The sequence below is a fragment of the Hordeum vulgare genome, chromosome 5H, assembly GCF_904849725.1.
Source record: "Hordeum vulgare subsp. vulgare chromosome 5H, MorexV3_pseudomolecules_assembly, whole genome shotgun sequence".
NCBI classification, from domain to species: Eukaryota; Viridiplantae; Streptophyta; class Magnoliopsida; order Poales; family Poaceae; genus Hordeum; species Hordeum vulgare.
In genome coordinates, this window is record NC_058522.1 from 100,603,348 (window position 1) to 100,891,705 (window position 288,358).

The 288,358-nt window shown below is 44.0% G+C and overlaps 2 protein-coding genes across 3 annotated transcripts in view; both read left to right on the top strand.

Moving 5' to 3' along the window:
• The window catches only part of LOC123398646 (dual specificity protein kinase shkD), a 15,883-nt gene extending 14,459 nt beyond the window's left edge, over nucleotides 1-1,424 (top strand). For both annotated transcript variants that reach the window (XM_045093097.1, XM_045093098.1), the window contains 2 exons: nucleotides 520-614; nucleotides 732-1,424. In XM_045093097.1, coding sequence (XP_044949032.1) covers nucleotides 520-614; nucleotides 732-864 — 228 coding nt within the window. In that variant the 3' untranslated portion in view covers nucleotides 865-1,424. The remainder of the gene's footprint in view (nucleotides 1-519; nucleotides 615-731) is intronic.
• Nucleotides 1,425-203,974: 202,550 nt separating this feature from the next.
• Nucleotides 203,975-207,383, top strand: LOC123395521. The gene is made up of 3 exons (XM_045090521.1): nucleotides 203,975-204,198; nucleotides 205,377-205,814; nucleotides 206,761-207,383. The coding sequence occupies exons 1-3, from the start codon at nucleotides 204,047-204,049 to the stop codon at nucleotides 207,128-207,130; spliced, it is 960 nt and encodes a 319-aa protein (XP_044946456.1). The 5' UTR covers nucleotides 203,975-204,046; the 3' UTR covers nucleotides 207,131-207,383.
• Nucleotides 207,384-288,358: the final 80,975 nt, after the last annotated feature.

Sequence of the window (288,358 nt, forward strand, 5' to 3'; positions counted from 1 at the left end):
TATCTGTCTTTAAATCCTCCGGTTCGGGCCATACATTTGGTTCAGATTGCGATGATTTGAACTTCAATTAATATTTGTATCAGCAGCTGCACAAAAAGTAACGTTTTAAATTCCAGAGTAATATATTCTTTTTGGATTGGTTACATCGCTTCTTTCAGTCTGGCACAACAACATTAGCAAGGTGACACATATGTGCTGGTTGACATATGAATATTCAGTTGATGGGATTCTAAGTTTTTCAATTTAATTGCGATTGCTACTATTATTGGTCACCTTGGGAATGCAACTACTAGAGTTACTAGAAGCAGCATGTATTGTGGAGATGTCCCATGCATAGCGTGAAATTTTCTTATGGTAGCAGCGTCTGTGCTCGGCATTGCAGATTAAAACTGTATTGCATGAATCCTCTTCTAGACCACCTGTAGTTTTTCTCAGAATTTGACAAGTTTTGCAGTGTACACTAATTCTTTAAACTCTTGCCTATTTGTGCATTAATTCTTGAAACTCTTTTCTATGTAGGTCATTGGTGCAGTGGGTTTCATGAACCAAAGGTTGGAGATTCCCAGTGAAACAGATCCTTACTGGACATCACTTATACTTAGTTGTTGGGAAACGTATGTACTATTTCCCTCCTTTTCTTTCTACTCTTCTTAAAGATTTGCCTTTTCAGATTTCATAAAATTTGAACTGTGATGGTTTGTTCTTACTACCATTGTCCTTGCTGCAAGCAGTGACCCACAAAGCCGTCCATCATTCCAAGAACTTCTGGAGAAGCTCCGGGAGCTGCAAAGGAAGTACGCTGTCCAGAATCAAGTGCAGCGAAATGCATCAGCTGCTGCGAAGAACAGCATTATCGAGGAATGAAGATTCCAACAACTTGCTAAGGCGGGGTCAGTGTGCGAGTGAGGGGGGAACATCATCAGTGATGGAGCGACGCGTCAACCCAAGAAAAGATTCGTACCTCTGGTGTGATTGTTTTTGCGGAACAGCCAATGCTGAAGATTGTGCGGATGAGGCGTCTTCCGAATTCGTGGGAGGATATGCCTGCACTTCCTCCAACCGCAACTTCTGGTACCAAAGATTAGAGTAGCGAGTGAGCCGAGGCTGGCGCTTTTGGGTTCTACATTCCGTGGCGATGCGCGACTAACATGCGATTGGATTGATCTGGCTTGCATTTGTGACGCGAAGAGGATGGTGTTTCTGTGTAGATTGTTCTGATGACAAATTGTAAACGAGTGGCCAAATCATCAAGAACCTTGTAAGATTCATACTTGTTTTTTTACCCTTGCCCTCTTCCGCTCTTCAGATTTTTCATATTTGCGGGAATTCTGAATCCCAGCACAAATCAACCGAAGTTGCTACTGTGCTTCTTCTACTTCTATTACTTTTATTAGTAAGAAAAAATACAACTTAGTTACTTTGTATGCTCCCCAATTTATTCGAGTAGTGCCTCTGCTCTTCCAATTTAGCACTACCTCCGTCCCATAATATAAGATCGTTTTGCAAGCTCAAACAGTTTGGAAACGATTTCATATTATGAGACAAAGGGAGTATTTGGGTAGCATGAATCCCAGCAGTAGTATGACCCGACTTCCCTTTGTGCTCTCTGTTTCTCCGACCCCTTGCGCGTCATTCCCTCAGATTGCCCTTTGCTTCGGAAAGTGTGCTTCTTAGCCCGAGCTCAAATAAGATTGGGGTGAACAGTAAAATCCAAATAAAATCAAAACAAATTCAAAAAATCTGATTTTTTTTATGACAAACATTCATAAGTTCCAACTGCTTGCAAAATTACATTACGAAATCACATTTGTGGAAGCCGTGGCAAAAAAACAAAATCGATACTCCTTTTGAAAGTAGCATTTTTAAAGTATCGATTTTGTTTTTTTACCACGCCTTACAAAAATGTGATTTTCTGATGAAATTTGGCAAGATATTAGAACTTTTGTCAATATTTATCATAAAAAGAAATTATTATTTTTTGTTTTTTTTTAAATTCTTTTGATTTTATTGTTCATCCAAGCTCATTTGAGCTCGGGCTGAGAAACTCCATGTCCCTTTGTTTCTTGTTAAGCATTCCTTCCGTACACGTACACATTTTCTTAGAAGTATTTAAAATATTCAATCTGTAATTATTATTTTTACCTCGAACTGATCAAAGTTAGTTATGTTTCTTTTCAATGATGATCCAAGCAGGCCACGTTCGACAATGCATTGATTTTGATACTTAATCAGGTTCCCCTTACCATTATTGTCACATTGGTTGACCATTTGCATGGGACAGGTGAATCTATCCTAAAGTATGCTCTATGCCTTCATCCTTATAATTTTTTAAAGAAGAGCAATTCTCCAAAAATACACCTAGAGTTAACTCTCTAGATGGATTTATGGAATTACCACACCATTCAACATCATGCCTTCTTTCTTTTAGCTATCTATATAGCATTTCTAATGAATCATACATCTCATTATTTCATATTCCATCCGTTTTTAAATATAAGTCTTTTTAGAGTTTTTATTATAAAACTATATATGAATGTATATAGACATACATTAGAGTATAAATTCATTCATTTTGCTCTGTATGTAGTCCCTGGAATCTCTAAAAAGACTTATATTTAGGAACGGAGGGAGTAATACTTTTATCTAGATTTTTTAATTTACTCCATTTAGAGCCAACTAACATCATTTACAAAACACCTCGTTTGACCACTGGATGATACTTATTCTAGGTATCAAACAACAACTGTTTCAATTTCTAAGTATGCATGTCTCTGGTACTGGGGATTCCATTTCCCTGTTTCAGGCTCCTTACCATGTGCATACACCATCATTTCTGTTTCATTCAAACCACAAGATGGAGCAAAGGAAGAAGTAAAAACATGAAATTCATATGGATAGAATGTTCATATGCCCATAACCTATTTAGATTGTTGCGGCATGTGAGTTTGCACGCCATTTATTTGGTTAACATTAACATGGGTGATACGTCTCCTTTTTTTTAGGAAAGGAGGTTTAACCCCCGGCCTCTGCATCACTCGATGCATACAACCATCTTTATTAATTATTTCACGATGGTCTGACAAAAATATACATCACATCATCCGAAGCCATCATTCACACCTACAGACTCGATAATGTGGAGTGCTCTCACTTCACATATCTAAAACCGGTGTTGTCGCCAATCCATCCACATAACGTATCGGGACCAACAGTCGGTGCAACAGACTTAAAGCGCGCGCCACATGCACACGTTAGAAGCCGCCATCATCATCGGTCCAGTGACCCAACTTCAGGAGAGAGATCCGTATCATCTTTGCCAGTCCGAACATCCGTCGACGCCACCACGGCGCCAAACAGCGCCACCACCCTGTGCTCATCCGTCCAGAAGCGAAGATTCTTGAAGAACCGTCGTGCGTAGCACCTGCCAACTAGGCATGACTCAGCGTAGCACCTGTCGGCTAGGCATGACTTGACAGCTCCACCAAATCTTCGCGCAAGACGATGCCACTCCATCTCCAGCCTCTGTCATCCAACACTGCTCCACAAACGATGCTCCCAAGAGAGAAACAACACCGCAGTATCGCCATCGTCCGATCTGTAAGGCCAGATCTTAGGGTTTCCCCCGAAGCAGTGCCCACCACCAGCAACCGTCAAGGACCCACACAGTGTCCACCACCACTCAGCCCTCAAGACGACGCCTTCAGGAAGGTCACGGCATCAAGGACGCCGCCGCCGCGCACCGGAGTTAGAGTTTTCACCCGAGAGGCAGTGAGGTAGGAAGTGGAGGAGCAGATGTAGACCGACGTCTCCAAGAAGAAAAATGGCGCTCTTGAGCGTCGTCGTCGGCGCGGCCGGCCAGGGCCGACCAAGGGTTTTCCCCCAATCTGAATCTCCTCCACCAACTTCTTTCGCGGCCACGCCGGCACCGCCAGGAACCCGCAGGAGAGAAGCGCACCGATTAGGGGCCAGAGGACAGTGACCGGATCAGCCATCGCCGGCCGCCAGAACAGCCAACGACTCCACGAGCCGTGACCCCTACAGCGACCCATGACGGCCGCCACCACCCCTCGCGCCGCCCGCAAATCCTGATCCTGGTAGGCAGCCGACCAGCCGCAACCCCAACCCGAACCACCACGACCCCAGGCCGGAGAAGACGCTGTAGGAGGCCTCCAGGACGTGCATCAGCGGAGCCGAGTCTCCCACCACCGTCCGCACCGTCCGTGCTAGCCGCCGCCCGCGGATCCCAGATCGGATCAGGACCGAACGGACCCGACGACCGTGACCCCGCGCACCGTGACGGTGCTCCCACCAACGCGACGAGGCGCCATGCCGCACGCCAGAGACCGCCTCCGCCGCGAGCAAGGACGCTGCCCCGGAGCCGGACGCCGGACAGCCGCCGCCCGCACGCGAGATCCCCTCCTCTCGCGCGAGCTGCAGCCAGAGAGCACCCCGCCGCCGCCGGCTCCGCGCAGGCTTTGCCTCCCGGAGGCCACTGGCGATGGCGAGGAGGGGAGGGACTGGTGAGGAGAGTCCGGCTGCGGGGGGGACGGGGTCGCTGCCCGTGTCGCCCCGGGGAGGGAGCGGCACGGGGGCCTCTTTCTTGTTCTAAGATCGTGATACGTCTCCTTTGCACACATCCTTCTTATTAATTATGACTGACAGGATAAAAGCTAGAAAGGAATTATGTTTAAGTGTTGATTAGGATATAGGAGCCCTATGTGAATGGGAAGCCTGAAATTGTGTGTACCTCACATAATGTAGTAGATAGTATCTCCCTGTTGGGTACTGATATCTTCTTTTGTCATTGTCCTATCTTTAACCATGCATGCGAATACCATAGTGTTTGTTCCTACAACTAAGTTCAATTAGAACCAGGTCTTCATATTAAGAAATTTTAATTTAAGATGTCTACTTGACGTGGCACCAGTTCTTGATAAACCCGATGACCTCTATTGTAGTGATATGTCTTCGTCGTATCTATAATTTTTGATTGTTTCATGTCATTATTTTACAACTTTTATATATTTTGGCAACAATTTATATGATTTTCTTGGAGTAACATATTGATCGAGTGCCTAGTGTTGCCTGTTTTTTGTTTCATAGAAAATTCATATCAAACGAAGTCCAAACGTGATAAAGTTTTACAAAGATTTGTTTTGGAATATATGTGATTTTAGGGAAAAAGAATCACTGCTAGACGCCAGACGATGTCCGAGGGTCCCATGAGCTCACATGGCACGTCCTAGGGGGTAGGCACACCCCTTGAGCTCGTGCGCCCCTCGAAGGTCAGTTGGGGGTGTCCTTCGGCCGCAAGGAAGCTAATATATGGATAAAATCCCCTCAAAATTTCATTTCAATAGGATTTACAGATCTCTGGATATTTAAGAAACAGTGAAACGCGAGAAAATAGGAACTGAAGCAGAGAGAGAGAGAGAGAGAGAGAGAGATGGAGAGGGGGGAGGGAGGGAGGGAGGGAGGGAGGGAGAGAGAGAGAGGGAGGGAGGGAGAGAGAGAGAGAGGGAGGGGGATGGGGAGGGAGAGAGAAAGAGAGAGAGAGAGGATAGGTAGGGAGGGGGAGAGAGAGAGTGTGTGTGTGTGAGAGAGACTCCTACCCTCCAGGAGCCATGTCATCCATGGACCAGAGGGGAAACTCTCCTTCCATCTAGGGGGGGGCAAGCAAGAAGAAGAAGGAGGGGGACTATCTCCGCCTCTCTTCCCATGACACCGAATCACCATCGGGGGAACCATCGTGACGACAATCTACACCACCAACTTCTCCGCCGTCACCACCAACTCTCTCCCCCTTTATGCAGTGGTGTAAAACCTCTTTCCCCCCTGCAATATCTACTTAAACATGGTGCTTAATGCTATATATTATTATCTAATGATGTGTGGCTATCCTATGAGGTTTGAGTAGATTTATTTTTATCCTAAGAGTTAATTGTGGTATGGTGTGATTGATATGAGATGTATGTTGATATGGTGCTGTCCTACTGTGCCCTCCGTGTAGCGCAAGCATGTGGGATGACTGATGTAGGGTGTTGCAATACGTTCATGATTCACTTATAGTGGGTGGTGAAAGTGACAAAAACATACACCCGAGTAAGGGGGTTGTTGTTGGAAATATGCCCTAGAGGCAATAATAAAATGGTTATTATCATATTTCCTTATTCATGATAATCGTCTATTGTTCATGCTATAATTGTATTAACAGGAAACAATAATACATGTGTGAATAAATAGATCACAATGTGTCCCTAGCAAGCCTCTAGTTGGCTAGCTCGTTGATCAATAAATGATCCTGGTTTCCTGATCATGGACATTGGATGTCATTGATAATGGGATCACATCATTACGAGAATGATGTGATGGACAAGACCCAATCCTAAGCATAGCACTAGATCGTGTTGTTCGTATGCTAAAGCTTTTCTAATGTCAAACGTCTTTTCCTTCGACCGCGAGATTGTGCAACTCCCGGATACCGTAGGAGTGCTTTGGGTGTATCAAACGTCACAACGTAACTGGGTGACTATAAAGGTGCATGATGTCCGTTATGCTACTGCACAAAAGACCTTCCAGTGGCGCCAGAAATGGGCACGTTGACGACACTAGAAATCCTTCTGCGTTGGTGTTCCCTCGAAGTGGAGAGGATGATGTAGCACAGCGGAGGTAAGTATTTCCCTCAGTTTGAGAACCAAGGTATCAATCCGGCGGAGGAGTATCTCAAGATCCTGCACAAACACAAAAGCTTGCACCCAACGCTATGAAGGGGTTGTCAATCCCTTATAGATTGTTTGCCAAGTGAGAACTGAAAGCAACAAAGTAACAAAGCAAAGTAAAAGCGGAGTTGCAAACGATGGATGTGAATAGACCCGGGGGCCGTAGTGTTTACTAGTGGCTTCTCTCATGAAAGCAAGTAGACGGAGGGTGAACAAATTACTGTCGAGCAATTGATAGAACTGTGCAGAGTCATGACGATATCTATGCAATGATTATTTCTATAGGCATCACGTCTGAAACAAGTAGACCGATACTTTCTGCATCTACTACTATTACTCCACACGTTGACCGCTATGCAGCATGCATCTAGTGTATTAAGTCCATAAGAACAGAGTAACGCCTTAAGCAAGATGACATGATGTAGAGGGATAATCTCAAACCAATGATAAAACCCCCATCTTTTTACCCTTGATGGCAACTGCTTGATGTGTGCCTTGCTGCCCCTACTGTCATGAGAAAGGTCACCACATAGCAGAACCCAAAACCAAGCACTTCTCCCATTGCAAGAATCATAGATCTAGTTGGCCAAACAAAACCCAAGACTCGGAGAGACTTACAAGGATATCAAATCATGCATAAAAGAAATCAGCAAAGACTCAAATATATATCATAGATAATCTGATCACAAGTCCACAATTCATCGGATATCGACAAACACACCGCCAAAGAAGATTACATCGGATAGATCTCCATGAAGATCATGGAGACCTTTGTATTGAAGATCCAAGAGAGAGAAGAAGCCATCTAGCTACTAACTACGGACCCGTAGGTCTGAAGTGAACTACTCACGAGTCATTGGAGGGGCGATGATGATGATGAAGAAGCCCTCCAACTCCAAAGTCCCCTCCGGCAGGGTGCCGGGAAGGGTCTCCAGTTGAGATCTCGCGGAAACGGAAGCTTGCGGCGGCGGAAAAGTATTTTCGAGGATCCCCTCATTTTTTGAGGAATATTTGGGAATTTATAGGCCAAAGTCCTTGGTCAGGGGGCGGCCAGGGAGGCCACAAGCCTGCCCACCGTCGCCTCCCACTGGTGGCGGAGTGGGGGCTTGTGGGCTCCTTCGAGCCCACCTGGCTTGGCCCAAAAGCCCCCTGGACTTCTTCCGTTCGGGAAAAAAATCATTTTGGGATTTTTCTTCCGTTTGGACTTCATTCCAAAATCAGATCTGCAAAGAGTCAAAAACACGGAAAAAACAAGAACTGGCACTTGGCACTGAATTAATAAGTTAGTCCCAAAAAGATATAAAAAGGTACATAAAACATACAAAGAAGGCAAGATAACCGCGTGAAATTATCAAAAATTATAGATACGTTTGAGACGTATCAAGCATCCCCAAGCTTAACTCCTGCTCGTCCTCGAGTAGGGAAGTGATAAGAATGAATTTTTGATGCTTTCATGCTACCTAGCATAGGTGTCCTTTGTAATTCCTCTTATGTGACGTGAATGTTCAGATCCATTAGATTCAAAACAATAGTTTGCTATTGACGTGGAAACAATAATAATTCAAGCAAACTAGCAAAGTAATCATGAACTTTCAAAATAACAAGGCCAAAAGAAAGTTATCCCTACAAAAGCATATAGTCTGGCTATGCTCTATCATCATTGCACAACGAATTTAAATCATGCACAACCCCGGTATTGGCCAAGTAATTGTTTCACACCTTTACTTTCTCAAACATTATCAACTCTCACGCAATACATGAGCGTGAGCCATGGTTATAACACTATAGATGGTGTGGAATGTGGTGGAGGTTGCAAGACAAAAAAGGAGAAGATAGTCACATTAACTAGGCATATTAATGAGCTGTGGAGATGCTCATCAATAGATATCAATGTGAATGAGTAGGGATTGCCATACAAATGATGCACTAGAGCTACAAGTATGTGAAAGCTCTTAAAGAAAACTAGTGGGTGTGCATCCAACTTGCTTGCTCACGAAGACCTATGGCAATTTTGAGGAAGCCTATCATTGGAATATACAAGCCAAGTTATATAATGAAAATTTCCCACTAGCTATATGGTGGTGACAAAATGAGAGACTCTCAATCATGAAGATCATGGTGCTCAATATGCACAAGTGTGGAAAAAGTGGTAGCATTGTCCCTTCTCTCTTTTTTCTCATTTATTTATTTATTTATTTTGGTGGGCTCTTTGGCCTTTTTTTATGGGCTTATTTGGCCTCTTTTATTTCCTCACATGGGACAATGCTCCAATAATGATGATCATCACACTTTCAACTCAAAACTTAGAGCAACTATGACTTTATATGGAATGCCTTCGGTAGTGTACCGTGGCAATGATCTAGCATGACATAGACATCAATGGAAACATCATGCTAGCTATCTTACGATCGTGCAAAGGCAATGTAGACGTGGTGGCACATGTCATGGTGGTAGTTGCATGTCAATATATCTCGGAATGACTTTGCAAAAGCCATAGTAGGTAGGTATGGTGGCTGTTTTGAGGGAGGCTAATGGTGGGTTTTGTGCACCGGTGAAAGTTGCGCGGCACTAAGAATATAGTGATGGTGGAAGGTGAAAGTGCATCTAAACCATGGAATCAACATTAGTCATGAAGAACTCAAATACTTGTTGCAAAAGTTTTATTAGTAATCGAAACAAAGCATTCAACGCATACTCCTAGGGGAAGGGTTTGTAGGTATAAACCATCGCGCGATCCCGACCGCCACGCAAAGGATGACAATCAATATACTAATCATGCTCAGATTTCATCACATAGCGGTTCACCATACGTGCATGCTACGGGAATCACTAACTTCAACACAAGTATTTTTAGATCCACAACACCTTACTAGCATGACTTCAATATTACCATAACCACAACTCAAAACTAATTGAGATGAATCAAACTTCTCTAACTATTCAATGCACATGAAGGTGGAAGTTTTCGTATCCCTTTGGATAACTACCCCTTTTGAGACTACTTTAAAAGCATAGATCAACTACCAAGCCACGCACCGCTGTGCTCTAAAAGATATAAGTGAAGCACACAGAGCAAAAGTATCTAGCTCAAAAGATATAAGTGAAGCACATGTGAGCTGACTTGTCTACCAAAAGATATAAGTGAAGCTCGACAAAATCACGGTGTGTGCATGTCTCTCTCTCTAGGTGTGCAGCAAGGATGATTGTGACACAACGAAAATAAAAGACTCCTACGATACAAGACGCTCCAAGCAAAAACACATAACATGTGGTGAATAAAAATATAGTCCCAAGTAACGTTACCGATGGATCGAAGACGAGAGAGGGGATGCCTTCCCGGGGCATCCCCAAACTTAGGCTTTTACGGCATCCTTGAATTTCGTGGGGTGCCTTGGGCATCCCCAAGCTTGAGATCTTGCCACTCTTTATCTTTTTGTCCATAAGAACTTCACCCAAAACTTGAAAACTTCACAACACGAAACTTCAACAGAAACTCGTGATAACATTAGTACAAGAAAGCAAACAACCACTTCCTTAGGTACTGTAGCAAACTTAAATTCTACTTGTGCTGATGTTGGGTTACTGTACTTTCAATCTTCCATGGCTAATACCCCCGATACTATCCATAGTTTCATCAAAATAAGCAACCAACACAACAAAAACAGAATCTGTTAACAGCAGACCAGTCTGTAGCAATCTGTATGTTTCGTATACCTATGGTACTTCAAAACTTCTGAACAATTACGACAGTCTGAAGAATTTGCGTAGCAATCAGAAGCAAAAAGAATAAACTCAAAATCTCTTACATAAAAAAAAATTAAAATTATTTTCGTGAGAAGAAAGTTTCTGTCTTTTGCAGCATCACCAAACGATCATCCTCAAGACTAATCATAACGGTTTTGCTTGGCACAAACGCAAAAAGAAACACAAAAAACACAATCATAACAGAATTATGAAAGTGTGGAAAACACAAAACAGAAAGGAAAAGGATAGATTCGTTGGGTTGCCTCCCAACAAGCGCTTTTGTTTAACGCCCTTAGCTAGGCGAAAGTGATGGAATCACGTATAGTCATCTTTGGTACTCAAACCATAAGTAGCCCTCATCATAGATTCATAAGGCAATCTTATTTTCTTTCTAGGAAAGTGCTCCATGCCCTTCTTTAAGGGAAATTGAAATCTAATATTCCCTTCCTTCATATCGATGATAGCACCAATAGTCCTTAGGAAAGGTCTACCAAGAATAATGGGACATGAAGGATTGCAATCTATGAAAAGTACAATGAAATCCACGGGTACATAGTTCTTATTTGCAACAATAAGAACATCATCGATCCTCCCCATGGGCTTCTTGACGGTAGAATCCGCAAGATGCAAATTAAGAGAACACTCTTCAATCCCATGAAAACCAAGAATATCACATAAAGACTTTGGAATCGCGGAAACACTAGCACCCAAATCACACAAAGCATTGCACTCATAGTTTTTGATCTTGATTTTGATAGTAGGTTCCCACTCATCATGAAGTTTTCTAGGTATAGAGACTTCTAGTTCGAGCTTCTCTTGAAGAGATTTCATCATAGCATCTACGATATGCGCGGTAAAGGCTTTACTTTGGCTATAAGCATGTGGAGAGTTTGCAATGGATTGCATCAAAGAAATGCATTCAAACAAGGAGCAATTAGCATAATTGAATTCCTTGAAATCCAAAGTGGGAGTTTCATTACTACCCAAAATTTTGACTTCTTCTACTCCACTCTCCACACCTTTATCATCAAGATAGGTGGACTCCAAATCATCGGGGCGTTTTTCAACCAAAGTGGATTCATATCCAGCCCCTCCATAAATAGGTTTGACACGCGAAAACAAAGATTCAAGAGGAGACACACCAAGCACTTTAAGATCTTCGTGATTTGCATCACTAATTTTAGGTTTAGCTGCCATCTTATTGACTAAGGTAGCATGCTTGTCAGAAATTTGGCCCTCCAATTTTTCCAAGTGAGCAAACTGAGAACTAAGTGCAAGGAAATCATTGGCCATAACCTCAACCTCTTTATTCAAACATACCAACAAGGAATTTTGCTCTTTTAATTCCCTACGAAAGTACCCATTTTGGTCAAACTGAGAAGACATGAAACTTTTGACATTAGTTTCAATCTCTTCCAATTTTCTGAAATAGTTTAGTTTGGCCATGAGGAAAGGTCTCTCACGAACAAACCTAAGAGCGGACGGGCAAAAATGGAATGACAAAGGCAAAGGAAAACAGCGAAGGAGAAAGGCGAATGAAAACGACAAATGTGAAGTGGGGGAGAGGAAAACGAGAGGCAACTGGCAACAAAAGTAAATGCAAGAGAAGAGTTTGTGAGACCTACTTGGATAGATCTTGATTTCTCCTCCCCGACAACGGCGCTAGAAATGCTTCTGATGTCTGTTATGCTACTGCACAAAAGACCTTCCAGTGGCGCCAGAAATGGGCACGTTGACGACACCAGGAATCCTTCTGCGTTGGTGTTCCCTCGAAGCGGAGATGATGATGTAGCACAGCGGAGGTAAGTATTTCCCTCAGTTTGAGAACCAATGTATCAATCCGGCGGAGGAGTATCTCAAGATCCTACACAAACACAAAAGCTTGCACCCAACGCTATGAAGGGGTTGTCAATCCCTTATAGATTGTTTGCCAAGTGAGAACTGAAAGCAACAAAGTAACAAAGCAAAGTAAAAGCGGAGTTGCAAACGATGGATGTGAATAGACCCGGGGGTCGTAGTGTTTACTAGTGGCTTCTCTCATGAAAGCAAGTAGACGGAGCGTGAACAAATTACTGTCGAGCAATTGATAGAACTGTGCAGAGTCGTGACGATATCTATGCAATGATTATTTTTATAGGCATCACGTCCGAAACAAGTAGACCGATACTTTCTGCATCTACTACTATTACTCCACACGTCAACCGCTATCCAACATGCATCTAGTGTATTAAGTCCATAAGAACAGAGTAACGCCTTAAGCAAGATGACATGATGTAGAGGGATAATCTCAAACCAATGATAAAACCCCCATCTTTTTACCCTTGATGGCAACTGCTTGATGTGTGCCTTGCTGCCCCTACTCTCACTGGGGAAGGTCACCACATAGCAGAACCCAAAACCAAGCACTTCTCCCATTGCAAGAATCATAGATCTAGTTGGCCAAACAAAACCCAAGACTCGGAGAGACTTACAAGGATATCAAATCATGCATAAAAGAAATCAGCAAAGACTCAAATATATATCATAGATAATCTGATCACAAGTCCACAATTCATCGGATCTCGACAAACACACCGCCAAAGAAGATTACATCGGATAGATCTCCATGAAGATCATGGAGACCTTTGTATTGAAGATCCAAGAGAGAGAAGAAGCCATCTAGCTACTAACTACGGACCCGTAGGTCTGAAGTGAACTACTCACGAGTCATTGGAGGGGCGATGATGATGATGAAGAAGCCCTCCAACTCCAAAGTCCCCTCCGGCAGGGTGCCGGGAAGGGTCTCCAGTTGAGATCTCACGGAAACGGAAGGTTGCGGCGGCGGAAAAGTATTTTCGAGGCTCCCCTCATTTTTTGAGGAATATTTGGGAATTTATAGGCCAAAGACCTAGGTCAGGGGGCGGCCAGGGAGGCCACAAGCCTGCCCACCGCCGCCTCCCCCCTGGTGGCGGAGTGGGGGCTTGTGGGCTCCCTGGAGCCCACCTGGTTTGGCCCAAAAGCCCCGTGGACTTCTTCCGTTCGGGAAAAAATCATTTCGGGGTTTTTCTTCCGTTTGGACTTCGTTCCAAAATCAGATCTGAAAAGAGTCAAAAACACGGAAAAAACAGGAAATGGCACTTGGCACTGAATTAATAAGTTAGTCCCAAAAAGATATAAAAAGGTACATAAAACATACAAAGAAGGCAAGATAACAGCGTGAAATTATCAAAACTTATAGATGCGTTTGAGACGTATCAACACACTACGGGTATCTTCGAAAGTATCTGTTGGGTTGGCACGAATCGAGATCGGGATTTGTCACTCCGTGTGACGGAGAGGTATCTCTGGGTCCACTCGTTAGAACATCATCATAATGAGATCAATATGACTAAGGAGTTAGTCACGGGATGATGTGCTACGGAACGAATAAAGAGACTTACCGGTAACGAGATTGAACAAGGTATAGGGATACCGACGATCGAATCTCGGGCAAGTTCTATACCGACATACAAAGGGAATTGTATACGGGATTGATTGAATCCTTGACATCGTGGTTCATCCGATGAGATCATCGTGGAACATGTGGGAGCCACCATGGGTATCCAGACCCCACTGATGGTTATTGGCCGGAGAGGTGTCTCGGTCATGTCTGCATGCCTCCCGAACCCGTAGGGTCTACACACTTAAGGTTCGATGATGCCAGGGTTATAGGGAATTGTTATACGAGGTTACCGAAGGTTGTTCGGAGTCCCGAATGAGATCCCGGACGTCATGAGGAGCTCCAGAATGGTTCGGAGGTAAAGACTGATATATAGGATGGATGGGTTTGGACGCCGGAAATGTTTCGGGCACCACCGACAACGTGCCGGGACCATCGGAAGGGTTCCGTAGGCCCACCGGGAGGGGCCACCAGCCTCGGGAGGCTACATGGGCCAAGTGTGAGAGGTAACCAGCCCCTGGGTGGGCTGGTGCGCCCCCACACCCAGCCCAAGGCGCCAAGAGAGGGAAGGGGGGGACCCTAAGTCAGGTGGGCCTTAGGCCCTCCACGGGTGCGCCACCCCCTCCTCCACCTCGTGCCCCATCTAGGGCTGCCGCACCCCTTAGGGGTGGGAACCCTAAGAGGGGGGGGGGTGCCACCCTCCCCTTCCCCCTATATATAGTGGGGTTTTTGGCCATTGGAGATACGACCATTTCTCTCTCTCGGCGCAACCCTGTCTCTCTTCTTCCTCCTCTCCCACGGTGCTTGGTGAAGCCCTGTCGGGAGACCTTGTCGCTCCATCACCACAATGCCGTCGTGCTGCCGGAGCTCTTCCCCAACCTCTCCCTCCTCCTTGCTGGATCAAGGTGCGGGAGACGTCGCCGGGCTGCACGTGTGTTGAACGCGGAGGTGTCGTGGTTCGACACTAGATCGGAATCACACCGCGATCTGAATCGCAGCGAGTACGACTCCATCAACCGCGTTCTAGCAACGCTTCCGCTTAGCGATCTTCAAAGGCATGAATATGCTCTCACCCCTCTCTCGTTGTTGGTTTCTCCATAGGAAGATCTGAATATGGCGTCGGAATTTTTTTGAATTTTGCTACGTTACCCAACAGTGGCATCTGAGCCAGGTTTTCTATGCGTAGATTCTTTGCACGAGTAGAACACAAAAAGGTTGCGGGCGCTGATTTTGTCAATTGCTTGCCGCTACTAGTCTTATTCTTTTCCGGCGGTATTGTGGGATGAAGCGGCCCGGACTGACCTTACACATACGCTTACGTGAGACAGGTTCCACGGCTAACATGCACATGGTGCATAAGGTGGCTAGCGGGTGTCTGTCTCTCCCACTCTAGTCGGATTGGATTTGATGAAAAGGGTCCTTATGAAGCGTAAATAGCTTTGGCATATCATCATTGTCGCTGTCACGTAGGTAAGAAGGCGTTCTTGCTAGAAACCCAAATCAGCCACGTAAAACTTGCAACAACAATTAGAGGACGTCTAACTTGTTTTTGCAGGGTTTGACATGTGATGTGATATGGCCAAAGGATGTGATGTTACATGTGTGATGTATGAGATGATCATGTTCTTGTAATAGGATTCACGACTTGCATGTCGATGAGTATGACAACCGGTAGGAGCCATATGAGTTGTCTTAATTTATTGTATGAGATGCAACGCCATGTGTTTACTACTTTTACTTCATTGCTAACGGTTAGCTGTAGTAGTAGTAGTTGGCGTGACAACTTCACGAAGACACGATGATGGAGATCATGATGATGGAGATCATGGTGTCATGCCGGTGACGATGATGATCATGCGATGCCCGAAGATGGAGATCGAAGGAGCAAAGATGACAATGGCCATATCATGTCACTATATGATTGCATGTGATGTTTATCATGTTTTTCATCTTATTTCTTAGAACGGTGGTAGTATAATAAGATGATCCCTCATAAAATTTGAGAATGTATTCCCCTAAAGTGTGCACCGTTGTGAAGGATCGTTGTCTCGAAGCACCACGTGATGATCGGGTGTGATAGATTCTAACGTTCGCATACAACGGGTGTAAGCCAGATTTACACACGCGAAACACTTAGGTTGACTCGACGAGCTTAGCATGTACAGACATGACCTCGAATACGAGAGATCGAAAGGTCAAACATGAGTCGTATGGTTGAATACGACCAGCATGAAGATGCTCACCATCGTCGACTAGTCCGTCTCACGTGATGATCGGACACGGGTTAGTTGACATGGATCATGTATCACTTAGATGACTAGAGGGATGTCGATTTAAGTGGGAGTTCATACATAATTTGATTAAATGAACTTAATTATCATGAACTTAGTCTAAAAGTTGTCTTTACAAATATTGTAGATCCAATGACCAACGCACCTGTCAACCTCAATTTCAACGCGTTCCTAGAGAAAAACAAGCTGAAAGATGATGGTAGCAACTATGCGGACTGGGTCCGCAACTTGAAGCTCATCCTCATTGCATCCAAGAAGGCTTATGTCCTTGATGCGCCGCTAGGTGACCCTCCTATTCCCGTGGCAGCCCAAGATGTTCAGAACGCCTGGCAGATGCGGAGTGATGACTACTCTCTAGTTAGGTGTGGCATGTTATACAGTTTAGAAACGGGGCTCCAAAGGCGTTTTGAGCAACACGGAGCATATGAGATGTTCCAGGAGCTGAAGCTAGTTTTTCAAGCTCATGCCCGGGTCGAGAGATATGAAGTCTCCAATAAGTTCTTTAGCTGTAAGATGGAGGAGAACAGTTCTGTTAGTGAGCATATACTCAGAATGTGTGGGTTGCACGGTCGTCTCACTCAGCTTGGAGTCAAACTTCTGGATGCCACTGTAATTGACAGAATCCTCCAGTCTCTCCCACCAAGCTACAATGGTTTTGTGCTGAACTACAACATGCAAGGGATGGAGAAGACCATTCCTGTAACAACTAAGATGCGGTCCTTTCCGATTTAGGGAACGAGGCCCCAAAAATGGAAAGAAGCGCATCTAAGCGTTTCGCAAGCAACATAAACATAGCACATACATAAATAAAGAATGACAAATAGGGAATCGTTTTCCATCTCATAGATAATATTGGAGTTTACATCACACATTTATTCAGACAAGGTAGTTCCGCTATGGACTACATAACATGAGAAAAAGGCTATGCTATCCCGCATGCTGCCCACGATCACGACCATGCCTCAGTCTTCTGGATAGTTCATGTACAGGCGGTCGTTCTCCTCATCGTACTGCCACGCCAGCTGCGTGCCATCGGGATCACCTGTGTCAGGCGTACTTGTACCTGTTGGGGTGTTGAAGTAATCTGTGAGCCACAGGGACTCAAGAATCTATGACCTCGGTACCGAAACTAGTCAAGTTATTAGGTGAGGAAGGTTTAGTGTTTAGGTTTCCAGTATCCTAAGCATTTATGGTGGCTAACTTACGTAGAACAAGTTTTAGGTGTGGTGGTCTATGCTAGCGGTCGAAGACTAGCTGATCACTAATTGATCCCACACCTGGCCAAACGGCCTGGCCCGGCCCGGCACGGCCCGGCCCACCATAATCGTGCCAGGCACGGCATGGCACGACTGGGCCCGATTATTAGCCGGGCCGTGTCGTGCCGACCCACCGGCGCAGCCTCCTAGCCCAGGCACGACACGGAGGCTATACGGGCCGGCCCGTAGGCACGCCAGGCCCGCTAGCCTCTTAGTTTTTTTATTTTAAGGCTATTATTTGGGCTGATTTTGGCCTGTTAGGCTGTTTTTTGGGCCTATCTTAATATATTGGGCTGTGTTTTGGCCCAATTTTGGCCTATTAGGTTATTTTTTTATCCTATATATATATAAATAAGTAAAAATAAAATAATAAACGAGCCGTGCCGTGCTGGCCCGTGTGCCCAACCCTCAAGCCCAGGCACGACCCGAGGCGTGCCGCGTGCCTGGGACGACCCGTTTAAATCGTGCCAGGCCAGGCCCGTGTCATGCCGTCGTGGCGAGCTGGCGGGCCGGCCTGTTTAGCTCGGCCCGTTTGGCCAGGTTTGATTGATCCTGAACACCTACTTACGTCAAACATAACCCCACCGTGTTCCCGATCGAAGAGAGGTCTTCGAAGGGGATAGTCACGGTTACGTACACCGTTGGCAGTTTTATTAGAATAAGTTCAAGTTATGTATAACCGGATGTTAAAAAATATTCCATGTTGCCACATAACCGCGGGCACGGTTTTCTAAAAGATTAAACCCAACAGGGGTGCTCCAACCAGTCCATCACAAACGGTCACGGGCCGCAAAGTAATCTATCACGAATCTCGTGATCTCGTCGGATTCCTTAGAGGAAAACCTCAACTCTGGGGAGAACCAAAGCTTCACCGGGATTCCTATACGCAAGATATATCGCTAAGGTAAGACAAGACTAGCAGGACCTCCCGTCGTGTCAACGACCGTGATAAGAGCCGCGTATCTCAGTCTCAGGACACGACGGATGAGCTACGCGCACGATGGCCTGATAGAAATAACTCAAGTTGCCCTGAGTTGGCCCCGAACAGTGCTCAGGTTTGGACCAACACTCATGATGAGCACTGGCCCAGGTTGTTGATTAATACCTCGGGGTAGCTATTCCCTATGCAGATTATTATTATGTGATTAGCAAATTAAAACCAATGTTGGGTCCTGCCGGACAAGTCTTAACACTACACGATTTATCAAGGGAGTCCCCATAACAACCCCGAATGTGTTAGGAGCGATCAGTTATGGAGTCAAACACCGGTAGCCGGAAACTAAGGCAGCAATAATAGAACAAAACACCCGGCAAGAGGCTAGGCCTTCCGTTATTTACCAAGTATATAGGTGCATTAATTAAATAACAGATTTAAACATAATGATATCAAACTCATGTTATCACATGAGACAAATGCAGCTGCAACTAGCAACGCTAACATTAGAAGCTGAGCAAGCCTACTTAATCATTCAATATTAGCTAGGAGGGGAAAGTATTTGGGTTTCATGGCAATATCAGGAGGCAATTATTTCAGTGGTAGGCAGTGAGCATATGACGAAGGAAACGTGAATCTAGGCATAACAAAGCTAGAGACGGTATCAAGGTCATGGTCATCTTGCCTGTAATGTCTTCAGCTTGGAACTGCTCTTGTTTGTCCTGCACGTACTCTCCCGAATCCATGTACTCGCTCTCTGATCCCGGTGCTACCCGACATAAAGATATCATCCAATGAACAACAACACAACATGATGCAACAAGCACATGATGCATGAGATGAGAATGTAGCATGCATCTCTATTCTAATCACTTGCACATGCATGAGAAGAAAAGACAAACTTCTGGACAGAACTTCTCTCTAGGCTGTCTTGACATGCATGAAGATGACATGAACAGATGCATCACGATAAAATGATGCAAAAGCATATAAAGAACGTCATGAACGGAGCTACGGATCAACCGAAAACTATGAAACAAGATACAGAGTTCTACGGATCAAATCTACCACAAGCACTCTCCAATGGCATACTTCTGGTATTCCCAGGTTGCCACATCACCAAACAAACAAGTATAGACGGGGTGGTGCAAAGAAAGTCACCGCACCATCAACCATGCACACACAAGCATCAAAACAACAAAACTATACAATCTGTCATAAACAACATCATAGCAGTTTGAGAGCAACATACAAGGCACCTACAGCCACCCAAATGTGCCAAACAAGATATGTGGCAAAATCTATTCAGAAGCTCCACAAGCATGAGCAAAAATATAATACAAAGGAGTTACACACAGAAAGATCTACAGCTGCTAACTTGGACAAAAATATCAGTTTTCAGGGACTTAGTGAAATTCTCAGATTCTCACTAGCTATTTATGCTCCGAATCATTTTGACAGCACCCAAAACAATATCTACAAGAAGTCAAATGGAATGAAAATTGACAGAGAGCTAGACAAACATAAAATCTACAACTCTCTAGTTGATTGCAAGGGCTCATTCCCAACACATGAACTTTTGCAAGCACAACTTCAAGGGAAGAAAATATCAGCAGTTTCTCAGACTTAGTGAAAATCACAGATTTTCACTAAGCTGATAATTTCAGCACCATGCCTACTTTGACAAAGCACAACTTGCACATATAAACTCCTAAGCATAAAACAAAACCACCATGCTATAGAGGGGTTCACCCTCTACTGCCACGACAAGGAATCATCCTCTTAGGCTCACCACATCACATGGAACCAAGCTCTAAACTTAGAACAAAACAGAAAAATGACATTCCCAGAAAGTGTTCGAAAGGAGAATCTGATTCCACCATTGGATTCCTGGGATGATTCTACCCCAAAAACATATATAATACCTAGGTACTTGCATAGAACAAATGGGCACAAAGCTAAGAAGAAAATCTACATGGAATCACATAGAGGTAAATAGTGCCATATCATATGTGTTACACACTAGCTCATCACCTACACATGCATTCATCAAACACTAACTCCTACGCATGCATATAACTAGCACAAGGTGAAAAACCTACTGGATATAAGGTATGATCCTCTCAACTTGTTGCTCAAGCAAGCTTTGGAGCATCTAGAATGAATTCAACATCAAGGGACACAAAAGAAATAAAAAAAATAAAAAGGGGTAGTGGGGATTCGAACCCACAACCTACTAGATTAACACACCTGAGCTAACCACTGCACTACTGGCCATTCACTCAACAAAACATAGGAGACATACACGGTAAGCTCTGTTCCTGCTGCTAATGTGCCGAAAACAAAACAGCGATGATACGGCCCTATACGCGCGATCTAGCTACGGGGGAAGGGGAAGGTTGCTCGTGCTCACCCACTGGTCAAGGAAGCCGAGCCTGCCGGAGAGGAAGTAGGGGAAGTAGAGGAAGAAGCCGAGGCGGAGGTGGACGACATCGACGTCATGGAAGCAGACCCGATCTGCACCTCCTAGCTGCGGGAACGGATCCCCTTGAGGTCCCGCGTGCTCCTGGACTGCTCGTAGAGGACGGAGACGCACGACAACGATGGCGAGCTCCTCATGGATCGGCCATGGCGGAGGAGGAACTCGTCCCGCTGTTGTCGATCTGGGGAGAGGGAGGAGGAAGAGGAAAGGAGTGGCGGCGGCTTGGAGGAACCCTAGGCCCTGCACGGACGCCAAGGGGGCTTTATAGGAGGAGGAGGAGGCGAGGGACGCGTGGCCTCGACGTCCGTGAGCATGGCGTCGTGTGTGTCGCGCTGTCTCTGAAGTAAACTGACGGAAAGGCGAGAGGAGGGAGACACTGTCTATAGGAGAGGGAAGGAGGTGGGCTACGCGCGAGGAGGGTGTTACTGGGCCAGCTAGGGGAGAAAACCCGCTCGAAGGTGCCAGGTAGAGAAAAAGAAAACCCATTGGGCTTTTCTATTTTAAAAAAACAGAGACAAAAATAAAACACAGGTAACACTGTTGAAGCTAAAAATAAAACAAAAATGCCCCTGGTCATAAGGGAATCATGACCTATTTAAATAAAATGAAAAAGGAATTTTTGGAGCACTTAAATATTTACCAAACAGAATTAAATAATCTGTTTAGTGAATATTTACCCCTCTCAAACAAAGCCTAAAATCACAAAAGACCTAGCACCACATCCACAAATCACTTTAAAATATATACATTTTTGGATCACGGATAGGGCAAGTAGAACTTGAGCTTTGAGAAAAATGGAGAGGGAGGGTTTTTGAAACCTATTTGGAGACTAACAAAGTTGCACCCCACTTACAAACCCCACTCCACATCACTTCACATAGCACATCACACCACATATCACTTTCATGGATCAACAACACCAACAAAACAACGAAGGCATGGAAGTATGTATGCATGCATGCAAAGGGAAACAAGACATGCACATGAAATACCACATGGAATATAACTCTCATTTCACTGACATGATGGACCCACATACAAGAAGGTTCCAAATAAGGCAAGTTACACTCTGGTGCATTACAATTCCTGAGTTGTACTCAATGCTGAAATCTGTAGAAGTAGAAATCAAGAAAGAGCATCAAGTGTTGATGGTCAACAAGACCACCAGTTTCAAGAAGGGAAAGGGTAAGAAGAACTTCAAGAAAGACGGCAAAGCCAGATGCCGGGAATAAGAAAAAGAATGGACCCAAGCCTGAGACTGAGTGCTTCTATTGCATGGGAAAAGGTCACTCGAAGCGGAACTGTCCCAAGTACTTAGCGGATAAGAAGGCCGTCAACGTCAAAGGTATATGTGATATACATGTTATTGATGTGTACCTTACGAGCGCTCGTAGTAGCTCCTGGGTATTTGATACCGGTGCTGTTGCTCACATTTGCAACTGAAAGCAGGAACTGCGGAATAAATAGAGGCTGGCCAAGGACGAGGTGACGATGCACGTGGGGAATGGCTCCAAGGTCGATGTGATCGCCGTCGGCATGCTTCCTCTACATCTACCTTCGGGATTAGTTTTAAACCTTAATAATTGTTATTTAGTACTAGCTTTGAGCATGAACATTGTATCAGGGTCTTGTTTCATGCGAGACTACTACGTAGCTGAGAGACATGGAACACGTCATGCACATTTGCAAAGTTTGAAGGGAGCTCGAGCTGATATGCAAGGTCGCCTCTCTTGCCAACAACTTTGAAAGGACCAACGAAACGAGGCGCAAGCTTGCCTTTGATGCCAAAAGCTGTGTACCCTTCATAGGGGACACCTTGAGATAGACGAAGTCATCGAGCTCATAAGACATGTCATGATGCTTGCTATCATAATAGCTCTTCTGACGGGACCGCGCTGCTCTAAGATTATCCCGAATGACCCGACACATCTCTTCAGCTTCTCCTATCAAGTCATTCCCAAGAATCTGACGCTCGCCGGTCTCGGACCAGTTGAGCGGAGTACGACACTTCCTACCATAGAGAATCTCAAACGGAGCTTTGCCTGAACTAGCTTGATAACTGTTGTTATACGAGAACTCAGCGAAAGGCGGGCAGTCTTCCCACTTCATGCCAAAAGAGATAACACAGGCTCTCAGCATATCCTCAAGGACCTAATTGACTCTCTCCACTTGCCCACTAGTCTGAGGATGAAAAGCTGTGCTGAATCGTATCTTCGTGCCCATCGCAAACTGAAAAGAGTCCCATAACTTGGAAGTGAAGATACTTCCGCGATCCGAAGAAATCAACATAGGCATGCCGTGCAAAGATACTATCCTGGAAGTGTATAGCTCTGCAAGCTGAGCTGCCGAAATGGATTCCTTGACTGGAAGAAAATGAGCCACTTACTCAACTTGTCGATGACGACGAAGATGGCATCGTTATCCTTCTTGGACTTCGGAAACCCGGTGACGAAATCCATCTCAATATGGTCGAACTTACACTCGGGAATGGGCAATGGATGCAAAAGACCTGCTGGACATTGATGCTCTGCTTTCACCCTCCGACATACATCACATTCATGTACAACTGAGCAATCTCACGCTTCATGCGAGTCCACCAGAAGGTCTGTTTCAAGTCCTGATACATCTTGGAGCTTCCTCGATGTATAGAGAGCAGAGAGTTATGAGCTTCTTCCATGATTACTGATGACCCACAAGTATAGGGGATCAATCGTAGTCCTTTTGATAAGTAAGAGTGTCGAACCCAACGAGGAGCAGAAGGATCTGACAAGTGGTTTTCAGCAAGGTAAAATCTGCAAGCACTGAAATTGTCGGTAACAAGTGATTGTGCGGTGAGATGATTCGTAGCGAGCAACAAGTAACAAAAGTAGCAACGGTGCAGAAAAGTGGCCCAATCCCTTTTTTAGCAAGGGACAAGCCTGGACCAAGTCTTATAGGAGGAAAAACGCTCCCGAGGACACACGGGAATTTCTGTCATGCTAGTTTTCATCATGTTCATATGATCCGCGTTCGTTACTTTGATTGTTTGATATGTGGGTGGACCAGCGCTTGGGTACTGACCTTACGTGGACAAGAATCCCACTTATGATTAACCCCTCTCACAAGCATCCGCAACTACGAAAGAAGAATTAAGACAAAGTCTAACCATAACATTAAACTAGTTGATCCAAATCAGCCCCTTACGAAGCAACACATAAACTAGGGTTTAAGCTTCTGTCACTCTAGCAACCCATCATCTACTTACTACTTCCCAATGCCTTCCCACTCTAGCATTAAACTAGACGTTCACATAACACCACTAGAGGAAAAATAACATACAACATATCAAATTACCGAACGAATACCAAATTCACATGACTACTATTAGCATGACTTATCCCATGTCCTCAGGAACAAAAGTAACTACTCACAAAGCATAATCATATTCATGACGAGAGAGGTAATGTGTAGCATCAAGGATCTGAACATAAACTCTTCCACCAAATAATCCAACTAGCATCAACTACAAGGAGTAATTAACACTACTAGCAACCTTACAAGTACCAATCGGAGTCGCGAGACGGAGATTGGTTACAACTGATGAACTAGGGTTTGGAGATGAGATGGTGCTGATGAAGATGTTGATGGTGACGAGTCCCCTCCGATGAGAGGAGTGTTGGTGATGACGATGGCGACGATTTCCCCCTCCGGGAGGGAAGTTTCCTCGGCAGGATCGTCATGCCGGAGCTCTAGATTGGTTCTGCTCAAGTTCCGCCTCGTGGCGGTGGCGAAACCATGAAAAAGCTCCTCCTTCATTTTTTTCTGGACGAAACCCTTCATGTAGAAGAAGAGGGGGGCAAGTGGGCCAGCACGCTGCCCACAAGCCCTCATGGCGCGCCCTGGGGGGGGGGGTGGCCGCGCCGTGCAGGCTTGTGGCCAACCCCTGACGCCCCTCTAGCACTTCTTTGGCCCAGTATTTTTGATAAATCCGGAAAAAAAATCCTCGTTGATTTTTACTGTGTTTGGAGTTGCGCAGAATAGGTATCTCAACTTTGCTCCACTTTCAGGCCAGAATTCCAGTTGCCGACATTCTCCCTCTTCATGTAAACCTTGCAGAATAAGAGAGAAAAGGCATAAGAATTGTACCATGAAGTGAAATAACAGCCAAAGAAGCGATAAATATCAACATGAAAACATGATGCAAAACAGACGTATCAATTTCCTTTATGAGACCCCCTTTCGGAATGACAAGACGATCCTCAAAGAACAACGTGTCTCTGGCATCAACACTGAAGCACTTATATTTGGGAACTCCCTTTGCCAAGCCAATCTTAACTTTCTTCACCATTGCATCAAGAAGCTGCACTGCTCGGACCTGATTTTCCAAGGTAGGAGAGATCTGAAGATTTGCAAGAAATCCCTGAGGTACTAACTGAAGGTTGAGCTTTCTGAAAGATTCTCAAAGGTCAGGCTGGAGAGGCTTTAGAATGAGACTGTTGCAGTAAGCCTTCCTGCTCAAAGCATCTGCCACGACATTAGCTTTGCGTGGAGTATACTCAACGCTCGGATTAAAATCTTGGAGCATTTCCACCCAACGAGTTTGCCGAAGATTCAGGTTAGGCTGGGTGAAGATGTACTTGAGACTCTTGTGATCGGTGAACACTTCAACCTTTCGTTCCAACAAGAGGTGTCTCCAAGTCATCAGAGCATGTACCACTGCTGCCAGCTCAAGATCATGCACATGATAATTCTTCTCACTTGGCTTCAACTGCCTCAAGGTACAAGCAACCACTTTCTTCTCTTGCATCAGAACTGCACCAAGACCTTGAAGAGAGGCGTCGCATAACACTTGGTAAGGTTTGTAGTCATTAGGTGGAACTAAGACTGGAGTAGAGGTGAGCTTCTCTTTGAGTGTGTCGAAGGCCAACTGACACTCTGGAGACCAGGCATACTTCACACCCTTCTGAAGAAGACTTGAGAGAGGCTTAGCAATCTTGGAGAAGTTCTCAACGAACTTCTACAATAGCTTGCAAGCCCGAGAAAGCTTCGAAGCTGTTTCACATTTTGCGGAGGCTCCCACTCAACAATGGCCTGCACCTTCGACGTATCAACTTTGATGCCCTCGGCAGAGATGATGTGCCCAAGATAGACAACTTCTTTCAACCAGGACTCACATTTGGAAAACTTGGCATAGAATTTATGCTCTCTCAGCTTATCAAGCACTAGCTTGAGATGTTCTTCATGCTCTTCCTCAATTTTCGTAAAGACCAGAATGTCGTCGAGATACAGCAAGACGAACTCATTCTTGAACGGAGATAATATGTATTTCCTCATACGACAAAAAGTCGGTGGAGCATTTGCCAGACCAAAAGACATGACCGTATACTCATACGAGCCAAAACTTGTCCTGAAAGTAGTCTTTGGAATATCCTCTTCGCGAATGCGAATTTGATGATAGCCCATCCTGAGATCGAGCTTGGAGAAGATCTTAGCCCCTTTCAACTGCTCGAACAACTCATTATGTTCGGAAGTGGTACTTGTTTCTGATTGTCTTCTTGTTCAATGGACGGTAATCTACACACAATCGGTCCGTGCCATTCTTATTCTTGACAAACAACACTCCATAGCCCCAAGGAGACGAGCTTGGTCTGATCAGACCCAAACGCTCCTGCTCAAAGAGTTGTCTCTTAAGTTCCTTCAGCTCTTCTGGACCCAATTTGTACGGCCGTTTGCACACAGGCTCAGTACCTGGTTCAAGCTCAATAACAAATTCAACTTCTCGGTGTGGAGGCATTCCTAGCAGTTCTTCTGGAAACACATCTTCATATTCGCAGACCACTGGGACTTGCGAAATTGGATTAATCTCACCCTTTCCAGTCAAAGAGAACAGACGGATTGTGTCATCACGCGCCGCGAATATAATCACGTCCTCCGAAGAGTGAGTAAGCTTCACTTCTTTAGCTTCACAATCAATCAATGCCTGTTTCATGGCCAACTAGTCCATACCAAGGATCAAATCAATGTCGGAATTGCCCAAGATAATAGGAGACACCAGAAAAGAATAACTACCCATCTTGACAGAAACATCCGGAATTACCACATTAGAGCTCATCAACATGCCCGGGGAAACCACACGAAGAGGTTTGTCCAATGTCTTAGAAACGAAATCATGATTCCATGCAAATGGTCTAGACATGAACGAATGAGAAGCACCAGAATCAAACAACACTTTAGCAGGAATATCATTAACGAGGAGGTTACCCATAATCACATCTAACGAGTTTTCTGCCTCAGCCGCATTCACCATGTTGACTCGAGCAGACGTGGGATTGAACTTGACGATAGCATTGCTTGGAGGTTTGCCTGGAGGAGGAGGCGGAAGACGCAACTGAGAAGTGCACTTGTTGGCATAGTGACCCTTCTGCCCACACTTGTGACAAGTAACATCTGCTGGCTGACGGTACTGTGTCTGAGGAGGCCCTTGCTTCTGCTACTGGAATCTCCGCCGGAAAGCTGGGTTGGGTGGGTGGGAAGAACCACGGCACCTGAATGCTTAAACTGCTGCGTGTGCCGAGCAGGAGGAGGAGATACCAATTACTTCTGTTGCTTCTGAACCACCTGAGTTGAGGAAGACGAGCTGGAATCGCTGAAGCGCTTCTTTGAATTCTCCACCCCGAGCAAAGATGCCTCAGCCCTGAGAGCCAAGTTGTAGAACTTATCGAACTCCTCGGGATCGTGCAAAGCGAGAGCTAGCTGCAAATCCTCTTTCAAACCACCTCTGAACTGATAAATCTTGCTCTTCTGATCAGGGATATCCTGCAAGGCGTATCGGGCTAGCTCGTGGAACTCGACGTTGTACTTGTACACGGAGTTACCACCTTGCTTCAAGCGCCTGAACTTCTCACGCATCTCCTCCACAAAGCTGGACGGGATGTAGTGGGATCTGAAGTCTCTGCAGAACTCATCCCAAGAGATCACTCTGGCACCCTTGGAATCCTTCAACTGCTGCCACTAGATAGATGCTTGCCCCTTCAGCTGGAATGTTGCAAACTTGACGAAATCCTCTGGACGAACATTGCTACATTCAAAGTGCTTGTTCATGTCGCGGATCCAATCCTCAACATCAAACGGCTGGTCATAGGAAGTGAAAGTCTTCGGCTGATTCGACAGGAACTGACTCAGATTAGCAAACTGATTGCCCACATGATGGAAGTTGCCTTGCTGCTGATTAGTCCTCTCTTGCAACAATTGTATCAGCATCTGAGTGTTTGCATTTGTAGTAGCCATCACTGCTTGCCAAGCCTCAGTAGGAGGAGGCGGCGGCGGAGGAGGATTCTCTGGAGGAGGAGGTGGTGGCGGTATATCCTCAGGACCTGGATTCTGACGATTTGGTGGAGCCATCCTGAAGACGGACAACACATTAGCCCATAGAATAAATTGATGGAATTGCTGAATCAAAAACGACAGGAATATCTGAACAGGAACAAAGCAATTGCACTCGAACAAAATAGTAAGAATGCTTCCTCAAAGTGACTGTCGACAAAATTCTGATTAAGACCACTTGCAAACAAGTATGAGCTAGAACTGCTCAGAACAAACATATGATTGAGATTTCATCCGATATCTTCGTGGATAAGATCGCACGGGCTCGAATTTACAATAGCCATCCTTTGCAAGGTAGTGCACACGACTTACGAAGTATCCCCGAGTCGTAGCAAGCTACAAGGACTCTTTAAGACACAACGAGAACCGCTGTAAGACAACCGTGAACAAACATACCCACTGAATATCGAATCCCAACCTCACATCATGCATCTGTAGGAAGATTGTCCTATAAGTCACTACTTGATATCCCACCTATGAATTCCCGAAATATCTGGTCATGCAATCTGGTACACAGATACAAGGAGTAATATTCACACAACTCCTATACTAACCCATCCACTATATCACATCCGTCAACACATAACCAGAATCTCGGACCTTCATCTACTACAGACCCTCGTGATCACAAGGATACAAAGTATGGCAGTATTCCCGAACAATCTGCACCAGTACTGGGGACATCGGGGTTATCTCGCCACTACTAGTATTGAAGCAATTATGAATATCCTTCGTTCTGAGATACTCAGAAATCTAAATGATGGCGATGTGCACAAGAATCCCTTGGAGCTCAACTCCCCGGAAGAAATCAAGGCAGACAGGAGGCACCAAGACAGAACTCCGTCACATCGATATCATATAGATTTCAAAATACCCGCGTGATCCTAAAAAAAAACTTTGAGCGAGAAGAGGAGTAGAATTAAGATTCCTAAGTCGAGAACCTCACCAGAGCATGGAAGAGGAGAAAAAAGAATCCTACTCTCCGATATAACTAAGACTCAAAACATTTTACTAGACTCGACTCGGCCAAGTACGATCACACAAAGGCTCCTACGGTCGTAAGGCTCTGATTACCAACTTGTAACTGTTGGGGAACGTCGCATGGGAAACAAAAATTTTCCTACGCGCACGAAGACCTATCATGGTGATGTCCATCTACGAGAGGGGATGTGTGATCTACGTACCCTTGTAGACCGTACAGCAGAAGCATTAGTGAACGCGGTTGATTTAGTGGAACGTCCTCACGTCACTCGATCCGCCCCGCGAACCGTCCCGCGATCAGTCCCACGATCTATTGCCGAACGGACGGCACCTCCGCGTTCAGCACACGTACAGCTCGACGATGATCTCAGCCTTCTTGATCCAGCAAGAGATATGGAGAGGTAGAAGAGTTCTCCGGCAGCATGACGGCGCTCCGAAGGTTGGTGATGATTTTGTCTCGGCAGGGCTCCGTCCGAGCTCCGCAGAAACGCGATCTAGAGGTAAAACCGTGGACATATGTGGTCGGGCTGCCGTGGCAAAGTTGTGTCAAATCAGCCCTAAAACCTCCGTATATATAGGGGAGGAGGGGGAGCCTTGCCTTGGGGTCCAAGGACTCCCAAGGGGGTCGGCCGAGCCTAAGGGGGGAACCCTCCCCTTCCAAACCGAGTCCAACTAGGTTTGGAAGGAGGAGTCCTTCCCCTTTTTCCCACCTCCTCTTTTTTTTCTTTTCTCTTTGATTTTCTTCCTATGGCGCATAGGGCCTTCTTGGGCTGTCCCACCAGCCCACTAAGGGCTGGTGCGCCACCCCAAGGCCTATGGGCTTCCCCTGGGTGGGTTGCCCCCCGGTGAACTCCCGGAACCCATTCGTCATTCCCGGTACATTCCCGGTAACTCCGAAAACCTTCCGGTAACCAAATGAGGTCATCCTATATATCAATCTTCGTTTCCGGACCATTCCGAAAACCCTCGTGATGTCTGTGATCTCATCCGGGACTCCGAACAACATTCGGTAACCAACCATATAACTCAAATACGCATAAAACAACGTCGAACCTTAAGTGCGCAGACCCTGCGGGTTCGAGAACTATGTAGACATGACCCGAGAGACTCCTCGGTCAATATCCAATAGCGGGACCTGGATGCCCATATTGGATCCTACATATTCTACGAAGATCTTATCGTTTGAACCTCAGTGCCAAGGATTCATATAATCCCGTATGTCATTCCCTTTGTCCTTCGGTATGTTACTTGCCGAGATTCGATCGTCAGTATCCGCATACTTATTTCAATCTCGTTTACCGGCAAGTCTCTTTACTTGTTCCGTAATACAAGATCCCGCAACTTACACTAAGTCACATTGCTTGCAAGGCTTGTGTGTGATGTTGTATTACCGAGTGGGTCCCGAGATACCTCTCCGTCACACGGAGTGACAAATCCCAGTCTCGATCCATACTAACTCAACGAACACCTTCGGAGATACCTGTAGAGCATCTTTATAGTCACCCAGTTACATTGCGACGTTTGATACACACAAAGTATTCCTCCGGTGTCAGTGAGTTATATGATCTTATGGTCATAGGAACAAATACCTGACACGCAGAAAATAGTAGCAACAAAATGACACGATCAACATGCTACGTCTATTAGTTTGGGTCTAGTCCATCATGTGATTCTCCTAATGATGTGACCTAGTTATCAAGCAACAACACCTTGTTCATAATCAGAAGACACTGACTATCTTTGATCAACTGGCTAGCCAACTAGAGGCTTGCTAGGGATAGTGTTTTGTCTATGTATCCACACATGTATATAAGTCTTCATTCAATACAATTATAGCATGGATAATAAACGATTATTTTGATACATGAATTATAATAATAACTATATTTGTTATTGCCTCTAGGGCATAATTCCAATAGTCTCCCACTTGCACTAGAGTCAATAATCTAGCCCTCACATCATCATGCGAATTACATTGTAATAAATCTAACACCCATACCGTTCTGGTGTTGATCATGCTTTGCCCGTGGAAGAGGTTTAGTCAGCAGGTCTGCTACATTCAGATCCATGTGCACTTTGCATATATTCACGTCCTCCCCTTCGACGTAGTCGCGGATGAGGTTGAAGCGTCGTTTGATGTGTCTGGACTTCTTGTGAAACCGTGGTTCCTTTGCCAGGGCAATGGCACCCGTGTTGTCACAGAACAAGGTTATTGGATTCAGTGCACTCGGCACCACTCCAAGATCCGTCATGAACTGCTTCATCCAGACACCCTCCTTAGCCGCTTCCGAGGCAGCCATGTACTCCGCTTCACATGTAGAATCTGCTACGACGCTTTGCTTGAAACTGCACCAGCTTACCGCACCCCCATTAAGAATAAATACGTATCCGGTCTGCGACTTAGAGTCGTCCGGATCTGTGTCGAAGCTTGCATCGACGTAACCTTTTACGGCGAGCTCTTCGTCACCTCCATACACGAGAAACATCTCCTTAGTCCTTTTCAGGTACTTCAGGATATTCTTGACCGCCGTCCAATGATCCACTCCTGGATTACTCTGGAACCTACCTGCCATACTTATGGCCACGCTAACGTCCGGTCTAGTGCACATCATTGCATACATGATAGAACCTATGGCTGAAGCATAGGGGACGGTGCTCATATGCTCTCTATCCTCATCAGTTGCTGGGCACTGAGTCTTACTCAATCTCGTACCTTGTAAAACTGGCAAGAACCCTTTCTTGGACTGTTCCATTTTGAACCTCTTCAAAACTTTATCAAGGTATGTGCTTTGTGAAAGTCCTATCAGGCGTTTTGATCTATCCCTATAGATCTTAATGCCTAGAATGTAAGCAGCTTCTCCTAGGTCCTTCATAGAGAAACTTTTATTCAAGTAATCCTTTATGCTCTCAAAAACTCTACGTTGTTTCCAATCAGCAATATGTCATCCACATATAATATTAGAAACGCCACAGAGCTCCCACTCACTTTCTTGTAAATACAAGATTCTCCAACCACTTGTATAAACCCAAATGCTTTGATCACCTCATCAAAGCGTTTGTTCGAACTCCGAGATGCTTGCACCAGTCCATAAATGGATCGCTGGAGCTTGCACACTTTGTTAGCATTCTTAGGATCGACAAAACCTTCGGGTTGCATCATATACAACTCTTCCTTAAGGAAACCGTTAAGGAACGCCGTTTTGACATCCATCTGCCAGATTTCATAATCAAAAAATGCAGCTATTGCTAACATGATTCTGACGGACTTAAGCATCGCTACGGGTGAGAATGTCTCATCGTAGTCAACTCCTTGAACTTGTGAAAAACCCTTTGCCACAAGTCGAGCTTTATAAACGGTCACATTGCCGTCAGCGTCCGTCTTCCTCTTAAAGATCCATTTGTTCTGAACAGCCTTGCGGCCCTCAGGTAGTACTTCCAAAGTCCACACTTTGTTCTCATACATGGATCCTATCTCGGACTTCATGGCTTCTAGCCATTTGTTGGAATCCGGGCCCACCATTGCTTCTTCATAACTTGCAGGTTCATTGTTGTCTAACAACATGATTGACAAGATGGGATTACCGTACCACTCTGGAGTAGCACGTGGTCTCATTGACCTGCGTGGTTCGACAGAAACTTGAACCGGAGTTTCATGATCATCATCATTAACTTCCTCCTCAACCGGCATCGCAACGACAGAGGTTTCCCCTTGACCTGCGCCACCATCTAGAGGGATGATAGGTTCGACAACCTCATCAAGTTCTATGTTCCTCCCACTCAATTATCTCGAGAGAAACTCCTTCTCGAGAAAAGCTCCGTTTTTAGCAACAAACGCTTTGCCCTCGGATTTGAGATAGAAGGTGTACCCAACTGTCTCTTTTGGGTAGCTTTGAAGATGCACTTTTCCGCTTTGGGTTCCAGCTTTTCAGGCTGAAGCTTTTTGACATAAGCATCACATCCCCAAACTTTAAGAAACGACAACTTTGGCCTTTTGCCATACCACAGTTCATATGGTGTCGTCTCAACGGATTTTGATGGTGCCCTATTTAAAGTGAATGCAGCTATTTCTAATGCATAACCCCAAAACGATAACGACAAATCGGTAAGAGACATCATAGATCGCACCATCTCTAATAAAGTACGATTACGACGTTCGGACACACCATTACGCTGTGGTGTTCCAGGCGCTGTCAACTGTGAAACAATTCCAAATTGTCTTAAGTGAGCACCAAACTCGAAACTCAAATATTCACCCCCACGATCAGACCGTAGGAACTTGATCTTCTTGTTATGATGATTTTCAACTTCACTCTGAAATTGTTTGAACTTTTCAAATGTTTCAGACTTGTGCTTCATTAAGTAGACATAACCATATCTACTCAAATCGTTAGTGAAGGTGAGAAAATAACGATATCCGCCGCGTGCCTCTACGCTCATCGGACCACACACATCGGTATGTATGATTTCCAACATGTCACTTGCAGGGTCCATTGTTCCGGAGAACGGAGTTTTAGTCATCTTGCCCACGAGGCATGGTTCGCACGTGTCAAGTGAATCAAAGTAAAGTGACTCCAAAAGTGCATCGGCATGGAGTTTCTTCATGCGCTTTACACCAATATGACCTAAGTGGCAGTGCCACAAAAATATGGCGCTATCATTGTTAACTCTAACTCTTTTGGTCTCATTGTTATGTATGTGTGTATCGCTATCAAGATTCAATATGAACAATCCTCTCACATTGGGTGCATGACCATAAAAGATGTTACTCATAGAAATAGAACAACCATTATTCTCTGACTTAAAAGAGTAACCGTCTCGCAATAAACAAGATCCAGATATAATGTTCATGCTCAACGCAGGCACTAAATAACAATGATTTAAGTTCATAACTAATCCTGATGGTAACTGAAGTGAAACTGTGCCGACGGCGATTGCATCAACCTTGGAACCATTTCCTACGCGCATCGTCACTTCATCTTTCGCCAGCCTTCGTCTATTCCGCAGTTCCTGTTTCGAGTTGCAAATATGAGCAACATAACCGGTATCGAATACCCAGGCACTACTACGAGAGCCGGTTAAGTACACATCAATAACATGTATATCAAATATACCTGATTTTTCTTTGGCCGCCTTCTTATCAGCCAGATACTTGGGGCAATTGCGCTTCCAGTGACCCATACCCTTGCAATAGTAACACTCTGTTTCAGGCTTAGGTCCAGCTTTGGGTTTCTTCATCGGATTGGCAACAGGCTTGCCGCTCTTCTTTAAATTACCCTTCTTGCCTTTGCCGTTTCTCTTGAAACTAGTGGTCTTATTCACCATCAACATTTGATGCTCTTTACGGAGTTCAGACTCTGCGACTTTCAGCATCGCAAACAACTCGCCGGGAGACTTGTTCATCCCTTGCGTGTTGTAGTTCAACTCAAAGCCTTTATAGCTTGGCGGCAGTGATTGAAGGATTCTGTCAGTGATAGCTTCTTGTGGGAGTTCAATCCCCAGCTCAGCTAGACGGTTTGAGTACCCAGACATTTTGAGCACATGTTCACTGACAGACGAGTTCTCCTCCATCTTGCAAGCATAGAATTTATCGGAGGTCTCATACCTCTCGATCCGGGCGTTCTTCTGAAAGATGAACTTCAACTCCTGGAACATCTCAAATGCTCCATGACGCTCAAAGCAACGTTGAAGTCCCGGTTCTAAGCCATACAAGACTGCACATTGAACTACTGAGTAGTCCTCCTTACATGCTAACCAAGCGTTCCTAACATCCTGATCAGCCGTAGCGGGTGGTTCATCTCCTAGCGCAGCATTAAGGACATAATCCTTCTTCCCAGCTTGTAAGATTAGCTTAAGATTACGAGCCCAGTCTACAAAGTTGCTTCCATCATCTTTCAACTTAGCTTTCTCTAGGAATGTATTAAAATTCAGGGTGACTATCACGTGAGCCATGATCTACAACACAAATATATTCAAAGTGGACTTAGACTATGTTCAAGATAATTAGAGTTTAACTTAATCAAATTACTCGCTAAACTCCCACTCAAAAAGTACATCTCTCTAGTCATTTGAGTGGTTCATGATCCACTTACACTAGCTCAAGTCCGATCATCACGTGAGTTGAGCATAGTTTCAGTGGTAAGCATCCCCATGCTAATCATATCATCAATATGATTCATGATCGACCTTTCGGTCTCATTTGTTCCGAGGCCATGTGTGCACATGCTAGGCTCGTCAAGCTTAACCCGAGTGTTCCACGTGCGCAATTGTTTTGCACCCGTTGTATGTGAACGTTGAGTCTATCACACCCGATCATCACTTGGTGTCTCGAAACGACGAACTGTAGCAACGGTGCACAGTCGGGGAGAACACAATTTCGTCTTGAAATTTTAGTGAGAGATCACCTCATAATGCTACCGTCGTTCTAAGCAAAATAAGGTGCATAAAAGGATTAACATCACATGCAATTCATAAGTGACATGATATGGCCATCATCACGTGCTCCTTGATCTCCATCACCAAGCACCGGCACGATCTTCTTGTCACCGGTGCCACACCATGATCTCCATCAACGTGTCGCCATCGGGGTTGTCGTGCTACTCATGCTATTACTACTAAAGCTACATCCTAGCAAAATAGTAAACACATCTGCAAGCACAAATGTTAGTATAAAGACAACCCTATGGCTCCTGCCGGTTGCCGTACCATCGACGTGCAAGTCGATATTATCTATTACAACATGATCATCTCATACATCCAATATATCACATCACATCGTTGGCCATATCACATCACAAGCATACCCTGCAAAAACAAGTTAGACGTCCTCTAATTTTGTTGTTGCATGTTTTACGTGGTGACCATGGGTATCTAGTAGGATCACATCTTAGTTACGCAAACACCACAACGGAGATATATGAGTTGCTATTTAACCTCATCCAAGGACCTCCTCGGTCAAATCCGATTCAACTAAAGTTGGAGAAACTGACACTTGCCAGTCATCTTTGAGCAACGGGGTTACTCGTAGCGATGAAACCAGTCTCTCGTAAGCGTACGAGTAATGTCGGTCCAAGCCGCTTCAATCCAACAATACCGCGGAATCAAGAAAAGACTAAGGAGGGCAGAAAAACGCACATCACCACCCACAAAAACTTTTGTGTTCTACTCGAGGTTACATCTACGCATGAACCTAGCTCATGATGCCACTGTTGGGGAACGTCGCATGGGAAACAAAAATTTTCCTACGCGCACGAAGACCTATCATGGTGATGTCCATCTACGAGAGGGGATGTGTGATGTACATACCCTTGTAGACCGTACAACAGAAGCGTTAGTGAATGCGGTTGATGTAGTGGAACGTCCTCACGTCCCTCGATCCGCCCCGCGAACCGTCCCGCGATCAGTCCCATGATCTAGTGCCGAACGGACGGCACCTCCGCGTTCAGCACACGTACAACTCGACGATGATCTCGGCCTTCTTGATCCAGCAAGAGAGACGGAGAGGTCGAAGAGTTCTTCGGCAGCGTGACGGCGCTCCGGAGGTTGGTGATGATCTTGTCTCGGCAGGGCTCCGCCCGAGCTCCGCAGAAACGCGATTAGAGGTAAAACCGTGGAGATATGTGGTCGGGCTGCCGTGGCAAAGTTGTGTCAAATCAGCCCTAAAACCTCCGTATATATAGGGGGAGGAGGGGGAGCCTTGCCTTGGGGTCCAAGGACTCCCAAGGGGGTCGGCCGAGCCTAAGGGGGAACCCTCCCTTTCCAAACTGAGTCCAACTAGGTTTGGAAGGAGGAGTCCTTCCCCTTTTTCCCACCTCCTCTTTTTTTTTCTCTTTGATTTTCTTCCTATGGCGCATAGGGCCTTCTTGGGCTGTCCCACCAGCCCACTAAGGGCTGGTGCGCCACCCCCAAGGCCTATGGTCTTCCCCTGGGTGGGTTGCCCCCCGGTGAACTCCCGGAACCCATTCGTCATTCCCGGTACATTCCCGGTAACTCCGAAAACCTTCCGGTAACCAAATGAGGTCATCATATTTATCAATCTTCGTTTCCGGACCATTCCAGAAACCCTCGTGACGTCCGTGATCTCATTCGGGACTCCAAACAACATTCGGTAACCAACCATATAACTCAAATACGCATAAAACAACGTCGAACCTTAAGTGTGCAGACCCTGCGGGTTCGAGAACTATGTAGACATGACCCGAGAGACTCCTCGGTCAATATCCAATAGCGGGACCTGGATGCCCATATTGGATCCTACATATTCTACGAAGATCTTATCGTTTGAACCTCAGTGCCAAGGATTCATATAATCCCGTATGTCATTCCCTTTGTCCTTCGGTATGTTACTTGCCCGAGTTTCGATCGTCAGTATCCGCATACCTATTTCAATCTCGTTTATCAGCAAGTCTCTTTACTCGTTCCGTAATACAAGATCCCGCAACTTACACTAAGTCACATTGCTTGCAAGGCTTGTGTGTGATGTTGTATTACCGAGTGGGCCCCGAGATACCTCTCCGTCACACGGAGTGACAAATCCCAGTCTCGATCCATACTAACTCAACGAACACCTTCGGAGATACCTGTAGAGCATCTTTATAGTCACCCAGTTACGTTGCGACGTTTGATACACACAAAGTATTCCTCCGGTGTCAGTGAGTTATATGATCTTATGGTCATAGGAACAAATACTTGACACGCAGAAAATAGTAGCAACAAAATGACACGATCAACATGCTACGTCTATTAGTTTGGGTCTAGTCCATCACGTGATTCTCCTAATGACGTGATCCAGTTATCAAGCAACAATACCTTGTTCATAATCAGAAGACACTGACTATCTTTGATCAACTGGCTAGCCAACTAGAGGCTTGCTAGGGACAGTGTTTTGTCTATGTATCCACACATGTATATAAGTCTTCATTCAATACAATTATAGCATGGATAATAAACGATTATCTTGATACAGGAATTATAATAATAACTATATTTATTATTGCCTCTAGGGCATAATTCCAACAGTAACGACTAAGATGTGGTCCTTTCCGATTTAGGGAACGAGGCCCCAAAAATGGATATAAGCGCATCTAAGCGTTTCGCAAGTAAGATAAACATAGCACATACATAAATAAAAAATGACAAATAGGGAATCGTCTGCCATCTCATAGATAATATCAGAGTTTACATCACACATTTATTCAGACAAGGTAGTTACGCTACGGACTACATAACATGTGAAAAAGGCTATGCTATCTCGCATGCTGCCCACGATCACGATCATTCCTCGGTCTTCTGGATAGTTCACGTACATGCAGTAGTTCTCCTCATCGTACTGCCACGCCAGCTGCGTAACATCGGGATCACCTGTGTCGGGCGTACCTGTACCTATTGGGGTGTTGAAGTAATCTGTGAGCCACAGGGACTCAGCAATCTATGACCTCGGTACCGAAATTAGTCAAGTTATTAGGTGAGGAAGGTTCATTGTTTAGGTTTGCAGCATCCTAAGCATTTATGATGGCTAACTTACGTAGAACAAGTTTTAGGTGTGGTGGTCTACGCTAGCGGTCGAAGACTAGCTGATCACTAATTGATCCTGAACACCTACTTACGTCAAACATAACCCCACCATGTTCCCGATCGAAGAGAGGTCTTCGAAGGGGACAGTCACGGTTACGCACGCCGCTGACAGTTTTATTAGATTACGTTCAACTTATCTATAACTGGATGTTAACAAATATTCCAAGTTGCCACATAACCACGGGCACGACTTCCCGAAAGATTAAACCCTCCAGGGGTGCTCCAACTAGTCCATCACAAACGGTCATGGGCCGCAAAGTAATCCTCTATCATGAATCTCGTGATCTCATCGGATTCCTTAGAGGAAAACCTCAACTCTGGGAGAACCAAAGCTTCACCGAGATTCCTATACACAAGATATATCGCTAAGGTAAGACAAGACTAGCAGGACCTCCCGTCGTGTCGATGACCCCGATAAGAGCCGCGTATCTTAGTCTCAGGACACGACGGATGAGCTACTCGCACGATGGCCTGATAGAAATCACTCAAGTTGCCCTGAGTTGGTCCCGAATAGTGCTCAGGTTTGGACCAACACTCTTGAGGAGCACTGGCCTGGGTTGTTGATTAATTCCTCGGGGTAGTTATTCCCTATGAAGATTATTATTATGTGATTAGCAAAGTAAAACCAGTGTTGGGTCCTGCCGGACAAGTCTTAACACTACACGATTTATCAAGGGGGTCCCCATAACAACCCCGAACGTGTTAGGAGCGATCAGTTATGGAATCAAACACCGGTAGCTGGAAACTAAGGCGGCAATAACGGAACAAAACACCCGACAAGAGGCTAGGCCTTCCGTCATTTACCAAGTATATAGGTGCATTAGTAAATAATAGATTTAAACATAATGATATCAAACTCATGTTATCACATGAGACAAATGCAGCTCCAACTAGCAACGCTAACATTAGAAGCTGAGAAAGCCTACTTAGCCATTCAATATTACCTAGGAGGGGAAAGTGTTTGGGTTTCATGGCAATATCAGGAGGCAATTATTTCAGTGGTAGGCAGCGAGCATATGACGAAGGAAACGTGAATCTAGGCATAACAAAGCTAGATACGGTATCAAGGTCATGGTCATCTTGCCTGTGATGTCTTCAGCTTGGAACTGTTCTTGTTCGTCCTGCACGTACTCTCCCGAATCCACGTACTCGCTCTCTGATCCCGGTGCTACCCAACATAAAAATATCATCCAATGAACAACAACACAACATGATGCAACAAGCACATGATGCATGAGATGAGAATGTAGCATGCATCTCTATTCTAATCACTTGCACATGCATGAGAAGAAAAGACAAACTTCTGGACATAACTTCTCTCTAGGCTATCTTGACATGCATGAATATGACATGAACAGATGCATCACGAGAAAATGATGCAAAAGCATATAAAGAACGTCACGAACGGAGCTATGGATCAACCAAAAACTTCGAAACAAGATACAGAGTTCTACGGATCAAATCTACGACAAGCACTCTCCAATGGCATACTTCTGGTATTCCTAGGTTGCCACATCACCAAACAAACAAGTATAGATGGGGTGGTGCAAACAAACTCACCACACCATCAACCATGCACACACAAGCATCAAAACAACAAAACTATACAATCTGTCATAAACAACATCATAGCAGTTTGAGAGCAACATACAAGGCACCTACAACCACCCAAATTTGCCAAACAAGATATGTGGCAAAAGCTATTCAAAATATCTACAAGCATGAGAAAAAATATAATACAAAGGAGTTACACACAGAAAGATCTACAGCTGCTAACTTGGACAAAAATATCAGTTTTCAGGGACTTAGTGAAATTCTCAGATTCTCACTAGCTGTTTATGCTCTTAATTATTTTGACAGCACCCAAAACAATATCTACAGGAAGTCAAATGGAATGAAAATTGACAGAGAGCTAGACAAACATAAAAGCTACAACTCTATAGTTGATTGCAAGGGCTGATTCCCAACACATGTACTTTTGCAAGCACAACTACAAGGGAAGAAAATATCAGCAGTTTCTCAGACTTAGTGAAAATCACAGATTTTCACTAAGCTGATAATTTCAGCACCATGCCTACTTTGACAAAGCACAACTTGCACATATAAACTCCTAAGCATAAAACAAAACCACCATGCTATAGAGGGGTTCACCCTCTACTGCCACGACAAGGAATCATCCTCTTAGGCTCACCACATCACATGGAACCAAGCTCTAAACTTAGAACAAAACAGAAAAATGACATTCCCAGAAAGTGTTCGAAAGGAGAATCTGATTCCACCATTGGATTCCTGGGATGATTCTACCCCAAAAACATATATAATACCTAGGTACTTGCATAGAACAAATGGGCACAAAGCTAAGAAGAAAATCTACATGGAATCACATAGAGGTAAATAGTGCCATATCATATGTGTTACACACTAGCTCATCACCTACACATGCATTCATCAAACACTAACTCCTACGCATGCATATAACTAGCACAAGGTGAAAAACCTACTGGATATAAGGTATGATCCTCTCAACTTGTTGCTCAAGCAAGCTTTGGAGCATCTAGAATGAATTCAACATCAAGGGACACAAAAGAAATAAAAAAAAATAAAAATGGGTAGTGGGGATTCGAACCCACAACCTACTAGATTAACACACCTGAGCTAACCACTGCACTACTGGCCATTCACTCAACAAAACATAGGAGACATACACGGTAAGCTCTGTTCCTGCTGCTAATGTGCCGAAAACAAAACACAAAAAGGGTGCGCGCTGCGGGACTCGAACCCACAACCATCAGCTATGCCAAAACCCCACCTACCACTCTGCTACGCGCTCGGATGTTAATAGAGAGGGGGGCTCTGCTCTTTTGATCAACCCCCTCTCGATCTACTTGTGCCCGACGGTGGCCGGAACAGGGGAGGCTCACCATCGGCGATCCACACCGGATTGAGCTCGGGCTCGTTGCCGGGAGGAAGAGGGAACATCCCGGGATCCATTTCAGCACTAAGCACGACGCGAGAAGCCCTGCAACTACTACTGCAACGTGCACGGCGGTGCCGACGACAGAGAGAAGAACGTCGGCGATGATACGACCCTATACGCGCGATCTAGCTATGGGGGAAGGGGAAGGTTGCTCGTGCTCACCCACTGGTCGAGGAAGCCGAGCCTGCCGGAGAGGAAGTAGAGTAAGAAGCCGAGGCGGAGGAGATCGTCGGAGCGGAAGAGGAAGAAGGGGATGACGTCAACAACGTGGAAGCAGACCCGATCTGCACCTCCTAGCTCCGGCAACGGATCCCCTTGAGGTCCCGCGTGCTCCTGGACTGCTCGAAGAGGACGGAGACGAAAGGCAACGACGGCGACGAGCTCCTCATGGATCGGCCATGGCGGAGGAGGAACTCGTCCCGCTGCTGTCGATCTGGGGAGAGGGAGGAGGAAGAGGAAAGGAGTGGCGGCGGCTTGGAGGAAACCTAGGCCTTGCACGGATGCCAAGGGGTCTTTATAGGAGGAGGAGGAGGCGAGGGACGCGTGGCCTCGACGTCCGTGAGCACGGCGTCGTGTGTTTCGCGCTGTCTCTGAAGTAAACTGACGGAAAGGCGAGAGGAGGGAGACGCCGTCTATAGGAGAGGGAAGGAGGTGGGCTACGCGCGAGGAGGGTGTTAGTGGGCCAGCTAGGGGAGAAAACCCGCTCGAAGACGCCAGGTAGATAAAAAGAAAACCCAGTGGGGTTTTCTATTTTAAAACAAACACACACAAAAATAAACACAGGTAACACTATTGAAGCTAAAAATAAAACAAAAATGCCCCTGGTCATAAGGGAATTATGACCTATTTAAATAAAATGAAAAAGAAATTTTTGGAGCACTTAAATATTTACCAAACATAATTAAATAATCACTTTAGTGAATATTTACCCCTCTGAAACAAATCCTAAAATCACAAAAGACCTAGCATCACATCCACCGCAAATCACTTTAAAATATATACATTTTTGGATCAGGGATAGGGCAAGTAGAACTTGAGCTTTGAGAAAAATGGAGAGGGAGGGTTTTTGAAACCTATTTGAAGACTAACAAAGTTGCAACCCACTTACAAACCCCACTCCACATCACTTCACATAGCACATCACACCACATATCACTTTCATGGATCAACAACAGCAACAAAACAATGAAGGCATGGATGAATGGATGCATGCATGCAAAGGGAAACAAGACATGAACATGAAATACCACATGGAATATAACTCTCATTTCACTGACATGATGGACCCACATACAAGAAGGTTCCAAATAAGGCAAGTTACACTCTGGGGCATTACAATTCCCGAGTTGTACTCGATGCTAAAATCTGTAGAAGTAGAAATCAAGAAAGAGCATCAAGTGTTGATGGTCAACAAGACCACCAGTTTCAAGAAGGGCAAGGGTAAGAAGAACTTCAAGAAAGACGGCAAAGCCGTTGCCGCGCCCGGTAAGCCAGATGCCGGGAATAAGAAAAAGAATGGACCCAAGTCTGAGATTGAGTGCTTCTATTGCAAGGGAAAAGGTCACTGGAAGCGGAACTGTCCCAAGTACTTAGCGGATAAGAAGGCCGACAACGTCAAAGGTATATGTGATATACATGTTATTGATGTGTACATTACGAGCGCTCATAGTAGCTCCTGGGTATTTGATACCAGTGTTATTGCTCACATTTGCAACTCAAAGCAGGAACTACGGAATAAACAGAGGCTAGCCAAGGACGAGGTGACGATGCGCGTGGGGAATGGCTCCAAGGTCGATGTGATCGCCGTCGGCACGCTGCCTCTAGATCTACTTTTAGGATTAGTTTTAAACCTTAATAATTGTTATTTAGTACCAGCTTTGAGCATGAACATTGTATCAGGGTCTTGTTTAATGCGAGACGACTACTCATTTAAGTCAGAGAATAATGGTTGTTCTATTTATATGAGTGATATGTTTTATTGTCATGCTCTGCTAGCGAATGGTTTATTCTTGATGAATCTCGATCGTGATGTTACACATATTCATAGTGTGAATACCAAAATATGTAATGTTGATAATGATAGTCCCACATACTTGTGGCACTGCCGCCTTGGTCATATCGGTGTTAAGCGCATGAAGAAACTCCATACTGATGGACTGTTAGAGTCTCTTGACTTTGAATCATTTGACACATGCGAACCGTGCCTCGTGGGCAAGATGACGAAGACTCCATTCTCAGGAATAATGGAGAGAGCAACCGACTTATTGGAAATAATACAGACTGATGTGTGTGGTCCAATGAACGTTGAAGCTCGCGGTGGCTACCGTTATGTTCTCACTCTCACCGATGATTTGAGTAGGTATGGATATATCTACTTGATGAAGCACAAGTCTGAAACATTTGAAAAGTTCAAGGAATTTCAGAGTGAGGTTGAGAATCAGCGTGACAAGAAAATAAAGTGTCTACAATCTGATCATGGAGGAGAATATTTGAGTCACGAGTTTGGCACACACCTAAGGAAATGTGGAATTGTTTCACAACTGACGCCGCCCGGCACACCGCAATGTACCGGAGTGTGTGAACGTCGTAATCGTACTTTATTAGATATGGTACGATCTATGATGTCTCTTACCGACTTACCGCTATCATTTTGGGGTTACACACTGGAAACTGCAGCATTCACTTTAAATAGGGCACCGTCTAAATCCGTTGAGACGACACCGTATGAATTATGGTTTGGCAAGAAACCTTAGCTGTCGTTTCTAAAAGTTTGGGGCTGCGATGCTTATGTGAAGAAACTTCAACCAGAAAAGCTCGAACCCAAAGAGGAGAAATGCGTATTCATAGGATACCCTAAGGAAACAATTGGGTATACCTTCTATCTTAGATCCGAAGGTAAAATATTTGTTGCCAAGAATGGATCCTTTCTAGAGAAAGAGTTTCTGTCGAAAGAAGTAAGTGGGAGGAAAGTAGAACTTGATGAGGTAATTGTACCCCCTCTTGAACCGGAGAGTAGCGCAGCGTGGGAAATTGTTCCTGTGGCGCCTACGCCAACTGAAGAGGAAGTTAATGATGATGATAATGAAGCTTCGGATCAAGTTGCTACTGAACCGCGAAGGTCCACAAGGGTACGTTCTGCACCAGAGTGGTACGGCAACCCTGTGATGGAAATCATGTTGTTAGACAACGGTGAACCTTCGAACTATGAAGAAGCAATGGCGGGTGATACGTCCATTTTGCATCATGCTTTCATGTTGATATTTATCGCTTTTTGGGCTGTTATTTCACTTCATGGTACAATACTTATGCCTTTTCTCTCTTATTTTGCAAGGTTTACATGAAGAGGGAGAATGCTGACAGCTGGAATTCTGGCCTGAAAATGGAGCAAGTTTGAGATACCTATTCTGCACAACTCCAAAAGCCGTGAAAATCAACGAGGAATTTTTTTGGGATTTATAAAAATACTGGGCCGAAGAAGTGCCAGAGGGGCGCCGACAGGAGGCCACAAGCCTGCTAGGCGCGGCCTCCCCCCAGCCGCGCCTAGGGGGCTTGTGAGCTCCCTGCTGGCCCACTGGTCCCCCTCTTTTGCTACAAGAAGGGTTTTGGTCTGGAAGAAATCAGGAGGAGGGTTTTTGGAGGATTCGCCGCCGCCACAAGGCAGAACTTGAGCAGAACCAATCTAGAGCTCCGGCAGGAAGATCCTACCGGGGAAACTTCCCTCCCGGAGGGGGAAATCGTCGCCATCGTCATCACCAACACTCCTCTCATCGGAGGGGATTCATCACCATCAACATCTTCATCAGCACCATCTCATCTCCAAACCCTAGTTCATCTCTTGTAACCAATCTTTGTCTTGCGACTCCGATTGGTACTTGTAAGGCTGCTAGTAGTGTTAATTACTCTTTGTAGTTGATGCTAGTTGGATTACTTGGTGGAAGAGTTTATGTTCAGATCTTTGATGCTACTCATTACCTCTCTGGTCATGAATATGATTATGCTTTGTGAGTAGTTACTTTCGTTCCTGAGGACATGGGATAAGTCATGCTATAAGTAGTCATGTGAATTTGGTATTCGTTTGATATTTTGATGTGTTGTATGTTGTTTTTCCTCTAGTGGTGTTATGTGAACGTCGACTACATAAAACTTCACCATTAATTGGGCCTAGAGGAAGGCATTGGGAAGTAGTAAGTAGATGATGGGTTGCTAGAGTGACAGAATCTTAAACCCTAGTTTATGCGTTGCTTCGTAATGGGCTAATTTGGATCCATTAGTTTAATGCTATGGTTAGAATTTGTCTTAATTCTTTTTTCGTAGTTGCGGATGCTTGCGAGAGGGGTTAATCATAAGTGGGATGCTTGTCCAAGTAAGGGCAGTACCCAAGCGCCGGTCCACCCACATATCAAACTATCAAAGTAACGAACGCGAATCATATGAACATGATGAAAACTAGCTTGACAAAATTTCTCATGTGTCCTCGGGAGCGTTTTTCCTCCTATAAGACTTTGTCCAGGCTTGTCCCTTGCTACAAAAGGGATTGGTCCACTTTTCTGCACCGTTGTTACTTTTGTTACTTGCTACTTGCTACGAATCATCTTGCCACACAACTACTTGTTACCGATAATTTCAGTGCTTGCAGATATTACCTTGCTGAAAACCACTTGTCAGATCCTTCTGCTCCTCGTTGGGTTCGACACTTGAAAGTGCGTTATATCGACAAGTGGGGGGTGAATAGGAGATTTTTGGAATTTCACCACTGAGGAAATTCCTTTTGAGGAAATTCCTCACTGATGACTAACTTAAAGCGGAAACAGTAAAGGATCAGAAGTGCAAAGTTTCACAACAGCAGTTTTTCAAAGTGAAGAATGTGAAAACAGATTGCACTATGAGCAGGCACGCAGAATACAGATGAGGATTAACTGACGTGAAGAATTTGGGGTTGAGGAAATAGAGAGAAAGTCTTCAGCAAATTCTTCAAACGGTCGCAGTGAAAGTCATCAACACATAATACGAGGAAAGTAAGGAGTTGAGGAATTAGAACCCGTTTCTCAGTGAAGACAATCGTTGATGAGTCTTCACGGCAGACTTCCAAACCCTCACAAACTTGGTCACCCGGCGATCCACAATTGACTGCTGGAAAGCTCTAGACCATGACGCCTAACCGTCTGGAGGATGCACAGTCCTCAAAGGTAAAAGGCTTCAGTCCCACACAGGAACAACTTCTTCAGTGATGCTCAATCACTAGGTTTGGTTTGTGGTTTCGGTGTATGGGGTATTTCCTCACTGATGAATTACTCTCGAAGACTCTGAGGAATTGGGTTGCTCTTATGACAAGTGTCAGATTCTAACGGAGCAGCCAACCAGCTAATGGTTGTGGGGGTGGCTATTTATAGCATGGGAGCATCCCAACATGATTTGCCACTAATGCCCTTAAATAATATGACCGTTGGAGTGGATAAAACCAATGAATTGGCGTGGCTATCGAAACAGTCGGAACCCCCAACTGTGAGAGTCCTCATGTCACTCGTATTCCTCACTTGAGGCTTTTGGTAGGATTAGGCTTAGGTTGAGCATCATGAGGAAATTCATTCCAAAGTGTAACTTCGACCCCCTTTAACAGTATGGTGTTCCTATTACTCAAATGCGAAGAAAATAAAATAGAAAGTGTAAATCTTCATGCTTCAAATTCTTCAGAGTGATTTTCTTCAGGACACACCGGATTCCTCAATATCAGTATCTTCATGAGGAATATCAATTTCATCGCAGATTCCTCGCGATTCGTTTCTTCAGCTTCAGACCAATTTCTTCAACTGAAGACATATATTTTTAGGGGTCGATATTCTTCAAATATCTCAAACTCCGCAATGACTTATAGATCCTGTGTACACTCACAAACACATTAGATACTTAACCTATAAGTCTTCAAACCACCAAAATCACTAAGGGGCACTAGATGCACTTACAATCTCCCCCTTTTTGGTGGTTGATGACAATTAGGTTAAGTCTTCAACAGGGATCAAAAGTATGAAGTGTAAATACTCATTTGAGGAATTTGAAATCAAGATTCAGAGAGACTCCCCCTGAAGATGTGCATATCTTGAGGATTTTGCTTTTCACAGCAAATGCACGTTGATGATTTATATCATGGAGATCTCCCCCTATGTCTTGTAAATCATGCATACATGTAACATATCATATGAAGAAAATGAAAATGCATGATGACAAATGGTATGTGACGAATTCCAACATGCGTGCATTAAAACTTGAGGAATAAGCATGCGAAGAAAAATGTTCAAAAGCGTCAGAGTACCATTGGGCTTAAGTTACAACTCATTACATAAAAACTTCAGAAGAGCCAAGAGTTTGTAACTTAAATATAGTTCATAAGCCCCAAAAATTGTAGCGACCCGACTCAAGACGAGTCAAGCCTCTGTGTTTCTGTGCCATCCCTGGATCAGTATGCTGGAACACACAGTACATCAATGTATATATCAAAGTGCAATCACATGTAAATAGCGTAAAACTAATATATACCTTAATTATTTCAGCGGAAGCAGTCAAGGGAGTGGAGTCCCAATAAACACCAACGGCAAGTTGAGTGTTGACCGTAACCCTGAATCGTACTCTTACTCGTCGAAGAAAAATATCTGCAACATAAGACGTTGCAGCCGTGTAGGTCAGCATATTGAATATGCCGGCAAGTCACATATGAGAGGGGTGAAAAGTAATCATCTATACTATATGCATATATGGCAGGTGGGGCTATAAGTTTTTAGCGGAAAGCAAGTTTTCTCCTACATCAAGAGAGGGCTAAAAGCAAAATGTTACTACATTGTTGGTTGTTAATGAGATGGTTCCGCCAACGAGTTCTCATGCCCGAGTTATCAATATTACCCTCATCAAGTATTTATAATGGTGTTGAGAATTTCAGATAACTTCAGTTCCTTTGGCTCAAGTTGTCCATGACCGTGGACACGGCTAATCGATTAGGTTTGAGTACTCTGCAGAGTTTTGCACACGTTCCCCACAAGATTTGATCGCCTCCGTGTATGTCCTCGCACTTCAGGGTGTTTGAAGACCGAATGATCAAAACATGGTCTTTCAATGGGTCCCTCTAAATCCCTGTCGGTGCCCATCCAATCCTACTGTTCTTCTACATCTGCTAGCACTGCCTGTCCAGAGTCGTCGCGTTGTCCAACCAAGCCAGAGCCCATAATGACTTGTGGCTGTGCAGGTAAGCCTTGGGTCTTGAAAATATCCGTCCGTCTCTTTGAGCCTGGGTGAAGCTTTCCGCAAGATGGCATGGCCGTCTCCAGCATCCCGGGTCATCCACTGGTTTCTCCAGGGAGGCGATCAACCGTCCTTCACCTAGAGTTGCATTTCATCCCAAGGTCTTGAAAAGTTTTGACTTAACCGGTCTTGGTTATTAAATTATTCTCGCATCACTCGTGATAAACTCTCAATCATAATCCCGTCTACTCAAGCATAGCAATATGAAATTTGTCTTCCCGGGCCAAGTAACGGGGTTGTTGGGTGCCTACCACATGATACTACAATATGTAACCATAATTTGCAAGTACCTACTCAGCATGCAATTGGGCATAGGATGGTAGAACTACGATGCATAAAACATAGGTGATACATGATCAAATGACTTGCCTGGTGATGTTGACGAAGAAGAATTTTCGTTCTCGGGAAATACGTGATAGAACTATTCGTCACTCTCCGATGAAATCTATATAATCAAACATAGTATTCACATAAGCACTCACACTAGCAATCATTCTAGCAATCAATTAACAAACAGCAATAAAAGTTGATGCAATCAAAAATCAATAAGAGAGAGCGGATAAAAATCCAAAGGAAACTTCAAAGAAGCTAGGAAGCCTTCTACTACATCAAACACTATATAGTTTTTGTTCTAACTGAAAATAAAACACTAAAATAGAAAAATAACAGAAAACAAAATACAAAATAACTAAGATAACAGAAGTAAAATTTACAAAACAATATTATTTTATAAGTATTTTCAAAATAGGAAATCAAACTAGCAATGCAATCAATTCGCAAGTTAGTATAGAACTATAATTGATTCCATGCAGACAAATCAGAATAAATAAAATAATTTTTTTTTGTTGTTGAAAAGTTACTAGTAAATATCAGAAAACAAAATATAACTTGTCACAATTACAAAAAAAAACAAATTAAGAACAATTAATACAAAAGAAATAGCAAGAAAACAAAAAAGGCTAAAACAGAATCTGTTTTGCTTAAAACCCTAAGTAAAAGTATTTAAAAAAATTGAAACTTAAACTACTGAAATATATGATCAACAGGAAGCATCAGCAAAAAGAATCAAATTAAAATCTATTTTTAAACTTCCGGAATAAGCAAAACAAGCTTTAATTCAAATCTGACCTAACTCAATTTTTATAAATCCAAACATAGACAAATTATATATCTACAGAAACTGCATAAAATTTATGATCCAACGCGAAAAGAATCACCTAATTCGGAGTTATTTACTAATAGATATGAATTTTCTAAGATTGCAATTTTCTGAAAAAACTGCAATACGGGATTTCGTGAATCTTACCATGGGTGACAGAGAGGAAGAACTCCGGCGAGGTAGCTGCTCCGGCGAGGTGGGAAGGTCGCCGGCGGGGAGGGGGAACGGCGGAGGGGGTCCCGGAGGCGAGAAAGGGGGCGTCAGGGGCTCCTGGGCGTTCTTCTGTTCGGCTCCTTGCAGAAACAACAATGGTGGGGGCGTGGTGGCTACGGGCAGGGAGAGGGCGAGCTGATGGGGAAAATGGAACGAGGAGAGGAGGGGCGTTCTTATAGGGGTGGTGGAGGCTCGGGAAGGAAGTGTAGCCCGCGAATCGGGGGAGGGAAACTTCGTGGGAAGCTTCTGCCATGGCGAGAGAAGGAAGCTCGTGAGGAGGAAGAAGAAGGTGGGATTGGGCCAGATTGGTTTCCTAACGTGGCCCAAGTACATTCCTAAAATAAGAGATCTCTTTCCCTTTTTATTAAAACAGGAATTAATACGATTAAAAGGAAATAGAATATCCTCGGAATATAGGGGTATAATATATTAAAATTTTCAGAAAAATAAATCCAAAAAGATGGGCATTTTTCCACTACCAAAATAAATACTTGAAAAAAAATGTTTTTTAGGAAATCCCTAAATGCTTTATTTCTTTTTGCAAATATTTTCTCAAATAAATCTTGGGTTTCATAGCTCAAATATTTCAAAGAATATCCCCGGGTTTTGGAGGGTCAGGTTTCTCCTCTCTTTTTCTTGCTTGACAAGATATGGTTCCGGCATTCCGTGAGTGTGGAAGAAACAAAATGCAAAGCAAAATCGAAAGGAATTCCAATGCCACCTTGATTCAAATTCTTTATAGTTGAAGAAGTCATGCTATCTCCTCTCGCTGATTTTTAAAAAAAGATGAATTTGAATTCACAGGAAAAGGGGAAAGTCATTTTATTCCCTCTCATTCAAAAGTTTTGAAAAGTTTCAAATTTCACTCAAGTTTCAATCACTCAAGCAAACAAACAAACAATCTTATAATTTTATTAACATTCCAAAATTTGGGATGTTACAAAAATATCCCGCTTGAAGACTAACTCTCAAGTTACTCCCCCTTTGTCATCAAGTGACAAAAAGGGACAAACTGAGGACTAACGCCCGTGAAGACTTCACTTCTTGGCAGTTGAGGAAGAGCCGTGATGCTTCTTGGGAGTAGTCTTCTTCCTTGGACCGGTAGCAGTGTCGAGCTGTTCTTCATCAGTTTCAGCAGTGCGGAATGAAGAAAAGGAGCTGTCTTCAAGGTCTGGAACTGGAATAGGCCTGAACTTCTTCTTGGGAGGCCATGACCATTCAAAGTCTCGCTCAAAGTCCATTTCTTCAAGCTCAGTCTGAGTCTTCAGATGTGCAAGTGTAGCCCGGGTGCGATAAAAAACCTCATGCAGATAATGATGGTTGAGCTTCACAGAGTTCTGTGTGTCAGTGAGGGTTTTCACAATGGCGCCAAACTGGCGTTTGACCCACTTGTGATTGCGATCCACCTTATGGTGAAGACTGAGGAGGAGCTCTCTTGTATTCATCACGCGAGGAGGAACGGGGCTTGCCGGACGAGTCTCAGTATCATCCCATGAAGAATAAGCTTCTGGCACTCTGAACTGGCCATCAAGGGGCCTACTGCCTTCTTCAATCGTGGACTTGCCTTTTCCTTCAATGGGCTCAAAAGTCTTCTTGTTGACCCGGATAGGAGGCATATAACCAACATGGTTTTGGAAATCAGCGTGGAAGTTGATGTATGATCCATGGGGCGTACATCTTGTGATCAAAAGGACACATAGCATTGTCGGCCAAAGTCCTCAAGAAGAGATCATGGATGTTGATAGGAATACCATGAATGATGTTGAAGAGGATATTCTTCATGAGGCCTACAACATCTTCTTCATCATCATGGCCTTTGATCAGTGCGAGCACACTGCAGAGGATTCTGTAGACAGATCTGGGTGTGTACTTGAGCTCGTGGACGAGGAAGGTTGTTCTCGGAGGTTTTCCTTCAACCAAAGGCTTCATGAGGACTTCCATCATCCCATTTGGCAGCTCACGCTCACCATAAAGCTTCACAACCTCATCTGAGGGAATTGGTACAGGCAGTTCTCGGAGGAGTTCAGTAGCAGGAGCCTTGTAGTGAGTGTTTTGTGACATCCAATCAAACACCCAAGTGTTAATGTCTTCAGGGTTGCCGGATATGTGAAGAGTGGCATAGAACTGAAGAATTAGCTCGTTGTTCCAGTCAGAGATGTCGGAGCACATAGGTAGTAAACCAACATCATGGAGTACACTGAGGACTGGCTCCAGGCACGGTATTGCTTCAAGTTCAACATGAGGAATATGCCTGTGCTGGAATATCTTGTTTCGTCCACATAGCATAGAGGCATAGTAATTCATCTGAGTCCTAGTACAAAACTTCAGGTGCCTCATTTGAGGCTTGTCATAGGGGTTCTCTCCAATGAAGTACATGCGTTCTTCAAAGAAATTTTCCTTTTGAAACTTAGGACGCTTGGAGAATGGCTGACGCTGAACTGGCTGAAGATTTTGCTGAGGAACAGGAGGGGAGACAACAATGGAAGTCTCTGGGTTGAGCACGATGAATGCATTTTCTTGGTCAGGTGCATTTTCCTCAGCATTTTCCTCAGGGTGAGGAATTTTAGCAGCTGGTACTTCAGGCTGAGGAGATGGTGCTTGCTGGGCGTCAGGCTAAGGGGCTTGCTCTGGCTGTGCATCAGGCTGAGGAATAGCTTCTTCTTGCTCAGTTGGAGGAGTTGGGTGAGCCTGTTCCTCAGCTTGAGGATTTTGCTCAGAGCGTTGAATGTCATCAGCTTGAGGATTTTCAGTTTGTTCTTCCTCACCTGTCTTGGTGGCAGATGCAGTTTCATCAGCTGGTGCAGCTGATCCTTGAGCAGTTTCCTTCTGAGGAATGAAAGGCTGAGGACTGTCGTCTATATGAATTTCCTCGTCAGTGTGTTCCTCAGAGGCGGCATCCTTCATTTCCTCATCTGCCTTTTTCGCTGGATCATCAATGATGACCATTTCATAAGAAGGAGCGACATTCAGGGGCACAGGGTCCAGAGGAGCAGTTTCTTCAAGTGCTTTGAGGCGCTTGGCCTGTGTTTCTTCTTATGCTGAGGAGGCCTTTCTCTTTTTGGCTTCCTTCTCAGCAGCCCTGGTTTTCTTCACGTCTGATGCAGACGGAGTCATCTTCTTCACCGTTGAAGCTTTTGGTGAAGGGGTTCTCTTGACATATTCTTCAGCTGGTATTGAGGAACCAGCTGGAACAGAGTCATCAGCTTGCTTTGACGAAGCAGCTGGGTCAGGGGCAGTCTCATGAGTTGCAGCAAATTCATCAGCTGGAGTTTCCATGATGATTTCTTCAATAGCCGGTTCATCCACACGACGTTCTTGGTGTACTTCCTCAGCTTGAGGAGTTTCCTCATCATGAGGAGATTCGTCTGCTGGCTCCTCAATCAAGGGCTGAGAAGTTGGTGCTAGGGTTGCAGCCTTCTTATTGTAGTCATCAACAGCACTAGTGGCCAGCTTGATGAAATTGCTCTTGAGACTCTTACGATCTGACAACTTGGAGTACTTGTTAGTCAATTTCTTCAGCTCTGCCTGTGTTGATACCAGTGCATCAGGAGTCAAGTTGAGGAGATTCTGCTTGAGGAATTTCTCCTTTTTAAGCTTTGCAACTTTGGCCTACTTGGCCTGCTGTTCTTTCCACTTGGCTTCATTGATGAAAGTGGTCACCATGTGGCTGATGCTAGGGGGAAGTTTCAAATCATCAAGCAGAGTGTTTGGATCCTCATACCAGATGTTGATGTAGTCAAGGAGGACCTTGGGGTCCATTTCCAGAGGAATGGCACTGCCCGATGCTTGAGCTACTCTTTCCTGCTTGTTTTTTATGATGGCTTGCAGGGTTTGATCATCAAATTCATCACTGCCCTCTGATGCAGACGGGACGGTGATGATTTTGCTGGGGCTTGGCAGAGTTGCACGTTCAGCAGATATCTGAGTCTTGGCAGGAGGTGTTGAAGACTTTGTCTTCGAGATGGTTGCAGCTGGGAGTGAGGAGCTGGAGCTGGCGTTCATAGGCTTCATAACTTGCTTTTGTACTAGGTTCTCTTGAGGCTTTGGTGGTGGTGCTGAGGATTTTGGAGCTGAGGAGATTGGTACTGAGGGTTTTGACGCTGATGGCTTTGGTGTCGAAGGTTTTGGTGCTGAGGGTTTTGTGACTGAAGCCTGAGCAGACTTCTCTTGAGGCTTTGGAGCCCTTGGTTTTGACGGTACAGACTGCATTTGAGGAATTTCTGAGCCAGAGGTCTCAGCGGCAGAAGAAGTAGCAGCAGCTGAGGCAACAGCTGAGGATTTATTGAATTTCCTCACTGCAGTTTCTGCCTGCTTCTTGAGCTTAGCCAGATGCTTTTCCTTCTCATCTGGATAGTTATCAATGGTCTTGAGGCTTGAGGGATGTGCTACTTGATGATCCTCAAGTGGGGCCCGTCTGCCAGGGGCCTTCAGAGCGAATTTCTTCGCATACTTGGGAGTCACAAACCTGTATTTCTTCCATTCCTTCGCCCATCGGCGTTCTATCTTTTACAGCCGTATCTTTCTCTTGGCCATTGTCTCATTTTCATCAGGCGTGCAATAGTCCAAGTAGATATCCTCAGGGATATCCACATCTGTGTTTTGCTCAAGTTTCTTTCCTCCCTTCTGTTTTCTGTCATCCTCCATTTTCTTCAGGTGAGGATTTTGCTGATGAGATTGAACTCTTGAGGATTCTGATGAGACTTGAAGATATTCTTCCAGAAACGCTGCAAATGAGTTAATGTGATGAGAACCGAGAGACTCATCAGCTGACATGTGTGTACCTGTGAACAGAGTATAGTTGCGAGGAATTTGGAGAGGTCATGTGCATTCTCAGATTCGAAGAAAATGAAAAAGTTTGACAGTTGAGGAATATAACCAGTGGTTGAGGAATTTGCCTAAGCATACTGTTCTTGGGTTCCAGAGTTGTACAGATCCGAAAATTCGCACAATTGAGGAATCTCGTGAAAATCTTAGATGCTTAGCATAGTTCATCAATGATGTGGTGATAGGCAGTGTTTGAGGAATCAAGTGCTTATCGATTCTTGAGGAAAAACAGATTTCACATAGAAGATGTAAAATTTTAGATCTAACTTGCGGTAAAAATGAGATTTATTTACCCTGGAAGGTGCGCACGAAGAACACAGAAAGGTGTGTAGAGAAGCTCTTCAGTCACGTGTCCACTGCACCCTAACCCGGCGACAGAGGACGTCTACGGCGGCGGCGGACGAAGATGGTCCGACTCCGGCGTGGTTCCGGCGACGGAGAAGTCGAGGCAGTGAAGCTCTTCCTCACCGGCGACGAGACTACCAACGATGGCGCTAGGGTTCAGTGGTGTTTGCTGTGGCAGGAGAGCGATGGAGCGAAGAAGAGTATGCCGAGGGGGATAAGGACATATTTATAGCCAAACAGTTACTGTTGGCGCGAAAATTTCGGACCAAACAGCCCCTGCCTCTACGTCTCCACAGGACACGTGTAGCTCCCGAACACTGCGGTGTAGATAGTGGAGATCGTGGTTATCCGATCGTGGGAAGTGGGGTTCAGTTACTGTGTATTAAAGAAACAATTTTTGAAGATTTGAGGATTTTCCTTACAAAATCATCAACTGACAAGGACGCAGTGAGGATTTTGAACAAAGTTTCAAGTAGAACGCATATGAAGAATTGAATAGACTGGATGAGTATAGCATAGAGGGAAAGTAGGGTCCGATCACATTCACTTAGCAGAAATATTAACTTGAAGAAATAGCTATAAGTGAATGCTGTTGAGGACTTGAAATCACAGTCTATCTAGTCAAATGAAAGTCATCAAGTGTTTTTGAAGATTTTGTGATAAATCGTCACAATGAAGAACAACTGTTTTGAAGAAAAACACATTTTGAGGAAATAGAACATTTGAAGAAAATCAACTTGAGGAATTTCACATTGGGCGGTGGCGTGACCCACCATATAAGAATGTTGATTACAGACGCCGCGTACAATTGTCGTAGGGCCCTGAGAATCAATTTCTTCGTTGAGTTCTTCACATTCAGAGTGACATTCTTCATCAGTTGAAGAAAATCGATTCATCATGTGTTGCACATCTAAGTCATCAATTTTGCATAAGTGTTAGGATGTGTGCATGTTTTTACAAAACATTTGAAGATTCTAAGATATTTAGCTCACACCGCAACTTGCAAAACCTTTTGTCATCCAAGGGCTTAGTGATGATATCTGCCAGTTGATCATCAGTCTTCACATGGTCGATGAGGATATTGCCCTTGAGGACATGGTCCCGAAGAAAATGATGACGAATCTGGATGTGCTTGGTCTTCGAGTGCTATACTGGGTTGTATGCAATCTTGATAGCACTCTCATTGTCACAGTAGAGAGGCACATTCTTCATGTTGATGCCGTAGTCCTTGAGGGTTTGCTTCATCCATAGTAATTGAGCACAGCAAGAACCAGCAGCAATGTACTCAGCTTCGGCAGTGGAGAGCGATACGCAGTTCTGCTTCTTTGAGGACCAGCAAACTAGTGATCTTCCGAGGAAATGGCATGTGCCAGAAGTTGACTTGCGATCCACACGGTCACCAGCATAGTCAGAATCAGAATACCCTACCAGATGAAGATTTGAGCCCTTGGGATACCATAATCCTAGTGTTGGTGTGTGAGCTAAGTATCGAAGAATATGTTTCACAGCCTTATGGTGTGATTCCTTCGGTTTTGCTTGAAAACATGCACACATGCAAACACTAAGCATTATATCTGGCCTAGATGCACATAGATACAATAAATAACCAATCATAGAATGATGTACCTGCTGATCGAAATCTTTACCATTTTCATCAGTGCCGAGGTGGCCGTTGGTAGGCATTGGAGTCTTGGCACCTTTGCATTCATGCATGTCGAATTTCCTCAGAACATCCTTGAGGTATTTCTCGTGTGATATGAAGATTCCATTGCTTTGTTGACGAATTTGAAGACCTAAGAAGAATTTCAGCTCCCCCATCATGGACATACGATATTCTTCACTCATCATGTAGGCAAATTCATCACTGTATCGTTTGTCAGTACAACCAAATATGATATCATCGACATATATTTGACACACAAATAGCTCATTGTCATAGGATTTAGTGAAAAGAGTCGGATCGAGTGAACCAGGTTTGAAGCCTTTCTTCATGAGGAATTCCTTCAATGTATCATACCGTGCCCGAGGGGCTTGCTTGAGACCATAAAGAGCCTTTTTGAGTCTGAAGACTTTGTCTGGATTCTTTGGATCCTCAAAACCTGGGGGCTGAGCAACATATACTTCTTCCTCAAGCTTACCATTGAGGAATGCACTTTTCACATCCATTTGATATAAGATGATGTTATGACGATTAGCATAAGCAAGTAGTATTCGAATAGCTTCAAGTCTAGCAACAGGTGCAAAAGTTTCATCGAAATCTATTCCTTCAACCTGGGTGTAGCCTTGGGCTACAAGTCGTGCCTTGTTCCTCACCACTTGACCGTCCTCATCTTGCTTGTTTCGGAAAATCCACTTGGTGCCGATGATGTTGTGCTTGCGAGGATCTGGTCGTTTGACGAGCTCCCATACGTCATTCAGCTTGAATTGAAGAAGTTCGTCTTGCATAGCTTGGATCCACTCCGGTTCCAGAAAAGCCTCAGCAACTTTTGAGGGTTCTGTGATGGATACAAAGGAAAAATGCCCACAAAAGTTAACTAAGTGTGAAGCTTTTGAGCGAGCGAGAGGACCTGGCGCGTTGATGTCGTTGAGGATTTTGTCAAGTTCTACTTCGTTTGCAATCCTTGGATGAGCTGGTTGAGGATTTCGTCTAGGCCGAGGAAGTGGTTCTGGTGCAATTTCCTCAGGAGCATCTTCTTGATTTTCATCAGTGATGGGGATCGTTTCTTCACCAATTTCCTCAGTGGGGACAATGTCTTTAGTAGGTTTGTGCTTTATTGCTTCCTCAGGAGACAGTTTATCTAGATCAGAAGGCAATTGCTCTCTTTGCGAGCCATTAGTTTCACCGAACCGCACATCTACAGTCTCAACAACTTTGTTGTGATAGTTGTTGAAGACTCTGTAAGTGTGTGAGTCCTTTCCATAACCGAGCATAAAACCTTCATGTGCCTTAGGTGCAAATTTTGAGCTATGGTGAGGATCTCTAATCCAACATTTTGCACCGAAGACTTTGAAATAACTTACATTGGGTTTCTTGTCAGTGAGGAGTTCATATGAGGTATTCTTGAGGAATTTGTGAAGATATACCCTGTTGATGATATGGCATGCAGTGTTGATTGCTTCAGGCCAAATGCGACGAGGAGTCTGATATTCTTCAAGCATAGTTCTTGCCATTTCAACCAGAGTCATGTTCTTCCTTTCGACGACACCATTCTGCTGAGGAGTATAAGGAGCATATAATTCGTGAGTAATACCAAGTTCATCAAGATAATCATCAAGACCAGTGTTTTTGAACTCGGTTCCATTATCACTCCTGATATGTTTGATCTTTATGCCAAAGTTCGTCGAGGCCCTTGAAGAGAACCGTTTGAAGATTTCCTGCACTTCAGTTTTATACACTATGATATGCACCCATGTATATCTCGAATAATTATCAACTATGAGGAAGCCATATAAAGATGCTGTATTGGTTAGTGTGGCATAGTGAGTAGGTCCAAATAAATCCATATGAAGCAATTCGAATGGACGTGTAGTTGTCATGATAGTCTTCGAGGGATGCTTGGATCTGGTCATTTTCCCAGATTCACAAGCACCGCAGAGATGATCCTTGAGGAATTTGACTGATTCGATGCCGATGACATGCTTCTTCTTCGCGAGCGTGTGCAAATTCCTCATGCCTGCATGACCTAGTCTTCGATGCCACAACCATCCTTCTGAGGTTTTTGCTAGTAAGGAAGTGGCTGGTTGAGGACCTGTAGAGAAATCAACAATGTACAAATCCCCTCTTCTTACACCTTCGAAGACTTTGGATCTGTCAGATTCCATGATGACTACACATCTATATCTACCAAAGATAACAATCATATCAAGATCACAAAGCATCGAGACTGACATGAGGTTAAAACCAAGGGATTCAACAAGCATCACTTTGCCCATATGCCTATCCTTGGAAATAGCCACTTTGCCAAGTCCCAATACATTGCTTTTACCTTTGTCAGCATATCTGATTTGCTTCAGAGGTGATGGAGTTAGTGGCATATTCATGAGTAAGCTTTTATCACCAGTCATGTGATGTGTGCAGCCACTATCAAGAACCCTCTCAGTATTCTTGGGTTTGTCATCCTGCAGATGAATTAGTACAGCTTACCATCTCATATGCTTCAGATTTGAAGAATATGATATTAATTTCATCAGATAAGAATTTCATCATAACAGTGATATAAGGACGTGTGAAACATTTCTATTTCATCAATCATTAGCTTGCGTCCTATCAAGCATTTCCTCAGGTCTCCAGCAAATTCTTCAGATGATGATTTTCATCTGGAGACCTGACCTGCTGTAGTGATTAGTTCGATTTCTTCACCACCCACATCTGAAGGGGTGGCAAAGCATTCATCATCCTGCGAGCACCATATGAGAAAGGTGGCATTGAAGCCAATGCACTTCTCTTAACGGCAGGGGGGTTAAAGTACTCATATGAATATGTAGAGAACTGGTTTGAGGATTTATGAACATAATGATTTGAGGAGTAACACTCATATTCATATTCTTTGTAGTTTCCCTGCATGTTAGACGCATTAGCACGGGTACGAGCATAGTTTTGACCAGTTGAGGACTTTTATCGTCTTGAAGACTTTGGTCCTCCTGAGGAATTTGATCTGGGGTTCAGATTCTTCAGTGGTGGTGTCATGAGGACATTCACCTGAAGATTTTCAAGACAACTTTTGGGAACCCAGATTTTCCTCAGGGGAGGACCATTCCTGCAGTTAGTTCCAACATATCGAGCAAAAACTTCACCAGATTGATTTTTGAACAGTTTATAGTTGGAGTCAAATGACTCATCTGAGGAATGGGATAATTCACATGAAAAGCCAGTTAGATTAGATGGATCAAAAGGAGGCCGAGTAGCAGCAACCCATGAGGTTTTGGGATACTTCTCAGGTTTCCAATAAGATCCATCAGCATTTAATTTCCTCTCAAAGGCAATTCCTTCTTTCCTCGGATTCCTGTTCAAGATTTGCTTTTTGAGCACATCACAAAGGGTTTGATGTCCTTTGAGGCTTTTGTATATGCCTGTCACGTACAATTCCTTCAACCCTACATTTTCATCAGTAACATTTGTGTTTTCCTCAAGTGTGGAAATAGACAGAACAGGTGTAGTTGAAGAATTTGTAGCAATGGTAGCATTTGATGATTCTGGTGACGAATTAGCAGTTTCGCGTTCAATGCATTTAAGACATGGAGGAATGAATTCTACTTGACCATGGCTAATCTGTTGAACTAGTAATGAATCATTTTCCATACAAAGATCATCATGAGACATCCTCAGCATCCCGGGCATCCACTGGGTTTTCCAGGGAGCCGATCAACCGTCCTTCACCCAGTGTTGCATTGCGTCCGAGGTCTTGAAAATCTTGTCTTAGTCCGGTCTTGATTATTATATCAACCTCGCATCACTCGTGGAATACACTCAATCGATAACCCGTCTACTAGAGCATAGCATATATAACATTGTCGTCCCGGGGCCAAGTATCGGGGTGTTGGTGTTCCTACCACATGATACTACAACTAGGATTAAAGTTTCCAAGTACCTAGGCAGCATGCAAATTGGGCAAAGAAGGTGATCTACTATGCATTGAAAACATAGGTAAAAATAACATGATCAAAGATGACTTGCCTTGATGATAGTTGTCCTGCTCGAGCGTCTCTAAGTAACACGCTTCGCACTCCGGATGATCAACCGATACAAACACAAAGCACACCATAAGCAATTCAATCATGCCACGAGTAAAAATAACATCACATGCAATGATTGGCAAACGACTACGCAAAAGAATTTTATCGCGCGTCGGTAGGACAGAAACTTGTTTCTGTTTAAAACACTCGTAACAATACTTGGAAAATTCTGAAAATTCTACTACAGTAAGGTTTTATCACTAGAAAACAGTAGCAAAAAGAATCAACTCAATATCATTTTTCAAACTCCTGGAATAGGCAAAACAGTGTTTAAACTAAATCTGCTCTTACTTATATTTAAAAATTCCAAACACAGAAAACTTATATATTTTTAAAAACTACAGGAAATTTGTGAGCTACTGGAAAAAGAGTCAATGTCATTGGACGTAGGGATAAAACGTTGTGATCAAAACAAGATTGAAAGTTTCTGTTTTCGAAATCTGGACAGAAATTACGAAACTGCTAGTGCTAATGAGAGGCACACGTGGCAAGCTTATAATGGCTGAGATGGAGTGCATGAAATAGAGAGAGAGAGGTTGCTACCTGCTGCTGGAGGTGTTGCACCGTCAAGAAAGGAGATGGCCGGCGAGGAAGGAGGGAGTAGCTCCGGGCGGTGGGGCGTCGGGCGGCGGCGGTGAGGTTCCTCGTCCGCGGGGAAGAGGCGGCGGTGGAGAGAGAGTTCGGGGAGGGCTCCTCCTCCGCGGCGAGGCCGAGGTGCAGCAGCTTTCGGGCTGCTGCCGCTGCTCGCAGCGGCGGCTAGGGCGGCGGTGGGGTGAGGCGCCGGCGGCGGCTTGTGGAGGCGGCGGTGGAGAGACGGCGGCTAGGGTTGGGGAGAGGTGACGGTGGGGGGGGGTTTATATAGGCTTAGGGGAGGGGAGTAGAAGGAAGGAGAGGGAGAACTTTGGGAAGGAGATCATGGGAGAGAAAATAGGAAAGAGAGGGAGAGGTGAACGTGGGGAGTAAAAGGAAAAGGAGGGAGAGAAAGAAGGAAGGAGAGAAATAAGGAAAGGGAGGGGGGGAACGTGGGGAGGGAGTGCATGCATGGAAATTGCATGCGTGCATGCATGGGGGCTGGGCTGAGCCCTTTTGGCTCGGCCTGGCAGTTCTATTTTTTTTTAAAAACAAACTAACAGCAGCAAAAAAGAAAAGAATGAAAACCAAAACAGTAAAAAAAATATTATCCTAGCTAACAAAAATACTAGAAAGAGAGTAGTTACTAATATACGTATATGCACTAGAATACTAGGAGAAAACAAAATAACATATACAACTAATATATTTATAATATGTATAGGAACCCTAGTTCCACCTAATGCAACTTTAAAAAAAAGTTTTATGCACTAGGATCACACAACGCGATCGAAAAAAAAAACTCGGCTAAAATAATTCGGAGTTTGGAAAAAATTTGCAAAAACCAAAAATGATGACTTTAACTCACAGGGGAGAAGTCATATTATCTCCGCTCCGATAAATTGCGTGCAGTCACATGACGATAAAATTTTCACAAGAACACAATGATGCATAAAATATGGAATGCAAATGAATGATCTATTAACATCCGAATTTACGAAAATTGGAATGTTACAAACCTACCCACCTTAAGATGAATCTCGCCCTCGAGATTCGGGTTGGCTAGAAAATAGGTGCGGGTGGTCTCGACGAAGGTCCTCTTCTCGTTCCGAGGTGGCTTCTTCCTCGGTGTGGTGGCTCCACAACACCTTGCAAAACTTGATGATCTTGCTGCGGGTAACTCTGTTGGCGGTCTCGAGAATTCGGACAGGTTTCTCCTCATACGTCAGATCGCTGTCAAGCTGTATGGCCTCTAGGGGCACTGTATCTCTCAACGGAACATCGGCCATCTCAGCGTGGCATTTCTTCAACTGGGAAACATGGAAGACATCATGAACTCCGGACAATCCTTCCGGCAGTTCTAGTTTGTATGCAACTTCGCCTCTACGTTCAAGAATTTTGTAGGGGCCAATGAAACGTGGGGCTAATTTTCCTTTCACACCGAATCTCTTGATTCCTCGAAGTGGAGACACCCGAAGATATGCTCGATCTCCCACTTCGTACGTTACTTCCTTGCATTTGCTGTCGGCATAACTCTTCTGCCTGGACTGAGCTATCTTGAGTCGGTCACGAATAAGCTTGACCTTCTCTTCAGAATCTCGGATGAGGTCGGGACCAAAAAATTGTCGGTCTCCAACTCCATCCCACATCAACGGTGTTCTGCACCTCCTTCCGTATAGAGCTTCGAAAGGGGCCATCTTCAGACTGGTCTGGTAGCTGTTGTTGTACGAGAACTCGGCATACGGTAAATTGTCATCCCAACTAGACCCATAGTCTAGTGCGCAAGCTCTCAACATGTCTTCCAGAATCTGATTAACTCTCTCGGTCTGTCCATGTGTCTGCGGGTGAAATGCTGTGCTGAACTCCAATCTCGTTCCCAAGGTTTCGTGCAGTTGGTGCCAAAATTTTGATGTGAACTGAGTCCCTCTATCAGACACAATGCTCTTAGGTACTCCGTGCAGACATACGATCCTCGTCATATAAATCTTGGCCAGCTTGGCACTCGTGTAGGTAGTCTTCACCGGAATGAAGTGAGCTACCTTGGTCAAACGATCGACCACAACCCAAATAGAATCATAGCCAGAACGGGTCCGAGGTAATCCTGTGATGAAGTCCATACCAAGCTTTTCCCATTTCCATTCGGGTATCGGCAGAGGTTGGAGCAAACCTGCTGGCTTCTGATGCTCGGCTTTTACTCGCTGACAAACATCGCATATAGCTACGAACTCGGCAATGTCTTTATTCAATCCTGTCCACCAGAAACTTTCTTTCAGATCCAGATACATCTTGGTGTTACCGGGGTGTATCGAGTACGGGGAATCATGAGCTTCCTGAAGTATCAACTTCCTAAGTTCGGGATCATTGGGCACATAGATGCGATCCTCAAACCATAAAGTTCCGTGTTCATCCTCACGAAAACCTTTAGCTTTCCCGTCTTCCATTTTCTGCTTAATCTCAGCTATCTCTTTGTCAGCCTTCTATGCTTCACGGATCTTTTCCGTCAAAGTAGACTGAATTTCCAGTGTGGCAACAAATCCTCTTGGAACTATCTCCAATTTGAGATCTCGGAGATCATCGACTAACTCCTGGGGTAATCCTCCCGCTGTGAGCATGTTCACATAACTCTTGCGGCTCAACGCATCGGCTACAACATTTGCCTTGCCTGGGTGATAATGCAATCTCATGTCGTAGTCCTTGATCAACTCTAGCCATCGCCTCTGTCTGAGGTTCAACTCCTTCTGCGTGAAGATATATTTCAGGCTCTTGTGATCAGTGTAAACATCACAACTATTTCCGATCAGGAAATGTCTCCAGGTCTTTAGAGCATGCACTACGGCTGCTAGTTCCAAGTCATGTGTGGCATAATTCAACTCATGAGGTCTGAGCTGTCTGGATGCATAGGCTACAACTTTGCCTTCTTGCATGAGCACTCCTCCGAGTCCTTGACGAGAAGCGTCACAGTAAACCTGGAAATCCTTCTGAATGTTCGGCAATATCAGCACTGGGGCTGTAACAAGACGTTTCTTCAGCTCTTGAAAACTGGTTTCACATTCCTCAGTCCAAACATAGTTGGATTCCTTCTTCAATAACTCTGTCATGGGCTTGGAAATCTTTGAGAAATTCTCAATGAACCTCCGGTAATATCCGGCAAGTCCGAGGAAACTGCGGATCTCCTTGACTAAAGTGGGTGCTACCCATTCGGTGACTGCTGTGACCTTGGCAGGGTCCACTGCTATTCCTTCTCCTGAGATGACGTGTCCGAGAAATCCGACTTCCTTCAACCAAAACTCACATTTGCTGAACTTTGCATATAGCTTATGCTCTCGAAGCTTGTCCAGAACTAGACGCAAATGTTCCTTGTGTTCCTCTTCGTTCTTGGAGAATATCAGTATGTCATCGATGAACACCACGACAAACTTGTCCAAGTACTCCATAAATACCTTGTTCATCAGATTCATAAAATATGCCGGAGCATTGGTCAGTCCAAATGACATGACCATGTACTCATACAAGCCGTACCGAGTGGTAAAGGCTGTCTTGGGTATATCCTGTTCACGAATCTTCAACTGATGATACCCGGATCGAAGATCGATCTTTGAGAATATGCGAGCTCCAACTAACTGATCAAACAGATCATTGATCATCGGCAAGGGGTACTTGTTCTTGATGGTCACATCGTTCAATGCACGATAATCGACAACCATTCTCAGGGACTTGTCCTTCTTTTCAACCAAGAGCACTGGGGCTCCCCAAGGTGAAGAACTTGGGCGAATATACCCTTTGTCCAATAACTCCTTAATTTGCTTCTTGATTTCTATCAAGTCATTTGCGGGCATCCGATAGGGTCTCTTGGATATCGGGGCTGTTCCGGGTAATAGCTCAATCAAGAACTCAATCTCTCTATCGGGTGGCATGCCCGGCAATTCTTCCGGAAATACATATGGGTACTCCTGTACAATCGGTACTTCCTCCTGGACTACTCCCGTGAGAGAGTTTACTCGCTTACTCCGTGTCGGGCGCTGAGACACATACTTAGAGGGTGTTTGTTTTCAGGGACTTATTGGTTTTGGGACTTAAAAAAGTCCCTATAAGTCCCACCTAAACCAAACACAAGGGACTTATTGGGACTTATTATGGTTATTTGGGACTTATCAAATAAGACTCTCTAATAGGAGCTTATTGGGACTTATTCTGGTTAGGCCCGCGGTAGTCTCTCGATGCAGTGGCCGTCGCCCTGCCCCGATTAACGCTCGCACCGCCCCAATCGCCGCCGGCCGCCCCAATCGCCGCCGGCCGCCCGCCCCGTCGTCGCCCGCCCCGTCGCCGCCCGGCCGCCGGCCGCCCGCCCCGTCGCTGCTCGCCCCGTCGCCGCCCCGTCGGCCGCTCGCTCCGTTGCCGCCCAGTCGCGTCCCCGCCCCGTCGCCGCCCGGCCTCCGCCTCGTCGCCGCCTGGCCGCCGCCTCGTCTCCCTCGGTTCGTCTGGTCCGGCCGCCGCAACATGGACTTATAAGTCCATGTAAACAAACCGGTAGGGACTCGGGACTTATAAGTCCCTGTAAACAAACATGTAGGGACTTATGACTTATAAGTTGGGACTTAAAAAAGTCCTAGGACTTATGAAACAAACAGGGCCTTAATCCGCTTCTGCTCGGGGGTGGTGAGCAAAATAGACTTAAGGGCACAATCGATATTCCCTTCATACTTGGCCATCCAATCCATGCCTAGGATTACATCCAATCCCTGGGACTCTAATACGATGAGGTCGGTGGGGAAATTATGGTTCCCGATGTTGAGACTCAAAGCATGGCATCCTATCCCGGCTGTCATCATGCCTCCTGGGGAACTGACCTTAATGGGTTGGCTGAGGGTTCTAGTTGGCAAACTATACTTTTCCACAACTACCCTTGATATGAATGAATGCGTTGCACCAGAATCAAAAAGTACCAATACCGGATGTGAATTTAGCAAAAACTTACCAACCACAGTATCGGGATGATCATAGACCTCTTCCACATCAATGTGGTTCACCTGAGCTCGAGGAAAAGGATTGGGCTTCTTTGCTGCAGAGTTGCCATTGCCGTTTCCATTTCCCTGCTTGTTCTGGGGACAATCAGTGGCATAGTGTCCCTTCTTCTGACACTTGAAGCAAGTGATGTGAGTCAGATCCTTCTGAGCTGGAGCTGAATGCTGCGAAGTGCCAGTACCGCCATTCTTGAAGTTGCTGTTGCGGTGGTTCCCATTTCCTTCATGGTTGTGGCCTCCATGGTTGTGCACAGGGTGGTTATGCTGAACATGTCCACCAAACTTACCGGATCCAGTCCCGGTATTCCCTGGATAAGGGGTGTAGCGAGGCTTCTGCTGAGTGCGGGAGTTGAACTTTCCAACCCCATACTTTCGCTTGCGGTTCTCCATCTGCTGATGTTTCCCCTCCAAGATGAGGGCCTTATCAACCAGCTCCTGATAGTTGTTGAAGGTGGCTACCGTCAACTGAATGCTCATCTCATCATTCAGTCCTTCCAAGAACTTCTCCTGCTTGGCCGCATCATCGGCCACATCTCCAGGTGCATAACGGGCGAGCATGCTGAAGTCATCAACGTACTGGGCCACAGTGCGACTCCCCTGGCGTAAGTTGCGAAACTCACGCTTCTTCAGACTCATTGCACCCGCTGAGACATGCGCGGTGCGGAAAGCTTGCTTGAATTGTTCCCAAGTGACTCCAGCAATGGGATAAGTGGTGGTGTAGTTCTCCCACCAAGCAGCTACAGGGCCTTCAAGTTGATGCGCGGAAAAACGCACCTTCTCAGCTTCAGAACAACCAGCGGTGATAAGCTCACGCTCCATCTTGCGAAGCCAATCATCTGCCACAATGGGCTCAATGCTGCTGGAGAAAGTTGGAGGGTTCAACCTCAGAAAACGGGTAAGGTTGTCGGCCTGGGGTGGATGATGGTTGTTGTTGTTGTTCTGGTTCTGGATGATCAGCTGCATCAGGGTGTTTTGTTGCTGGATCAACTGAGTGAGTTCCGGCGGAAAGTTGGACTCAGGGGCGCGTCTTGGAGGCATCTGATGTTTGTAGAGGGGTGAGATTAGCATAGAACAATGGTCTAAGAGTAATTACACTACCCATATGAATGCAACACACAAGTATCACACCACACATTTTATTCAATCATCACAAGGTTCACACGGGGATACAAAATCGATAATCCTAAACATCGGCCTAAAACGTAAAACGATAAAGTAAAATTGGTGGTCTAGTCTAAGTGTCCTCCTCAAAATAGCATAGTGTCGTTTCCTTCGGTGGAGCTTTCTTCATAGTCCTCGTCGTTGCTGATCACGGGGGCTACGTCTCCTTCGGGATGAAGGTTCTCGCCCATGTCCAGTTCCTCCTCGAGGTATGCAACTCGAGTCTTCAGCTTCTTGATCCGCTCCAGAAAATCCTTCACTTCCAGCTCATGCTCATAGTGGGCTTCCCGGGCTGCATCTTCAAGTTCAAGCTCGCGGAGTGACAGTTGCTTGATCTTCCTGGCGTCCTTGATCGCGTGATACTCCAGAGTTCCACTGTGCTTCTCCAAGGTCTGGGCATAAGACAAGAGAGCGTCATTGGTCTTGTTTGAGATGATGTCTCCGTCTTCATTTCTCCGGGATACAGCGAATAGGTCTGGAGAAATAGGGCAGCCTTTGTATTCATCCTTGATACGTCCGAGTGCACAATGGATCGCCATGTCCCTTCCGAGAATCCAGTTGGGTGCGATGAACTTGAAATCCATCGGCTCAGTGCGCGGTTCGAATGTCCTTCCGGGAATATGCACCTCGATCCTGTAGCGTGAATCCTCCGGGTAAGACGAAGTTGGCTTCCCTGTGATAGTCGGCAGAGCAATCCTCAAATCCTTGGTGATCTGCACCAGCTCTTTTCCGAACAGCATAGTGGTGTCGGGCTGGCAAAACTCCGTGAACTTAACAGGGACGAAGGTGGCCATCTAAACATTGGAAAATCGGAGAGAAGTCAGAAATGATCAGAGGGGGAAATAGAAGATATAAGAGAAAATAGTTTTCTTCCTAAGGCTTTTCCATTCCTAGAGGTTACGTCCTAAGGTCAGCGTGTGCTCTGAATACCATTTCTGTAGCGACCCGACTCAACGAGTCAAGCCTCTGGTGTTTCTGTACCATCCCAAGATCATGCTGGTACACACACACACTACATAATGTATATATTCAAGAGTGCAATCACACAGCTTTATTAATCGAAATCTCATAAAGAGTACTTTATTACAATAAAGGAGTACAATAAAGTGGCTGAAGGCCAACTCATGAGATTATCTAACGAAGACTAAGCGGAAGCATCAGGTAGACGAGTCCATCCGACTCCAAGGGCATGTCGCTGAGCGTAGAACCGTAGCCTCACTCATGGTCGGAAAAGTACTCTGCAACATGATACGTTGCAGCCGTGTAGGTCAGCATATTGAATATGCTCGCAAATCATCAAGAGAGGGAGTAAAATAATAATCAACTATCTCTACATGCATATTTGGCTGGTGGAGCTAAGTTTTGCAGAAAGCCAGTTTTCTCCTACAACAAAAGGGGTCGAAAGCAAAATATTACTACATAGTTTGTAGTTAACGAGATGGTTCCGCCAACCAGTTCTCGTATCCGAATAGTTGTTAACACCCACATCATTATTAAGTTGTGTCGAGAGTTCAGGGGAAATTCAATGCCTTCGGCTCAAGTTGTCCATGACCGTGGACACGGCTAATCGATTAGGTTGGGTACTCTGCAGAGTTTTGCACACGTTCCCACAAGATTTGATCGCCTCCGGGTTTGTCCTCGCACTTCAGGGTGTTTGAAGACCGGATGATCAAAACATGGTCTTTCAACGGGTCCCTCTGAATCCCTGTCGGTGCCCATCCATTCCTACCGTTCGTCTACATCTGCTAGCACCGCCTGTCCAGAGTCGCCGCGTTGTCCAACCAAGCCAGAGCCCATAATGACTTGTGGCTGTGCAGGTAAGCCTTGAGTCTTGAAGTCTCCGTCCGTCCCTTTGAGCCTGGGTGAAGCTTTCCGCAGGATGACATGGCCTCTCCAGCATCCCGGGCATCCGCTGGGTTTTCCAGGGAGCCGATCAACCGTCCTTCACCCAGTGTTGCATTGCGTCCGAGGTCTTGAAAATCTTGTCTTAGTCCGGTCTTGATTATTATATCAACCTCGCATCACTCGTGGAATACACTCAACCGATAACCCGTCTACTAGAGCATAGCATATATAACATTGTCGTCCCGGGGCCAAGTATCGGGGTGTTGGTGTTCCTACCACATGATACTACAACTAGGATTAAAGTTTCCAAGTACCTAGGCAGCATGCAAATTGGGCAAAGAAGGTGATCTACTATGCATTGAAAACATAGGTAAAAATAACATGATCAAAGATGACTTGCCTTGATGATAGTTGTCCTGCTCGAGCGTCTCTAAGTAACACGCTTCGCACTCCGGATGATCTACCGATACAAACACAAAGCACACCATAAGCAATTCAATCATGCCACGAGTAAAAATAACATCACATGCAATGATTGGCAAACGACTACGCAAAAGAATTTTATCGCGTGTCGGTAGGATAGAAACTTGTTTCTGTTTAAAACACTAGTAAAAATACTTGGAAAATTCTGAAAATTCTACTACAGTAAGGTTTTATCACTAGAAAACAGTAGCAAAAAGAATCAACTCAATATCATTTTTCAAACTCCTGGAATAGGCAAAACAGTGTTTAAACTAAATCTGCTCTAACTTGTATTTAACAATTCCAAACACAGAACAATTATATATTTTTAAAAACTACAGGAAATTTGTGAGCTACTGGAAAAAGAATCAATGTCATTTGACGTAGGGATAAAACGTTGTGATCAAAACAAGATTGAAAGTTTCTCTTTTCGAAATCTGGACAGAAATTACGAAACTGCTAGTGCTAATGAGAGGCACACGTGGCAAGCTTCTAATGGCTGAGATGGAGTGCATGAAATAGAGAGAGAGAGGTTGCTACCTGCTGCTGGAGGTGTTGCACCGGCAAGAAAGGAGATGGCCGGCGAGGAAGGAGGGAGTAGGTCCGGGCGGTGGGGCGTCGGGCGGCGGCGGTGAGGTTCCTCGTTCGCGGGGAAGAGGCGGCGGTGGAGAGAGAGTTCGGGGAGGGCTCCTCCTCCGCGGCGAGGCCGAGGTGCAGCAGCTTTCGGGCTGCTGCCGCTGCTCGCAGCGGCGGCTAGGGCGGCGATGGGGTGAGGCGCCGGCGGCGGCTTGTGGAGGCGGCGGTGGAGAGACGGAGGCTAGGGTTGGGGAGAGGTGACGGTGGGGGGGGGGGGTTTATATAGGCTTAGGGGAGGGGAGTAGAAGGAAGGAGAGGGAGAACTTTGGGAAGGAGATCATGGGAGAGAAAATAGGAAAGAGAGGGAGAGGTGAACGTGGGGAGTAAAAGGAAAAGGAGGGAGAGAAAGAAGGAAGGAGAGAAATAAGGAAAGGGAGGGGGAGAACGTGGGGAGGGAGTGCATGCATGGAAATTGCATGCGTGCATGCATGGGGGCTGGGCTGAGCCCTTGTGGCTCGGCCTGGCAGTTCTATTTTTTTTTAAAACAAACTAACAGCAGCAAAAAAGAAAAGAAAGAAAACCAAAACAGTGAAAAAATATATTTTCCTAGCTAACAAAAATACTAGAAACAGAGTAGGTACTAATATACGTATATGCACTAGAATACTAGGAGAAAACAAAATAACATATACAATTAATATATATATAATATGTATAGGAACCCTAGTTCCACCTAATGCAACTTTAAAAAAAAGTTTTATGCACTAGGATCACACAACGCGATCGAAAAAAAAACTCGGCTAAAATAATTCGGAGTTTGGAAAAAATTTGCAAAAACCAAAAATGATGACTTTAACTCACAGGGGAGAAGTCATATTATCTCCGCTCCGATAAGTTGCCTGCAGTCACATGACGATAAAATTTTCACAAGAACACAATGATGCATAAAATATGGAATGCAAATGAATGATCTATTAACATCCGAATTTACGAAAATTGGGATGTTACACCGGCTCGTGGCTCTCCCAACCCTGTTCTGTGGCTTATAAATTCCTGTCTACCCTAAAACCTTTAGAGGAGGTGCCAAAACACTTTTTACGCTGCCGCAAGTCTCTGTTCTGACGGGAGGCCATCTAGAGCTCCGTTCCGGCACTCTGCCAGAGGGAGATCGATCATGGAGGGCTTGTTCATCAACCTAGATGTCTCTCTCTCTCTTTGATCTTCAATACAATGATCATCACATCTTCGTTTTGATCCAGTTGATGTAACTCTTTTGTACGGTGCGTTTGTTGGGATCCGATGAATTGTGGGTTTATGTTCAGATTATTCATGATAAATATTTGAGTCTTAGGGAAACCCGTTCCACTTCACGAAAAACCCAATGCAAATCACGAGTATTAGGCATGCACTGGCCTCCAACGCGTTTGAGTGGCATGTGACGGTCTGCTCCGCCACCTTCTGGTCCCACTCCCGTCTCTTTTTTCCCGTTGCATCTGAGTTCTTCATCAGCTTCTTCTTCTTTGCACTCTCTCGCCGTTTCTGCCGCTTCAGACCCCTAGCCGCATTGCGGATGGCATCCGCAGATGCAATAGATTGTTCCACATCAACATTGAGATGGCGCTCGTCCTCGTCGCATAGGATCACATCGAGCCTCGATTCCTAGACGGATAGAGTGATGTCCATCTACATCCGATGCTGAAACTCGGGGTGGTAGTCGTCGGCGGCGGTCATGGTAGATGGCAGTTGACCGTTGACCGACATAGAGGTGAATGCGTCGGAATCCTCTATCCCATCGTCGGCGGCCGTTGCAGCTGGCTGTTTGGTGTTGCCCGCTATGGCAGCCAACGCATCATACACATCAGGATGGTGCCATAATCCTCTATCATGTTATTGTCCAACACTATCGCGATGGTGCCATACACATCCCCATGGTTAAGCACCCGTTCCATTTGGTGCGTGTGGTGCTGGTGGCGAGCTATTGGCGGAAAAAATAGCTATTAATTTTGTAGAGTACGGGCATCGCACACGGTTAGAGTAGCACACTCGTGTTTTATTGGGGATACAATCACAACAGTTGTTTTGTTAAATTAGTTTGCTATTTTATATAGTAGCATCTTTTGGGGTAAACTACAAAAAAACGTGAGGGAGGGTCAAAACACAACCACACCCGCTAGTGGCCCAAATATATACTCTATCCATTCCTAAAAATAAGTCTTTAGAGATTCCACTACGGACTACGTACGTACGGAGCAAAATAAGTGAATCCACACTCTAAAGTATGTATATATACATATATATGTATGTAGTTCGTAGTGAAATCTCAAAAAAGACTTGTATTTAGGAATGGGTGAAGTCTATACGTATGAACATGGTGTTGTCATGTTTAAATTCCTAATGCACAACTTTTATGTGGCACATGATGCATATGTGCATGCCTAAAAGTGTCTAGTGTGACAGAAAATGGTTCATGACATAAACATAGGGTGTTTCCCTACACTATGTGTCGGAGGAGGGGATCCTATGAACACATGACCTGGCTCAAACTTGTCATACTGTAGTCATGCCTGACTTGTTGTAAGACAACCAAGAGAATATATACCTTAATATTGTTCAAACCATCACATATTATTGTCGGTCAAGAGGGATATATGGATCGCAGAGTCCCCACGAGTTGGCGCGTCGTCGAAGATCGGTTGAGCGGGGCTAGAAGAACACCATCACCCTGCATGTGGCCAAATATGCATATATAGGAAAAGGGTGTGGCCTAGTGTTTAAATAGACAATGCACAACACTATGATATGGCATGCACCTAGGTTAGAAAACTGGACATAACCCCTTAAGATTGGTTATATATAGGAAAAGGGTGTGTTCTGGTATTTAAATAGACAATGCACAACACTATTATGTGATATATATATATGGTAAAATGTTTGGGGCACCTAGGTGCGTGGGCACCTTGTTCGGGTCTAACCCGTTAATGCATTTGGTTGCAGGCAGCGTCCATAATTGTTGATTTGTTTCCTTATAAATTTGCATGCAAGATTGTACTTATATAATGTTAAGAATTTATAATTATACGGGAGATAACATCAAACCCGCGGCATTTAAAGGCACTTCCCACGCATGCAAAGCTGAAATATGTGTCATGCACATGTACATGTTGATAGGTACTATACCTACTAAAAATATGTACGTGTTGACGATATACCGAATGAAAAATATGCAAACCCGAGGTATTATACCTACGGAAAATATACACGCACCATGTAAATTATAGCTAATGAAAATATACATATAATTGGGTATTATATATAACTCAAACTTGAGAGTATTAAATATATAAATTCATAAGCACGATATTTCTATGTACTTGCATACCTGTATGTTAAATTTATTTGTACATACCCATAAATATCGCATATGTACATATTTTCAAGGTACAAAAGGGATTGGGCCACTTTGCTGCACCGTTGCTACTTTTGTTACTTGTTGCTTGCTATGAATCATCTCACCACACAATCACTTGTTACCGACAATTTCAGTGCCTACAGATTTTACCTTGCTGAAAACCACTTGTCAGATCCTTCTGCTCCTCGTTGGGTTCGACACTCTTACTTATCGAAAGGAGTACGATTGATCCCCTATACTTGTGGGTCATCAAGACTCTTTTCTCGTGCCGTTGCCGGGGAGTGAAGTGCCTTTGGTAAGTGGAACTTGGTAAGGAAACATTCATATAGTGTGCTGAAATTTATTGTCACTTGTCACTATGGATACTAATCGTTTGAGGGGCTTGTTCGGGGTATCTTCACCTCGAACGGAAGCACAAAGAGTTGCTCCTCAACCTGCTGCACCTACGGAAAATATTTGCTTTGAATTTCCTTCGGGTATGCTTGAGAAACTGCTGGCTAATCCTTTTACAGGAGATAGAACATCACATCCAGACTTGCATCTGATCTATGTAGATGAAGTTTGTGGTTTATTTAAGCTTCCAGGTGTGCCCGAGGATGAGGTCAAGAAGAAGCTCTTTCCTTTATCTTTGAAGGATAAGGCGTTGGCATGGTATATGCTATGTGATGATACTGGATCATGGGACTACAATCGGTTGAAATTGGAATTTCATCAAAAGTTTTATCCTATGCATTTAGTACATCGTGATCGAAATTATATTTACAATTTTTGGCCTCGTGACAGAGAAAGCATCGCTCAAGCTTGGGGGAGGCTTAAATCAATGCTATATTTATGCCCCAATCATGAGCTCTCGAGAGAAATTATCATTCAGAACTTCTTTGCTCGGCTTTCTCATGATGATCGCACCATGCTTGACACTTCTTGTATCGGTTCTTTTATGAAGAGAGATATTGACTTCAAATCGAATTTATTGGAGAGAATTAAACGCAACTCTGAAGATTGGGAGCTTGAAGAAGGTAAGGATTCAGGTATGAATTTCACGTTTGATTGCGTTAGAGACAAATACCTTTAGTGATTTTAGCGCTAAGTATGGACTTGACTCTGAGATAGTAGCTTCATTGTGTGAATCCTTTGCTGCTCATATTGATCTCCCCAAAGAGAAGTGGTTTAAATATCCTCCTCCTTTAGAAGTCAATGTAGTTAAACCCACTCCAGTTGAAGAGAAAGTCATTGCCTATAGTGATCCTGTTCTTCGCAGTGCTTACATTGAGAAACTACCTTTCCCTGTTAGGATAAAGGATCATTCTAAAGCTTCAACTGTGATACGTAGAGGCTATATTAGAACACCTACACCCCATGAGCATATTAGAGTTGAACCTAGTGTTGCTATTATCAAAGATCTTATGTCTGAAGAAGTTGAGGGACATAATATTCACTTCTGTGAAGATGCTGCTAGAATTGCTAAACCTCACGCTAGAGATAAACATAGGCATGTTGTTGGCATGCTTGTGGTTTCTGTTAAGATAGGACATCATTGTTATCATGGCTTATGTGACGTGGGTGCTAGTGTTAGTGCAATACCTCAATCCTTATATGATGAAATCAAAGATGAGATTGCACCTGTTGAGATAGAGCTTATTGATGTCACTATTCAGCTTGCCAATAGAGATACTATCTGCCTTGTGGGAATTGTTAGGGATGTTGAAGTCTTGTGTGGTACAACAAAGTATCCTGCTGATTTCCTCGTTCTTGCTAGTGCACAAGATAGCTTTTGTCCCATCATATTTGGCAGACCTTTTGTCAATATCGTCAATGCTCATATTGATTGTGAGAAACAAATTGTCACTGTTGGCTTTGAAGGTGTGTCACATGAGTTCAGTTTCTCTAAGTTTGGTAGACAACCTCATGAAAAGGAGTTGCCTAGTAGGGATGAAACTATTGACTTAGCCTCTATTGTCGTGCCTCCTACTGATCCCTTAGAGCAATACTTGCTTGAGCATGAAAATGATATGCATATGGATGAAAGGGATGAGATAGATAGAGTTGTCTTAGAACAATATCCTATCCTTAAGAATAACTTGCATGTTGAACTGCTTGGGGATCCTCCCCCACCAAAGGGTGATCCTGTGTTCGAGCTTAAACAGTTGCCTGATACTCTTAAGTAAACCTATCTTGATGAAAAGGAGATATATCCTGTTACTATTAGTGCTAGCCTCTCAGAGCATGAAGAAAAGAAGTTACTATAAACTCTGAGGAAGCACTCTGCTGCTATTGGATATACTCTTGATGATCTTAAGGGCATTAGTCCTACCCTATGCCAGCACAAGATTAAAACTGATCCTGATTTCAAACCAGTTGCTGATCATCAAAGGAGATTAAATCCTAAGATGAAAGAAGTAGTAAGAAAAGAAATCTATCCTGTTGCTCATAGCTAAGAAGGGAGGCATTACAGTTGTCCCTAATGATAAGGATGAATTGGTCCCACAAAGGATTGTTACTGGCTATAGGATGGTGATCGATTTTAGGAAATTGAATAAAGCCACTAGGAAAGATCATTACCCTTTGCCTTTTATCGACCAAATGCTAGAAAGGCTGTCCAAACACACACACTTTTGCTTTCTAGACGGTTATTCTAGTTTCTCCCAAATACCAGTTGCACAATCTGATCAGGAGAAAACCACTTTCACCTGCCCTTTCGGTACCTTTGCTTATAGACGTATGCCTTTTGGCTTATGTAATGCACCTGCCACCTTTCAAAGATGTATGATGGCTATATTCTCCGACTTCTGTGAAAAGATTGTCGAGGTTTTCATGGATGACTTCTCCGTTTACGGGTCTTCCTTTGATGATTGCCTCAGCAACCTTGATCGAGTCTTGCAGAGATGTAAAGATACCAATCTTGTCTTGAATTGGGAGAAGTGCCACTTTATGGTTAATGAAGGCATCATCTTAGGACAGAAAATTTCTGAAAGAGGTATTCAAGTCGATAAGGCTAAGGTTGATGCAATCGAGAAAAAGCCATACCCCACAGATATCAAAGGTATAAGAAGTTTCCTTGGTCATGCTGGTTTCTATAGAAGGTTCATTAAAGACTTCTCTAAGATTTCTAGCCCTCTTACCAATCTCTTGCAAAAGGACATTCCTTTTCTCTTTGACGATGATTGTGAGGAAGCCTTCGAAATACTTGAGAGGGCTTTGATAACTGCACCTATTGTTCAACCACCTGATTGGAACTTACCTTTTGAGATCATGTGTGACGCTAGTGATTATCCTGTTGGTGCTGTTCTAGGGCAAAGAGTTGATAAGAAGTTGAATGTTATTCACTACGCTAGTAAAACTCTAGACAGTGCCCAGAGAAACTATGCCACTACGGAGAAGGAATTTTTAGTAGTCGTGTTTGCATGTGAAAAGTTCAGGTCTTACATAGTTGATTCCAAAGTCACTATTCACATTGATCATGCTGCTATTAAGTACCTCATGGAGAAGAAATACGCTAAACCTAGACTTATCAGATGGGTTCTCTTGCTACAAGAATTTGATTTGCACGTTGTCGACAGAAAGGGTGATGATAACCCTGTAGCAGATAACTTGTCTAGGTTGGAGAACGTTCTTGATGACCCACAACCTATTGATTATAGCTTTCCTAATGAGCAATTGAATTTCATCAATGCTTCATGTAGTGCACCGTAGTATGCTGATTATGCAAACTATATCGTTGCCAAATACATACCACCTAGTTTCACATACCAGCAAAAGAAGAAATTCTTCTTTGACTTGAGACATTACTTTTGGGATGATCCTCACCTTTATAAGGAAGGAGTAGATGGTGTTATTAGACGTTGTGTACCTGAACATGAACAGGGACAGATCCTACAGAAGTGTCACTCCGAGGCCTACGGAGGACACCATGCGGGAGATAGAACTGCACACAAGGTATTGCAATCAGGTTTCTATTGGCCCGCTCTCTTCAAGGATGCTCATAAGTTTGTCTTGTCTTGTGACGAATGTCAAAGAATAGGTAATATTAGCAAACGTCAGGAAATGCCTATGAACTATTCACTTGTCATTGAACCATTTGATGTCTGGGGCTTTGATTATATGGGACCTTTTCCAAAATCCAAGGGGTATACTCATATCCTAGTTGCTATTGATTACGTCACTAAGTGGGTAGAAGCTATCCCCACTAGTAGTGCTGATCACAACACCTCTATCAAGATGCTGAAAGAAGTTATCTTCCCTAGATTTGGAGTCCCTAGATATCTAATGACCGACGATGGTTCACACTTCATTCATGGTGCTTTCCGTAAAACGCTTGCTAAGTACGATGTCAACCATAGAATTGCATGTCCCTATCACCCTCAGTCCAGTGGTCAAGTAGAGCTAAGTAATAGAGAGATTAAACTGATTCTACAAAAGACTGTCAACAGGTCTAGAAAGAATTGGTCTAAGAAGCTCGATGATGCACTGTGGGCTTATAGAACTGCCTATAAGAATCCCATGGGCATGTCTTCATACAAAATGGTGTACGGTAAAGCATGTCATTTACCTCTTGAGCTAGAGCATAAAGCTTATTGGGCAATCAAAGAGCTCAACTTTGATTTCAAACTTCCCAGTGAGAAGCGGTTATTTGATATTAGCTCGCTTGATGAGTGGAGAACTCAGGCATATGAGAATGCCAAACTGTTCAAAGAGAGGGTTAAGAGGTGGCATGATAAGAGGATGCAAAAAGCATGAGTTCAATGTAGGTGATTATGTCTTGCTATATAACTCTCGTTTAATATTCTTTGCAGGCAAGCTTCTCTCTAAATGGGAAGGTCCCCATGTTGTTGAGGAAGTATATCATTCCGGTGCTATCAAGATCAACAACACGGAAGGTAATTGTCCGAGAGTGGTAAATGGGCAGAGAATCAAGCATTATATCTCAAGTACTCCCATTAATGTTGAAAGCAATATCATCAATACCATAGCTTTGGAAGAATACCTAAGGGATATTTATCAACCTGTCTCAGACTCCAAAAACGAAGAGGTATGTGGTTCGGTAAGAAAACAGAGTCCAAAACTTTTCCAGTAGGAAATTTTCTCCATTATGGAATATTTGAAAAAATACAAAAATTGGAAGTAGTCCGGAAAGTGCGTGAGGAGGCGACAAGCCTACACGGCGCGGGCCCACCCCTGGTCGCGCCGTGAGGGCTTGTGGACACCTCGTGCGCCTCCCGGACTCAGTTTTCGTGTAGAGTACTCCTTCTAGTCTGGAAAAAATTATTGTATATACTTCCGTTTGGTCTGACCCCTGCATCACGCAGATTTCCTCTGTTTTTCGTTTCGAGCCTGTTTCTGCTGCAGATCTAGAGCAAGATGTCGTCCCAGGAATCTGTGGGGGAGAACAATCTCTGTCAAATCTATGGAGAAGTTCATGCTGATCTGAAAAGGATGGAGGTCATGGTGGCTAAGGAAAGGCTACCTAAAGAAACCAAGGGCAAAGCTAAGGAGAAGGATCAGGCATGGGACGAAGTGGAATCTGTGCTCAACAAGGAAGAAGTTGAAGAAGTGGATTTCCTCCAACCTTACCTCCACCTACTGTCTCCATCTTTGATTGAACTTTTGAGGTTTTGTGAAACAACTCGTGCTCGCTATACTTGTCTCACTCGTGAAGTTGTTTTGCTGGAGAAACATATCACAGATCTCCAAAGTATAAATCGAAGACTGATGGCCCTCTTGGAATCAAAGGTTGCAACCACTCCACCACCTTCACCACCAAAGGAAGACAACTGAGCATTGGTATGGGCAATCCCCTTGGCTTGGGCCAAGCTTGGGGGAGTTTCCCCGGTATCGTATCACCATCACATCTTTTGCCTTTACCTTTGTTTTAGTTTTCCTTTTCAGTTTTCTCTTTCTCTAGTAGTTTAAAAGTCTTAGTGTTTTAGTTTTGAGTTTTGCCTTGTGTCACCCCCGATGTATTCTTGCTCATGAGCCATATAATAAAGAGTGTCTTAGTTGAAGGGCTTTGCCTCTTGCCATGATCACAAGAGTGAGAATATAGAACAAAAGCATGAAAGATCATGTAATGATCTTATGGGAAGTGATGGCTTCAGATACAAAAAGAATGAGGATTGAAACTTGTTGAGGGTAGGGAAACGTAGACCTTGGCCATTGTTGCAATTAATAGGAAGTGATAAAGAAGGAGAGGTTCACATATAAATATATCATCTCTGACTCCATCTATGATTGTGAACACTCACTAAACTATTGCATGCCTAGAAGTAGATGTTGGACAAGGAAGACAACATAATGAATTGTGTTTGCTTGGCTCTGAACAATGTTATATGATTAGAGATCCCTTAGCATGTGACGATTGCTTCCACCTCATATTAGCCAAAACCTCTCGCATCAAGTAGAGATACTACTTGTGCATCCATAAACTTTCAAACCAGTTTTGCCATGAGTATCAACCATACCTACCTATGGATTGAATAAGATTCCTCAAGTAAGTTGTCATCGGTGCAAGCAATAAAAATTGCTCTCTAATATGTATCATCTATTAGTGTGTGGAAAATAGGCTTTATACGAACCTATGATGAGGAAGACATAAAAGGGACAGACTGCATAATAAAGTTCTTTATCACAGGAGGCAATATAAAGTGACGTTCCTCCGCACTAAGAGGACACGCATCCAAACCTCAAAAGCGCATGACAACCTCTACTTCCCTCTGCGAAGGGCCTATCTTGTACCTTTACATTTTGCCCTTGAAAGAGTCAGGGTGATCTTCACCAATTCCTTGTTTCGCCTTTATCTTGGCTAACATCATATGCTTGGGAAAGATCTATATTCATATGTCAACTTGGAGGTAAGTATTCATGAATTATTATTGTTGACATTACCCTTGAGGTAAGCTGTTGGGAGGCAAAACTATAAGCCCCTATCTTTCTCTGTGTCCAGCTGAAACTTTGATCTTATGAGTACCACATGAGTTGTAGCAATTGTAGAGAACGAAAGAATGATTGAGTATGTGGATTTGCTTTACAAGCTCTTATTTGACTCTTTCTGATGTTGTGATAAATTGCAATTGCTTCAATGACTAAAGGCTATCGGTTGTTACTTCTCGGTAAGGTTCTTGATCCATGCTTTACTTTGTGAAGGAATTATCACTTTAGCATGAGAGATTATATGTTGGTATTGCTGTTCTGATCTTGATCATGATGCATGCATGTTCGTATCCTGTTTTGTCGACACCTATCTCCCTAAACATGTGGACATATTTATTGAGCTCGGCTTTCGCTTCAGGACAAGCGAGGTCTAAGCTTGGGGGAGTTGATATGTCCATTTTGCATCATGTTTTCATGTTGATATTTATCGCTTCTTTGGCTGTTATTTCACTTCACGGTACAATTCTTATGCCTTTTCTCTCTTATTTTGCAAGGTTTACATGAAGAGGGAGAATACCAGCAACTGGAATTCTGGCCTGAAAGTGGAGCAAAGTTGAGATACCTATTCTACGCAACTCCAAACGCCGTAAAAATCAACGAAGAATGTTTTCCCAATTTATCAAAAAAAACTGGGCCGAAGAAGTGCCAGAGGGTCACCAGGGGGTGCCCACAAGCCTGCACGACACGACCACCCCCCAGGCCGCGCCATGAGGGCTTGTGGGTAGCCCACTGGCCCACTTGCTCCCCTCTTTTGCTATATGGAGGGTTTCGTCCAGGAAAGAATCAGGGATGAGCTTTTTCATGGTTTCGCCGCCGCCACGAGGCAGAACTTGAGCAGAACCAATCTAGAGCTCCGGCAGGACGATCCTGCCGGGGAAACTTCCCTCCCGGAGGGGGAAATCGTCGCCATCGTCATCACCAACACTCCTCTCATCGGAGGGGACTTGTCACCATCAACATCTTCATCAGCACCATCTCATCTCCAAACCCTAGTTCATCACTTGTAACCAATCTCCGTCTCGCGACTCCGATTGGTACTTGTATGGTTGCTAGTAGTGTTGATTACTCTTCGTAGTAGATGCTAGTTGGATTATTTGGTGGAAGAGTTTATGTTCAGATCCTTGATGCTACTCATTACCTCTCTGGTCATGAATATGATTATGCTTTGTGAGTAGTTACTTTAGTTCCTGAGGACATGGGATAAGTCATGCTAATAGTAGTGTGAATTTGGTATTCGTTCGATAATTTGATATGTTGTATGTTGTTTTTCCTCTAGTGGTGTTATGTGAACATCGACTACATAACACTTCACCATTATTTGGGCCTAGAGGAAGGCATTGGGAAGTAGTAAGTAGATGATTGGTTGCTAGAGTGACAGAAACTTAAACCCTAGTTCATGCATTGCTTCGTAAGGGGTTGATTTGGATCCACTAGTTTAATGCTATGGTTAGACTTTGTCTTAATTCTTCTTTCGTAGTTGCGGATGCTTGCGAGAGGGGTTAATCATAAGTGGGATGCTTGTCCAAGTAAAGGCAGTACTCAAGCGCCGACCCACCCACATATCAAACTATCAAAGTAGCGAACGCGAATCATATGAACATGATGAAACTAGCATGACAGAAATTCATGTGTGTCCTCAAGAGCGTTTTTCCTCCTATAAGACTTTGTCCAAGCTTGCCCTTGCTACAAAAGGGATTGGGCCACTTTCCTGCACCGTTGCTACTTTTGTTACTTGTTGCTTGCTACAAATCATCTCACCACACAATCACTTGTTACCGACAATTTCAGTGCCTGCAGATTTTACCTTGGTGAAAACTACTTGTCAGATCCTTCTGCTCCTCGTTGGGTTCGACACTCTTACTTATCAAAAGGACTACGATTGATCCCCTATACTTGTGGGTCATCAGATCTCAACTTCAGTCATCCAAGAGATCATGAAGAAGCAATTCATGAGGAGGCAACAATTCATGAGGAGGAAGCAATTCCCTAAGAGGAAGCAATAAGAAGAAGTGTGGTAAACCTCACAAATGAGCAAAGGTTTGGTGTTTATTTTGCTTTGAGAGTAATCAAGAGCAGAGATGGAGATATTTTCCCAGATGACAAGCTGCTCGTTGCAACACTGCCGAATATGACCTTAGCTAAGCCAAGATACAATGGTGATGGGGAGATTACATTCAATGGAAAGATCGGCACTTGGTCCTTTGTCGAAGAGACCGAAGCAGTTAGAAGAAGTCAAAACAGAGCAAGGGGAATGAAAGAATTGAAATCTGTGAAAGTGACAAGAAATGTGTGTAGAGATTATCTTATCAATAAAGTTATCCCTGCAATTCAGGACAAATGGCCTCACGAAGATGAGGGGGCAACCATATTTATTCAACATGATAATGCTAAACCCCATGTCTTTTCTAATGATGTTGCTTTTCGTGAAGTTGTGGAACAGATAGATCTTGACATTCAATTGGTGCATCAACCACCAAACAGCCCCGACTTTAATGTCTTAGACCTCTGCTTTCACAACTCTCTTTAGTCTCTGACTGATTGCAGATCACCAAAAAGTATCCAAGAATTGGTAGAAGGTGTGGAGGAAGAGTTCGAGAATTATGAGGCCGACAACTTGTTCAGAAGTTTTGTGACCCTACAAGCGGTTATGGTTGAGGTCATGAAAAACAAAGGAGGAAATAATTAAAATCTCCCACAGTTGCACAAGGATCAGCGCCAGAATGAGGAAAGGCCAATAATATTTCTATCTTGCAGTGCGGAGCTAGTTGCTGAGACTCAGGCCCTTATAGGAGAAGGGCAATAGAGGGGATGTTTATGTGTATGTGTATGTGTATGTCAACTCGAGTATGTGTGTGTGTGTATGTCAACTCGAGTATGTGTGTATGTCTTGTGAAAGAAAAGGAAAGGAAAGGAATTCAGATTAATTTGAATTTTTGGTATGTATATGGATTTGTTGGAATTTATTTGAAGTTTTTGGAATTTATTTGCATGTTTAATTCGAAGTTGTTAGAATTACTCCTACTACAAATAGGTGTTTCCCTAAAGAACACTCCTTAAGAATCAAGGGGCAAAATCCCACTCCCTAAAGAACATTCTTCAAGAAACAAGGAGGGAAAAAATTAACTTATTTTTAGCAGTGGCATGATGCAGACTCCTTGTTTGGGCTACACAGAGAATGGCAGCTCGTAGAGGTAAGTGAAGCATATGTACACAACCGGAGCAACTCTGAATGCATCCCCGCCCGTTTCACGGGCTAAACGACGACCGACACTGAATGCATCCACTGCTGACATTCACAAGTACACTCTGAAGCACGACACTCTTTATAATTTTTTAAGCAGTCACAAATATTTGTACTATAACTAGCATCTTTCCCCTTCCTTCACTCTATCAAAAAGACTTATCCTGAAACAACTTCTAATTAAGCGGCACTTCTTTGTACTACATCCGGTGCTTAAGGTCATTTTTTATGGAAGCTTGAGGTCATAATGCAGATTGTAAAAGAAACACCTGCACTGCACAATACATATGGCTTTGGCTTGAAGGCTCTAACGCAAATTAGTGGTGCTCCAAATCACACCTGTCGGTGCCACCTTGCTCTCATGTCCCAAAGACAAAGAATGTCAATGTCACGTGTAATGAAATGTAAAACATCCTAAATACGAGTACTATTGTACTGCAAAACATCACTAAGTGACCAACTCTGTTAAAAACGAGTGTAATGTGTAGTGGAGATGAAGAACAAGTTGCTGCAAAACATCACTAAGTGACCAACTTTGTTAAAAACGAGTGTAATGTGCAGCGCAGATGAAGAACAAGTTGCAGGACAGAGCAGAGGCACGCACCTCGGGCTTGTAGGCCTTGCAGAGGGAGCCGAGGGATTTGGTGAGCGCGGAGGCGTCCTCCCCGCGGGCGTCGCTGCTGTGCGGCGGGACGTGGAGCAGCGGCATCCTCCGGCGCCCCGCAGAACCCGCCGCGTCGGTGGCCCCTCGCCCGCGCCTTCTTCCTCGACCACCTCCTCGAGCCCTGCCTGCCGGTGCCGGTGCCGCCTCCACATTCCCACTCCTCCGGCTGGCGCTGCGCTGCCGCCGTCTCTTGAGCTCAGCTGGCGCAGGAAGGTCGCTGACGCCAGATCCGTCGATTCGTCGCCGGCTTGGAACAAAAGGTTCCATTTTTGAAGCTGTTTGGAGAGGCGGACCAAGGCCGGGGCGCCAAGGTGATGCGATGTGGCGGAGAGGCAAGGGGAGAGGCGAGATCTGAGAGGAGGACGTCGGCTGGCGATGGAGAGGTGAGGGGAGAGGCGGTAGCTGAGAGGAACCCGACGGCCAGTGACGGCGACGGCGAGGCGATAACTGAGAGGGATGAGGAGAGTGAGTGTGGAGAGCAGAGTGACAAAGACGAGTCGGGAGTGCGTGTTGATTACAGAAAAAAGCGAGGTTGTTTCTGCAAAATGACCAGCTGCGACAGATATTTCAGGACGGAGGGAGTATATGTTATCTTACACATACATCATCCTACATTGCATCATGCATCATACATACATATCACACAGGTCTTCAAACCAAGTTACATCATAAACTTTTGGAGGAGCAAATAAATCTTTGAGAGCCAAAACTGGTCGGATTTTCATCATGGTTTATCATAACGAGTGTTGAATGATTGGGGTTTTTTGTAATGCCCCAAGAGTGTAACTTGTCTTCTTTGTAACCTTCTGTGTGTGGGTCCATCTTGTCATTGCAATGGGAGATCAATGCATGTGTTATTTCATGTGTCACCTTGTTTTGTTTTCCTTTGCATTCATGCATCCATTCATGCATGCCTAGTTGTGTTTGTTGCCTTGTGATCATGTGTATGTGGTGTGATGACATGTGTTGATGATATGTGACATGATGTGGGTATTGTTTGAAAGTAGGAAGCACTATGTGGGTTGCAATAGAATTCAAAACTTTCCCTTTCTCTATTCATCTCAAGCTTAAGATTCAATTGCTCCTTCCCTGTTTGAAAAATGCCCATGCTTTAGTATTATTTGTGGTGGATGTGATGCTATGAATTTGCTGTTTTGAAACTATGTTTTAAAGGTGCAGATATTCACAAAAACAGATCAAATAAATTCTGTTTTCTAAATATTTAATTGCTCCAAATATTCCTTTTCCATTTTATTTAAATCGGTCATAATTCCTTATGACAAGGGGCAATTTTGTTTTATTTTTAGTCTCAACAGATTTGTGTGTGCTTTTGTTTTGCTTCTGTTTATTTTTTTGTAATAGGAAAACCCACTTTCTTATCTCGGCCGCCTAGTGGGCTTTCTCCCACAAGAAGGCCCAGCTCCCTTCCTCTCGCGCACGCAGCCCACCTTCTTTATCCTACAGACGGCGCCCCCCTTTCCTCCTCCTCCGTCAGTTCGTCAGAGAGAGAGAGAGCCAGCGCGCCAGCAGCAACGCCGTCTCACGGACGTCGAGGCGCGCGTCCCTCGCCTCCTCCTCCTCCATATAAACCCCCTTTGCGTCCGTGCAAGCCTAGGGTTCCTCCCCTGCGCCGCCACCTCTTTCCCATCTCCTCCTCCCTCTCTGTCGTCGGCATCAGGTAAGGGAACGAGCTCCTCCGTCATGGCCGCAAGGTGAGGAGGTCCTCGCCATCGCTGCCGTACCCCTGCGACCTCTCCAACCCCTCGGCGAGCACGCGGGATCTTCAAGGAACCCATTCCCGCAGCTAGGAGGACGAGATATGCCCTGCTTCCCCTTCATCGACGACGGCGGCTTCCTCCCCGACGTTCTTCCCTGACGCGGCTTCTTCCCCTTCTTCCTCTACCTCCTATCCGACAGACGCGTCTACCTTGTCTAGTGGGTGAGCACAAGCTTCTTTCCCTTCCCTGTAGCTAGATCTTGCGCCTAGGAACCCGTAGCTGCGTCATGTTCTTTCTCTGTCGCGAGCGCCGCCGCGCGTCGTGGATCGGTAGTTGTAGACCTCCTCGAGTAGAGTTAGTGGTAGAAATGGAACTGTGGGAGCCTCTATTCCCTTCCATCGATGAGCTGTAGGCTAATTTAGTGTGTATCGCCGGCGAGGTAGTTCCCCTGTTCCGGCCATCGTCGGGAAGAGGAAATAAATGAGGGGGTTGCTCAATAGAGTGTACTCCCCTTCTTTGTCAAGATCCAAGCAAGTAGCAGAGTGGTAGGTGTGTTTTGGTGCAGTGGGAGGTCATGGGTTCGAAACCACTCGGCGCACCCCTTTTGTTTTGTGTTATTTCAGCAAAGTAGCTGCACGGAGTGTCTTACACTGTTAAACACCTCTGTTCTGTCGAGCTGGTGGCAGTAGCAGAGTGGTGTGCTCCTGTGTGGTGATACAGGGGGTCTTGGGTTCGAATCCCTCCCCATTCCTTTTATTTTTGTTGCATTTCTTTTACTGTTTTGCATTGTTTGCTTGCATAGTGTTGTGGTATGCTTGGCCACCTCATGTGGTATTTATTTTTAGCTCACAACCAGAAGGTTGTCTCTAGTATTTAAGTAGTATGTGTAGAAATGCATGTGGGGTATTTGTGTGTAGTGTATGTGTGAGCTACATGTATGTGTGTGTGTGTATCAATGTGAGTGTATGGCACTAAGGTAGTGATGCTTATGTGCATGTGCAAGTTTCCATGATGTGCATGTGTGTGGAGCATCACTAGAGTGTGTAGTGTTGTATGTGGAGTGTGCTTGTGTGGTGCAAGTGTCCATGATCTTGTGTGGGGGGGGGGGGTTTCCCCTCCACTTACTTTGTGTGTAGTGTAGGTGATGGATATGGGAGTGTGTGTCACACATGCCCAAGGCATGGTGTGCCTTGATAAGCACATGTGCAAGTTTGTATGTGTAGGGTAGGAATTCTTGATGTGGGTGTAAGCTAGTGTGTGTGTGATAACTAGCATGTGTAGGTGCATATTATGTGTGTGCTTGATGTATGTGTGTGTGTGGTGGTGTGCTAAGGCACATGAACATGAGGTCTACCCCTCATGTTCACCATTGGATATGTGAGTGTGTGCAAGTGCATGTGTAGATGATGATCTAGTGAGTAGCATGTGATATAGCACTATTCATCTCTATGTGATTCCATGTATATTTTCTTCTTAGCTTTGTGCTCATTTGTTCTATGCAAGTGCCTATGTATTATATATGTTTTTGGGGTAGAATCATCCCAGTAATCCAATGGTGGGTTCAGATTCCACTTTGGAACACTTTCTAGGAATGTCAAATTTCTGTTTTGTTCAATGTTTAGAGCTTGGTTCCATGTGATGTGATGAGCCCAAGAGGTTGATACCTTGTTGTGGAAGTAGAGGGTGAACCCCTCTATAGCATGTTGGTTTTGTTTCATTCTTAGGAGTTCATATGTGCAAGTTGTGCCTAGTCAAAGTAGGCATGTGGTTGAAAATTTCAGCTTTATTTTCACTAAGTGTGAGAAACTGCTGTTATTTTCTTCCCTTGTTTTTGTGCTTGAAAAAGTTCATGTGTTGGGAATTAGCCCCTGCATTCAATTTTCATTCCATTTGGTTTCCTGTAGATATTGTTTTGGGTGCTGTCAAAATGCTTCAGAGCATAAACAGCTAGTGAGAAACTGAGATTTTCACTAAGTCCCTGAAAACTGATATTTTTGTCCAAGTTAGCAGCTGTAGAACTTTCTGTGTGAAACTCCTTTATATTATATTTTTGCTCATGCTTGTAGCGCTTTTGAATATCTTCTTCCACAAATCCTATCTGCTTGTGAGTGCATAGATGATGGTGTTGTGAGATTCTTTGCACCACCCCATACATACTTGTTTGTTTTGTGATATGGCAACCTGGGAATACCAGAAGTATGCCATTGGAGTGTGTTGTGATGGATTTGATACGTAGGACTCTATTTCTTGTTTCGTTGTTTCCGGTTGATCCGTAGCTCTGTTCGTAACATTCTTTATATGTCTTTGCATTGTTTTCGCGTGACGTATCTGTTCATGTCATCCTCATGCATGTCAAGATAGCTTAGAGTGAAGTTCTGTCCAGAAGTTTGTATTTCTTCTCATGCTTATGCTAGTGACTAGAATAGAGATGCATGTTCATTTTCATCTCATGCATCATGTGTTTGTTGCATCTTGTGGTGCTGTTGTTCATTGGATGCTATTTTTATGTTGGTAGCACCGGGATCGGAGAGCGAGTACGTGGATCCGGGAGAGTGCGTGCAGGACGAACAAGAGCAGTTCCAAGCTGAGGACATCACGGGCAAGATGATATGACCTTGATTCCATCTCTAGACTTGTTATGCTAGATTCACGTTTCCTTCGTCATATGCTCGCTGCCTACCACTGAAATTATTGCCTCCTGATATTTCCATGAAACCCAAACACTTTTCCCCTCCTAGCAAATATTGAATGGCTAAGTAGGCTTTGCTCAGCTTCTAATGTTAGCGTTGCTAGTTGCAGGTGCATTTGTCTCATGTGATAACATGAGTTTAATATCATTATGTTACATCTGTTATTTAACTAATGCACCTATATACTTGGTAAATAACGGAAGGCCTAGCCTTTTGTCGGGTGTTTTGTTCCGTTATTGCCGCCATAGTTTCCGGCTACCGGTGTTTGATTCCATAACTGATCGCTCCTAACACGTTCGGGGTTGTTATGGGGACCCCCTTGATAAATGGTGTAGTGTTAAGACTTGTCCGGCAGGACCCAACATTGGTGTTAATGTGCTAATCACTTAATAATAACCTTCATAGGTAATAGCTACCCCAAGGAATTAATCAAAAACCCGGGCCAGTGCTCCTCATGACTGTTGTTCCAAACTAGAGCACTGTGCGGGGCCAACTCAGGGCAACTTGAGAGATTTCTATCAGGCCACTGTACGCGTCGCTCATCCGTCGTGTCCTGAGACTGAGATACGCGGCTCTTATTGGGGTCGTCGACACGACGGGAGGTCCTGCTAATCTTGTCTTACCTTAGCGATATATCTTGCGTATAGGAATCCCGGTGAAGCTTTGGTTCTCCCCACAGCTGAGGTTTTCCTCTAAGGAATACGACGAGATCACGAGATTCGTGATAGAGGATTACTTTGTGGCCCGTGACCGTTTGTGATGGACTAGTTGGAGCACCCCTGCAGGGTTTAATCTTTCGGAAAGCCGTGCCCGCGGTTATGTGGCAACTTGTACTATTTGTTATCATCCGGTTATAGATAACTTGAACCTAATCTAATAAAATTGCCAACTGTGTGCGTAACCGTGACTGTCCCCTTTGAAGACCTCTCTTCGATCGGGAACACGGTGGGTTATGATTGACGTAAGTAGGTGTTAAGGATCACTTAGTAATCAGCTTTTCTTCGCCCGCTAGTATAGACCACCATCAATAACTTGTTCTACATAAGTTAGCCACCATAAAAGCTTAGGATGCTGCAACCTAAACAATGAACCATCCTTACCTAATAAGTTGACTAGTTCTGGCACCGAGGTCATAGATTGCTGAGTCCCCGTGGCTTACAGATCACTTCAGCACACCAAAAGGTATAGGTACGCCCGACACAGGTGATCCCGAGGGCACGCAGCTGGCATGGCAGTACGATGAGGACAACGACCGCCTGTACGTGAACTATCCAGAAGACTGAGGCATGGTCATGATCGTGGGCAAGCAAGCAGGGTAGCATAGCCTTTTCTCATGTTATGTAGTCCGTAGCGGAACTACCTTGTTTTAATAAATGTGTGATGTAAACTCTGATATTATTTATGAGATGGCAGATGAATCCCTATTTGTCATTCTATTATTATGTATGTGCTATGTTATCGTGCTTGCAAAACGCTTAGATGCGCTTCTTTCCACTTTGGGGCCTCGTTCCCTAAATTGGAAAGGACCACATCTTAGTCGTTACAAGTTGGTATCACAACCTTACGACCATAGGAGCCTTTGTGTGATCGTAGTTGGTCGGGTCGAGTCTAGTAAAATGTTTTGAGTCTTAGTTATATCGGAGAGTAGGATTCTTTTTTCTCCTCTTCCATGCTCTGGTGAGGTTCCCGACTTAGGAAATCTTAATTCTACTCCTCTTCTCGCTCAAAATAAAATTAGGATCACGCGGGTATTTTTGAAATCTATATGATATCGATGTGATGGAGTTCTGTCTTGGTGCCTCCTGTCTGCCTTGATTTCTTCCGAGGAGTTGAGCTCCAGGGGATTCTTGTGCACATCGCCATCATCCAGATTTCTGAGTATCTTAGAACGAAGGATGTTCGTAATTGCTTCAATACTAGTAGTGGCGAGATAACCCCGATGTTCCCAGTACTGGTGTAGATTGTTCGGGAGTACTGCCATACTTTATATCATTGTGATCACGAGGGTCTGTTGTAGATGAAGGTCTGAGATTCTGGTTATGTGTTGACGGATGTGATAAAGTGGACGGGTTAGTATAGGAGTTGTGTGAATATTACTCCTTGTATCCGTGTACCAGATTGCATGACCAGATATTTCGGGAATTCATAGGTGGGATATCAAGTAGTGACTTATAGGACAATCTTCCTACAGATGCATGATGTGAGGTTGGGATTCGACATTCAGTGGGTATGTTTGTTCAAGGTCGTCTTACAGCGATTCTCGTTATGTCTTAAAGAGTCCTTGTAGCTCGCTACGACTCGGGGATACTATGTAAGTCATGTGCACTACCTTGCACAGGATGGCTACTGTAAATTCGAGCATGTGCGATCTTATCCACGAAGATATCGGATGAAATCTCGATCATATGTTTGTTCCGAGTAGTTCTAGCTCATACTTGTTTGCAACTGGTCTTAATCAGAATTTTGTCGACAGTCACTTTGAGGAAGCATTCTTACTATTTTGTTCGAGTGCAAATGCTAATATTCATGTTCAGATATTCCTGCCTTTTGATTCAGCTATACCTTCAATTTATTCTGTGGGCTAATGTGTTGTCCGTCTTAAGGATGGCTCCACCAACTCGTCAGAATCCAGGTCGTGAGGATGTGCCGCCACCACCTCCGCCTCCGGAGAATGCTCCTCTTCTGCCGCCTACTCCTGCAGAGGCTTGGCAAGCAGTGATGGCTGCTACAAATGCACACACTCAGATGTTGATACAGTTGTTGCAAGAGAGGACTAATCAGCAGCAAGGCAATTTCCAGCATGGTGGCAATCAGTTTGCTAATCTGAGTGAGTTCCTGTCAAATCAGCCGAAGACTCTCACTTCCTGTGACCAGTCGTTTGATGCTGAGGATTGGATCCGTGAAATGAACTAGCACTTTGAATTTAGCAATGTTCGTCCTGAGGATTTCGTCAAGTTTTCAACATTCCAGCTGAAGGGGCAAGCATCTATCTGGTGGCAACAGTTGAAGGATTCCAGGGGTGCTAGAGTGATCACTTGGGATGAGTTCTGCCGTGACTTCAGATCCCACTACATTCCGTCCAGCTTTGTGGCGGAAATGCGTGAGAAGTTCAGGCGCTTGAAGCAAGGTGGTAACTCCGTGTACAAGTACAACGTCGAGTTCTACGAGCTATCCCGATACGCCTTGCAAGATATCCCTGATCAAAAGAGCAAGATTTATCAGTTCAGAGGTGGCTTGAAAGAAAATTTGCGGTTAGATCTTGCTTTGCATGATCCTGAGGAGTTCGATAAGTTCTACAACTTAGCTCTCAGGGCTGAGGCAGCTTTTCTCAGGGTGGAGAATTCTAAGAAGTGCTTCAGAGATTCCAGCTCGTCTTCTACTCAGGTGGTTCAGAAGCAACAAAACTTTTGGGTGTATCCTCCTCCTCCTCCGCACATGCAGCAGTTTAAGCATTCAGCTGGCCGTGGTTCTTCCCACCCACCCAACCCAGCTTTCCAGCACAGATTCCAGCAGCAGAAGCAAGGGCCTCCTCAGACACAGTACCGTCAGCCAGCAGATGTTACTTGTCACAAGTGTGGGCAGAAGGGTCACTATGCCAACAAGTGCACTTCTCAGCTCCGTCTTCCGCCTCCTCCTCCAGGAAAACCTCCAAGCAATGCTCTCGTGAAGTTCAACTCCAGGTCTTCTCGAGTCAACATGGTGAATGCAGCTGAGGAAGAAAACTCGTCAGATGTGATCATGGGTAACCTCCTCGTTAATGATATTCCTACTAAAGTGTTGTTTGATTCTGGTGCTTCTCATTCGTTCATGTCTAGAATGTTCTTTGTCGAGCATGATTTTGATTCTGAGTATTTGAAGAAGGCATTACGTGTGGTGTCACCCGGTACTCTTATGAGCGCCAACAAAGTGGTTCGTGATGTCTCTGTCAAGATAGGGAGTTATTCTTTTCTGGCATCTCCTATTGTCTTGGGAAATTTCGACATTGATTTGATCCTTGGTATGGACTGGTTGGCCATGAACAAGGCATCGATTGATTGTGAAGCTAAAGAAGTGAAGCTTACTCACTCTTCGGACGACGTGATTATATTCGCGGCGCGCGATGACACAATCCGTCTGTTCTCTTTGAATGAAAAGGGTGAGATTAATCCAATTTCGCAAGTCCCAGTGGTCTGCGTATATGAAGATGTGTTTCCAGAAGAGTTGCCAGGAATGCCTCTGCACCGAGAAGTTGAATTTGTTATTGATCTTGAATCAGGTACTGAGCCTGTGTGCAAACGTCCGTACAAATTGGGTCCAGAAGAGTTGAAGGAACTTAAGAGGCAACTCGATGAGCAGGAGCGTCTGGGTCTGATCAGACCAAGCTCGTCTCCGTGGGGCTGTGGAGTTCTGTTTGTCAAGAAGAAGCATGGCACGGACTGGTTGTGTGTCGATTATCGTCCATTGAACAAGAAGACAATCAGAAACAAGTATCCACTTCCAAACATAAATGAGTTGTTCGAACAGTTGAAAGGGGCTAAGATCTTCTCCAAGCTCGATCTCAGAATGGGCTATCATCAAATTCGCATTCGCGAAGAGGATATTCCGAAGACTGCTTTCAGGACTAGTTTTGGCTCGTATGAGTATACGGTCATGTCTTTTGGTCTGGCTAATGCTCCTCCGACATTTTGTCGAATGATGAACTACATATTCTCTCCGTTCAAGAATGAGTTCCTCTTGCTGTATCTCGACGATATTCTGGTCTTTTCAGAAACTGAGGAAGAACATGAAGAACATCTAAGGCTGGTGCTTGATAAGCTGAGAGAGCACAAATTCTATGCCAAGTTTTCCAAGTGTGAGTTCTGGTTGAAAGAAGTCGTCTATCTTGGGCACATCATCTCTGCCGAGGGCAGCAAAGTTGATCCGTCGAATGTGCAAGCCATTGTTGAGTGGGAGCCTCCGCAGAATGTGAAGCAACTTCGAAGCTTTTTCAGGCTTGCAAGCTATTGTAGAAGGTTCGTTGAGAACTTCTCCAAGATTGCTAAGCCTCTCTCAAGTCTTCTTCAGAAAGGTGTGAAGTATGCTTGGTCTCCAGAGTGTCAGTTGGCCTTCGACACACTCAAAGAGAAGCTCGCCTCTACTCCAGTATTTGTTCCTCCTGATGTTTCCAAACCCTACCAAGTGTTCTGCGATGCCTCTCTTCAAGGTCTTGGTGCAGTTCTGATGCAAGAGAAGAAAGTGGTTGCTTATACCTCCAGGCAGTTGAAGCCAGCAGAGAAGAATTATCTTGTGCATGATCTTGAGCTAGTAGCAGTGGTACATGCTGTGATGGCTTGGAGACATCTCTTGTTGGAACGAAAGGTTGAAGTGTTCACCGATCACAAGAGTCTCAAGTACATCTTCACCCAGCCTAACCTGAATCTCCGGCAAACTCGTTGGGTGGAAATGCTCCAAGATTTTAATCCGAGTGTTGAGTACACGCCAGGCAAAGCTAATGTCGTGGTAGTTGCTTTGAGCAGGAAGGCTTACTTCAACAGTCTCATTCTGAAACCTCTCCAGCCTGACCTTTGTGAATCTTTCAGAAAGCTCAACCTTCAATTAGTACCTCAGGGATTTCTTGCAAATCTTCAGATCTCTCCTACCTTGGAAGATCAGGTCCGAGCAGCACAGCTTCTTGATGCAATGGTGAAGAAAGTCAAGATTGGCGTGGCAAAGGGTCTTCCCAAATATAAGTGCTTCAATGTTGATGCCAGAGACACGTTGTTCTTTGAGGATCGTCTTGTCATTCCGAAAGGTGATCTCAGAAAGGTAATCATGGAAGAAGCTCATAACTCCTTGCTCTCAATACATCCAGGAAGCTCCAAGATGTATCAGGACTTGAAACAGACCTTCTGGTGGACTCGCATGAAGCGTGAGATTGCTCAGTTCGTAAATGAATGTGATGTATGTCGACGGGTGAAAGCAGAGCATCAACGTCCAGCAGGTCTTTTGCATCCTTTGCCCATTCACGAGTGGAAGCTCGACCATATTGAGATGGATTTCGTCACCGGGTTTCCGGAGTCCAAGAAGGGTAATGATGCCATCTTCGTCGTCATCGACAAGTTGAGTAAAGTGGCTCATTTTCTTCCAGTCAAGGAATCCATTTTGGCAGCTCAGCTTGCAGAGTTGTACACTTCCAGGATAGTGTCTTTGCATGGCGTGCCTATGATGATTTCTTTTTAGTCTATGATGGGCACGAAGATACGCTTCAGCACAGATTTTCATCCTCAGACTAGTGGTCAAGTGGAGAGAGTCAATCAGGTCCTTGAGGATATGCTGAGAGCGTGTGTTATCTCTTTTGGCATCAAGTGGGAAGACTGCTGATACGTCTCCAACGTATCTATAATTTTTGATGGTGCCATGCTATTATCTTGTCAACTTTGGATGTTTTATATGCATGAATATGCTATTTTATATCTTTTTTGGCACTAACCTATTAACTCAGTGCCAAGTGCCAGTTTCTGTTTTTTTCCGTGTTTTTGGCCCATTTTTAGACGGAGCCCAAATGGAATGTAACTTTACGATGATTTTTTTTTGACCAAAAGAGACCCCCGAAGCTTTAGAAGAAGGCCAGAAGAGCCACGAGGGAGTCACAAGCCCTGATGCCGCCACCACTCCCCTAGGTGGCGCAGGGCAGGATTGTGACCTCCTTGTGGGCCCAACCGACGTAATTCCACCGCCATAAATTCCTATAAAATCAGAAACCCCCAAAAAAACCTAGATCGGGAGTTCCGCCGCTGCAAGCCTCTAAGCCACCAAAAACCAATCTGGAGCCTGTTCCGGCACACTGTCGGAGGGGGAATCCATCTTCGGTGGCCATCTTCATCATCCCGGCGATCTCCATGACGAGGAGGGAGTAGTTCTCCCTCGGGGCTGAGGGTATGTACTAATAGCTATGTGTTTGATCTCTCTCTCTCTCGTGTTCTTGAGATGCCTTGATCTCGATGTACCATGGGCTTTGCTACTATAGTTGGATCTTATGATGTTCTTCCCCCTCTCCTTCTTGTAATGAATTGAGTTTCCCCTTTGGAGTTATCTTATCGGATTGAGTCTTTGGGAACACTTGATGTATGTCTTGCACGTGTCTATGTGCTGTGATCAACTTGCGGGTTTGTGACAATTGGGAACCTATGCATATGGGTTGGAACACGTGGATTCATGTGAGTACTTTATGTATGTTTTGGTGATCAACTTGCGGGTTCGTGACATTGGGAACCTATGCACAGGGGTTGGCACACGTTTTGACTCTCTGGTAGAAACTTTGGGGCACTCTTTGAAGTTCTACGTGTTGGTTGAATAGATGATTCTGAGATTATGTGATGCATATCGTATAATCATGCCCACGGATACTTGAGGTGACAATGGAGTATCTAGGTGACATTAGGGTCTTGGTTGATATGTATCTTAAGGTGTTATTCTAGTATGAACTCTATGATGGATCGAACGGAAAGAATAGCTTCGTGTTATTTTACCACGGAATCTTGAATAGATCGATCAGAAAGAATAACTTTGTGATGGTTTCGTATCCGACAATAATATTTTCGTTTGTTCCCCGCTATTAGTGACTTTGGAGTGACTCTTTGTTGCATGTTGAGGGCTAGTTATATGATCCAATTATGTTATCATTGTTGAGAGAACTTCACTAGTGAAAGTATGAACCCTAGGCCTTGTTTCCACGCATTGCAATACCGTTCGTGCTCACTTTTGTTACTAGTTACCTCGCTGTTTTTGTAATTTCAGATTACAAAAACCTATATCTACCATCCATATTGCACATGTTTCACCATCTCTTCGCCGAACTAGTGCACCTATACAACTTACCATTGTATTGGGTGTGTTGGGGACACAAGAGACTCTTTGTTATTTGGTTGCAGGGTTTCTTGAGAGAGACCATCTTCATCCTATGCCTCCCACGGATTGATAAACCTTAGGTCACCCACTTGAGGGAAAATTGCTACTGTCCTACAAACCTCTGCACTTGGAGGCCCAACAACGTCTACAAGGAGAAGGTTGTGTAGTAGACATCAAGCTCTTTTCTAGCGCCGTTGCCGGGGAGGTTAGCGCTTGAAGGTATATCTTTAGATCTTGCAATCGAATCTTTTTGTGTCTTGTTCTTTCGCTGAAAATTACAAAAAAATGGAATTGAGGATGCCTCATATGCTCCATCTTTTCAATGTCTTTCGTGAGCATGATGGGAAGGGAACTTGTGCTCAAGTGCTGAAAGAAGAATTACATGATAGAATATGTGAAGGATGAGCATGATTGGAATATTTTTAGCATGAATTCTTTGAATACCCATGATGCTAATGATATGCAAAGCCACAAGCTTGGGGATGTTGTATTTGATGAAGATGATCTTTTTAGTTTTCCACTTTGAATGATGAAAATCACTTTGATGAAAGCATGCCCCCTATCTATGATGATTATTGTGAGGATGCTTATGCTTTAAAGAAGAGGGATGATAAAACTTGTCATACTCTCGAGAACCCCTTTGCTAAACCTTGCTTTTTCATTGTGGACACAATTTGTAAGACTCAAGTCTTTTACGATACTCCCACTACTATTCTTGAGAATAGATTTCCTTATGTGGAGAGTAGTAAAATTCCTATGTTTGTAGATCATGAAAAGAAAGCCTTAGGTGCTGGTTATATTGTTGAATTCATTCATGATGCTACTGAAAATTACTATGAGAGAGGATCATATGCTTCTACTTATTGCAATAGTATCAATCTTCCTCTCCATATGTTGAAATTTTTGAAGCTATGCTTGTTTTGCCTTCCTATGCTAGTTGATTCTTGCTCCAATAAATTTTTTGATCACAAAATCCCTATGCATAGGAAGTGGGTTAGACTTAAATGTGCTAGCCATTTGATCCATGATTCTCTCATTGTGTTTCAATCCTTACCTTCTATGTGAGCATCATTGATATCAATGCCTAGCTAAGGGCGTTAAACGATAGCGCTTGTTGGGAGGCAACCCAATGAATAATTTTTTCTTTGCTTTTTACTTCCTGTTTTGTTTTCTACACACCATCATAATTCTATTATGATTGTGTATTTTCTGTTTCTTTTTGTGTTTGTGCCAAGCAAAACCGTTATGATTAGTCTTGGTGATGATTGTTTGATCATGCTGGAAAAAGACAGAAACTTTCTGCTCACGAAAAGAATTTTCATTTTTATTCTGTACGATATTTTGAGTTGATTCTTTCTGTTTCTGATTTCTATGCAATTTTTTCAGACTGTCGTAAGTTTTCAGATTTTTTGAAGTACCAGAAGTATACGAAGTATACAGATTGCTACAGACTGGTCTGCTGTTAACAGATTTTGTTTTTGTTGAGTTGGTTGCTTATTTTGATGAAACTATGGATAGTATCAGAGGGTACTAGCCATGGAAAAGTGAAAATGCAGCAACCCAACACCAACATAAGTAGAATTTAAGTTTTCTACAGTACCTAAGGAAGTGGTGGTTTGCTTTCTCATACTAATGTTATCACGAGTTTCTGTTTAAGTTTCGTGTTGTGAAGTTTTCAAGTTTTGGGTGAAGTTCTTATGGACAAAGAGATAAACAGTGGCAAGAGCTCAAGCTTGGGGATGCCCAAGGCACCCCAAGAGATTCAAGGATGCCGTAAAAGCCTAAGCTTGGGGATGCCCCGGGAAGGCATCCCCTCTTTCGTCTTCAATCCATCGGTAATGTTACTTGGAGCTATATTTTTATTCACCACATGATATGTGTTTTGCTTGGAGCGTCTTGTATCGTAGGAGTCTTTTTTTGTGACAATCTTCCTTGCTGCACACCTAGATAGAGAGACATGCACTCACCGTGATTTTGTCGAGCTTCACTTATATCCTTTGGTAGACAATTCAGCTCACATGTGCTTCACTTATATCTTCCGAGCTAGATACTTTTGCTCTATGTGCTTCACTTATATCTTTTAGAGTGCAGCGGTGCATGGCTTGGTAGTTGATCTATGCTTTTAAAGTAGTCTCAAAAGGGGTAGTTATCCAAAGGGATACGAAAACTTCCACCTTCATGTACATTGAATAGTTAGAGAAGTTTGATTCATCTCAATTAGTTTTGAGTTGTGGTTTTGGTAATATTGAAGTCATGCTAGTAAGGTGTTGTGGATCTAGAAATACTTGTGCTGAAGTTAGTAATTCCCGTAGCATGCACGTATGGTGAACTGCTATGTGATGAAGTTTGAGCATGATTAGTCTATTGATTATCATCCTTTGTGTGGCGGTCGGGATCGCGCGATGGTTTATACCTACCAACCCTTCCTTTAGGAGTATGCGTTGAATGCTTTGTTTCAATTACTAATAAAACTTTTGCAACAAGTATATGAGTTCTTCATGACTAATTTTGAGTCCATGGTTTAGATGCACTTTCACCTTCCACCATCACTATCTTCTTAGTGTCGTGCAACTTTCGCCGGTGCACAAAACCCACCATTAGCCTCCCTCAAAACAGCCACCATACCTACCTACTATGGATTTTTCAAAGTCATTCCGAGATATATTGCCATGCAACTACCACCATAACATGTGCCACCACGTCTACATTGCCATTGCATGATCGTAATATAGCTAGCATGATGTTTCCATTAATGTCTATGCCATGCTAGATCATTGTCACGGTACACTACCGAAGGCATTCCATATAGAGTCATCGTTGCTATAAGTTTTGAGTTGAAAGTGTGATGATCATCATTAATGGAGCATTGTCCCATGTGAGGAAATAAAAGAGGCCAAAGATGCCCACCAAAAAAAAGAGGCCAAAGAGCCCACCAAAAAAAATATGAGAGAAAAAGAGAGAAGGGACAATGCTACCACCTTTCCACACTTGTGCATATTAAGCACCATGATCTTCATGATTGAGAGTCTCTCGTTTTCTCACCACCATATAGCTAGTGGGAAATTTTCATTATATAACTTGGCTTGTATATTCCAATGATAGGATTCCTCAAAATTGCCTTAGGTCTTTGTGAGCAAGCAAGTTGGATGCACACCCACTAGTTTTCTTTAAGAGCTTTCACATACTCTTAGCTCTAGTGCATCATTTGTATGGCAATCCCTACTCATTCACGTTGATATCTATTGATGAGCATCTCCATAGCTCATTGATATGCCTAGTCAATGTGACCATCTTCTCCTTGTTTGCCTTGCAACCTCCACCACACTCCACACCACTTATAGTGCTAAAACCATGGCTCACGCTCATGTATTGCGTGAGAGTCAAAAAAGTTTGAGAAAGGAAAGGTGTGAAAACAATTACTTGGCAAATACGGGGGTTGTGCATCATTTAAATTTGTTGTGCAAGGATGATAGAGCATAGCCAGACTATATGATTTTGTAGGGATAACTTTCTTTTGGCCTTGTTATTTTGAAAGTTCATGATTACCTTGCTAGTTTGCTTGAAGTATTATTGTCTCCACATCAATAGCAAACTATTGTTTTGAATCTAACGGATCTGAACATTCATGTCACATAAGAGGAGTTACAAAGGACATCTATGCTAGGTAGCATGAAAGCATCAAAAATTCATTCTTTATCACTTCCCTACTCGAGGACGAGCAGGAGTTAAGCTTGGGGATGCTTGATACGTCTCCAACGTATCTATAATTTTTGATGGTTCCATGCTATTATCTTGTCAACTTTGGATGTTTTATATGCATGAATATGCTATTTTATATCTTTTTTGGGACTAACTTATTAACTCAGTGCCAAGTGCCAGTTTCTGTTTTTTCCGTGTTTTTGGCCCATTTTCAGACGGAGCCCAAATGGAATAAAACTTTACGATGATTCTTTTGGACCAAAAGAGACCCCCGAAGCTTTGGAAGAAGGCCAGAAGAGCCACGAGGGAGCCACAAGCCCTGACGCCACCACCACCCCTTAGGTGGCGCAGGGCAGGCTTCTGACCTCCTCGTGGGCCCAACCGACGTAATTCCACCGCCATAAATTCCTATAAATTCAGAAACCCCCAAAAAGAAACCTAGATCGGGAGTTCCGCTGCCGCAAGCCTCTATAGACACCAAAAACCAATCTGGAGCCCGTTCCGGCACCCTGCCGGACGGGGAATCCATCTCTGGTGGCCATCTTCATCATCCCGGCGATCTCCATGACGAGGAGGGAGTAGTTCTCCCTCGGGGCTGAGGGTATGTACGAGTAACTATGTGTTTGATCTCTCTCTCTCGTGCTCTTGAGATGTCTTGATCTCGATGTACCATGGGCTTCGCTACTATAGTTGGATCTTATGATGTTCTTCCCCCTCTCCTTCTTGTAATGAGTTGAGTTTCCCCTTTGGAGTTATCTTATCGGATTGAGTCTTTGAGAACACTTGATGTATGTCTTGCACGTGTCTATCTGCTGTGATCAACTTGCGGGTTTGTGACAATTGGAACCTATGCATATGGGTTGGCACATGTGGATTCATGTGAGTACTTGATGTATGTTTTGGTGATCAACTTGCGGGTTCGTGACATTGGGAACATATGAACAGGGGTTGGCACACGTTTTGACTCTCTGGTAGAAACTTTGGGGCACTCTTTGAAGTTCTATGTGTTGGTTGAATAGATGATTCTGAGATTATGTGATGCATAACGTATAATCATGCCCACGGATACATGAGGTGACAATGGAGTATCTAGGTGACATTAGGGTCTTGGTTGATATGTATCTTAAGGTGTTATTCTAGTATGAACTCTATGATGGATCGAACGGAAAGAATAGCTTCGTGTTATTTTACTACGGACTCTTGAATAGATCGATCAGAAAGAATAACTTTGTGGTGGTTTCGTACCCGACAATAATCTCTTCGTTTGTTCCCCGCTATTAGTGATTTTGGAGTGACTCTTTGTTGCATGTTGAGGGCTAGTTATATGATCCAATTATGTTATCATTCTTGAGAGAACTTCACTAGTGAAAGTATGGACCCTAGGCCTTGTTTCCACGCATTGCAATACCGTTCGTGCTCACTTTTGTTACTAGTTACCTTGCTGTTTTTGTAATTTCAGATTACAAAAACCTATATCTACCATCCATATTGCACTTGTTTCACCATCTCTTCGCCGAACTAGTGCACCTATACAACTTACCATTGTATTGGGTGTGTTGGGGACACAAGAGACTCTTTGTTATTTGGTTGCAGGGTTGCTTGAGAGAGACCATCTTCATCCTACGCCTCCCAGGGATTGATAAACCTTAGGTCACCCACTTGAGGGAAAATTGCTACTGTCCTACAAACCTCTGCACTTGGAGGCCCAACAACGTCTATAAGGAGAAGGTTGCGTAGTAGACATCAACTGCCTGCCTTTCGTTGTGTTCTCGTATAACAACAGTTATCAAGCTAGTTCAGGAAAATCTCCGTTTGAGATTCTCTATGGCAGGAAGTGTCGTACCCCGCTCAAATGGTCCGAGACCGGCGAGCGTCAGATTCTTGGGAATGACTTGATAGAAGAAGCTGAAGAGATGTGTCCGGTCATTCGGAATAATCTCAGAGCAGCTCAGTCCCATCAGAAGAGCTATTATGATAGCAAGCATCACGACATGTCTTATGAGCTTGATGACTTCGTTTATCTCAAGGTGTCCCCTATGAAGGGTACACATCGCTTTGGCATCAAAGGCAAGCTTGCGCCTCGTTTCGTTGGTCCTTTCAGAGTTGTTGGCAAGAGAGGCGACCTTGCGTACCAGCTCGAGCGCCCGTCAATCTTTGCAAATGTGCATGACGTGTTCCATGTCTCTCAGCTCCGGAGATGCTTCAAGACTCCCGAGCGCATTGTTCATCTTCAAGACATCGACCTTCAACCCGACCTATCCTATCATGAGCATCCAGTTGCGGTTCTCGAGGCGACTGAGCGCAAGACCCGCAACAAGACTGTCAAATTTCTCAAAGTGCAGTGGTCACACCATTCTGATAAAGAGGCCACTTGGGAACACGGGGATCACCTCCATTCTGAATTCCCAGAGTCCTTTCAGTCTTAGATCTCAGGTCGAGATCCTTTTTGTAGTGTGGGAGAGCTTGTAATGCCCCAAGAGTATAACTTGCCTTATTTGGAACCTTCTGTATGTGGGTCCATCTTGTCATTGCAATGAGAGATCAATGCATGTGTTATTTCATGTGTCACCTTGTTTTGTTTTCCTTTGCATTCATGCATCCATTCATCCATGCCTAGTTGTGTTTGTTGCCTTGTGATCATGTGTATGTGGTGTGATGACATGTGTTGATGATATGTGAAATGATGTGGGTGTTGTTTGAAAGTAGGAAGCACTATGTGGGTTGCAATAGAATTCAAAACTTTCCCTTTCTCTATTTATCTCAAGCTTAAGATTCAATTGCTCCTTCCCTGTTTGAAAAATGCCCATGCTTTAGTATTATTTGTGGTGGATGTGATGCTATGAATTTGCTGTTTTGAAACTATGTTTTAAAGGTGCAAATATTCACAAAAACAGATCAAATAAATTCTGTTTTCTAAATATTTATTTGCTCCAAATATTCCTTTTCCATTTTATTTAAATAGGTCATAATTCCTTATGACCATGGGCATTTTTGTTTTATTTTTAGTCTCAACAGATTTTTCTGTGCTTTTGTTTTTCTTCTGTTTATTTTTTTTAATAGGAAAACCCCAGTGGGTTTTCCCTTTTTCTTATCTAGAGCCATCTAGTGGGCTTTCTCCCACAAGAAGGCCCAGCTCCCTTCCTCTCGCGCAGGCAGCCCACCTTCTTTATCCTGTAGATGGTGTCCCCCTTTCCTCCTCCTCCGTTAGTTCGTCAGAGAGAGAGAGAGAGAGCGCCAGCAGCAACGCCATCTCATGGACGTCGAGGCGCGCGTCCCTCGCCTCCTCCTCCTCCATATAAACCCCCTTGGCCTCTGTGCAAGCCTAGGGTTCCTCCCCTGCGCCGCCACCTCTTTCCCGTCTCCTCCTCCCTCTCTGTCATCGGCATCAGGTAAGGGAACGAGCTCCTCGCCATGGCCGCAAGCTGAGGAGGTCCTCGCCGTTGTTGTCGTACCCCTGCGACCTCTCCAACACCTCGGCGAGCACGCGGGATCTTCAAGGAACCCATTCCGCAGCTAGGAGGACGAGATATGCCCTGCTTCCCCTTCATCAACGACAGTGGCTTCCTCCCCGACGTTCTTCCCTGACGCGGCTTCTTCCCCTTCTTCCTCTACCTCCTCTCCGACAGACGCGTCTACCTCATCTAGTGGGTGAGCACAAGCTTCTTTCCCTTCCCCGTAGCTAGATCTTGCGCCTAGGAGCCCGTAGCTGCGTCGTGTTCTTTCTCTGTCGCCGGTGCCGCCGCGCGTCGTGGATCAGTAGTTGTAGACCTCCTCGAGTAGAGTTAGTGGTAGAAATGGAACCGTGGGAGCCTCTATTCCCTTCCATCGATGAGCCGTAGGCTAATTTAGTGTGTATCACCGGCGAGGTATTTCCCCTGTTCCGGCCACCTTCGGGCAGAGGAAAGAAATGAGGGGGTTGCTCAATAGAGTGTACTCCCCTTCTTTGTCAAGATCCAAGCAAGTAGGAGAGTGGTAGGTGTGTTTTGGTGCAGTGGGAGGTCGTGGGTTCGAAACCCCTCGGTGCACCCCTTTTGTTTTGTGTTATTTCAGCACATTAGCTGCACGGAGTGTCTTACCCTGTTAAACACCTCTATTCTGTCGAGCTGGTGGCAGTAGCAGAGTGGTGTGCTCCTGTGTGGTGATACACGGGGTCTTGGGTTCGAACCCCTCCCCATTCCTTTTATTTTTGTTGCATTTCTTTTACTGTTTTCCATTGTTTGCTTGCATAGTGTTGTGGTATGCTTGGCCACCTCATGTGGTATTTATTTTTAGCTCACAACCAGAAGGTTGTCTCTAGTATTTAACTAGTATGTGTAGAAATGCATGTGGGGTATTTGTGTGTAGTGTATGTGTGAGCTACATGTATGTGTGTGTGTATCAATGTGTGTGTATGGCACTAAGGTAGTGATGCTTATGTTCATGTGCAAGCCTCCATGATGTGCATGTGTGTGGAGCATCACTAGACTGTGTAGTGTTGTATGTGGAGTGTGCTTGTGTGGTGCAAGTGTCCATGATCTTGTGTGTGTGGGGGGGGGGGGTTCCCCTCCACTTACTTTGTGTGTAGTGTGGGTGATGGATATGTGAGTGTGTGTCACACATGCCCAAGGCATGGTGTGCCTTGATAAGCACCTGTGCAAGTTTGTATGTGTAGGGTAGGAATGCTTGATGTGAGTGTAAGCTAGTGTGTGTGTGATAACTAGCATGTGTAGGTGCATATTATGTGTGTGCTTGATGTATGTGTGTGTGTGTGTGTGTGTGGTGGTGTGCTAAGGCACATGAACATGAGGTCTACCCCTCATGTTCACCATTGGATATGTGAGTGTGTGCAAGTGCATGTGTAGATGATGATCTAGTGAGTAGCATGTGATATAGCACTATTCATATCTATGTGATTCCATGTATATTTTCTTCTTAGCTTTGTGTTCATTTGTTCTATGCAAGTGCCTATGTATTATATATGTTTTTGAGGTAGAATCATCCCAGGAATCCAATGGTGGGTTCAGATTCCACTTTGGAACACTTTCTGGGAATGTCAAATTTCTGTTTTGTTCAATGTTTAGAGCTTGGTTCCATGTGATGTGATGAGCCCAAGAGGTTGATTCCTTGTTGTGGAAGTAGAGGGTGAACCCCTCTATAGCATGTTGGTTTTGTTTCATGCTTAGGAGTTCATATGTGCAAGTTGTGCCTAGTCAAAGTAGGCATGTGGCTGAAAATTTCAGCTTAGTGAAAATCTGTGATTTTCACTAATTCTGAGAAACTGCTGTTATTTTCTTCCCTTGTTTTTGTGCTTGCAAAAGTTTGTGTGTTGGGAATCAGCCCCTGCATTCAACTGAGAAGTTGTAGCTTTTGTGTTTGTCTAGCTCTCTGTCAATTTTCATTCCATTTGGTTTCCTGTAGATATTGTTTTGTGTGCTGTCAAAATGCTTCACGGCATAAACAGCTAGTGAGAAACTAAGATTTTCACTAAGTCCCTGAAAACTGGTATTTTTGTCCAAGTTAGCAGCTGTAGAACTTTCTATGTGGAACTCCTTTGTATTATCTTTTTGCTCATGCTTGTAGAGATTTTGAATAGCTTCTTCCACATATCCTACTTGGCACATTTGGGTGGCTGTAGGTGCTTTGTATGGACCTCTCAAACTGCTATGATGCTGTTTAGGACAGATTGTATAGTTTTGATGTTTTGATGCTTGTGAGTGCATAGATGATGGTGTGGTGAGATTCTTTGCACCACCCCATCCATACTTGTTTGTTTTGTGATATGACAACCTGGGAATACCAGAAGTATGCCATTGGAGTGTGTTGTGATGGATTTGATACGTAGGACTCTATTTCTTGTTTCGTTGTTTCCGGTTGATCCGTAGCTCCATTCATAACATTCTTTATATGTTCTTGCATCATTTTCGCGTGACGCATTTGTTCATGTCATCCTCATGCATGTCAAGATAGCTTAGAGTGCAGTTCTGTCCAGAAGTTTGTATTTCTTCTCATGCTTGTGATAGTGACTAGAATAGAAATGCATGTTCATTTTCATCTCATGCATCATGTGTTTGTTGCATCTTGTGGTGTTGTTGTTCATTGGATGCTATTTTTAAGTTGGGTAGCACCGGGATTGGCGAGCGAGTACGTGGATCCGGGAGAGTACGTGCAGGACGAACAAGAGCAATTCCAAGCTGAGGACATCACGGGCAAGATGATATGACTTTGATTCCATCTCTAGACTTGTTATGCTAGATTCATGTTTCCTTCGTCATATGCTCGCTGCCTACCACTGAAATTATTGCCTCCTGATATTTCCATGAAACCCAAACACTTTTCCCCTCCTTGAAAATATTGAATGGCTAAGTAGGCTTTGCTCAGTTTCTAATGTTAGCGTTGCTAGTTGCAGGTGCATTTGTCTCATGTGATAACATGAGTTTGATATCATTATGTTAAATATGTTATTTAATTAATGCACCTATATACTTGGTAAATAATGGAAGGCCTAGCCTTTTGCCGGGTGTTTTGTTCCGTTATTGCCGCCATAGTTTCTGGCTACCGTTGTTTGATTCCATAACTGATCGCTCCTAACACGTTCGGGGTTGTTATGGGGACCCCCTTGATAAATCGTGTAGTGTTAAGACTTGTTCGGCAGGACCCAACATTGGTGTTAATTTGCTAATCACTTAATAATAACCTGCATAGGGAATAGCTACCCCGAGGAATTAATCAACAACCCGGGCCAGTGCTCCTCATGGGTGTTGGTCCAAACTAGAGCACTGTGCGGGCCAACTCAGGGCAACTTGAGAGATTTCTATCAGGCCACTGTACACGTCGCTCATCCGTCGTGTCCTGAGACTGAGATACGCGGCTCTCATCAGGGTCGTCGACACGACGGGAGGTCCTGCTAATCTTGTCTTACCTTAGCGATATATCTTGCGTATAGGAATCCCGGTGAAGCTTTGGTTCTCCCCAGAGTTGAGATTTTCCTCTAAGGAATCCGACGAGATCACGAGATTCGTGATAGAGGATTACTTTGCGGCGCATGACCGTTTGTGATGGACTAGTTGGAGCACCCCTGCAGGGTTTAATCTTTCGTAAAGACGTGCCCGCGGTTATGTGGTAACTTGGAATATTTGTTAACATCCGGTTATAGATAACTTGAACCTAAACTAATAAAATTGCCAATTGTGTGCGTAACCGTGATTGTCCCCTTCGAAGACCTCTCTTCGATCGGGAACACGGTGGGGTTATAATCGACATAAGTAGGTGTTCAGGATCACTTAGTGATCAACTAGTCTTCGCCCGCTAGTATAGACCACCATCAATAACTTGTTCTACGTAAGTTAGCCACCATAAAAGCTTAGGATGTTGCAAGCTAAACACTGAACCTTCCTTACCTAATAACTTGACTAGTTCTGGCACCGAGGTCATAGATTGCTGAGTCCCCGTGGCTCACAAATTACTTCAACATGCCAACAGGTACAGGTACGCCCGACACAGGTGATCCCGAGGGCACGCAGCTGGTGTGGCAGTACGATGAGGAGAACGACCGTCTGTACGTGAACTATCTAGAAGACTGAGGCATGGTCATGGTCGTGGGCAAGCAAGCAGGGTAGCATAGCCTTTTCTCATGTTATGTAGTCTGTAGCAGAACTACCTTGTTTGAATAAATGTGTGATGTAAACTCTGATATTATTTATGAGATGGAAGATGAATCCCTATTTGTCATTCTATTATTATGTATGTGATATGTTGTCGTGCTTGCGAAACGCTTAGATGCGCTTCTTTCCACTTTGGGGCCTCGTTCCCTGAATCGGAAATGACCGCATCTTAGTCGTTACATTTTTCAAAACAGATCAGGAGAAATAAATATTCTTTAAAAGTTGGTTTCTCACATATTGCTGAGCTGGTATACCACATGTTGCTGAATTGGCCCATCACTTAAATGTCAGGTCATCTAATTGACTCGCTCTTGGATTTCCTCAACATGTGCTCTGTAGTATACTACAACACTTATGGATTTCTCAAACATATGTCTGCCGGGTTGCATCGCAAACCACGAGCAGAGATTTTCATCTCAAGGACAATGGCATTATTCCAGGATTTTCGTACAAAACGAAAAAATATTGGGTTACATTACAACCACGGTTAAGGATTCATTCAAATCAGATTAATATCAGTTCGAGAGAACTTCTGAAGTGCATTATGATGACTTATATTATTCTCACAGAGTTCCAAGTCTTTTTGGAACTTGGGGGATACATTATTTCGAATTAAATCAAGTATGAAAGCCCCATAACGCTGCAAGTATGCACCATGACACTTGGAATTCATAGTCTTTTTGACTAGTCTCATTGAAGATACGACCCATCACATAATGATGAGCCGGCCCTAGGGTGCTACCAGTTGCTCCTATCAAAAATTCAAAATGACCCGAAGCTTGGAGGCTACATCATATGATGTTTTGCTTTTCAAAAGGAGAAGTACATGTAAGTCCCGAGTTGCTGGAGGTAGACAACCCGACACTTGGGGACTACACTACTCACATCAAATTTTCTAAAAAGTCCTAAGCCGCCGCATGCGTGCGACTGGCACTTGGGGGCTACGGCATTCACTTGTTTAACAGTTTATGAGCTCCAAATTGAAGACTCGACCCATCACACACTGATGAGCCAGCCCTTGGGGGGTACACATGTGAAATTTAAGACATTCAGTCCATATCTGGCGACTCAGATGACAAACCGGATTTCTCAATATTATCTACAACATTCAAAGCTAAAGTTCAAGTCCCAGGTTGTTGCAGGCAAAACAACCCAGCCCTTGGGGGCTACACTAGTTGAAGCTTTACAAGTATAAGACAATTACAAGTCCCAGGCTGATGCGGGCAGCACAACCCGACACTTGGGAGCCACATAGCCAAGATATTTTTCTACCCGAAGCACCAAGTCATCATTAACTAATAAACTCGAAGCTTGGAGGCTACAGGTAGTGTGGAGATAAAAAAAGATAGAGGAAGAACACCCTCAAGCGATCAAATTTAAAGAGGAGTTGAAGCATTGAAAGACCGCCCCAGCATCACACAGATTTATTTATTCCCAATTGAAAGACCGGGGTACATTTGTCTAACCTGGTGTCACCAATAATCATGACCCGGCATTTTCAAGGAACATGCAAACGGTCGATCACAATTGTGGATCTTCAACGTTGTGTCCAGCACACACGCGATTCAGCTCATCATTGGACCCGCCGAGTTGCAAAAATCATCCTCTTGTCGGACAATATTATGGCCTCCCAAGACGTCCTGATTTTGGAGAAAAATTGCCACTTCCAGTCACTAGTCCTAAAGCTTGGTCTCCTGAAACGGAAGACTCAAGATATGGGAAAGTTAATGGATGTTCTGACGAGGTATGGTGAGTCACACGACACGAAGGATCCCGGCTCGGACGAGGAAAAAGTTGGCAAGAACAAGAAAGGTGAAGGTGGCAAGAGCAATCAGCAAGGTGGAAACCGTGAGGGTCAAAAATAACAAACAGAAGCAGCCTGAGGGCGGGTCAAAATTTGTGGCTAATATCAATACTCTGTTCAAGAACGAGCTCCGCTCTAGAGGATCTTATAGTGGGAATAAGCCACGCAATTATGAGGAAGCACTCAAGGCACCTTGCCCAAAGCATAGTACCCAAGACAAGTCATCTACTCACTCATGGGAGAATTGTTATATTATGCGAGTCAATGTTGGATGACATCTGGATTAGTATGATCAACCTGGCTCACAAGGTGGCTCGTCTCACGGGTTCTCAGGATCCGGTTTCAATGAACCAGGCGGCTCGCGATCGGGTTTTCGGCACCAAGGAAACAGTGGCAATGGGCAACATCCTGATCAGGGCAATCAGCAACATAACAATCAATCTGGGTTTCAAAGCAACCCTAAGCATCTGAACAATGGTCAATACCACATTTTCATCACCAACGCTTGCAAATAAGACCAGAAGCGCAAGCAGAGAGCCATCAATATGGTCGAGCCGACAGTCCCTAGATACATCAACTGGTGTGAGCAACCAATCATTTGGAGCAAAGAGAATAACCCTCCCTGAATTGATAACCCAGTAGATCTAGCTTTGGTGGTGGTGCCTCAGGTTGGTGGTTATACCCTCACAAAGGTCCTCATGGATGGAGGAAGTAGCATCAACATCTTATATTACAACACTTTCTGACGGATGAACCTTCACGATAACAGTTTGCAAACTTCTACCACGGTTTCTCATGGCTTTATTCCTGGAAAATCAGCTTACCCAATAGGGCAGATTAATCTTAATGTCGCTTTTTGGGGACGAACATAACTGACGATGCGAACCCTTAATGTTTGAGGTGGTGAAGATAAAAGACCCTTACAGGTTGTCATATGGTTTTCTTATCTCCAATATTTTTATCGAGACAAAGCATTGGAGGCCTAATCAACGACATATGGGTGTTTTATTCCCAATATTTCATTGCAAAGGACATTGACCAGTAAGATTATTATGAAGACGACTCGAAGAAGGCATGATTTTCGAGGAGCCACTTCATTGAAATAAGCCGGGCCCATAACACATTTATTATTCTTATTTCAGGAGCTTATCATGAATAAATTCATGCTAACCTGGGGGCTAATGTCGGGGATATACTCCACGGTTTGACCTAGCCAGGAGGTATGACCCGGCATGAAGGTTTGACCCGGCTAGGAGGTATGACTTGGCCCATCAGCTAGCGGCTCGTGGGACACCCCGCTCGCCGGATCTACGTGGACGACGAGGCCCAAGGCCCAGTGTGCAAGCCGATGTAAGGCGGTTCATGGAGAGTCCTGGAAGGCGGCTCACAAAGAAGGCCCAAGAAGAGGAGGAATTCCTTCCAAGAGAATCTAGTCCAAGTCCTAGTGGGACTCTATGTAAAACCTACACCTTCAACCTATATAAGAGCAAGTACAATAGAGCTGAGTCAGCTGGCTATAAGGAATAAGATAGTACATTTTTGCTTAGTTGGAGGAGAGAGAAGAGGAGAGAGAAGGTAAGCGGGATCTTAGTTAAGAGCCAGCTCTATCACGTGCTCCTAGGCACTTTGTGAGAATGAAAGGTGGGTCATATAATAAATAAGTAGTACACTCTTCTAACCAACTATTGCACATGTTAGCTATAAGATGGGCTATAGGTGACATGGCATGAGCTTACAGCCGGCAGCCGGCTCTACTATTGTACTTGCTCTAAGGAGAGGCATGGCACCCCAAGAGGTACAAGTTAAATTAGGTCTAGACAAGACAAATCATGAAATAGACAGATTATACACACTCGAGATTAGAGGTAGCAATTCCACACCATTGTAATCTAGATCATCATCTTCGTCAATGAAACACAAGCATGACGTAGGCTTTTACCTCCATCGGAGGGGACAACCTTGGGTAAAACTCACATCTCTCGATTCTGACCAACCCCTCTCAAGCGACCACATAGTTGCGATGGCCTCACACCTAAGTCCTTACACGAGGACATCTACGGTGACACAAACCATGACACCAAGGTTTATCGAACCAATAGGAATATCAACCACAACCATCTTCAGCAGATGCACACAAATCAACAAACAACTTGCACCCAACGCGGGCAAGAGGGTTGTCAATCCCCTTGGTCTCGTTATTTGCAAGCAAATGAGGTGTCTATATAATTGTAGATAATTGTGAAATGGAAAACATAATAAAAGAAAATAAATGGCAGCAACGTATTGGAGGTTTTAGCAGTATGTTGTGAATAGACCCGGGGGCCATAGTTTTCCCTAATGGCATTTCTCATAAAAATTGCACACGGCGGTTAAACAAATTATTGTTGGGAAATTGATAGAAGAGCAGATAGTTGTGCGATATTCATGGTAATGTTCATGTAAATATAGGCATCATGTACATAAACAAATAGGTCGACTCCTGCGTGCACCTATTACTATCACTTCATTTCAAGAGCGCTTCTATGCTTGACTCTCTATGTATTAAGTTCATGAAGAACGAAGTAATGCTTGGAGTAAGATGACATGATGTAGACAAAGTAAACTCAACCAATATGAATAAACACCATTGTTTTACCCCTAGTAGCAGCAACACAAAGATGCAACTTTTCCCCTTCTGTCACTGGGATATAGAAATTCGCCAGGTTGAACCTACTACAACACACATCTCTCACCTAAGAAATATCAACCTAGTTGGCTAAACTATTTCAATAGATCGGAGAGAATTATGAAGCTATCATAATCATGCACATAAGAATCATATTATATATCAGCGGAGACTCAAATATTTATTATGAACATAAACCCACAATTCAGCGGATCCCAACAAACGCACCGTACAAAAGATTTACATCATATATATCAAAGCAAAGATGTGATGATTATTGTATTGAAGATCAAAGAGAAAGATTGCCATCTAAGTACTAGCTATGGACCTATAGGTTTGTGGTGAACTACTCACACATCATCATGAGGGTAGCAAGGTTGATGAAGAAGCCCTTCGTGATTGATCCCCCTCCGGTAAAGTGCCGTAATGGAGCTCTAGATGGCCTCCCGTTAGAACACAGACTTGTGGCGGTGTAGAAAGTGTTTCGGGACCTCCCCGAAGTTTTTAGGGTAGATGACAATTGGACTTTGTTTGGTACTGGAACCTGAAAAGTGGAAAAACACGCAGAAAACAATGATACGTCTCCAACGTATCTATAATTTTTTATCGTTCCATGCTATTATATTATCCACTTTGGATGTTTTATATGCATGAATATGTCATTTTATATTATTTTTGGGACTAACCTATTGACCTAGAGCCCAGTGCCAGTTCCTGTTTTTTCCATGTTTTTGACCTTTTTCAGATAGGAATTTCAAACGGAGTCCAAATGGAATAAAACTTTTGTGATGATTTTTTTGGACCAAAAGAGACCCCCGAACCTTTGGAAGAAGGCCAGAAGAGCCACGAGGGAGTCACGAGCCTGGTAGGCGCACCCTACCCCTCGTGAGGGCCTAGCAGGCTCGTGACCTCCTCGTGGGACCAACTGACGTAATTCCACTGCCATAAATTCCTATCAATACATAAACCCCCAAAAAGAAACCTAGATCGGGAGTTCAGCCGCCGCAAGCCTCTGTAGCCACCAAAAACCAATCGGGAGCCCATTCCGGCACCCTGCCGGAGGGGGAATCCATCTCCGGTGGCCATCTTCATCATCCCGGCGATCTCCATGACGAGGAGGGAGTAGTTCTCCCTCGGGGCTGAGGGTATGTACCAGTAGCTATGTGTTTGATCGCTCTCTCTCTGGTGTTCTTGAGATGTCATGATCTTGATGTACCGTGGGCTTGGCTACTATAGTTGGATCCTATGATGTTCTTCCCCGTCTCCTTTCTTGTAATGAATTGAGTTTCCCCTTTGAAGTTATCTTATCGGATTGAGTCTTTAAGAACACTTGATGTATCTCTTGCACGTGTCTATTTGTAGTGACATTGGGATATTCATGTGAGTACTTGATGTATGTTCTGGTGACCAACTTGCGGGTTTCGTGACATCGGGAACCTATGCATATGGGTTGGCACACGTTTTGACTCTCCGATAGAAACTTTGGGGCACTCTTTGAAGTTCTATGTGTTGGTTGAATAGATGATTCTGAGATTGTGTGATGCATATCGTATAATCATGCCCACGGATACTTGAGGTGACAATGGAGTATCTAGGTGACATTAGGGTCTTGGTTGATATGTGTCTTAAGGTGTTATTCTAGTACGAACTCTATGATGTATTGAACGGAAAGAATAGATTCGTGTTATTTTACTACGGACTCTTGAATAGATTGATCAGAAAGAATAACTTTGTGGTGGTTTCATACCCGACAATAATCTCTTCGTTTGTTCTCCGCTATTAGTGACTTTGGAGTGACTCTTTGTTGCATGTTGAGGGCTAGTTATATGATCCAGTTATGTTATCATTGTTGAGAGAACTTCACTAGTGAAACTATGAACCCTAGGCCTTGTTTCCATGCATTGCAATACCGTTCGTCCTCACTTTTATTATTAATTACCTTTCTGTTTTTTTAATTTCAGATTACAAAAACCTATATCTACTATCCATTTTGCACTTGTATCACCATCTCTTCGCCGAACTAGTGCACCTATACAACTTACCATTGTATTTGGTGTGTTGGGGACACAAGAGACTCTTTATTATTTGGTTGCAGGGTTGCTTGAGAGAGACCATCTTCATCCTACGCCTCCCGCGGATTGATAAACCTTAGGTCACCCACTTGAGGGAAAATTGCTACTGTCCTACAAACCTCTGCACTTGGAGGCCCAACAACGTCTACAAGAAGAAGGTTGCGTAGTAGACATCAAGCTCTTTTCTGGCGCCGTTGCCACGGAAGTTAGCGCTTGAAGGTATATCTTTTGATCTTGCAATTGAATCTTTTAGTTTCTTGTTTTATCACTAGTTTAGTTTATTAATAGAAAACCAAAAAATGGAATTAAGGTTGCCTCATATGCTTCATATTTTTAATGTCTTTTGTGAAAATGATGGGAAGGAAAATTGTGCTCAAGTGCTAGAAGAAGAATTACATAGAATGCTTGGCATAAAATATGTGAATGATTCTTTGAATATCCATGATGCCAATGATGATTGCACCATTCATGATGAAAATGTTTCCTATAAGCATGTCGATTTCTGTGGAGTGCCTAGAGTTTGCAAATATATACCAAAAAGGGAAAATTGATTTTGTAATAGGTGTAAGTATTTAGAAACTAAATGGTTGCATGAAAGGCTAGCTTATTGTGCTGAAGAATTTTATTTTCTTCGCATTACCTGTGATCTTTGCAATGAAAGTGGTCATTTTAATTTCCAATGCAAATTCTTTCATGATCAAGTGGTGTCCAAAAATTGTGATTACTTCTCTACCCTTGAGCATCATAATGAACTTAGTCTACTTTTGGGGTATGAAGACATGAAACATAAAACTAAGAGCCTTCCAGATTGGGCTATCATGATAGTGCTTGATTTTGATCTATAAGAAATTTATTTATATTGTGCGGTGAATTGCATTGAGAATCCCTACATTGCCAATTACTTAAATACAAGGAAACAAATAGAAGATAAAGATAATACTAACGAAGGGGAAGAGGTTTCCCAATACCCTCCTATTATTTCTTATGATGAATCAGGTAACGAGGAGGAGCTTTCTATTCAACCAACCTCTCCAAAAAGAAGCTTGGACGAATTAAGTAAATCTTCACATGGGGTGAAGAAGAAGAAAGTAAGAAAAAGTAAAGGTAAAGAGGCATCTCTCCCAAGTAATGTTGCTCCTATTATTGATATGCCTCATGAGAATGAATTAAAAATAAATGTGGAGGATGACAATAACTGCTATACTCTTGGTACTATTCATACTATTAATGATGAGAGTGATTATGTCTATGATATGCAAAACCAGAAGCTTGGGGATGCTATGTTTGACGAGAATGACATGTTTGAGAATATATTTGCTACCATTAAAGTTTGTCCCAAGCTTGGGGATGCTTCGTTAAATGAAGATGATCCTTTTAGTCCCCCCACTTTGAGTGATCAAATTTACTATGACTATTGCATACCTCCTATCTATGATGATTATTGTGATGATACTTATGCTATAAAGAAGAATGATGATAAAACTTGTCACAATTATGAGTACCCCTTTGCTAAACCTTGCCTTTTCAATGTGGAAACTATTTGTAGTATTCAAGTCATTTATGGTACTCCCACTATTAATCATGAGAATAAATTTTCTTATGTGGAGAGTAGTAAAATTTCTATGCTTGTATATCATGAAAATAATGCTATAGGTGCTGGTTATATTTTTGAATTCATTCATGATGCTACTGAAAATTATTATGAGAGAGGAACATATGGTTCAACATATCGCAATAATATCAAGTTTCCTCTCTATGTGTTGAAACTTTTGAAGCTATGCTTGTTTTACCTTCCTATGCTAGTTGATTCTTGCTCTAAAAAATTGTTTGTTCACAAAATCCCTATGCATAGGAAGAGGGTTAGGCTTAAATGTGCTAGCCATATGCTTCATGATGCTTCCATTATGTTTCAATCATTATCTTTTATGTGAGCATCATTGAAATCATCATGCCTAGCTTGAAAGGCATTAAAGAAAAGTGCTTGTTGGGAGACAACCCAATATGTATCCTTACTGTTTTTGTGTGTTCACATGATTAAGACACTGTATTAAACATGTTTTATTGCCTTAGTTTCAATAAAGTGCCAAGTAAAGCCTTTATGATTAGTTTGGGTGATGGTTGTTTGATCATGCTGAAAAAGACAGAAACTTTCCGCTTGCGAAATCATTTCTAATTTCTATCCAGAGAGTGCTTTTAGGTTGATTCATTTTGCTGCTGATTGATATAAAAATTTCCTTAATTGTCATAATTGTTTCAGAATTTTTGGAGGTGCAGAAGTATGGTTATCATTCAGATCATTACAGACTGTTCTATTTTTGATAGATTCTGTTTTCAATGCATAGTTTGCTTGTTTTGGTGTTTCCATAGATTATATTGAGTAATATAAATTCTGGAAATAGTAAGATACAGTAGTCATTGTGTGAAAATAATTATGAGTCTTGTTTTGACATTACCCAAGTTATTGATTTGCTCGTTATCATACTAACCCATCTCACGAAGTTCCGTTAAGTTTTGTGTTGTGAAGTTTTCAAGTTTTGGGTAGAGTTTCCATGGACTATGGAACAAGGAATGGAAAGAGCCTAAGCTTTGGTATGACCAAGGCACCCCAAAGCCCTATTCAAGGACACCGAAGAGCCTAAGCTTGGGGATGCCCCGGGAAGGCATCCCCTCATTCGTCTTCAACCCATCGGTAAGTTTACTTGGGGCTATATTTTTATTCACCACATGATATGTGTTTTGCTTGGAGCGTCATTTTTTTATTAATACTTGCTTTATGTTATTTATATTAATGTTTTGCATCATTTAGTTCAATAAAAATGTCAAGGATAGCCTTTACCATGCTTAATTTGCAAGTTTAGGAGTTGTTGTTCCAAAACATAAAGTTTGCTTGTAGTGCAAAAATGCCTTAGAATTTTCTGTATGTCAGAATAACTTGAAATTCGGACACAGTACGCTCTTATAAATTATCTACAGTCTGGAATGTTTTCATATTTTTTGGAGTTAATTAAGTATGGATCTTGCTGCATTCTTCACAGATTGTTCTGTTTAGGCAGATTGCTGTTATGTTTGCATTGTTCGCATATGTTTGCTTGTTTAATGATTCCATTTGAGGATAGGAGTTTTAAATACGCAGAGGCATTTAGTATGCAATGTCAAATAATTATTTTAGTTATTTGCTACAGTAGAGGATGATAAAGTTTTGCATTGATTTATACTAACCTATCTCATGAGTTCTTGATTGAGTTTTGTGTGGATGAAGTTTTTAAGATTTCGGAAACCGTCATATGAGAGGAATTAAGGAGACACAAAAAGCTCAAGCTTGGGGATGCCCAATTCATCCCCAATCCATATTTCAAGAAGTCTCAAGTGTCTAAGCTTGGGGATGCCCCGGTTGGCATCCCACCTTTCTTCTACAACAATTATGGGTTAGTATCGGTTGAACCTAAGTTTTTGCTTCTTCACATGATTCGTGCTATCTTTGGAGTGTCATTTTATTTTGTTCGAATAAGGTACTTAAGATCTGAAATTCTTAGATGGGAGAGTCTTCACATAGCCAAATAATTATTCACTACTCATTGAGCTTCACTTATATCATTTTGAGAGTCTTAAACAACATGGTAATTTGCTTAGGTTATGAATCTAGTCCTAATATGATGGGCGTCCAAGAGGGATATAATAAAAACTTTCATATAGAGTGCATCGAGTACTATGAGAAGTTTGATTCTTTGCATATAGTTTTGAGATATAAAGATGGTGATATTAGAGTCATGCTAGTGAGTAATTGTGGATTGGTAGAAATACTTGTGTTAGAGTTTGTGATTCCCGTAGCATGCACGTGTAGTGAACCCCTATGTTAGGAAGTCGGAGCATGATGTTTTTATTGATTGTCATCCTTTGTGTGGTGGTCGGGATCGCGCGATGGTTAACTCCTACCAACCCTTCCCCTAGGAGCATGCGTCTAGCACTTTGTTTTGATTACTAATAAAACTTTTGCAACAAGTATGTGAGTTCTCTCTGACTAATGTGAGTCCATGGTATATACGCACTCTCACCCTTCCACCATTGCTAGCATCTCTAGTGCCGCGCAATTTTTTCCAGTGCATAAACCCACCATATACCTCCCTCAAAACAGCCACCATACCTACCCATCATGGCATTTCCATAGCCATTCCGAGATATATTGCCATGCAACTTCCATCGTTCCGTTTATTATGACGCGCACCATCATTGTCATATTGCTTTGCGTGATCATGTAGTTAACATCTTATTTGTGGCAAAGCCACATTCATATATTTCATACATGTCAAACATAAGTCATTGCACATCCCGGTACACCACCGGAGGCATTCATATGGAGTCATATCTTTTGTTCTAAGAATAGAGTTGTAAGTAAATAAAAGTGTGATGATCATCATTATCAGAGCATTGTCCCATGTGAGGAAAGGAAGGAAGCTATGATTCCCTCACAAGTTGGGATGAGACTCCGGACTACAAAAATAAAATAAAAGAGGCCAAAGAGCCCACAAAAATGAAAATGGAAAAAGAAAAAAAGAGAGGCCAAAGAGCCCAAACAAAAAAATGAGAGAAAAAGAGAGAAGGGAAAATGCTACTATCCTTTACCACACTTGTGCTTCAAAGTAGCACCATGATCTTCATGATAGAGAGTCTCATATATTGTCACTTTCATATACTAGTGGGAATTTTCTTTATAGAACTTGGCTTGTATATTCCAATGATGGGCATCCTCAATTGCCCTAGGTCTTCGTGAGCAAGCGAGTTGGATGCACACCCACTTAGTTTATTTTTGAGCTTTCATAAACTTGTAGCTCTTGTGCATCTCTTGCATGGCAATCCCTACTCATTCACATTGATATCTATTAATGGGCATCTCCATAGCCCATTGATATGCCGAGTCGATGTGACCATCTCCTCCTTTTTGCCTCACAACCTCCACCATATTCTATTTCACATATAGTGCTATATCCATGGCTGACGCTCATGTATTGCGTGAGAGTTGAAAAGGTTTGAGAAAGTAAAAGTGTGAAAACAATTGCTTGACTAATACCGGGGTTGTGCATGATTTAAATACGTTGTGTGGGGGAGATGGAGCATAGCCAGACTATATGATATTGTAGGGATAACTCTCTTTGGCCATGTTATTTTGAGCAGACATGATTGCTTTGTTAGTATGCTTGAAGTATTATTGTTCTTATGTCGATATTAAACTTTTTGCTTTGAATCATATGGATCTGAATATTCATGTTACAATATATGTTAGGTAGCATTCCACTTCAAAAATTCTGTTTTTATCATTTACCTGCTCGAGGACGAGCAGGAATTAAGCTTGGGGATGCTTGATACGTCTCCAACGTATCTATAATTTTTGATCGTTACATGCTATTATATTATCAACTTTGGATGTTTTATATGCATAAATATGATATTTTATATTATTTTTGGGACTAACCTATTGACCTAGAGCCCAGTGCCAGTTCCTGTTTTCCTTGTTTTTGACCTTTTTCAGATAGGAATTTCAAATAGAGTCCAAATGGAATAAAACTTTCGCGGTGATTTTTTTTGGACCAAAAGAGACCCCCGAAGCTTTGGAAGAAGGCCAGAAGAGCCACGAGGGAGTCACGATCCCGGTAGGCGCGCCCTACCCCCCCCCCCCCCCCCGGAGGGCCTAGCAGGCTCGTGACCTCCTCGTGGGCCCAACTGACGTAATTCCATCGCCATAAATTCCTATAAATACATAAACCCCCAAAAAGAAACCTAGATCGGGAGTTCCGCCGCCACAAGCCTCTGTAGCCACCAAAAACCAATCCGGGGCCCGTTCCGGCACCCTGCCGGAGGGGGAATCCATCTCCGGTGGCCATCTTCATCATCCCGGCGATCTCCATGACGAGGAGGGAGTAGTTCTCCCTCGGGGCTGAGGGTAAGTACCAGTAGCTATGTGTTTGATCTCTCTCTCTCTCATGTTCTTGAGATGTCATGATCTCGATTTACCGTGGGCTTTGCTACTATAGTTGGATCCTATGATGTTCTTCCCCCTCTCCGTTCTTGTAATTAATTGAGTTTCCCCTTTGAAGTTATCTTATCGGATTGAGTCTTTAAGAACACTTGATGTATGTCTTGCACGTGTCTATCTGTAGTGACAATGGGATATTCATGTGAGTACTTGATGTATGTTTTGGTGATCAACTTGCGGGTTTCGTGACATCGGGAACCTATGCATATGGGTTGGCACACGTTTTGACTCTCTGGTAGAAACTTTGGGGCACTCTTTGAAGTTCTATGTGTTGGTTGAATAGATGATTCTGAGATTGTGTGATGCATATCGTATAATCATGCCCACGGATACTTGAGGTGACAATGGAGTATCTAGGTGACATTAGGGTCTTGGTTGATATGTGTCTTAAGGTGTTATTCTAGTACGAACTCTATGATGAATCGAACAGAAAGAATAGCTTCGTGTTATTTTACTACGGACTCTTGAATAGATTGATCAGAAAGAATAACTTTGTGGTGGTTTCATACCCGACAATAATCTCTTCGTTTGTTCTCTGCTATTAGTGACTTTGGAGTGACTCTTTGTTGCATGTTGAGGGCTAGTTATATGATCCAATTATGTTATCATTGTTGAGAGAATTTCACTAGTGAAAGTATGAACCCTAGGCCTTGTTACCACACATTGCAATACCGTTCGTGCTCACTTTTATTATTAATTACCTTGCTGTTTTTATAATTTCAGATTACAAAAACCTATATCTACTATCCATTTTGCACTTGTATCACCATCTCTTCGCCAAACTAGTGCACCTATACAACTTACCATTGTATTTGGTGTGTTGGGGACACAAGAGACTCTTTGTTATTTGGTTGCAGGGTTGCTTGAGACAGACCATCATCATCCTACGCCTCCCGCGGATTGAGAAACCTTAGGTCACCCACTTGAGGGAAAATTGCTACTGTCCTACAAACCCCTGCACTTGGAGGCCCAACAACGTCTACAAGAAGAAGGTTGCGTAGTAGACATCAAACAACAACTGGCACTGGATAGTGGGTCAATATCTTAGTGCCCAAAAACAATACAAATCAGTAGATAAGTACATAAAAAGTTTTCTAAAATGATAACATAATAGCATGGAACAATAAAAAATTATAGATACATTGGAGACGTATCCGTCCTTATGATCCATAGTACGCGGGGAGTTCTTCAACCCAACAACCACGAGTTCTTTGAAGGGGTACCATAATTCGGGGTTTGATTCCATGCAATATCTCATGGTTGGCGTGCTTAGCTTTTCCATTGGACTATGGATGGGGAACAAAGGCTAAATCAAGTCTCATGTCATGTTGTTGACAAAATTGTTCCATAACTCCTTCGGACAAATTGGTGCCATTATCTATGATGGTGATGTGTGGATATCCAAAGCGGTAAATCAACTTTTTCAAGAATTTTACCGCATTTTCAACATCATAACTATTGATTGGCTCTGCTTCAACCCACGTGGTAAATTTGTCTACTACAACCGAGAGGTGTGTCTTTTTATCTAACGACATTTTGAATGGACCCACCATGTTAGGCCCCCAAACTGCAAATGGCCAAGTGATTGGAATCATTCCTAATTCTTCAGCCGACACATGAACTTGTCTTGCAAATTTTTGGCAACCATCGCACTTTTAGAGAATGTCTTCTGCATCAGAGTGAGTAGTAAGACAATGAAAAGCATGACGATAAGCCTTGGCGACCAACAACCTTGATACGGCATGATGACAACAATCTCCAGCATGGATCTCATTAAGGATTTCTTGGCCTTCTATAGGAGAAACACAATGTTGAAACACGGGAGTGACACTTCGACGGTGTAACTCGCCATTGACTATAGTCGTAGACTTGCAATGCCTAATAATTTGTCGGGCGATGATTTCCTCATAGGGAGCTCACCTTGGGTTAAATAAGCCAAATAAGGCACAAATCAATCAGGGATTGCATGTAGAGCCGCCACAAGTTGTGCCTCTGGATCTGGAATAGCTATATCCTCCTCTAATTGTAACTTTACTAAAGGATTGTGGAACACATCAAAGAATACATTGGGTGGGACTAGCTTACGCTAAGAGCCAAGTCTGGAGAAGGCATCGACAGCCTTGTTGAGCCGGCGGTCAATGTGATCAACTTGGTAACCATGAAAATGACCTACAATAATCGTAAATGCATGTCGATAAGCCGCCATGAGGGGGTCTTTGGAATCCCAAGTACCTGATGCTTATGGAGCCACCAAATTTGAGTCGCCCAAACATCTGACCCGGCTGATGTTTATCTCCTTGGCTATGCAAAGTCCATGAAGGAGAACTTCATACTCAGTTGCATTGTTAGTGCAAGGAAGCATGAGTCGTAAGATGTAACAAAACTTGGCACCTCGTGGGGAAGATAAAATAACTCAAGCCCCGAGACTTCCAGCTGTCTTGACCCATCAAAGTGTATTGTCCAGTATGTGTTATTTAGCTTTTCTTTGGAAACTTGTAACTCATTCCAATCGTTAATAAAGTCCACCAAACCTTGAGATTTGATGGTAGTCTGAGGCATGTACTTCACCTCGTGTGGTCCAAGCTCGATTCCCATTTAGCAATCTGGCCCATGGCATCTCTATTCTATATGATATCTCCAAGAGGAGTTGAACTGACAGTGGTGATTGGGTGTTCCTGGAAGTAGTCTTTGAGATTGCAACTAGCCATGAAGACGCCAAAAACTAGCTTCTGCTAGTGTGGGTATCTCTGTTTTGATAAGGTCAAAACTTTGCTAATGTAATAGACAGGTCTTTGCACTGGATACTCTTTCCCTGCCTCCTTGCACTCGGCGACAACTGCTACACTCACTGCTTTATTATTTGCAGTGATGTACACGAGCATGGGCTCTTTATCAATTGGGGCAGCTAAAATGGGTGGCTCAACCAGCTGTTATTTGGGGTGCTTCAAACGCATCATTGGCAGCATCTGTCCAGATGAAGTTATTGATCTTTTTCAAGAACTGATACACAAAAATCGCCTTCTGGCCAAGGCGACTTATAAACCGGCTCAAGGCCGCAATGCGACCCGCCATTCACTGGACATCATTGATGTTTGCCAGCTTAGCAAGGGAGGTCAATGCTTTGATTTTTTTTCTGGGTTAGCCTCAATGCCACGTTCTGAGATGAAGAAACCCAACAACTTGCCTGCAGGTACTCCAAAAACACACTTAGGCGGGTTAAGCTTCATTTTGTACACACGAAGGTTGTCAAATGTTTCCTTGAGGTCATCCAGCAGAGTTTCCTTGTTTTGGGATTTGACCACAATATCATCGACATAAGCATGAACATTGTGCCCAATCTGGTTGTGTAAGCAATTCTGAACACAATGTTGATATGTAGCCCCCCCCCCCCCCCCCGTGCGTGCTCTTAAGCCCAAAGGGCATCGCTACATAGTAGAAAGCACCAAATGGGGTGATGAAAGCCGTCTTCTCTTTATCCTCAACAGCCATCTTGATCTGATCATAACAAGAGTAAGCATCCAAGAAACAAAGATGCTCACAGCCAGCTATAGAATCAATATCTCGTCAATGCGAGGAAGAGAAAACGGCTCCTTGGGACAAGCTTTATTAAGATCTATGTAATCAACACACATCCACCAGGTGTTGTTTTTCTTCAAAAGAAGCGCTCGATTCACCAACCACTCAGGGTGAAATACTTCAATGATGAATCCGACAACTAGGAGTCGGGCTACCTCTTCACCAACAGCCTTTCATCTCTCCTCGTTGAAGCAACTGAGGAATTGTTGAATAGGTTTCATTTTAGGAACAACATTAAGTTGGTGCTCGGCGAGTTCTGTTCGTACACCAGGCATGTCAGAAGGTTTCCATGCAAAGATGTCCTGGTTCTCATGGATGAACTCGATGAGCGCGCTTTCCTATTTGGGATCCATGTTTGTCCCAATAGTGAACTGTTGGGAAGAATCACCAGGAGTAAAATCAACTTGTTTAGTGTCATCGGCCGGCTTAAACTTCATGGTGGGTTCAGGCTCTATGGTGGGCTTCTTGAGGGAAGTCATATCAGCCGGGTCAACATTGGTTGTGTAAAACTTCATTTCTTCTGTTGCATTGGCTCACTCGGCATAGGCTGTGTCTCCTTCCTTGCATTCCTGAGCAATTTTCTGATTTCCCTCCATGGTAATTGTTTCGCATGACCCAGGCATCTTGAGCTTGAGGTATGTATATAGCAGGGTCGTGCCATAAAATGTGCATAAGCCGACCGTCCGAAGAGGGCATGGTAAGGACTCTTAATTTTGACCACCTCAAAATTCAAGGACTCACATCGATAGTTAAACTCTGTGCTGAAAGCAACACTGAGCGTGATCTGTCCAATTGGATATGCTGACTTGCCATGCACAATTCCATGGAAAATTATGGTTGAAGACTGTAGCTTACTCTCAGAATGATTCATCTGCCAGAACGTGTCATAATATAAGATGTTGGTGGTGCTACACCCATCCATGAGTACCTTTGCAAGTGTGTAACCCCCAACTTGAGGTGCCACCACTAGGGCAAGTCCACCTAGATTGTCAACCCGGGGAGGGTGATCGTCTCTGCTCCAATTTATTGGATACTCAGACCAATTTAGGTATGCTGGGATAGCCGGTTCCACCACATTGATGGCTCTATATTAAAGCTTTTGATCACGTCTGCACGTACTGGTGGTAAACACATGGTATTGACCCCCGTTTAGTTGCTTTGGACTTCTCTGAAATCCGACTTGGTCGTTATGCTGGTGGTTGCTCTGTCGTGAGCATTGATGACCACCATTATTGGTGTCGTGGCCCTGGAAATTTCCGCGTGAGATGCCTGAACCTTGAAAGCCTTGACCAGCAAAACCACCAGATGAGCTAGCCCCTAACCCGTCGACACCGGGATGACCCAGATTTCCACCATTGCCACCTCCATGGTGACTTTGGAATGCTTGATTGCAGAACTCCTGCATGATATAACAGTTTTCCCATGAGTGAGTAGACGACTTATCCGGGAAGCTGTTTTTGGACAAGGTGCCTTGAGCGCCTCCTCATAATTATGAGGCTTGTTCCCATTGTAACCCTTGCCGGGATTATTATTCCGCCGTTGATTCTCGAAACCAGTGTTGGTGTTTGCAACAAAATCTGACCCGTCGTCACGATGCTTGCCTTTGCCACCATTGCCCTGATTGTTATGGTTTCCATGGTGCCCACAATTGTGTTGCTCATGACCCTTGCTCTTATCATGCCTCTTTCCTTTGCCAGATTTATCCATCTAAACCGATATCATTTGTGTTGTCCGACTCAACATATCTAGTAAGGACATCCATGAGATCTCCCATATCTTGAACCTTTTGCTTCAAGCGCCCAAGTTTCTGAACAAGTGGTTGGAAATGGAAATTTTTCTCTATAATCAGAACATCTTGGGAAGCTGTGATATTGTCTAAAGAGTGAATAATCGCCACGACCTGACGAGTCCAATGATGAGCAGATTCGTCTGTTTGTTGAATGCAGTGTTGTAAATCAACAATCGTCATCGAGCGCTTGCATGTACCTTGAATTTTTTTGACAAATCGCTCCTTCAATTCTGACCAAGTGTTTATTGAGTTAGGAGGTAGGTTTTTCAACCATGTGTCAGCCGGCCCTTCTAACATCATGGTCACGTACTTGGCACAAACCGCGTCGCCCACATCCGGCATGTCCATGGCTATCTCATAACTCTCAATCCAAGCGGACAGCTCAAGATCGGTCATGTAATTTGGAACCTTGCATGGTCCTTTGAAATCCTTGGGCATACGCTCATTCCGTAGAGCCGCCACGAGGCAAGGTATGCCAATTGTCCTGCTGCTTAGACCCACCGTCGAGGAGACAGGCTGGGTTGCGGGAGGTGGCACCTGACCCGCCTTGGCTGCTGCCTCTGCTTCTCCTAAAGCCCGGTCTGCGTCCACAATTGCTTGGGCATCTCAAACCATGGGTCGGGTTGGAGAATTCTAGGGCTGTTGTCTGCAACCACTGCTAGACATCGTTGGTGAATCATCTTGGCTCTTACTACGACTTGTGTAAGGAGTAGAGTGAACCTGGTCCCGACTATAAGAATAATGCGCATGTTGGGTGATCGCAATTTTTAGCATCTCGATGGTGTTCCTGGCTTCGACTTCAATCATGGTGTTTCCTGTGATCGGGAATGCCTCATGATTGTGAGTCGCCACCAGCATGTTATCCATCGGGTTTGAAAGGTGACCCGTCGGCGTGTGGAAATGTTGAGGTGACAATTGAGTCACCAGCTGTTGATCCATCTAGCGCTGCTGAGTCGGCTGGCGAGGTTGACTTTCCCGAGGTTGTCCAGTCCCTGGGATGCATTGCAGAGTGTCGAAAAGGCGTGCCAGCTGAAGATTAGGGAGGGATCCGACTCTCATGCCTCCTTTGATGGACTGCCTTCAAGGCATCTCGACAAAGACCTAGCTGCCAAGCTTCTGCCTTCGATCGCTCGGCCTCGCTGTGGATATGAGCCTGTAACTCTGCCATACGAGCGTTCTCATCATCAATCTCCTCCTGAATCTTGGTCATTTATACATGAAGTTTAGTCAACTCCGTATTACGCTCCTCGTGATTTTCCGGGGTCACTGGCGCCTCCAGGAGTTTGGTCATCTCCGCCATCAAATCATCCATAGCCTGAGCCAGCGTCTTGCTCGACTCGGCGGCCTCCTAAGATGGTGTTGACCCACCAGCGTTGTTGGCTACTCCTGCTCGAGTAGAATTATGAGCCGCCGCGTTCCCTGCCATGTAAACGTCAGCTTGACATGATGGCTCGGGGAACTCCAGATCAATGAGATAGTCCCCAAGAGTGACATCGAAAAGCAGATAGATCGACTCGGTGTCTCCAACCGAGGATTCACCATCATAGTTAACGAGATTATACACGCTAGTTATGGATTTATCTGCGAGCTCAACCCCGTGAGTGAAACCAACAAAGACATGCTTCCGGTCGGCTTGAAAACAGTCGGGTTTCTTGCACCAAGCCGGCTCGATGATGTTGGTGTAGATTTCCGGATCGGGTCCTGCATCGATCTTGTCGATGAGCAAGTGGATCTTGCAGAAGGGGACCCGGTACCCGTACTCGATTGAGCCAGCCTTGGGGGCCCAGTCTGAGTCATTAATGTAAAGCTTGATGTGGCGACTCTTGGTCATCTGTCCGGTCGTGTATCCCTCGATCCCTGGGAGAGCTCCCTTCAAGAACTCAACACCATCATGCACTGGCCCCATGGTGGGTGCTAATTTTCAGGGTTTTGTAACCACAAATGTCCTTGTGAAAGGACTTAGGTGTGAGGCCGTCGCAAATAGATGGCGGATTGAATGGGGTTGACCATAATCGAGAGACACGAGTTTACCAAGGTTTGGCCCCTCCGATGGAGGTAAAATCCTACGTCATACTTTTGTTGTTTATTGATGATGATCTCGATTACAAGGGTGCACAATAGCTACCTAGCTCTCGAGGGTTTCTAACTTGTCTTCCCTACCTCACGGGCTCCCCTTTATATATAGGTTGAGACCCTGAGATTACAACAGAGTCCGGGTCATACTAAAACTTGTGACGTATTCAACTTCTATTTTAGGTAGCAAGAAAGTTTCTTATGTCTTCCCTCTTGAGACGACCCACCATGTAATGGGCTATGAGTCAGTCTCCTCATCGTCGAGCTGCCTCCTGGGCCTTTGTGTTTATGGGCCTCCAACCCAAGCGATACTCCAGCCGGGTTGTTCCCTGGATGGGTGAATCCGTGGGGTATATCCCCAAAAAATCCCATCACCGTCCGACAAGCCTATGAATGAATTACTCACTCCCGATGGTGAGCATCATGGAATTGTTGATCAAGAAGGTTGGTGATGACGACGGCGATGAATCCCCCTCTCTGTAGCCCCAAACAGACTCTATGCCCTCCCGAGGAAGAACAGGAGGTAGCGGTGGCTCTGTCTTGTGAAACGCGATGAAATCTTCTCTCTGATTTTTCTCCCCGAAGATGTGAATTTATAGGACTGGAATTAGGGTCGGGGAGTAACGTAGGCGCCACAAGTTAAGAGGGCGCGCCTAGGGGGCTGGGCGTGCCTGGTTGGTTTGTGGCCCACACACAACCCTCGCCCGGCAGTTCATCGCTCCAGAAATCTTCATATATTCCAGAAATAATTCACAAAAAGTTGTCTCTGATTCTGAGCACTTTTATTTCTGCACAAAAATAACACCACGGTAGTTCTGTTGAAAACAGCGTTAGTCCGGGTTTGTTCCATTCAAATTATACAAATTAGAGGCCAAAACCAAAGCAAAAATGTTTGTAAAAGTAGATACGTTTGAGATGTATCATCCTGCTATTCAATATTTCTATTATTTTATCACTAAACTATTGCAGGAACAAGGAAAATTTCAAAGGTGAATGACGAGAAAATGCTAATTCTTGGGAAAATAGCTAACCTTGACATTGGTTATTCGCCCGACCTAGAGGCAATACTTTTGTTGCACCTTGCGCACAAAGAAAATCATACACAAAGAGTTATCGCCGTGTTGGTCAATTCCCTTGGCCTTGATTCCAACCATCTCCACCCCATTGTCGTTATCAACCTTGTTAGTATTTGAGTTCTTTCTAGTGTTGCACTGGTAGTGGTTCGTCGTGGTCTTCATTGTATTCAAATTCCTGGAGGTAGGTACTTGCTACCTAGTCCTATGCCTAACTGTTTCTCCATAGAACATGGAATTTTCCATTATGTGCCACAAAAAGAAGATGCAGTTTTTGACCAAGAGGCCCCTCAATCAAAACAAGTTGATGAAGCAGATCTCGCCACCGACGAAGAAGAGGAGCAACCATAAGAACAATCCTACACCACCTACATAGACCTCTACAATCTTCATGGCTCCATCATTTACATGGTCAACCTCGTCGAGTCCCTTCAAAGCACGTATATCTAGATGAACACTAACTTCTCCAACTGCAGCCAAGGATGAGCTCCTGATTAGCCACCTCCACAATGATCTCACCTATTTGAGCTTGCAAAATCTTAAGCTTCAGGGCGAGGTCACTACCACGTATTCATCATGATGTGGCGGTGTTATTTTTAATAACGTGTAATGAGGTGGTACTTCATCTCGTCGACCTTCAAACAGTCGTGTTAGTTTGTTCCAACACCTTACTTTTTATTTGCTTTTTTTTGCTTGCTTTTTCTTTTCGCTGTTTTTAATTCTTCGCTCGCAAAGTTAGCTTTCAGAAACCCGAAAACCAAAAATAGAATAAGTTTTGCTTTGTTCCTTTCTTTTGCTTTTGGATTTCGTTTGCATTCTTTTTTATATTTCATAGGAGTTAATATATGCTGAACAACAAGGGATATAGTCTTAAGGACGAGAAATGTGTACATTCATGATCGTGAAGGTATGTCCTACGACTCCCTTTTTGCCCTTGAATTACTTAGAATAGTTTTTTTTTACTATATACTTAGAATAGTTGTAGTAGTAGTATGTATGACGTGTTCAAGTGGGAGTAAGTCTTGATAGTTAAAACAAAAGTTTTTTCTAGTAGTTAAAATATTTTAGTAGTCTTTGTTATATATAATCTACATAACCAAGACTTGTAGTGGAAGTGTTTAAAGAAGAGATGCTAACAAACAATAATGATGCATAAGAGAAAGTCTTCAAAGGCTTGAGTGTTGAGAATTTGTAGAGAAGATGATGGTAGAGATACACAACCCCATAGAGTTAATTTTTATAGACTCAATAGCACTTGCGGATTAAATTGTCTAGAACAACTTAGTTGAAAGGTGAATAATATTATGCCAAAAATGTGTGTTGTGTTTCTTACATGGTACTTCAGCTTCTCACTGGTGCAATAGCCTTGCTACTCTATGCACGTGTACGTGTGTAAATGTGGCTTCGTCACCTTTCTTGGTGTAATGCTGAGAACTCCGCTGGCCAACAAATGATCCACCATAGTTTCGGCTCAGATTTCGGCTATGAGTTTGTTACCATATGTAGTGACAACCCTACATCGAATATTATTCAGATTTCTCCTGAATGTGTGTATGTAGTAAATATTGGGGAATGATTACAAGAGCTCGAAAGAGACAATAAATTTTAGAACCAAAAAATTAATCCACTGCGAAACCTCATGCTTGATCGGTTATTTGGCATAATCCCGTCACATGACAATAAAAGTTTCAGCAAGAATGATTGAGACAAAGTGCTTGAAAGCCTTGACGATGAGACACTCATGGGTGTGTTACCTAGTTAGTCCAGAATCGTGTCTTACATACCTTTCACTCCCTAAATTATGTTTTCATTGCTCAAAGAAAGAAAACCTCTTTCATGCATTCCCGGCAAGCAAGTGTTAACTGTAAAAAATATAATCAAGTGCTACCATGCTATTTTCTCTAGTTGAGCAAGAGCTTTGGTGTTGATTAGCTTTGCTTCACTAACACTTGCATAATAACCATGCCACTTCTACAACTATGCTAAGTTTCCAGGTCAAGAAGCGGAAGGCTATCTAGGTGTACCGATCGTAAGTGCACCAAAACTCTCTTGTTATTTCAGTTTAAACAACTGAGTTCCTTATGGTTCGGGTTTCTCTCTATGTTAGTCGAGTATGATTGAGTTTAAGCTTTCAGGAGATGATGAGTGTCATTTCTATGCTCATCCAACATGAGCTTAAACCAATATATTTCATAAAAAAATGATATTGCTACTAATGACTAATGAATGTGGATCATTCCTAATATCTAATCTTTATTTTGTCTTGAGAGGAAATGGCCTATTTGTGGACGAAATCAAGCCAATACATGAAAAGTAGTAAAGTGGAGATATAGGATATCAAGTGGGAGGCACAATAGAGGAACTAGAGAAAAATATGGTGTACCATACAACCATCACCACTTGTACGGATGGTCGTACGGACTACCAACCGCACCATCTTATCCACTTGAACAACCTTTATAAGCGGCCCAACACCAGAAGGGGGTCGTACGAAGCCACACATCATTATCTTCATAGTCGTTTCCCATCTACATCTACGTAGCCACCACCATAGTGCTCAATCATCTAGTCATACCTTGCAATCGTGTATGACATCCGGCAACCATTGTAAGACATATTATCAATCAAATCAATCTTCATGATGTGTTCTTCAATGATTTCTTCATGTGATGTGATCTCCATGCGTGAGTAGTTTGGTAAGATCATGGGTTGAGGCATGGCCCCACAACCTGATGTATTTATTGGAGGGATAGATATAAGTACTCTATTAACATCCCATATGTGTAACATTAAATTGCTTCGTTGTTGTCTCTTGTCTCATTGGTGTTCTTTGTTCCTGCAGGTACCTAGGATCCTGGAGGACGAGCCACAGAGAGACTAAGGGCAGGGAGACTGTGATGTGTTATTCAGAACACTAGTGACATAATGGTTTTAGTATGGTAACACATATCCTATCTCTAGGGATACAAGAGGTGTTGTTATTAAACGCCCAATGCTTGTACCTGATTTCTATCTTAATACCAAGGAAACCCCGCATGATGGATAGTGCCTTCGATTGTCCAACTGAATCTTGATGTAGGACGCATGCGTTTCAAGATGTAATTTGTCCACATCCACACTTTGATACATTGCAAGCACATCTCGATGGATGACTTCCAAGGCAAAAATTAAGATCATAATGGTCTCGTCACAAATATATGGTTGTAAGGACAAGTCCTCATACCCATGCCTATTTTTATTATAAGCGTTATTAGTGTTAACTTCATTTTGAGGCAGTCAAATTATGGAATTAATCCTCTTGCAAAAGATTGTTAGAAACCCTGGACTTTAAGGGTACCGTCCTCTCCTGGGTCCGATAACTCAAGGTCACCTCCAAAAAAAAAAGGCGAGAATCCTTTCCGCTCCTTTACCGGATCACTAAAGGACTAATCAATGCTTTACCTAATGGTCGATGAGGACCTCCAATCTCACGTCTTCTTTTTGCAAACGATATTTTGGAAAGAGTGATTGTCATATGGTGGAGGCGTTGCGTTCCACTTTGATGGCCTACTGTGATGGCTCTGGCCAGAGAATAAATTTAAGGAAGTCCTCGATAGCATATTGCATGTTCTTTGGCTCTAGGTGTTCGCATAGTGTTAAATAAGAGGCTAATAGCATATTGCATGTTCACAATGAAGTACTACAAGACACATACCTTGGTATGCCTACTGAGATAGGTTAGTTGTTTGTGGTTATTTTAAGTTCTTGACCAATTGTGTGTGGAAGAGCATACATGGATGGACTCACCGACCCTTGTTTATGGCTGCTAAGGAGGTGTGCTTGAAAGCGGTTGCACAATACATATCGACTTATGTTATGATGCCTCTAGGTTCATGTATCAATGTATGACAAGATGATAAAGTTCATTGCTGACTATTGCTAGGGCATTGAGGATGGCCCAAAAAAGATGCATTGGCGTAGTTGGGAATGGATATCCACTCAAAAATCACTTGGAGTCATGGGCTTCCGTGATTTTGTGCTCTTTATCCAAGCAATGTCGGGGAAGTAGAGTTGTCGCTTACTGTGTGACCCGTCGTCGTTGTGCGGTAAGGTCCTTAAGGGCAAATACTTTTCAGACTGTAATTTTATGGATGCAACTTATCCTAGGGAAGCATCCTTTACCTAGAGCAACATTTTGCTTCACACAGAGCTTGTTTCTAAAGGCTTTAGTAGGGTCGTGGGTACGGGAAACAAAGTTCAGTTGTTGGGTCATAATTGGATTCCAGACCACCTAGCGGGGTCTTTTCATACTCTCATCCTTATTCCAGCAAGACTAAAAGTATATTTCCTACTTAGTGTTGATCAAAAAGGTTGGTACGACGGGGTGGTCTGAAGTGTTTTTCCCGAGATGATGGACAACATAGTATTACAATTCCACTGAGTGTCCCTGTGCTGGATGATTTTATTACTTGCCCTCATGATATTTTTGGATCCTACTCAGTCAGATTGGCATATTACTAGGCCAAGTCTTAGAAATTTCATGCTATTTGTAATTCTTATGGGCATGGTGTGCAATTAGACTTTCGTGTAGAAGAGAAAAGATGGTAAGCTCTTTGTAAGGTCAAAGCTCTACGGAAGATGAAGACCGTTCTCTCGAGAATGACACATTATTGTGTGTCGACGAGCAGCCAATTGCTCTGGCGCCATATTTCAAATGCGCGGGCATGTTTATTCTATAGGAGAGAGGAGCAACCTAAGCATCTCCTTCTGGTTTGCCACTTTGTGTGCCAAGTATCGAGAGTGGTCAAGCGGAACTTAGACCTCCATCTATGTCGTAAAGGTTTTGTACATACCAAGCAGTGAGTAATTGATTTGATTCAATGAGCGAGCTCTCTAGATTCCACGACTTTGGTTGTAACAATTTGGCACATTCACGAGGCCCGAAATGATGCAAAAAATTAATGATGTTAGGCATTCTCGCAGAGTAGCTGAGAAAGCTTTAGCTTATGTCATTGTGAAGAATATTTTATTAAGACTGCAATTGCTTCAAGGCATGATACCCGAGTATATCGTGTTAAATGGGTTCCTGTTGGAAATATGCCCTAGAGGCAATAATAAAATGGTTATTATCATATTTCCTTGTTCATGATAATCGTCTATTGTTCATGCTATAATTGTATTAACAGGAAACAGTAATACATGCGTGAATAAATAGATCACAATGTGTCCCTAGCAAGCCTCTAGTTGGCTAGCTCGTTAGTCAATAGATGATCATGGTTTCCTGGTCATGGGCATTAGATGTCATTGATAACGGGATCACATCATTGGGAGAATGATGTGATGGACAAGACCCAATCCTAAGCATAGCACTAGATCGTATTGTTCGTATGCTAAAGCTTTTCTAATGTCAAGTGTCTTTTCCTTCGACCGTGAGATTGTGCAACTCCCGGATACCGTACGAGTGCTTTGGGTGTATCAAACGTCACAACGTAAATGGGTGACTATAAAGGTGCACTACGGGTATCTCTGAAAGTGTTTGTTGGGTTGGTACGAATCGAGATCGGGATTTGTCACTCCGTGTGACAGAGAGGTATCTCTGGGCCCACTCGGTAGAACATCATCATGAGCTCAACCTCAATTTCAACGCATTCCTGGAGAAAAACAAGCTGAAAGATGATGGTAGCAACTATGCGGACTGGGTTCGCAACTTGAAGCTCATCCTTGAAGCAGCTAAAAAGGCTTATGTCCTTGATGCGCCGCTAGGTGACCCTCCCGCCCGGAGTGATGACTACTCTCTGGTTAGGTGTGGCATGTTATATAGTTTAGAAACGGGGCTCCAAAGGCGTTTTGAGCAACACGGTGCATATGAGATGTTCCAAGAGCTGAAGCTAGCTTTTCAAGCTCATGCCCGTGTCGAGAGATATGAAGTCTCCGACAAGTTCTTTAGCTGTAAGATGGAGGAGAACAGTTCTGTCAGTGAGCACATACTCAAAATGTCTGGGTTACACGGTCGTCTGACTTCACTTGGAGTCGAACTTCCGAATGATGCTATAATTGACAGAATCCTCCAGTCTCTACCACCAAGCTACAAAGGCTTTGTGCTTAACTACAACATGAAGGGATGGAGAAAACCATTCTCGAGTTGTACTCGATGCTCAAGTCTGCAGAAGTAGAAATCAATAAAGAGCATCAAGTGTTGATGGTCAACAAGACCACTAGTTTCAAGAAGGGCAAGGGTAAGAAGAACTTCAAGAAATACGGCAAAGCCGTTGCGGCGCCTGGTAAGCCAGATATTGGGAAGAAGAAAAAGAATGGACCCAAGCCTGAGACTGAGTGCTTCTATTGCAAGGGAAAGGTCACTGGAAGCGGAACTGCCCCAAATACTTAGCGGACAAGAAGGCCGGCAACGTTAAAGGTATATGTGATATACATGTTATTGATGTGTACCTTACCAGCGCTCATAGTAGCTCCTGGGTATTTGATACCAGTGTTGTTGCTCACATTTGCAACTCAAAGAAGGAACTGCGGAATAAGCGGAGACTGGCAAAGGACGAGGTGACGATGCGCGTCGGGAATGGCTCCAAGGTCGATGTGGTCGCCGTCGGCACGTTACCTCTACATCTACCGTCGGGATTAGTTTTAAACCTTAATAATTGTTATTTAGTACCATCTTTAAGCATGAACATTGTACCAGGGTCTTGCTTAATGCGAGACGGCTACTCATTTAAGTCCAAGAATAATGGTTGTTCTATTTATATGAGTGATATGTTTCATGGTCATGCTCCGCTGGTGAATGGTTTATTCTTGATGAATCTCGATCGTGATGTTACGCATATTCACAGTGTGAGTACCAAAATATGTAAAGTTGATAATGATAGTCCCACATACTTGTGGCACTACCGCCTTGGTCATATCGGCGTTAAGCGCATGAAGAAGCTCCATACTGATGGACTATTAGAGTCTCTTGACTTTGAATCATTTGACACATGCGGACCGTGCCTCATGGGCAAGATGACTAAGACTCCATTCTCAGGAATAATGGAGAGAGCAACCGACTTATTGGAAATAATACATACTTATGTGTGTGGTCCAATGAAAGTTGAAGCTCGCGGTGGCTATCGTTATGTTCTCACTCTCACCGATGATTTGAGTAGGTATGGGTATATCTACTTGATGAAGCACAAATCTGAGACATTTGAAAAGTTCAAGGAATTTCAGAGTGAGGTCGAGAATCAACGTGACAGAAAAATTAAGTGTCTACGATCTGATCGTGGAGGAGAATATTTGAGTCACGAGTTTGGCACACACCTAAGGAAGTGTGGAATCGTTTCACAACTGACGCCGCCTGGCACACCGCAACGCAACGGAGTGTCTGAACGTCGTAATCGCACTTTATTAGATATGGTACGATCTATGATGTCTCTTACCGACTTACCGCTATCATTTTGGGGATACGCATTAGAAACTGCAGCATTCACTTTAAATAGGGCACCGTCTAAATCCGTTGAGATGACACCGTATGAACTATGGTTTGGCAAGAAACCTAAGTTGTCGTTTCTTAAAGTTTGGGGCTGCGATGCTTATGTGAAGAAACTTCAACCAGAAAAGCTCGAACCCAAAGCGGAGAAATGTGTATTCATAGGATACCCTAAGGAAACTATTGGGTATACCTTCTATCTTAGATCCGAAGGTAAAACCTTTGTTGCCAAGAATGGAACCTTTCTAGAGAAAGAGTTTCTCTCGAAAGAAGTAAGTGGGAGGAAGGTAGAACTTGATGAGGTAATTACACCCCCTCTCGAACAGGATAGTAGCGCAGTACGGGAAGTTGTTCTTGTGGCGCCTGTACCAACTGAAGAGGAAGTTAATGATAATGAGCATGAAGCTTCGGATCAAGTTACTACCGAACCGCGAAGGTCCATGAGGGCACGCTCCGCACCAGAGTGGTACGGCAACCCTGTGATGGAAATCATGTTGTTAGACAACGGTGAACCTTCGAACTATGAAGAAGCGATGGCGGGCCCGGATTCCAACAAATGGCTTGAAGCTATGAAATCCGAGATAGGATCCATGTATGAGAACAAAGTATGGACTTTGGTGGACTTGCCCGATGACCGGCGAGCCATAGAAAATAAATGGATCTTCAAGAAGAAGGCTGATGCAGACGGTAATGCAACCGTTTATAAAGCTCAACTTGTCGCAAAGGGTTTTCGACAAATTCAAGGAGTTGACTACGAAGAGATTTTCTCTCCCGTAGCGAAGCTGAAGTCAGTCCGAATCATGTTAGCGATTGCCGCCTTTTATGATTATGAAATTTGGCAAATGGACGTCAAAAGAGCGTTCCTTAACGGGAACCTTAAGGAAGACTTGTATATGATGCAACCAGAAGGTTTTGTTGACCCTAAGGGTGCTAACAAAGTGTGCAAGCTCCAGCGCTCCATCTATGGGCTGGTGCAAGCATCTCGGAGTTGGAACATTCGCTTTAATGAGGTGATTAAAGCGTTTGGGTTCATACAGGTTTACGGAGAAGCCTATCTGTACAAGAAAGTGAGTGGGAGCTCTGTAGCTTTCCTCATACTGTATGTGGATGACATATTATTGATGGGGAATAATACAGAAATGTTGGAGAGCATAAAGGCCTATTTGAACAAGAGTTTTTCAATGAAGGACCTTGGAAAAGATGCATAGATATTAGGCATCAAGATCTATAGAGATAGATCGAGACGCCTCATAGGTCTTTCGCAAAGTACATACCTTGATAAGATATTGAAGAAGTTCAATATGGAAAACTCAAAGAAAGGGTTCTTGCCAGTTTTGCAAGGTATGAGATTGAGTAAGACTCAGTCGCCGACCACGGCAGCAGATAGAGAGAACATGAGTTCTGACCCCTACGCTTCAGCCGTGGGCTCTCTAATGTATGCCATGATGTGTACCAGACCTGATATAAACCTTGCCATAAGTTTGGTAGGGAGGTACCAAAGTGATCTCAGTATGGAACACTGGACAGCGGTCAAGAATATCCTTAAGTACCTGAAAAGGACTAAGGAAATGTTTCTCGTTTATGGAGGTGACGAAGAGCTCGTCGTAAAGGGTTACGCCGACGCCGGCTTCGACACAGATCTGGATGACTCTAAGTCACAGACCGGATACGTATATGTTTTGAATGGTGGCGCAGTGAGCTGGTGCAACAGCAAGCAAGAAGTCGTGGCAGCATCTACATGTGAAGCGTAGTACATAGCTGCTTCAGAAGCGGCTCATGAAGGAATTTGGATGAAGGAGCTCATCACCGACCTTGGAGTGGTTCCAAGCGCGTTGGGTCCAATGACACTCTTCTGTGATAACACTGGGGCCATTGCCATAGCCAAGGAGCCCAGGTTCCACCGGAAGACGAAGCACATCAAACGCCGCTACAACTCCATCTAGGACCATGTCTAGAGTGGAGTAATAGATATTTGTAAAGTACACACGGATCTGAATATTGCAGACCCGTTGACTAAACCTCTTCCACGAGCAAAACATGATCAACACCATAATGCTATAGGTGTTCGATACATCACAATATAACTAGATTATTGACTCTAGTGCAAGTGGGAGACTGTTGGAAATATGCCCTAGAGGCAATAATAAAATGGTTATTATCATATTTCCTTGTTCATGATAATCGTCTATTGTTCATGCTATAATTGTATTAACAGGAAACAGTAATACATGCGTGAATAAATAGATCACAATGTGTCCCTAGCAAGCCTCTAGTTGGCTAGCTCGTTAGTCAATAGATGATCATGGTTTCCTCGTCATGGGCATTAGATGTCATTGATAACGGGATCACATCATTGGGAGAATGATGTGATGGACAAGACCCAATCCTAAGCATAGCACTAGATCGTATTGTTCGTATGCTAAAGCTTTTCTAATGTCAAGTATCTTTTCCTTAGACCGTGAGATTGTGCAACTCCCAGATACCGTAGGAGTGCTTTGGGTATATCAAACATCACAACGTAACTGGGTGACTATAAAGGTGCACTACGGGTATCTCTGAAAGTGTATGTTGGGTTGGTACGAATCGAGATCGCGATTTGTCACTCCATGTGACGGAGAGGTATCTCTGGGCCCACTCGGTAGAACATCTTCCTGAGCTCAATGTGACTAAGGAGTTAGTCACACGATGACGTACTACGGAACGAGTAAAGATACTTACCGGTAACAAGATTGAACAAGGTATAGGTATACCGACGATCGAATCTCGGGCAAGTTCTATACCGACAGACAAAGGGAATTGTATACGGGATTGATTGAATCCTTGACATCGTGGTTCATCTGATGAGATCATCGTGGAGCAAGTGGAAGCCACCATGGGTATCCAGAGTCCGCTGATGGTTATTGGCCGGAGAGGTGTCTCGGTCATGTCTGCCTGTCTCCCGAACCCGTAGGGTCTACACACTTAAGGTTCGATAACACTAGGGTTATAGGGAATTGTTATACGAGGTTATCGAATGTTGTTCGGAGTCCCGGATGAGATCCCGACGTCACGAGGAGCTCCGGAATGGTCCGGAGGTAAAGATTGATATATAGGACGGATAGTTTCAGACACCGGAAGTGTTTCGGACGTCACCGGTAACGTACCGGGACCACCGGGACCACCGAAAGGGGGCAATGACCCCGGGAGGCTAGATGGGCCAAGTGGGGAAGGGAACCAGCCCCTAGGTGGGCTGGTGCGCCCCCCCCCCCCCCCCACTGAGCCCATGGCGCGGGAAGAGGGGAGAGGGGGGACCCTAGCGCAGGTGAGCCTAAGGCCCACCAGAGGGGTGCGCCACCCCTCCTCCCTGCCCTGGCCGCCGCCCCCTCTCCCATCTGGGGCTCCCGCACCACCTAGGGGGGAACCCTAGGGGTTGCGCACCCCCTCCCCTCCTCCTATAAATAGTGGGGATTTTGGGGCTGTTGGAGATTGACTTTTCCCTCTCCCTTGTCGCAACCCTGCCCTTCTTTCTCCTCCTCTCTGTCGGTGCTTGGCGAAGCCCTGCCGGGAGACCTCATCTCTCCATCGACACCACGCCGTCGTGCTACTGGAGTTCTTCCCCAACCTCTCCCTCCTCCTTGCTGGATCAAGGTGCGGGAGACGTCACCGGGTTGCACGTGTGTTGAACGCGGAGGTGCCGTAGTTCGGCACTAGATAGGAATCACACCGTGATTTGAATCGCCGCGAGTACGACTCCATCAACCGCGTTCTAGTAACGCTTCCGCTTAGCAATCTTCAAAGGTATGAAGATGCACTCACCCCTCTCTCGTTTCTAGTCTCTCCATCGGAAGATCTGAATATGCGTAGGAAATTTTTTGAATTTATGCTACGTCACCCAACAGTTCCGACGCTGGCAGATGCAGTGATGGTTAATGTGGATGTTGCACTCTTCAAGGAGTCTCGACGGATGGGAATCAACATGGTAACCAGGAACCACATCTGAGACTGATTTCTCGCTTGTCGCATGCATGTTGATGATGTTACCACCCTGGAGTTAGCACTAAAGCACTATCTATCCGTTATCCAACGAACTAATACTTCGATGGTTGATTGCTCATAGTGGGGATCATCACTCCAGATATCAAGGAGGTTGCGTTGACCTCTTGTTCATTTTCTTTATTGTATTTCAGAGGAACTCTCTCCTGGAGCGACCCCTCCCGAGTCGCTCCCGCGGGTGACCGGGAGAGGGGGAACCCTTGCATCGTCGGGCCAGAGCCTCTCCTCCCTCCTTCCCCCCTCGCCGCCACCGAGGCATGTCATCGGGCTAAGCCTGGTTGGCATCGTTGGCAGTGGGATCCTCTCCTTCCTCGACTGGGGAGATCTGACGCGGGTGGATCTCATCGGTCGATGGCGGCATGCTGGCAACGAGGCATGTCGACATAGTCTCGAGCGGCCACGGTGGGACCTTGTGTATGCCGCATCCTTGTGTTGCCTCTTGGAGGGCACGTGAGGGGACGTTCGAGATGCGCCCATGGGGGCTGGGTGTTGTGATCTGGCGCGACCATATCTGGCCGCCCACATCTAGGGTAGCGTGGGGATACCCTTCGGCAGTGGTCGCCTTCCCTATTTGGGGATCCCCTCTGTTTGTTGATGCTCGCAATGGTTGGCCTTGGCTGGGGACTTTCGGTGCTTCAGAATGGCGTGTTGGTGGTGGCTAGGGGGTGCACAAGTCATTGGCAGCGATGTGGCACGACATTTGGTGCTTGGCGGCGAGGTGCGCGTGGTAGTGACAACCTTCCTTCTCGTGGGTACACGACGGTGGCGTGTGGGCTCGCTCGCCGAGGTGGCTACGACCTAGGTGAAAGGATCGATATGATAGACTAGAGGGGGGCGAATAGGCAACAACCAATTTTTAACTTTTCTTAACAAGTTAGGGTTAGCAACATAAAGGTTCTCTATAATAACAACTTGGTGAGCAACCTATATGATGCTACCGACTATGACCACTAAAGCACGTAAGAAATACTCTTCAACAATAGCATACACAATGTAAAGGTAAGAGATAACCGCAAGAGGAACCGACGAAGACGAGGATGTGTTACCGAAGTTCCTTCCCTTTGACAGGAAGTACGTCTCCGTTGGAGCGGTGTGGAGGCACAATACTCCCCAATAAGCCACTAGGGCCACCGTATTCTCCTCACGCCCTCACACAATGCAAGGTACCGTGATTCCACTATGGGTGCCCTTGAAGGCAGCGACCGAACCTTTGCAAACAAGGTTGGGGCTATATCCACACAAAGCTTGGAGGCTCCGAATAATACCACGGAGCTTCACCACAATGGAATGTGGCTCCGAGGTGACCTCAACCGTCTAGGGTGCTCAAACACCCAAGAGTAACAAGATCTGCAAGGGATTAGTGGAGGGAATCAATTTTCTCTTGGTGGAAGTGTAGATCTTGGCCTTCTCAACCAATCCCTAGGAAATCAACAAGTTTGACTGGCTAGGGAGAGAGATCGGGAACATATGATCTTAGGGAGCAACAATGGAGTCTTGGAGGGTCAAAGGTAGGGTTCGTGAGGTAGGTGAACCCTTTATATAGTGGGGGAACAAATCCAACAGTTACCCCCACTATCAGCATGCCCCTAGCGGTACTACCGCTTGGGGGAAGCGATACTACCGCTGTCCCTAGCGGTACTACCGCCTGGTGGGAGCGGTACTACCGCAAGCCCCAGCGGTACTACCGCCAGACCTGGGCGGTACTACCGCTAAGCAGACTGAAAGCCACGGTAGTAGAAATACTACTACCGAGCCTACCACCGCTGGAAAAGTATTCGCAAAAAGTCCGACGAAGTACACCCACTCAGAGAGGGAGGTACTACCGTCCCTAAGCGGTACTACCGCTCGACTGGAGCGGTACTACCGCTCAGCTAGCGCTACTACCGCTCATCTGGAGCGGTACTACCGCTCAGCTTGAGCGGTACTACCGCTGGACCCTTTGCAAATGCAAGGATAGACCAAGCGGGTGCTCCATTGCCGCAAAGAGAAGGTGGTGGAAATAAAATGTGCACGTGTGTGATTTGATTCCACCCAAAACTTTCTGACGCGGACCCCTCTTGATAGTACGGCTTTCCTACTACTCAACACTACCAAAGAGAACCGTAGGAAACACCGTGCTCCAACAACAACGAGGGGCCACGAATCATCTTGTGCCATGTGATGTATTATCGGAAATGCTCAATGCACATGATTAGTCCGCGGAGGTGCTGTTGTCAATCACCAAAACTACTTAGAACAAGATATGCCCTAACAATCTCCCCCTTTTTGGTGGATTGATGACAACACCAGATTTGCACAAAAACATATTAATGAAAACATAGACATGTGAGCATAAAGATAAAGGCACAAGATAATGATCTCACAGGCTAAGCATATAGAGAGACCTTAGAGATAACATAAGGATAGCATATGTCTCCCACCATATGACGAAGAGTCTTCACACACATAAAAAAATATCTAACAGACTTAAACCAACCAAGTTCAGTAAAGAAAGACTCAAACACGAACAAAAAACCAAAGGCAAATATCTAACACTCTCTCCCCCTTTGGCATCAGTACACCAAAAAGGCAGAGAGGACGCGAACACAGGTGGTGGTTCAGTCAGTAGACACATCCGTAGCATCCTCATCATCCTCATGTTGCTCCTCGTGATCAGACCCTACTGCATCTTCTTCGTCAGACACCTCCTAATCAATCCCATCCCACTGTTAGTCTCTAGCCTGCATCCAGGCAGCCTATGGAGTGATGACATCCTCAGAACCACTAGAGACATGCACATCAAGCATCCTCAGGAGGCGCTTATCCCGCTGACGGCTCTCCTTCTGAGCCACATGAGTTAGATATTGTCCTTTTGCATGCATGCAAAACAAGGTCCTCATCTAGTCCTTTAGGGACCCCATCTATTCCTTTAGCTTCTTGGCCCAAGATGGCTCAGCAGAAGAACGGGTCTGTGAAGCAGGGCCACCCTCAGTCCCAGCAGCAGCAGTCTCCTCCCCAGTCTCCATGTGATCAGTAGAACATAAAGTGGAGGTGTTGGCCCACTTCTCTTTCTGGCGCAGTTTGATGGGATCATGGCTGAAGGACTCTATGGGTGCAGGAAAGGCCCTGCCAGGAAAGGACTCAGCCCATTTAGTCTTAATGTAGTAGAATAAGTAAGGCCCATAGATGGGAACCCTATGGTTGTATATGGCCATCTGAAGCTCACAAAACATCACATTTGGGACATCAAGTGGCCCATTGGACTGTGTCCATCCTTCCTGACATATCAGGAGCATGTCCACCAGATAGGAATGAACTTCGTCTTTGTTACCAACCCGAGGGAACAAAGTGTTGCGGAAGACCTGATGCATGATATCCAAGAAGGGAATGAGCTCACCCTTCCTGACATAGAAAGGCATCAGCTTGTCCTTGGGGGTGGTATCAAGGTTTTGATGAGGGCGCAGGCCAACAGGGTTATGCAGCCCAGTGAAATTGATCTTCAAAAGCTTCATGAACTCAGCCCAAGAGCCAGTCATCTTCTCACCATGAGTCATCCAGGTCAAAGAGATATTCTCATCATTATGGAAGTAGACACAGACATAGAATTGAGCCACTACCTCTGGATCGAAGTCACAGTGAAAAGAGATGATATCCTCAATACCCAGCTGCTCAATCATACTCAGGGCCTCTCCAAAATATGCAGTATCCTTCCGAAGATGATTGAGATCAATCCACTACATGGGAACATATTTCTTCTTCTTAGTCAGGACGACATCTTGATAGATCATGAGCTGCTGCTTGGACCAGAACATCTCACCGCCCCTGAACTGGGCCCTCTCAGTGACATAAGGAAAAAAAATTCGGCGCCGTGCAAACTCCTTGAGAGGCATAGTGTCATAGTCAATGTTGGTCTCCTTGTCCTTCGATGCATTCTTCTTGATATTGCGCTTCGGAGGATTGCAACCTTCCGGTTCTTCTGTGTTGCGGTACCTCTTCGACTCGGTGTTGCGAACTGGGTTGGAACGATGGGAGCCACCACCTGAGACACGCAACACAAACACACGAAAACGAAAAAAATAAGAGGTCATGGCAACATCCAGAACACAGGAGAAAACACAAATGGAACCAAGTAGGAGCATGCATAGCCAACAATTTGTCCACGAGCGATAGTACCACTCGTTCAGGGCAGTAGTACCTCTCCACGAGAGGTAGTACCGCTCGGTCAGGGCGGTAGTACCGCTCCACGAGCGGTAGTACCGTGCCACGAGCGGTAGTACCGCTCGGGCAGGGCGGTAGTACCGCGTGGTTATAGATCTGGAAGAACAAAATATGGATCTAACCACTATGCTGCAGATTTAAGATCATAAGGGACCAAAACTATGCAGCTCCTATGCAGCAACGCAAATAGAGGCACTTCCCAACATCTCTCCTCCTATCCATGTACGACACAAAATCATGCCAAAATAATGAAGCCAATGCATCTAGCCCCTAACCCTAGAACCAAGAACATCAACAGAACAAAAAGGAGGACAGGGGCAGTACCGGAGTCCATGGCACACGGAGGAGGAAGGGGGAGGAGGGGAAATCCCTCCAACTGGAACGGGAGGAGAAGCGCCGCGGAGGATGATCAAATCTGGGGGAACTTGAGGCAGAGAGGGAGAGCTCCACGAAGAAGAAACAAATGGGGCAGAGAAAAACTGCCCCCTCTCTTTATATACCCCTAGGGCACGGGCAGGGCAGTAGTACCGCTCGGGCCAAGCGGTAGTACCGATCTTGTCATAGCGGTAGTACCGCTCGATTCATGGTGGTAGTACCGCTCGGGTCATCGTGGTAGTACCGCATGAGGCAGTAGTACCGCTCCCCTGAGGAGGTACAGACGCTAGCCCTAGTCAACGGTAGTACCGCTCTGGTCATCACGGTAGTACCGCTCGGGTCATCGTGGTAGTACCGCTCCCCCTGGCGGTAGTACTGCTCCCCCTCGAGGTAGTACGGCTTCCCACCAGCGGTAGTACCGCTCCAGAACATACAGAAAAATTCCAGAAATTGCCAAAATAGAGAGAAAACACTACGGTCACATACCAGTCAGTGTGGGAGAAAAGACAGAAGTAAAATATACTGACTGGCAATATACTGACTGGCACTATTTGAAGCACAAGCACCAATCAGTGTGGGAGAAGAGATATCCTTGCGTTCATGACCAAAGCTCATATTTGAAGCACAAGTGCCATCAATAATGGCCAATGTGAAAGACTTGATCGATTTATGCATAATGGGGGGAGGGAAAGTTCATTTAGAGAACAACACTCCCCCTATGTCCATGCCTACACCTAGAACTAGATATAATGCGGAATGAGGTGCAGAGTGTCTAGTTTCAATCCACATTACTTGAATCAATGATATTTAGCTCATGCCTTAACTCCCGGAACCTTGCTTCATCTAGGGGCTTAGAGAAAATATTTGCAAGTTGCTCTTCGGTGTTGATGAAGTGAACCTTAATATCACCACGCTTGATATGCTCATGAATGAAGTGATGACGAATATCAATGTGCTTGGTCTTGCTATGTTGCACCGGATTGAGGGAAATCTTGATAGCACTTTGATTGTCACATAGAAGAGGCACTTTGTCACAAGTGACACCGTAATCCTTTAGAGTTTGTCTCATCCATAGCAACTGTGCACAACAACTCGCAGCTGCAACATACTCAGCTTCGGTGGAAGACAATGAGACACAGTTCTACTTCTTTGAAGACCAACTTACCAGTGAACGACCAAGAAATTGACATCCTCCAGAAGTTGACATGCTCTCCACACAGTCTCCCGCCCAATCTGAGTCAGAATAGCCCACTAGGTTGAAGCTTACTCCTTTGGGATACCATAGGCCAAAGTTTGGGGTATGGGCCAAATACTGAAAGATTCGTTTGATAGCCATAAAGTGGCTTTCCTTTGGTGCAGATTGAAACCGTGCACAAATCCCTACATTCAACATGATATCCAGTCTAGATGCACAAAAGTAAAGAAGGGATCCAATCATGGAGCGATATACCTTTTGATCCACTTCTTTACCATTGGAATCACTGTCAAGCTTGCATCTGGTTGGCATGGGAAACTTGACTGGCTTGACGTCCTCTAGCTCGAACCTCTTGAGCATGACTTGGGTGTACTCGGATTGTTTAATGAAGGTTCCTTCTAAAACTTTTTTAATCTCGAACCCGAGGAAGAACTTCAACTCACCCATCATTGACATCTCAAGTTTCTCGATCATTAGTGCAGCAAATTCTTCATTGAAAGATTTGTTAGGGGAACCAAAAATGATATCATCAACATATAGTTGGCATATGAACAAATCCTCTTTGACATTCTTGGTAAAAAGAGTGGGATCAATCTTCCTAATTTCAAACCCACGATCTTGCAACAACTCGGTAAGGTACTCATACCATGCACGTGGGGCTTATTTAAGGCCATAGAGTGCCTTATTAAGTTTGTATACATGATTGGGGAGCTTGGGATATTCGAATCTCGGGGGTTGTTTGACATATACCAACTCATTTAAAGGACCATTAAGAAAAGCACTTTTCACATCCATTTTTTGTAATTTGAAATCATGATGAGATGCAGATGCAAGCAGCATGTGAATAGATTCTAGACGAGCAACAGGGGCAAAGGTTTCACTGTAGTCGTTACCCTCGACTTGGGAGTAGCCTTGAGCCACCAATCTTGCCTTGTTTCAAACCACAATCCCATTGGCATCTTGCTTGTTTTTAAAGATCCATTTGGTCCCAATGACATTATGTTCCTCCTTTGGTCTTGGCACTAACTCCCAGACTTGATTACGCTCGAAGTTGTTCAGTTCTTCATGCATGGCCATAAGCCAATCCTCATCATCGAGCGCTTCATGTACCTGTTGAGGTTCACAGTATGAAACAAACGTGTGATGCTCACAAAAATTTAAAATTTGTTGATGAGTGGATACTCCCCTTTTTAAGCTTACAAGCATGTTCTTCATAAGTTGTGATTTGACCCTCAGCTTGGATGCTATCTTGGTTGGGCGATGCTCCAAGAGTTCCGTGCTTGTTAATTGGGGAGCATCAACTTGATCTTCTCGACCTTGGCTTTGAGTTTTGATCCTGACTTGGCACCGCGACCCCTCTTAGGTGCCGCAGTAGGAAATTGAGGAGCAGCATCCTGATCAACTTGATTTTCGTCTTGAGCAGGCTCACTGGTTTGTTCTTGATCTTCTGGCTGCTCTTGATCTTGATCTCGTGGGTGCACCTGATATTGATCTTGAGCAGACTTGAAACCTTGTGTAAGCACTTGGACATCATGTGGTGCATCACCATCTTCGTGTGGTTGATCTTGCCCTTGATCCTGTTCAGCTGGTTGAGGGTCTTCTATTTGTTCATCGGAAGCGTGTGGGGCTAGCGAGGGTGATGGATCCACTTGAGTAGAGCATTGTCCTTCTCCTTTGGCCACAAGGGGTTCCTCAATGGGGAGTATTTTACCAATCCCCATTCTTCTTATGGATTGGGGAGGAATTTCATCACCTACATCACAAAGACCACTTTGCTCCACTTAGGAGCCATTATTTCCACCAAACTCCACGTTACACGTCTCCTCAATGAGCCCGGTGGACTTGTTGAGGACACAGTAAGCATGAGATATTGTAGCATAACCAATAAAAATGCCCTCTTGAGCTCTAGAATCAAATCTAGCTAAACGTGCACCTTTCTTGAGAATGAAACACTTACACCCGAATACTCTGAAGTACTTGAGGTTGTGTTTGTTTCCGGTGAGAATCTCATATGGAGTCTTGTTCAAGCCTTTGAGGATATAGAGCCGATTGGATGCATGACATGCAGTGTTGATGGCTTCGGCCCAAAAATTGTACGGGGATTTGAATTCCGCCATCATTGTTCTTGTCGTGTCCATCAACGTCCGTTTCTTCCTCTGCGCCACACCATTTTGTTGAGGGGTGTATGGTTCTGAATATTGATGCTTGATCCCCTCATCACTAAGAAACTCATTCAAGGTGTAGTTCTTGAAATCGGTGTCGTTGTCACTTCTAATCATCAAAATCTTTGCTTCATGTTGACGTTGAGCTTCATTAGCAAAGTTGATGACAGTTTGTTGAGTCTCACTCTTCCTCTTGAATAAATATACCCAAGTGTATCTTGAGTAATCATCAACAATCACCAAGCAGTACTTTCTGCCCCCAAGACTATCAAAAGATGGAGGGCCAAAGAGATCCATATGATGGAGCTCCAAAGGCCTCTTAGTGTAAATGAGAGTCGTGGGACGATGAGCAGTCTCGTGAATCTTCCCTTCAATACAAGCACTGCAAGCACGATCTCTGGCAAAACTCACATTCGTTAGTCCACGAACATGGTCCCCTTTGAGGATACTTTGCAAAGATCTCATATTGACATGAGCTAGTCGACGATGCCAAAGCTAGCCCACATCAACTTTAGCCATTAGACAAGTCGCAGTCTTAGTGGGTCGCTGTGAAAAGTTCACCACATAGAGACCATTTTCAACATATCCAACATATGCTACTTTAAGAGTCTTGCTCCACAAAAGGACCACGGTATCAAGATTAAAGAATGTGGCAAAGCCCATAATTGCAAGTTGACGAACAGAAAGTAAATTGTAAGCAAGGGACTCAACAAGCATGACCTTCTCAATAGATAAATCTTGAGAGATGACCACCTTACCAAATCCCAATACCTTGGACGTTGAAGCATCAGCAAATTGAACATGGGTGGGCATAGATGGGGTAGGATGCACGCCCACCACTAAGTCCTTGCTTTCGGTCATATGATTTGTTGATCCACTATCGAGCAACCATGACACCCCACCGGAAGCAAACTCCTGATCGATACCTTTGGCCATAAGGCAAATGGCGATGCGGTTATCGTTGGGGGCGCCGAAGAGAGAAACCTTGGGAGAGGAGGTGGAAATGTCTACAGTAGCCGTAGCCATCGTATCATCATCGTCATCATCATCGGAGGTGTACTCTTTAAGTGTCACCATACCCTTTGGATGGGGTTTCTTGACAAAGTTGTTCTTGTTTGGAAAAGACTTAGCTTTGTCTTTGCGAATGAGCTTGCCACCTGTAAGTGCATCTAGTGCCCCTTAGTGATTTTGGTGGTTTGAAGACTTATAGGTTAAGTATCTAATGTGTTTGTGAGTGCACACAGGATCTATAAGTCATTGAGGAGTTTGAGATATTTGAAGAATATCGACCCCTAAAAATATATGTCTTCAGTTGAAGAAATTGGTCTGAAGCTAGAGAAATGAATCGCGAGGAATCTGCGATGAAATTGATATTCCTCATGAAGATACTGATATCGAGGAATCCGGTGTGTCCTGAAGAAAATCACTCTGAAGAATTTGAAGCATGAAGATTTACACTTTCTGTTTTATTTTCTTTGCATTTGAGTAATAGGAACACCGTACTGTTAAAGGGGGTCGAAGTTACACTTTGGAATAAATTTCCTCATGATGCTCAACCCAAGCCTAATCCTGCCAAAAGCCTCAAGTGAGGAAAACGAGTGACATGAGGACTCTCACAGTTGAGGGTTCCGACCGTTTCGATAGCCACACCAAGTCACTGGTCTTATCCACTCCAACGGTCATATTATTTAAGGGAATTAGTGTCAAATCATGTCGAGATGCTCCCAGGCTATAAATAGCCACCCCCCACAACCATTAGCTGGTTCGCTGCTCCGTTAGAAACTGACCACAAACCAAACCTAGTGATTGAGCATCACTGAAGAAATACCCCATACACTGAAACCACAAACCAAATTCCTCAGAGTCTTCGAGAGTAATTCATCGGTGAGGAAATACCCCATACACCGAAACCACAAACCAAACCTAGTGATTGAGCATCACTGAAGAAGATGTTCTTGTGTGGGACTGAAGCCTTTTACCTTTGAGGACTGTGCATCCTCCAGACGGTTAGGCGTCATGGTCTAGAGCTTTCCAGCAGTCAATTGTGGATCGCCGGGTGACCAAGTTTGTGAGGGTTTGGAAGTCTGCCCTGAAGACTTACCACGAGTGTTGGGCGGGGACTGTGTGTCCTTAGCTCAAGGAGAATACGGTAGGGACTGTGTGTCCTGGGACTGTGTGTCCTTTGGTTTCAATACCAAGCCGCTCCGAACCAGATGTTCGACTGTCACAGCAGTTGGAACTGGGTCATCAACGACTGTCTTCACTGAGAAACGGGTTCTAATTCCTCAACTCCTTACTTTCCTCGTAATATGTCTTGTTGACTTTCACTGCGACTGTTTGAAGAATTTGATGAAGACTTTCTCTGAATTTCCTCAACCCCAAATTCTTCACGTCAGTTAATCCTCATCTGTATTCTGCGTGCCTGCTCACAGTGCAATCTGTTTTCACATTCTTCACTCTGAAAAACTGTTGTTGTGAAACTTTGCACTTCTGATCCTTTACTATTTTCGGTGTAAGTTAGTCATCAGTGAGGAATTTCCTCAAAAGGAAATTCCTTAGTGATGAAATTCTAAAAATCTCCTATCCACCCCCCCTCTAGTCGATATAACGCACTTTCAATTGGTATCAGAGCAAGGTACTCCCTTGTTCTGTGTGATTTTGGTTTAACCACCTGGAGTTTTAGTTATGTCGACTGCAGGCATGTTTAAGGTGACTGCAACATGTCCTACCTTCGAAGGAAAGAACTTTCCCTTCTGGAAGAACAAAATGCAAATGCATCTACAAGCTATTGATAATGATCTCTGGTATATTGTGGAACATGGCGTCCCCATCATCTCTGCTAGTGTCTCTGCTGCTGATGTGAAGAAATTCAAGCAACTCGATTCTCAAGCGAAGAATATCATCTGTGGCCATCTGAGCCCAGGCCAGTTTGGGAGAGTAAGTGCTTTGGGCTCTGCAACACTGATCTGGGAGAGACTTTGCAAAGTAAATGAAGGAGTATCAACCCAACGTGACTCTCGTGTTGATATTCTTCGCAATCTCTTCAATCGCTTCAAGAGACATGACAATGAAAGCTGCCAAGACACCTTTGATCGCCTCACTGACATATCAAATGAACTGCAAGCACTGGGAGCTCGAGACATCACTGATCACGAAGTTGTGAAGAAACTGCTGAGATCTTTGGATTCTTCATTTGATACTTTAGTTCTGCTGATTCAAGAAAGACCAGACTACAAGGTGCTTGATCCAGCTGATATACTCGAAAGGCTAAATACTCATGAATTCCAGCTAGAAGAAAAGAAAGATCTATATGGACCAAGCTATTCCAGACCACGTGCACTGAAGGCTAGAGCAATTTCCTCATCTGAAGAAGAAGATATAGGTGACAGCATTGGTGACCCTGAAGAATTTGGACAGGAGCTTACAATGCTCGTGAGGAAATTCCAGAGATTTACACGACGTGGCCAGTTCGGTAAATCTTCAAGAAGAGATATGAGGAAGTCAGAATCTTCATCTGAGGACTACAAGAAACGAACCTGCCACAAGTGCAAGAAATCAGGTCATTACATTGTTGATTGTCCCCGTTGGGGAAAGGAATCAAAGAAGAAGAAATACAAGGATGACAGTTCTGATGACTCGAAGAAGAAGAAGAAATCTTCAAAATCCTCATCTTCAAAGCCCTCATCGCACAAGAAGACTAGTTTCAGAAAGGCTCGGGAACTTATTGGCAAGGAAATGGACTCCGAGGCAGAATCAGAGGAATGTGATGAAGAAGAGGGTTCTGATGAAGACTCAGAATCCGGACAGGCTAGTCTTGCACTGGCAACCACTTTCGTCAGCAAGTCAATCTTCAATCTTGAAGAAAATGATTGCACCATCCATACTGATGACTATGCTGATGACTTCGCTCCAACCTATTGCTTCATGGCAAAAGGTTCAAAGGTACCAAATAATGCCTCCTCCTCTGATTCAAGTGACTGTGAACCTGATGATTATAAGAAACCCAATTACAGTAAACTTGCTATCATTGACACTAAACAACAAACTGCTCTAGAAAATCTTCAGAAACTTCTAGATAAAAGTGATGATATGTTGAATGATGAAATGAACCTTACCCAAATCCTCACTGAAGATGTGAAAAGTCTTCAATCTAGATTTGATAATCTTCAGGATCGTTATGATACACTCCTCACCGATCATGAGAAGCTTTCCTATGAATTTCTTCAAAGGAAGCTTGATCTTGACAAGGTGAGGATGTCTCATGATGATCTTCGTATGGAAAATGATTCATTACTAGCTCAACAGATCAGCGCTGGTCAAGTTGAATTCATTCCTCCATGTCTTAAATGCATTGAATGCGAAACTGCTAATTCCTCACCAGAATCATCAAATGCTACTATTGCTACAAATTCTTCAACTGCACCTGTTGTGTCTATTTCCTCACTTGAGGAAAACACAAATGTTACTGATGAAAATGTAGGGTTGAAGGAATTGTACGTGACAGGCATATACAAAAGCCTCAAAGGACATCAAACCTTTGTGATGTGCTCAAAAAGCAGATCTTGAACAGGAACCCGAGGAAAGAAGGAATTGCCTTTGAGAGGAAATTAAATGCTGATGGATCTTATTGGAAACCTGAGCAGTATCCCAAAACCTCATGGGTTGCTGCTACTGGGCCTCCTTTTGATCCATCTAATCTAACTAGCTTTTCATGTGAATTATCCTATTCCTCAGATGAGTCATTTGACTCCAACTATAAACTGTTCAAAAATCAATCTGGTGAAGTATTTGCTCGATATGTTGGAACTAACTGCAGGAATGGCCCTCCCCTGAGGAAAATCTGGGTTCCCAAAAGTTGTCTTGAAAATCTTCACGTGAATGTCCTCATGACACCACCACTGAAGAATCTGAACCCCAGATCAAATTCCTCAGGAGGACCAAAGTCTTCAAGAGGATCAAAGTCCTCAACTGGTCAAAACTATGCTCGTACCCGTGCTAACGCGTCTAACATGCAGGGAACCTACAAGGAATATGAATATGAGTGTTACTCCTCAAATCAATATGTTCATAAATCCTCAAACCAGTTCTCTGCATATTCATATGAGTACTTTAACCCCCTACTGCTAAGAGAAGTGCATTGGCCTCAATGCCACCGTTCTCATATGGTGCTCGCAGGATGATGAATGCTTTGCCACCCCTTCAGATGTGAGTGGTGAAGAAACCGAACTAATCACTTCTACAGGTCAGGTCTCCAGATGAAAATCATCATCTGAAGAATTTGCTGGAGACCTGAGGAAATGCTTGATAGGACGCAAGCTAATGATTGATGAAATAGAAATATTTCACACATCCTTACATTTCTGTTATGATGAAATTACTAATCTGATGAAATTAGTATCATATTCTTCAAATCTGAAGCATATGAGATGGTAAGCTGTACTAATTCATCTGCAGGATGACAAACCCAAGAATACTGAGTGGGTTCTTGATAGTGGTTGCACACATCACATGACTGGTGATAAAAGCTTACTGATGAATATGCCACTAACTCCATCACCTCTGAAGCAAATCACATATGCTGACAAAGGTAAAAGCAAGGTATTGGGACTTGGCAAAGTAGCTATTTCCAAGGATAGGCATATGGACAAAGTGATGCTTGTTGAATCCCTTGGTTTTAACCTAATGTCTGTCTCGATGCTTTGTGATCTCGATATGATTGTTATCTTTGGTAGATATAGATGTGTAGTCATCATGGAATCTGACAGATCCAAAGTCTTCGAAGGTGTAAGAAGATGGGATTTGTACATTGTTGATTTCTCTACAGTCCTCAACCAGCCACTTGCTTACTAGCTAAAACCTCAGAAGGATGGTTGTGGCACCGAAGACTAGGTCATGCAGGCATGAGGAATTTGCACACGCTTGCGAAGAAGAAGCATGTCATCGGCATCGAATCAGTCAAATTCCTCAAGGATCATCTCTGCGGTGCTTGTGAATCTGGGAAAATGACCAGATCCAAGCATCCCTCGAAGACTATCATGACCACTACACGTCCATTCGAATTGCTTCATATGGATCTATTTGTACCTACTCACTATGCCACACTAACCAATGCAGCATCTTTATATGGCTTCGTCATAGTTGATGATTATTCCAGATATACTTGGGTGCATATCATAGTGTATAAAACTGAAGTGCAGGAAATCTTCAAACGATTTTCTTCAAGGGCCTCAACGAACTTTGGCATCAAGATCAAACATATCAGGAGTGATAATGGAACCGAGTTCAAAAACACTGGTCTTGATGAACTTGGTATTACTCACGAATTATCTGCTCCTTATACTCCTCAGCAGAATGGTGTCGTCGAAAGGAAGAACAGGACTCTAGTTGAAATGGCAAGAACTATGCTTGAAGAATATCAGACTCCTCGTCGCTTTTGGCCTGAAGCAATCAACACTGCATGCCATATCATCAACAGGGTATATCTTCACAAATTCCTCAAGAAAATCTCATATGAACTCCTCACTGACAAGAAACCCAATGTAAGTTATTTCAAAGTCTTCCCTGCAAAATGCTGGATTAGAGATCCTCACCATAGCTCAAAATTTGCACCTAAGGCACATGAAGGTTTTATGCTCGGTTATGGAAAGGACTCGCACACGTACAGAGTCTTCAACAACTATCACAACAAAGTTGTTGAGACTATAGATGTGCGGTTCGATGAAACTAATGGCTCGCAAAGAGACAATTGCCTTCTGATCCAGATAAGCTGTCTCCTGAGGAAGCAATAAAGCTCAAACCTACTGAAGACATTGTCCCCACTGAGGAAATTGGTGAAGAAACGATCCACATAACTGATTAAAATCAAGAAGATGCTCCTGAGGAAATTGCACCAGAACCACTTCCTCAGCCAAGACGAAATCGTCAACTAGCTCATCTGAGGATTGCAAATGAAGTAGAACTTGACAAAATCCTCAACGACATCAATGCGCCAGGTCCTCTCACTCGCTCAAAAGCTTCACACTTAGTTAACTTTTGTGGGCATTTTTCCTTTGTATCCATCACAGAACCCTCAAAAGTTGCTGAGGCTTTTCTGGAACCGTAGTGGATCCAAGCTATGCAAGACGAACTTCTTCAATTCAAGCTGAATGACATATGGGAGCTCGTCAAACGACCAGATCCTCCCAAGCACAACATCATCGGCACCAAGTGGATTTTCCGAAACAAGCAAGATGAGGACGGTCAAGTGGTGAGTAACAAGGCACGACTTGTAGCCCAAGGCTACACCCAGGTTGAAGGAATAGATTTCGATGAAACTTTTGCACCTGTTGCTAGACTTGAAGCTATTCGAATACTACTTGCTTATGCTAATCATCATAACATCATCTTATATCAAATGGATGTGAAAAGTGCATTCCTCAATGGTAAGCTTGAGGAAGAAGTATATGTTGCTCAGCCCCTAGGTTTTGAGGATCCAAAGAATCCAGACAAAGTCTTCAGACTCAAAAAGGCTCTTTATGGTCTCAAGCAAGCCCCTCGGGCATGGTATGATACATTGAAGGAATTCCTCATGAAGAAAGGCTTCAAACCTGGTTCACTCGATCCAACTCTTTTCACTAAATCCTATGATAATGAGTTGTTTGTGTGTCAAATATATGTCGATGATATCACATTTGCCTGTACTGACAAACGATACAGTGATGAATTTGCTTACATGATGAGTGAAGAATATCAGATGTCCATGATGGGGGAGCTGAAATTATTCTTAGGTCTTCAAATTCGTCAACAAAGCAATGGAATCTTCATATCACAGGAGAAATACCTCAAAGATGTTCTGAGGAAATTCGACATGCATGAATGCAAAGGTGCCAAGACTCCAATGCCTACCAACAGCCACCTCGGCACTGATGAAAATGGTAAAGATTTCGATCAGCAGGTATATCGTTCTATGATTGGTTCTTTATTGTATCTGTGTGCATCTAGGCCAGATATAATGCTTAGTGTTTGCATGTGTGCACGTTTTCAAGCAAAACCGAAGGAATCACACCATAAGGCTGTGAAACATATTCTTCGATACTTAGCTCACACACCAACACTAGGATTATGGTATCCCAAGGGCTCAAATCTTCATCTGGTAGGGTATTCTGATTCTGACTATGCTGGTGACCGTGTGGATCGCAAGTCAACTTCTGGCACATGCCATTTCCTCGGAAGATCACTAGTTTGCTGGTCCTCAAAGAAGCAGAACTGCGTATCACTCTCCACTGCCAAAGCTGAGTAGATTGCTGCTGGTTCTTGCTATGCTCAATTACTATGAATGAAGCAAACCCTCAAGGACTACGGCATCAACATGAAGAATGTGCCTCTCTACTGTGACAATGAGAGTGCTATCAAGATTGCATACAACCCAGTATAGCACTCGAAGACCAAGCACATCCAGATTCGTCATCATTTTCTTCGGGACCATGTCCTCAAGGGCAATATCCTCATCGACCATGTGAAAACTGATGATCAACTGGCAGATATCTTCACTAAGCCCTTGGATGAGAAAAGGTTTTGCAAGTTGCGGTGTGAGCTAAATATCTTAGAATCTTCAAATGTTTTGTAAAAACATGCACACATCCTAACAATTATGCAAAATTGATGACTTAGATGTGCAACACATGATGAATCGATTTTCTTCAACTGATGAAGAATGTCACTCTGAATGTGAAGAAATCAACGAAGAAATTGATTCTCAGCGCCCTACGACAATTGTACGCGGCGTCTGTAATCAATATTCTTATATGGTGGGTCACGCCACCGCCCAATGTGAAATTCCTCAAGTTGATTTTCTTCAAATGTTCTATTTCCTCAAAATGTGTTTTTCTTCAAAACAGTTGTTCTTCAGTGTGACGATTTATCACAAATTTTCAAAAACACTTGATGACTTTCATTTGACTAGATAGACTGTGATTTCAAGTCCTCAACAGCATTCACTTATTGCTATTTCTTCAAATTGATATTTCTGCTAAGTGAATGTGATCGGACCCTACTTTCCCTCTATGCTATACTAATCCAGTCTATTCAATTCTTCATATGCGTTTTACTTGAAACTTTGTTCAAAATCCTCACTGCGTCCTTGTCAGCTGATGATTTTGTGACGAAAATCCTCAAATCTTCAAAAATTTCTTCTTTATTACACAGTAACTGAACCCCACTTCCCACGATCAGATAACCACGATCTCCACTATCTCCACCGCACTGTTCGGGAGCTACACGTGTCCTGCGGAGACGTAGAGGCAGGGGCTGTTTGGTCCGAAATTTTCGCGCCAACAGTAACTTTTGGCTATAAATATGTCCTTATCCCCCTCGGCATACTCTTCTTCGCTCCATCGCTCTTCTGCCACAGCAAACGCCATCGAACACTAGCGCCATCGCTGGTAGTCTCGTCGCCGGTGAGAAAGAGCTTCACTGCCTTGACTTCTCCGTCGCCGGAACCACACCGGAGTCGGACCATCTTTGTCCGCCGCCGCCGTAGACGTCCTCTGTCGCCGGGTTAGGGTGCATTGGACACGCGACCGAAGAGCTTCTCTACACACCTTTGTGTGTTCTTTGTGCGCACCTTCCAGGGTAAATAAATCCCATTTTTACAGCAAGTTAGATCTAAAATTTTACATCTTCTATGTGAAATCTGTTTTTCCTCAAGAATCGATAAGCACTTGATTCCTCAAACACTGCCTATCACCACATCATTGATGAACTATGCTAAGCATCTAAGATTTTCACGAGATTCCTCAATTGTGCGAATTTTCGGATCTGTAGAACTCTGGAACCCAAGAACAGTATGCTTAGGCAAATTCCTCAACCACTGGTTATATTCCTCAACTGTCAAACTTTTTCATTTTCTTCAAATCTGAGAACGCATATGACCCCTCCAAATTCCTTGCAACTATACTCTGTTCACAGGTACACACATGTCAGCTGATGAATCTCTCGGTTCTCATCACATTAACTCATTTGCAGTGTTTCTGGAAGAAAATCTTCAAGTCTCATCAGAATCCTCAAGAGTTCAATCTCATCAGCAAAATCCTCAGCTGAAGAAAATGGAGGATGACAGATAACAGAAGGGAGGAAAGAAACTTGAGCAAAACACAGCTGTGGATATCCCTGAGGATATTTACTTGGACTATTGCACGCCTGATGAAAATGAGACAATGGCCAAGAGAAAGATACGGCTGCAGAAGATAGAACGCCGATGGGCGAAGGAATGGAAGGAATACAGATTTGTGACTCCCAAGTATGCGAAGAAATTCGCTCTGAAGCCCCCTGGCAGACGGGCCCCACTTGAGGATCATCAAGTAGCACATCCCTCAAGCCTCATGACCATTGATGACTATCCAGATGAGAAGGAAAAGCATCTGGCTAAGCTCAAGAAGCAGGCGGAAACTGCAGTGAGGAAATTCAATGAATCCTCAGCTGTTGCCTCAGCTGCTGCTACTTCCTCTGCCGCTGAGACCTCTGGCTCAGAAATTCCTCAAATGCAGTATGTACCATCAAAACCAAGGGCTCCAAAGCCTCAAGAGAAGTCTGCTCAGGCTTCAGTCACAAAACCCTCAGCACCAAAACCTTCAGCACCAAAACTATCAACACCAAAACCCTCAGTACCAATCTCCTCAGCTCCAAAATCCTCAGCACCACCACCAAAGCCTAAAGAGAAACCAGTACAGAAGCAAGTAATGAAGCCGATGACCGCCAGCTCCAGCTCCTCACTCCCAGCTACAACCAGCTCGGAGACAAAGTCTTCAACACCTCCTGCGAAGACTCGGGTATCTGCTGAACGTGCAACTCTGCCAAGCCCCAGCAAAATCATCACCGTCCCGTCTGCATCAGAGGGCAGTGATGAATTTGATGATCAAACCCTGCAAGCAATCATCAGAAACAAGCAGGAAAGAGTAGCTCAAGCATCAGGCAGTGTCAGCCCTCTGGCCATGGACCCCAAGGTCCTCCTTGACTACATCAACATCTGGTATGAGGACCCAAACACTCCGCTTGATGATTTGAAACTTCCCCCTGGCATCAGCCACATGGTGACCACTTTCATCAATGAAGCCATGTGGAAAGAACAGCAGGCCAAGAAGGACAAAGTTGCAAAGCTTAAAAAGGAGAAATTCCTCAAGCTGAATCTCCTCAACTTGACTCCTGATGCACTGGTATCAACACAGGCAGAGCTGAAGAAATTGACTGACAAGTACTCCAAGCTGTCAGATCGTAAGAGTCTAAAGAGCAATTTCATCAAGCTGGCCACTAGTGTTGTTGATGAGTACAATAAGAAGGCTGCACCCCCAGCACCAACTTTTCAGCCCTTGATTGAGGAGCCAGCAGATGAATCTCCCCATGATGAGGAAACTCCTCAAGCTGAGAAAGTACACCAAGAACGCCGTGTGGATGAACCGGCTATTGAAGAAATCATTATGGAAACTCCAGCTGATGAACTTGATGCAGCTAATGAGATTGCCCCTGACCCAGCTGCTTCGTCAAAGCAAGTTGATGACTCTGTTCCATTTGGTTCCTCAATACCAGCTGAAGAATCTGTCAAGAGAACCCCTTCACCAAAAGCTTCAACGGTGAAGAAGATGACTCCGTCTGCATCAGACGTGAAGAAAACCAGGGCTGCTGAGAAGGAAGCCAAAAAGAGAAAGGCCTCCTCAACAGAAGAAGAAACAGAGGCCAAGCGCCTCAAAGCACTTGAAGAAACTGCTCCTCTGGACCCTGTGCCCCTGAATGTCGCTCCTTCTTATGAAATGGTCATCATTGATGATCCAGCGAAAAAGGCAAATGAGGAAATGAAGGATGCCGCCTCTGAGGAACACACTGACGAGGAAATTCATATAGACGACAGTCCTCAGCCTTTCATTCCTCAGAAAGACACTGCTCAAGAATCAGCTGCACCAGCTGATGAAACTGCATCTGCCACCAAGCCTGCTGAGGAAGAACAAACTGAAAATCCTCAAACTGATGACATTGAACGCTCTGAGCAAAATCCTCAAGATGAGGAACAGGCTGACCCAACTCCTCCAACTGAGCAAGAAGAAGCTATTCCTTAGCCTGATGCACAGCCAGAGCAAGCCCCTCAGCCTGAAGCCCAGCCAGCTCCATCCCCTCAGCCTGAAGTACCAGCCGCTGAAATTCCTCACCCTGAGGAAAATGCTGAGGAGAATGCACCTGACCAAGACAATGCATTCATCATGCTCAACCCAGAGACTGCCATTGTTGTCGCCCCTCCTGTTCCTCGGCAAAATTTTAAGCCAGTTCAGCGTCAGCCATTCTCCAAGCGTCCTAAGTTTCAAAAGGAAAATTTCTTTGAAGAATGCATGTACTTCATTGGCGAGAACCCCTATGACAAGCCTCAAATGAGGCATCTGAAGTTTTGGACTAGGACTCAGATGAATTACTATGCCTCTGTGCTATGTGGACGAAACAGGATATTCCAGCACAGGCATATTCCTCATGTTGAACTTGAAGCAATATCGTGCTTGTTGCCAGTCCTCAGTGTACTCCATGATGATGGTTTACTCCCAATGTGCTCCAACATCTCTGACTGGAACAGTGAGCTAATTCTTTAGTTCTATGCCACTCTTCACATATCTGGCAACACTGAAGACATTAACACTTGGATGTTTGATTGGATGTCACAAAACACTCACTACAAGGCTCCTGCTATTGAACTCCTCCGAGAACTGCATGTACCAATTCCCTCAGATGAGGCTGTGAAGCTTTATGGTGAGCGTGAGCTGCCAAATGGGATGATGGAAGTCCTCATGAAGCCTTTGGCTGAAGGAAAATCTCCGAGAACAACCTTCCTCGTCCACGAGCGCAAGTACACACCCAGGTCTGTCTACAGAATCCTCTGTAGTGTGCTCGCGCCGATCAAAGGCCATGATGATGAAGAAGATGTCGTAGGCCTCATGAAGAATATCCTCTTCAACATTATCCATGGTATTCCTATCAACATCCATGATTTCTTCTTGAGGACTTTGGCAGACAATGCTATGTGTCCTTTTGATCACAAGATATATGCCCCATGGATCATGAGATTCATCAGGACAAGGACAGGCATCAACTTCCACGCTGATTTCCAAAACCATGTTGGTTATATGCCTCCTATCTGGGTCAACAAGAAGACTTTCGAGTCCATTGAAGGAAAAGGAAAATCTGTGATTGAAGAAGGCAGTAGGCCCCTTGATGGCCAATTCAGAGAGCCAGAAGCTTATTCTTCATGGGATGATACTGAGACTCGTCCGGCAAGCCCCGTTCCTCCTCGCGTGATGAATACAAGAGAGCTCCTCCTCAGTCTTCACCATAAGGTGGATCGCAATCACAAGTGGGTCAAACGCCAGTTTGGCGCCATTGTGAAAACCCTCACTGACACACAGAACTCTGTGAAGCTCAACCATCATTATCTGCATGAGGTTTTTGATCGCACCTGGGCTACACTTGCACATCTGAAGACTCAGACTGAGCTTGAAGAAATGGACTTTGAGCGAGACTTTGAATGGTCGTGGCCTCCCAAGAAGAAGTTCAGGCCTATTCCAGTGCCAGACCTTGAAGACAGCTCCTTTTCTTCATTCCGCACTGCTGAAACTGATGAAGAACAGCTCGACACTACTACCGGTCCAAGGAAGAAGAGTAATCCCAAGAAGCATCACGGCTCTTCCTCAACTGCCACGAAGTGAAGTCTTCACGGACGTTAGTCCTCAGTTTGTCCCTTTTTTGTCACTTGATGACAAAGGGGGAGAAACTTGAGAGTTAGTCTTCAAGCGGGATATTTTTGGGGCTTATGAACTATATTTAAGTTACAAACTCTTGGCTCTTTTGAAGTTTTTATGTAATGAGTTGTAACTTAAGCCCGATGGTACTCTGACGCTTTTGAACGTTTTTCTTCGCATGCTTATTCCTCAAGTTTTAATGCACGCATGCTGGAATTCGTCAGATACCATTTGTCATCATGCATTTTCATTTTATTCATATGATATGTTATATGTATACATGATTTACAAGACTCAGGGGGAGATCTCCATGATATAAATCATCAATGTGCATTTGTTGTGAAAAGCAAAATCCTCAAGATATGCACATATTCAAGGTGAGTCTCTCTGAATCTTGATTTCAAATTCCTCAAATGAGTATTTACACTTCATATTTTTGATCCCTGTTGAAGACTTAACCTAATTGTCATCAACCACCAAAAAGGAGAAGATTCTAAGTGCATCTAGTGCCCCTTAGTGATTTTGGTGGTTTGAAGACTTATAGGTTAAGTATCTAATGTGTTTGTGAGTGCACACAGGATCTATAAGTCATTGAGGAGTTTGAGATATTTGAAGAATATCGACCCCTAAAAATATGTGTCTTCAGTTGAAGAAATTGGTCTGAAGCTGGAAAAATGAATCGCGAGGAATCTGCGATGAAATTGATATTCCTCATGAAGATACTGGTATCGAGGAATCCGGTGTGTCCTGAAGAAAATCACTCTGAAGAATTTGAAGCATGAAGATTTACACTTTCTGTTTTATTTTCTTCGCATTTGAGTAATAGGAACACCGTACTGTTAAAGGGGGTCGAAGTTACACTTTGGAATAAATTTCCTCATGATGCTCAACCCAAGCCTAATCCTACCAAAAGCCTCAAGTGAGGAATACGAGTGACATGAGGACTCTCATAGTTGAGGGTTCCGACCGTTTTGATAGCCACGCCAAGTCACTGGTCTTATCCACTCCAACGGTCATATTATTTAAGGGCATTAGTGTCAAATCATGTCGGGATGCTCCCAGGCTATAAATAGCCACCCCCCACAACCATTAGCTGGTTGGCTGCTCCGTTAGAAACTGACACTTGTCATAAGAGCAACCCAATTCCTCAGAGTCTTCGAGAGTAATTCATCAGTGAGGAAATACCCCATACACCGAAACCACAAACCAAACCTAGTGATTGAGCATCACTGAAGAAGTTGTTCCTGTGTGGGACTGAAGCCTTTTACCTTTGAGGACTGTGCATCCTCCAGACGGTTAGGCGTCATGGTCTAGAGCTTTCCAGCAGTCAATTGTGGATCGTCGGGTGACCAAGTTTGTGAGGGTTTGGAAGTCTGCCCTGAAGACTTACCAAGAGTGTTGGGCGAGGACTGTGTGTCCTTAGCTCAAGGAGAATACGGTAGGGACTGTGTGTCCTGGGACTGTGTGTCCTTTGGTTTCAATACCAAGCCGCTCCGAACCAGATGTTCGACTGTCACAGCAGTTGGAACTGGGTCATCAACGACTGTCTTCACTGAGAAACGGGTTCTAATTCCTCAACTCCTTACTTTCCTCGTAATATGTCTTGTTGACTTTCACTGCGACTGTTTGAAGAATTTGATGAAGACTTTCTCTGAATTTCCTCAACCCCAAATTCTTCACGTCAGTTAATCCTCATCTGTATTCTGCGTGCCTGCTCACAGTGCAATCTGTTTTCACATTCTTCACTCTAAAAAACTGTTGTTGTGAAACTTTGCACTTCTGATCCTTTACTGTTTCCGATGTAAGTTAGTCATCAGTGAGGAATTTCCTCAAAAGGAAATTCCTCAGTGATGAAATTCTAAAAATCCTATTCACCCCCCCCCCCCTCTAGTCGATATAACGCACTTTCACCACCATTGTCTTCCCTCTTCTCGTAGTGACACTCTGCCACGAAGTGACTCACATTGCCGCAATTATAGCATGTCCTCACACGCTGCTTGGTCTTGAACCCACTTGAGTTATTCTTGGAGAAATCGGGCCTTGAGTTTCTCTTGTTGCCCCATAATTGCCTTGACGCAAGAGCCATGTGCTCATGATAGGCATACTTAGTGTCTTCAGGGCAGCCGTCCTCTTCCTCTTCCTCTTCTTCTTCTTTAGAAACAGCCTTGGCTTTGAAGGCAAGGTTGGGTGAAGTTGTCTTTGACCGAACGCAAGCAAGAGCATTATTAGCAGTCTTGTTCATGATAGTCATCGCAATGAATTCATCCAACACCTCACTGGAGGACAAGGAGTGGAAATCTGACCGTTGGCGAATGACGAAAGACATGGTTTTGTTGAATGGCATGATGGCCTTGAGAAACTTGTGCTTGATCCATGTGGCATCCACATCTTTGCTTCCATGATCCTTGAGGGCAAGAGCAATAGCGGTCACCCTTCGATAGAGATCTCAAGGGTCCTCATCTTCCTTCATCATAAACTGATCGGCCTCATCAAGAACCACTTCATAGTTGGACCATTGAATGCTTGAGCTTCCCTTGTACAGCACCATGATGTGCTCCCATCAATCCATAGCCTGAGTGAAGGGGCGCAAGTGAGGAAGCTCTTCAGGAGGCACTGCGGACTGGAGAATGAATAATGCGGAGTGATTATATTGATTGTCCGCTTCTTCTCTTGGAGTGAGGTTGCTTGGGTCATGAGTATAGTAGCCTTGCTCAATGATTCTCCATAAGTTTGTTGAGATGTGATTCAAATGAGACTTAATGCAAAACACCCAGTTAGCAAACTCATCCTTAACAAGCTTAGGAGGAGGACCAAGATTATTGATACGCGGTGTAGGAACCGGTCCTCCATAGACCAAGGGAGGTGGAATCGAGGCAAAGGTTCCACTCCCATTATTGTCGAGAGGGGAAGAAGGTTGCATACCTTTAGCCGCTTCCTTGGAGAGATTGGCCTCCGATTCCGTCTTGGTAGGTTTAACCATCAACGTCGGTTAGGGAGAACTTTTAATCCCCTCAAGCAACTCTTTAAGCATGGTCTTGCCTTCATTCGTCAAGGATGTCCTGAGGTGGGCCATAGCCGCATTCAAGTCGTCCCTTGTGACCGAAGTCAAGGCCACGGTCTCGGGTGGTCCATGGACTCCCTCCTCATCGTCAGCCATACTCTTCGGGTGGTGAAACCCTTAATAAAGAGACGTGTCTCTGATACCAATTGAAAGGATCTATATGGTTGACTAGAGGGGGGTGAATAGGCAACAACCAATTTTTAGCTTTTCTTAACAACTTAGGGTTAGCAACATAAAGGTTCTCTATAATAACAACTAGGTGAGCAACCTATATGATGCTACCGACTATGACCACTAAAGCAAGTAAGAAATACTCTTCAACAATAGCATACACAATGTAAAGGTAAGAGATAACCGCAAGAGGAGCCGATGAAGACGAGGATGTGTTACCAAAATTCCTTCACTTTGACAGGAAGTACGTCTCCGTTGGAGCGGTGTGGAGGCAAAATGCTCTCCAATAAGCCACTAGGGCCACCGTATTCTCCTCACGCTCTCACACAATGCAAGGTATCGTGATTCCACTATTGGTGCCCTTGAAGGCGGCGACCGAACCTTTACAAACAAGGTTGGGGATATCTCCACACAAAGCTTGGAGACTCAAAACAAGACCACGGAGCTTCACCACAATGGAATATGGCTCCGAGGTGACCTCAACCGTCTAGGGTGCTCAAACACCGAAGAGTAACAAGATCCGCAAGGGATTAGTGGGGGGAATCAATTTTCTCTTGGTGGAAGTGTAGATCTTGGCCTTCTCAACCAATCCCTAGGAAATCAACAAGTTTGATTGGCTAGGGAGAGAGATCGGGCACATATGAGCTTAGGGAGCAAAAATAGAGTCTTGGAGGGTCAAAGGTAGGGTTCGTGAGGTAGGTGGACCCTTTATGTAGTGGGGGAACAAGTCCAACCGTTACCCCCACTATCAGCACGCCCCTAGCGGTATTAGCACTTGGGGGAAGCGTTACTACCGCTGTACCTAGCGGTACTACCGCCTGGTGGGAGCGGTACTACCGCAAGCCCCAGCGGTTTTACCGCCAGACCTGGGCGGTACTACCGCTAGGCAGACTGAAAGCCACGGTAGTAGAAATACTACTACCGAGCCTGCCACCGCTGGAAAAGTATTCGCAAAAGTCCGACGAAGTACACCCGCTCACAGAGGGAGGTACTACCATCCCTAAGCGGTACTACCGCTTAGCTAGCGGTACTACTGCCCATCTGGAGCGATACTACCGCTAGCGAGCGGTACTACCGCTCAGCTTGAGCGGTACTACCGCTGGACCCTTTGCAAATGCAAGGATAGACCAAGCGGCTGCTCTATTGCCACAAAGAGAAGGTGGTGGAAAGAAAATGTGTGTGTGTGTGAGTTGATTCCACCCAACCCTTTCCAACGCAGACCCCCTCTTGATAGTACGACTTTCCTAGTACTCAACACTACCAAAGAGAACCGTAGGAAACACCGTGCTCCAACAACACCGAGGGGCGACGAATCATCTTGTGCCATGTGATGTATTATCTGAAATGCTCAATGCACACAATTAGTTCGGAGAGGTGATGTCATCAATCACCAAAATTACTTAGAACAAGATATGCCCTAACACTAGGGTTCGTGCTTAGGCGGACCAAATCTGGGCTCGAGGCAGTTCAGAGCTCTTGCTCTGGGTAGGTCTGGTGGGGTTAGGTCTGGGATGTGCTCTTGGTTGTGATCTTGCTCTCCGCACGGGTGCGGTAATCGACGATGGTGGTCATGATATCATTGTGTGGCTGGGCGAATCGGCACCGGTGACCACGGACATGGCGTCCTGCGTGCTAGCTTGGGATAGTGCATGGGGCTTCTTGTCGAAGGCCTCCTGTAGTCACAGATTCATGTCCCACCCCCAATCCACCATGATTGGCTCGGGAAGCAGGCGTGGGTGTGTCCTACGGTGAAGGCACCTGCCCAGACTCGATGATTGATGTTAGGCTAGGATTAGGGGCGTGACTCTTCTCTTCCTACCGTGGTCGAGTGTGCTATGACGTGAGCGATGCACGGTGTCCCGCAACAGGGACGCTGGGGCAGCGGCCCCGGATTGCGGTCTGCATGGTTGCTTGTTGGCAGGCACGAATGCAACGGTAGTGATTCTCCTCCCCGGTTGCATGGGAAACGGGAGGTGTAGCAGTGGGTGGCTCACGCGTGCAGCCTGTCATCTCACAAGCGTAGCCCCGATTAGGATTTGGGGATCTGACCTTGTCACGCTCCTCCTGGTGGCCTCGTGGTGGCACGAATGAGTTGCCGAGTGAAATCTTCGCGCCTTAGCACCGACGAAGGCGACATCCGTGGGTGTCACACTCTTCTTGAAGATGTCATCGTGGTTCTTCTCTCCGTGTGAGGGCTTTGGATGAAGACCTTTGTTCGTTGTGGCCTCGACAACGGTGATGCTATGCGTCGTTCCTCTTTTGAGGGTGTTGTCGTGGAGCTTAGGTGTACTAGGCTATAGCGTGGCGGTGTGTTTAGATCTTCCTGCGTTCTGTGTTGATATCGTAGTTGCGTGCGTTATGTGTGTTTATGTAAGAGGTCGGCCTCACCACTTTATATCGCTCGGTCATGCTTTTTCGATTGTTGATTTCTTATATATAAAGCGGAGCGAAAACGTGTTTAAAACTTTCTCTTGGTTATCATTGATGTGGCTCGTTGTAGCTGGCAACCGTACCATCTTGTGGAGAGTGTTGCTTAGCCCTGGCCATGGGAAACCCTGCCCAAAAAAGCCCAATCCGACCTTGCCCACAGATTGGCCTCGGGCCTAGATTTTGAGCGTGATGGCCGGAGTGGGCTGGGCTCGGGCTTGTGGTTTTTGCAAATTAGGAAAGATGCCCAATGATATGTCTCAAATGTATCTATAATTTTTGATGGTTTCATGTTGTTATCTTGTCTTCTTTGGATGTTTTATGTACCTTTTTATATCTTTTTTGGGACTAACTTATTAATTCAGTGCCAAGTGCCAGTACTTGTTTTTTCGTGTTTTTGACTCTTTTCAGATCTGATTCTGGAACGGAGTCCAAACGGAAGAAAAACCCCGAAATGATTTTTTCCCAAATGGAAGAAGATCAGGGGGCCTTTGGGCCAAGCCAGGTGGGCTCCAGGGAGCCCACAAGCCCCCACTCTGCCACCAGGGGGGAGGCGGCGGTGGGCAGGCTTGTGGCCTCCCTGGCCGCCCCTGACCTAGGTCTTTGGCCTATAAATTCCCAAATATTCCGCAAAAAATCAGGGGAGCCTCGAAAATACTATTCCGCCTCCGCAAGCTTCCGTTTCCGCGAGATCTCATCTGGAGACCCTTCCCGGCACCCTGCCGGAGGGGACTTTGGAGTTGGAGGGCTTCTTCATCATCATCATCGCCCCTCCAATGACTCGTGAGTAGTTCACTTCAGACCTACGGGTCCGTAGTTAGTAGCTAGATGGCTTCTTCTCTCTCTTGGATCTTCAATACAAAGTTCTACATGATCTTCATGGAGATCTATCCGATGTAATCTTCTTTGGCGGTGTGTTTGTTGAGATCTGATGAATTGTGGACTTGTGATCAGATTATCTATGATATATATTTGAGTCTTTGCTGATTTCTTTTATGCATGATTTGATATCCTTGTAAGTCTCTCTGAGTCTTGGGTTTTGTTTGGCTAGCTAGATCTATGATTCTTGCAATGGGAGAAGTGCTTGGTTTTGGGTTCTGCTATCTGGTGACCTTTCCCAGTGACAGTAGGGGCAGCAAGGCACACATCAAGTAGTTGCCATCAAGGGTAAAAAGATGGGGGTTTTATCATTGGTTTGAGATTATCCCTCTACATCATGTCATCTTACTTAAGGCGTTACTCTATTCTTATGGACTTAGTACATTAGATGCATGCTGGATAGTGGTCGACGTGTGGAGTAATAGTAGTAGATGCACACAGTATCGGTCTACTTGTTTTGGACGTGATGCCTATAGAAATAATTATTGCGTAGATATCGTCACGACTTTGCGCGGTTCTATCAATTGCTCGACAGTAATTTGTTCACCCACCGTCTACTTGCTTTCATGAGATAAGCCACTAGTAAACGCTACGGCCCCCGGGTCTATTCACATCCATCGTTTACACCTCCTCTTTTACTTTGCTTTGTTACTTTGTTGCTTTCAGTTCTCATTTGGCAAACAATCTATAAGAGATTGACAATCCCTTCATAGCGTTGGGAGCAAGTTTTTGTGTTTGTGCAGGATCTTGAGATACTCCTCCACTGGATTGATACCTTGGTTCTCAAACTAAGGGAAATACTTACCACCGCTAGCTACATCACCCTTTCCGCTTCAAGGGAACACCAACGCAAGGCTCCAAGGCCACGGGGGAAATACTTTGCATACTTGCCTAGGAAGTCCCTTAAGGCATAGCCGCAGCAGAAAGATCAAGCCAAGTATTCTCCCGTCGACGTGCCTATTTCTGGCGCCGTTGGAAGGTCTTTTGTTGCAGTAGTAGAAGTATTTCTGGCGCCGTTGCTGGGGAGGAGAAATCAAGATCTATCCAAGTAGGTCTCACAAACTCTTCTCTTGCATTTACTTTTTTTGCCAGTTGCCTCTCGTTTTCCTCTCCCCCACTTCACATTTGCCGTTTTCATTTGCCTTTCTCCTTTGCCTTTTTCGTTTGCCTTTTTCGTTCACCCTTTTCTCTCGCTTTCCTTTCCGTTGCTAGTGTGCCATGTGCCTTCAATATGCTTGCATCTTCGCTTGCTGAAAATCTATTGATATGGATCCTCATCCACTAGCTAGTCTCTTTAAGAGACCCACTATTGTTGAACGAATTGCTAGTGAGTTGAGGACAATTGACTATTTCTATGGAGTTTTGCTTAAGATGCGTGAATCTGAAAATTGTGAGGAAAAAATTCATGAAGTGATTCACGAGGGCTCCTTGGATGAAAAGCATGATTGCAATGGTTTCACTATAAATTCTATTAGTGACAATCATGCTAAGAATATGCAAAACCCCAAGCTTGGGGATGCTAGTTTTTCTATGTCCAATACTTGTTGCAATAATCATGATTGGGGTGATGATCTTTCTTATGATCTTGAAAATTTGTTCAAACCTCATGATGAATATGATATTTGCAACAATACTGAAAGTGGGATTGGAGAAGTCATGACTTTATTTGATGATAATCCCACTATTTTTGAAGAGCGTCAACTTTGCATGCATGTGGATCATGAAAATAATATCCTATGGGATAGCTATATTGTTGAATTTGAATATGATCCCACATGTAATTGCTATGAGAGAGGAAAATATTTTGGTAGAAATTTCATGTTACCAAATCACCTCTCGTGATGTTGAGATTGCTCTTGTCTCTTTTTTCTTCCTTGCATATGGCAACTATTGGTTGTCTTGACAATCTGTGTTCCTATAAAATGCCTATGCATAGGAAGTATGTTAGACTTAGATGTGGTTTGCACATGCTTTAGGATACTCTCGTTGTGCTTCAACTCTTGTCTTTTGTGAGAGCATCATTGAATGCCTAGCTAAGGGCGTTAAACAAAAGCGCTTGTTGGGAGGCAACCCAACTAATATATCCTTTTTCTTTCTGTTTTGTGTTTTTCACACTTTCATAATTCTTTTATGATTGTGTTTTTTGTGTTTCTTTTTGCGTTTGTGCCAAGCAAAACCGTTATGATTAGTCTTGGGGATGGTCGTTTGGTCATGCTGGAAAAGACAGAAACTTTCTGCTCACGAAAAGAATTATCATTTTTTCTGTAAGACCTTTTGAGTAGATTCTTTTTGCTGCTGATTGCCACGCAAATTCTTCAGACTATCGTAATTTTGCAGAATTTTTGAGGTAACATAAGTATACGAAATATACAGATTGCTACAGACTGGTCTGCTGTTAATAGATTCTGTTTTTGTTGTGTTGGTTGCTTATTTTGATGAAACTATGGATAGTATCGGGGGGGTATTAGCCATGAAAGATTGAAAGTACAGTAACCCAACATCAGCACAACTAGAATTTAAGTTTGCTACAGTACCTAAGGAAGTGGTGGTTTGCTTTCTTGTACTAATGTTATCATGAGTTTCTGTTTAAGTTTCGTGTTGTGAAGTTTTCAAGTTTTGGGTGAAGTTCTTATGGACAAAAAGATAAAGAGTGGCAAGAGCTCAAGCTTGGGGATGCCCAAGGCACCCCCAGAGATTCAAGGATGCCGTAAAAGCCTAAGCTTGGGGATGCCCCAGGAAGGCATCCCCTCTCTCGTCTTCAATCCATCGGTAACGTTACTTGGCACTATATTTTTATTCACCACATGTTATGTGTTTTTGCTTGGAGCGTCTTGTATTGTAGGAGTCTTTTATTTTTTTTGTGTCACAATCATCCTTGCTGCACACCTAGAGAGAGAGACATGCACACACCGTGATTTTGTCGAGATTCACTTATATCCTTTGGTAGACAATTCAGCTCACATGTGCTTCACTTATATCTTTTGAGCTAGATATTTTTGCTCTATGTGCTTCACTTATATATTTTAGAGCACAGCGGTGCGTGGTTTGGTAGTTGATCTATGCTTTGAAAGTAGTCTCAAAAGGGGTAGTTATCCAAAGGGATACGAAAACTTCCACCTTCATGTGCATTGAATAGTTAGAGAAGTTTGATTCATCTCAATTAGTTTTGAGTTGTGGTTATGGTAATATTGAAGTCATGCTAGTAAGGTGTTGTGGATCTAGAAATACTTGTGTTGAAGTTAGTGATTCCCGTAGCATGCACGTATGGTGAGCCGCTATGTGATGAAATCTGAGCATGATTAGTATATTGATTGTCATCCTTTGCGTGGCGGTCGGGATCGCGCGATGGTTTATACCTACCAACCCTTCCCCTAGGAGTATGCGTTGAATGCTTTGTTTCGATTACTAATAAAACTTTTGCAACAAGTATATGAGTTCTTCATGACTAATGTTGAGTCCATGGTTTAGATGCACTTTCACCTTCCACCATCACTATCTTCTTAGTGTCGTGCAACTTTCGCCGGTACACAAAACCCATCATTAGCCTCCCTCAAAACAGCCACCATACCTACCTACTATGGCTTTTTCAAAGTCATTCCGAGATATATTGCCATGCAACTACCACCATGATATGTGCCACCATGTCTACATTGCCATTGCATGATCGTAAGATAGCTAGCATGATGTTTCCATTGATGTCTATGCCATGCTAGATCATTGCTACAGTACACTATCGAAGGCATTCCATATAGAGTCATAGTTGCTCTAAGTTTTGAGTTGAAAGTGTGATGATCATCATTAATGGAGCATTGTCCCATGTGAGGAAATAAAAGAGGCCAAAGAATCCCACAAAAAAAAGAGGCCAAAGAGCCCACCAAATAAAAAAAATGAGAGAAAAAGAGAGAAGGGACAATGCTACCACTTTTTCCACACTTGTGCATATTAAGCACCATGATCTTCATGATTGAGAGTCTCTCGTTTTGTCACCACCATATAGCTAGTGGGAAATTTTCATTATATAACTTGGCTTGTGTATTCCAATGATAGGCTTCCTCAAAATTGCCTTAGGTCTTCGTGAGCAAGCAAGTTGGATGCACACCCACTAGTTTTCTTTAAGAGCTTTCACATACTCTTAGCTCTAGTGCATCATTTGTATGGCAATCCCTACTCATTCACATTGATATCTATTGATGAGCATCTCCACGGCGCATTGATATTCCTAGTTAATGTGACTATCTTCTCCTTTTTGTCTTGCAACCTCCACTACATTCCACACCATCTATAGTGCTATAACCATGGCTCACGCTCATGTATTGCGTGAGAGTTGAAAAGGTTTGAGAAAGTAAAGGTGTGAAACAATTACTTGGCCAATACCGGGGTTTAGCATGATTTAAATTCGTTGTGCAATGATGATAGAGCATAGCCAGACTATATGCTTTTGTAGGGATAACTTTCTTTTGGCCTTGTTATTTTGAAAGTTCATGATTACTTTGCTAGTTTGCTTGAATTATTATTGTTTCCACGTCAATAGCAAACTATTGTTTTGAATCTAATGGATCTGAACATTCACGTCACATAAGAGGAATTACAAAGGACACCTATGCTAGGTAGCATGAAAGCATCAAAAATTCATTCTTATCACTTCCCTACTCGAGGACGAGCAGGAGTTAAGCTTGGGGATGCTTGATACGTCTCAAACGTATCTATAATTTTTGATTGTTTCATGTTGTTATCTTGTCTTCTTTGGATGTTTTATGTACCTTTTTATATCTTTTTTGGGACTAACTTATTAATTCAGTGCCAAGTGCCAGTTCCTGTATTTTCCGTGTTTTTGACTCTCTTCAGATCTGATTTTGGAACGGAGTCCAAACGTAAGAAAAACCCCGAAATGATTTTTTCCCGAACGGAAGAAGATCACGGGGCCTTTGGGCCAAGCCAGGTGGGCTCCAGGGAGCCCACAATCCCCCACTCCGCCACCAGGGGAGGCGGCGGTGGCAGGCTTATGGCCTCCCTGGCCGCCCCCTGACCTAGGTCTTTGGTCTATAAATTCCCAAATATTCCGCAAAAAATCAGGGGAGCCTCAAAAATACTTCTCCTCCGCCGCAAGCTTCCGTTTCCGCGAGATCTCATCTGGAGACCCTTCCCGGCACCCTGCCGGAGGGGACCTTGGAGTTGGAGGGCTTCTTCATCATCATCATCGCCCCACCAATGACTCATGAGTAGTTCACTTCAGACCTACGGGTCCGTAGTTAGTAGCTAGATGGCTTCTTCTCTCTCTTGGATCTTCAATACAAAGTTCTCCATGATCTTCATGGAGATCTATCCGATGTAATCTTCTTTGGCGGTGTGTTTGTCGAGATCCGATGAATTGTGGATTTGTGATCAGATTATCTATGATTTATATTTGAGTCTTTGCTGATTTCTTATATGCATGATTTGATATCCTTGTAAGTCTCTCCGAGTCTTGGGTTTTGTTTGGCCAACTAGATCTATGATTCTTGCAATGGGAGAAGTGCTTGGTTTTGGGTTCTCCCATGTGGTGACCTTTCCCAGTGACAGTAAGGGCAGCAAGGCACACATCAAGTAGTTGCCATCAAGGGTAAAAAGATGGGGTTTTTATCATTGGTTTGAGATTATCCCTCTACATCATGTCATCTTGCTTAAGGCGTTACTCTGTTCTTATGGACTTAATACACTAGATACATGCTAGATAGCGGTCGACGGTGGAGTAATAGTAGTAGATGCAGATAGTATCGGTCTACTTGTTTTGGACGTGATTCCTATAGAAATAATCATTGCATAGATATCGTCACGACTTTGCGCGGTTCTATCAATTTCTCGACAGTAATTTGTTCACCCACCGTCTACTTGCTTTCATGAGAGAAGCCACTAGTAAACACTATGTCCCCCGGGTCTATTCACATCCATCGTTTACACCTCCGCTTTTACTTTGCTTTGTTACTTTGTTGCTTTCATTTCTCATTTGGCAAACAATCTATAAGGGATTGACAACCCCTTCATAGCGTTGGGAGCAAGTTTTTGTGTTTGTGCAGGATCTTGAGATACTCCTCCACTGGATTGATACCTTGGTTCTCAAACTGAGGGAAATACTTACCACTGCTACGCTACATCACCCTTTCCGCTTTGAGGGAACACCAACGCAAGGCTCCAAGGCCACGGGGGAAATCCTTTGCATACTTTCCTTGGAAGTCCCTTACGGCGTAGCCGCAGCAGAAAGATCAACCCAAGTATTCTCCCGTCGACGTGCCTATTTCTGGCGTCGTTGGAAGGTCTTTTGTTGCAGTACCACCCAACCCGAGAACCGATGGGATTTTCCATTTACGGGCCTGGCTTGGGCCTAAAATCTCAGGCCCGACGATTGGGTGGCGCCGGACTCGGGTCTGGGTTTTCTGCCAGGGTCTTTGTTAGGCCCGGCCCGAAGTATGGCCAGGTATTCTGTTGCGCCGAAGAAATAGTCTTCGTTCCGACTCTTGGGCCGAGTTCTTTTGCCAGAATATGAGGATTCTTCGCGAATCTCACCCCTCCCCAGCTTGGGAAATTAGAAAGAATGCCAGATATGGATGCTAATTAATATGGATGTATCAGAATTCGGATTGGATGGATGTAACATGTGTTGACGTATAGTTTTATTGATATGGAATACAATCAAAATTTCTGACAATATTTTCACCGCGGAAAGCAGGTTCTACTCGTACTTGTGAAGCATGCCCACTAGTTGTCCTCCACCATAATGTCAAATTGTTGATGCGGTTGCAACAAAAAATGTTGGAAATATGCCCTAGATGCAATAATAAAATAGTTATTATTATATTTCTTGTTCCAAGATAATCATTTATTATCCATGCTATAATTGTATTGAATGGAAACATAAATGCATGTGTGGATATATAGACAAAACAATGTCCCTAGTGAGTCTCTAGTTGACTAGCCTGTTGGTCAAGGATGGTTAAGGTTTCCTAGCCATAGACAAGTATTGTCACTTGATGACGGGATCACATCATTAGGAGAATGATGTGATGGACAAGACCCAACTATAAACGTAGCATGTGATCGTGTCATTTTGTTGCTATTGTTTTCTGCATGTCAAGTATTCATTCCTATGACCATGAGATCATGTAACTCACTGACACCGGAGGAATGCCTTGTGTGTATCAAATGTTGCAACGTTACTCGGTGACTATAAAGGTACTCTACAGGCATCTCCGAAGGTGTCCGTTGAGTTAGCATGGATCAAGATTGGGATTTGTCACTCCGTGTGACGCAGAAGTATCTCAGGGCCCACGCGGTAATACAACATCACAAACAAGCCTTGCAAGCAATGTGACTAAAGAGTTGGTCACGGGATCTTGTATTACGGAACGAGTAAAGAGACTTGTCGTTAACGAGATTGAAATAGGTATGGAGATGTCGATGATTGAATCTCGGGCAAGTAACATACCGAAGGACAAAGGGAATGATATACGGGATTGTGTGAATCTTGACATAGAGGTTCAACCCATAAGATCTTCGTAGAATATGTAGGATCCAATATGACGTCCAGGTCCCTCTATTGGATATTGGCCAGAGAGTGTCTCGGTCATGTCTACATAGTTCTCGAACCCGAAGGGTCTGCACACTTAAGGTTTGATACGTCTCCAACGTATCTACTTTTCCAAACTCTTTTGCCCTTGTTTTGGACTATAATTTTCATGATTTGAATGGAACTAACCTAGACTGACGCTGTTTTTAGCAGAATTGCCTTGGTGTTATTTTTGTGCAGAAATCAAAGTTCTCCAAACATCCTGAAAATTTACGGGGAGCAGTTTTGGAAAATATCAAAAATAGCTGCGCCAGAATCCACCTGAGGGGGTGGGCCAGTGGGCCACAAGCCCCTGCTCCGCCACCCCGCCACCCCCGTGGCGGTGGGCAGGCTTGTGGGGCCCACAGGCACCTGCCGCCCCCAATTCCAGCTCTATAAGTTATCTTTCGTCCCAGAAAAAATAAAAAGAGAAGTTTTCGTCGCGTTTTCGATAGGGAGGCGCCGCCACCACCTGTTCTTCATCTGGAGGGCAGATCTCGAGTCCGTCTTGGGCTCTGGAGAGGGGAAATCGTCGCCATCGTCATCATCAACCTTCTTCCCTCTCCAATTCCATGAAGCTCTTCGTCGTTCATGAGTAATCTATTCGTAGGCTCGCTAGACGGTGATGAGTAGGATGAGATCTATCATGTAATCGAGTTAGTTTTGATGGGGATTGATCCCTAGTATCCACTATGTTCTGAGATTTGATGTTGCTACTACTTTGCCATGCTTAATGCTTGTCACTAGGGCCTGAGCGCCATGATTTCAGATCTGAAATTATTATGTTGTCACCAATATATGTGTGTTTTAGATCCGATCTTGCAAGTTGTAGTTACCTACTATGTGTTATGATCCGGCAACCCCGGAGTGACAATAACCGGAACCACTCCCGGTGATGACCATAGTTTGAGGAGTTCATGTGTTCACCAAGTGCTAATGCGTTGGTCCGGTTCTTTATTAAAAGGAGAACCTTAATATCCCGTAGTTTCCCTTTGGACCCCGCTGCCACGGGAGGGATGGACAATAGATGTCATGCAAGTTCTTTTCCCTAAGCACGTATGAAGACACACGGAATGCATGCTACATCACATTGACGAACGGGAGCTAGCCACTTATCTCTCCGTCTTATAGCTGTTGCATGATGAAAATCATCCAAACAAATCACCGACCCAATGCCTACGAGTTTGTCCTACTGTTGCTACTGCCGTTACTTGTCTTGCTCTGCTGCTACTACTGTTGCTACTGTTGTTACTTGTCTTGCTCTGCTGCTACTACTGTTGCTACTACTATTACTTGTCTTGCTCTGCTGCTACTGTTGCTACTACTGTCGCTTGCTACTGTTGCTACTTGCTACTGTTGTCACTACTGCTGTTCCTTGCCACTGCTATTGCTCGTTACGCTGCCGATACCCGCTACTTCGCTGTTACTACTTCGCTCTCACTATTGTGCTTGCAGATACTAATCTTTCAGGTGTGGTTGAATCTGACACATTCATCTGCTAATACTTGGGAGTATACTCTCACCTCCTAAGGCTTATCTACAAATTTGGGTCGAATACTCTACCCTCGAAAACTGTTGCGAACCCACGCGCTGGTGGGCCATCAACAACATTCTTCCAGTTTCATTTGCGGGGAGTGCTAGCAGCATTCTTCTGGTGCTGTTGCAGAAGAAGGTTAGTTGTTATAAGCATTCGTCTAGCTAACACTAGAGATTGCAGGATCACCACTTTTCTAGAGCCATTGCCAGGGAAGCACAGCTGACGTCAGCATTTTTCTGGCGCCGTTGCCGGGGAGGTATTGCTATATTCTCTGAGTCACTTGGGATTTATATCTGCTGATCACTATGAAGAATCTGAAGGATCCGAAGACCAAAGTCTTGCCCTCAACTACGAGGGGAGGTAAGGAATTGCCATCTAGCTCTGCACTTGATTCACCTTCAGTTATGAGTAAGTTTGCGACATCACCTCCTCCTAGAAATCTTGATATGTCGCGTGTGCTTGATGATGCTTGTTATACTACTGCTAGAGATGATATGCTTGATACTACGCCTGATCATGCTATGCCTGATACTATGCTTGATACTATGCCTGATGATGCTATGCCTGATACTATTCTTGATGTTATGCTTGATACTGCTAGAGATGCTATGCTTGATACTACTTTGCCTGATGATGCTATGCTTGATACTACTAGAGATACTCATTTGCCTGATGTTCCACTGGGAGCGTTCCTTGATGCTCATATTGCTAGAGTTACTGCCAATGCTTGTGATGCTTCTGAAACTACCGATACTATTGAGATAGAACCTGCTTTTGCTCCTGCTAGATCTAGCTCTCCTAGATATGAATTGCCTGTTATACCTGAGGGTTACATTATGGAGGGAGAGATAGCTAAGGATTTTCTTGCGTGTAAGGATGCCTACGACGCTGAGAAATTTATTCTCAAGTGGAAGGAAAAATCTCGGGAAGTTAGGATGAAAAATGATCCGAAGTTTGCCACTTCGCCTATCTTTGTCACCGATAAGGATTATGAATTCTCTGTCGACCCTGAGATAGTCTCTCTAGTCGAATCTGATCCTTTTCACGGTTATGAGTCTGAGACGGTCATAGCCCATCTTGCCAAACTATCCGAAATAGCCAACCTTTTCACTAATGAGGAGAAGATCCACCACTACTATATCCTTAAGCTGTTTCCTTTCTCTCTAAAGGATGATGCTAAAGCCTGGTTCACCTCTCTTGCTCCTGGATGTGTGCGTAGTCCCCAGGAGATGGTCTATTACTTATGTGAGAAATATTTCCCTTCCCATAAGAAGCAAGCTGCCTTGCAGGAAATATACACCTTTGCTCAACTCCAAGAAGAGAGTCTTCCACAAGCTTGGGGGAGGCTCGTCCAGCTACAGAATGCTTTGCCTGATCACCCTCTCAAGAAGAACGAGATACTTGATATCCTCTATAACGGACTTATCGATGCCTCTAGAGACTACCTAGATAGTTGTGCCGGTTGTGTTTTTAGGGAACGAACTGTAGAACAAGCTGAGACTCTCCTGAATAACCTCTTGATCAATGATAATGCTTGGACTATCCCCGAACCACCTCCTAAGACAACTCTGAAGAAAATAGGTATTCTATTCCTCAGTCCCGAAGATATGCAAGAAGCCAAGAAATCTATGCAAGAGAAAGGCATTAGATCTGAAGATGTCAAAAATCTACCACCTATCGAAGAGATCCATGGTCTCGATAACCCGATACACGTAGTAGAAGTGAATTCTCTGCGTAGGTTCGACGAGAGTGATATTCCTTTTGATAAACCTGCTAGCCTATGCTTTGATGAATTTGACAACTTTGTTGCCAAACAACAGAGTTTCAATGATTATGTTAGCAGACATTTGGAACAAAGTGCTCGTATGCTTAGCCATTTAAGTGCTTGTGTAGACAGAAATGTCAATGCTCTGAAGCTTCTGAGTAAACATGCCTCTATGATTACTACTCAGGTAGAACAAGTACTTAAAGCTCAGAATGACTTGCTCAATGAATTAAATGACAACTCTGTCAGAATCATTACTAGAGGAGGCAAAATGACTCAGGAACCTTTGTATCCTGAAGGTCATCCTAAGAGAATTGATCAAGATTCTCAAGGAATCAATGCTGATACACCTAGTCATCCTACGGAGAAGAAGAAGGATGATAGAAACCTACATGCGAGTTCACCAAATACTATCACATCTGAAGAACCTAATGATATTTCTGCGTCTGATGCAGAAACGCAATCTGGTGATGAACATGAACCTGGTGACAATATGGACAGTGATGTTCATAATAATGCTCAACCTAGCAATGATGAGGATGTGGAGATTGAACCTATGGTTAATCCTGATAATCCACAACCTAAGAAATACGACAAGAATGACTTCACTGCTAGGAAGCATGGTAAAGAAAGAGAGCCATGGGTTCAGAGACCTATGCCCTTTCCTCCTAAGCCACCCAAGAAAAAGGATGATGAGGATTTTGAGCGCTTCGTTGAGATGATAAGACCCGTCTTTCTGCAGATGCGGTTAACTGATATGCTCAAGATGTCTCCGTATGCCAAGTACATGAAAGATATCGTGACTAATAAACAGAAGATACCAGATCTTGAGATCTCCACCATGCTTGCCAATTACACTTTCAAAGGTGGAACTCCTAAGAAACTTGGTGATCCCAGAGTGCCCACTATACCTTGCTCTATTAAAGGAAACTACGTAAGAACTGCCTTATGTGACCTTGGAGCCGGTGTTAGTGTTATGTCGCTCTCTCTTTATCGTAGACTTGAGTTGGATAAGTTGACACCCACTGAAATTTCTCTGCAAATGGCCGACAAATCAACTGCTTTCCCTATCGGCGTTTGTGAGGATGTGCCTGTTGTGGTTGCTAATACCACTATCTTAACACACTTTGTTATCTTGTATATTCCCGAGGACGATGCCATGGTTATCATCCTCGGAAGACCCTTTTTAAACATTGCACGGGCTGTTATAGATTGCAACAAAGGCAATGTCACTTTCCATGTCAACGGTAATGAGCACACAGTGCACTTTCCGAAGAAACGATATCCAGTACATTGCATCAATGCTATCGAAAAGACTTCATCGATTCTCATTGGGAGCTTTGAATGCCCTATTCCTCGTGTCAAGATGAAGTATGATTTGCTTGTTGGGGAGATACATATCCCCATTGAGGTGACTTAGTGGCTATTCGAAAATTCTCCGTTCTCTCTTGCGATTCGAGAAGGTTTTGTCATAAGGACTTGATCAATCCCATTGACGGATTTCTTTCGATGACCATGAAACGGATGAATCAGAGAGTCACATACCTCTGTTTTGAGTCTTCATTTTCTGTTGCTTAGAAGAAAAATGATAGAATTAGTTTAGCTTTTCCTGTTTTCTGTTTTAGCGTCCCGGAGAAAAATACCTCGAAAATAAAAGTTCTCCGATGGTCCTGAAAATTTAGTATGATTTTTTCTGGAATTTTTGAAAATTACTGAGCCTGAGAGCTGGTCACGAGGCCGGACCAGTGGGCCACAAGCCCCCCACCGCCACCTACCCCCCTAGTGGCGGGGTGCAAGCTTGTGGGGCCCACAGGCACCCCCTCCACTCATTCCAGCTCCCAGCCTCTTCTTCCACCTCCAGAAAAAATTGTTTCATAGCTCAAACCCGTGTTCTTGCTCATTTGGCTGTGATTTTCGATCTCCTTGCTCAAAGCACCATTCTCCGAACTGTTTTGGGGAAATTACTCCTCGGTAAGTGACTCCTCCATTGGTCCAATTAGTTTTTGCTCTAGTTCTTTATCCTTCGCAAATTCTTGCTGCCTTGGTGACCCTGTTCTTGAGCTATAAAAGTTGATTTTAGCTGGTCCCAAGTAGTTTTAGCGTGTGATACGGTCTCTAGGCACTAGTAGGAGTAGTTGCTACAAGGTGTGGTGGGTCTTTATTCACTTTTCTCTTGAACTTCAAAAATTTCAGCAAAGGAAATTATGTTCAGGAGGAAGTTTCATGGTGGTTCCTCAAGTAAGAAGGGTCCTCGTCTCTCCTTTTGGGAGCCCAAACCTTTTCAACTGAGGGACGCACCTGTTCAACCATGTGAATGGCCTTCTGATGAGTTCATGATCGAAGCAGGCTTCAAGGATGAGTTTGATGCACTTGTCCGCAATGCCGGGTTAGAAGAATTCCTCTCAGATAAATGTGAACAGTATGATATGCTCACTGCCTCTTTCGTGCGTAGATTTAAATTTTTAGGTGGGCATGAATCATCCATACTGTTTGATCTGTATGATAAATCCTATACCGTGGGTCTGGAGGATTTCAATAGGATTTGCAAGATACCCGGTGGAGGTAGTGTTATTGATCCTCCTAAGTCTTCTGTCAGAGACTTTGTCTCCAGTATAACTGTTGGAGAAACCAGAGATATCATGCAATCCACCATAGGAAGCATCCATTTCCCTGACTTGCACTACCTTGCCCTCTTCATAGGTAGGTGCATTAACGGCAAGGGTGCACATTGTCACCTATGCGCTTCCGACCTCAGTATCCTTAAGAGTGCAGTAACAGGTGACAGGAGCTTAAATATGGGAGCTATTATAGCAAGGAGGCTGAATAAAAATGCCAGTGAGAGGGATTTCTTTGGCGGAGTTTATGCTACACACTTAGCAAATTTTCTGGGAGTATCCATCCGTCCAGAAGACCCTCCTCTCCGTACAGCCTACCTTGATCGTGTCGCTCTAACACGCTACTAGTTCCTTGAGAGAGATCATGGATCGCTTCTATACCGCTTGATATTTAACCGGCAGCGTGTTTTCCATATTACCCTTCCTGCTCCTGCTTTCTTTGACTTTCAGGTTAAACGAAGATACTACATAACCATAGGAGAAGCATAGGAGTATGAGAGGGAGGCGACGGCTGCTCGACTTCGTGAGACGGCTATTCAGGCAGTGGCTGCAGCACTCCCGTATAACACTCATTATGACTTTGGGTTTCTCCAGGATCATCCATGGGAGTAGACCAAGCTAGGCCAAAAGCCTAAGCTTGGGGGAGTACGTGTTCTCACCGACTTTACATTCATGCTTATGCTTTCACTTTGTTAGCCGGTGTTTACACTTTGCCATTGTATTATCCATGCTAGTTTCTTTTCGTTTTCTTGTTTTCTTGTTTTGTGTCCTTTTGAGAAAACCCAAAAAGATTTTTCTTTCTTCTTTTGCTTGTTGGGAGCTTTCCCGTGTAAATAGTTTTCTTTTTCTTTGTGTCAAGGTAGAAGATATTGGTTACAATGCTTAGTGGTTCTTACATGCTTACCTGTTTAGCTTTCAAAGAGCCATATTATCTTGTCTTCTCCTTTGTGTTTGCCTCCAAATTCAGCTTAGTCCAATGCGCTTATTATCGTTTTCATCGTTCGATCGTGCAAATGAAAGGCAACAATGATGATATATGATGAAGTGACTGAGACTGAAAAGCTGGTATGAACTCTATCTATTTTGTTTTTGTAAATATGACTAGCTTGTCAACCCAGATTTAGCTTTGTTGTGAGAGAACCATGTTTGCAATGACAACTTAGAGATCATAGTTTCTGATGCCATGCTTATTTAGCTGAGAGCTTATAATGGTTTGTCTTGAATGCCAACATAGATTTTGAGATGACCATGATGTAGTATGATAGGATGGTATTCTCCTTTGAATGTTTCAAGTGGCTTGACTTGGCGCATGTTCATGCATGTAGTTCAAACAAAATCAACATAGCCTCTATGATGTTCGTGTTCATGGTGATTTATATCCTGTTCATGCTTGCATTCAATGTTAGTCAAACTCATTGCATCTTGATGACTCTTGTCGCTCTCTAGTTGGTCGCTTCCCAGTCTTTTGCTAGCCTTCACTTGTACTAAGCGGGAATACTGCTTGTGCATCCACTTCCATCAACCCAAAAGTTTTTCCATGAGAGTCCACCATACCTACCTATTTGCGGTATCTACCTACCGTTCCAAGTAAATTTGCATGTGCCATTCTCTAAACCTTCAAGAAATAAATCTGTTTTGCATGCCCGAACCGCTCATGTGGTGATAGGGGGCTATTGGTATCTAACATGCTAGGAGTGTTATCCTTGACATGTGTTTATTCACAGTCATTCACGAGAAAGGGGCCGGTATTTGGGATGCCCAGTTCCATGCTTAAATCGAAAACATAATTGTAAAAAAAGACTCCCCCCGGATTGATGTTAGTATGGATGGTACCCGAGGATTCGGCTAGCTGTGGAGTGTGATTGATTGGTGGTGGGGGAGTTAAAACTTTACTTTTCTGTTTGGGAACCTCCTATAGCATGAGTAGCATGGAAGATATTGAGAACTCTTGGTCATTGCGTTGACAATGAAAGCATGCCACCCAAAATTATTATCTCTGTTTTCAAAGCTTGAGCTCTGGCACCTCTGCAAATCAATGCTTCCCTCTGCGAAGGGCCTGTCTATTTATTTTCCTGTCGAGTCATCCTCCTCTTATATAAGCACCAATTAGAGAGCACCTCTGTCATTTTTATGCTTTGCTTTTGATTGATATTGAGTATGACTATGACTGGATCTTCGTTGCTATGAATTACAATGTTTAGTCAGCCGTTGATCTTTGAAAGTGCTCTGCATTTATGTTTTGCGGTCTCAGAAAGAGCTAGCGACATACCACCTATTCATATTGCTTCATGCTTGCTTTGATTGAAGTGTTGGTATTTTAAACTCATTATTATTTGCTCGTTAGCTGATTATGCAATTGATATTAGTTTACCGTGAGACCTTTGTGTCATTTGCTTATGTGGTTAACTTGTGATCTTGCTGAAATTCTGGTTATGAGTTAGACATAGTTGCAACAACAAGATCAAATAGAGTTTGTCAAAGTTTTTATTTCTCTCTCAGTTTCTCAACTGAATTGCTTGAGGACAAGCAAGGTTTTAAGCTTGGGGGAGTTGATACGTCTCCAATGTATCTACTATTCCAAACTCTTTTGCCCTTGTTTTGGACTATAATTTGCATGATTTGAATGGAACTAACCTGGACTGGCGCTGTTTTCAGCAGAATTGCCTTGGTGTTATTTTTGTGCGGAAATCAAAGTTCTCCAAACGTCCTGAAAATGCATGTGTGGATATATCGACAAAACAATGTCCCTAGTGAGTCTCTAGTTGACTAGCCTGTTGGTCAAGGATGGTTAAGGTTTCCTAGCCATAGACAAGTATTGTCACTTGATGACGGGATCACATCATTAGGAGAATGATGTGATGGACAAGACCCAACTATAAACGTAGCATGTGATCGTGTCATTTTGTTGCTATTGTTTTCTGCATGTCAAGTATTCATTCCTATGACCATGAGATCATGTAACTCACTGACACCGGAGGAATGCCTTGTGTGTATCAAATGTCGCAACGTTACTCGGTGACTATAAAGGTACTCTATAGGCATATCCGAAGGTGTCCGTTGAGTTAGCATGGATCAAGATTGGGATTTGTCACTCCGTGTGATGCAGAAGTATCTCAAGGCCCACTCGGTAATACAACATCACAAACAAGCCTTGCAAGCAATGTGACTAAAGAGTTGGTCACAGGATCTTGTATTACGGAACGAGTAAAGAGACTTGTCGGTAACGAGATTGAAATAGGTATGGAGATGTCGATGATTGAATCTCGGGCAAGTAACATACCGAAGGACATAGGGAATGATATACGGGATTGTGTGAATCTTGACATAGAGGTTCAACCCATAAGATCTTCGTAGAATATGTAGGATCCAATGTGACGTCCAGGTCCCGCTATTGGATATTGGCCAGAGAGTGTCTCGGTCATGTCTACATAGTTCTCGAACCCGAAGGGTCTGCACACTTAAGGTTTGATACGTCTCCAACGTATCTACTTTTCCAAACTCTTTTGCCCTTGTTTTGGACTATAAATTTCATGATTTGAATGGAACTAACCTGGACTAACGTTGTTTTCAGCAGAATTGCCTTGGTGTTATTTTTGTGCAGAAATCAAAGTTCTCCAAACATCCGGAAAATTTACGAGGAGCAGTTTTGGAAAATATCAAAAATACCTGCGCCAGAATCCACCTGAGGTGGTGGGCCAGTGGGCCACAAGCCCCTGCTCCGCCACCCCCCCCCCCCCCCGGTGGCGGTGGGCAGGCTTGTGGGGCCCACAAGCACTGCCGCCCCCAATTCCAGCTCTATAAGTTGTCTTTCGTCCCAGAAAAAATAAAAAGAGAAGTTTTCGTCGCGTTTTCGATACGGAGGCGCCGCCACCACCTGTTCTTCATCTGGAGGGCACATCTGGAGTCCGTCTTGGGCTCCGGAGAGGGGAAATCGTCGCCATCGTCATCATCAACCTTCTTCCCTCTCCAATTCCATGAAGCTCTTCGTCATTCATGAGTAATCTATTCATAGGCTCGCTGGACGGTGATGAGTAGGATGAGATCTATCATGTAATCGAGTTAGTTTTGATGGGATTGATCCCTAGTATCCACTATGTTCTGAGATTTGATGTTGCTACTACTTTGCCATGCTTAATGCTTGTCACTAGGGCCCGAGTGCCATGATTTCAGATCTGAAATTATTATGTTGTCACCAATATATGTGTGTTTTAGATCCGATCTTGCAAGTTGTAGTTACCTACTATGTGTTATGATCCGGCAACCCCGGAGTGACAATAACCGGAACCACTCCCGGTGATGACCATAGTTTGAGGAGTTCATGTGTTCACCAAGTGCTAATGCGTTGGTCCGGTTCTTTATTAAAAGGAGAACCTTAATATCCCGTAGTTTCCCTTTGGACCCCACTGCCACGGGAGGGATGGACAATAGATGTCATGCAAGTTCTTTTCCCTAAGCACGTATGACGACACACGGAATGCATGCCTACATCACATTGACGAACGGGAGCTAGCCACTTATCTCTCCGTGTTATAGTTGTTGCATGATGAAAATCATCCAAACAAATCACCGACCCAATGCCTACGAGTTTGTCCTACTGTTGCTACTGTTGTTACTTGTCTTGCTCTGCTGCTACTACTGTTGCTACTGTTGTTACTTGTCTTGCTCTGTTGCTACTACTGTTGCTACTACTGTTACTTGTCTTGCTCTGCTGCTACTGTTGCTACTACTGTCGCTTGCTACTGTTGCTACTTGCTACTGTTGTCACTACTGATGTTCCTTGCCACTGCTATTGCTCGTTACGCTGCCGATACCCGCTACTTCGATGTTACTACTTCGCTGTCACTATTGTGCTTGCAGATACTAATCTTTCAGGTGTGGTTGAATCTGACACATTCAGCTGCTAATACTTGGGAGTATACTCTCACCTCCTAAGGCTTACCTACAAATTTGGGTCGAATACTCTACCCTCGAAAACTGTTGCGAACCCCCGCGCTGGTGGGCCATCAACAACATGCTTCCAGTTTCATTGCCGGGGAGTGCTAGCAGCATTCTTCTGGTGATGTTGCAGGAAAAGGTTAGTTGTTATAAGCATTCATCTAGCTAACACTAGAGATTGTAGGATCATCACTTTTCTGGAACCATTGCCAGGGAAGCACAGCTGACGTCAAGGTTCGGTGACGTTTTCGGTAGAGTTGAATTATTGATGTTGGTAACCGAATATTGTTCGGAATGCCGGATGAGATCCCGGATGTCACGAGTGTATCCAGAATGGTCCGTAAACGAAGATTGATATATAAGATTGTTGCATTTGGCTTCCGGAAAGATTTTGGGCATTACCGGTAAAGTACCGGGAGTGACGAATGGGTTCTAGGGTTTTACTGGGAGGGGCCACCCACCTGGGAGAGAACCTAAAAGGCCCATGGGTGGCGCACCAGCCCTTAGTGGGCTGGTGAGGCTAGCCCGATAGGGCTATTTTGGCTAGAGCAACAATAAAGGAAAAGAAAGGAAAAAAGCGAGGATGTGGGCAAGAAGGAAAGGACTCCTCCTACAAACTGAATTGGAGGAGGAAACCTTCCTCCTTGGCTCGGCCAACCCCTCCTACTTGGAGTAGGAGGAAAGGCAGCCACCCCTTGGTTCCTCCTATATATAGTGGAGGTTTGAGAGGGTTTTTGCATCTCAAGCCTTTGTGCAAACCTCTCTCCCTCCACTACTTCGTGACACATTGTAGCTAGGTTGGTACAGCACGACGAAGCCTTGCCGGAGTAGCTCCACCATCATCACCGCCACGCCGTCGTGCTGCCGGAGAATTCAGCTACCTCTTCGTCTCTCTTGCTGGATCAAGAAGGCGGAGATCGTCATCGAGCTGTACGTGTGCTGAACACGGAGGTGACTTCCGTTCGGTGCTAGAGATCGGGACGGATCGTGGGACGGCAGTGATTTGGATAGCGAAGACGTTCCACTACATGAACCGCGTTTCTTAATGCTTCCCGCTTAGCGATCTACAAGGGTATGTAGATCTGATCTCCCTCTCGCCGATGGTCATCACCATGATAGGTCTTCGTGTGCGTAAGAAATTTTTGTGTCCCATGCAACGTCCCCAACAGTGGCATCATGAGCTAGGTTCATGCATAGATGAAATCTCGAGTAGAACACAAAAGAGTTTGTGGGCGTTGATGTTCAATTTTCTGCCCTACTTAGTCTTTTCTTGATTCGGCGGTATTGTTGGATTGAAGCGGCCCGGACCAACCTTACTCGTACGCTTACGAGAGACCGATTTCATCGACTGACATGCAACTTGTTGCATAAAGATGACTGGCGGGTGTCTGTTTCTTCAACTTTAGTTGAATCGGATTTGACCAAGGCGGACCTTGGAGAAGGTTAAATAGCAATTTTCATATCACCATTGTGGCTTTGCGTAAGTAAGATGTGGTCATACTAGATACCCATAGCAGCCACATAAAACATGCAACAACAAATTAGAGGACGTCTAACTTGTTTTTGCAGGGTATGCATGTGATGTGATATGGCCAAAGACATGATATGATATATTGGATGTATGAGATGATCATGTTGTAATAGTTAAATATCGACTTGCACATCGATGCTGCGGCAACCGGCAGGAGCCATAGGGTTGTCTTTAAACTAACGTTTGTGCTTGCAGATGTGTTTACTATATTGCTAGGTAGTAGCTTTAGTAGTAATAGCATAGATAGCACGACAACATCAATGGTGGCACAATGATGGAGATCATGGTGTGGTGCCGGTGACGATGAAGATCATGCCGGTGCTTTGGTGATGGAGATCAGGAAGCACAAGATCATGGCTATATCATGTCACTTATGATTTGCGTGTGATGTTAATCCTTTTATGCACCTTATTTTGCTTAGAACGACGGTAGCATTATAAGGTGATCCCTCACTAAAATTTCAAGATAAAATTGTGTTCTTCCCGACTATGCACCGTTGCGACAGTTCGTCGTTTCGAGACACCACGTCATGATCGGGTGTGATAGACTCAACGTTCACATACAACGGGTGCAAAACAGTTGCACACGTGGAACACTCGGGTTAAACTTGACGAGCCTAGCATGTACATACATGGCCTCGGAACACAAGAGACCGAAAGGGCGAGCATGAATCATATAGTTGATATGATCAACATGGAGATGTTCACCACTGAAACTATACTCAACTCACGTGATGATCAGACTTGAGTTAGTGAATTTGGATCATGCGACACTCGAATGACTTGAGGGATGTCTATTTGAGTGGGAGTTTATTAGTAATATGATTAGCTAAACTCAATTGTCTTGAACATAGTCTAAATAATCTTTGCAAAATTTTATGTAGATCAATGGCTCGTGGAGTAGTAACCCTGAATTTCAATAGGTTACTAGAGAAAGTTAAGCTGAAAGATGATGGTAGCAACTTTATTGACTGGGCTCGAAATCTGAGGCTTATCCTCCAAGCTGGCCAAAAGCAATATGTGCTTGATGCTGCGCTAGGTGATGCACCACCCACTACGGAAGACCAAGATGTTTTAACGCTTGGCACGCACGTAAGGATGACTACTCACTAGTTCAATGTGCAGTTTTGTATGGCTTAGAACCGGGACTTCAAAGACATTTTGAACGTCGTGGAGCATATGAGATGTTCTAGGAGTTGAACTTTATCTTTGAGAAGAATGCCCGGATCGAGAGGTATGAGACCTCTGATGAGTTATATGCTTGCAAAATGGAGGAGAATTCGTGTGTCAGTGAACATGTGCTCAGAATGTCTGGGTACTCTAACCGTCTAGCTGAGGTGGGGATTTAACTCCCGCAAGAAGCTATCATTGATAGAATTATTCATTCATTGTCACCTAGCTACAAGAGCTTCGTGTTGAACTATAGCATGCAAGGAATGAATAAGTCATCCAGCGAGTTATTTGCGATGCTGAAAGTCGCTGAGTCAGAAATCCAGAAAGAACATCAAGTGTTGATGGTCAATAAGACCAGTAGTTTCAAGAAAAACGGCAAAGGCAAGAAGGGTAACTCCAAGAAGAGTGGCAAAGTTGTTTCCCCTCCGACAAAGAAACCCAAGGCTGGGCCTAAGCCGGAAGTTGAGTGTTATTATTGCAAGGGGACTGGTCACTGGAAGCGCAATTGCCCCAAGTATCTGGCCGATAAGAAGGCAGCCAACGCCAAACAAGGTATATATGATAAACATGTTATTGATGTGTACCTCACCAACTCTCGTAGTAGTGCATGGGTATTTGATACCGGTTTTGTTGCTCACATTTGCAACTCAAAATAGGAACTGCGGAATAAACAAAGGCTGGCGAAGGATGAAGTGACTATGCGCGTGGGAAATGGTTCCAAGTTTGATGTGATCGCCGTCGGCACGATCTCACTTCAGTTACCATCGGGATTAGTTATGAACTTAAATAATTATTATTTAGTGCCTCCGTTGAGCATGAACATTATATCTGGATCTTGTTTATTACGAGACGGCTACTCATTTAAGTCAGAGAATAATGGTTGCTCTATTTATATGAGTAATATCTTTTATGGTCATGCATCCAATGTGAGGGGTTTGTTCATATTGAATCTCGATTATGATGACACTCATATCCATAACATTGAGACTAAAAGATGTAGAGTTAACAATGATAGCGCCACTTTCTTGTGGCACGACACTGCCGCTTAGGTCATATTGGTGTTAAACGCATGAAGAAACTCCATGCTGATGGACTTTTGGAGTCACTTGATTTTCAATCACTTGACACATGCAAACCATGCCTCTTGGGCAAGATGACTAAGACTCCGTTCTCTAGAACAATGGAGCGTGCAAGTGACTTATTGGAGATCATACATACTGATGTGTGCGGACCAGTGAGCATAGAGGCGCTTGGGGATATCGTTATTTTCTCACCTTCACTGACGATTTGAGTAGATATGGCTATATCTACTTGATGAAGCACAAGTCTGAAACGTTTGAAAAGTTTAAACAATTTTAGAGTGAAGTTGAGAATCATCGTAGTAAGAAGATCAAGTTCCTACGATTTGATCGAGGAGGAGAATATCTGAGTTACGAGTTTGGTGCTCACTTAAGACAATGTGGAATTGTTTCACAGTTGACACCGCCTGGAACACCACTGCGTAGTGGTGTGTCCGAACGTCATAATCGTACTTTATTAGATATGGTGCGATCTATGATGTCTCTTACCGATTTGCCATTATCATTTTGGGGCTATACATTAGAGACAGCTGCATTCACTTTAAATAGGGCACCATCAAAATCCGTTGATACGACACCATATGAGCCATGGTATGGCAAGAAGCCAAAGTTGTTGTTTCTTAAAGTTTGCGGATGTGATGCTTATGTCAAAAAGCTTCAGCCTGAAAAGCTAGAACCCAAAGCGGAAAAGTGCGTCTTCATAGGTTACCCAAAAGAGACATTTGGGTATACCTTCTATCTCAGATCCGAGGGCAAGGTGTTTACCGCTAAGAATGGAGCTTTTCTTGAGAAAGAGTTTCTCTCGAAAGAATTGAGTGGGAGGAAGATAGAACTTGATGAGGTTGCGGGACCTCTTCTTCAACAAGATGGTGGCACAGGACAGAAAGAAATTTCTATCGAGGCAACACCAGTTGAAGAGCAAGCTAATGATGATGATCATGAAGCTTCAGATCAAGTTACTGTCGGACCTCGCAGGTCGACAAGAGCACGTACTTCTCCTAAGTGGTACGGGAATCCTGTCTTGTCAATCATGTTGTTGGACAACAATGAGCCTGCGAATTATGGAGAAGCAATGGTGGGCCCAGATTCCAACAGATGGTTAGAAGCCATGAAATCCGAGATAGGATCTATGTATGAAATCAAAGTATGGACTTTGGAAGTATTACCTGAAGGTCGCAAGGATATTCAGAACAAATGGATCTTTCAGAAGAAGGCGGGCGCGGATGGTAATGTGACCATTTATAAAGCTCGACTTGTGGCAAAGGGTTTTTCACAAGTTCAAGGAGTTAACTACGATGAGACATTCTCACCCGTAGCGATGCTTAAGTCCGTCTGAATCATGTTAACAATAGCTACATTTTTCGATTATGAAATCTGGCAGATGGATGCAAAAACGGCGTTCCTTAACGGGTTTCTTAAGGAAGAGTTGTATATGATGCAACCCGAAGGTTTTGTCGATCCGGAGAATGCTGACAAGGTGTGCAAGCTCCAGCGATCCATTTATGGACTGGTGCAAGCATCTTGGAGTTGGAATCAGCGCTTTGATAAGGTGATCAAGGCGTTTGGATTTATACAAGTTTTTGGAGAAGCTTGTATTTACAAGAAAGTGAGTGGGAGCTCTATAGCGTTTCTAATATTATATATAGATGACATATTGTTGATTGGAAACAATGTGGAGTTTTTGGGAAGCGTAAAGGATTACTTGAATAAAAGTTTTTCAATGAAAGACCTAGGAGAAGCTGCTTACATATTGGGCATAAAGATCTATAGAGATAGGTCGAGACGCCTAATAGCTCTTTCACAAAGCACATACCTTGATAAAGTTTTGAAGAAGTTCAAAATGGAACAATCCAAGAAGGGGTTCTTGCCTATGTTACAAGGTATAAAGTTGAGTAAGACTCAATATCGAGTAACTGCAGAAGATAGAGAAAAGATGAGTGTCGTCCCCTATGCTTCAGCCATAGGGTCTATCATGTATGCAATGTTGTGCACAAGACCGGATGTCAGCCAGGCCATAAGTATGGAAGGCAGGTTTCAAAGTGATCCAAGAGTGGAACACTGGGCGGCGGTCAAGAATATTCTGAAGTACCTGAAAAGGACTAAGGAAATGTTTCTCGTTTATGGAGGTGAAGAAGAGCTCGTCGTAAAGGGTTACATCGATGCAAGCTTTGACACTGGTCCGGATGACTCTAAGTCGCAAACCGGATACGTATTTATTCTTAACGGGGGTGCGGTAAGCTGGTGCAGTTCCAAGCAAAGCGTCGTAGCTGATTCTACATGCGAAGCGGAGTACATAGCTGCCTCAGAGGCGGCTAAGGAGGGTGTCTAGATGAAGCAGTTCATGTCAGATCTTGGAGTAGTGCCAAGTGCACTGGATCCAATCAATATATTCTGTGACAACACTTGTGTCATTGCTCTAGCCAAGGAACCAAGGTTTCACAAAAGGACCAGACACATCAAGCGACGCTTCAACGCCATCCGCGATTACAACAAATATTTACAAAGTGCACACGGATCTGAATGTTGCAGATCCGCTGACTAAACCTCTTCCATGAGCAAAGCATGAACAACAACAAAACTGTATGGGTCTTAGATTCATTACATTGTAAATCACATGGAGATGTGAGGCTAGATTATTGACTCTAGTGCAAGTGGGAGACTGTTGGAAATATGCCCAACAGGCAATAATAAAATAGTTATTATTATATTTCTTGTTCCAAGATAATCATTTATTATCCATGCTATAATTGTATTGAATGGAAACATAAACGCATGTGTGGATATATAGACAAAACAATGTCCCTAGTGAGTCTCTAGTTGACTAGCCTATTGGTCAAGGATGGTTAAGGTTTCCTAGCCATAGACAAGTGTTGTCACTTGATGACGGGATCACATCATTAGGAGAATGATGTGATGGACAAGACCCAAACTATAAACGTAGAATCTGATCATGTCATTTTGTTGTTATTGTTTTCTGCATGTCAAGTATTCATTCCTATGACCATGAGATCATGTAACTCACTGACACCGAAGGAATGTCTTGTGTGTATCAAACATTGCAACGTTACTGGGTGACTATAAAGGTAATCTACAGGCATCTCCGAAGGTGTGCGTTGAGTTAGCATGGATCAAGACTGGGATTTGTCACTCCGTGTGACAGAGAGGTATCTCAGGGCCCACTCGCTAGTACAACATCACAAACAAGCCTTGCAAGCAATGTGACTAAAGAGTTGGTCACGAGATCTTGTATTGCGGAGCGAGTAAAGAGACTTGCCGGTAACGAGATTGAAATAGGTATGGAGATGCCGACAATCGAATCTCGGGCAAGTAACACACTGAAGGACAAAGGGAATGATATACGCGATTGTGTGAATCCTTGACATAGAGGTTCAACCAATAAGATCTTCGTAGAATATAAAGGATCCAATATGGACGTCCAGGTCCCGCTATTGGATATTGGACAGAGAGTGTCTCGGTCATGTCTACATAGTTCTCGAACCCGCAAGGTCTGCACACTTAAGGTTCGGTGACGTTTTCGGTATAATTGAATTATTGATGTTGGTAACAGAATGTTGTTCGGAGTCCCGGATGAGATCCCGGACGTCACGAGTGTCTCCGTAATGGTTCGGAAACGAAGATTGATATATAGGATTGTTGCATTTGGCTTCCGAAAAGATTTCGGACATTATCGTTAAAGTATGAGGAGTGACCAATGGGTTCTGAGGTTTACCGGGAGGGGCCACCCACCCGGGAGAGAACCTAATAGGCCCATGGGTGGTGCACCAGCCCTTAGTGGGTTGGTGAGGCCAGCCCAATAGGGCTATTTCGGCTAGAGCAACAATAAAGGAAAAGAAAGGGAAAAAAGAGAGGAGGTGGGCAAGAAGGAAAGGACTCCTCCTTCAAACCGAATTGGAGGAGGAAACCTTCCTCCTTGGCTCGGTCGACCCCTCCTACTTGGAGTAGGAAGCAAGGCAGCCACCCCTTGGTTCCTCCTATATACAGTGGAGGTTTGAGAGGGTTTTTGCACCTAAAGCTTTTGTGCAAACCTCTCTCCCTCCACTACTTCGTGACACATCGTAGCTAGATCGGTACGGCACGGCGAAGCCCTGCCGAATTAGCTCCACCATCATCACCGCCATGTCGTCGTGCTGCCGGAGAATTCAGCTACCTCTTAGTCTCTCTTGCTGGATCAAGAAGGCAGAGATCGTCATCGAGCTGTACGTGTGCTGAACGCGAAGGTGCCGTCCGTTCAGTGCTAGATCGGGACGGATCGTGGGATGGCGGCGATTTGGATCGTGAAGACGTTCCACTACATCAACCGCGTTTCTTAACGCTTTACGCTTAGCGATCTACAAGGGTATGTTGATCCGATCTCCCTCTCGTAGATGACCATCACCATGATAGGTCTTCGTGTGTGTAGGAAATTTTTTGTTTCCCATGCAACGTTCCCCAACAAAAAATATAAGCTCATGAAGATTCGTACTTGAGATCCGTGCTCCCGTTTTAGAAGCAACAACCAATTGTTTATAGTACATTTTGCACTAGAAAATAGATTGACATTTTACATGAAGATTCGTGGGAGGATCGTGGTCTATGGTGAACGTTAGCAATAAGCTTTGTCGGTAAGGTCCACGACTCCGTGACTCGCTGAATGACGGACATAGGGTGACAAATGTACTCCGAGCCTCTGCCTCATGCCGCTCTTGCCGCCTCTCCTCTTTGTATTATCGCCGGACACAACACCTACACCGGCCCACAGCCTATTCATGCCCCTTCCTTTTGGACCTCTGCTTCAGTTTTTATCCCTGCATTAGGATCACGCAATGACACGTTCAGGTGACGAAATTGATCTTGCTTCCACTCCTGCTGTCGCTCCCATGTTTCCATCCTACCTTCTCATCGTTGCTTTTCGTTCCTCCTCATTGTGCTACTTCTAACGTCTCATGTTGCCAAATATATAACCACCATAACTTTGTGCACTTTGTCATCGCTTTTCATCGCTTGACAACTCTGTTGCCAAACAAGTTGTCACGTGAGACTGTCTGAACTTGACTTGAAGAATGAAAGTGAGCATGTCCCCGTCTGGTTGTTTGAATAAATTTGATGAGACCTTAACACATCCCGTTGGGGTTGCATGGTGGTTGAACCACGAACTTGTTGAGATTGGTCATGGGTTCAAATCAGGTCCAACGTGGTTTGTTTTTGGCGAATTAGACATAGAAGTAAAAAATTCTAGATGGGTCGACCCATCTAACGGAAAACCCTATTCGCCGTATTATGCGGCAAGTCGTCCACCCTTCGCTCACAGACTTCGAGCGAACGCGACATCGACCTGGGCCGGACCGTTTAATCCCATCAGCGATCCTGATTATGGAACCTTTTCGATATTTTTGGCTAGGTTTTTTTGGATTTTAGAAAAAAAAATTAGAAGGTTTCTCAACCGGGTTTTTACTTGTTATTTTCTTTTTTTCCCTGTTTTATTTTTTTTCGTTTATTTTTCCTTTTTGTTCCTTTTTTTAATTTTCTCTCATTTGCAATTTCTTTTTCCAGGTTATTTTTTCCCTTTTTATGTTTCCAACTATTTCCATTTTGGGTTTTCTCTCTTTTCCTTTCCTTTTGTCTAAAAAAGGAAAAAAAGTGCTCCTGATCTGGAACTTGTAAAAATGTTTTCTTTCACAAAATTAGTTCACATTTTTCTAAAAGTTCTAGTATTTCAATATATGTCCAGGAATTTAAAAAATGCTCTCATGTGCAAAATTTCAAAAAATATTGGTGTTTCGAAAAACGCTATCAATTTTTCTTAAAAAATAATAATTATAAAAATTTGTTCCCAAATTCAAAAACGGTTTCTGTTCTTTTAGAAATTGTTCACAATTTGAAGAATGTTCATGGTTTTAAAATTTGTTCACAATTTGAAAACTTTTTGAGGTTTCAAAATATGTTCAGATTTTAGAATATTGGTGTTTCCAACTTTGTTTAATTGTAAAATCTTCTAGTTTGAAATTTAAAATGTTCTATAAATATGTTCGATTCTAAAAATGTTCTAGTTCACAAATTTTAAAAATATTCATGTTTAGAAATTTTGTTTGGAAATTTCAAAATATGTTTGCATTTTCATATTTTGTTCTGGAATTTCAGTAATTGTTCCCATTTCAAAATAATTGGTCATTATTTGCAAAAAGTGTTCCTGTTTTTCTGAATTTTTTTTGTTTTTAGAAAATTTGTTCATAAATTCCAAAATTAGTTCACGTTTTCTTATAAATTAGGTGTTTCAAATAATGTTCTAGTTTAAAATTTGTTCAATTTTTTTGACAAATTCATGTTTTTAAATTTTGTTTGGAAGTTTGAAAATATGTTTGTGTTTATAGCTTTTGTTCTGGAACTTCGAAAAATGTCCCCATTTCAAAAACAAATGGTCGTTATTTGCAAAAAATGTATCTGTGTTTTTTGATTTGTTTGCAAATCGGGAAAGTATTTGCGTTTGCATTTTTTTCAAAAAAAACATGCTTTCAAAAAGAATACTTTAGAGTTTTTTCAAAAATAATCAGAATCCTCATGAATTGTTTAATAAAAAGGGATATATTTTGGAACTACCAATGTAGTTAGTTCTAAAGAATTTGCATTATATATTCATCACGATGGTTTACGAGATTCACTCGCAAGATACATGTGTGTATAAGAGGCAGATCGCGAGTTTGAATTCTTGCCAATGCGTTGCAATTCTTATACTTTTTACATCATTGGTTCTTCGTGAGCCGGCCCAGGCGCAGACCGGCCTGTGCGAAGCACCCACCAGTCCGCGGCAGATAGGAGGGCAAATAGGCGGGGCGCCGCACAGGAAATCGACGAGTGTTCAGGGGTGCGCCAGCCATGAAAGTTTTTGATGATTATGATGTTGGGAACCTTCATGTTGTTTCCAGCCGGTATTTCCTGGTTCTAGGAACCTTCTAGATCGTTGTTTTTCTAATTATTTTTCGTTTTTTCTAATATAAAGTTTTATTAAATTTGAGACACTTATTTTAAGACGGGGTATTACTTTTTCTTTTCTTTTTCTCAATTTCCTTTTCTCTTTTTACTAGTTTTATTTTTGTATTTTTTTCTTTTTAATTTTCCCTTTTTTTCATTTCAGACCCTTATAAATGTATAACAATGTTCAAAATATCCCGAATTGGTTTGCATTTAAAAAATGTTCATTATTTCAGAAAATTGTTCATATTTGACAAAATTGCTCTCTGTTTGAAAAAGATTACCGTTTTCAGAAAAGTTGTTGATGTATTCAAAAATCATTCACGTTTCCAAAGTTGGTCCATATTTGCAAAATTGTTCTCCGTTTGAAAAATTGTTCTAACATTTTAAAAATACCCGTGCGTATTTTTTTTCTAGTTTTAATAATTGGTTAACAAATTCAAAGAATGTAAAAAAATCAAAAAAAATCTGCATTTAAGAAAATGTTCAGTATTTTAAAAATTGTTTTCGACTCCACAAAAATGTACATAGTTTCAAAAAAATACGGATTTCAGAAAAGAAGTTGATGTAGTCAAAAATTGTTCGTGTTTCCAAAGTTGGTCGAGATTTGCAAAATTGTTCTCCATTTCAAAAATCGTTTAAAAATTGAAAAAATGTTCGTGCTTCCAAAATTTTGTTCTACTTCACCCATTTGGTTAACAAATTCAAAGAATTTTTAAAACATTCCGTAATTTCTTTGCATTTAAAAAAAGTTCGGTATTTTATAAAATTGTTTACATTTTGGAAAAAATGTTCATAGTCTCAAAAAATGTTAGAGTTTATACAAACCTTGTTGATGTGCTAAAAAATTGTTCATGTTTCTAAGGTTGGTCGAGATTTGCAAAACTGTTCTCTGTTTCAAAAAAAATTCTTAAATTCTGAAAATGTTTCTGCCGTCCAAAAGACATTCATATTTACCAAATTCAAAGAATATTAAAAATATTTCATAATTTTTTGCCTGTCCAAAAGACATTCATATTTTTAATAAATTGTTTGATGTTTAAAAAAATGTGTGCTTAGTAAAAAATGTGCAAAGTTTACAAAAAATATCTCGTTTCCAAAAAAAAATGTGCGTGCTTTCAAAAATTGTATCTGTCAAATTGTTCCCATTTTCAGATTTTATTCAAAAGTTAAAAAATGTTCACGTTTCTGGAAAATCTGCAGGAATTTCAAGATGAGTTCACGATTTCAGAAAATTTCAAAATTTACTCATGATTTTATCAAGAGATCTAAGTTTCATACTTTGGTAGTTGTTTTAGTTTAACGATGCAGATCTGCTGCAAGGCACTTCTGTCACTTCGGCTTTCGTCGATCGCACACCAGCGCCTCGTCATCAGTGTACGTCCTATGTACCGCTCTTTGCAGCGAACGAAAGAGACTACGCACAGGATGACTTCCCTTGAAGATTAATCTGAAAAATGAATAAAGCATCAATATTGGAAACGAGAATTTTTCTCAAAGTACGAACAACTTTTTCAAAATATTACGAATACATTTTCAAACAGCTACAAATTTATAAAATGCGAATATTTATTTCAAAACAAGAACATTTCATGAAAATCCCGAACATTTTCGGCATGAAAAACAAATTATGAATATATGAACATTTTTTAATTTGCGAAACCAATTTTGCAAAGGATTTCAAACCGACAAAATATTAAAAAAGTCTAATTCTGAATAAAATTTGAAACAACAAACTGTTTTGGATTGTGAAAAAATTATGAAACATGACAATTTTTAAGTTCATGAACAAAATTATATAATTATACAAAATTTCTAATGATGAACATATTTTGAAATTGAGAATTTTTTCGAACTGCAAAGAAATTTCAATTTCATTAGTAAAATTATAACATAGTGAACATTTTTTGAATTGTGAACAAATTTTGAAACTACGAACATTTCTCGAATTATGAAACAATTTGGAAACATGAACAAATTTCTAATTCATGATTTTTTTTGAAAAATGTGGACATTTTTAAAATTGCAAACAAATTTGGAACAATGGACAAATTTTAAATTCGTGAGTAAAGTTATAAAATTGTGAACATTTTTCGAATTGCGTACAAATTTTGAAACCACGAATATATTCTAAATTATACACAAATTTTGAAACATGAACAAAATTCAGATTCATGAACAAAAATAAAAAATTGTGGACATTTTTCAAATTGTGAACAAATTTGGAAACAGCGAGTAAATTTCAAATTCATGAGAAAAATTATAAAATTGCAAACATTTTCGAATTGTGAACAATTTTCAAAACCATGAGCTTTTTCCAATTATGATTTTTTTTAAACATGAACAAAATTCAAATTCGTGAACAAAATGAAAAAAATGTGGACATTTTTTGGAATTTTCAACAAATTTGGAAACAACGAATAAATTTCAAATTCGTGAGTAAATTATAAAATTGTGAACATTATTCGAATTGTGATTTCTTTTAAACCACAATCGCTTTCCAAAATACAAACAGATTTTGAAACATGAACAAATGTCAAATTCTTGGGAAAATTAAAAAAGTGTGGACATTTTTTGAATTGTGAACAAATTTCAAAAGATCGAACATTTTTCAAATTTGTGAGTAAAATTATAAAGTTGTGAACATTTTTTGAATTGTGAACACATTTTGAAACCACGAACATTTTTCAAATTAAGAAACTTTTTTGACCCATGAACATATTTCAGATTCGTGAACAAAATTGAAAAAATGGACATTTTTTGAATTGTGAAATTTTTTGGACACAGTGAACAAATTTAAAATTCATGAGGAAATCATAAAACTGTGAACATTTTTTGAGTTGTGAACAATTTTGGAAACCACGAGCATTTTTCGAATTATGAACAAATTTTGAAACATGAACAAATTTCAAATTCGTGGAAAAAAATTGTGGGCATGTTTTGAAATGTAAATAAATTTAGAAACAGCAAACATTTTTCAAATTTGTGAGTAAAATTTTAAAATTATGAACATTTTTTAAGTGTGAACAAATTTTCAAACCACAAACATTTTTCAAATTATGAACAAATTTTGAAACATGAACAAATCTCAAATTCGTGAACAAAGGGCATTTTTCGAATTGTGAACAACTTTGGAAACCATGAACATTTTTAAATGGTGAACCAAATTTGAAACATGAATAAATTTCAAATTCGTGAACAAAATTAAAAAATATGAGCATTTTTGTATTGTGAACAAATTTAGAAACAGCAAACATTTTTGAATTGTGAACAAATTTTGAATCATGAACAGATTTCAAATTTGTGAAGAAAATTATTATTTTTTGGATATTTTTCGAATTTGTGAACAAATTTTGAAACCTCAAACGTTTTTGGAATTGTGAATTTTTTTGAAATCATAAACACTTTTCAAATGTGAACAAATTTCAAATATTTAAAAAATGAATAAATATTGAAACTGTGAACATTTGTTACAAAATAAACTTGATAAAAATAAAAGATATAAAAAGAAAAATGGAAAAAAAAGAAAAAAGAACAAAAAACAGAAGAAAAAAGAAGAAAGTAAACAAAAAAGAAAAAAAGAAAAAACAGATCAGGGAAGCTTCTAGAAGTATTCCAAAACAGAAAAAACCAGTTAAAACCTCTAGACGGTTCCCGAAACCGATGCGTTGAAAGGCTTAAACGGGCGGCCCGTTGCATTGTTGCAGGGTCGCTCCCCTGTGCGAAGCCCCGACAGTTGTACACACCAACCTAGCAAAACGCTAGCCTTTGCATAATGGAACATCAGGTAAGAAGTAAAATTACAAACAAGACCGAAGAAACTTCTAATCTTGACACCAACGCACGTCACCTCCCTCTGACACCACCATAGTAGCCATTAAAAAATGACGGATTACCTCCACATCCGAGCTCGATGCAGCTCCATCGCTGATATGCAGCTTTGCGAACGGGTGGCTCGCCAAAGACGAAAATCAGATCGGGGCAAACTCCATACACGCCGTCAAACTTCAGATAGTCACCCACACATGACTAAGATGTCGGAGGAGGAAACCATATCGGACATCCACGTATCACGAACATAGCACATGATCCACCATCTTCCTGATGCCGTCAATGCATATCATAATCTGCATCCGCTCCTGGACTACCTCCCTAGCTCTGCGCGGCGCTGGAGCAAACGTCGTCGCAACGGCGGAGTTCGAGGACACATGTTCATCACAAGGATGTTGCTGTCACCGCATCATCTTGCTTGAACAGACTGAATTCCAGATACATCCCCAACCATAAGACCGATCGACTTGTTGAAGTAGGATCTAATGAAACTTTATTTAGCGTCGTCATCACCGTCGCCGAAGTTAAAACAATCTATACCTGCTAATAAAGGAAATAGATATTCTTAGTCTGTCATGATATTTTATAATAAACCCCCTAATGTTTCTGACATTAAACTCGCAGTATATATTAAATGTTTTTTTAAATATTCATACCTTCTAAATCATAACTCTAAATTTAACACGTTATGTATGGAATTTGATTAGAAAAATATGTACAATTTGAATGTGATGTTATTTTACCTGTTAAACATTTAATAAAAATATTATCTAGGGTGCAATCTTAATAAATAATTCATTATTTGTCTTTCTTTCATGCCGCAACTGATCCGTATCGGGGATGAACCCGTCAACAAAATCAGGATTGAAGATGAAATTGAAGGTCATTTGCCCGGTTTTTTTGTAGGTACTAAATCTACATGCAAGCCGTGTTAAAATAGAAGATCTGTGAAATCTTAAACTGCACTTTTGTAGGATAAAATCATTTTTGTTTGTGTCGTAACTACAAATTCTCATATTATATACCATTTTTATATGAATTAAGAGTGTATGATATTTTTTCTCCCGTTGCAACGCACGGACCGTTTTCCTAGTGAACAACCTAAAAACTAAACTACTTTGGACTAAAACTATCAATACGTATAAATCCGACGACTTCCCTTCATCATCAACGGCAAGGTCATCGAGCCGCCGGAGGACGGCGCTCGAATGTAGCCTCTCCTAGCGCGGTGGATAGGAAAAGAACGATCCTAAAATTACTCTAGTAACCGAGGGTTTGCCGGTTTGCCGGTCTAACGATATACCGCAAAATGCGTCGTCGTACGGCCACATCCACGTCCCTACGGCCTAGTTCAGCCCGGCCCATTTCTAACTGGCCATTTTAAGCGCACGGTTTACGACGCGAGGGGTGCCCACTCCCCGCAACCCCGTCCGCCTCACCACCTTCGAGAGCTCTCTCCATCGCCTCCACCACCAATGGGGAAGAAGGGGCGGAAGCCGGCTGCGACGAAGGGGGAGGCTGGAGCGGCGATGACGCTCCTCGAGGCCATCTCCGACGAAGGGAGGGTGCTGACGATGCTCGAGGTGGACCCCGCCACTGAGGATCCTGCCCTCCTCGACGCCATCAGGTACGACGTAGACGCCATGGACTCTCGCCCAAGTCGTAACCCACGAGCACGCGCATGCTTATATTTCTGTACTGTGTGGACGGGGATGGCGACGGCGGTGGCTTGTCTTCCCTGCTTTGCGTTGTGCTGGGGTTTTGGTCTGTCTAGGGTTTACTGGCTTGCTCGAGATGAGAGATGCCATGGCGCGCGTGGTTCTTGTTGGGTTCGATGGAGTTAGTCCAAATGTATGATGTATCTAATAGGTTTAATCTACTGGTGCAAAGGGTTGGATTTGCATTTGTGCAGAGAAAGGGGCGATCCATACTGTCACTGAATTCTCTGACGAAAATTGAGATGGGAAATTTGTAGATGTTTGTTTCAAAGAAATGTTGTGAATTGTATCTGCAATTGATAAATCGCCCTTGGAAGTTAGGTTCTTGTTGGGTTGACACAAGTAGCCAAATGTTTGTTTCAGGCTGAATCTGTTACTGCGAAATAAAATTACCACAGTAAGGCTTGACTTCTACAAGCGTTGAATGCTGTGACAAATGTGAAATTTATAGATGATTTATCAGGTATTCAATAGATAGTTAAAAAAATGTAGTTTTTCGTATAATTGATGAGTTGCACACCTTTATCTAGTAACAAAGATATTAAGCATTTTGTTTGGCTGCTGGCATAGGGGCATCACCATTTCATGTTGAACCAATCACTCAGATCATTATTGAAATATAGATCCCAGATGACATGCCGTTTCATACGGCGCTCTTTTTTTTTTGAGTGGTTCCATTTCACAATAAAATCAGAGTTTGCATGGTTGAGGCATACATCCCCAAAGAAGGGCCCACCACTGGGAGAAAGAGACCTGCATCATCAATATTACAGACCTCACAGTTCCTATAGCGCGGTTACTGACCTTCCCCGTGCATTGTGTTGGGCATCCTATGTTCGTCTTGGGGCCTCAGAACAATGCTGATATCTGGGGTTTTATTTGATTGCATCTTGATGGACCATGGACCACTTTTGCTAGTTATTTCACAATAGCTTATAAAATATTAAAATTCTTTGTTACAAACTTACAGTAACTATAGGTGTGAGTTTTCCATTGTAAGCTCTTTCTAGATATTCCCCATGCTTTGGTTTCCTTTCAGTGTATGCCATTTTTTGCTTGAGCTCCTGTGTTATTGGAGTTTTCTCAGGAAGAAGAACAGTGCTGCTCTGATCTCCATGCTTGATCCCCGTGATGAGCTCTCAGCCGAAGACAGTACAAATGCAGCTGGTGCTGTTTGGTATCTTGTCATAAATGGCAACCACATAACTGGCAATCTGAATCTGCTAACGGACCTCACGCCTGTGTGTGACCATTGGGTCCGTAACCTCTCTGGGACAGGCCCCCCGATGCAAGTTTGCGCTCGGGGATCGGTGAGCTCTAACAGGATCAAGCTTGATGACGTATGGTATGTTCCTGGGGTCACCGATAATATGGTGGCGGTTGCCCATCTTACCCATACCAATCAAGAACTTAAAGTCAGAGTGGATAGCGGTGGATGTTCTATTGTGCGGCGTGATGGTGCTGTAGTTGGCAGAGGGCATTCGAAGAACGATCTGTATGAGCTCGACTTTCTTGACGCCATTAGGTACACTAAACACTTGCTTGAATGATTTTTTCAATGGTTTCTTGCTATGCTAATAAGTTTTTATGGTAGTTAATTGACTTGGACATGCTAAGCTGTGTCCACAAGTACAGAATTGTCATGCGTGGAACATTGGCTCAAATATCGAATATCGTACATTGTTAGTTTATTGAGATCTTGGCTCATAGGGGTAAGATAAGCTGTCCGTTGAGAGGGTAGGGAAGTTTCAGTATCGTCAAATGTGTCATTCCTGCCATGCATGGCAGGGAACTTTCAGTTAAATGCTCTTATCATCAATTGATGTGCTTCACACTAGAAGTTAAGAGACTCACCATGGTAGTTGCATACAAATTTACAAATGATGCCGCATATTTTTTTTAGAAATGATGTGAAAATTGGAATTGCAAGTAACTGTAAACATGAATGTTTTTCTTGAATGGTCAATAGAATACACAATTAATTGTATGCTTTCTTTGCATATCTCACGCACCATGTATGATGCGACGACCATCACATATAGTGGAGATCGTGTTAATAAATAATAACTACAATCCAGAACATAAAGCGAAAAATAAGTTGACATTGTTTTTGTAGACCTTTGTAGTTGTAAGTCCATATTGTTTAACCTTGATTTGGTCTGAAATAAGGATAACATGATTGATTGGGGCACCCGCAAAAAAAACATGATTGATTGGATCACTCAAAACCGTCAGTCCTTATTGAAGTAGTTGTACCCTAGAATTTCCCTAGTTTGTTACCAAGTCAACTGTCTATATCTTTGCTAGATTAGGGTTCATGGTTCACATGGTTCACAGTATGATTTACCTACTCTACTGGTCTACTCTGATGGTTACCTATGATTGTCTATTGCCTTTGTTTGCTCGAATTCTTAATCAGTAAGATATTTATGATGCGAAGAATGCTAACCGTTTCTACTGCATCTCATCAGTGGATCTTCCTGGTACATCGTCTCGAATGCTGCTGAACACATGACTGGCAACCTGCACCTCCTGACGAACTTCACTCCCACGCGTCCTGGCCGCTCAGTCCGGACACACACGGGCGCGATGTTGCAGGTGCGTGGCAAGGGGTCCCTGAGCTCCACCCAGTTTGCCGTCCCTGGAGTCAGCTACGTCCCAGGGCTCACAGAGAACATCATCTCGGTGACCCAGCTCGCCGACAGCGGCTTCACCGTTGCGTTTGGGCCCCGTGGCTGCACTGTCATGAGGAGCCGCGACGGGGCTGAGGTTGGCTACGCTCTCAATGCGGGCAACCAGCTGTACCGGCTCGACCACCTCAGGGTCGCTGCCAGCAAGTAGCTTGTGAACCGAAAGTTGTGAGGGTAACAGGCCGTATGAGTTGCTAAGATGAAGAGGAAGTTTGGCTGCGGGTCTTTTGTCTGCAAACAAGCTGTTAGCTGTTTCTCTGTATGAAAAACCTCCTAGATGTTTTAGTTAATACAGTATTCAGTTAGGATCCTGATACTACTTTTCTGTGTATGGGCTATGAGAGGGAGAAGACAATGCGATATTTACCACTCACCAGTTACACATGGTTGGGTTGCTTCATTTACCGTGGATGTTTTTTTTGGGGGGCGGGAAGTGGATGTGGTTAATATGTATGGCTGGTTGCATGATGTGGTTAGTTTGTCTTTTTGAGCTTACAATTCTTACACAATTTTGACTCCACAGGCATCCAATTCCAAACATCATAATTCAGGACAGCAAACAAAAATTATCCACCTATGGGTTCAATCATGAGAACTAAATGAGTTCCTTTTGTGAGGGAAATTTAAGCTGTATTATCTTTTATTTAAGAACAATATACTTAGTTTTATTGATCAATGTTGATAATTACACAGATAGATATAGGGTCATGAGGCTCCCCTAGCCAAAGATGGCGAATAAAGAACGAGAAAATTTAGCACGATTGTGAGCTTCAAGGTTTGAAGTATACCACTAAATACGAAGTTGCAGCTACCAAGATATGACATTCTGAATGTAATTTCCTTGATGATCGAGCTATATCGGCCTCCATATCAGGATCCGACATCGCCCATGACGCGCTGCTTGCAGTCAAGTGCAATGTGAAGCCTTTCTTATGAGAGATCTTCAGCGAGCGCTAAGGCTTCGTGGCACACCAACGCCTCTAAGGTGGCAGGATCAGATATTCCTGAAAGAACAATGGAAGAAACTCCCAAAAACATGCCCTCCTAGTTGCAACAGACCGCGACACATGAGACACATCCATCAACTTTGCATTTAGCAAAGACGGCTGGAATTGGGGTCCATGAAGAGCTTTGGTGGTTATTGTACACGCCATGTTCTTCACTGGGGCAGCTGGAAGATTACCTTTTTATAGCATGATAAAGTCACATGATTACCAATTATTCCTGTTTAAGGGGCTAATTATTCCCAGGACGCGACAAGCAAGTAAACGTGTGCTTGATAGCTTCCCAGCCTTCCCTAGCCAGTCACCAAATATGGTAGTTGTGACAGCCCGATGCCGATGTTCCAGAAGATCCCCTTTCTTTCCGTTTCCGTCGTGTGGGTATTTTTCGTTTGTTGTATCGTCATTTAGTTTGCATCATCGCATCATGCATGGCATCACGTCAACCGTGTCTTGTCGGTGTTGCCTGTTGCTCCGTGTTGTTGGGTGTTAGTGCTTCGTGAGTGGCGTCGTTTGTAGGCATGATGAGAGTGCGTGCGTGAGGGCCACCGCTAAACCCCGTTGCACCGCAGACCTAAACCTTCTCTCCCCTCTCTTTTATTTGTTGTGCGGTTTGCTAAAGTTTTCCGTTTTAACCCCATCAAAAGATTCGTCTTCTTTTAAAACCCTTTTATAAAATGCGAGGGCAACCCTTAGGTTTTTATTTTATTTCTCCGTTCGTTTTATTTTAAAACCGTCCCATTTTATTTTCTCTTTTAAAAGGCTTTTATTTTATTCTTTAAATAAAGAGGTTTTATTTAATTCTTCAAAGGGTTCGATTTTTATTTTTTTGTAAACGGGTTTTAATTTTATTTCTTTAAAAGGTTTTATTTTATTTCTTTTAAAAATGCTCAAAACTATTTCTTATAGTGGGGTATGTTTTTAAGTAGTTAAAAGACATTTTCTTTATTTTAGTTTTTTTGTTAAAACCTTTTCTTGTGAGTTTATTTATTTTTATTTTCTTTTAAAAAAGAGAAAAATCAGGTTTTAAAAAAAACATCAGGGGGACGGAGCCCAGCCCAGCCGGCCAAGGCCCGGGCCCCCTCCAACCCTAGCGTCATCCCCTCCTCTCGTTCTCGTCCTCCCCCAGCGCCTCCTCCCTTCTTCCTCCCCTCGCCTCGCCCCCTGCGTCGCCTCCCTGCACCCAGGCCGCCAGCCCCCGCCTCCAGGTCGCCGCCCAACAGCAGCTCGCCCCGCACGCCATGGCCTTGCGTCGCCCCGACCTCCTCACCTCCCCGCGCCACCAGCGGTTCGCCGCGCCCGCTGCAGTACCCAGGTCGCGTGCCCGTGCCCGAGCTGGCCTCCGGTCGCCGCGCGAGGGCCCCTCGACCTCGACCTCGTCCGGCCTCTCTGGTCGCCGCCCCCTGCCCCGCGCCCTGCCGACCTCGTCTCGCCGCGCCGCCTCGCCCTCCAACTCGCCGCCTCGCCGTCCCGCGCCGTTCCCCGCGCCATGGCGCCGCCTCGCGCGAGGTCCCCTGCGCCGCAGCCGCCGGCGCCCCTCGCCGCTATGGCCCGCCTGCAGGGGCCCCGCGTCCTCTGCGCGCCGCCGACCTCCGGAGCCGCCTGCCGCCATCCTCCTGCTCGCTGTCGCTGCGCCGTTTTGCTGCCCTGCTGCTGTCGTTGTTACCTGCTGCTAGCTGCTGGCCATTGCAAGCTTGCGTCGCTGTCAATGCTGCTGTTGTTACGCGTTGCTTGCTGATGTTGCCGCCTGCTGCTGCTGTGTGTTGTAGCTAGCTACCGGGGCCGTGTTGTTTTGCTGCTAGCTGCAGTTGCTGCTTGCTTGCTCTACGCTGATGCGTCTTGCTGCTGCGTTTTTGCTTGCCTGCCGCGTTGCTGTTGTCTGTGTAGTTGGAGTAGTTCCTGCCCGAGTGTTAGCTAGTGGTCCTGTAGATTGCTAGCTGCAGCTGCTTGTTGCTGTTGCCGCTACCTGACGCCGTTGCTAGTGCTGCTGCTGGTGCTGGCCGTAGCCTTGCTGCTACTTGCCCGATTTGCTGCTTGTAGTTGTTTTGCATGCCGTAGCTGCTTGCCGTAGTTAGTTGCTTTGCTAGCTGCTGCTTGCTAACGTGTCTGGTGTAGTAGCTTTGCCGCTTGCTGTAGCTTGCTCTAGTTTGCCTAACGCTGTTGCCGAGCTTGCTGTGCTGTGGCCAAAGCTAGATGTTGTAGTTGTTGTCGCCCATTGCCCGCTAGATGCTGTTGTGTCGCCTTTCGGGACCATCGCCGAAGTTCGCAGCACCATCCCCTCCTTCATGGGACCGACGAGTTCGCCGAGTACCCCGTCGTCCTCGACGACCCCGAAAGCGAGTTCGACTTCCTCGACGTCGCCGAAGACCCGTGATCGACTACCGATGTGAAGACCGTGAACCACGACGCCGAGCGAACGACTACCATCGACGAGACCGTGTACCACTACTTCAACTACCGGCGCGTGTACGACTACTTCCACGGCGACCACGACGACAACTACTTCCACGACGTCCACGACGATCGTTGTTCCCCTTCACCGAACCCCTCCGATTTGCACGCTTCAAAGGTATACCAATGGGACATGTCATGTACCGTGTGCTAGTGATGTACGAATGTATGAGTTGTTTGAGTTGAATGCATGTATGCACCGTATGTATGCACCGTTGTTTGCCCGTGCACGTTGTCTTCCTTTTCGTCGAGCCCTCGACACATGGGAACCCGAGATACGGGATCACCCCATCTTTATTTACCGTTCCCGCATGCGTTCCTATACGTTGGCACGATACCCCGTTGAGTTATCGGGATAGGAACGTTGCGTGGCATCGTTTCCGATTTGCCGCCATGGTTTCCTCTCGCTCGCCGTGGCGACACCTTGCTTATTTCCCTTCTTGCCGTGGTATGATGTCTTGCATGCATGACGCATTCATGGCATATAATCTTGTGTTGCATGTTCTTGTGCCGTAGCTCCGTTCTAAGTCCGACGTGCTGTCGACTAGGTTGTCATGTAGGTTTGTCGCTTCATCCTTGCCATGTTAACTATAATTTAATATTGTCGTGTAAATAATCGGGAGTGAATTAAATAATTAATCGTGGAGTTTCGTCGATATGCAACCCGTTGCATATCGAGCTTCACTTAATGTGTAGTGTTTGCGTGAGGTGAATTGCCATGCCATCCCTTGCATTTTAACCTGTTCATGCATCATATTAGGGTATGCATCATGTCTTGCTTTGTGGTGGTGAATACTTGTGTTGATGTTTGTTTCCGGTTTGCCCGTCTCGATAGAGTTCCGCAAGCGTGTCGGAATGTGAGGACCCGTTCGACTACGTTGGTTTGCCGACTTCTCCGAGTTGTTCTTCTTCCAAGCGGGATCTCAGGCAAGATGATCATTTCCCCAGATACCATTACTATCATTGCCATGCTAGTTATTTTGATGCTATCGATTATGTCTCGTTGCCTACCACATGTTAAATATCAGCCTCTCAAGAGTGCCATGAATACCTTCAACCTGTTCGACCTAGCAAACCACGCTTTGGCTATGTTACTGCTTGCTTAACCTTGTTGTTAGCGTTGCTAGTTGCAGGTGCAGATGCTCCCATGTGATAACATGGGTTCCTTGTCATATCACCATATTTAAATGCTATTTAATTTAATGCACCTATATACTTGGTAAAAGGTGGAAGGCTCGGCCTTTCTAGCCTGGTGTTTTGTTCCACCTTTGCCCCCTTAGTTTTCGGCTACCGGTGTTATGTTCCATAAACGAGCGCTCCTAACACGATCGGGGTTGTTATGGGGACCCCCTTGATAATTCGTTTTCGATTAAAGCTGGTCTGGCAGGGCCCAACTTTGATACTACATTTGCCTAATAACTAATGAACTGCATAGGGAGTAATTAACCCGAGGATATTTAATCAACCCCCGGGCCAGTGCTCCTCATGAGTGTTGGTCCACCCACCCAGCAGTCGGCGGTGCCACCACGGGACAACTCGAGGTTTGGTTCCCGTCCACTTTGCATAGACGGTGTGTCCTGAAAACGAGATACGCGGCTCCTATCGGGTTCGTCGACACACCGGGTGGCCTTGCTGGATTAGTTTTACCTTTGACGAGATATCTTGTGCATCGGGATTCCGGTGATGCTTTGGGTAATCTCAGAGTTGAGGTTTTCCACTAGGGAATCCGATGAGATCGCGAGCTTCGTGATTGAGGATTTCTATGCGGCTTGTGGTAATTTGTGATGGACCAGTTGGAGCACCCCTGCAGGGTTAAATCTTTTCGGAAAGCCGTGCCCGCGGTTATGTGGCAACGTGGAAGATTTTTTTAACACTGCTTCTAGATAACTTGAAGTTAACTTAATTAAAACATGCCAACTGTGTGCGTAACCGTGACTGTCTCCTTCGTGAGTTCTTTCTTCTATCGAGGACACGGTGGGGTTATGTCTGACGTAGGTAGGTGTTCAGGATCATTCATTTGATCATCAGTAGTTCACGTCTGTTATACGTAGATCTTCCCCCTCTTATTTCTTGTACTCGTAAGTTAGCCACCATAAATATATGCTTAGCCGCTGCTGCAACCTCACCACTTAACCATACCTTACCCATTAAGCTTTGCTAGTCTTGATACCTTTGGAAATGAGATTGCTGAGTCCCCTGTGGCTCACAGATTACTACAACACCAGTTGCAGTGTCACATCCCTAAACCTTAAGCTAGATAGCATTGTGCTCAGGTCTTCTTTGCATTTGCATCTAAGAAGTTTCAACAAAAACAACAAAGTGGCAAAGGAAAAACTCAAAACCCTAGCCACCATTTCAATTAAAGGAAATTTCAAACTAGTTCAAAATCAATGAACCCAAAATGGCCTCAAGAAATGTTCAAACTTTCTGATAAATCATGAAAGTAAATGAGCATTGGAGAAAACTATTTCCTTGACACTTCAAGCATTTTAAATAAATGCAAAAGCCACTGGTTTCAAATTTAAAAATTTGAAAACAGAAGCTATAATTTTCCAAAAGTGTTGAAAGTCTTGGAAATGAGTGGGGACATTATAACAAATATTTCAGGAGGTTTAAAATAGTTTTTACTTTTTGTTTTGGAGCTGAAATAATTAGCAAAGCAATAAATAGCAAAACAGAAAAAACAAAAGCAGAAGAAAAAGGAAAAGACTTACCTGACGCCCACGCCAGGCCCAGCCCATCTCGCCGCTCGTCCCCTTCCCCGCGCCAGTAGGCAGCAGGAGGTGGCCGCCGCCTCCTCCGGCGCGGCCACGCACCTGCCTGCCTGCCTGGCCGCCGGTTCGCGCTGGCGACGGCGGGGATAAGCTCCCCAGAGCCTCCCCTATCCATTCCCCGCCTTGGTTCTCCTCCTCCGCCCGGATCCCCTCCTTCTCCCTGCTGCCGCCATTAGAGCCGAGCTCGAGCTCGAGCTGGCCGTTGCCCTGGCCATAGGAATCCCTCCCCGAGCACGCCATTAGATCCGCCTCGTCGCCCTGGTCGTCTCTGCAGAAGCCGAAGTCCCCTCGAGCCCTGCAACGCCCGCAACGCCGTCGTCTTCTTCCTCCGGCCGCCGGACCTCTCCCGTCGATTCGTCGCCCCCAGGCCTTCCCCGAGCCGTCTGAGCTCTTCTCTGCACTCCCTGTGAGCATGCAGTGGTTTCCCCTAAGCTTTTCCCGTCGATCCCCTCCTCTAGCCCTAGTTTCACCGGAGCCCGACGAGCACCGCCGCTGCCGCTCGTCGCCGGTAGCCCTCCGATGTCCAGCTCGTCCTCCCGTGAGCACCAGAAGCTCCAGGACGACGCATAGATGCCGTAGCAGCTAAGATCTAAGCGTGGAACCCTCTGATTCAAGCCCCCCGACGACGCCCGAGCTTCGGCCGCCGCTCCGGCTCGTCGCCGACGCCTCTTCCGGCGACCCTAGCCTCCCCAGTTGGTCCTACCAGATCGGCCGCTTCGCGAGCTTGCTGTAGCTGCCATCCGCGTGCGATTTGGTGCTGTGCAGCGCCATCTAGGTCGCCTCCGGCGAGCCGTCCGCCGCGGGTTTGGTCGCCGGCGACCACCCTCCGGTGGCCGTCGACGTGGCCGGCCATTAGGGCCTAATCGCCCTCCTCTGAGTCGCTGCCAAAGGGCCCCACGCCTGGTCAAACCCCAATTAGGGGCTGGTCAGCGCGGGATTAGTCCCAGAGAGGCTGACCAGTGGGGCCCCCCTGTCAGGTTTGACCTGCACAGGTCGGCTGACCTGCTGACGTCAGCCTGATGCAATAAATGGAATTTCCAGTATAAAAATAATTCAGGAAATTGCTAAAAATTGCAAAAATCATAGAAATTAATCTGTAACTCCAATGAAAATAATTTATATATGAAAAAGTATCAGAAAAATTCAAGGATTCTGATTATGCTATTTTCAACTATGTTTGAAAAAGTTACAGAACCCTAAATTATGAAATAAGGAATAATTCAATTCTTTTAATCACTTTATAAATGGAATTTGCAAAAATATTCAAATCTCATCATAAATGCAATGATCACACGCTGCCCTAGATGTAAATCAGTACCATAACATGACATTTCATGCATGTTAACATTAGGTTGATCTGAGCATCAGGTCGAATCAATTAAACCGGTATCCGGGAATACCCGTTTGAATTGCTATTCGAATGTGATTCAAATCAACTCTAAACTTAAAACATCTTGATTATAATAACTTATCACTTGCATTCTCATGCCATGCTCATGCATCATTTTGATTGCACATGATTGTTACTGAATGTTGCCGTTCATTTCGGTAGGCTCCGCACCCCCGGATTCCACCGAATATCCGCCCGACGGATATCGTTCCTCCTCTGAGCAACAAGGCAAGCACCCCTTTTGATCATCCCGATAACACCTATGTTCTTGCTCCTGCACCTATTTAATGCATTAGGATCAAATGCTTCAACTGATTTTGCCACGATAGTTGGACCCACTTCCTTTGCATGACTTAACCTTGTCACAGTAAATAGCCGAACCTTGCAACCTAGCATACCTGGTAGTTGCTTGAGCTATGATGTGCCTTATCCTGCTATGCATGCTATGCTTAGAGTTGTGTATGGTCTGTCATCTGGGAGATGAACAGAAATGTGGAATGTGTTCGGTGAGCAAAGGTCGTGTGTTGAACTTGATTTGGTAAAGGTACCGGTGAAAGGCTGTGTAGGAGTACATGGCAGGTTGTTTCATCGGAACCGTCCTTAGGAACTGAGTTCCGTGTATGTAATCCAAGACTAGATACTACCACATGCTGGGCCCTGAAATATGACCCCGCTCGGCCTATTAATCGCGTAGTACTCGGTCCAGGAGTTGCAAGTAGTTTCTGGTGTTTATAGAAATGCTGGAGGCCGTGCATGGTGCTGACCTGAGAGGTGGACCGTGATGCGGTAGGTAGTGGCACGGTGTACCAAGTGGCACCCGGATGGTGGGCTTGGGAACCCTGCGCACATCGTTTGAGGCCGTGGCGGAAACCTCGGCCGGACTTCCGTACGGGTTACTCTCAGATAGGCGATAAACCTGGACTAGATACTAGTGTGGTTAACGGTCGTGGCCGACTCCCTCGCTGGGCTTCCGCTTGAAGGTTGCCGAGGTGCATGACGTGCACATGGCGATAAGTGGCGGAAGCGTGTGTGACAAAGTACACCCCTGCAGGGTTATGATCTATTCGAATAGCCGCGTCCGCGGATATGGACTACTTGGAGACATATGTTGTTCATAGATAATTTCAATGGCTACTCATAAAATTGTCAAGATAAGCATGAGTGTCGTGGACGGCATTTCCGTATGGAGACGGAATGATTCCACGATAGTGTATTGTTGTGGTGTTAGTGGACTCGTGTGCGAGAAATCTAGTGGTCAAAACTAATTTCAAAAGCAAGTTGTCTAGCCACGAGTCAAATGCTGGCTTCCCGCATGAAACCCCACAATACCTTCTTGATACCTTGCATGAGTAGTTAGCCATCCTAAAGTCTTGCTGAGTACCTTCGTACTCATGTTTGCTTAATCATGTTGCAGAGGTTGTTAATGACCCTAATGGAGGGTTCTTCGTAGACATCGACGACGATGAGTAGCTGGTGTCCCAGCTACGATCTGGCCCTACGTCGGCTCTGTAGTATAGTCAGGCCATGTGCCTCCTAGTTGCTCTGTCTGTACCCAGACAGCTTATAACTCTTCCGCTGGCTTGTATTGTGTGACTGATATTATGGGTTGTGAGACCCTTAATGTGTAATAATATGTGTGTGGCTCTTCCGAGCCTCTTCAATAAAGCTTGTATGTTTATGGTTATGTTGTGATGCCATCGATGTATCTATACATATCGGTATGCCATGCGTACGTGTGTCTTACTTGATATGTATGGGGTTCGATTACCTAGTCGTGAACTTTAGTAGCACTCCTTACAAGGAAATGCCCCTTTGTGATCCAACGAGCCTTGGTAGTTCGCTACTGCTCCGGACGCATTGGTTGACCGGCATGTGTCCTTCTTAGCTGCTGTGTCTGTCCCCTTTGGGGAAATGTCACACGACGTAATGGAGTCCTTGTAGCTTGCTACGACTCGTCTACGTTCGTTGATGACCGACACCTGCTTTGTTGGGTCATGTATGCCTGTCCTTGTGCGGAACTACCACTTTGGTTTATGACTAGACATGTCGATCCAGGTTCTTTGACATTGGAATGCTAGCGACACGATCGCATACGTGAGTCAAAATACGCAAACGGTCCCGGCTAAGGTAAGGCTGCAGCCGTGGAGTTAACCGTGCGTGAGACCACAAAGAGATGCGATGTGTTACAGGCTGGATTCCTATGGCTTAGGATCGGGGTCCCGACATGCAGGTACAGGTAAAGGTTATTTGACGCGAGCGCGTTGATTGATCATTTGGAGTTGCTTCTTCTTCTTCTTCTTCTTCATCGATCTAGGATGGGTTCCAGGCCGGCAGCCTGGGGTGGCAAGGATGGACGTCGTTCTTCTTTTGTCGTTTGTTTTCGTCCGTAGTCGGACCCTGCTCTTACTCTTGATGATTATGTAATGTACTGATGTGACTCTGATGTAGCTTGTGGCGAGTGTAAGCCAATTCTATATATATCTCTTCTTTTCAGTACATGTACTTGTAACGATATCCATTCTTGCGACACGACGAGATGCGCTTCTATCCCTGACGAGGCCTTCGTGCCAAATTGAGGATAGGGTCGCATCTTGGGCGTGACAGTAGTAGCCCAACCCCGGGCTACCAAAAAAGAAATAATTATGAACACCACACCACATCCTAACCCTAAACCCTAGATCACCATCGTAACTGCTGCCCTCCCTGGTGCCATCAGTCTGAACACCACACCACCCCACACCTAGTGGCGAATTTTGGAAGAAAATGAAGGAAGGGCTCAAAGTTAAATGTGTGTATAAAAAATAAAAACATTCATTTTTTTGTCTAAGTAAGGTAAAAAAATTGATAGTATAGTAATAAACTTTCTTTTCCAACTTTTGGAGGGGGGCTCGAGCTTGTCGAAGACCCCTACTAGATTCGCCACTGCCCACACCCACTTGCAAAATCTCCTCTCATCCAGTTCAGCCCCCCCTCCCTTCCTCCTCCATTTCCCCCCTCTCCATTAAGGCCTTGTTTGGTACTAGTGTTTTGGAGGAGATTGGTGAGGATAATCCCCCAAGGGATTGGGTGAAACCCCAACCTTCACCCAATCCCTTCAAATCCCCATTTATCCCCAATACACTATGTAGGGGTAGTGTATTGGGTATTGAGAAAAATGCACTATAATTTGGGAATTTGAGGGGAAATGTGGGGATGAAATATGTCAAATACACTAGAACCAAATGGTGTTATGGGATATGTGGGGATTGAGGGGTTTGACCGGGATAATCCCCATAAATTCCCTAAAATACACTAGTACCAAACAAAGCCTAAAGGTGAGTTTCCCTCCCCTCTATTGCCTCCCATCCACCCCCTCTTTTTGTCAGAAAATTAATCGGGGAACACTCCAGATCCCTGCGAAGGCAAAACACGGTCAAGTGGTTTACGATTTTGTTCAACTAACGGGTGTTATGCATGCAACTTCCTCGTATCAGGCCGATCTTAGTACTGGAATTGTACAAAAATAAGATGCCAACTACTTGAGTTTTTTGGGCAACTTCAATGCGTTCAACGGGCAACTCATGTATATTGTAGCCTCACTAGATATCTAGACAAAAACACATGCCACCAGAGGTGGAGCGGTCAAGGGCGACACCAAAGCAAACCCCAACGAAAACAAGGACCCGTCAAGGGCGGATGTGCTGACAAATGTAACCGGTCACACCGCCACTTCCAAGGTCGTAGTCATGGTACCAGCCGCCACATTCGACGTTACGACGGGGGCAAGGGAAGAAAACCCTCATATGTGGGTCAAAATTTCCACTAGGCCATGCCCGATGTCCTGGGCTGCAACCCCCATACACGCTGCCGCCGGTGCGACAGCAGACGAACTACCCCGCTGCCACCGAAGGAGCAACAAAGGACAATAAAAGGTCGATATCCGCCAAACGCAGCCTCATGCTGAGGGGGGGGGGTACTTCAAAGCCCCCTTCAACTACACGGGGTTGACACCCCCTGCGCTAAGGTGACAGGCCATTGTTGGTGGGGCTTATCGCCCGTGAGGGAAGATAGGGACAACACGATGGTGGAGTGGCCATCGGTGAGACCGAAGCAATGGTGAGAGAGTGTTGTGTGAATGCAGTTTGCGTGGTGAGGGGAGCGAGGGTGGGAGTTATGACAGATTCGAGACATCCCACCCATCTCCCATGCTTGCCACGTGTGTAGGTGAGGGCACACGTGTTCGATGGATTTTGGCTCTGAAGAAACGACCAATTTAGTCGTTCCCCCTGAAAGGACGTGGATGTCGCCTAGAGGAGGGGGTGAATAGATGCTTTAAAATAATTACGGTTTAGGCTTCAACAAACGCGGGATAAAACTAATGTTTAATTTGTCAAGCACAAAACCTAAAACAACTAGGCTCACTTATGTGCACCAACTACTTATGCTAAGCAAGATACACAACTAAGTGATAGAAAGATATATGACAAGAAACAATATGGCCATCACAAAGTAAAGTGAATAAGTAAAGGGTTCGGGTAAGAGATAACCGAGGCATGCGGAGACGATGATGTATCCCGAAGTTCACACCCTTGCGGATGCTAATCTCCGTTTGGAGCGGTGTGGAGGCACAATGCTCCCCAAGATGCCACTAAGGCCACCGTAATCTCCTCACGCCCTCACACAATGCAAGATGCCGTGATTCCACCAAGGGACCCTTGAGGGCGGTCGCCGAACCCGTACAAACATGGTTGGGGCAATCTCCACAACTTAATTGGAGCTCCCAACAACACCACGAAGCTTCACCACAATGGCATATGGCCTCGAGGTGACCACAAATGCTTGGGGAAATCTCGACAACTTAATTGGAGACCCCGACGCTTGCCCGAAGCTTTACACCACAATGATTGAGCTCCGAGGCACCACCAAGCTTCTAGGATGCCAAAGCATCCATGAAGAACAATCTCTAGGGGTACCAAGTACCCAAGGGTGATAAGCTTCTCAACTTCTCACTTCCACGTATCATTGTGGAGAACTCAAACCGATGCAACTAATGCAATGGCATGAACACACGAAGTGGTCAAGTCCCTCACACTCAAATCCATTCACAACAACAAAAGCTATGGAGAAATATGAGAGGAAGAAGAAGGAGCTCACAAAGAACTCCAAGATCAAGATCCAAGGGGTTCCCCTCACATAGAGGAGAAAGTGATTGGTGGAGATGTGGATCTAGATTTCCTCTCTCTTTTCCCTCAAGAACTAGCAAGAATCATTGAAGGGGTTGAGAGTTAGCAAGCTCTAAGAAGTTCAACAATGGGGGAAGAACACGAGCTCAACGGATATCTCCAATCCAATGGGGAAGAAGACCCCCTTTATATAGTGGGGGAAAGAATCTGCCCGTTATCCCCACTTACAGCTCGAGCAAAGCGGTACTACCGCTGCCCAATGCGGTACTACTGTTGCCCGGTGTGATACTACTGCACGCACGGTGGTGGCAGAGGGAGGAACTACTGCACGGGGCAACGAACGATAGAACCGCCGGAGCGGTACTACCGTGCGCCCTTACGGTACTACCGCGGGGTAGTATCCAACCGCCACGAAAGTTAAAAAACTACTTCCTTGTCTACCTCCGCTGAGGCTACGGCTGTGCAAAAGTCCAACACGGTAGTACCGGACACAGTTGCAGTGCTACCACCTGAGGGCGGTAGTAATGTAACACCGTGGATTTTGCCCATTTCTTTTCTTCTGATTTTGGTCTGGATTTGCTTTTCTGTTGCTTGGTAGTTTTGGAACCTGAAGGGATCACCCTTGATTCATCTTCCCTAGTGACTTGCCAACCTCCAAACCATCTCAAGACCTTGTCATTTCCATCTTGAGCCAATCCCAATAATCTTTTCCCTGGGAATATTCCTTTTCTATTAAAGGAATAATCATGTTTGCTCTGGGTTATGAAGCAACCCACATTTCTGTCATTCCAAAAATTCCCAAATAATTCTTATAATTCTTGGGTCATATATTCCTCATATATGACAAAATCCTTCCTTGCCATGTTAAAATATATTCCTCAAATATTCCTTTTCTGATTCTGCCCTAGCTGTCAAGTTGTGAAGCAAGTACTTTTTTTATGTGCTTGCTTGCTCTAAAAATTTGTGGGAACTTTTTCCTATCCATATCATTGCCGCATGCCAAAATTAAACCTCATTTGACTAGTAAATATTTCTTGGAAAAATTCCAAAGTTTCTGATCCACAGGAAGCTTTGTGAAGCAAGTGCTATCTAAGAGTATGCAAATGAGTTGAATTTTTTCCATGATCTCAATGTGCTCAAATCATTACTCTCCACCAAATTTGATCATCACCCCATCAACATTGTGACCACACCATCAAATCTTTGTCTCTGGTCATTATTTTGGATTGTGAAGCAACTGTACTTTATGTTGCTCCATAATTTCTGAAATTTTACCAGGACATTCTCCTACCTATAAAACAGCTCTCCACCAAATTTGGGCTCATTTTATTTAGCCATTTCTCCCCAGCTATTTCTCTAAGATTCTGATCAGTGGGAGGCTGTGTGAAGGAAGTACCACTTTGGTTTATCCATATGGTATGAAATTTATAGAGTATCTTCAAAATCCTAAATAACTCATCTCCTCCAAATTTCAGCTCCATCCAAGCAAGTATGTGAGTGACACATCAAAATCTGTGTTCTGGACCAGATTGGTTAGTTGCAAAGCAACTATATTGAATCTTGGTCCTTTTATTCTCAAACTTCACAGGATAATAGTCCTTCCTACCCTAAACCTCCCACACATCATACTTGGCTCTTATCACCTTCCTGTTGATCACAGTGATGTGGCCAAGTTCGCTGCAGAAAACTTCTAGTGAATCCTCCCATCCATTCTTAGCTCATTTTGGCAATTTATCTCCTCAGAGGGAATCTTCCCTATAAGGACTTGCCACTAGACATCATGCTGGATGCAAGGGTGCACCGAGTGCACCAGTTCATGCGGTGACCATGCGTTTGGCATGCCGTGAGCGCGCTCTGGCAGTTGGGACCCTCGGTTCCGACCTTTTCCTCGCCCCTTCGGCGCCCAATCATGTCCAGAGGCTTCCCCTTGTCGTCTCCTTCCTACTGGACCCCTCTCCCCCTCCAGATTCTTCCTCGACGCGTCGCGACGAGCTCCGCCCTGTTCTGCCCATGACCGCCATTGTCGTCTTCTTCCCCGAGCTCTCCCGAGTCTTCCCGAGCTCGCCTGAGCCATCTCCATGCCTCCTCAAAGCCTCTCGACGCCGCAATGTACAGCCAGCTCGCCTGCAAGCTCCAGTGCGTGGCTAAGATCGCCACCGCAGCCGAGCTTATCCGGCGATCTCGCTGCGGCTATTTATAGCCCTCCCCGCATCCTCCCGAGATTGCCATCGCCCTCACCACCCTCCTCTACCCCTGCCTAGCCACCTGACCGAGCCTAGGGAGCTCTCACTGCCTCAATTGCTCGACATGGCCATCGGCCATCTTCGCCTAAATCTCGGCCACCTGGGCCTCCTCCACCCCTCTAGCTCCATCAACCGACCGCTACCACCACTAGAGGCCCCCTCCACCCTCCATCTTCTCCTCTCCCTGACCACGGCGAGCTTCCCGAGCTCCACCCGCAGCCGTGCTCCGCTCCCTCTCGGCCGATCTCTCCCGAGCCTCCCTGCTGCCGCCGTGGGTACCTACGGGCACGGGATGGAGCGGCGCATCCATCCCCGGCGGCGCCCAAGCCCTCTGTGGCCTCCAGTCGCCGGTGCCAGCGAGGCTGAAGCCCTGTGTGGTTGCACCGGGGAGAAGGCACGAGGAGGAAGAAGAAGATAGAGGGAGGAGAGAGAAGGGGGTGCGGGACCCACCTGTCAGTGATAGCAGCTGCTGCCAGGCTGGATAAGTGGAGGCACCAGGCTGCAAGTGCGTCTCCCCCTCTGGGAAGCGTATTTAGCCGAAGGTGCTTTCTGTTTCTCGGCCAGGGGCCTGTCTGTGAATAAAATTTTTACACACTAATCCCTGGACTTCAACCGTCCATATCGTCGCGATCCTAACTCCGATCGAGGTGATTCCAAAGCCCATGTCTTCGTCTCGTCGAGCCCGTCATTTTGGTATCATTTTCACTATGTGTTCACACAGTGGAAATGACCATTTTGCCCTTGCCTCTAAACAGCCCCTCCGAGAGAGAACTGTTTCCGGCAATCAATTTCGCAGACTCTCCGCGCCTCTCCCCGATGGTTCCTTCACCCCGAGGCAAGCCACAACCCTCATTTGCATAATTGCATTACAATATCATAGTTTAACAAATTACTTTAATCGCAATTAAAATTATTTGTAGTATAGATTAGATTATGCAATGTTTGAATAAATTCTTGAATAGGTGACTACCATGTTGAGTACGGGACTGTTAGTAACTAGTATTTTACCCACTAGTTTATGCCATAACGTCGAAGATTATTGTCTATGATTATTTTGGGTTTCATCCGGCAGTCTATGGATATGAATCAATAGCAGTGGCTTGAGCTTATTGATTATTGGATTACTATGATATCGGAGTGTCAGCTATGACCGAAATATTATTCGGGGATAAGATACTTAGTTGGTTGATCGGGAGTCACCTGTCCACGCTTATCCGTGCAACCACATTTGCCGGTATGGGACGACCTTGACTTGGTCTGATTGTATGCTCTTTCATCGGTACCTCCAAAGAGGGAGGGTTATGCACGCGCGCTACCCTGATCAGGTAGGCGGTAATAACCCTGTGAGCCAGTTGATTGTTTGACCCGGGAGTCCTCGTTTGGGACAGTTTAGTTTGACACGACGGTGGCAGGTGTCATGAGGACACAGGGGCCACCCAGGGCAGGACTCCGGGGGAGGATGAATGCCGGAGGTACGATGGAAGAGTCACGGGTCAGACAGGTTTCGTTGGAGCAACGCTGGTCCACCCGAATGGGATCACGAGGCCAGGTACTCCATGGTGTGGGTAAAGTGCGCAACCTCTGCAGAGTGAAAAATCTATTCGAATAGCCGCGTCCATGATATTGGAAAGCCCGTCCAGACCTCAGTAGGTGGTCAACCATAACCATAGTAGTGATAATAATGATGGAAGAACTCGTCTGAGTATGGTAGCACTTGGGCATTATGCCGGTGACAAGTCTTGGTGTCCGTCTTGAGGATATTCGCTGAAGATTCTTGGTGAGATTACGAGTTGGTCACCAGAGTACGGTGAGAGTAGCCTGGTATAGTTATTTTCAACTATCCCTTCGGTGATGATACATCTTTACCTAATGCTGATTGCTATGATGTTGTCTTGCCTTAATGCTGATGCTTGTTGTGAGCTTGCGACTACATTTAAAGTACTCACCTGGCGTGTGATGCCAGTTTGCAAGTCATGCCATGATTGCTTGCTTGTCGAGGATCCCGAGTTGCGAGCTAGGGTACGCGTTCCAGCCAAAGTCCCTGCGAAGTGGAGTCCATCACAACCGTCGTTGTTCCGTTGCTAGCGTAGAATTACCGTAGGGAGGCATAGTATCACCGTGGCGATGTAATCCAAGTACCCTTGTAACATTTTCCATAGTAATAAAGAGCTGATTTGTTCTATGCCAACGGTGCCGTATTCCAGAAGACTTGTCCCTGGGCTGGAATACGGGGCGTTCCAGTTTCCTGTGAGACGGGGTGCCACAAGTAAAAAACTATGTCCGCTCTTACACAGCAGAAGTACCGCCCAAGCGGTACTACCATGGTACCGAGCGGTACTACCGCCTGTTTAGAGAAAAACAACTCTGGTACTGAAACTGCCATAACTTTCGCAGACGAGCTCTGAATCGAGCAAACCAAAGCTCGTTGGATTCAGGACGACAAGAGCTATCCAAACAGAGAATGGAAATCTTATGAACATGCAGTTATGAAAATGCCAATGATATAGAGATGTAAAACCTCTACGAATGACGAACCGACAAAAACTTCCAACATCGAAAACATCATAGAAGATGCATATGGACTCCGTTTTTGATAAACTCGAGCTTTTCATGAAGATGACCATGATCTCTCTCACAAAGAGAGACACCAAACAAGAACCACGAAATATGATGCAAGGATGCAAAAGGTTTGAGCTCTCAACGAACGATATGATCAAGCTACTCACTTGAGAGCCCCCCTTGATAGTACGACAATCTATCCTAAAATAGAAAACCCTATCAAGGGCAAACCTATACCTTGCACCTAGTCCTCTTGAGATGGTTGATGATGATCTTGCCTTCCTCACGATGGACCACCTTTCTTGATTGCTCCCCCATAATCACTATGGGTGAGCCACTCTTCAACACATCTTCACAAGTTCATTGCCGCCACAATGAACTGCAAGCTTCAAGCATGATATCTTCGTGATGCTCCACTTGAACTTGCACACCGCAATCTTGATGACGATCATCACTTGATGTCATCCTTCATAGGTTGAATGAGATCTTCCTCTTAACGCAAACCCATGGAAACACACCTAACCCCACATAGAACTCTCAGGAAGACCATGGGTTAGTACACAAAAGCGTTATGGACAATGCTTACCATACCATGGGATCACTTGATCCTTCTCGGTACATCTTGTATGCTTTGTGTGTTGATCATCTTGATTTACTCTTTGTCTCAGTCTATTGGAAATATGCCCTAGAGGCAATAATAAAATAGTTATTATTATATTTCCTGTTTCAAGATAATCGTTTATTATCCATGCTATAATTGTATTGAATGGAAACATAAATGAATGTGTGGATATATAGAAAAAACAATGTCCCTAGTGAGTCTCTAGTTAACTAGCCTGTTGGTCAAGGATGGTTAAGGTTTCCTAGCCATAGACAAGTTTTGTCACTTGATGATGGGATCACATCATTACGAGAATGATGTGATGGACAAGACCCAAACTATAAACGTAGCATATGATTGTGTCATTTTGTTGCTATTGTTTTCTGCATGTCAAGTATTCATTCCTATAACAATGAGATCATGTAACTCACTGACACCGGAGGAATGCCTTGTGTGTATCAAACGTCGCAACGTTACTAAGTGACTATAAAGGTGCTCTACAGGTATCTCCGAAGGTGTCCGTTGAGTTAGCATGGATCAAGACTGGGATTTGTCACTCCGTGTTACAGAGAGGTATCTTGGGGCCCACTCGGTAATACAACATCACAAACAAGCCTTGCAAGCAATGTGACTAAAGAGTTAGCCACGGGATCTTGTATTACAAAACGAGTAAAGAGACTTGCCGATAACGAGATTGAAATAGGTATGGCAATACCGACGATCGAATCTCGGACAAGTAACATACCGAAGGACAAAGGGAATGATATACGGGATTGTGTGAATCCTTAACATAGAGGTTCAACCGATAAGATCTTCGTAGAATATGTAGGATCCAATATGGACGTCCAGGTCCCGCTATTGGATATTGGCCGGAGAGTGTCTCGGTCATGTCTACATAGTTCTCGAACCCGCAGGGTCTGCACACTTAAGGTTCGGTGACATTTTCAGTATAGTTGAATTATTGATTTTGGTAACTGAATGTTGGTTGGAGTACTGAATGAGATCCCGGACGTCACGAGTGTCTCCAAAATGGTCCGGAAGCGAAGATTGATATATAGGATTGTTGCATTTGGGTTCCAGAAAGATTTCGGGCATTACCGGTAAAGTACCAGGAGTGACGAATGGGTTCCGGGGTTTTACCATGAGGGGCCACCCACCCAGGAGAGGACCTAATAGGCCCATGGGTGGCACACCATCCCTTAGTGGGCTGGTGAGGTCAGCCCAATAGGGCTATTTTGGCTGAAGCAAAAAAAAGGAAAGGAAAGAAAAAAAAAGAGAGGAGGTGGACAAGAAGGAAAGGACTCCTCCACCAAACCGAATTAGAGGAGGAGACCTTCCTCCTTGGCTCGGCCGAGCCCTCCTACTTGGAGCAGGAGGCAAGGCAGCCTCCCTCTTGTTCCTCCTATATATAGTGGAGGTTTGAGAGGTTTTTTTGCACCTCAAGCCTTTGTGCAAACCTCTCTCCCTCCACTACTTTGTGACACATCATAGCTAGATTGGTACGACACGACGAAGCCCTGCCGGAGTAGCTCCACCATCATCACCGCCACGCCGTCATGCTGCCGGAGAATTCAGCTACCTCTTCGTCTCTATTGCTGGATCAAGAAGGCGGAGATCGTCATCGTGCTATACGTGTGCTGAACGCGGAGGTGTCGTCCGTTCGGTGCTAGATCGGGACGAATCGTGGGATGGCGGCGATTTGGATCGCAAAGACATTCCACTACATCAACCACGTTTCTTAACGCTTCCCGCTTAGCGATCTACAAGGGTATGTAGATCCGATCTCCCTCTCGTAGATGATCATCACCATGATAGGTCTTCCTGCGTGTAGGTTTTTTTTCCCATGCAACATTCCCCAACAATGGCATCACGACCTAGGTTCGTGCGTAGATTATATCTCGAGTAGAACACTGATACCTCTCCATCGTATCTACTTCTACAAACTCTTTTGCCCTTGTTTTGGACTCTAATTTGCATGATTTGAATGGAACTAACCTGGACTGACGCTGTTCTCAGCAGAATTGCCTTGGTGTTGTTTTTGTGGAGAAATCAAAGTTCTCCAAACGTCCTGAAAATTTACGGAGATTATTGTTGGAAAATATGAAAAATACTTGCGCAAAGATTCACCTGAGGGGGTGGGCCAGTGGGCCACAAGCCCTCAAGCCGCCACCCCCCTGGTGGCGGATGGCAAGCTTGTGGGGCCCACACGGCTCTGCCGCCCCCAATCTCAGCTCTATAAGTTCACTTTCGTCCCAGAAAAAATAAAAGAGAAGATTTCGTCGCGTTTGCGATACAAAGGCGCCGCCACAACCTGTTCTTCATCTGGAGGGCAGATCTGGAGTCCGTTTTGGGCTCCGGAGAGGGGAAATCGTCGCCATCGTCATCATCAACCTTCTTCCCTCTCCAATTCCATGAAGCTCTTCGTCGTTCGTGAGTAATCTATTCGTAGGCTCGCTGAGCGGTGATGAGTAGGATGAGATCTATCATGTAATCGAGTTAGTTTTGATGGGGATTGATCCCTAGTATCCACTATGTTCTGAGATTGATGTTGCTACTACTTTGCCATGCTTAATGCTTGTCACTAGGGCCTGAGTGCCATGATTTCAGATCTGAAATTATTATGTTGTCACCAATATATGTGTGTTTTAGATCCGATCTTGCAAGTTGTAGTTACCTACTATGTGTTATGATCCGGCAACCCCGGAGTGACAATAACCGGAACCACTCCCGGTGATGACCATAGTTTGAGGAGTTCGTTCACCAAGTGCTAATGCGTTGGTCAGGTTCTTTACTAAAAGGAGAACCTTAATATCCCGTAGTTTCCTTTTGGACCCTGCTGCCACGGGAGGGATGGACAATAGATGTCATGAAAGTTCTTTTCCCTAAGCACGTATGACGACACACGGAATGCATGCCTACATCACATTGATGAACGGGAGCTAGCCACATATCTCTCCGTGTTATAAATGTTGCATGATGAATATCATCCAAACAAATCACCGACCCATTGCCTACGAGTTCGTCCTACTACTGCTGTTACTACTGTTGCTGTTGCTGTTACTTGTCTTGCTCTGCTGCTACTGTCGCTTGCTAGTGTTGCTACTTGCTACTGCTGTCACTACTGTTGTTCCTTGCCACTGCTATTGCTCGTTACACTGTTGCTACCTGCTACAATTTTGATTCGCTGATCGTTGACGGGAACTGACAATTTCCGTCAACGAGGCAACTTGGGGCCATTGATACAATCGTTAGGAATAGTCTGTCGTCAACAGATCGTTTCTGACACCGTTGTTATCATACTACTTTGTTGCTGATACTTTGCTTGCAGATACTAATCTTTCAGGTGTGGTTGAATCTGATAAATTCAGGTGCTAATACTCGAGAGTATCCTCTCACCTCGTGTTTGGCGAACCAACAAATTTGGGTCGAATACTCTACCCTCGAAAACTGCTACGATCCCATGCGCTGGTGGGCCGTCAACAACATTCTTCTAGTTTCGATTGTCGGAGAGTGCTAGCAGCATTCTTCTGGTGCCGTTGCAAGGGAAGGTCTGCTATTATGGAGTCAACATTTTTTCTGGCGCCGTTGCCGGGGACGTATTTCTATATTCTGTGAGTCACTTGGGATTTATATCTGCTGATCACTATGAAGAATGTGAAGGATCCAAAAACCGAAGTCTTGCCCTCAACTACGAGGGGAGGTAAGGAATTGCCATCTAGCTCTGCACTTGATTCACCTTCAGTTATGAGTAAGTTTGCGACATGACCTCCTGCTAGAAATCTTGATATGTCGCCTATGCTTGATGATGCTTATGATGCTACTGCTAGAGATGCTATGCTTGATACTATGCCTGATGATACTATGCTTGATACTATGTTTGATGCTATGCCTGATACTGCTAGAGATGCTATGCCTGATACTGCTTTGCCTGATATTGCTAGAGATGCTATGCCTGATGATGCTATGCTTGATACTGCTAGAGATACTACTTTGCGTGATGTTCCACTAGGGGTGTTCCTTGATGCTCATATTGCTAGAGTTACTGCCAATGCTTGTGATGCTTCTGAAACTGCCGATACTATTGAGATAGAACCTGCTTTTGCTCCTGCTAGATCTAGCTCTCCTAGATATGAATTGCCTGATATACCTGAGGGTTACGTTATGGAGGGAGAGATAGTTGAGGATTTTCTTGCGTGTAAGGATGCCTATGACGCTGAGAAATTACTTCTCAAGTGGAAGGAAAAATCTCTGAAAGCTAGGATGAAATACGACCCGAAGTTTGCCACTTCACCTATCTTTATCACCGATAAGGATTATGAATTCTCTGTCGATCCTGAGATAATCTCTCTAGTCGAATCTGATCCTTTTCACGGTTATGAGTCTGAGACGGTCGTAGCCCATCTTGCCAAACTACTAGATATAGCCACCCTTTTCACTAGTGAGGAGAAGATCCGCCACTACTATATCCTTAAGCTGTTACCTTTCTCTCTAAAGGATGACGCTAAAGCCTGGTTCACCTCTCTTGCTCCTGGATGTTAGAGTAGTCCCCAGGATATGGTCTATTACTTCTGTGAGAAATATTTCCCTGCCCATATGTCACGCCCAAGATGCGACCCTATCCTCAATTTGGCACGGGGCCTCGTCAGGGATAGAAGCGCATCTCGTCGTGTCGCAAGAATGGATATCGTTACAAGTACATGTACTGAAAAGAAGAGATATATAAAGAATTGGCTTACACTCGCCACAAGCTACGTCAGAGTCACATCAGTACATTACATGAACATCAAGAGTAAGAGCACGGTCCGACTACGGACGAAAACAAACGAGAAAAATAAGAACGACGTCCATCCTTGCTATCCTAGGCTGCCGGCCTGGAACCCATCCTAGATCGATGACGAAGAAGAAGAAGAAGCAACTCCAAATGAACAATCAACGCGCTCAAATCAAGTAACCTTTACATGTACCTGCAACTGGTGTTGTAGTAATCTGTGAGCCATAGTGGACTCAACAATCTCATTTCCAAAGGTATCAAGACTAGCAAAGCTTAATGGGTGAGGTATGGTTAAGTGGTGAGGTTGCAACAGCGACTAAGCATATATTTGGTGGCTACACTTATGAGTACAAGAAAATAAGAGGGGGAAGATCTACGCATACGGACGTGACTACTGATGATCAAATGAATGATCCTGAACACCTACCTACGTCAGACATAACCCCACCGTGTCCTCGATCGGAGAAGGAACTCACGAAAGAGACAGTCACAGTTACGCACACAGTTGGCATATTTTAATTAATTAACTTCAAGTTATCTAGAACCAGTGTTAAACAAAGCTTCCACGTTGCCACATAACCGCGGACACGGCTTTCTGAAAAGATTTAACCCTGCATGGGTGCTCCAACTAGTCCATCACAAATTACCACGAGCTGCATAGAAATCCTCAATCACGAAGCTCGCGATCTCGTCGGATTCCCTAGTTGAAAACCTCAACTCTGAGATTACCCAAAGCATCACCGGAATCCCGATGCACAAGATATTTCGTCAAAGGTAAAACTAATGCAGCAAGGCCGCCCGACGTGTCGACGATCCCGATAGGAGTCGCGTACCTCGTTCTCAGGACACGACGAATGAGCGATGGTTACCACGCCAAACACCGAGTTGCCCCGGGTAGCGTTAATAAGATGCTCTGTTTTGGACCAACACTCATGAGGAGCACTGGCACGGGGGTTGATTAAAATAGTCCGCGGGTGCCGGCGGGTCCATATGCATTATTATTAGGTTGTTAGGCAAATGTAGTACCAAAGTTGGGCCTTGCCAGACCAGCTTTAATCTAAAACGAATTATCAAGGGGGTCCCCATAACAACCCCGATCGTGTTAGGAGCGCTCAATTATGGAACAAAACACCGATAGCCGGAAACTAAGGGGGCAAAGGTGGAACAAAAAACCAGGCTAGAAAAGGCCGAGCCTTCCACCTTTTACCAAGTATATAGGTGCATTAAATTAAATAGCAATTAATATGGTGATATAACAAGGAACCCATGCTTTCACATGGAAGCAATGCACCCGCAACTAGCAACGCTAACACAGGGTTAAGCAAGCGGTAACATGGCCAATCAGTGGTTTGCTAGGTCGAACAGGTTGAAGGTTTTCATGGCATTGTTGAGAGGCTGATGTTTAACATGTGGTATGCAACGAGACATAATCGATAGAAACGATAAACTAGCATGGCAATGATAGTAATGGTATCTGGGGAAATGATCATCTTGCCTGAGATCCCGCTTGGAAGAAGAACAACTCCGTGAAGTCGGCGAACCAACGTGGTCGAACGGGTCCTCACATTCCGACACGCTTGCGGAACTCTATCGAGACGGAGCAAACCGGAAACAACATCAACACAAATATTCACCACACGATGCACAACATGATGCATACCCTACTATGATGCATGATCAGTTCAAAGATGCAAGGCATGGCATGGCAATTCACCTCACGCAAACTCTACACATTAAGTGAAGCTCGATATGCAACGGGTTGCATATCGACGAAACTCCATGATTAATTATTTAATTGACTCCCGATTATTTAACACGCAAGATTAAATGTTGTTAACATGGCAAGGGGTGAAGCGATGATCCTACGTGTCATCCTAGTCAGTTTAACTCGCGGAACAAAGAGCGGAGCTACGGCACAAGAGGCATGCAACACAATATATCATGCCATGAATGCGACATGCATGCAAGTTCAAACAACACGGGCAAGAAGAGAAGACACATATGTCGCCACGGCGAACGAAAGGGGAACTATGGTGGCAAGACGGTAACGAAGCCACGACAACGTTCCTATCTCGATAACTCAACGGGTATCAGAGCCAACGATTAGGGAGCGTGTGCGGGAACGCTAAATAAAGAATGGGGTGATCCCGTATATCGGGTTCCCATGTGTCGAGGGCGCGACAAAAGAGAGACAACGTGCAACGGGCAAACATACGACGCAAACATACATTCATCTCATACATCACATGAATACGGTTCTCGACACGTTCCATCGATATACCTTCGGAGCGTGCATATCGGAGCGGATCGGTTCGTAGCGGACGTCGTGGAAGTCGTGGTCGTCGAGGAACTCGGGTCTCGTCGATGGTAGTCGTACTCGGCGTCGTGGTACACGGTCGGCGTCGGTAGTCGATCACGGGTCTTCGACGATGTCGAGGAAGTCAAACTCGCTTCCGGGGCTGTCGAGGACGTGGTTGTGCACGGCGATCTTGTCGGTTCCACGACGGAGGAGAACGGCGCACGCGGCGACGGCAAGCGGCAGCACAAGCAAGCAACTAGCTAGCTAGCAGGCATGCAAACTACAGCAACAGCAGCTAAGCAGCAAGTAACTACATCTAATTGACAAAGCAACCAGCAAACAAATATGCAGCTAGCATCTAACATCACATACATCTAGCAGCAAGCAGATACAGGCATCAGCAGCAGCAGGCAAAACGCAAGCACGCAAAAGCAAGAGCAGCAACAGCTACTAGCAAACGGCTGCTACAATAAGCTATCATCCGGCTAGCAGTAACATCTAGCGTCACTAGCAGCTAGCAACCATCAGCAGCAAGAGCAACAGCACGCAAGGCACGGCACAACAACAAGCAGCAGAACAACAGCGGCAGCAGGCACAACAAGCTAGCTCAGCAGGAGCAACACATTAGCAGCAACATCTTCAGGCAACAGCAACACAACATCGGCTAGGGCAAGTAGCTAGCAGCAACAGCATTACCACGGAGGGAAACGACGGCTGGATGGTGGTGAGCTCGCGAGGGAGAGGGGCGAGGCATGTTGGAGGCGAGGAATGGCCACGACAGGGCGGCGAGGACCGGACGAGGTCGGCACCGCGCAGGAGCTTGCGAGGCGGCGTAGCGAACGGAGCAGCCGGGAGACGGGAGGTCAGGGCGACGGGGACTGAAGAGGTCGGCCCTGGAGGGCTGCTCGCGGCGGGGAGAGAACCGGCGGGGAAGGAGGCCGTCGGGGAGGCGTGGGAGACGAGGGTGAGGCAGGCGCGCGGGGTGCAGGGGACCTGCAGGCGGGGCAGCTGCATGGGCCGACGGCGAGGCCGAGGGCGAGGTCGGGGTGGCGTTCAACTGCCGGCGGCGGGAACTGGCGAGCACACAGGACAAGGGAGGGGCTGAGCATGCGGGCATGGAGGCGAGCACATCGGCTCTGGCGGCGCAGCAAGCCGGCGCGGGCAGGGGCTCGGGGCACCTCGGGCACGGGCTGGCGAACTCGAGGCCATGGCAGAGCGGCGAGCCACCGACTGTTGCGGGATCGAGAGGGGAAGGGGGGTCGGGACTTGGGGGAGGCTGCGCGAGGGGGAAGGAGAGAGGGGATCGGGACAAGGGAGACCGTGGCTCGCTAGGGCAGGGGAGGGGCCGGCTGGGCCTTGCCGGCTGGGCTCCTCCTCTCTCTTTTGTTTGCTTTTTTTTATAAAACAGCAAACCCACTCACACGAAAAGGATTTAACAAAAAAAAGAAAATAAAGAAAATACCTTTTTATACCTACTTAAAAACATACCCAACTATAAGAAATAACTTGGGTTTTTTTTGAAGAAAAAAAATAACACCTTTCTTTTGAAGAATAAAATAAAACCCCTTTTAAAAATAAAATGAGACTCTAGTTTTGAAAACAAACAAAAGAAAAAAATAAGGAAAACCCAAGGGGTTGCCCCCACATTTATTAAAGGATTTTAAAAGAAGACGAATTTTTTTAAAGGGGCTTAAAATTGAAACTTAGCAAAACCACAAAAAGAAATAAGAGGAGATAGAGGGGGAACTTCTATCGCTCTACGACTCGGTGATCACTCGAAGCACAACACTCCAAACACCACACGTGACAGACGATGCAAGATGCCATGCATGATGCGATGATGCAACTACATGATGATGCAACAAGTAAAAATACCCACACGACGGAAACGGAAAGGAAAAGGGGAATCTTCTGGAACGTCGGCATCGGGCTGTCACACCATAAGAAGCAGGCTACCTTGCAGGAAATATACAACTTTGCTCAACTCCAGGAAGAGAGTCTCCCACAAGCTTGGGGGAGGCTCGTCCAGCTACAAAATGCTTTGCCTGATCACCCTCTTAAGAAAAACGAGATACTTGATATCTTCTATAACGGACTTACCGATGCCTCTAGAGACCACCTAGATAGTTGTGCCGGTTGTGTTTTTAGGGAACGAACTGTAGAACAAGCTGAGACCCTTCTGAATAACATCTTGATCAACGATAATGCTTGGACTATTCCCGAACCACCTCCTAAGCCAACTCCAAAGAAAAGAGGTATTCTATTCCTCAGTCCTGAAGATATGCAAGAATCCAAGAAATCTATGCAAGAGAAAGGTATTAGATCTGAAGATGTCAAAAATCTACCACCTATCAAAGAGATCCATGGTCTCGATAATCCGATACAGGTAGTAGAAGTAAATTCTATGTGTAGGTTTGATGAGAGTGATATTCCTTTTGACAAACCTGCTAGCCTATGCTTTGATGAATTCGACAACTTTGTTGCCAAACAACAGAGTTGCAATGATTATGTTAGCAGACATTTGGAAAAAAGTACTCGTATGCTTAGCCATTTAAGTGCTTGTGTAGACAGAGATGTCAATGATCTGAAGCTTCTGAGTAAACATGCCTCTATGATTACTACTCAGGTAGAACAAGTACTTAAAGCTCAGAATGACTTGCTCAATGAATTAAATGACAACTCTGTCAGAGTCATTACTAGAGGAGGCAAAATGACTGAGGAACCTTTGTATCCCGAAGGTCATCCTAAGAGAATTGATCAAGATTGTCAAGGAATCAACGCTGATACACCTAGTCATCCTAAGCAGAAGAAGAAGGATGATGGAAACCTACAAAACAGTTCACCAAATACTGTCACGTCTGAAGAACCTAATGATCTTTCTGCGTCTGATGCAGAAACACAATCTGGTGATGAACATGAACCTGGTGACAATATGGACATCGATGTTCATAATAATGCTCAACCTAGCAATGATGAGGATGTGGAGATTGAGCCTACGGTTAATCCTTTTAACCCACAACCTAAGAGATACGATAAGAATGACTTCACTGCTAGGAAGCATGGTAAAGAAAGGGAGCCATGTGTTCTGAGATCTATGCCCTTTCCTCCTAAGCCACCGAAGAAAAAGGATGATGAGGATTTTGAGCGCTTTGTTGAGATGATAAGACCCATCTTTCTGCAGATGCGGTTAACTGATATGCTCAAGATGTCTCCGTATGCCAAGTACATGAAAGATATCGTGACTAATAAACGGAAGATACCAGATCTTGAGATCTCCACCATGCTTGCCAACTACACTTTCGAAGGTGGAACTCCTAAGAAACTTGGTGATCCCGGAGTGCCCACTATACCTTGCTCCATTAAAGGAAACTACGTAAGAACTGCCTTATGTGACCTTGGAGCCGGTGTTAGTGTTTTGACGCTCTCTCTTTATCGTAGACTTGAATTGGATAAGTTGACACCCATTGAAATTTCTGTGCAAATGGCCGAAAATCAACTGCTTTCCCTATCGGCATTTGCGAGGATGTGCCTGTTGTGGTTGCTAACACCACTATCTTAATAGACTTTGTTATCTTGGATATTCCCGAGGACGATACCATGACTGTCATCATCGGAACACCCTTTTTAAACACTGCAAGGGCTGTTATAGATTGCAACAAAGGCAATGTCACTTTCCATGTCAACGGTAATGAGCACACGGTGCACTTTCCGAAGAAACGATATCAAGTACATTGCATCAATGCTATCGAAAACACTTCATCGATTCTTGTTGGGAGCTTTGAATGCCCTATTCCTTGTGTCAAGATGAAGTATGATTTGCTTGTTAGGGAGATACATATCCCCATTGAGGTGACTTAGTGGCTATTCAAAAATTCTCCGTTCTCTCTTGCGATTCAAGAAGGTTTTGTCATGAGGGCTTGATCAACCCCATTGACGGATTTCTTTCAATGACCATGAAATGGCTGAATCAAAGAGTCACATACCTCTGTTTTGAGCTTTCATTTTCTGTTGCTTACAAGAAAAATGATAGATTTAGTTTAGTTTTTCCTGTTTTCTGTTTTAGCGTCCCAGAGAAAAATACCTCGAAAATAAAAGTTCTCCGATGGTCCTGAAAATTTAGTATGATTTTTTTTGGAATATTTGAAAAATACTGGGCCTGAGAGCTGGCCTCGGGGCCTGACCAGTAGGCCACAAGCCCTGCTACCGCCACCCCCTGGTGGCGGCTAGCAAGCTTGTGGGGCCCACAGGGACCCTCTCCACTCATTCCAGCTCCCAACCTCTTCTTCCACCTCTAGAAAAAAATTGTTTCGCAGCTCAAACCCGTGTTCTTGCTCATTTGGCTGTGATTTTCGATATCCTTGCTCAAAGCACCATTCTCCGAACCGTTTTGGGGAAATTACTCCTTGGTAAGTGACTCCTCCATTGGTCAAATTAGTTTTTTCTCTAGTGCTTTATCCTTTGCGTATTCTTGCTACCTTGGTGACCTTGTTCTTGAGCTAGAAATGTTGATTTAGCTGGTCCCGAGTAGTTTTAGCGCGTGATATGGTCTCTAGGCACTAGTAGGAGTAGTTTCTACAAGGTGTGGTTGGTCTTCATTCACTTTTCTCTTGAACTTCAAAAATTTTAGCAAAAGGAAATTATGTTCGGGAGGAAGTTTCATGGTGGTTCCTCAAGTAAGAAGGGTCCCCGTCTTTCTTTTCGAGAGCCCGAACCTTTTTCAACTAAGGGACGCACCGCGACAACCATGTGAATGGCCTTCCGATGAGTTCATGATCGAAGCAGGTTTCAAGGATGAGTTTGATACACTTGTCTGCAATGCCGGGTTAGAAGAATTCCTCTCAGATAAATGTGAACAGTATGCTATGCTCACTGCCTCTTTTGTCCGTAGATTTAAATTTTCAGTTGGACATGACTCATCCATACTGTTTGATCTGTACGATAAATACTACGCCATGGATTTGGAGTATTTCAATAGGATTTGCAAGATACCCGATGGGGGTAGTATTAATGATCCTTCTAAGTCTTCGGTCAGAGACTTTGTCTCCAGCATAACTGTTGGAGAAACCAGAGATATCACGCAAGCCACCATAGGAAGCATCCATTTCCCTGCCTTGCACTACTTTGCCCTCTTCATAGGTAGGTGCATTAACGGCAAGGGTGCACATTGTCACCTATGCGCTTCTGACCTTAGTATCCTTAAGAGCGCAGTAACAGGTGACAGGAGCTTCAATATGGGAGCTATAATAGCAAGGAGGCTGAATAATAATGCCAGTGAGGGGGATTTCTTTGGTGGAGTTTATGCTACATGCTTAGCAAATTTTCTTGGAGTACTTATCCGTTCAGAAGACCCTCCTCTCCGTATAGCCTACCTTGATCGTGTCGCTCTAACACGCTACCAGTTCCTTGAGAGAGATCACGGATCCCTCCTATACTGCTTGATATTTAACCGACAGCGTGTTTTCCATATTACCCTTCCTGCTCCTGCTTTCTTTGACTTTCAGGTAAAACAAAGATACTACATAACCATAGGAGAGGCAGAGGAGTATGAGAGGGAGGCAACGACTGCTCGACTACATGAGGCATCTATTCAGGCAGTGGCGGCAGCACTCCCGTATAACACCCATTATGATTTTGGGTTTCGCAAGGACCATCCATGGGAGTAGACCAAGCTAGGCCAAAAACCTAAGCTTGGGGGAGTACGTGTTCTCACTGACTTTACATTCATGCTTATGATTTCATTTTGTTAGCCGGTGTTCACACTTTGCCATTGTATTATCCATGCTAGTTTATTTTCGTTTTCTTATTTTCTTGTTTTGTGTCCTTTTGAGAAAACCCAAAAAGATTTTTCTTTCTTCTTTTGCTTGTTGGGAGCTTTCCCGTGTAAATAGCTTTCTTTTTCTTTGGGTCAAGGTAGAAGATATTGGTTACAATGTTTAGTGGTTCTTGCTTGCATACCTGTTTAGCTTTCAAAGAGCCATATTACTTTGTCTTCTCCTTTGTGTTTGCCTGCAGATTCAGCTTAGTCCAATGCACAAGCACGCTTATTATTGTTCACATCGTTTGATCGTGCAAATGAAAGGCAATAATGATGATATATGATGAAGTGACTGAGACTGGAAAAGATGATATGAACTCTATCTATTTTGTTTTTGTAAATATGACTAGCTTGTCAAACCAGATTCAGCTTTGTTGTTAGAGAACCATGTTTGCAATGACAACTTAGAGATCATAGTTTCTGATGCCATGCTTATTTAGCTGAGAGCTTATAATGGTTTGTCTTGAATGCCAACATAGATTTTGAGATGACTATGATGTAGTATGATAGGATGGTATTCTCCTTTGAATGATTCAAGTGGCTTGACTTGGCGCATGTTCATGCATGTAGTTGAAACAAAATCAACATAGCCTCTATGATGTTCATGTTCATGGTGATTTATATCCTGTTCATGCTTGCATTCAATGTTAGTCAAACTCATTGCATCTTGATGACTGTTGTCGCTCTCTAGTTGGTCGCTTCCCAGTCTTTTGCTAGCCTTCACTTGTACTAAGCGGAATACTGCTTGTGCATCCACTTCCATAAACCCAAAAGTTTTTCCATGAGAGTCCACCATACCTACCTATTTGCGGTATCTACCTGCCGTTCCAAGTAAATTTGCGTGTGCCACTCTCTAAACCTTCAAGAAATAATCTGTTTTGCATGCCCGAACTGCTCATGTGGTGACAGGGGGCTATTGGTATCTTCCATGCTAGGAGTGTTATCCTCGACGTGTGTTTATTCACTGTCATTCATGAGAAAGGGGCCGGTAATTGGAATGCCCAGTTCTACGCTTAAATCGAAACATTACTGTAAAACAAGACTCCCCCCGGATTGATGTTAGTATGGACGGTACCCGAGGATTCGGCTAGCCGTGGAGTGTGATTGATTGGTGGTGGGGGAGTCAAAACTTTACTTTTCTGTTTGGGAACCGCCTATAACATGAGTAGCATGGAACATATTGAGAACTCTTGGTCATTGCGTTGACAATGAAAGCATGACACACAAAATTATTATCTCTGTTTTCAAAGCTTGAGCTCTGGCACCTGTGCAAATCAATGCTTCCCTCTGTGAAGGGCCTGTCTATTTATTTTCCTGTTGAGTCATCCTCTTCTTATATAAGCACCAATTAGAGAGCACCTCTGTCATTTTTATGCTTTGCTTTTGATTGATATTGAGTATGACTATGACTGGATCTTCGTTGCTATGAATTACAATGTTTAGTCAGCCCTTGATCTTTGAAAGTACTCTGCATTTATGTTTTGCGGTCTCAGAAAGAGCTAGCGAAATACCACCTATTCATGTTGCTTCATGCTTGTTTTGATTGAAGTGTTGGTATTTGAAACTCATTATTATTTGCTCGTTAGCTAATTATGTCATTGATATTAGTTTACCGTGAGACCTTTGTGTCACTTGCTTATGTGGTTAACTTGTGATCTTGCTGAAATTCTGGTTATGAGTTAGACATAGTTGCAACAACAAGATCAAACATATTTTGTCAAAGTTTTTATTTCTCTCAGTTTATCAACTGAGTTGCTTGAGGACAAGCAAGGTTTTAAGCTTGGGGGAGTTGATAAGTCTCCATCGTATCTACTTTTCCAAACTCTTTTGCCCTTGTTTTGGACTCTAATTTGCATGATTTGAATGGAACTAACCTGGACTGACGCTGTTTTCAGCAGAATTGCCTTGGTGTTGTTTTTGTGCAGAAATCAAAGTTCTCCAAACGTCCTGAAAATTTACGGAGATTATTTCTGGAAAATATGAAAAATACCTGCGCAAAGATCCACCTGATTTACGGATGGCAAGCTTGTGGGGCCCACGCGGCTCTGCCGCCCCCAATCTCAGCTCTATAAGTTCACTTTCGTCCCAGAAAAAATAAAAAGAGAAGATTTCGATGCGTTTGTGATACGGAGGCGCCGCCACAACCCGTTCTTCATCTAGAGGGCAGATCTGGAGTCCGTTTTGGGCTCCGGAGAGGGGAAATCGTCGCCATCGTCATCATCAACCTTCTTCCCTCTCCAATTCCATGAAGCTCTTCGTCGTCGTGAGTAATCTATTCATAGGCTCGCTGGGCGGTGATGAGTAGGATGAGATCTATCATGTAATCGAGTTAGTTTTGATGGGGATTGATCCCTAGTATCCACTATGTTCTGAGATTGATGTTGCTACTACTTTGCCATGCTTAATGCTTGTCACTAGGTCCTGAGTGCCATGATTTCAGATGTGGAATTATTATGTTGTCACCAATATATGTGTGTTTTAGATCCGATCTTGCAAGTTGTAGTTACCTACTATGTGTTATGATCCGGCAACCCCGGAGTGACAATAACCCACTCCCGGTGATGACCATAGTTTGAGGAGTTCATGTGTTCACCAAGTGCTAATGCGTTGGTCCGGTTCTTTATTAAAAGGAGAACCTTAATATCCCGTAGTTTCCTTTTGGACCCCGCTGCCACGGGAGGGATGGACAATAGATGTCATGCAAGTTCTTTTCCCTAAGCACGTATGACGACACACGGAATGCATGCCTACATCACATCGATGAACGGGAGCTAGCCACATATCTCTCCGTGTTACAACTGTTGCATGATGAATATCATCCAAACAAATCACCGACCCATTGCCTACGAGTTCGTCCTACTACTGCTGTTACTACTGTTGTTGTTGCTGTTACTTGTCTTGCTCTGCTGCTACTGTCGCTTGCTACTGTTGCTACTTGCTACTACTGTCACTACTGCTGTTCCTTGCCACTGCTATTGCTCGTTACACTGCTGCTACCTGCTACAATTTTCATTCGCTGATCGTTGACGGGAACTGACAATTTCCGTCAACGAGGCAACTTGGCGCCATTGATACAATCGTTAGGAATAGTCTGCCGTCAACAGATCGTTTTTGGCACCGTTGTTATCATACTACTTTGCTGATGATACTTTGCTTGCAGATACTAATCTTTCAGGTGTGGTTGAATTTGATAAATTCAGCTGCTAATACTCAAGAGTATCCTCTAACCTCATGTCTGGCGAACCAACAGATTTGGGTCGAGTACTCTACCCTCGAAAACTACTACGATCCCACGCGCTGGTGGGCCGTCAACAACATTCTTCTAGTTTCGATTGCCGGAGAGTGCTAGCAGCATTCTTCTGGTGCCATTGCAAGGGAAGGTTTGTTGTTACGGAGTCAAACACAAAAGAGTTTGTGGGCATTGATGTTCAATTTGCTGCCCTCCTTAGTCTTTTCTTGATTCAGCGGTATTGTTGCATTGAAGTAGCCCAGACCAACCTTACTCGTACGCTTACGGGAGACCGGTTTCATCGACAGACATGCAACTTGTTGCATAAAGATGACTAGCGGGTGTCTGTTTCTACAACTTTAGTTGAATCAGATTTGACCGAGGCGGTCCTTGGAGAAGGTTAAATAGCAATTTGCATATCACTGTCGTGGCTTTGCGTAAGTAAGATGCGATCACACTAGATACCCATAGCAGCCACGTAAAACATGCAACAACAAATTAGAGGACGTCTAACTTCTTTTTGCAGGGTATGCATGTGATGTGATATGGCCAAAGACATGATATGATATATTGGATGTATGAGATGATCATGTTGTAATAGTTAAATATCGACTTGCACATCGATGCTACGACAACCGCCAGGAGCCATAGGGTTCTCTTTAAACTAACGTATGTGCTTGCGGATGCGTTTACTATATTGCTAGGTAGTAGCTTTAGTAGTAATATCATAGATAGCATGAAAACCTCGATGGCGACACAATGATGGAGATGATGGTGTGGCGCCGGTGACGATGGAGATCATGCCGGTGCTTTGGTGATGGAGATCAAGAAGCACAAGATCATGGCCATATCATGTCACTTACGATTTGCATGTGATGTTAATCCTTTTCTGCACCTTATTTTGCTTAGGACGACGGTAGCATTATAAGGTGATCCCTCACTAAAATTTCAAGATAATTATGTTCTCCCCGACTGTGCACCGTTGCGACAGTTCATCGTTTCGAGACACCATGTGATGATGGGGTGTGATAGACTCAACGTTCACATACAACGGGTGCAAAACAGTCGCACACGCGGAACACTTGGGTTAAACTTGATGAGCCTAGCATGTACAAACATGTCCTCCGAACATAAGAGACCGAAAGGTCGATCATGAATCATATAGTTCATATGATCAACATGGAGATGTTCACCACTGAAACTATACTCAACTCACGTGATGATCGGATTTGATTAGTGAATTTGGATCATGTGACACTCGAATGACTAGAGGGGTGTCTATTTGAGTGGGAGTTTATTAGTAATATGATTAGCTAAACTCAATTGTCTTGAACATAGTCTAAGTAATCTGTGCAAAAAAATTATGTTGTAGATCAATGGATCGTTGATACGTCTCAAACGTATCTATAATTTTTGATGGTTTCACGCTGTAATGTTGTCAACTTTGGATGTTTTGTTTACCTTTTATATCTTTTTTGGGACTAACTTATTAACTCAGTGCCAAGCGCCAGTTCCTGGTTTTTCTGTGTTTTTGACTCTTTTCAGATCTGATTTTGGAACAGAGTCCAAACGAAATAATTCATTCGCGATGATTTTTTATGGAAAATATAAAAAATACCGGAAGAAAAAGATACCAGAGGGGGGTCACGAGGGGGCCACAAGCCCTGTCGCCGCCCCCCTAGGTCGCGCCAACCAAGCTTGTGGGCCCCTCGGGGGCCCACTCGATGCAACTCCACCGCCATATGGTCCTATAAATTCAGAAACCTCCAGAAAGAAACCAAGATCGGGAGTTCCGCCGCCGCAAGTTCCTGTTTCCGCGAGATCTCATCTGGAGTCCCTTCCCGGTGCCCTGCCGGAGGGGACTTTGGAGTTGCAGGGCCTCTTCATCAACATCATCGCCCCTCCAATGACTCGTGAGTAGTTCACTTCAGACCTACGGGTCCGTAGTTAGTAGCTAGATGGCTTCTTCTCTCTCTTGGATCCTCAATACAAAGTTCTCCATGATCTTCATGGAGATCTATCCGATGTAATCCTCTTTGGCGGTGTGTTTGTCGAGATCCGATGAATTGTGGATTTGTGATCAGATTATCTATGATATATATTTGAGTCTTTGTTGATTTCTAATATGCATGATTTGATATCCTTGTAAGTCTCTCTGAGTCTTGGGTTTTGTTTGGCCAACTAGATCTATGATTCTTGCAATGGGAGAAGTGCTTGGTTTTGGGTTCTTACCGTGTGGTGGCCTTTCCCAGTGACAGTTGGGGCAGCAAGGCACACATCATGTAGTTGCCATCAAGGGTAACAAGGTGGGCTCTGTCGTAGATATGAGATTGTCCATCTACATCATGTCATCTTGCTTAAGGCGTTACTCTGTTCTTTTGGACTTAATACACTAGATGCATGCTGGATAGCGGTCGACGTGTGGAGTAATAGTAGTTGATGCAGAAAGTATCGGTCTACTTGTTTTGGACGTGATGCCTATAGATATAATCATTGCCATAGATATCGTCACGACTTTGCGCGGTTCTATCAATTGCTCGACAGTAATTCGTTCACCCACCGTCTACTTGCTTTCATGAGAGAAGCCACTAGTAAACACTACGTCCCCCGAGTCTATTCACACCCATCGTTTACACCTCCACTTTTACTTTGCTTTGTTACTTTGTTGCTTTGAGTTCTCACTTGGCAAACAATCTATAAGGGATTGACAACCCCTTCATAGCGTTGGGAGCAAGCTCTTTGTTTTTGTGCAGGCACTTGTGATACTCCTTCACTGGATCGATACCTTGGTTCTCAAAACTGAGGGAAATACTTACCACCGCTGTGCTACATCACCCTTTACGCTTCGAGGGAACACCAACACAAGGCTCCAAGGCCACGAGGGAATCCTTTGCATATTTGCCTAGGAAGTCCCTAAGGCGTAGCCGCTGCAGTAGGATTCTTGGCGCCGTACCAGGGAAGGTGTGTTGTCGCAGTAGCAAGAAGAATTTCTGGCACCGTTGCCGGGGAAGGAGAGATCTATCCAAGTAGGTCTCACAAACTCATCTCTTGCATTTACTTTTTTTGCCAGTTGCCTCTCGTTTTCCTCTCCCCCACTTCATATTTTCCGTTTTCCTTTGCCTTTCTTCTTTGTCGTTTTCTTTTGCCTTTGCCGTTTTCCTTTGCCGGTTTTCTTGCTTGCTTGTGTGCTTGTTTGTTTGTTGAAGTCATCATGGCTGAAAACACCAAACTTTGCGACTTCTCGAGCACTAATAATAATGATTTTATTAGTACTCCAATTGCTCCCGCCACTAGTGCGGAATCATATGAAATCAACGCAGCTTTGCTGAATCTTGTTATGAAAGATCAATTCTCTGGCCTTCCTAGTGAATATGCCGCATCCCATCTCAATACCTTCATTGAGCTTTGCGATATGCAAGAGAAAAGAGATGTGGATAATGACGTGATAAAGTTGAAACTTTTTTCCTTTCTCGTTGCGAGATCGCACAAAAACTTGGTTTTCTTCTTTGCCTAAAAATAGCATCGATTCTTGGGATAAGTGCAAAGATGCTTACATATCCAAGTATTTTCTGCCGGCTAAGATCATCTCCTTACGTAACGATATCATGAATTTCAAGCAACTTGATCATGAACACGTTGCACAATCTCGGGAGAGGATGAAGCTTATGATTAGAAATTGTCCCGCTCATGGCTTGAGTTTGTGGATGATTATACAAATCTTTTATGCTGGTTTGAATTTCGCTTCTCACAATATCTTGGACTCCGCCTCAGGTGGAACGTTCATGGAAATCACGTTAGGAGACGCTACAAAACTCCTAGACAATATCATGACCAACTACTCTCAGTGACATACTGAAAGGTCACCTGCTAGCAAAAAGGTACACGCCATAGAAGAAATTAACTCGCTTAGTGCTAAGATGGACGAGTTGATGAATTTGGTTGCAAGTAGAAACGCTCCTTTAGATCCTAATGACATGCCACTATCTTCCTTGATTGAGAGTAGTGATACGTCTCAAACGTATCTATAATTTTTGATGGTTTCACGCTGTTATCTTGTCTTCTTTCGTTGTTTTATGTACCTTTTATATCTTTTTTGGGACTAACTTACTAATTCAGTGCCAAGTGCGAGTTCCTGTTTTTTCCGTGTTTTTGACTCTTTTCAGATCTGATTTTGGAACGGAGTCCAAACGGAAGAAAAACCCCGAAATGATTTTTTCCCGAACAGAAGAGGACCAGGGGGCTTTTGGGCCAAGCCAGGTGGCCTCGAGGGAGCCCAATATCCCCCACTCCGCCACCAGGGGCAGGCGGCGGTGGGCAGGCTTGTGGCCTCCCTGGCCGCCCCCTGACCTAGGTCTTTGGCCTATAAATTCCCAAATATTCAGCAAAAAATCAGGGGAGCCTCGAAAATACTTTTCCGCCGCCGCAAGCTTCCATTTCCGCGAGATCTCATCTGGAGACCCTTCCCGGCGCCCTGCCGGAGGGGACTTTGGAGTTGGAGCGCTTCTTCATCATCATCATCGCCCCTCCAATGACTCGTGAGTAGTTCACTTCAGACCTATGGGTCCGTAGTTAGTAGCTAGATGGCTTCTTCTCTCTCTTGGATCTTCAATACAAAGTTCTCCATGATCTTCATGGAGATCTATCCGATGTAATTTTCTTTGGCGGTGTGTTTGTCGAGATCCGATGAATTGTAGATTTGTGATCAGATTATCTATGATATATATTTGAGTCTTTGTTGATTTCTTATATGCATGATTTGATATCCTTGTAAGTCTCTCTGAGTCTTGGGTTTTGTTTGGCCAACTAGATCTATGATTCTTGCAATGGGAGAAGTGCTTGGTTTTGGGTTCTGCCATGTGGTGACCTTTCCCAATGACAGTAGGGGCAGCAAGGCACACATCAAGTAGTTGCCATCAAGGGTAAAAAGATGGGGTTTTTATCATTGGTTTGAGATTATCCCTCTACATCATGTCATCTTGCTTAAGGTGTTACTCTGTTCTTATGGACTTAATACACTAGATGCATGCTGGATAGCGGTCAACGTGTGGAGTAATAGTAGTAGATGTAGACAGTATCGGTCTACTTGTTTTGGACGCGATGCCTATAGAAATAATCATTGCATAGATATCGTCATGACTTTGCGCGGTTCTATCAATTGCTCGATAGTAATTTGTTCACCCACCGTCTACTTGCTTTTATGAGAGAAGCCACTAGTAAACACTACGGCCCCCGGGTGTATTCACATCCATCGTTTACATCTCCGCTTTTACTTTGCTTTGTTACTTTGTTGCTTTCAGTTCTCACTTGGGAAACAATCTATAAGGGATTGACAACCCCTTCATAGCGTTGGGAGCAAGTTTTGTGTTTGTGTAGGATCTTGAGATACTCCTCCACTGGATTGATACCTTGGTTCTCAAACTGAGGGAAATACTTACCACCGCTATGCTACATCACCCTTTCCGCTTCGAGGGAACACCAATGCAAGGCTCCAAGGCCACGGGGGAAATCCTTTGCATACTTGCCTAGGAAGTCCATTAATGCGTAGCCGCAGCTAAAGGACTCCTGGTGTCGTCGACACGACTATTCTTGGCGCCATTGGACGGTCTTTTTTGCAGTAGCAGAAGTATTTCTGGCGCATTTGCTAGGGATACATAGCAAACATCAAGTAGCAACGCTAGTTTGGACGTTAATTTTGTTGGTAGTAACAATTTGGGCAACAACAATGCTTTTAGAGGAAACTATGTTCCTAGGCCTTTTCCTAGTAACTCCTCTAACAATTATGGCAATTCCTACAACAACACTTATGGAAATCACAACAAATTACCCTCTGATATAGAGAGTAATATCAAAGAGTTCATCAACTCTCAAAAGATTTTTAATGCGGCCATAGAGAGAAAACTACTCAAAATTGATGATTTGGATAAGAGCGTTGATAGGATGTCTTGTGATATTGATGCTTTGAAAGTTAGATGTGCTCCTCCCAAGGTCAACTTGGATGAAACTTTGAAAGCTATGCATGTCTCCATGAATGAGAGTAAAGAAAGAACCGCCCAAATTCGCGCTAGGCATGAATGGTTTAAAAGGGTGCGTTCTAGTGATGCAAATCACGAAGATCTTAAAGTGCTTGGTGTGTCTCCTCTTGAATCTTTGTTTTCGCGTGTCAAACCTATTGATGAAGGGGCTGGATATGAATCCACTTTGGTTGAAAAACGCCTCAATGATTCGGAGTCCACCTATCTTGATGATAAAGGTGTGGAGAGTGGAGTAGAAGAAATCAAAATTTTGGGTAGTAATGAAACTCCCACTTTGGATTTCAAGGAATTCAATTATGATAATTGCTCCTTGTTTGAATGCATCTCTTTGATGCAATCCATTGCAAACTCTCCACATGCTTATAGCCAAAGCAAAGCCTTTACCGCACATATCGTAGATGCTATGATGAAATATCTTCAAGAGAAGCTCGAACTAGAAGTCTCTATACCTAGAAAACTTCATGATGAGTGGGAACCTACTATCAAAATCAAGATCAAAAACTATGAGTGTAATGCTTTGTGTGATTTGGGTGCTAGTGTTTCCGCGATTCCAAAATCTTTATGTGATATTCTTGGTTTTCCTGAGATTGAAGAGTGTTCTCTTAATTTTCATATTGCGGATTCTACTGTCAAGAAACCCATGGGAAGGATCGATGATATTCTTATTGTTGCAAATAAGAACTATGTACCCGTGGATTTCATTGTACTTGGCATAGATTGCAATCCTTCATGTCCCATTATTCTTGGTAGACCTTTCCTAAGGACTATTGGTGCTATCATCGATATGAAGGGAATATTATATTTCAATTTCCCTTAAAGAAGGGCATGGAGCACTTTCCAAGAAAGAAAATAAAATTGCCTTATGAATCTATGATGAGGGCTACTTATGGTTTGAGCACCAAAGATGACTATACGTGATTTCATCACCTTTTGCCTAGTAAGGGTGTTAAACAATAGCGCTTGTTGGGAGGCAACCCAACGAATCTATCCTTTTTATTTCTGTTTTGTGTTTTCCACACTTTCATAATTCTGTTATGATGGTGTTTCTTGTGTTTCTTTTTGCGTTTGTGCCAAGCAAAACCGTTATGATTAGTCTTGGGGATGATCGTTTGGTCATGCTGGAAAAGATAGAAACTTTCTTCTCACGAAAAGAATTTTACTTTTTTTTCTGTAATAGATTTTGAGTTGATTCTTTTTTGTTCTAATTTCTATGCAAATTCTTCAGACTGTCGTAATTTTTTAGAATTTTTGAAGTACCAGAAGTATACGAAGTGTACAGATTGCTACAGACTGGTCTGCTGTTAACATATTCTGTTTTTGTTGTGTTGGTTGCTTATTTTGATGAAACTATGGATAGTATCGGGGGGTATTAGCCATGGAAGATTGAGAATACAGTAACCCAACATCATCATAAGTAGAATTTAAGTTTGCTACAGTACCTAAGGAAGTGGTGGTTTGCTTTCTTATACTAATGTTATCACGAGTTTCTGTTTAAGTTTCGTGTTGTGAAGTTTTCAAGTTTTGGGTGAAGTTCTTATGGACAAAAATATAAAGAATGGCAAGTGATCAAGCTTGGGGATGCCCAAGGCACCCCAAGATATTCAAGGATGCCGTAAAAGCCTAAGCTTGGGGATGCCCCGGGAAGGCATCCCCTCTCTCGTCTTCAATCGATCGGTAACGTTACTTCGGGCTATATTTTTTTTCACCACATGTTATGTGTTTTTGCTTGGAGCGTCTTGTATCATAGGAGTCTTTTATTTTTTTGTGTCACAATCATCCTTGCTTCACACCTAGAGAGAGAGACATGCACTCACCGTAATTTTGTCGAGCTTCACTTATATCCTTTGGTAGACGATTCAGCTCACATGTGCTTCACTTATATCTTTTGAGCTAGCTGATTTTGCTCTATGTGCTTCACTTATATATTTTCACTTATATATTTTAGAGCACGGCGGTGCGTGGCTTGGTAGTTGATCTATGCTTTGAAAGTAGTCTCAAAAGGGGTAGTTAACCAAAGGGATACGAAAACTTCCACCTTCATGTGCATTGAATAGTCAGAGAAGTTTGATTCATCTCAACTAGTTTTGAGTTGTGGTTATGGTAATATTGAAGTTATGCTAGTAAGGTGTTGTGGATCCAGAAATACTTGTGTTGAAGTTAGTGATTCCCGTAGCATGCACGTATGGTGAACCACTATGTGATGAAGTCTGAGCATGATTAGTCTATTGATTGTCATCCTTTGTGTGGCTGTCGGGATCGCGCGATGGTTTATACCTACCAACCCTTCCCCTAGGAGTATGCGTTGAATGCTTTGTTTCGATTACTAATAAAATTTTTGCAACAAGTATATAAGTTCTTCATGACTAATGTTGAGTCCATGGTTTATATGCACTTTCACCATCCACCATCACTATCTTCTTTAGTGTCGTGCAACTTTCGCCGGTGCACAAAAGCCACCATTAGCCTCCCTCAAAACAGCCACCATACCTACCTACTATGGCTTTTTCGAAGTCATTCCAAGATATATTGCCATGCAACCACCACCATGACATGTGCCACCACGTCTACATTGCCATTGCATGATCGTAAGATAGCTCACATGATGTTTCCATTTATGTCTATGCCATGCTAGATCATTGTCACGGTACACTACCGAAGGCATTCCATATAGAGTCATCATTGCTCTAAGTTTTGAGTTGTAAGTGTGATGATCATCATTGATGGAGGATTGTCCCATGTGAGGAAATAAAAGAGGCCAAAGATGCCCACCAAAAAAAGAGAGGCCAAAGAGCCCATCTAAAAAAAATGAGAGAAAAAGAGAGAAGGGACAATGCTACCATTTTTCCACACTTGTGCATATTAAGCACCATGATCTTCATGATTGAGAGTCTCTCGTTTTGTCACCACCATATAGCTAGTGGGAAATTTTCATTATATATAACTTCGCTTGTATATTCCAATGATAGGCTTCCTCAAAATTGCCTTAGGTCTTCGTGAGCAAGCAAGTTGGATGCACACCCACTAGTTTTCTTTAAGAGATTTCACATACTCTTAGCTCTAGTGCATCATTTGTATGGCAATCCCTACTCATTCACATTGATATCTATTGATGAGCATCTCCACAGCTCATTGATATGCCTAGTTAATGCGATCATCTTCTCCTTGTTTGTCTTGCAACCTCCACCACACTCCACACCACTTATAGTGCTAAAACCATGGCTCACGCTCATGTATTGCGTGAGAGTTGAAAAGGTTTGAGAAAGTAAAGGTGTGAAAACAATTACTTGGCCAATACTGGGGTTGTGCATGATTTAAATTCGTTGTGCAATGATGATAGAGCATAGCCAGACTATATGATTTTGTAGGGATAACTTTCTTTTGGCCTTGTTATTTTGAAAGTTCATGATTACTTTGCTAGTTTGCTTGAAGTATTATTGTTCCCACGTCAATAGCAAACTATTGTTTTGAATCTAATGGATCTGAACATTCACGTCACATAAGAGGAGTTACAAAGGACATCTATGCTAGGTAGCATGAAAGCATCAAAAATTCATTCTTTATCACTTCCCTACTCGAGGACGAGCAGGAGTTTAGCTTGGGGATGCTTGATACGTCTCAAACGCATCTATAATTTTTGATGGTTTCACGCTGTTATCTTGTCAACTTTGGATGTTTTGTTTACCTTTTATATCTTTTTTGGGACTAACTTATTAACTCAGTGCCAAGCGCCAGTTCCTGTTTTTTCTGTGTTTTTTACTCTTTTCAGATCTGATTTTGGAACGGAGTCCAAACGAAATAATTCTTTCGCGATGATTTTTTATGGAAAATATCAAAAATACCGGAAGAAAAATATACCGGAGGGGGGTCACGAGGGCGCCACAAGCCCTGTTGCCGCGGACCCCCTAGGTCGCGCCAACCAAGTTTGTGGGCCCCTCGGGGGCCCACTTGATGCAACTCCACCGCCATATGGTCCTATAAATTCAGAAACCTCTAGAAAGAAACCAAGATCGGGAGTTCCGCTGCCGAAGTTCCTGTTTCCGCAAGATCTCATCTGGAGACCCTTCCCGGTGCCCTGCCGGAGGGGACTTTGGAGTTGGAGGGCCTCTTCATCAACATCATCGCCCCTCCAATGACTCGTGAGTAGTTCACTTCAGACCTACGGGTCCGTAGTTAGTAGCTAGATGGCTTCTTCTCTCTCTTGGATCTTCAATACAAAGTTCTCCATGATCTTCATGGAGATCTATCCGATGTAATCCTCTTTGGCGGTGTGTTTGTCGAGATCCGATGAACTATGGATTTGTGATCAGATTATCTATGATATATATTTGAGTCTTTGCTGATTTCTCATATGCATGATTTGATATCCTTGTAAGTTTCTCCAAGTCTTGGGTTTTGTTTGGCCAACTAGATCTATGATTCTTGCGATGGGAGAAGTGCTTGGTTTTGGGTTCTTACCGTGTGGTGACCTTTCCCAGTGACAGTAGGGGCAGCAAGGCACACATCGCGTAGTTTCCATCAAGGGTAACAAGGTGGGCTCTGTCGTAGATATGAGATTGTCCATCTACATCAAGTCATCTTGCTTAAGGCGTTCTCTGTTCTTTTGGACTTAATACACTAGATGCATGCTGGATAGCGGTCGATGTGTGGAGTAATAGTAGTAGATGCAGAAAGTATCGGTCTACTTGTTTTGGACGTGATGCCTATAGATATAATCATTGCCATAGATATCGTCACGACTTTGCGCGGTTCTATCAATTGCTCGAGAGTAATTCGTTCACCCACCGTCTACTTGCTTTCATGAGAGAAGCCACTAGAAAACACTACGACCCTCGGGTCTATTCACACCCATCGTTTACACCTCCGCTTTTACTTTGCTTTGTTACTTTGTTGCTTTCAGCTCTCACTTGGAAAACAATATATAAGGGATTGACAACCCCTTCATAGCGTTGGGAGCAAGCTCTTTGTGTTTGTGCAACACTTGTGATACTCCTTCACTGGATCGATACCTTGGTTCTCAAAACTGAGGGAAATACTTACCGCCACTGTGCTACATCACCCTTTCCGCTTCGAGGGAACACCAACGCAAGGCTCCAAGGCAACGGGGGAATCCTTTGCATATTTGCCTAGGAAGTCCCTAAGGCGTAGCCGCTGTAGCAGGATTCCTGCCGCCGTACCAGGGAAGGTCTGTTGTCGTAGTAGCACTCGTGCAGTAGCAACCCTGAATTTTAATATGTTCCTAGAGAAAGCTAAGCTGAAAGATGATGTAACAAACTTTGTTGACTGGGCTCACAATCTGAGGCTTATCCTCCAAGTTGGCTAAAAGCAATATGTGCTTGATGCAGCGCTAGGCAATGCACCACCCGCTACGGCAGACCAAGATGTTTTGAACGCTTGGCAAGCACGTAAGGTTGACTACTCACTAGTTCAATGTGCATTTTTGTATGGCTTAGAACAGGGATTTCAAAAATGTTTTGAACGTCATGGAGCATATGAGATGTTCAAGGACTTGAAGTTTATCTTTGAGAAGAATGCCCGGATCGAGAGGTATGAGACCTCCGATAAGTTCTATGCTTGCAAAATGGAGGAGAATTTGTCTGTCAGTGAACATGTGCTCAGAATGTCTGGGTACTCTAACCGTCTAGCCGAGCTGGGGATTGAACTCCCGCAAGAACCTATCACTTACAGAATTCTTCAGTCACTTCCACCTAGCTATAAGAGTTTTGTGTTGAACTATAACATGCAAGGAATGACCAGGTCACCCGACGAGTTATTTGCGATGTTGAAAGTCGCTGAGTCAGAAATCCAGAAAGAAAATCAAGTGTTGATGGTCAATAAGACCACTAGTTTCAAGAAAAATGGCAAAGGCAAGAAGGGTAACTCCAAGAAGAGTGGCAAGGCTGTTGCCCCTCCGACGAAGAAACCCAAGGCTGGACTAAGCTGGAAACTGAGTGCTATTATTGCAAGAGGACTGCTCATTGGAAGCGCAACTGCCCCAAGTATCTGGCCGATAAGAAGGCGGCCAAAGCCAAACAAGGTATATATGATATACATGTTATTGATGTGTACCTCACCAGCTCTCGTAGTAGTGCCTGGGTATTTGATACCGGTTCTGTTGCTCACATTTGCAACTAGAAATAGGAACTACGGTATAAACGAAGGCTGGCGAAGGATGAAGTGACGATGCGCGTGGAAAATGGTTCCAATGTTGATGCGATCGCCGTCGGCACGGTCTCCCTTCAATTACCATCGGGATTACTGATGAACTTAAATAATTGTTATTTAGTGTCTGTGTTGAGCACGATATCTAAGGCAATGACCATACATATAGGCATCACGTTCGAGACAAGTAGACCGATACTTCCTGCATCTACTACTATTACTCCACACATCGACCGCTATCCAGCATGCATCTAGTGTATTGAGTTCATGACAAACAGAGTAACGCCTTAAGCAAGATGACATGATGTAGAGGGATAAACTCAAACCAATGATGTAAACCCCATCTTTTTACCCTTGATGACAACAACACGATACGTGCCTCGCTACCCCTTCTGTCACTGGGTGAGATCACCGCACGGTATGAACCCAAAACCAAGCATTTCTCCCATTGCAAGAATCATAGATCAAGTTGGCCAAACAAAACCACAACTCGAAGAGAATTACAAGGATATGAAATCATGCATATAAGAGATCAGAAGAAACTTAAATAAGATCCATAGATAATCTGATCATAAATCCACAATTCATCGGATCTCGACAAACACACCACAAAAGAAAATTACATCGGATAGATCTCCATGAAGATCATGGAGAACTTTGTATTGAAAATACAAGAGAGAGAAGAAGCCATCTAGCTACTAGCTATGGAACCGAAGGTCTATGGTGAACTACTCACGCATCATCAGAGAGGCAATGGTGTTGATGAAGAAGCCCTCCGTATCCGAATCCCCCCTCCGGCAGGGCAGAAGAACGTGCCCCAGATAGGATATTGCGGAGACAGAAGCTTGCGGCGGCGGAAAAGTATTTTCGTGGATCTTTCCCATGGTTTTGGATTTTTCGGGGATTTATAGGCGGAAGAAGTAGGGCAGACGAGCCACGCGGGGCCCACAAGCCTGCTAGGCGCGGGCCCCCTGGCCGCGCCTAGGGGGTTTGTGGCCTCCCCTGGTGGCCTCTGCCTTGGTTCTCATGCCCCCTGCGTATCTTCTGTTCCGGAAAAAATCTTTTCGGAAGTTTTATTCCGTTTGGACTCCGTTTAATATTCTCCTCCGAAAAGGGTCAAAAACACGGAAAAACAGGAACTGGCACTTGGCACTGAGTTAATAAGTTAGTACCAAAAAAGATATAAAAGGTATACAAAACATCCAAAGTTTGACAAGATAATAACATGGAACCGTCAAAAATTATAGATACGTTGGAGACGTATCAAGCATCCCCAAGCTTAACTCATGCTCGTCCTCGAGTAGGGAAGTGATAAAGACTAAATTTTTGATGTGGAATGCTACCTAACATAGTTGTCCTTTGTAACTTCTTTCATGTGACATGAATGTTCAGATCCGTAAGATTCAAAACAATAGTTTGCTATTGACATGAAAACAATAATACATCAAGCAAACTAGCAAGGTAATGATGAACTTTCGAAATAACAAGGCCAAAGAAAGTTATCCCTACAAAATCATATAGTCTGGCTATGCTCCATCATCCCCACACAACTAATTTAAATCATGCACAACCCCGGTATTGGCCAAGTAATTGTTTTCGCACTCTTACTTTCTCAAGCCTTTTTCAGCTCTCACGCAATACATGAGCGTGAGCCATGGATATAGCACTATAGGTGGAATAGAGTGTGGTGGAGGTTGTGAGACAAAAAGGAGGAGATGGTCACATCGACTCGTCGTATCAAAGGGCTATGGAGATGCCCATTAATAGATATCAATGTGAATGAGTAGGGATTGCCATACAACGGATGCACTAGAGCTATAAGTATGTGAAAGCTCAAAAGGAGAACTAGTGGGTGTGCATCCAACTTGCTTGCTCACGAAGACCTAGGGCAATTTTGAGGAAGCCCATCATTGGAATATACAAGCCAAGTTATATAATGAAGATTCCCACTAGCATATGGTGGTGACAAAATGAGAGGCTCTTAATCATGAAGAACATGGTGCTATTATGAAGCACAAGTGTGGAAAAGATAGTAGCATTGTCCCTTCTCTCTTTCTCTCTCTCTCTTTTTTTTTGGGCTCTTTGGCCTCTTTCCATATCTCTCTTTTTTTGTGGGCAACTTTGGCCTATTTTTTTTATTATTTCCTCACATGGGATAATGCTTTAATAATGATGATCATCACACTTTTATTTACTCACAGCTCAAAGCTTAGAACGATGATGACTCTATAGGAAATGCCTCCGGCAGTGTACCGGGATGTCCAACAATCTAGCTTGGCGTATGACGTTGAAACATCTCGCTAGCTATCTTATGATCATGCAATAGCAATATGAGAGTGACGGCACAAGTCATGAGACGGAACGGTGGGAGTTGCATGGCAATATATCTCAGAATGGCTATGAAAATGCTATAGTAGGTAGGTATGGTGGCTGTTTTGAGGAAGGCATATGGTGGGTTTGTGCACCGGCGAAAATTGCGCGGCACTAGAGAGGCTAGCAATGGTGGAAGGTGAAAGTGCATCTATACCATGGACTCACATTAGTCATGAAGAACTCACATACTTATTGCGAAAGTTTTTATTAGTAATCAAAACAAAGTGCTAAACGCATACTCCTAGGGGAAGGGTTGGTAGGTGTTAACCATCGTGCGATCCCAACCGCAACACAAAGGATGACAATCAATAGATCAATTATGCTCCGACTTCCTAACATAGTGGTTCACCATACGTGCATGTTACGGGAATCACTAACTTCCACACAAGCATTTCTAGATTCACAAGACCCTACTAACATAACTCTTAATATTACCAAATCCACGTCTCAAAACTAATTGAGAGGAATCAAACTTCTCTTTCTAATCAATGCACATGAAGATGGAAGTTTTATTGTATCCTCTTTGGGTGCCTATCACCTTTGGGACTACTTTCATAGCACAAGCCAACTACCAAGTTACGCACCGCCGTGCTCTAAAAGATCTAAGTGAAGCACATAGAGCAAACTTATCTAGCTCAAAGGATATAAGTGAAGCACATGTGAGCTAAATTGCCTAACTCAAAAGATATAAGTGAAGCTCAACGAGTATTCTAGCAAATTCATGATGAGTGCATGTCTCTCTCAAAAGGTGTGCCGCAAGGATGATTGTGACACAACAAAAAGAAAAGACTCCTACGATACAAGACGCTCCAAGAAAAACACATATCATGTGGTGAATAAAAATATAGCTCCAAGTAATGTTACCGATGGATTGAATACGAAAGAGGGGATGCCTTCCCGGGGCATCCCCAACTTAGGATTTTTGGTGTCCTTGAATTTGTCTTGGGATGCCTTGGGCATCCCCAAGCTTGAGATTTTTCCACTCTTTATCCCTTTTTCCATGAGAACATTACCCAAAACTTGAAAACTTCACAACACAAAACTTAAACAGAAACTCGTGATATCATTAGCACAAGAAAACAAACTACCACCTGTTGAGGTACTGTAGCAAACTTGATTTCTATTTATATTGGTGTTAGATTATTGTATTCTCACTTTTCCATGGCTAGTACCCCCGATACTATCCATAATTTCATCAAAACAAGCAATCAACACAACAAAATCAGAATCTGTCAAAAACAGACCAGTCTGTAGCAATCTGTATACTTCGTATACTTATGGTATCTCAAAAATTCAGCAAAATTACGACAGTTTGGAAAATTGGCATATAAACCAGAAGCAAAAAGAATCAACTCAAAAGCTCTTTCTGGATAAAAATGAAAAATACTTTCGTGAGAGAAAAGTTTCTGTCTTTTTCCAGCAGGATCAAACAACCAACACCAAACTAGTCATAAAGGTTTTGCTTGGCTCAAACACAAAAAGAAACACAAAAAACACAATCATAACAGAATTATGATGGTGTGGATGCAACAAAACATAAAGCAAAAAGCAAAGATAAATTCATTGGGTTGCCTCCCAACAAGGGCTATTGTTTAACGCCCTTTGCTAGGCATAAGGTGATGGAATCATGTATCGTCATCTTTGGTACTCAAACCATAAGTAGGGTGAACACTCATCATCTTAAGGTCTTCATCTCTCTTACTAGATGGTTCACCACTATTTTTAGGAATAAAAACAGCCTTGGTGGCCTTATTGTGGACAAAATTTGGAGTGTTTTGCACAGCGGCAAAAGCGGAACCCAAGTTGGTTATAACATCCTCTAGTTTGCCAATCCTAGCGGAATCATGACCTAGTTTTTCGTTAACTGTGGGTTCCCTCTCCTTTAAATTTTTCAAAGTCATTCCCACCTTGGATCCGTACTGAGTGATTTGATTGTGGATCTTTTTATCCAAATTCTCAATGAGTGCAATCGTAGCAACTTTATTTTCAATGATATCCAGCCTACGCATCACATGTTCGAGAGTTAAGGTAGTTCCATTAACCATGAGTGGGGGTGAGCCTACCAAATTTATTAAAGCACTGTAGAAATCAATGGTATGGCTACCCAAGAAATTTCCGCCTACGATGGTGTCAATAACATACCTATTCCAAGGGGAAATACCCACATAAAAGCTGTGAAGTAGGACGATAGTAGATTGCTTACGAGTCGATCTACTCTGAGCATTGCAAATCCTATACCAAGCGTCCTTTAAGTTTTCTTCCTCATTTTGCTTGAAATTGAGAACTTCGCTCTCGGGAGTATCGTTCGAAGAGATAGGTCTAGCCATGAGGACAGGTAGACTATCCCACTCAAGCAGGCAGAAAACAAGCGAAAGAAAAGGGCGAACGAAAAAGGCAAATATTTTTGTAAACTTTTGTTTTTCAGAAGTGGGGGAGAGGAAAATGAGAGGCAAAAAAGTAAATGCAAAAGATGGGTTTGCGACACTTACTTGGATAAGCTTCACCTAGAATAATCCCCGATGCCAGAAATTGACACGTTGACGGGAGACTATTCTTGACTTGATCGTCCCCGGTAACGGCGCCAGAAATCCTTCTTGCTACCTCTTGAGCTTGCGTTGGTTTTCCCTTGAAGAGGAAATGGTGATGTAGCACAGTAGCAGTAAGTATTTCCCTCGGTTTTGAGAACCAAGGTATCAATCTAGTAGGAGAATCAAGCCAAGTGTCCAGAGTACCTGCGCAAACACAAACGAGCTTGCACCCAATGCTATAAAGGGGTTGTCAATCCCTTCAAGATTGATTGCAAAGTGAGATCTGAAGACGGAAAGTGCAACGAAGTAAAAGTGTAAGGCTAAAAATATGATGTGAAGTAGACCCGGGGGCCATAGTGTTCACCAGAGGCTTCTCTCAAAATAGCAAATATTACGGTGGGTGAACAAATTACTGTCGAGCAATTGATAGAACCGCGCAAAGTCATGACGATATCTAAGGCAATGATCATACATATAGGCATCACGTCCGAGACAAGTAGACCGATACTTTCTGCATCTACTACTATTACTCCACACATCGACCGCTATCCAGCATGCATCTAGTGTATTGAGTTCATGACAAACAGAGTAACGCCTTAAGCAAGATGACATGATGTAGAGGGATAAACTCAAACCAATGATGTAAACCCCATCTTTTTACCCTTGATGGAAACAACACGATACGTACCTCGCTACCCCTTCTATCACTGGGTGGGGTCACCGCATGGTATGAACCCAAAACCAAGCACTTCTCCCATTGCAAGAATCATAGATCAAGTTGGACAAACAAAACCCACAACTCGAAGAGAATTACAAGGATATGAAATCATGCATATATGAGATCAGAAGAAACTCAAATAAGATTCATAGATAATCTGATCATAAATCCACAATTCATCGGATCTCGACAAACACACCGCAAAAGAAGATTACATCGGATAGATCTCCATGAAAATCATGGAGAACTTTGTATTGAAGATCCAAGAGAGAGAAGAAGCCATCTAGCTACTAGCTATGGACCCGAAGGTCTATGGTGAACTACTCATGCATCATCGGAGAGGCAATGGTGTTGATGAAGAAGCCCTCCGTATCCGAATCCCCGTCCGGCAGGGCACCAGAACGTGCCCCAGATGGGATCTTCGAAGACAGAAGCTTGTGGCGGCGGAAAAGTATATTTGTGGATCTCTCCCGTGGTTTTGGATTTTTCGGGGATTAATAGGCGGAAGAAGTAGGGAAGACGAGCCACACGGGGCCCACAAGCCTGCTAGGCGTGGGTCCCCTGGCCGCGCCTAGGGGGCTTGTGGCCTCCCATGGTGGCCTCTGCCTTGGTTCTCACACCCCCTGCGTATCTTCTGTTCCGGAAAAAATCTTTTCGGAATTTTTATTCCGTTTGGACTCCGTTTAATATTCTCCTCTGAAAAGGGTCAAAAACACGGAAAAACAAGAACTGGCACTTGGCACTGAGTTAATAAGTTAGTCCCAAAAAAGTTATAAAAGGTATACAAAACATCCAAAGTTTGACAAGATAATAGCATGGAACCGTAAAAAATTATAGATACATTGGAGACGTATCAGCTAACAAGGTGTGCAAGCTCCAGCGATCCATTTATGGACTAGTGCAAGCATCTCGGAGTTGGAATCAACGCTTTGATGAGGTGATCAAGGCGTTTGGGTTTATACAAGTTTTTAGAGAAGCTTGTATTTACAAGAAAGTGAGTGAGAGCTCTATAACGTTTCTAATATTATATGTGGATGACATATTGTTGATTGGGAACAATGTGGAGTTTCTGGAAAGCATAAAGGATTACTTGAATAAAAAAATTCAATGAAGGACCTAGGAGAAGCTGCTGATATATTTGACTAACCTACTAACTCAGTGCACCCGGTGCCAATTTCTGTCTGCTGATGTCTTCTTTGCACGGGCTTTTACCCAATTTTCCGGAGCCCCAAAAATCCCGAGAAAAATATATAAAAATCAGCGCACCAGAAGCTTCATGAAGCACGAAAGGGGGCCAGAGGGGTTCCAGGGGCCGCCCAGGCTACCTGTGGGCGCAACCCACCGCTAGGACGCGTCGGGAGGCCGCCTGGGTGGGTCCCACACCCTATGGTGCCCTCCTTTCGCCTGTATTTACCCCTCGACAAGGAAACCCCTATACGGGATCCAGAATTGCAAATTTCTCCATCGCTCGTCGTCGCAACGCTTCCGAGATTGGGAGCGTCAGGAGACCTCTTCCCGGCACCCTGTCGGAGGGAGGATTGACCTCCGGGAGCTTCTCCACCGCCATGGACGCTTCCCGGACGTGTCGTGAGTAGTACTCCTTGGACCATGAGTCCATGACGAGTAGATATGTTATGTCTTCTCTCCAATCTTGTGCTTCCATGATTAGTCCTTGTGAGTTGCCCTACATGATCAAGGCACCTATGTAATTTTCATGCTATTGTTATGCTCGGTTTGTTGGGATCCGATGGATTATGATATGTTGTTCAGATTGTTATGAGTTATATATTTGATTATCCTTTTATATTATGTTCTCTAGTGATTCATGCATGCTCTCCGTTGGTTTGTATTGCTTTGGCCGAGTAGTAGATTGCAACTCCAAGAGGGAGCGTTATGCATGACTGTGGGTTCATGCCCCCTGATGTCTAGCTTGAGTGACAAAAACATGAGACTAGGGGATGTGATGTTGCCACCAGGGATAAAACAATGGTGCTTGCGACCATGGTTGCAAGGATTGTTTACCTTACACACAGTTCGCTAATGCAGTTGTCCGTTGCTTTGAGTTTACACTTTGGGTGGGGCTCGCAACTTAATACCAGCGAAATGTTCTGGATAGATATCTCAAGGTGGATGATTAGTAAGTAGATGCTCATGAATAAACGGTCTACTTGTCTTGGCATACAACCCATTACTATTGAGCCTCTAACTTTCAAGTAGCATAATTAGCATTGCGGTACGTTCATAATTCTGTCAATCACCCAGTGATACGTCTCCGTCGTATCTACTTTTCCGAACTCCTTTGCCCTTGTTTTGGACTCCAATTTGCATGATTTGAATGGAACTAACCCGGACAGACGCTGTTTTCAGCATAATTGCCATGGTGTTGGTTTCGTGTAGAAATAAAAGTTCTTGGAATGTCCTTAAAATTTATGGAGAATTTTTCTGGAAAAAAAGAAAAATACCTGCGTAAAGATCCACCGGAGGGGGCGTGCCGGTGGGCCACAAGCCCACAGGCCGCGGCCACCCCCTATGACTACGTCGTGCAGGCTTGTGGGGCCCATGTGGCACCATCACCCCCAATATTAGCTCTATATCTTCCGTTTCGCCTGGAAAAAAATCAGAGAGAAGGTTTCATCGCGTTTTGTGATACGGAGGCGCCGCCACCTCCTGTTCTTCATCTGGAGGGCAGATCTGGAGTTCGTTCGGGGCTCCGGAGAGGGGAAATCATCGCCATCGTCATCATCAACCTTTCTCCATCAACAATTCCATGATGCTCTTCATTGTTCGTGAGTAATCTCATCGTAGGCTTGCTGGACGGTGATGAGTTGGATGAGATCTATCATGTAATCAAGTTAGTTCTTGACGGGGATTGATCCCTAGTATCCACTGTGTTCTAGATTGATGTTGCTACTACTTGGCTATGCTTAATGCTTGTAACTAGGGCCCGAGTGCCAAGATTTCAGATCTGAATCTATTATATTGTCGCCAATATATGTGTGTTTTAGATCCTATCTTGCAAGTTGTAGTCACCTACTATGTGTTATGACCCGGCAACCCCGGAGTGACAATAGCCAGAACCACTCCCGAGATGACCATAGTATGAGGAGTTCATGTATTCACCGTGTGTTAATGCGTTGGTCCGGTTCTTTATTAAAAGGAGAACCTTAATATCCCGTAGTTTCCATTAGGACCCCGCTGCCACGGGAGGGATGGACAATAGATGTCATGCAAGTTCTTTTCCCTAAGCACGTATGACTACATACAGAATACATGCCTACATTAGATTGATGAACGGGAGCTAGTTACTTATCGCTCCGTGTTATAGCTGTTACATGATGAATCACATCCGTCACACTCATCCATCACCGATCCACTGCCTACGAGTCTTTTACTACTAGTTCTCGCTACGTTACTTTGCCTAGGCTTGTCCCTTGCTACAAAAGGGATTGGGCCACTTTGCTGCTACTATTGCTACTGCTGTTACTTTGCTCCTGCTGCTACTGCTGTTCCTTGCTACTCCGCTGTTACTTGTTGCAAGACTTTTCTGGGGCCGTAGCCGGGGAAGCATTCTTCTCAAGAATAATCCCCAGTCAACGTCTTGGCGCCATTGATACAACAGTTAGGAATAGTCTGCCGTCAACATATTGTTTCTGGCACCATTGCTATCATACTACTTTGCTACTGATACTTTGCTTGCAGACACTAATCTTTCAGGTGTGGTTGAATCTGACACATTCAACTGCTAATACTTGAGAATATTCTTTCGCTTCCCGTCGCACGAACCAACAAATTTGGGTTGAATACTCTACCCTCAAAAACTGTTGCGATCCCATACGCTTGTGGGACATCAAGGCTTTTTCTGGCGCCGTTGCCGGGGAGGCACAACTATATTGTCTGAGTCACTTGGGATTGACGTCTGCTGATCACTATGAGGAATCCGAAAGATCCAAGAACTAAAATCCTACCTTCCACTACGAGGAGAGGTAAGGAATTGCCATCTAGCTCTGCACTTGACTCACCTTCAGTTTTGAGTAAGTTTGCGACTTTGCCTCCTGCTAGAAATCTTGATATGTCACCTGTGCTTGATGATGCTACTTCTGCTGCCCATGATACTATGCTTGATACTATGCCTGATGATGCTATGTTTGATACTATGCCTGATGATGCTATTCTTGATACTATGCCTGATACTGCTTTGCCACTTGGTGCCCTTGATGCACAAATTGCTAGACTTGCTGCTAGATGTGATGATACTTCTGAAACTGCTGATACTATTGAAGTAGAACTTGCTACTATGCCTGAATTGCCTGTTATGCCTGATACGTGCTATGTTATGGAGGGAGAGATAGCTGAGGATTTTGTTGCGTGTAAGGATAGCTATGATGTTGTAGCCCATCTTACCAAACTGCACGATTGCTTAGCAGTCCCCGACAACGACACTATAAGAATGTTGTTGACGAGTCCCTGGCTTGATGCCTTCGCGACAACAAAGCCAGAACTGCTCCCAGTTGCTCAACAATTAGCAATTGTCTTGCAATGGCCCACCAGTGCGTGGGTTCGCGGGAGTTTTCATGGGTAGAGTATTTGACCCAAATTTGTTGATTCGCCGGTCAGGAGGTGAGAGGATACTCTCGAGTATTAGCAGCTGAATGTATCTGATTCAACCACACCTGAAAGATTAGTATCTGCAAGCAAAGTATCAGCAGCAAAGTAGGATGATAACAACGGTGTCAGAAACGATCTGTTGACATGACAGACTATTTCTAACGGTCGTATCAATGGCGCCAGAAGTTTACCGTTGACGGAAATTGTCTTTTCCCGTCAACGCCGAGCAAACCAGAATTGTAGCAGCAGTGTAACGAGTAACAACAGTGGCAAGGAACAACAGTACTGACAGCGGTAGCAAGTAGCAACAGTAGCAAGTAGCAGCAGTAGCAAGCGACAATAGTAACAACAGTAGCAAGTAGCAACAGCAGTAACAGCAGCAAAGCAAAACAAGTAACAACAGCAGTGGGACGAACTCGTAGGCAATGGGTCGGTGATTCGTTTGGATGATATTGATCATGCAACAGTTATAACACGGAGAGATATGTGGCTAGCTCCCGTTCGTCAATGTGATGTAGGCATGCATTCCGTGTGTAGTCATACGTGCTTAGGGAAAAGAAATTGCATGACATCTATTGTCCATCCCTCCCGTGGCAGCGGGGTCCAAAAGGATACTACGGGATATTAAGGTTCTCCTTTTAATAAAGAACTGGAACAACGCATTAGCACTTGGTGAACACATGAACTCCTCAAACTATGGTCATCACCGGGAGTGGTTCCGGTTATTGTCACTCCGGGGTTGCCGGGTCATAACACATAGTAGGTAACTACAACTTGCAAGATCGGATCTAAAACACACATGTATTGGTGACAACATAATAATTTCAGATCTGAAATCATGGCACTCGGGTCCTAGTGACAATCATTAAGCATGGCAAAGTAGTAGCAACATCAATCTGAGAACGTAGTGGATACTAGGGATCAATCCCCGTCAAAACTAACTCGATTACATGATAGATCTCATCCTACTCATCACCGCCCAGCGAGCCTACGAATAGATTACTCACGAACGATGAAGAGCTTCATGGAATTGGAGAGGGAAGAAGGTTGATGATGACGATGGCGACGATTTCCCTTCTCCGGAGCCCAAAACGGACTCCAGATCTGTCCTCCAGATGAAGAACAGGATGTGGAGGCGCCTCCGTATCGCAAACGGGACAAAATCTTCTCTTCTGATTTTTTTATGGCGAAAGTGAATTTATAGAGCTGGAGTTGGGGGCGGCAGAGCCACGTGGGCCCCACAAGCTTGGTTGCCGCGGCCAGGGGGTGGCCGCGGCAACAGGGCTTGTGTCCCACTAGCCCATCCCCTACAGTGGATCTTTGCGTAGGTATTTTTCACATTTTCCAGAAAAATTCTCCATAAATTTTCAAGACGTTCCGAGAACTTTCATTTATGCACAAAAACAACACCATGGCAATTCTGCTGAAAACAGCGTCAGTCCGGGTTAGTTCCATTCAAATCATGCAAATTAGAGTCCAAAACAAGGGCAAAAGAGTTTGGAAAAGTAGATACGATGGAGACGTGTCAAACTCCCCAAGCTTAAAACCTTGCTTGTCCTAAAGCAACTCAGTTGACAAACTGAAAGAGAAAGAAAAACTTTGACAAACTCTGTTTGATCTTTTTGTTGCAACTTTGTCTAACTCATAACCAGAATTTCAGCAAGATCACAAGTTAACCACATAAGAAAGTGACACAAAGGTCTCACGGTAAACTAATATCAATGGCATAATCAGCTAGCGAGAAAATAATAATGAGTCTCAGATACCAACAATTCAATCAAAACAAGCATGAAGCAATATGAATAGGTGGTATCTCGCTAGCTCTTTCTGAGACCGCAAAACATAAATGCAGAGCACTTTCAAAGATCAAGGGCTGACTAAACATTGTAATTCATAGCAACGAAGATCCAGTGATAGTCATACTCAATATCAATCAAAAGCAAAGCATAAAGATGACAGAGGTGCTCTCTAATTGGTGCTTATAAGAAGAGGATGACTCAACAGGAAAATAAATAGATAGGCCCTTCGCAGAGGGAAGCATTGATTTGCACAGGTGCAAGAGCTCAAGCTTTGAAAACAGAGATAATAATTTTGGGTGGCATGCTTTCATTCTCAACGCAATGACCAAGAGTTCTGACTATCTTCCACGCTACTCATGCTATAGGTGGTTCCCAAATAGAAAAGTAAATTTTTAACTCCCCCACCACCAATCAATCACACTCCACGGCTAGCCGAATCCTCGGGTACCGTCCATACTAACATCAATCCAGGGGGAGTCTTGTTTTACAGTTATGTTTTCGATTTAAGCGTGGAACTGGGCATTCCAATTACCGGTCCCTTTCTCGCGAATGACAATGAATAAACACATGTTGAGGATAACAGGCCTAACATGGAAGATATCAATAGCCCCCTATCACCACATGAGCGGTTCGGGCATGAAAAAGAGATTATTTCTTGAAGGTTTAGAGAATGGCACATGCAAATTTACTTGGAACGACAGGTAAATACCGCACATAGGTAGGTATGGTGGACTCTAATGGAAAAACTTTTGGGTTTATGGAAGTGGATGCACAAGCAGTATTCCTCTTAGTACAAGTGAAGGCTAGCAAAAGACTGGGAAGCGACCAACTAGAGAGCGACAACAGCCATCAAGATGCAATGAGTTTGACTAACATGGAATGCAAGCATGAACAGGATATAAATCACCATGAACACGAACATCATAGAGGTTATGTTGATTTTGTTTCAACTACATGCATGAACATGCGCCAAGTCAAGCCACTTGAATCATTCAAAGGAAAATACCATCCTATCATACTACATCATAGTCATCTCAAAATCTATGTTGGCATTCAAGACAAACCATTATAAGCTCCTAGCTAAATAAGCATGGCATCAGAAACTATGATCTCTAAGTTGTCATTGCAAACATGGTTCTCTCACAGCAAAGCTGAATCTGGGACGACAAGATAGTCATATTTACAAAAACAAAATAGATAGAGTTCATACCAGCTTTTCCAGTCTGAGTCACTTCATCATATATTATCATTATTGCCTTTCACTTGCATGATCAAACGATGTGAACAATAATAAGTGTGCTCGTGCAATGGACTAAGCTGAATCTGCAGGCAAACACAAAGGAGAAGACAAAGTAATATGGCTCTTTGAAAGCTAAACAGGTATGCATGCAAGAGCCACTAAACATTGTAACCAATATCTTCTACCTTGACCCAAAGAAAAAGGAAAAAATTTACACGGGAAAGCTCCCAACAAGCAAAAGAAGAAAGGAAAATCTTTTTGGGTTTTCTCAAAAGGACACAAAACAAGAAAACAAGAAAACGAAAATAAACTAGCATGGATAATACAGTGGCAAAGTGTAAACACCGGCTAACAAGGTGAATGCATAAGCATGAATGTAAAGTCGGTGAGAACACGTACTCCCCCAAGCTTAGGCTTTTGGCCTAGCTTGGTCTAATCCCAAGGCGGGAAATAACGAGCTCCGGGATACTCCAGAGCAGACTGTGGATGCCACTGCTGTGTGAGCTCCTCTGGCTCCCACTGATAAACTGGCGTCGGGTACTCGACTGGCCGCTCGGGCACGGGCACCTGTGGTTGGGCTAAGCCCAATATGCATAGATGTCCGAGGGCATAATAGTGTACCTGCCTGCATGAAGATCGAACAAAGAAGGAGCAGGCAAAGTAATAGTCTCTCGAGTACCCTGACTAAATACCAGGTTATAAATCATCCGTCTACTAGCATCTCTATCCAGAAAATCATGGCGAACCATGCTGTCATAATCCAAATATTTCTCAGGAAGAAGCATCTCTTCTTCCTCGCAAAGTCAAATAGGTGTCTCAAAGTGTCTAGAAAGACGAGTAGCATAGATACCTCCATAGATGACACCTTTGGAACGGTTTGTGTTCAACCGCTGAGCTACTATAGCACCTAGGCTATAAGTCTTAGTGCTATAAAGGCCTTCACGCAAAACCGCAAGGTCTGGAGAGCTAAGTGATCCAGCCTCCCCACAGCCAATCAAACATTTTCCCACAAATAATGAGAAGTACCAAAGCACAGGAAAATGTATGCTAGCAATTCTAGCGCGAGACGCTCCTCTCTCCTCTCCAACAGCAATAGTACCTATGAAATCCTCCAAGTCCCGTGGACGACGATCATGAATATCCCCAACATAAGGTAATTTGCATGCATTGCAAAAATCCTGTAGTGTCATGCACTGGGGGATATCGTACAACATGAACTCAACCATGGGAGGATTCTTCCTCAGATAAATAGTTGAAGCTTTCAACGAAAATATTGGTGAGGAGGAGGTATTGTGAGCACTTATCTTCAACGAACGTTGTAAGACCTGCGTTCTCCACCAAGTGATAAAAGTCTTCATAAAGCCCGGCGGCGCGTAAAAATTCATCACTTGGCCACTCGCAAGCTCGAACTTCCGTGACTCGAGGAACCACGTACTTGGGGAGGTTCTTCTCATCCTCCTTGGGGTTACGGCTTGAAGAGCCTCTCAAGAACCTCCTCATCTTTTTCCTTTTCTAGCTCTAAAAAATTCTGAAATTTTTAGAGACTTCGAAAAAAAAGTGAATAAAGATTAACCCAACTCATAGCAACTACTCCTACTAGTGCCTAGAGACCGTATTACGCGCTAAAACTACTTGGGACCAGTTAAAATCAACATTTCAAGCTCAAGAACAGGGTCACCAAGGTAGCAAGAATACGCGAAGGATAAAGCACTAGAGCAAAAACTAATTGGACCAATGGAGGAGTCACTTACCAAGGTGTAATTTACCGAAAACGGTTCGGAGAATGGTGCTTTGAGCAAGGAGATCGAGAATCATAGCCAAATGAGCAAGAACACGGGTTTGAGCTGCGAAACAATTTTTTCTGGAGGAAGAAGAAGATGATGGGAGCTGGAATGAGTAGAGGGGCCCCCAGTGGGCCCAACAAGCTTGCTCCCCGCGGCCAGGGGGTAGCCTGCGGTGACAGGGCTTGTGGCCCACTGGGGTGGCCCATAGGCCAGCTCTCTGTCCCAGTATTTTTCAAACATTTGAGAAAAAATCATACTATATTTTCAGGACCATCGGAGAACTTCTATTTTCGGGGTATTTTTCTCCGGGACGCTAAAACAGAAAATAGGAAAAAATAAACTAAACCTATCATTTTTCTTCTAAGCAACAGAAAGTGGAATCTTAAAACAGAGGTATGTTACTCTTTGATTCATCCATTTCATGGTCATCGAAAGAAATCCGTCAATGGGGTTGATCAAATCCTTATGACAAAATTTCTCGAATCGCAAAAGAGAACGGAGAATTTTCGAATAGCCACTAAGTCACCTCAATGGGGATATGAATCTCCCCAACAAGCAAATCATACTTCATCTTGACACGAGGAATAGGGCATTCAAAGCTCCCGATAAGAATCGATGAAGTTTTTTCGATAGCATTGATGCAATGTACTTGATATCGTTTCTACGGAAAGTGCATGGTATGCTCATTACCGTTGACATGGAAAGTGACATTCGCTTTGTTGCAATATATAACAGCCCCTGAAGTGTTTAAAAAGGGTCTTCCGAGGATGACCGCCATGGCATCGTCCTGGGGAATATCCAAGATAACAAAGTCTGTTAAGATAGTGGTGTTAGCAACCACAACAGGCACATCCTCGCAAATGCCAACAGGGAAAGCAGTTGATTTGTCGGCCATTTGTAGAGAGATTTCAGTGGGTGTCAACTTATCCAGTTCAAGTCTACGATAAAGAGAGAGAGAGAGACACTAACTCCGGCTCCGAGGTCACATAAGGCAGTTCTTACGTAATTTTCTTTAATGGAGCAAGGTATAGTGGGCACTCCGGGATCACCAAGTTTCTTTGGAGTTCCACCCTTGAAAGTGTAATTGGCAAGCATGGTGGAGATCTCAAGATCTGGTATCTTCCGTTTATTGGTCACGATATCTTTCATGTACTTGGCATACAGATACATTTTGAGCATATCAACTAACCGCATCTGCAGAAAGATAGGTCTTATCATTTCAATAAAGCGCTCAAAATCCTCATCACCCTTTTTCTTGGATGGCTTAGGAGGAAAGGGCATAGGTCTCTAAACCCATGGCTCTCTTTCTTTACCATGCTTCCTAGCAGTGAAGTCATTCTTATCGTATCTCTTAGGTTGTGGGTTATCAGGATTAACCGTAGGTTCAATCTCCACATCCTTATCATTGCTAGGTTGAGCATCATTATAAGCATCGCTGTCCATATTGTCACCAGGTTCATGTTCATCACTAGATTGTGTTTCTACATCAGACGCAGAAATATCATTTGGTTCTTCAGGTGTGACAGTATTTGGTGAACTAACATGCAGGTTTCTATCATCCTTCTTCTTCTCCTTAGGATGACTGGGTGCATCTGCATTAATTCCTTGAGAATCTTGATCGATTCTCTCAGGATGACCTTCAGGATACAAAGGTTCCTGAGTTATTTTGCCTCCTCTAGTAACGACTCTGACAGAGTTGTCCTTTAATTCATTGAGCAGGTCATTCTGAGCTTTAAGTACTTGTTCTACCTGAGTAGTAATCATAGAGGCATGTTTACTCAGAAGCTTCAGATCATTGACATTTCTGTCTACACAAGCACTTAAATGACTAAGCATACGAGTGCTTTGTTCCAAATGTCTACTAACATAATCATTGAAACTCTGTTGTTTGGCAACAAAGTTGTCAAATTCATCAAAGCATAGGCTAGCAGGTTTATCAAAAGGAATATCACTCTCATCAAACCTACACAGAGAATTTACTTACACTACCTGTATCGGGTTATTGAGACCATGGATCTCTTCGATAGGTGGCAGATTTTTGACATCTTCAGATCTAATGCCTTTCTCTTGCATAGATTTCTTGGCTTCTTGCATATCTTCGGGACTGAGGAATAGAATACCTCTTTTCTTCGGAGTTGGCTTAGGAGGTGGTTCGGGAATAGTCCAAGCATTATCGTTGATCAAGATGTTATTCAGTAGAGTCTCAGCTTGTTCTACAGTTCGTTCCCTAAAAACACAACCGGCACAACTATCTAGGTGGTCTTTAGAAGCATCGGTAAGTCCGTTATAGAAGATATCAAGTATCTCGTTCTTCTTCAGAGGGTGATCAGGCAAAGCATTCTGTAGCTGGACGAGCCTCCCCCAAGCTTGTGGGAGACTCTCTTCTTTGAGTTGAGCAAAGTTGTATATTTCCTGCAAGGCAGCTTGCTTCTTATGGGCAGGGAAATATTTCTCATGGAAGTAATAGACCATATCCTGGGGACTACTCACACATCTAGGAGCAAGAGAAGTGAACCAGGCTTTAGCGTCATCCTTTAGAGAGAAAGGAAACAGCTTAAGGATATTGTAGTGGCGGATCTTCTCCTCACTAGTGAAAAGGGTGGCTATATCGCGTAGTTTGGTAAGATGGGCTACGACCGTCTCAGACTCATAACTGTGGAAAGGATTAGATTCGACTAGAGAGATTATCTCAGGATCGACAGAGAATTCATAATCCTTATCGGTGATAAAGATAGGTGAAGTGGCAAACTTCGGGTCGTATTCCATCCTAGCTTTTAGAGATTTTTCCTTCCACTTGAGAAGTAATTTCTCAGCGTCATAGGCATCCTTACACGCAAGAAAATCCTCAGCTATCTCTCCCTCCATAACGTAACCCTCAGGTATATCAGGCAATTCATATCTAGGAGAGCTAGATCTAGCAGGAGCAAAAGAAGGTTCTATCTCAATAGTATCGGCAGTTTCAGAAGCATCACGAGCATTGGCAGTAACTCTAGCAATATGAGCATCAAGGAATACCCCTAGTGGCACATCAGGCAAAGTAGTATCTCTAGCAGTATCAGGCATAGCATCTCTAGTAGTATCAAGCATAGCATATGTAGCAGTATCAGGCATAGCATCTCTAGCAGTATCAAGCATAGCATCTCTAGCAGTATCAAGCATAGCATCATCAGGCATAGTATCAAGCATAGCATCTCTAGAAGTAGCATCATAAGCATCATCAAGCACACGCAACATATCAAGATTTCTAGCAGGAGGTGATGTCGCAAACTTACTCATAACTGAAGATGAAGCAAGTGCAGAGCTAGATTGTAGTTACTAATCTTTCATACTACTTTGCTACTCATACTGATACTTTGCTTCCAGACACTAATCTTTCAGGTGTGGTTGAATCTGACACATTCAACTGCTAATACTTGAGAATATTCTTTCCCTTCCCATCGTGCGAACCAACAAATTTGGGTTGAATACTCTACCCTCAAAAACTGCTGCGATCCCATACGCTTGTGGGACATCAAGGCTTTTTCTGGCGCCGTTGCCGGGGAGGCACAACTATATTCTCTGAGTCACTTGGGATTGACGTCTGTTGATCACTATGAGGAATCTGAAAGATCCAAGAACTAAAATCCTACCTTCCACTACGAGGAGAGGTAAGGAATTGCCATCTAGCTCTGCACTTGATTCACCTTCAGTTTTGAGTAAGTTTGCGACTTCGCCTCCTGCTAGAAATCTTGATATGTCACCTGTGCTTGATGATGCTACTTCTGCTGCCCATGATGCTATGCTTGATACTATGCCTGATGATGCTATGTTTGATACTATGCCTGATGATGCTATTCTTGATACTATGCTTGATACTGTGTTGCCACTTGGTGCCCTTGACGCACAAATTGCTAGAGTTGCTGCTAGATGTGATGATACTTCTGAAACTGCTGATACTATTGAAGTAGAACCTACTACTATGCCTGAATTGCCTTTTATGCCTGATACACGCTATGTTATGGAGGGAGAGATAGCTAAGGATTTTCTTGCGTGTAAGGATAGTTATGATGTTGAGAAACTTCTGCGCAAGTGGAAAAAAATTCTCTGAACGCTAGGATGAAATACGAACCGAAATTTGCCACTTCACCTATCTTTGTGACCGATAAGGATTATGAATTCTCTGTCGACCCTGAGTTAATCACTCTGGTCGAATTTGATCATTTTCACGGTTATGAGTCTGAAACGGTTGTAGCCCATCTTACCAAACTGCACGATTGCTTAGTAGTCCCCGGAAACGACACTAGACGAATGTTGTTGACGAGTCCCTAGCTTGATGCCTTCGCGACAACAGAGCCAGAACTGCTCCCAGTTGCTCAACAATTAGCAATTGTCTTGCAATGGCCCACCAGGGCGTGGGTTTGCGGCAGTTTTCGAGGGTAGAGTATTCAACCCAAATTTGTTGATTCGCCGGTGAGGAGGTGAGAGGATACTCTCGAGTATTAGCAGCTGAATGTATCAGATTCAACCACACCTGAAAGATTAGTATCTGCAAGCAACGTATCAGTAGCAAAGTAGGATGATAACAACGGTGTCAGAAACGATCTGTTGACATGACAGACTATTTCTAACGGTCGTATCAATGGCGCCAGAAGTTGCCCGTTGACGGAAATTGTCTTTTCCCGTCAACGCCGAGCGAACCATAATTGTAGCAGCAGTGTAACGAGTAACAACAATGGCAAGGAACAGCAGTAGTGACAGCGGTAGCAAGTAGCAACAGTAGAAAGTAGCAGCAGTAGCAAGCAACAGTAGTAACATCAGTAGCAAGTAGCAACAACAGTAACAGCAGCAGAGCAAAACAAGTAACAGCAGCAGTGGGACGAACTCGTAGGCAATGGGTCGGTGATTCGTTTGGATGATATTCATCATGCAACAGTTATAACACGGAGAGATATGTGGCTAGCTCCCGTTCGTCAATGTGATGTAGGCATGCATTCTGTGTGTAGTCATACGTGCTTAGGGAAAAGAACTTGCATGACATCTATTGTCCATCCCTCCCGTGGCAGCGGGGTCCAAAAGGATACTACGGGATATTAAGGTTCTCCTTTTAATAAAGAACCAGAACAACGCATTAGCACTTGGTGAACACATGAACTCCTCAAACTACGGTCATCACCGGGAGTGGTTCCGGTTATTGTCACTCCGGGGTTGCCGGGTCATAACACATAGTAGGTAACTACAACTTGCAAGATCGGATCTAAAACACACATATATTGGTGACAACATAATAATTTCAGATTTGAAATCATGGCACTCGGGCCCTAGTGACAAGCATTAAGCATGGCAAAGTAGTAGCAACATCAATCTCAGAACATAGTGGATACTAGGGATCAATCCCCGTCTAAACTAACTCGATTACATGATAGATCTGATCCTACTCATCACCGCCCAGCGAGCCTACGAATAGATTACTCACGAACGATGAAGAGCTTCATGGAATTGGAGAGGGAAGAAAGTTGATGATGACGATGGCGACGATTTCCCTTCTCCGGAGCCCAAAACTGACTCCAGATCTGTCCTCCAGATGAAGAACAGGATGTGGTGGCGCCTCCATACTGCAAACGCGACGAAATCTTCTCTTCTGATTTTTTTTCCTCGGAGAAAGTGAATTTATAGAGCTGGAGTTGGGGGCGGCAGAGCCACGTGGGCCCCACAAGCTTGGTTTCCTCGGCCAGGGGGGTGGCCACGGCAACAGGGCTTGTGGCCCACTGGCCCATCCCCTCCGGTGGATCTTTGCACAGGTATTTTTCATATTTTCAAGAAAAATTCTCCGTAAATTTTCAGGACGTTCCGAGAACTTCCATTTCTGCACAAAAAAAAACACCATGGCAATTCTGCTGAAAACAGCGTCAGTCCAGGTTAGTTCCATTCAAATCATGCAAATTAGAGTCCAAAACAAGGGCAAAAGAGTTTGGAAAAGTAGATACGATGGAGACGTATCAACGATATAGCCACCCTATTCACTAGTGACGAAAAGATCCGCCACTACTACATGCTCAAGCTGTTTCCTTTCTCGCTAAAGGATGATGCTAAGACTTGGTTCACTTCTCTTGCTCCTAGTTGTGTGCGTAGCCCCCAGGATATGGTCTACTACTTCTTTGAAAAATATTTCCCTGCCCATAATAAGCAAGCTGCCTTGCAGGAAATATACAACTTTGCTCAAGTTGAAGAAGAGAGTCTCCCACAAGCTTGGGGGAGGCTCATCCAGCTACTGAATGCTTTGCCTGATCACCCTCTTGAGAAGAATGAAATACTTGATATCTTCTATAATGGACTTACCGATGCTTCCAAAGACCACCTAGATAGTTGTACCGGTTGTGTTTTTAGGGAACGAACCATAGAACAAGCTGAGATTCTACTGAATAACATCTTGTGCAATGAGAATGCTTGGACTATTCCCGAAGCACCTCCTAAGCCAACTCCGAAGAAAAGAGGTATTCTATTCCTCAGTCCCGAAGATATGCAAGAAGCCAAGAAATCTATGCGAGAGAAAGGCATTAAATCTGAAGATGTCAAAAATCTACCACCTATCGAAGAGATCCATGGTCTCGATAACCCGATACAGGTAGTAGAAGTAAATTCTCTGCGTAGGTTTGATGAGAGTGATACTTCTTTTGATAAACCAGCTAGCTTATGCATGGATTAATTTGATAACTTCATTGCCAAATAACAAAATTTCAATGATTATGTTAGCAGACAATTGGAAAAGAATGCTCGTATGCTTAATCATTTAAGTGCTTGTGTGGACAGAAACGTCAATGATCTTAAGCTTCTGAGTAAACATGCCTCTATGGTTACTACTCAAGTAGAACAAGTACTTAAAGCTCAGAATGACTTTCTTAATGAGTTGAATGACAATTCCGTCAGAGTCGTTACTAGAGGCGGTAGAATGACCCAGGAACCTCTGTATCCTGAGGATCATCCAAAGAGAATTGAACAAGATTCTCAAGGATTTAGCACTGATGCACCTAGTCATCCTAGAAAGAAGAAGAAAGATGATTGGAACCTCCACGCTAGCAACGTTGCTACTACACCTAAGAGTCCAAACAATGCCTCTATCTCTGCTGCTGAAACTCAATCTGGTGATGAACATGAGCCTAATGATAATATCAATAGTGATGTTCATGTTGATGCTCATCCTAGCAATGAAAAGGATGTGGAGATTGAACCTGATCTTGATAACCCACAGCCTAAGACTAAGAGATACGATAAGAATGACTTCCCCGCTAGGAAGCATGGTAAAGAAAGGGAACCATGGGTTCAGAAACCTATGCCCTTTCCTCCCAAACCATCCAAGAAAAAGGATGATGAGGATTTTGAGCACTTCGTTGAAATGATCAGACCTGTCTTTCTGCAGATGCGTTTGACAGATATGCTCAAAATGTCTCCGTATGCTAAGTACATGAAAGATATTGTGACTAATATGAGGAGGATACCTGAGGTTGAGATTTCCACCATGCTTGCTAACTATACCTTCAAGGGTGGAACTCCCAAGAAACTAGGTGATCCCGGTGTGCCCACTATACCTTGATCCATTAAAGGCAACTACGTTAGAACTGCGTTATGCAACCTTGGAGCCGGTGTTAGTGTTATGCCTCTCTCTCTTTTATCGAAGACTTGAACTGGATAAGTTGACACCCACTGAAATCTCTCTGCAAATGGCCGACAAATCAACTGCTTTCCCTATCGGCATTTGCAAGGATGTGCCTGTTGTGGTTGCTAACACCACTATATTAACAGACTTTGTTATCTTGGATATTCCCGAGGACGATGCCATGGTTGTCATCCTCGGAAGACCCTTTTAAAACACTGTAGGGGCTGTTATAGATTGCAACAAAGGCAATGTCACTTTTCATGTCAACGGTAATGAGCATACGGTGCACTTTCCGAAGAAACAATATCGAGTACATTGCATCAATGCTAGCGAAAAGACTTCATCGATTCTTATTGGGAGCTTTGAATGCCCTATTCCTCGTGTCAAGATGAAGTATGATTTGCTTGTTGGGGAGATACACATCCCCATTGAGGTGACCTAGTGACTATTCGAAAATTCTCCGTTCTCTTTTGCGATTCGAAAAGGTTTGTCGAGGGGATTTGATCAACCCCATTTCGATGACCATGAGATGGATGAATCGAGGAGTCACAAACCTCTGTTCCAAGCTTTCACTTTAGGTTGCTTAGAAGAAAAATGATAGATTTAGTTTAGTTTTCCCTATTTTCTGTTTTAGCGTCCGGTAGAAAAGTACACCGAAAATAAAAGTTCTCCGAACGCTGTGAAAATCAAGTATGATTTTTTCTGGATTTTTTTAAAAATACTGGGACAAAGAGTCTGTCTCGGGGCCATACCAGTGGGCCACAAGCCCTAGGGGCGCGGGCACCCCCCTGGCCACGCCACCTAGGCTTGTGGGGTCCACAGGCACCCCCTCCACTCATTCTTGTTCTCATCCGCTTCTCCTACCTCCAGAAAAATCGTTTCACAGCTCAAACCCGTGTTCTTGCTCCTCTTGCTGGGATTTTCGATCTCTTTGCTCAAATCACCGTTCTCCGAACTGTTTTGGGGAAATTACTCCTTGGTAAGTGACTCCTCCATTGGTCCAATTAGTTTTTTTGCTCTAGTGCCTTATATTCCGCGTATTTTTGCTGCCTTGGTAACCATGTTCTTGAGCTTTGCTTGCTGATTTTAGCTGGTCCCAAGTAGTTTTGATGCGTTATATGGCCTCTAGGCACTCGTGGGAGTAGTTGCCACAAGTTTAGTTGAACGTTGTTCACCTTTCCTTTGGGTCACTGAAAATTTCAGAAAAGGAAGATGTTCAGGATAAACTTTCATGGTGGTTCCTGAAGCAAGAGAGGTCCCCGTCTTGCGATTCGGGAGCCTGATCCTTACCAACCTAGGGACGCGCAGGTACAACCATGTGAATGGCCTTCTGATGAATTTATGATTGAGGCAGTTTTCAAAGATGAGTTTGATGCACTTGTTCGCAACATCGGACTCGAAGAATTCATCTCCGATAAATGTGAACAGTATGCTGCTCTCACTGCCTCTTTTGTTCATAGATTCAAATTTTCAGCTGGCCGTGAGCCATCGGTACTGTTTCATCTCTATGATAAATCATATACCACAGATTTAGAGGATTTCAGTAGAATTTGCAAAATACCTATTTGGGGTAACCTCAATGATCCTCCTAAATCTTCGGTTAGAGATTTTTGCGTTGGTATTACGGTTGGAGAAACTAGAGACATTACGCAAGCTACCATGGGTAGTATTCATTTTCCTGCCTTGCATTACTTTGCCCTCTTCATAGGCAGATGCACTAATGGCAAGATTGCGCATTGTCACCTCTGCGCACCCGACCTTAGTATCCTTAAGAGCGCAGTGATAGGTGACAAAAGCTTCAACATGGGAGCTATTATAGCAAGGAGGCTGAATAAGAATGCTATTGAAGGGGATTTCTTTGGTGGCATCTATGCCACTCGCATAGCAAATTTTCTTGGAGTACCCATCCGCGAAGGAGATCCCCCGCTCCATACAGCTTTCCTTGACCGCGTCGCTTTGACATGCTACCAATTCCTTGAGAGGGATGATGAATCCCTCCTATACCGTATGATATTTAACCGGCAATGTGTTTTCCATATTACCCTTCCTGCTCCTGCCTTCTTTGACTTTCAGGTAAAACAAAGATATTACATAACCAGAGGAGAGGCAGAGGAGTATGAGAGGGAGGCAAAGGCTGCTCGTCTCCGTGAGGCAGCTATTCAGGCAGTGGCTGCAGCGCTCCCGTATAACCCCGATTATGATTTTGGGTTCCGCCAGGACCATCCTTGGGAGTAGACCAACTTAGGTCAAAAGCCTAAGCTTGGGGGAGTACGTGTTCTCACCGACTTTACATTCTTGCTGATGCTTTCACTTTATTAGCCGGTGTTCACACTTTGCTACTGTATCATCCATGCTAGTTTATTTTATTTTTCTCGTTTTCTTTTCATGTGTCTGTCTAGTTTGAGAAAAACCCAAAAAGGTTTTCTTTTCTTCTTTTGCTTGTTGGGAGCTTTCCCGTGTAGATAGTTTTCTTTTTCTTTGGGTCAAGGTAGAAGACATTGGTTACAATGCTTAGTGGCTCTTGCATGCATACATGTTTAGCTTTCAAAGAGCCATATTACTTTGTCTTCTCCTTTGTGTTTGCCTGCAGATTCCAGCGTAGTCCAATGCACGAGCACGCTTATTATTGTCCACATCGTTCGTCGTGCAAGTGAAAGGCAATAATGACGATATATGATGAAGTGACTGAGCCTGGAAAAGCTGGTATGAACTCGATCTATTTTGTTTTTGTAAATATGACTAGCTCATCATGCCTGATTCAGCTTTGTTGTGACAGAAACATGTTTGCAATCACAACTTAGAGATCATAGTTGCTTATGCCATGCTTACTTAGCTAGGAGCTTATAATGGTTTGTCTTGGTTGCCAACATGAATTTTGAGATGACTATGATGTAGTATGATAGGATGGCATCCTCCTTTGAATGATTCAAGTGGCTTGACTTGGCGCATGTTCACGCATGTAGTTGAAACAAAATCAACATAGCCTCTATGATGTTCATGTTCATGATGATTTATGTCCTACTCATGCTTGCACTCAATGTTAGTTAATCTCAATGCATTTTGATGACTGTTGTCGCTCTCTAGTTGGTCGCTTCCCAGTCTTTTGCTAGCCTTCACTTGTACTAAGCGGGAATACTGCTTGTGCATCCACCTCCATAAACCCAAAGTTGTCCCATATGAGTCCACCATACCTACCTATGTGCGGTATCTACCTGCCATTCCAAGTAAATTTGCATGTGCCACTCTCTAAATCTTCAAGAAATAATCTGTTTTGTATGCCCGAACCGCTCATGTGGTGATAGGGGCTATTGGTATCTTCCATGTTAGGCGTGTTATCCTCGATATGTGTTTATTCACTATCATTCACGAGAAAGGGGCCGGTAATTGGAATTCCCAGTTCCATGCTCAAATCAAAAAGATAATTGCAAACAAAACTCCCCCAGGATTGATGTTGGTATGGATGGTACCCGAGGATTCGGCTAGCCGTGGAGTGTGATTGATTGGTGGTGGGGGAGTCAAAACTTTACTTTTCTGTTTGGGAACCGCCTATAGCATGTGTAGCATGGAAGATGTTGAGAACTCTTAGTCATTGCGGTGACAACGAAAGCATGCCACCCAAAATTATTATCTCTCTTTTCAAAGCTTGAGCTCTGGCACCTCTGCAAATCAATGCTTCCCTTTTCGAAGGGCCCGTCTATTTATGTTCCTGTTGAGTCATCCTCCTCTTACAAAAGCACCAATTAGAGAGCCCTCTGTCATTTTTATGCTTTGCTTTTAACTGTGTTGAGTATGACTATGACTGGATCTTCATTGCCTTGAATTACAATGTTTAGTCAGCCCTTGGTCTTTGAAGGTGCTCTGCATTTATGTTTTGCGGTCTCAGAAAGAGCTAGCGAGATACCATCTATTCGTACTTCTTCATATTGTTTTGATTGAAGTGTTGACACTTGAGGCTTATTATTATTTGCTCGCTAGCTGATTATGCCATTGATATGAGTTTACCGTGAGATCTAGATGTCATTTGCTTGTGTGGTTTACTTGTGATCTTGCTGAAACTCTGGATATGAGTTAGACATCGTTGCAACAACAAGATCAAACAAAGTTCGTCAAAGTTTTTCTTTGTCTCTCTCAGTTTGTCAACTGAGTTGCTTGAGGACAAGCAAAGCTTTAAGCTTGGGAGAGTTGATACGTCTCCGTCGTATCTACTTTTCCGAACTTTTGCCCTTGTTTTGGACTCTAATTTGCATGATTTCAATAGAACTAACCCGGACTAACGTTGTTTTCAGCAGAATTGCCATGGTGTTGTTTTTGTGCAGAAATAAAAGTTCTCGAAATGTCCTGAAAATTTACGGAGATTTTTTTCTGGAATAAAAGAAAAATACCTGCGCAAAGATCCACCGGAGGGGGCGTGCCAGTGGGCCACAAGCCCACAGGCCGCGGCCACCCCCTATGACCGCACCGTGCAGGCTTGTGGGGCCCACCTGGCACCATCGCCCCCAATCTCAGCTCTATATCTTCTGTTTCGCGTGGAAAAAATCAGAGAGAAGGTTTCATCGCGTTTTACGATACGGAGGCGCCGCCACCTCCTGTTCTTCATCTGGAGGGCAGATCTGGAGTCCGTTCGGGGCTACGCAGAGGGGAAATCGTCGCCATCGTCATCATCAACCTTTCTCCGTCGACAATTCCATGATGCTCTTCATCGTTCGTGAGTAATCTCATCGTAGGCTTGCTGGACGGTGATGAGTTGGATGAGATCTATCATGTAATCGAGTTAGTTCTTGACGGGGATTGATCCCTAGTATCCACTATGTTCTAGACTGATGTTGCTACTACTTGGCTATGCTTAATACTTGTCACTAGGGCCTGAGTGCCATGATTTCAGTCTGAACCTATTATGTTGTCGCCAATATATGTGTGTTTTAGATCCTATCTTGCAAGTTATAGTCACCTACTATGTGTTATGACCCGGCAACCCCGGAGTGACAATAGCCGGAACCACTCCCGAAGATGACCATAGTATGAGGAGTTCATGTATTCACCGCTTGTTAATGCGTTGGTCCGGTTCTTTATTAAGAGGAGAACCATAATATCCCGTAGTTTCCATTAGGACCCCGCTGCCACGGGAGGGATGGACAATAGATGTCATGCAAGTTCTTTTCCCTAAGCACGTATGACTACATACGGAATACATGCCTACATTAGATTGATGAACGGGAGCTAGTTACTTATCTCTCCGTGTTATAGCTGTTACATGATGAATCACATCCGTCACACTCATCCATCACCGATCCACTGCCTACGAGTCTTTTACTACTGGTTCTCGCTACGTTACTTTGCCTAGGCTTGTCCCTTGCTACAGAAGGGATTGGGCCAATTTGCTGCTAGTGTTGCTACTGCTGTTACTTTGCTGCTGCTACTGTTGTTCCTTGCTACTCCGCTGTTACTTGTTGCAAGACTTTTCTCGGGCCGTAGACGGGGAAGCATTCTTCTCAAGAATAATCCCCCGTCAACGTGCTGGCGCCATTGATACAACAGTTAGGAATAGTGTGCCGTCAACAGATCGTTTCTGGCACCGTTGCTATCATACTACTTTGCTACTGATACTTTGCTTGAAGACACTAATCTTTCCGGTGTGGTTGAACCTGACCCATTCAGCTGCTAATACTTGAGAATATTCTTTCGCTTCCCGTCGTGCGAACCAACAAATTTGGGTTGAATACTCTACCCTCGAAAACTGTTGCGATCCCATACGCTTGTGGGACATCAGGCCACAAGCCCACAGGCCGCGGCCACCCCCCTGGTCGCGCCGTGAGGGCTTGTGGGGCCCACGTGGCTCCACCGCCCCCAAACACAGCTCTATATCTTCCGTCTCTCCCGGAAAAAATCAGAGAGAAGGTTTCATCGCGTTTTGCGATACGAAGGCGCCGCCACATCCTGTTCTTCATTTGGAGGGCAGATCTGGAGTCCGTTTCTGGCTCCGGAGAGGGGAAATCGTCGCCATCGTCATCATCAACCTTTCTCCATCGACAATTTCGTGATGCTCTTCATCGTTCGTGAGTAATCTCATCGTAGGCTTGCTGGACGGTGATGAGTTGGATGAGATCTATCATGTAATCGAGTTAGTTCTTGACAGGGATTGACCCCTAGTATCCACTATGTTCTAGATTGATGTTGCTACTACTTGGCTATGCTTAATACTTGTCATTAGGGCCCGAGTGCCATGATTTCAGATCTGAACCTATTATGTTGTCGCCAATATATGTGTGTTTTAGATCCTATCTTGCAAGTTGTAGTCAACTACTATGTGTTATGACCCGGCAACCCCGGAGTGACAATAGACGAAACAACTCCCGAAGATGACCATAGTATGAGGAGTTCATGTATTCACCGCGTGTTAATGCGTTGGTACGGTTCTTTATTAAGAGGAGAACCTTAATATCCTGTAGTTTCCATTAGGACCCCGCTGCCACGGGAGGGATGGACAATAGATGTCATGCAAGTTCTTTTCCCTAAGCACGTAAGACTACATACGGAATACATGCCTACATTAGATTGATGAACGGGAGCTAGTTACTTATCTCTCCGTGTTATAGCTGTTACATGGTGAATCACATCCGTCACACTCATCCATCACCGATCCACTGCCTACGAGTCTTCTACTACTGGTTCTCGCTACGTTACTTTGCCTAGGCTTGTCCCTTGCTACAAAAGGGATTGGGCCACTTTGCTTCTACTGTTGCTACTGCTGTTACTTTGATGTTGCTGCTACGGTTGTTCCTTGCTACTCCGCTGTTACTTGTTGCAAGACTTTTCTGGGGCCGTAGCCGGGGAAGCATTCTTCTCAAGAATAATCCCCCGTCAACGTGCTGGCGCCATTGATACAACAGTTAGGAATAGTCTGCCATCAACAGATCATTTCTGGCACCGTTGCTATCATACTACTTTGCTACTGATACTTTGCTTGCAGACACTAATCTTTCAGGTGTGGTTGAATCTGACACATTCAGCTGCTAATACTTGAGAATATTCTTTCGCTTCCCGTCGTGCGAACCAACTAATTTGGGTTGAATACTCTACCCTCGAAAACTGATGCGATCCCATACGCTTGTGGGACATCAGGCCACAAGCCCACAGGCCGCAGCCACCCCCCCCCCCCACCTGGCTGCACCGTGAGGGCTTGTGGGGCCCACGTGCCTCCACCGCCCCCAAACTCAGCTCTATATCTCCCGTCTCTCCCGGAAAAAAAATCAGAGAGAAGGTTTCATCGCGTTTTGCGATACGGAGGCGCTGCCACATCTTGTTCTTCATCTGGAGGGCAGATCTAGAGTCCGTTTCGGGCTCCGGAGAGGGGAAATCGTCGCCATCGTCATCATCAACCTTTCTCCATCGACAATTCCATGATGCTCTTCATCGTTCGTGAGTAATCTCATCGTAGTCTTGCTGGACGGTGATGAGTTGGATGAGATCTATCATGTAATCGAGTTAGTTCTTGACGGGGATTGATCCCTAGTATCCACTATGTTCTAGATTGATGTTGCTACTACTTGGCTATGCTTAATGCTTGTCACTAGGGCCCGAGTGCCATGATTTCAGATGTGAACCTATTATGTTGTTGCCAATATATGTGTGTTTTAGATCCTATCTTGCAAGTTGTAGTCACCTACTATGTGTTATGACCCGGCAACCCCAGAGTGACAATAGCCGGAACCACTCCCGGAGATGACCATAGTATGAGGAGTTCATGTATTCACCACGTGTCAATGTGTTGGTCCGGTTCTTTATTAAAAGGAGAACCTTAATATCCCGTAGTTTCTATTAGGACCCCGCTGCCACGGGAGGGATGGACAATAGATGCATGCAAGTTCTTTTCCCTAAGCACGTATGACTACATACGGAATACATGCCTACATTAGATTGATGAACGAGAGCTAGTTACATATCTCTCCGTGTTATAGCTGTTACATGATGAATCACATTCGTCACACTCATCCATCACCGATCCACTGCCTATGAGTCTTTTACTACTAGTCCTCGCTACGTTACTTTCTCTAGGCTTGTCCCTTGCTACAAGAGGGATTGGGCCACTTTGCTGCTACTGTTGCTATTGCTGTTACTTTGATGCTGCTGCTACTGCTGTTCCTTGCTACTTCGCTGTTACTTGTTGTAAGATCTTTTCCGACACTGTTGTCGGGGAAGAATAGTTAGTCGCCCACGTGCAACCTTCTGGCGCCATTGATACAATAGTTAGGAATAGTTTGCCGTCAATAGATCGTTTCTGGCACCGTTGCTATCATACTACTTTGCTACTGATAATTGGATTGCAGACACTAATCTTTCAGGTGTGGTTGAATCCGACGAACTCAGCTGCCAATACTTGAGAATATTCTTTCGCTTCCCTTTTGGTGAACCAACAAATTTGGGTTGAATACTCTACCCTCAAAAACTGCTGCGATCCCCTACACCTGTGGGTTATCACCCAGCTGTAATATGTTTACCCAAGCATAGTTGTTTATCGTCTTTTGGGAGAGAAAAATCACTAGTAAACATCATGTAACTCCGGTCCATATCATCACCATTGCTTACACCTCCATCATTTATTGCTTTCATTTACTTTTCCGTTGCAATCACTATCACTATTCCCGCTTGTGTTTTGATCCTTTGCAAACTACAAGGCCGGAGAGATTGACAACCTATCTGTACTCGTTGGGAGCAAAGTTATTTGTGTGTGTGCAGGTCCACATCTTCTGCTAGCGCCAGGGTGGGAGACACCTACTTGTTGATCCTCGGAGTCCTCCTGGTTCGATAAACCTTACAGTCTCCGTGTAAGGGAAACCTTGCTGCTCACTACATCTCAACCTTCCACTTGGGGTAACCAACAAGGAGTGATAAGTATATACATCATCTCATCATCAAACAAGTTTTCTGGCACCGTTGCCGGGGACTCCAGTCTTCAAGATAGGGGAGTTGCACGCTATCTTTTACTTTTGCTTTTTAATCCTGTTAGTTTGCTTTCTAGTTTTTGCTTTAGAATCTTATACCAAAAACCACAAAAAAATAGTTGATTTGTTCTTGCTTGTTGCTATTGCTATGGGTTCCACCGAGAACACCAAGTTGTGTGACTTCACTAGTCACAACAATAATGACTTTATCTACACTCCTATTGCTCCTCCCGCCAGTGGAGTCACGTCCTATGAGATTAAATCTGCTTTACTGAACCTTGTTATGAAAGATCAATTCTCCGGTGTTGGAGATGCTGTTGCTTTGCACTTGAACAATTTTTTTGAGCTTTGTGATATGCAAAAATATAAAGAAGTAGATGGTGACATTGTCAAACTTAAGCTTTTTTCTTTCTCCTTGAGAGGAGGAGCTAAAGTGTGGCTTCAATCTTTGCCTAGGAATAGCATAGATTCTTGGGATAAGTGCAAAGATGCTTTTATTGGGAAGTATTACCCGCCTGCTAAGATTATCCAGTTAAGGAGTAACACTATAAATTTTAGGCAACTGGATAATGAACACGTTGCTCAAGCTTGGGAACACATGAAATCTCTCGTTAAGAATTGCCATACACATGATTTGACTACTTGGATGGTTATCCAAACTTTCTATGCAGGATTGAACTTTACTTCACGGAATCTGTTAGACTCGCCCGTGGGAGGAACCTTTATATCAACTAAACTTGGTGCTGCCACAAATCTATTGGATGAGATGATGACAAATTATTCTCAATGGCACACCGAGAGAGCTCCAATAGGTAGGAAGGTAAACTCTGTTGAGGAGATCTCCTCCTTTAATGATAAGGTTGACATGATCATGACTTTACTCACTAAGCAAGATCATATTGATCCTCATGATGTTCCTTTAAATTCTTTGGTTTCTCAGGAAAGAGAGCAAGTTGATGGTAATTTTATCTCTAGGAACAACTTTAATAATAATGCTTATAGGAGTAATTTTGGTAGCAATCCTAGACCGTTCCCATCCAACAACTATGGGAACAACAACACTTATCCTAGCACCAAAAACTCCACTTCTGAATTAGAGGGCATGCTTAAAGATTTTATCACTTCTCAAAAAGCCTTCAACAAGAGTGTAGAAGAGAAATTATAAAAATTAGATAGTATCTCTTTGAAGGTGGACAACATAGCTCATGATGTAGAGATGCTTAAAATTAGAACTCACCCCCCCTTGAGGAAAGGAACACCACACCCATGAATGATATCCAAGTCCAAATTAACGAGGACATAAGAATGCTTGACAAACTTAAAGATAGATGGGCTAGAGAAAAAGAAGAGGAAGATAGGATTAAGAGCCTTCCTACACACACTACCATTGCTACTATACAAGTTGTTGAGAATCTCAAAACTTTTAGCACCCATCACACCCCTAGTCCCATTGGACCTATTAATGGCAATGCTAATACCTGAACTATAGGACAAGAAGGTCCTTTGAATTTAGAGACTACCTAAAGAATGAGCTTAGATGACATTACTACCACTTTAATTAATGGTAGTAATCTTGATTTTGACAATTGTAGTCTTTCCGAAGTTATCACCGTTTTGCAAAGAATGGCTAAAGACCCCCACGCTAGTACACTCAATATTGCCTTCACCGAGCATATTACAAATGCTCTTATCAAAGCTAGGGAGGAGAAGCTCAAGCTAGAGAATTATATTCCTAGAAAACTAGAAGATGGTTGGGATCCTATGGTCAAGATTAAATTGAATAATATCTCTTGCTTTGCTTTATGTGATGTTGGAGCTAGTGCCTCCGTTATGCCCAAAAGAATGTATGATATGCTTGATTTGAAACCTTATGATCAATGTTATTTTGGTGTCTGTATTGTTGATTCTTCCATAAATAAACATTTAGGGAGAATTGATGATGTGCTTATTGTTGTCAATGATAATTATGTGCCCGTTGATTTTCTTATTATGGACATTGAGTGTGATCCTTCATGTCCAATTATTTTGGGACGTCCTTTTCTCTGCACCGTTGTTGATATCATTGACATGAAAAAAGGGACCATTAGATTCCAATTTCCCCTTAAAAAGGGAATGGAACACTTCCCTCGAAAGAAGATTAAGTTACCTTATGAGTCCGTCATCCGGGCAAGCTATTCTTATGGAGTTGATAATACTTGATCTTTTTGCATCAAGCCTAGCTCAAAGGCATTAAAGAAAGCACTTGTTGGGAGGCAGTCCAATTTGTTTTTATTTTCAGTTTTAGTGGTCTTGTTGCTTGCTACTACTGTAGCAACATCATTATATATTTATTTTCAAGCTTTGTGCCAAGTTTTAGCCTCCGATTGCAAGAAAGTTCAAAAGTTGTGACATGCTGTCCAGAAACAGATTCTGTCTGCTTGACGGAAAAATTCACCAAATATCACCAGATCATATTTTTGACCTCATTTTTTTTACAGCATGCTCTATATAATTTTATTTCTGGCATCTGTTCTGAGTTTTTTGATTTGAGTTGCACAAGTACCCCGAAACAATTATTTACTACTCGATGTTCTGTTTTTCACAGATTCTGCCATGTTTTGCGTTTTCATCATTTTGCAAATATTAAGCTTGCTTTTCCTTTGCAAAAACCTTTTGGCAATCATGAGAAACAGTAGCTTTTCATGAAAATAATTATTTGCAGTAGGTAATGAATTATTTATCTTGGGTACTAACCACTCTAATCAACTTATGATGAGTTTCGTATGAAGGGAGTTTTCAAGTATGCGATGGAAGATGATGAAAGAAGATCCAGAAGTGTCAAGCGCTCAAGCTTAGGGATGCCCCCATGCACCCCCAAGAAATATTCAAGGAGACTCAAGCGTCTAAGCTTGGGGATGCCCCTGTGCATCCCCTTCTCTATCAACAACCATCAGTTCGTCCATCTCCATGCTATATTTTTATCACTTCATATGTTATGTGCTATACTTGGAGCGTCCCGCTCTTTACTTTTTAGTTTGTTTTAGTTTTGCTTGCTGTTCATAACAAGTTGGAACCTATCCTACCTTGTTTGGGAGAGAAACACGCTTCATTCCACTCTAGAACACAACATACGTTTTCATGCTTATCTTTTTGTGTGTTCTTTATCTTTTCATAGTTGTTGTCATGCTTAGCTCTTAGTTTTCATGATATATCTTTTTAAGAGATTTTATTTAGGTTGCCTTTGGAACTCTCTTGAGTTACCATGCTTATCTTGTTTAGAGAGTTGGCTCGTTGCACT

What these genes read in the sequence shown, in the direction of transcription:
- LOC123395521 (XM_045090521.1), top strand. Translation starts at nt 204,047, where the DNA reads ATGGGGAAGAAGGGGCGGAAGCCGGCTGCGACGAAGGGGGAGGCTGGA. An exon ending in GCCCTCCTCGACGCCATCAG is followed by an intron (nt 204,199 to 205,376) that starts GTACGACGTAGA and finishes GAGTTTTCTCAG; the next exon opens with GAAGAAGAACAGTGCTGCTC. An exon ending in GACTTTCTTGACGCCATTAG is followed by an intron (nt 205,815 to 206,760) that starts GTACACTAAACA and finishes GCATCTCATCAG; the next exon opens with TGGATCTTCCTGGTACATCG.